Source organism: Microcebus murinus, chromosome 11 (genome assembly GCF_040939455.1).
Source record: "Microcebus murinus isolate Inina chromosome 11, M.murinus_Inina_mat1.0, whole genome shotgun sequence".
NCBI classification, from domain to species: Eukaryota; Metazoa; Chordata; class Mammalia; order Primates; family Cheirogaleidae; genus Microcebus; species Microcebus murinus.
In genome coordinates this window covers 35,172,017-35,460,374 of record NC_134114.1, presented here as the reverse complement: position 1 = coordinate 35,460,374, position 288,358 = coordinate 35,172,017, and the positions used below count along the sequence as shown (strand labels likewise).

At 35.6% G+C, this 288,358-nt stretch overlaps 2 protein-coding genes and 1 pseudogene across 3 annotated transcripts; 1 reads left to right on the top strand and 2 right to left on the bottom strand.

Annotated features, from left to right (window-relative positions):
• Positions 1-25,920: 25,920 nt before the first annotated feature.
• Positions 25,921-26,241, bottom strand: LOC105857774 (large ribosomal subunit protein P1 pseudogene; annotated as a pseudogene).
• A 60,772-nt stretch (positions 26,242-87,013) lies between these two features.
• PARP8 (poly(ADP-ribose) polymerase family member 8) lies at positions 87,014-251,252 on the bottom strand. Of its 2 annotated transcripts, none has more exons than XM_012740405.3 (27): positions 251,065-251,252; positions 249,908-250,009; positions 248,909-248,963; positions 168,451-168,488; positions 160,080-160,169; positions 159,444-159,514; positions 157,437-157,514; positions 156,038-156,132; positions 147,157-147,217; positions 146,630-146,720; positions 138,018-138,084; positions 131,989-132,114; positions 130,922-131,483; positions 129,331-129,381; positions 129,147-129,242; positions 117,245-117,337; positions 111,984-112,109; positions 110,899-110,964; positions 108,074-108,141; positions 106,252-106,300; positions 104,994-105,106; positions 104,688-104,760; positions 103,378-103,447; positions 100,213-100,286; positions 99,002-99,071; positions 98,062-98,146; positions 87,014-91,922 (listed from the first exon to the last, which is right to left on the bottom strand). In XM_012740405.3, exons 2-27 carry the CDS (start codon positions 249,996-249,998, stop codon positions 91,820-91,822), a joined length of 2,562 nt encoding a protein of 853 aa, XP_012595859.1. In that variant the 5' UTR covers positions 249,999-250,009; positions 251,065-251,252; the 3' UTR covers positions 87,014-91,819. The 2 variants fall into 2 exon arrangements, with proteins under 2 accessions (XP_012595859.1, XP_012595857.1); XM_012740403.2 differs by lacking the exon at positions 251,065-251,252 and adding an exon at positions 250,097-250,458.
• LOC105857783 (divergent paired-related homeobox-like) lies at positions 190,224-190,826 on the top strand. The gene has a single exon (XM_012740407.2). The coding sequence runs from the start codon at positions 190,224-190,226 to the stop codon at positions 190,824-190,826; it is 603 nt and encodes a 200-aa protein (XP_012595861.2).
• Positions 251,253-288,358: the final 37,106 nt, after the last annotated feature.

The following is a 288,358-nucleotide window of genomic DNA, read 5'->3' as shown; positions in this document are numbered from 1 at the left end:
GCCAGTGGGACTCCACTGTGCTTTCCCTGTGATGCAGTGCTACTGCATAGTCCCTAAGCAGCTGCCTGAATCATCCTAGAGGCCTGCAGTGGTGGAGGGGCCCTCTCAGAGCCTGAGTTGCAGTGTCCTCAGGGGATATGTGGAGCTCTGGGGTTCTCTCATCTGTCCCTTCCCTACATGGTGGTGCCTTCCCCAGGTACCTCTGATCCTGCTGAGCAGGTCACCCTACTTTCCCCTTCTTCACTTTTGGTGTCTCCAGTCACTTCTCTGGTGATTTACAGTGTTCTAAGATGATCAATCCATAGATGAATATCTGGTAGAATGATTTAAATGAGTAAATTGGAAGGGCTATTTTTGAGAGAATGTAGCCATTAAAGCTATTTCAAGAGCTCTAGAAGAACCTCTTCGTAAAAACCTGTAGATATGACTGAGAGTGATTCTGAGTTACCTAGCTGGTTAAGGACTTAGCTAAGAACTGCCAAGAAGGGAGCAAGGGATGCTGGAGACCCCACACAGGTGGGCAGTGAGAGTGGCAACTAGGGGGATCCAAGAACAGCAAACACAGTAAGTTTGAACAGTTCTCACCCACAAGAACTGCAGAAAGCCCTGGGGATCACTGTCATTGAATCTTACCATTGAGAGAAGCTGACTCCAAGAGTAGACTACTAATTTGAGAAGCTACTAAAAGCAGATCTGCCACTGACATGGACAGTTACCAAGAGGCTCTTCTGGAAGTTGTGAGAGGAAAAACTGCTGAGAGTACAGATGGAAGACATCACCAGTGGGAGGAATCACAGGGAGTAGACAAGAAAAAGAGAGGCAGGCCCATGCAAGTGCTCCTCTCTGTCTTCTCAGCCAAAACTCTTTGAGGGTAACTGGTAATGGCACAAGGGGAAGAGCAAAAGGACACTCTTATTGCCAACTTGCTATTCCAGAGCAGGTACAGGTTGTGATATTCAAGTATTGCTCACTGGAAAGACAAAACATAATTCACTTATAAGGGCACCTGGTTGAACTGGTGATACAGAAATTTTGAGAGTAGTTTGAGCCAGCCACAAAGAAAACAGTGATAATCCAGCCATCTGACACTCAGAGAGAAATGCAACCTGGAAAAGGGATTGCAGATAATAGATAATTATGTTTTAAGGAAGACTTTGAATTATTATAACAATTTGTGTATGGCCATTTATATAACTGCATCCACAGAACTCTGCATGGAGATCAATGTGAATAACACATTTTATAGACAGGGAAATTATAGCATAAAGCATGGTGGGAGCTATATTGCAAATCAGGTCACAAATCAGTTATTAATACCAAGCTAAGAATAGACCCCAGCTGCCATTTAGCAAAGGAAAACAATTTCTGGCAATGTCCAAAAGATTATTAGGGTTTTCCAAGCCTTAGATTAATGTATCACTAGGAAAGTACCTCTCATTTCTGAAGAACTGTAATTTAGTACAGTCACCAGAATTTGATATAGTCCATTGAGTTCTCAGATTAAGAAAAAATGAAGATGTTTAAAATCAGTTTTGAGATTACAGTTTGAACATTGTGCTAATTATGGTGGAGAGAAGAGTCAGGATGCAGCCCAGCTGAAGAGCTTTTATTAAAACAAAAACAAAAGATAAAAATATTTTCACTTTGACCACTGTCTTTGAAAAGTTATGAACATTCTTACAAAAATTTGTCATTTTTATAATAAATATTGTTCCACATTTAGAAAACATTTTTGAAGGGATAAGTGATTAAATGATTTACCATAAAATAATTTAGAAATGTATCTTTCCATGACAAAAATATAATGAATCTTACAGTTGAGAGGGACCTTAGAATTTGTCTCATCCAACAACCAATCTCATACACAAATCCTTTCACCAGATTCCCACAATCGTGAGTGGACTACACTAAATCCAGTGTTCATTATCGAGTTTTGATTTCTCAGATGCATTTAACATTGTTGACTTCTTGCCACTTCGTAACATACTCTTTTCTCTTTGTTTCTGGTAAATAATAGTTTCCACATATGTCTCTAGGTGATTTTCCTCAGAGTTTTTTCCAAGTTTATTTCTTTTCATCCATCCATGAAATAAAGATGTTTCTCAAAATGTGGTCCTTTTTTCTTTTCATTTCACAGATTGTATCATGGGTTACTCCTGCTATAATTATAAGCTGTAAGATTTGATTCACAAATTTTACCTTTGGTTCAGATTACTCCTCTAAGTTCCAGGTGAGCATAAACAAATCCGTACTCTGTAACTCTTCTTTGAATCTTTAAAGGCACCTCAACACCAGGCACCAAGATGTCTGGGTGAAACTCAAGATCTTCTCTCCCTATCCCCACTCACAAAATTCATCTGACAATCCTCCTGAATCACAAGCACCTCAAAGTCACCCTTGCAGTCCTCCCACACCGTCGTGTCCACTCAAACCCCAGCGCCTACCGATTTACTTCCTAAGTACTTTTCAAATCTATCCTCTTCTCTCCATCACCACTGCCACCAGCCTACTCCAAGCAGGCAACATCTCCCTCCTTAATTATATAATATCCCAAATGCTCTCCCCTTGGCTCCCCCTTTGATGAATTCTTTACCTCAGTATCAGTAGAGTGATGTTTTTAAAACCCAAATCTGATTCTGATACTTTCTCCAAAATAAAAAATAAAAAACAAAAAACTTTTCAACAGTGTCCTAGTGTTCTTAGAATTAAAAACAATAACAACAACAACAACAACAAAAAGAACTAAAACAAAAAACAAATAGTTCTTCACATGACCGGGAGAACAAATAGTTCTTCACATGACTCTTCACATGAGTTCTTCATCACTTATTGCCTCTCCCACTTCACACTACCTTCCTCACTGCCAGGGACAGATTCTAATGCTTACTATACATCAGCATATCAGTCCTCAAATAATGTTTGTGGAAAGGAGGAATGAATAATTCAAAGATGGAATGACTTCTTGGCAGTGGAAGTTTTGTTATATCTGAGGAGTTTTTCTGAGAAGATAAGGACGGTTTTCTCATTGTGTGTTCCATTTATGAATAAAATTTAGAAAATAATTGAGAAATAGTCATGACTCAGTTCATATAAATATGTTCCTCTGTGATCAATTCCAGAGAATTCCATTTCCCAAATTAAAAAACACAGAAGCTGAAGATTCAAGTTCTACCTTAAAAACTTCTTTGCACTAAAAAAAAAAAAATCATAATCTGTAGGAATTAACTCCTTTATGTTATGAATTTATTCCCAACATTGGATAGAATTTGGCTCCATCTAGAAATTATATGTTTAGGATTAAAACAGTCAAATGGGCATTAATGATATCAGCCTTTTGCATTCCTAAAACAATACCAAAAATCATATACTGAGAAAAAAATTAAAGAAGGCAAAATTTAGCTTTGGTAATTCCCTTCTCTCCTTTAACTGATTCTGAAATCTGAACCCCTTCCTTATCCCCACTCCCCACAGACGAAAACACCAGAAGGGATTATTTGAAAGAAACAGTAGAAAAAAAAAGAAAGGCTACCTTCATATGTTACCTGATTTAATTTAATTTAGGAGAGTTCTTCATTTATGAAATGAATTGTATTCATGAATAGAAAAAGTTGTATGTTTGTGAGTGGGTCTGGAACAGATTTCTGAGAAGGTACTGATGTGACATCACACAACTTATCCTAATCTTGTGCTGAGCATCGAGTTCTTAACAAGAAGATAAACTGCATTTAGCTTAACTATAGACTTATACTGTTTTGGAAAATATAATTGACATATTGTCTTTCTTCCCCATAACTGTTAGAAAAAATATATATTAATGTTCTCATGTACTAATTATTCTTTTCTTTTTAAAATCTTATTAAAAACATTTACATTGCTAAGTATATAAGGAGACCAAACTTAGACTGAAAAAAGCTTACTGCTGAGGAGTGTCAAAGCTGCATCTTCCATGTTCATGCCTGTTCAAAAAAAAACAACAAAAAAAACCCTTTTATGCTTCAGCTTGAACTGTGGTTATCATGGTCCTAATGATAGTGCTTTTTTTTCCTCTCTAATTTTCTCTTTCCCTAGGGAAAGCACCCCCCCCTTCAAGTCAAGTTCGTTCCACAATCTCATGTTTCAGATGCCATGGTTGCAGGACGCATTGTGTTGGAGCTGAGAAGAGGCAGCTCATCAATCAGCACTTGATCAATCAGCACCCTGGTGCTAATCCTCACCCCAGTGAGCTCGTTCAGTCCTCTGGATTCTTTTTTTTTCCTTTTATTTCATCATATTATGGAGGTACAAATATTGTTAGGGTTACAAATATTGCCCCTGTCCCCCTCCCTCCCCCCATGTGTCCAATCCCCCGGTGGTGTGCATCACACACGTTATGGAAGCATACACCCCTTTCCTCCTCCCCCCTACCGCCTGCCCACCACCCGATAAAAAGTTTTTGGTTTTTGTGGTTTCTTTTGACATTTTGGTTACATTGTATATCTTTGGCTATCCCTAAGAAGGGTTAGAGTTATGCCCTTCCCCTCCAAAGTGTTCGCCACATCCCTAAAATTGAGTTCCCCCCCAATCCCTGGTGAGCATTGCCACCATTTGAAAACCATAGTTTTAATCAGTCAGTACCAATTTGATGGAGAGTAGATGTGGGTCCATTTTCCATGTCTTGTGTTGCCTAGCTTTAGATAATGGGCTTAAGCTTAATCCAGGATAGCATAAACGGTGCTAGCTCACAGTCATTTCTTGGGATTGAGTAATATTCCATCGTGAGCATATACCACATTTTAATTATCCACTCATGAATTGACGGGCACTTGGGTTGTTTCCATGACCTTGCAATAGTGAGTTGTGCTGCTATAAACATTTGAGTGCAGATGTCGTTATAATAGAATGTCTTATGCTCTTTTGGGTAGATGCCCAACAATGCTATTGCAGGGTCGAATGGTATTTCTATTTCTAGCTGTTTGAGATATCTCCAAATTCTTTTCCACAAAGGTTGCACTAATTTGCCATCCCACCAGCAGTGTAGGAGTGTTCCTGTCTCTCCGCATCCTTGCCAGCATTTGTTGTTTTGGGGTTTGGATTCTGACCATTGCGATGGTCAATCATAGGGTTGCTCTGCTCAGCCTCATCATCTCCCTATTCTTACAGATTATTGCATCATGGCCACCAGGACAAAAAGAAACAGGAAGGGATCAAAGTCATTAAAGCCATGTGTCCTGAAAGAGATACTCAACATGACAGAAATTTTTCATCTAATTGACATGGCGTAAAAGACTATTTCTACAAAATGCATAACTATCAAATAGATATGATTATAAGATATCAAAAGATGGATTTTGCTTTTGGGGTGGTGATGGTGGTTTCTCCTTTTTGCTTTGGTTTCCATTCATAGTGCATACCAACCACACCTTTTTATTTTGAGGCCCTTTCACTAACCCTTATTAAATCCATTGTTTATTGAAATCTCATACTCAGAAAGCAATGACTTCATAAACAGTGTTGCTCCATTCATAATAGGCCCAACACAATTTTTTTATTCTCAGGCTGACATTGATTCAATAATTTCATAAAAATTATTTGTCACCTGCCAATTTACTTCTATGGTAACGAGAATCATCTGGCATTTTGCTACACATATCAAATTGCAAAGAACTATAATAAGAAATCACTTATTATAATCATCTTCATTACATTTGTGAAATATTTGTTAAATACTTTGATGCTTGTGACAGTGTCAGGAGTAATTATTGCAAACATCTTACCAGATTGAGCTGGTGACAATCAATTCTTATTATATAAGATAATAAGATGATGTGAAACAGTATTTTCTGTAAAACAGTAGTAGAGCTTTTTGAAATTAGTTTTCTATGAAGAATTTACTTTTTGTCTTCTTATCTTGATAAAATTATATTCCAGAGCTACGTAAAAGTGTTTGGTTACATCTTTCTTTTTAGTGATAAAATGATACCTTACATAATAATTTTCTTTTTTCCTAGATACTTGAATTATTTCTTTTGATTTATTTTTTATTAAAATATAGTTAACAGGTAAAAATTGTATGTATTCATGGTGTACAACATGATGGGTTGATATGATGTGTTTTCCGAAATGATTAAATCAAGATAATTAACATATCTAGCACCTCACATACTTATCTTTTTATTGTGAGAACATTTAAGATCTAATCTCCTAGCAATTTTCAAGTCTATAATACATTATTATTATACTATTAAATATAGTCACTATGCTGTACAATAGACCACTTGAACTTATTACCTAATTTAAACTTAGTACCCTTTGACCAACATCTTCCAATTTTCCAACCCCACCCTTACCCCCAGCCCCTCACATCCACCATTCCTGTACTTCTATGAGTTTGAGTTTTTAGATTCCACATGCAGTAAGTGAAATCATGCAGTATTTGTCTGTCTTTGCCTTGTTTTTTTTGTTTTTTTTTACTTAGCATAATGTCCTCTAGGTTCATGCATGCTGTCCCAAATAACAAGATTTCTTTCTTTTTTAAGACTGAATAGTATTTTATTATACATATATACCACACTTTCTTTATCCATTGATGAACACTGAGGTTAGCTATTTCCATATCTTGGCTATTGTAAATAATGCTGCAATGAACAGGGAAGTGCAGATATCTCTTCAACATACTGATTTCATTTCCTTTGGATATATACCCAGAAGTGGGACTGCTGGATCATACAGTAGTTCTATTTTAAAATTTTTGAGGAAGCTCCATAGCATTTTCCATAATGGCTATCCTAATTTACATTCCTACCAACAGTATACCAGGGTTCTCTTTTCTCTATATCCTTGTCAACACTTATCCCTTGTCTTTTTGATAATAGACATTCTACCAAGTGTGAAGTGGTAATTCATTGTAGTTTTAATTTAATTTGCATTTCGCTAATGATTAGTGATGTTCAGCATTTTTCATCTGTCTGTTGGCCATTTGTGTGTCTTTTTTTTGAGAAATGTTTATTGAGATCCTTTGCCAATATTCTTAATCAGATCATTTGTTTTCTTTCTGTTCAGTTTTTGAATTCCTTATATGTTTTAGCTATTAACCCTTTATCAGATGTATGATTTGAAAATATTTTCTCCCAATTCATTAGTTGTCTCTTCACTCAGTTGATTGTTTCCTTTGCTGTGCAAAAGTTTTTAGTTTGATGTAAACCCATTTGTCTATTTTGCTTATGTTGCCTGTGCTTTTTGGGTCACATCCAAATATATCATTGTCCAAAAAAATGTCATGGAGCTAATTCCTTATGTTTTCTTCTAGTGGTTTTATATCTTTAGGTCTTACATTTAAGTCTAATCCATTTTGAGTTGAGTTTTGCATATGTTGTGAGATATTAGTCATTTCATTCTCTGTAATTGGATATTCAGTTTTGCCATCACCATTTATTGAAGAGACTATTTTTCCCCATTGTGTGTTCTGGCACCTTTGCTGAAAAAACAGTTGACTATAAATGCTTGGATTTATTCCTGGAGTCTCTATTCTGTTTCAGTGGTCTATGAGTCTATTTTTGTGTCAGTACCATGTTGTTTTGACTACTACAGCTTTGTAGTATATCTTGAAATCAGATAATGTGATGCCTCCAGCTTTGTTCTTCTTGCTCAAGACTACTTCAGCTTTGTGGGATATTTTGTGACTCCATATGCATCTAAAATTTTTTTTCTACTTCTGTGGAAAATACCATTGGAATTTTGATAGGTATTATTTTGAATCTGTAGATTGCTTTGGACAGTATGGACATTTTAACAATATTAATTCTTCCAAATCATGGAGATAGGATATCATTCCATTTATTTGTATCTTCTTTAATTTCTTTTATCAATATTTTATAGTTTTCAGTGTACGGGTCTTTCTTCTCCTTAGTTAAATTGATTTAAAATAATTTTGAAGCTATTATAAATGGAATTGTTTACTTGAGTTCATTTTTGGATAGTTTATTGTAAGTGTATAGAAACACTACAATCAAACACACTTTTGATTTTGCATTGTGCAACTTTACTAAATTTGTTTATTAGTTTTAATTGTTTTATTGATGGAGTGTTAAGGCTATCTCTATATAGGATTGTATCATCTGCAGAAACAATTTTACTTCTTTCTTTGAAGATTTTTATTTATTTTTCTTGCCTAATTGTTCTTGCTAAGACTTTCAGTACTATGTAAAATAGAAGTACTGAAAGTTGGCATCCTTGTCTTGTACCTTATCTTAGAGGAAAAGCTTTCAACTTTTCACCATTGAGTATGATGTGTGCTGTAAGCTTAACATATACGACCTTTATTATGATGATGTACATTCCTTCTATACCTAAGTTGTTAAGAGTTTTTGTTATGAAAGGACGTTGATTGTTGTCAAATGCTTTTTCTGCATAAGTTGAGATGATCATATGATTTTTATTCTTCATTCTATTAATATGGTATATCATATTTATTGATTTGCATATGTTAAACTACCTTTGCATTTAAGGGATAAATCCCAATTGATCATGGTGTATGATCCTTTTACTGTGCTGTTTAATTCAGCTTGCTAGCATTTTGTTGATGATTTTTGCATCTATGTTCATCAGGGATGTTGGCCTTTAATTTTCTTTTCTCGTAGTCTCCTTTTCTGTTTTGATATCAGGGTATTGCTGGCCTCATATAATGAGTTTGGAAGTGTTCCATTCTCTTTAATTTTTTTGAAGAGTTTGAAAAGAATTGGCATTAATTCTTCTTCAAATATTTGGTATAATTCACCAATGAAGTTATCAGGTTCTGTGCTTTTCTTTTTGGGAGGTTTTTGATTACTGATTCACTTACCTTCTTCATATTGATCTACTCAGATTTATTTTTTTCTTCATGACTCAGTCTTGGTAGGTTATATGTTTCTAGGGCTTTATCCATTTCTTCTAGGTTGTCTAATTTATTGAATTTATTGTCATATAATTGTTTATAGTAGTCTCTAATGATCTTTTGTATTTTTGTCATATCAGTTGTATTGTCTCTTCTTTCATGTCTCATTTTAGTTATTTACATCTTCTCTCTTGTTTTCTTAGTTAGCTAAAGGTTTGTCTATTTTATCTTTTTTTTTTAAAGCTAACTCTTAGTTACATTGATCTTTTCTATTGTTTTTCTAGTCTCTCTTTCATTAATTTCTGCTCTGATCTTTTTTTATTTCTTTCCTTCTTATAGCTTTAGGCTTAGTTTCTTTTCCCTTTTGTTGAGGTATCAAGCTAGATTGTTTATTTAAGATCTTTTTTCTTTCCTAATGTAGGCATTTATTGCTATAAATTTCTCTCTTAGATCCTCTTTTACTACATCTCTTAATTTTTGATATGCTGTGTTTGCAGTCTCATTTGGTTCAAAAGCAATTTTTAATTTCCCTTTTGATTTCTTCTTTGACCCATTGGATGTTCATGAATGTGTTATTTAATTTCCATGAAGATGATTTTCAAGCAAAACCAAAATTTTATTCTCTGTCTCTTGATTTCTCAATGGTGCATTTCATCATAGTTGCAAATCATGAGGAGAAGACTTGGGAAATACCTTTCTTCTAAGGAATATTTAAATAAAATGAATATTAAGATTATAAATAGTTCATAGTCACCCTGCTTTGTCTTTCCTTTACATCTGTTTCTCTTGGGAGATCAGTTCCATGTTGCAAAGGAGCTTGTATAACTAGGAGATTTATAAAACATACAAAATCTATAAATCAAATCTTTTTGCTTTTGGTTTTTGTTTTACAGATATAAACTGAATGACATTCTTATAAATCCATGTTACTGGTGGAAATGACACATAATCCCAGCTATGAACTTCTTAGGGATGTGGAAAAGATAGGGAACTATGCTTAGTCACATTCCTGATGGTGACTTTCCTGTGCCTTAGTAGAAAAGAAGACATCAGATCTTTCTTGAGGATAAGATTTGAGAGTTAACAAGATGGGGCAGACGTTGGCAAGTATGTAGAGAAAAGGGAACTTTTATACACTGCTGGTAGAAATGTAAATTAATACAACCTCTGTGGAAAACAGTATGAAGATTACTCAAAGAAAAAAAAAATAGAATTACTATTCGATCCAGCAATCCCACTACTGGGTGTCTGTCTACCTTATCCTAACACATTTCCTTTCTGTTTTCTATTTCCTTATCTACAAATTTATGTTTTTATTGATAAAGATTAATGGTTCACCTCTTCCAAAAGGTATTTGCATTTCAGTAAGGTATTCATGAGGAGCAAAATATCATCAAACCCTAAAAGAAATGAATTTCTGATAGGAAAAAAAATTGAGTAATATGACAAAAAAAGAAAGGGAAACTTATTTATAGAAAGATATCTTCTGAGAGCTTCTCTGGCTGTATTATTGACTCTAGTAGTATTTAGGCTGCATTTTAAAAGTCATATTTGTTCTCCATGTTTCTATAGTTGCTTTCTCTTAGTAAAATGCTATTTTAGCAGGGAACAATGAAAGGAAAAAGAATATCGTGGGGTTTTTTTTTGTCTGAACATTTTTGACAGTTGTAATTCTATCAAGAGAAATAATTATAAAGTGATTTATTCTAACAAGCACATAAGCCAAATAACTTAGCTTCTTAAAATAGTTCATATTCAAATTACTTAGACAATAGGCATTGTGAGTTTGGCATTATACTCAGAATCTTTTTGTGCTTTTTTCTATGACACATAAGTTCTTACAAACAAAATTTTAGACATCAGGTCACAGTCTTTTGAATTGCATTCTCTGTAGCTCGATCTATTTCAACTACATCCACAAATTCCAAATCTGTTTATTTTGTCATTAGAGACTGTAAGAGGCACTGACTATGAAAGTGTGGCATTTTAGGAATAACATGGATTTTGACATTAGACCTTAGTTTAAATATTATTTCTAACATTTACAAGCTGTATAAATTTCATGGAGCTAATCTAAAGAGTTTCAATTTCCTACTATGTTAAAATAAGGAGGAAAAAATATCTATTCCATAAAGATGGGTAGATCATATATATATACTACTAATAAAGACATTAGCACAATGTCTGGTATATAATAGAAATTAAACATACTAGAATCCATTTGAGAATTATTTTATTCTAAAATAATATATAATTAATATGTAAAACATGCACAGATTTTAAGATTTTGGTAATTCTATACACCTATGAACTCACCACCTAAAACAAGATGTAGAATATTTTCATCACTCCAGGAAGTTCCTTCAAACTTCTTTCCAGTCAATTTCACTATGCCCTACCCCCTATCCCACCCTCCACCTCACCACTTAAGCAAACACTTTTTTATTTCTATCATAAGAAACTTGCCTGGTTTTGGCAAATTGGGTCACAGAGTATGTATTCTTCTGTGCCTGGTATCCTTTGCTTCACAAAATGTTTGTTTATTACTTTTATTCATGTTGTTGCATGCAGTAATTAGCACTTTTTCATTGTCATATAATATTTTATTTTATGATAATATCACAATTTTTTTAATCTCTAACATGCTAATGGACATTTGAGTTGTTACCACTTTTTGACTATTATGAATAAAGCTGCAATGAATATTCTTACCCAAGTTTTTTGTGGACTTTTATTTTCATTTCTCTTTAGTAAATACCTAGAAGTAGAACTGCTGGGTCATAGGGTAGATGTATATTTAACTTTGTAATAGTCTACCAAACAGTTCTCTAAAATGAATTTGAACTCTTACCAACCATGTGTGAGAATTTCAGTTGCCTATACAGGCATACCTCCTTTTACTTCATGTTGCTTTATTGCAATTTGTAGATATTGCATTTTTTACAAATCGAAGGCTTGTGGCAACCCTGCACTTAGTAAGTCTGTCTGCTCCATTTTTCCAGCTGCATATGCTCACTTCATGTCTCTGGGTCATATGTTGGTAATTCAATATTTCAAGTTTTTACATTATTATTATATCTGTTGTGGTGATCTATAATTAGTGTTCTTTGGTGTTATTATTATAATTATTTGGGGGTTCCACAAACCACTCCCATATAACAAGACAAAGTTAATAAATGTTGTGCGTGTTCTGACTGCTCTACCAACTGGCCATTCCCTAGTCTCTGTCTCTCCTCAGGCCTCCCTATTTCCTGAGACACAGCAATACTGAAATTAGGCCAATCAATAACCCTACAATGGGTTCAAGTGAAAGAAAGAGTCTGAAGTCTCTCACTTTAAATCAAAAGCTAGAAACAGTTAAGCTTAGTAAAGAAGGCATGCATGAGGCCAAGCTAGGCCTAAAGCTAGGCTCCTTGTACCAATTAGCAAAGTTGTGAATGTAAAGAAAAAGTTTAATTTTCATGAAGAATATTAAAAGTGCTACTCCAGTGAACACATGAATGATAAGAAAGTGAAATAGCCTCTATATTATCATGGATATAGAGAAAATTTGAGCAGTGTGGTTAGAAGGCCAAACCAGCCACAACATTCCCTTAAGCAAAACCCTAATCCAGAGTAAGGCCCTAACGCTCTTGAACTCTACGAAGGCTGACAGAGATGAGGAAGCTGCAGAAGAAAAGTTTGAAGCTAGCAGAGGTTTGTTCATGAGGTTTGAGGAAAGAAGCCAACTCCAGAATATAAAAGTATAAGGTGAAACAGCAAGTACCAATGTCCAAGCTGCAGCAAATTATGCAAAAGATGTAGCTAAGAAAACTGGTAAAAGTGGCTACACTAAACAATAGATTTCAAAGTAGACAAAACTGCCTTGTATTGGGAGAAGATGCCATCTAAGACTTTCATATAAGAAGTCAATGTGTGGCTTTAATACTTCTAAGGACTGGCTGACTCTTGTTAGAGGCTAATGCAGTGAGTAAATTTAAGTTGAAGCCAATGTTCATTTACCTTTTTGAAAATCCTGGGGCCCATAAAAATTATGTTACATCTACTCAGACTGTGCTCTAAAAATGGAACAACAAAGCCTGGAGGCAGCACATGTGTTTATGGTGTGGTTTACTAAATAATTTAAGCCCACTATTGAGACCTACTAGTCAGAAAAGAATAAGATTCCTTTCAAAATATTACTGCTCATTGACAATGCACTTGGTCACCCAAGAGCTCTGATGGAGATGTATAAGGAGATTAATGTTTTTTTTCATGCCTGCTAACAGAACATTCATTCTGCAGCCCATGGAGCATGGACAATTTTGGCCTTCAAGTCTTATTATTGAAGAAATACATTTTGTAAGACAATAGCTGTCAAAGATAGCGATTCCTCTGATGGATCTGGGAAAACGAAATAGGAAATCTTCTGGAAACGATTCACTATCCTAGATGCCATTAACAACATTCTTGATTTATGACAGAAGATCAAAATATTAACATTAACAGGAGTTTGGAAGAAGTTGTTTCCAAACCTCATGGATGACTTTGAGAGATTCAGAGATTCTGAATGACTGATGACTTTCAAGAATTCAGTGGAAGAAATAACTGCATATGTGATGGAAATAGCAAGAGAACTAGAATTAGAAGTGGAGCCTGAAGATGTGACTGCATTGCTGCGATTTTATGATAAAGCTTAAACAGATGAGAAGTTCCTTCTTAATGATGAGAAAAGAAAGTGGTTTCTTGAGGTAAATTCTACTCCTGGTGAAGATACTGTGAACATTGTTGAAATGACAACAATGGCTTTAGAATATTCCATAAACTTAGTTGACGAAGCAGTAGTGGGGTTTGAGAGGATTGACTCCCATTTTGAAAGAAGTTTTTACTGCGGGTAAAATGCTATCAAACAGCATCACATGCTACAGAGAAATCTTTTGTAAAAGAAATAATCAATATGGCAAACTGTATTGTAGTCTTATTTTGACTACAAAATTGGTAATTTATGAAATTACCATAGCCACCCCAACCTTTACCAACCACCACCCTGATCAGTTAGTAGCCATGAACATCGAGACAAGACTGTGTACCAGCAAAAATATTACCACTCACTGAAGACTCCAATGATTGTTAGCGTTTTTTAGCAATAAAGTATCTTTCAATTAAATTATGTACATTTATTTAAGCATAATTCTATGGCACATTTAATAGATTACAGTATAGTGTAAACATAATGTTTGTAGGTACTAGGAAACCACCATAAAGTTTGTTTTTATGACTTGCTTTATTACAATATCAGCTTTGCTGCAGTGGTCTGTAACTGACCCTGTAATAGCTCCTAGTATTTAAGGTTATCAATTTTTAAAAATTTAGTCATTCTAGTGGGTGAGAAATTATATCTCATTGTCATTTTATTTTGCATTTCCTTGACAACTAATAATGTTTAGCACCTTCTCATGTGCTTATCAGCCTTTTGTGTATGTTCTTTTTGAAGTATCTACATTTTCTTCTTTTTATTGAGTAATTTTTATTTTTATTGCTGATGTGTAGGAAGGCTTTATGTATTCTGGATACAAGTCCTCTACTATATACATGTTCCCTCAGTCTCTGCCTTGTCTATTTTCTCTGTAGTGACTTTGATAGGCATATTTAGTTTTGATGAAATACAACTTATCATTTTTTTCTTTTATATTATTGCTTTCTGTCTAAGAAACCTCTAACTACTGAAGATTTCTTCTAAATGCATTATGATACTGTTTATATTTAGGTCGCTGGTCCATCTTGAGTTAACTTTTAGATATAAAGTGAGATAGAGATCACATTTTATTCCCCCCCCTCACTGGTAAGGATGATGATGATTTAATGTGGGTGGGACTTACAAGTTTGGGCCTCACTTTTACATTTCAATACTGGAGATAGCAAAGCTTATTACATTCTGCTTAGAATATTTAAGGTAATGTTAAACAATCTCAACTAAGCTACATTGTATTAATAAAATCCTTTCTTGAAAATATAACAACCACATTTAAGCAAAATTGTTAAGTCAATGACAATTTCTATATATCAACCTCCCATACTAGTTTTGGTTTTCTATCCCCAACCTTTAAAGCCTTCCTCTCAAAGAAGCAGCAGGGCTCTCTTGCCTTGTGTGGTGATCTATCTGAATCTGTTGTCCACAGGGAGGCCCTTGTCCCAGGTATTTCATACAGTGTGTCCCTTTCTTTCCTGGCTCTCTTCTGTACTAGGTGACAGCAAACTTATCAGGTAACTAATAAAAGCAAATGTGTTCATGTTTATCACTTCATTTCACTAACATATTTAGATAAATAAATCATATCTTCCAGACATAATGTCAACTCAAACAAGGGAATTTAATAGTAGAAATTTCAGATACTGTGTAAGTTCATGGGAAAATAAATTTCAGGTCAGCCAGCTCTTTGATGGCCCTCAAAAACCCTCTTTCTGTCTTTATTTTATTTTATTTTAGTAGCCCATTATTTTACTTTGCATCAGGCTGATCTTTGTGTTCAAATATATTAATAGAATCATCTCAATGTTTTCTGTACATTTACCATAAAACGTACTTACTCTTGATTTGATCCAAATGATGCTAGTTTGATTACATCTTTCATTACTTATAGTCACTTTTCTGCAGGGCATAACCCTGCAAAATGAAGTAGCTGTTACAGCGGCTAAGTTTATAAAGTTAAAGTGAATTCAAGAACTGTTAATTATCTCCTGATTGCTTATCATGTGGTGAAAATGAATATATGGAAAGTCAATCTGGATAATTTTGTACCTGTGCCAAAAAAAGAATTTCCAAGGTTAGTCAACTTCAAATAATCTGTGTGATGGGAGTACTTTCTCTAAAATGCTCACATTGACTGTCTATATAATCTTGATTCACCACATTGCTCATGACCCTGCATAAATTTGGTGCTGGATAAAAGTAGTGGCTTTCAGTGAAACCAACAATGTAATGCAAATTTTAATATTTAATATATCCCTTACTAAATTTCCAATTTCATTTTTCATTTTAGTTAGCAAACAATTTTATAATTTAGTGACTTTTTTGCTGAGAACATTTTCTTCTTCATAAGGCTAAACTTTTCAAATTCTTTTTATGCACATTTTCTATTACATTTTATCACTCAAAAAATAATCAAGCAGCCATTTCTTATCAACAACCTCTATTCCCATTATGGAAGATTCGAATGAATGCATCCATTCATTTCGCTGCTTCTGAGGGAAGACACTCTACTTTGGGCATTGCCTCTTGCAGCATTTTTTATAAATCATATTCTGCCACTGATTCCCTGCCCAAACCTTTTTGAAGCTATTTTACATCAAGCAAAGAACAAGAACAAGAACAAGAATAGCAGCTTCAACATTTTCAGTCATAAAATCCACTCCAACTTTAAAGTAGCAGTGTTTCTCTTTGCCAATTTCCACATATTCTTTCTTTGCCTCTTGCTCTGATTTTATTCTGCCTATAGATCCTGCTTCAACACCCTGAGAATCTCACTGGTTTTGAATTTCACTACGTTCTTGCTACCAAGAAGGAAAACAGCTGGATAAATGGATCCATATTATAATTTACCTTGGGTATTATTACTATACTTATGAAAGAAGAATACTTGCAGTTTTTAAACTCCCCCAATTTTAAGGGAAAACCACTGGAGTAAAGACTTCTACACTCAGAGTCTCAAGGTGAGATTTTAGTCACTGGGAACATATACGATGTTAGCCATACTTAATGTATATGAATGTACATGTATATGAATTAATGTAATGTAAATGAATACAACTAGAATATCATTTTATTATTATTACATTAGTAAATAATACTGTTGACAATAGTAATAATAACAATTATAATGACACTATTCTGAGTGCTTTTGATATATTCTTTATTTTACCCCCACAATAGTTCTATGAGGCGGATAATATAATTATTTCCATTTTACGAATAAGAAACTTAGGTACAGAGTGATTAAGTAACTTATCTAAAGTTATACAGATAAACAATAAAAGTACTTTACTGTTATTACCCATTCTCTACTGGCACTGAAATTAGGGCTTTCCAAGCATATGTCCTTTGCTCTCATAAACCCCATCAGTAGGCACTGGAGGAAGCTGAGCCTTCGAGAGGTTAAATCATTTGCCCAGGATCACCTTGTAAGCAGAAAAAGCTGAAACCAGAAACCAGTTCTGTCTGGTACCTAAGTTTATCCTCCTAATTATTATGCTGTTTTACAATTATATATGAAATTAGTGCAAATAATAATTTGCTAATATAGTAACAGGAAATGGTAGTTTTATCTTGACTCATAGAGGACTCTGTTATGGGATCACTGTGTGAAGCACATTCTTTTTCTCTCCTCCCTCAACATGAATAGACTTTGTGGGTACCATTGCAACATGTTCCTGAAAATGCTGGTTGCCTCAGTGAACAGTCTGTTTTGGGATAAGCCAGCAAGAATACAAAGAGGGAAGCAGCTACAGATGAAGAGGACTGGAGTCAAAAAAAACTAATCACACTCCTCCATAGCCACAGTTCTTTCCAGCTGCTTGATGAAAGTCCGCCCTCCTTGGACAAGACAGAATAAAATTCAGCTGAGGTTATGGCCAGGAACTTAGCCAGATGGGATCAGTATAAATAGGTCATTTTGAAGAATTGGACATAAGGAAAGTTTCCCATTAAGGCTGAAGCCTGTTATTTGATATTTCAAACTTTACTCTTCCTTCACTAAGCATTGAGATGTGTAAGATACATAAGATGACACAAAAGGTCAATAATCTAAACATTAAAATATATATACAGGCCGGGCGCGGTGGCTCACGCCTGTAATCCTAGCACTCTGGGAGGCCGAGGCGGGCGGATTGCTCAAGGTCAGGAGTTCAAAACCAACCTGAGCGAGACCCCGTCTCTACCATAAAAATAGAAAGAAATTAATTGGCCAACTAATATATATATATATATATATATATAAAAATCAGCCGGGCATGGTGGCTTGTGCCTGTAGTCCCAGCTACTCGGGAGGCTGAGGCAGGAGGATCACTTGAGCCCAGGAGTTTGAGGTTGCTGTGAGCTAGACGCCACGGCACTCACTCTAGCCTAGGCAAGAAAGCGAGACTCTGTCTCAAAAAAAAAAAAAAAAAAAAAAAATATATATACAGATACTATATGGTACTGGTATATAGCCAAAAATACTCTCTTATTTTTTCCACTCATCTTTTATTAGAATATTTTTCCTTATAGTTATTTCTATTTATGTTTTTCATTTTATTCAAAACACAGACTTCTGACTTAACAACCAAACATCACAATACGTTTTATCTCTCCTTGTGTTTTAGGGTACAATTATTTCTATATTTTCTACTAAATAAGGCTATTAAAAATCAGTTTGGCTTACTAATTTTTCATTACTTATGTTCATTTATTCCAATTTTGACACATTTTACATTTTCTTACCTGAGGTGATTCATTTTAGTAAAGATCACTGTCAGGTTTTTGTTTTCCTTATTTGGTTATTCAGGGTGGGGGGAAAATTGCTGTAATTTCTTTGAGCAATCTTTTCAAAAATTATGATATCTATTTTTTTTAATTCTTATTTTTAGAGCCATATAATGATTTTTCTTAAATGTTAATATCTGTTCATATAAGTCATGCACCAGTGAGGTACTTACTTAATGGCTATCTTAGTTAAATCTCTTTACTCTCATATAAAACATGAAGCAAAGATGCGTGTGTGTTAAAAAATAGCATTAGGAAATCACAAACATGCCTTTCATTAACAGAAAATTTATTAAATGAGATCAAGGACTATACCTTCACATATATACTTTTTCATCTTTGCTAACTTTTCACATTATTTTCTTTTGTAGCTTAATGGAAGGGAGGTACGTAATAGAAAAGGTTCAGATATGACAGAACTCTGTTTCGCTCACTATTTTAACTCCTTTAAGCTTTGATTTCCTGATTTATGAAAAAGGAGCTATAATACTTATAATGTAGATAGGCTATTCTGGACATCTGTGATGCTATAGATAAAATATCACAGTATCACATAGTTCATGCTTAATAATTGTATTTAATAATATTATATAAGAACACTGGTGAATTCTTCAGTTCATATAGTTACTAATCTGTGGCTGCCCCATTGCTACATTTTTGGCTTTTGGTTGTTTTCTTCTTTTTAAATAGGACCCAAATTCTAGGCAAGATTTTAAAAATTATATATACCTATATTTGGCAACTGATCGTGTATTTGTTTACTAGTGCTGCTGTAAAAAAGTACCTCCTTGCCTCTTCCTAGCCTCTGGTAGTTGCTGACATTCCTTGGTTGGTGTTCCTTGGCTTACAGCTGCGACACCTCAAACTCTGCCGTCATTGTCTCGTTATATTCTCCCCTCATATGTCTGTGTCTTTATATTTCTTTCCCTCTTCTCAAGACACCAGTCACATCGGGTTTAGGACTCACCCTACTCCATTGTGAACTCATTTATGTCTGCAGTCACCTTTCCAAATAAGGTCACATCCTGAGGTAGTGAGGGTTAGAACTTCAATATGTCTTTTTAGAATACACAATTCAACTCATAATACATGTTAGTAAACTCAACCTATAAAATATTTGTGTTAGGATGTCTATCTCTTACTTCAAGATTCTTCTTCACAAAGAGTAAGGATTCATAGTACACATATCCCTTTGTCTAATTTCCTTCCAGAAAGACAGAGAGGCGTTTTCTCCCTTAAATCCTAATTTAAGTCAAAATCACATACGACTTTGCAATCTGTTACCACTTCACCCAGGTCAAGGCCCCTTGTAGTAAAATGGCCTCTTGCTAGCTGATTTTCTTATAAATTGTATAGCACATCACTTGACCCTTTCTAAGAGTTATTAGTTCATCACAACTGTAACACAACCATGAAAACCACACTCGCTGGTCAGGTGAGCCTCTTACTCATGAAGTCCCTTCAGTAATTCCCACCCATTTTCTACATTCTTATCAGACTGTGACCTTTTTAAAGTACTCATTTTTGTTTTCCCCTTAATTATCAGTTTTAATGTGAATTGTAGGAGATGCTATAATCAAAATGATGTAATAGGAGGCTCAAAAACACATTTTTAGTATTATTAATAACCATATTTATAGTTGTATTTTATATCTTGACTTCATTTTCACCTCCAGCTACTGTCCTTTATTTCCTTTCCTTTACAACATAACTCCTTGGAAGAGTTGTCTGTAATCAGTGCCTGCCAGTTCTCTTCCCCATCCTCTCATTCTATCATAAAGGGATATTAAATTTTATCAAATGCTTTTTCAGAATCTATTGAAATAATTATATGGTGTTTGTTCTTGATTCTGTTAATGTTATGTATCACATTTATTGCTTCGTGAGTGGAGAACCATCCTTGTGCCCCTAGGATGAATCCCACTTGATCGTGGTGAGTGATCTTTTTAATGTGTTGTTGAATTCAGTTTGCTAGTATTTTTTTGAAAAATTTTGCATCTATGTTAATTAGTCATACCAGCCTGTAGTTTTCTTTTATTGTTGTATCCTTGCCTGGTTTTGTTATCAGGATAATGCTGGCCTTGAATAATGAGTTTGGAGATATTAATATTGCCTCCTCTTCAATTGTTTTGAAGAGTTTGAATAGAATTGGTATTAGTTCATCTTTAAATGCTTGGTAGAATTCAGTAGTGAATCCATCAGGTCCTGGGCTGTTCCTTCATGGGAGTCTTTATTATGTCTTTGATCTCTTAATTCATTACTGGTTTGGGGTTTCCTATTTCTTCATGGTTCAGTCTTGGTAGGTTGTATGAATCCAGGAATTTAGTCATTTCTTCTAGGTTTTCTAATTTGTTGGTGTGTAGTTGTTCATGATAGTCTCTAATGAGTCTCTAGATTTCAGTTGTTACGTCTCCTTTTTCATTTCCTATTTTTATTTGGGTCTTCTCTCTGTTTTTCTTAGTCTAGAAAAAGATTTATTGATTTTGTTTATCTTTTCAAAAAGCCATTTCATTTGTTGATATTTAGTTTGTTAAATTCATTTATTTCTGCTCTGATCTTTTTTATTTCTTTCCTTTTACTAATTTTGAATTTGGTTTGTTTTGATTTTTCTAGTTCCTCAAGGTGCATCACTAGGTTGTTTATTTGAAATATTTCTACCTTTTTAAAATAGGCATTTATTGCTATAAAATTCCCTCTTTCTACTGATTTTGCTATATGCTATAGATTTTTAATATGTTGTATTTCCATTTTATTTTCTTTTAAGATATTTTTAAATTTCTTTCTTAAATTCCTCATTAATCCATTGGTCATTCAGCAGAATATTGTTTAATTTTCATGTGTTTGTGTATTTTCTGAAGTTCCTCTTGTTATTGATTTCTGCTTTTATTTCATTGTAGTCAAAAAAGATATGGATATGATTTATGTTTTTTTCTAATCTGCAGAGACTTGTTTTGTGGCCTAAGATATGATATATTCTGGAAAACCTTCCATGTGCTGATAAAAAGGAATGTGTATTTTACAGTAATTAGATGAAATGCTTTGTAAATGTCAGTTAGGCCTATTAGATCTAGTAAATAGTTTAAGTCCACTGGTCTTTTGGTTGATTTTCTGTATGGATGACCTGTCCATTACTGACAGTAGAGCGCTAAATTCCCCTATTACTGTATTGCAATCTCCCCCTTTAGGTCTATTAATACTTGAGAGTTCCAGTGTTGCTGCATAGACATTTATAATTGTTATATCCTCTTGCTGAATTGACCTCTTTATCATTGTAAAGTGACCCTCCTTGTCTTTTTTATAGTCTTTGATTTATAGTCTGTTTTATATGATATAAGTCTAGCTACTTTTGCTTTTTGTTTGGTTTCCAGTTGCATGGAGTATATTTTTCTAACCCTTCAGTCTATGTGTGCCTAATTTATAGGTGAAGTGGGTTTCTTAAAGATAGCATATAGTTGGGTCTTTTTAAAAATCCATTCCCCTAATCTATACTTTTTTAGTTAGAGAACTGAGACCATTCACATTCAGTTTTATTATTGATAAGTAAAGATTTCCTATAGCCATTTTGTTGCTTGTTTTCTGGTTATTTTGAAACTCCTTTTCCTTCCTTCCTTCCTTCCTTCCTTTCTTTCTTTCTTTCTTTCTTTCTTTCTTTCTTTCTTTCTTTCTTTCTTTCTTTCTTTCTTACTGTCTTCCTTTGTAGATAAGCAATTTCTCTGGTAGTATGTTTTAATTTGCTGTCTTTTATTTTTAGTGAATTTATTATAGGTTTTTGTCCTCTGGCTACTATAAGGCTATAAAAAACATCTTATAAATATGAGTTATTTTAAAGAGATGACACTTATCTTAGATCACAAAGAAAAGAATAGAAACAAAGGCAAAAAACACAAAAAATTGTATACTTTTTAACTTCAACTCCCACACATGTTGACTTATAGTTATCTCAATTTACATATTTTTGTATTACCTATCTCTTAACAGGTTGTGGTAGCTATTATTGTTTTTGAAAGATTTGTCTTTTGGGCTTTATACTAAAGTTATGAGTACACCACAAATGCAGTAATAGATTATTTTGGATTTGTCCATGAACATAATTTTACCAGTGGGTTTTATATGTTGAAAAGTTTTATTTTGCATGTTATTTTTCTTTCTCTCAGATTGAAAAACTCCCTTTAGCATTTCTTGCAAGACAGGTTTGGTGGTGGTTAATTCTCTCAGCTTTTGTTTGTCTGAAAAAGACTTTGTCTCTCCCTTATATTCATGGGAAAAAACTTTTTTTTTGGAGCACTTTGAAAGTGTCATTCTACTTCCTCCTGGCCTATGTGGGTTTTGTGGAAAAGTCTGTGGCCAGATGAATTGGAGTTTCTTTATATGTGATTTGCTTCTTATCTATGACTGCTTCCATTTCAGCTAAATGGCAAACACTCTAGGACAATCTGCCCAAAATACAGTTGTTTTTTACTCCTTTCTCTCATTTTCTATATAAAGATTGTCACAATATTTATATGGAGTTGGTGTTATATAAAAGCTAAAGTTGACACCAGTTTCAAAATATTTTTAGATGTCTACCACTTCACCACTGTAATCAAAGCCAACATCATCTCTGAACTCAATAACTAAGGTAGCCTTCCAACTAGTCTCCCTGATTTGCCCTTTCTACTTTGCAGTATATTTTAGAGACAACAGACAAAATTATACTGTTGAAATGTAAGTCAAGTTGTGTCATCTCATTGCTCAAAAACTTCCCATGACTTTCCATTTCTATTAATGCAAAACCTCAAATCCTTACAATGATATATAAGGTCATAAACAATCAGTTACACAGGTAATTGATTTCCCATTGTACCTCTAAACTCATCTCCTAGCCACTCCATCTTGTTCTCTTCACAATGGCCACATTGACCTGGCTATTCCTAGAACACTTCAGCCACAATCCTATGTCAGGGCCTCTGCATTTTCTATTGCCTTTGCCTAGGATTCTCTTCATCTAGATACCAGATACCCCCCAGATATAGCTCTACCTTCTTTTTCCAAGTGCTTCCTAAAGAAATCATGATCTCAATTAGTATTACCTTGGCACCCTATCTAAAATTTCAAACAAACATAGCTTGGCTTTATTTATGTTACCTCAGCACTAATCAGTGTCAAATATACTATTTATTTTATTTATTTATCTTTCATATTTTTGGTTTTTATCCTCTAAAATATAAGTTCCATGAACACAGAGAATTATTTCTTTTTAGTTCATTGCTGTACCTCAGTTCCAAGAATAATGTCTGGGACATAATGGTGATCAAAAATGTTTTTGAATAGTTTATTTTCTTCACTGCTATTAGTCTCAGAATTTAGAATAGAACCTGATATATAGTAGATGCCCAGCAAATATTTTTCAATGAATACCCTAAAATACCTATTACATTGTCTTATACTTAGGAATCACTTGATAAATATTTGTTGGATTATTCAGTGAATATTTTTAAGATGTTTTAAAAAATAATTTTCAGTTTTATTGAGTTAAGTAATAATAATAATTTCCTTAAAAGTTAAGTCTGAATATCTTTAAAAAATGATTTTAGGTAGGTTTCCTCTCTATTATTTTGATTTATCTCCAAAATTAAAATGATGACTTTTTTCTAATTAATTGATACACTAAGAATTTAATTATCAAGAAAATTATGTTCGTGGGATTCAAAATCTCTTGGAGATAGCAATGTTATTATGTGACATTAAAATAAAAAAGCTACATCATTTTAGCTGAAAAAAATCAGAGGTTTCAGGGCCATCATCTGAAACAAGATAAATGAGATTTCTACTTGAGGACTGTCCCAGAAATAACACCTCAATTTCTTCAGCAACATTCACTTCACCATTTCCAGACTTTTATTAAGTAGAATGGTATTTCAGACATGAGTTTATAGGAGCTGCTGTAAAGGCATATAATGACAAAAACTAAAATTAAGTTAATAAGTAACCATGTCTTTTCTTCCTTAATTAAAAATCTTATTTATACAAGCAGTGAGTGCCGCAGGACATTTACATTCTATTTTGTTATATTTCTTATTATGAGAATCATAAAAAATAAAATAAGCATTAATTGGATTTTTCATTCCCTGTAGAAAACATGAATGCACAATATATCCCCTAACTACTAGAATGCCTATTCTGAAAACATCATTCTAAACATTTATTACACCAAATCCACTCACTCTACTAAAATAAGTTTATTTAGAGATGATTTAAAGAGCAGATGTGCAAAGTTTATGATTAATGTATACTGCTGAATTTCTATCTTGAGAACTTAGTACCATTACTGATTTTTATTTAATCCCAATGTTCTAGTGTGCTCATTTTACAAACCTTTTCTATAGGAAAAGGAAGAAAATAACAAAAGAATGCTCTAGTCTAGTCAGAGAGTTATCTTTTTTTGTGTGTTTTATATGTAAAATTGGGAGCAGTAATGACCTAGAAAATGGGAAATGCATTCTAATATGCAAAGTGAAGGATGTGCAAAAGGAGCCAGATGAACTTCTCAAGGCACACACATTTTTCAATTACAAAGTTTTAATACCAGATCATTGTTTAAAATCCAAAAAGAACAATACAGAATTTTATGCAGAAGTAATTAAAATTCTCTCTTCAACAGCCTCCATTACCACCATTTCTGCCATCCAACTTCCTTCTCTAGAGCTATTATAAACAGTTTATAGCCCTCCAGAACTTATTTGATGTGCATGTTTTATATATTAATAAATGATTCTACACTGTTTTACAAGAAAGCTATTCTAAAACAATTCTTAAGTTAAAAAACAAATTCTTTGGCAACTTACATTATTATAAACATCACTTTTTAAAATAAGGGAGCAATGGAACATGAGCAATGTTACCTGAAATCATCAAATTATCAAAAAGAATATTTTTTCTATGTAAATAGAATTCATCAAAGTTTTCACATAGAATTGCATTGAGCAAGTGAGTATTACAAGAATCCATTCAAAATGCTCATTACTTTAACAACTATAGAGGTAATGAGGTAGCAATGCATCTTTAGAACACATTAGGATGCCTTGGCTCACATCATGAGTCAAAAAGACCTAGTTTTGTTACTCTTCAAGAGACTTATCCATATTATGTGATTAGATACATATATGGTAGGATTTTTTTTAAAACATTTTAAGATAATTGGTGCTTATTTTCAAAATCAGATTGCTCTTAAAGATTATTAGTTTGACAGAGGATATAGGTGATTAGTCCCAATTATTAATTTTATTCAGCATTAATATTCCCATTCCTCTACCTCCCCCAATATGTATATACTTGCTCCATGCACTAGATTCTTTTTTAATAAAAATAATTGGCACATTTTGGTAGGAGTGGGGGTTTCCCATTTCAAGGTTACATGTAGAATCTCTTCTTAATAATTACATTCTAACATCAAAGACTACACAAAAATAAATTTTACTTTCCTGAACGATACTCACATCACATTGATTGGAATTTAGTGTCCCAAGGTAAATATAACTTCTTTTTCTTTGTCTTTTTTAAGAGTTCAGCTTTTTATTGAACATGTTATAAAAGACCGTTAGTCAAAAAGACCAAAGCCCATGTTATCGTCAGACTCCTGATTCTTCTTTCTTTGCTTCCACTTTCTTCTCCTCAGCTGAGGCAGCAAGGCCTCCTGCTGATGCAGCACCAGCTGCTGGGGCAGGTCCACCATCCCCTCCATCACAAATGAGGCTTCCAATGTTGACATCGGCCAAAGCCCTTGCAAACACACCAGGTTCAACGTTTATAACAGCTACTTTAATGAGGGCATTGATCTGATCCCTCCACAATGGTCACCCCATTGTTGTGCAGAAATGAGGGCCCAGTAGATACAGGTGAGCTTAGAGACAGAGGTCATGGGGAGGATGATGCAGGGCAGGTGTGGTACTAGTTGCAGAATGAAGGGAGGACCTCACCCCAAGGTAGCCTTAGCTTTATCAGAAGGACAGAGCACGTTAGTGGAAGCTGAAGAAAGCCTATTTCTTGAACTCTTATTATGAACCAAGCTGTGCACTCACTCTTTAAAAAATATTATCATATTTAAATTTAATTTTAACAATAGTCCTAAAAGATAAGTACTTTAATTAATCCTGCTTGAGAAATGATGAAACTGAGGCTTAAATTACTTGCTCAAAGCAAAACAAGTAAATGAGAAAGCTGGGACTCAAAACTAGGTCTTCCTATTTCTGGAGTCCATGTTTTTACTAGGATATTCTTTTAATACTTAATTATAATATTTGGCTTATAAAACTTCTCAGTTACCTCTTCTTCATAAATGTTTATTTGAATTAAATTATTTTTTGGATGGCTCATTTGTTTTGAGTGAAACCATGCAGTAACACTAAGTTTCCTAAATGTCTTCTAAGTATTATGTTAATTCCAATTACTTTGTTGCAGCTTCCTGCATACCAATTACATATACGAATGTAAACCAGGTAAAATTATTGCATGAATATATAAATGATCTTTACAAAGACAGAAAAAAAGTGCACCACACTGTGTGTTTGGCATAGATGTCACTCTAATTTTGATTAATCCTCACCTAATATAATGGTTAATTTTTTATGTCATCCTGCCTTCGCTATAGAGTGTCCAGATTAAACATCATTTCTGGGCATTTCTGTGTGTTTCTGGATGAGGTTAACATTTGAATCAGTGAACTCAGTAAAGTATATTACCCTCCCCAAGATGGGTGGTCACCATTCAATCCATTGAGGGCCTAAACAGAGCAAAAAGGTAGAGGAAGGAGAAATTCACCCTTTTGTGCTTCCTGCCAGGTTGAGCTGGAGCATTGGTCTTCTCTTGCCCTTGGACTAGTGCCGTGATCCATTTGCAGGACAGAGGATGAACACAGAACAAAGAAACACAAAAGGAAAGACACAGACACATGTAGATAGTACATGACTCAAGTGCCTAATGCACTGGTCAGTTTATTTTTATACTCTAAAAATCAAAGTTAGTTCCTTATACATGACCACCCAGGCATTACAGCAATGGCCAAAAATTCCAGAACACATAGCCTTAAGATGTCCTCTGACTCAAGGTTTCCAGGTGGTTTCTCTAGGTGCCAGGCATAGATCACAGACCGAGATTAGCAAGGTTGGGCAAGGCAGGAACGGTTCCTCTAGGCTGGCCCCCAATGGCTGTGTCTGTCTTAGGTTGTTCTTCCCTGAGGAATCTTACCCGTCATTGACTAACCAGCCATCTTATGGGGCTCAGCAGTAATCCTAGGAACAATGTGTTTATGGTGTGGCCTCCAGACCCTCACTGCCATGGAGCTGGGCAGCTCTTACTCACTTGCAGAAACTACTACTTTATGCCTCTAGGCAGCAACCTTGTTTGTCACAAGGACCCTGTCCGGAACACATTACTCTCAAATGCTCTGGGCACAGCACGTACATTACTCACTAAATTTAATTCTTAAACCAGGAAAGTATAATCTCAGTCCCCAACAGACTAGAATTTACATCACTGACTCCCTTGGTTCCCAGGCTTTTGGACTTAGACTGGAAACACACTACTGGCTTTCCTGGGACACCCACTTGTAGACAGAAGTTTGAGGTATTTCCCAGCCTCCATAATCATATAAGGCAATTCCTCATAATAAATCTTTTCCTATATGTATATCCTATTGGTTCTGTTTCTCTGGAGAATCCTGAATAATATACCAAGTAAGGATTATACATGAAGGCAAGGGTTTGGAGAATAAGGCATTTCCAAACCACCATGGCTATAGAAGGCTAAAGCCCTCAGTGGTAGCTACTAACATTTGTCATGTGCTATGTAGGTATCTACCCCAAAGAAGTGAAAACATATTTTCATATTTTCACACAAAAACATGTACAAAAATGTTCATAGCAACAAATCTATAATAGCCAAAAAGTAGAAACAACCCAAATATCCAGCAACTGATAAATGTAGTGGTTATCCATACAATGGAACATTATTTAGCCATAAAAAGAAATGCAGTACTGATACCTGCTAAAGCAGGGATGAATCCTATGAAAAAAGCCAGTCACAAAAAACCATATATTATATTATACCATTTATATGAAAAATCCAGAATAGAAAAATCTATAGAGACAGAAAGTAGATTGGTGGCTGCCATGGGTAGGGGGAGTGACTGCTATGGGTACAATAAAATGTTCTAAAATTAGATTATAGGGATGATTGTACAGCTCTGCAAATAAACTAAAAACCACTGAATGCTATATTAAACACTGTGCTGTCATCCTGTCAGGATTCAGTCTGAAATGTTGGTTTTTGGTGCACTCATGACCAAAGAATGGCCAGACACGGCCAACGTAAGGCGAGCACAAAAATGAGATTTATTGAGGAGAGAAAGATAGGATTATAGAGCAAGAGCAAGATATAGGTTTACAGAGTATGGTACATAAGCCACAGATGAAGACCAAATCCATTGTCACAGCAAAGTGAGAGCTAAAGGAAGGGTGCAAAGAGAGGTTAGCTGTGGTCTGCATCATATTTTATAGTGGCTAGACAGGTACCTCCCTTTTGGTTCAGAAGTCACTATGGAAACACTTTGATTGGACAGTTGGGAGTCACATTACTTGAGCCTTACCTATACATGTGGGTTCCAGGTCACTTTCCAGACTTTATGGTACCCATGTGGCTTGGCCCCTGGGCTAGAGAGTCCTCTACATTCTTTTGCAGCTGGTGCGTCAAATTCTAATTGGCAGATTTGTAGGATGTTCCCTCCTCCCCCAGGTGAGAATTAGGGTGGGGCAGGACCAAGATGGGGGCAACAGCACTCATTTTGTCCCTAGGAGACTCAGAATCCTTCACTATCTACCTAACAATCCTTGCTAGACAATCAATAAACTGCACTAGATGCTGAAGGTGAAGCAACTTTTCAGGGTTAGCCACAGGAAGATTTTCCAGCACAACCAATGCTCACAGAATACATTCCTGAATGGTCACTGAATGACCTAGAAGCCCATTTGACACTCACTTGGCTCCGTAGTATTGGGAACAATGATGCTTAACATGCTATCAGTTAGGCAATCTATCAGAGCTGATTGGGGACCTTCGGGTCTCTTCATTTATTCTTCTCCTATAATATAAACTGTGGACTTTTGGTACTCAAAATATCCAGGTTTATTTCAAAGCCATACATTATGCTCTACTTGTCAAGTTTATTTTGAAACTCAAAGTGAGCAATGACTCAGCAGTTTTACAGTATCAACCATACCCTGAGGGTAAGTAAGACATATAGAAAAGTCGTGGCTGCTGCCTGAATAATAATAGGAATTTCAGGAGGAAAATAGAAGCTTGGGAGAGTGAAGATTGAGGTTATCCTATTGGAGCAAAGAAGTTTGTCTACTAAGACTGACTTCGTTCATAAAGTTTACTAATCAACAGACAAATGATTGTCATGGCTTTCTTAAAAATCTTTTTTGTGGCATAGATACAGCCTGATTTCCAGGATGGTTACAATGGAATTTCTTGGCTCTAGCATTTATATGTATTAGAAAAAAAAATTTATAGATTTCTTAGGACAAAGATTGAATTTTAAAAGTGAGATTTCATGATATTATAGGAAATAGAAATTCTCCTCCAGTTTTCCTTCCTATTAGTATTCCACAAACTTTCCAATGCTTTTATTCATCTGTTCATCCATTAGATTTTGAATTCCTGGGGATCAGCAATCCTGTCTTTTAGAGCCTGAATAATTATCACAAATGCTTAGACGGTATTCAGGAAAAAGGGGCTGCTATTAAAGGTTACTGCCTTGTTAATTGATTAACCCGAGCCATGCAACACCTATAACAACAAACACTGTAAGCTCTGAATGAGCTTCTGTATTTGCTTACTTATTGCAAAAAAACTTTCTTTGGAGCTATTTGTAATTCAAATTTAAGGCAGGATACTAAAAAATAAAGTAAGAGAAAAAGATTAGCTTTAATGCCTTAGAAGACTGCAGTTAAATAAAAATGTTCTCATTTTCCATAGGACAAATAGTCTCACTAAGTAATAAAAACCCAGCAATAATGAATTACTTAATGGTTCACCCTTTAACTGGATCTTTTCCTTGGTATTTAAAGATTTCCTATTTTTAAACAAACAAGCAAAAAAGCAAACAAAAAGTCTCATTGACCTCCTTTCTCCTCAAGCTAGAGTCTCTCCATCTCATTTTCACAAACTTTCCAAAATGTTGGCTATATCACAGTGTTTCCATTTTCTTACCACTCTTTTTTATATCCACCAAAGGAGTGCTTTCTAAGAGCTTCAGAATATAACTGGCATCTTCAAACCTCATATTATTTGACTTTCCAGCGTTTATTTTTTACTGTGAACCATGCCTTCCCTTTCAAAATTCTCTTTTCAAAATATTTTTATTTTGGCTTCCTTAACACACTTTCTTACCTACTATATCTCTGATTACTAAAAGTTTCCTTTGCAAGATTATCTTGCAGACTAAGTGTTGGATTTTCCAATATCTTAGATTATTTCATACGTGCCTACAAGTTCAATTACCTTCTATAAATCAATGAGTCTTTCTTCAGTGTAGACTTATCTTTTTAGCTTTGAATCAGTACATGCATCTCTCTAGCCAATATCTCCTTATAGTTGGTTGTCCCCAAAGTTCTTTCTAAATATTTCTCAAATTTGTTCACTTCTAGCTTGCACTGCTACTCCCCAAGTCTATACTGCCCATTTCTTTCTCCGACACTATAACGACGCATTTCTTCCTGGTTTCCACATTCATTTTTGCCCTGTCCAAGCTCATCTTCTACATTGCAGTGAGAATAATCTTTCCCACAAAAAAAATCTGGTCATGTTAGTCACCCCACCCTCTTCTCCACCCTAAAATGCACATTAAAAATCCTTCCTGAGTCTCAGCATTCTTAACAAAAGAACTTCTCTAGCCCCACCTCAACTCATTCTCCTTCTGAGCAGCTACACTCCAGCCAATGGCATTATTTCAGTTCCTCAGTGCTCTATGTTCCCTTCTACCACCAGGTCTTTGAGCATTCTACTCCCTATGTCCTATTATCACCTTAGGCAACTCTACTCCTTCAAGTGTCCCTTCCTCATGGGAGCATTTCTTGACTTTTACTATGTCGACAAATTACTACAAACATAGAGGCTTAAAACAACACAAATCTATTTATTATCTCACAGCTCTCATGGATCAGAAATCTGGGTACAGGTTAATGGGGTCCTCTGCTTAGGGTCTCACCAGACCGAAATCAAGGTGTTGACATGTGCAGCCTCATCTAAGGCTCAAGATTCTATAAATATATCAAGCTCATTCATGTCATTGGTGGAATTCATTTCCTTGTGGTTGTTGGGTTGAGGTGCTCATTTTCTTTCTGGCTGTCATCAATAGGTGAATGGATAAACCATTCATTGTATACCCATAGAGTTGAATATGACTCAGCAATGAAAGCAATAGACAATAGACTGTTAATGTACACAATAACATTATTGTAGCTCAAACTAATTATTCTGAGTGAAAAGAAGCCAGACCACCCCCCCCTGAAAAAAAAATACATACTGTATGATTTCATTTATATTGCAGGGGAGAAAAAAATATATTTTCCTCACCCATTGCAAAGTTCATGGTTAAGGCCCCTATAACAAAATACAGATTAACAAGAGAAAAGCAGACAACTGTATTTAATACAAATTTAATGTGACTTTATAGGAGCCATCAGAAATGAAGACCCAAAGAAATGGGGAAAGTTGTGTATTTGTTATGCTAGGTTTGATGAAGAGTGGACAGTGTGCAGAAGTATGATTGCACAAAGGGGTATGATCTGATGGTAACAAACTGGGGGGAACTTAGCCAGGCCTGTTTGTTCAGTTTCTTTTTGGCATCTGTGTATCTTTAAGGATAAGGGTGTTCCTTTCTTCCAGATACAGGATACAGGGAGGGAACAGCTAGAAGGAGGGTATTATGACCTACTTCGGGAAAGATCAGCTGAGTTTTATGGCCTGCTTCAGGGGAGAAAATGTTAAGGGAAGTTGAAAGTGACCTCCCTGCTTCTGCTGTTTTTTCAAATGCCAAGGTGTTATATTTTGGGAGAGTGTGGCCTGAACCCCATCAATATAAACTTCTAGAAAATTCAGTCCATCATGGCAGAAAGCAAATTGGTAGTTGCTCAGGAATAGGACAGGTAGGGAATTGGGAGGGAGAGAGTTATAGACAGGCATGAGGAATCCTGCAGAAATAATGAATGAGTTCATGACCAAATTATAAGATTTAAATATGTACAATTTATGATATATTCATTATACCTCAATAAAGTTGTTAAAAAAAAAAAAAAAAGGAGACTAATCATAGGGTGTCTTGTATGCCCTGAATCACTGTTTTCTCTCACCTGATCTTGATTGAAACATTTGGACTTCATCTGAGTGCCTGGTTTTTCTTAGCTCCCAGGACATTCTGGGGGGATATATTTTGCCAGATGACTGGCCTTTATATGAAATCGCAGTTAGAGCACTGGCAATTATGGAGCCAAAGAACAATTTGGAGAATTGATGAACAAGTTTTAAACTTGTCTTGTAAATGTTCATCTCTACCACAGAGACCTTCTTACATAGGCCTTTAAACCAAATGGCATCTTAAACCAAAAATAGAGGATACTGCAAAGCTTGGCTGAAGGTAGCAGTAAAATCAAATTCAATTTATAAAATTTACTATTTAGTGACTCATAAATTGAACTAACCTAAGGTTTTCCAAGTATGTGTCCAACAAATTAATTTTAACTGAAACTAGTTATATGTTTTCTAAAACTATTTAGAGGAGCAGAACTAGAAATGCTCAAATGTTACCACAATACTGAACCTGAATTTGAGTTTATTTGGTTCAGGTCCCTGCCCCTGACTTTGGTCCCAGCATTACAGGTAAAACAATGCCTGTAATTTGTGGACATCTTAGTGCAGCTCCCATTCATGATGTCCTGGTAGAGAAAAATTAACGTAACTCCCCAAGGTGCATGGAACAATTCCCTAATAGTATAACTAATTAAATTCTAATTAGAGTCACACTAGGCTTCCAAGTACTACAATTAGAGTGCAGTTTCACCTCCTAAATCTGACGAAAAATACCTATATTGAAGAAAACTCTAGTTACTGTCAACCACATAAATGAACGTACTTGAATACCACAGCATGTATACAATTAGCTAATAAACTTCAACTCAATAATTATCTGAAATTAGGAAAGCATAAAAGAAATAAAGAAATGTGCTGGATATCAACTCCACATTTTTCCCTACAAGCTTTGCTTTCCAGTGGTGACAGTCACAACATGTTTGGGAAAATGTTATTGGACCTCGTGGAGTTAACGATATAGTGTGGCTTTCAGCTGGAAGGAGGGCTTTAAAGCAGAGGCATAAGAATATTGTGGTAATTGTGTTCCACACCAGGGAAAAGAAGTAAAACAGCAAGATATTGAAAATAATACATTTTAATGGAAAGAAACATAAAACAAACTTCACAATGGTGCCCTTTTAATGTGCTCATGATAGCTGTTAATTTTGAAAAGGTAAGTGGACTGTTTATAACATGTTCAGAGGTAGAAGGTAAATGTTAAGAAGGACTATTTTGGGATAATGGAAAGTGTGGTACTAAATCTTAAAGTAGTAGCTACTTAAAATCTTGTCATTTTCCAAATTTAGTCTATGACCTAGAAAACTTTAATGATTCAAAGTCTGTCAGCAGCCTTATGGCAGATCAAAGAATCAGCCATATATTTAAACTTTTTAATCAGAGTAATGGATTCTGGCAAGTTAAAGATATCAAACACTAGAAACACAAAATCATTAAAATATGAAATAAATTCAACTATAAAAGTCATAGAAGTTTAGAGCTGTAGAGACTTTTACAGAAAATCTAGTACAATTCTCTTTCATGCAAATGGGAAAAACAAGGCTCAGATTACAAGCCTTGCTCAACCCCATAGCAGAAAACTATTACAAACACGACTTTTTACAAATGATTTAAATACCTGGAACATAGGATGCCTTAAATAAATAAATATTTGCTAAATGAATATATAAATAAGTACATTAGCTTTTCAAAACCTATTTATTAAATATTTAATTATGCATGGCTATATACTAGGCAATTAATATATGTTAGATGCAAGATATTTTATGTCAATATACATAATAATTAAGATTTTTCAAATACATAATACCATTTAATTCTTAATTTCATACCACAGTATTTGTAACTAGTATGACCAAGGTTAGGGTCTCTGAGTCTAAGACCAGCTATCTACTACCTCTGAAGTCACCAAGGAAAATATGCCCAGCGGATAAAGTGTTCCTTGAATCCAACCCCACTGTGGTATCCTCATGAACTGTGCTGGACCACGTCCAAGTTTTGAGCATTCTTCTACCCTTACTGGCCTGTCCTATTCCCTCTTTCCTTGGTCCTCATCTTGGTTTTCAACAATGCAATGAGGGAAGTCAAGAGGAGGATTCACGGAACAGGCATTTCAAAGAGAGCATGCCAGATGGACAGTGAGAACATACAAAGAAACAAGTGAAAAGAATTCAAAGCTCATAGGACTAATATCTATTTGTGAGTAAACTGAGGAGTCTGATATTTCTAAAAAGTGGTGGAGTGAGAAAAATATAGATATTGTGTCTTAAACTTCTTATCACACTGCTTATGTGGCTTAAAAATGTGATATATTAGTTTTCTAGGGCTACTGTGACAAAGTACAACAGATTGGTGACATTAACAACAGAAATATATTGCAGTTCTGGGGTCTAGACATCTGAAATAAAGGTGGTGGTTCCTTCTGAGGGCTGTGGGGGAAGGATTTGCTCTAGGTCTCACTCTGGCTTATAAATGGACATCTTCTTCCTCTGTCTTTTCACATCATCTTCTCTCTATATGTGTCTGTGTCTGAATCTCCCATTTTAGAAGGACTCCAGTCATTGGATTAGAGTCCACCCAAATGACCTTTTGATTTGATTACATCTGCAAAGACTCTGTCTCCAAATAAGGCCACATTCCAAGGCATTGGGCCCTAGGATTCTAACATATCATTTTGGAAAGATATGATTCAACCAATAAATTACACAAAAAGTAATTTCACTTTTTTTCACTTGAATGCTACACACAAAATTTGTCAACTAGATATGAGATAACATCTTTTCTTTTGGAACTAGATATTGCATGGCTTTAATGGTTTAAGTAGAGAAATGATCTATGCCTCCTGAAAATTTATTATATATATTATTCATCCCTGACTCACTGATGACTTTGTGTCTGCACCCAAGAAAGTAATTTCATGTAGTCCATGAAAAAACAATCTTCAAATAGACAATGGCAAGAGAGTCTTTTGTTTTAATTTTCTGCTTGTTTCACAAGATCTTGGATTCAGATCAATGGCAAAGAAACATCATTCTTCCATGGTTAACACTTTCTTTGTGTATAAATGGCAGAGCACTTATTTTTTGCAATGGTGAGAATCTTGCTCAGAAGAAAAATAAGAGGATTTGCCAATATTTTACACAATGTCTTAGTCAGTTCAAACTACTATAACAAATTACCATAGACCAGTAGGCTTATAAACAACAAAAATTTATTTCTAGCTCTGGAAGCTAGAAGTGTGAGATCAGGGTGCCAGCATGGGCAGGTTCTGGTGAGGACATTCGTCCTGGTTGTAGACCTGGGCTTCTTGTTGTATCCTAACCTGGTAGAGAGCAGAGAAAAGCAAGCACTCTTAGGACCCTTATAAAGGGACTAATCCCATTATGCAGGCTCTGCCCTCATGACCTCATCTAATCCTAATCGCCTCCCAAAGGTTCCACCTCCTAATATCACAGTGACGGGGCATTAGGGTTCAACACATAAATTTGGTGGGGACATAACACAGAGTGACCAAAATATGGAAAAAGTTGTAGCCCATTTACTAAAACACTTATGAAGGAATCTAAGTAAGGTAACAACATGGTTAAGAAGATGGCTTTGGGCCAGGTGCAGTGGCTCACACCTGTAATCCTAGCACTTTGGGAGGCAGAGGCGGGAGGATTGCTTGAGCTCAAGAGTTCGAAACCTGTCTGAACAACATTGAAACCCCGTCTCTACTAAAAATAGAAAAACTTAGCCAGTGCCATGGGCCTGTAGTCCCAGCTACTCGGGAGGCTGAGGCAGAAAGATCACTTGAGCCAGGAATTTGAGGTTGGAGTGAGCTATGATGATGCCACTGCACTCTAGCCTAGGTGACAGAGTGCGATTCTATCTCAAAAAAAAAAAAAAAAAAAGAAGAGAATGGCTTTGGAGTATGATGGCTCAGGTTAAAAATCTGTCATTTCTAATTTTGTGACCTTGAACCATTCTCTATGCTCATTATGCCTCCGTTTACTGCTCAATACATTTGTGAATACTAACCTCAAATGGATACTGTGAAAATTAAACTTAAAAATGTTCTTTAAAAGCTCCTAATAAGTCCTCTATATGTGACAGCTCTTATTATTAAATAATGGATGAGGGTTAGGAAACTAAATTATTATATAAATATGAGCCTAGTATTATATTAATTACTATAAAATTCAAAACTTATAATAATACACAAAAGGAAAACAATAATTTGGAACTAGATTCCTTTCATTTCACATTTCTATCTTAATTACAATAACTTCCTCAAGCATCACAGAATCATTTTTAACTAGATTATGAATTTGAGGCCAGTCACTTATCTTCATTTTTCAAGGAAGATTTCCTAACTTTTATTTCCTTATTTTGTTTGATAATTTTTTTATCACAAGAATAGTAATTTTAAAATTATATATTTCTAGAAACTGGTCTTAGAGACAATTTTTCCCAACTCTTTCATTTAACTAATAAGAAAATTGGTATCCAAAAAAGTTATGTGAGATTTTCTTAATGTTATATATTTAGTTCTTAACCGATGAATGCAGTAACTCTTCAATATAATACTAACATGTATTATATTGAGCCATATGGCACTGAAATTCCAAAAGGTATTTTTTACTTAATTTTCTGCCAAGGAAGAAGATTCCATTGACTTTATCAATAGGAAATTAATTATAGCACTAATGCCTAATATCATTTAAAATCTCCCCATCCAGCAAGAGCCTATAAATACCTACTTATTGGCAAATAAACAGGTAAAAATGATCTTAAATTTAAATTTAAAACTAAACCATACTAACCTTGATTTATCTAAATAGTAAAGACACCCCTAAACTGACAGTATAACAAAATGAAATTAAGTTGTTGCTTCAGCCATTGGCTAAATTCATCTAATCGATCAACATGACAAACTCACTAAAAGATAAAGACAAGGGTGATTTTTAAGGTAATCAGATATGTCCACATTAAGTCCTCTTGGAGACAGCCAAACCCACAGTGCACTGCATTATTTGTTTGTTTTTTCACTGATCAAGAGATTAAAAAGAAACAGATGTAATTTCTATTGACAAGGTTTCTAATCATTCTTGCAACTCTGCTTTCCCAAGCGATTTGGGTATAACAGCCAAAGGAACTCCTGAAATGATGAAACTTTAAGTAGTAGTACCAATTTGGGGACGGATCTGTCTTTGCAGGGAAGAAGAAGGTAGGAGGGAATAGTCTGGTTCTGATAAAAGACATAATCCTAGAATGGGTAAATTGTTGGGATTACAGACAGCTTTCCTAGTCTTGGAGGAATTGCAGAGGGCAGCTATTAACAGAGGGATAAATCCATAGACTCTAATAATAGGAGGAAGTCAGAGATAGGACTCAGGAGAGGGACAGTAGAAGCAGGTGGTCATGTCATACCATTAATTATGGGCTTACAGTTGTGGAATGACCTTACATAGGCAGGCAAACCTTTTAGGGAAAACAAATAAACAACTCTGTTGAACTGAGGGAAAAAACTTGCCTTTGTAAAACAAAAGCTTAAATTGGTGCATAGCATCACTAAACTGTTTTGTTTGCTTTTTGCTTAATGTTTAAAGTTTGTCATTTGCCACATTTTATCTACAGATATGTTCATTGTGAATGCATAGACTCATACCAATTCAAAGCAATAGCTTTCAAAGCAAAATGTTTCTAGTTATAGGTATTTCAGCTTTAAAAAATAAATCCAGATGCATATTGCTTTTTGAATTTAAGATTTTCCTTCGTGATGTTATTTTCAGTCTGGTTGCAATGCAGGCCTGCTGGAGCTGCTGTTCTGTAACACTATTCCACATTTCTTTGATCTGTTTTTCTCTCATTTTGTTTTATCTCCTTATTTTGTTGGAGCAAAACTTCTTCGATTTAATTTAATTTTATATAATTTCATTTGATTGTGCTAAGAACACAACATTAGATTTATACTCTTAATACATTTTTACGTGGACTATACATGATTGTTGATTATGGGTACAATGTCATGCAGCAGATCTCTAGAGTTTATTCATCTTGTTTGACTGAAACTTTATGCCCATTGATTAGTAACTTCCTATTTCCTCCTCTATCTCTCAGCAACTGCTTTGATTCTATGAATTTGATTATTTTAGATATCATATATAGCACAGTGTTTGTCTTTCTGTGACTGCTTATTTCACTTAGCATAATGTTCTCAAAAGTTTATCCATATTGTTGAATATGGCAAATTTTCCTTCTTTTTTTAAGTCTGAAAAGTATTCTGCTGTCTCTATAGGACACATTTTCTTTATCCAGTCATCTGTCAATAGACATTTAGGTTGCTTTCACATCTTGACTATTGTGAATAGTGAGGCAATGAACATAAGAGTGCTAATATTCCATTGAGATCCTGATTTCAATGTTTTTGGAGAAATGCCAGAAGCAGGACTGCTGGATCATATGGTAGTTCTACTTTTAATTTTTTGAGAAATCTCCATACTGATTTCTACAGCAGCTGAACCATTTTGCATTCCCATCAACACCATGCAGTAGTTCAAATTTCTCCACATCATCACCAATACTTGTTTTCTTTTGTTTGACAATAGCCACTCTGACAGGTATTGAGTGATATCTCATTGTAGTTTTGATTGGTCTTTCCCTGATGATTAGTGATGTTAGTATCTTTTCACATACCTGTTGGCCATTTGTATGTCTCCTTTGGATAAATGTCTATTCATGTCTGTAGCTTATAAGAGGCATCACACTTTCCAAATTCAGAATATATTACAAGGTTACAGTAATCAAAATAGTATGATACTGGCATAAAGACAGACATGTAGACCAAGACATACAGACTGGAAATCCCAGAAATAAGCCCATGCCTATATGGTCAGCTGATCCTTGACAAGGGCACCAAGAATGCACAATGTAGAAGAGATAGTCTCTTCAACAAATGACGCCAATAAAACTGCAAAAGAATGCACATGTAAAAGAATGCACATGAAAAGAATAAAATTGGACCCTTACCTTACACCATATACAAAAATCAACTAAAAATGGATAAAAGACTTAAACATAAAACCTGAAACTGTAAAACTCCTTGAAGAAAGCATAAAAGAAAAGCTTTACAACATTGGTCTTGGCAGTGATTTTATGGGTATGACACTAAAGACACATGATACAAAAACAAAAACAAATAAGTGGGACTATACAAAACTCAAAAGCTTCTGCACAGCAAAGGAACCAATGAACAGAGTTAAAAGGCAACCTACAGAATGGAAGAAAATATTTGTAAACCATATATGTGATATGTGGTTAACTTCCAAAACATATAGGAAACCCTTATAGCTGAGTAGTAAAAAAAGAAAACTGAATAACTCAATTTTTAAAGGGAGCAAATACTCTAATAGCTACTCATAAGAAAAGGTACATGAAAAGTTGGGCTATTTTTAAAAAAGAACACTATGGTCTAAAAATATTGCTATTTATAGTCAATATAGCTGACCCCTGAACAATACAAATTTAAACTGTACAGGTAAAATTATATACAGATTTTTTTCAATAAATACTTCAGAAAAATTTTTGGAAATTTGTAATAATTTGAAAAAAAATTCACAGATAAACTGTACAGCCTAAAATATAGAAAAAAATCAAGAAAAATTAGGTATACTTTGAATGCATAAAATATATTACATATATTTAGATACTAGTCTATTTTATCATTTACTACCATAAATGTACATAATCTATTATAAAAAGTTAAAATTTATTAAAACTTATGTACACACAGACCATACTATGGCACCATTCACAGTAGAGAGAAATGTAAACAAATGTAAAGATGCAGTACTAAGTCATAACTGCATAAAATTAACTATAGTACCTACTGTACTATTGTAATAACTTTGTAGCCACCTCCTGTTGCCATCGTGGTGAGCTCAAGTGTTGCAAGTATCTGCTTAAAATGCCTTGTGACACCGATCATCTCCTCATGAGCAGTTCATCTCTTCAGTATATTGCATAGTGCCATACAAAGTGATCTCTTGTAGTTCTTGAATAATATTCATCATGTTTAGTGCAATCCTGTAAACCTTGAATAACACCATGGAACCCATACAAAGTGCCACTAGTGATGCTAGCAGTGCACCCAAGAAGCAGAGAAAAGTCATGACACTACAAGAAAAAGTTGAGTTGTTTCATATCTACATAAATTGAAGTCTGCTGCTGCACTTGCCCAGCATTTCAGATCTTGTAAACAGATGATGGAAACTTATGGTATTGATAAAAACAGCCTAGTACTGTAAATGTATTTTATCTTCCTCATGATTTTCTTAACATTTTCTTTTTTCTAACTTACTTTATGTTAAGAATACAGTATATAATACATATAACATACAAACAAAATGTGTTAATCTACTGTGCATGTTAGGGTAAGGCTTCTAGTCAATAGTAGGATAACAGTAGTTAAGTTTGGGGGGAGTCAAAAATTATGGATTTTCAATTGTTCAGAGAGTCAGTGCCACTAATTCTTGTGTTGTTCAAAGGCCAACTGTGTTTTCTTCTAGTTTTTTTTTTTTTTTTTTTTTTTTTGAGACAGAGTCTCGCTTTGTTGCCCAGGCTCGAGTGAGTGCCGTGGCGTCAGCCTAGCTCACAGCAACCTCAAACTCCTGGGCTCGAGTGATCCTTCTGCCTCAGCCTCCCGGGTAGCTGGGACTACAGGCATGCGCCACCATGCCCGGCTAATTTTATATATATATATCAGTTGGCCAATTAATTTCTTTCTATTTATAGTAGAGACGGGGTCTCGCTCTTGCTCAGGCTGGTTTTGAACTCCTGACCTTGAGCAATCCGCCCTCCTCGGCCTCCCAGAGTGCTAGGATTACAGGCGTGAGCCACAGCACCCGGCCTCTTCTAGTTTTTTTAAAGCTAGATTGTATAATTAATAAACAAAAACTATAAATATGTAATGCATATAATTTAATAAGTTTGGACATATGCAAGTACCTATGATATCATCACTACAATAAAAATAGCAAACATATCCATCACCTCTAAAAATTTCCTTGTGTCCTTTTGCTTTATTTATTTATTTATTGTTTTTGTGTGTGTGTGTGGTAAGAACACTTAACGAGATCTCTCTTAACAATTTTTAAATGCACACCACTGTTAATTAGAAGCAGTATATTTTATAGCAGATATCTAAAACTTATCTTGTAAGACCAATAATATTTTAAAGTTTATTTCTTTAGCTTCATATCTGACTGACAACTTAGTTAATTATAGAATTCTAGATTGGATTAATTTTCTTTCAAAATTTTACACATTTGATCTATCATGTTCTAGCTTCTAGTGTTAGTACTGAGAAGTCTAATGTTGTTTTAATTCTTGATCCTTTCTATAAGATATATTTTTATTCTCTTTGGAAGCTTTAAGATCTTCTCTTTTTTCCCCATTAATGAAATGTCATCATAATGTGACTTGGTATAGATCATTTTTCACTTATGATGCTGGACTCTCAGAAGGCTCATTCAAGATGGAAACTTTAGCCTTTTAATTCAGAAATATTTTTTATTTTATTATCACTATTATCGTCATTATTAAATTTCCTGTATTCTCTTTTTTTCTGCAACTCCTATTATTTGGGTGTTTAGCATCTTGTATTGATCTTTTAAAATCAGGTATTTGGACTATTCTATTTTCAATCTCTGTTTTAGTTTTTACTTCTTGAAATATATTTTCAGTATTATATATTATATATATTCCAAAATTATATGCAATTTTAATATCAAATTTTTTTTTGAAAAGTTATTTTTTCTTATGATTTGCTTGTTTCTTTTTTACTAGCTCTGTATTATTCAATAGATGTATTTATAATACATTCTTTTATCTCCAAGGAAACTGATCATAGTTCTGATGTTTCCTTATATCCTTAACATGACCTTTGTTTCCTTCACAGTCCTTTTCCTTCTAGGGTGCTTTTCATCTCTGCCTTTCAAGGAAGGACTGTCCTAAAATTAGTAAAATGCTGATCAGGAATCCTATGTGCTCAGGTAGGTCTTTGATACTGGTAGGCTTCACTGTAGATGGACTGGGTAGAAATCTGGCCATTTCATCAGGGGATTCTCCAAATGTCAGTAGAATTTTTCTTTTTTTTTCTCTAGTATTATTTGGTTTCTCATCATTCACAAAATTCTTGAAACTGAAGGATGCAATGTTGCTGAAGAATTTTATTTCATTTTGTAGAATTTCGTTTAATTCTCTCATTTCCAGGATTATGCCTTTTCTTTGTCTTTAATGTTCCAGCTGTCTGTCCCTGGTTCAGCGCCTCTTTAGCTCAACTTTTCTACAGAATCCCCACTATCCTCCAGGGGTGAGGAAAGAATCACCTGGCTTCATGGTATAGGGCCCTCACTGAGCTCCAGGCAAACATCCAAACAACACCCTTCTGTGCAGCCTCATGCCTCGCTCTTGGGGCAGCATCACGTTATTGAGACTTTCCCTGAATCTATTATAGCAATTGGCTTCTTTCTCTTTGATATCCCCCTCTGCAGGCAGCACAAATGTTTCCCTTCCATATCTATGTGGGTTCGATGCATCTGATAAGCTTTCATATAGGATGTAGGCTGTTAGCAAGACACGAACAGAAGTTCAAGATTTGAAAATAAAGGCAAAGAAAACATTGCATGGATGAAAACACCATGAATAAACTCATGCAGCTGAAATGAATATGAGCTATACGTATGTCTTCGAAGTCTGAGGGGCAGATGCAATGGGAAAACCAGACGGATGAAAAATAAGAGTTCTTTTGAAGAACTGTGGAAGATGGTTCAGTGGGGTCAGTTAATTGGGGCCTTGAAGGTTGGGCTGCAGAATTTGAAACAGGTACAAAAGGCAGCAGGGAACCATCGACAACTCCAATTTGTGGTGAATATTCATGTGACTGAACAGGGAAGCAGGAGCATCAGTGAAGTGTCTTTTCCATTTGGCAAGTGAGAGGTGGTGAGAGCAACAGTAAGGTTGGGAAATCTCAAATGAACTTGATATGAAAAGATGAAAGAAAGATATTGGGAAAAGCTCTTACGAACTCCAGATTCTAAGTGCTAAGTGCTATGTATCACCCCATGACTATAAGATCAATTTAAAGTGCAGAACAATATTAAAGAGCCTAAGGTTTGCCTTTGTGTCTCTGGAATGTCTGCATGAAAAGTAGAGAGTTATTATTCACCAATTTCTGTGGACAAGCATCTAGTGAAGATCTGAAAGTAGACAACAATATTACACACTTCTGATAATAGCAAATTTAGAATTATTTATGTCAAAAACCACCAGAAGACAGAATATCTCCTGGCTGTAGAATAAACAATCCTTTTATGTGCAGACAGAATCCCCAAATATATCCCATATACCTAGCATAGAGGTGATACTGAAATAATTTCATCAGAAAGTTGAAACGAGTAAGATTAATTCTTAAAAAGCTACCAGCAAAAGAGTATCGATTGCTAGTACAGTTTTAGATATGGTTATTATTCAATAATGCCAAGAACAGGTCAATAATAATTATGAACCTGTACTGGTTTAAATAGCAACAAAACATTTGAAGTTAGGCATATGTGAGTACAAAAAAGATGAACAATTAAAGGAAGATATTTTTCTTTGGCTTTGTGTATTCAGAGGTGTTCAGTCAAAAGTCCTAATTTAGGTATAAACTTGTGCCTCTTATAATAGATTTTTTGTTCTGGCTGAACCAAAGCTTTTCTTTTGAAATTACAATTTGGGTAATTCCATCAGACACGGAGTAATCACTAAGTTAGCATTTGGTGGGAACACTGGGACTAACAACTCAGTCCCCAGGGAAAATAACCCTCAGTTATTTATGACCCTGAGTGCAGGGGCTCAGTTTTCTGTCCCCTGAAAGGCAGCTGTTTCAGCAATTTATTGTCTCTCACCACCACAGCAGGACATTGATTAGTGTGATCCTGAAAAAGAAAATGCCACCTACAGAATAATCAGTTCTATTTCTCTACTGGTGGGTAAGAGGGTTTCTGCTACTTGCCCAGCATCACGTGAAGGAGGCCAAGTCACAATCTGTTTTTTCCATGCTCCTTGTCACACTCTTCTTCCCTCTGTGAAAACCAGAGAGATCCTGGGTTAGCTGCAGCACTCTGCTGCCTCCAGAGGAGTTTTAATTATCTTGGACACAGAAACGCTTGGCACTTTACAGCAGGAATGCTCCTGGGAGTAAACTGCAGTGAAGGTCGTTCTGGGCAGATGCGTTTGATGGGGAAGTCAGGTATCAACATAGCCTCAACTTCGTCTCCTATTAAACACTCCTTTCGTAAAGACTGCATCTAGCTCAATTTTTACTTCATCCCCAACCCTTTCTTCTTGGAATTTATCACTGAAAAACATCAATATGACCATTTTGCTTCTTAAAACTGCATATGGGAGTCACATCACTTTTAGAATTAAAATTTAAAATTATTATCATGGCCTAAAAGACCTGCATGATCCAGCCACTGCTATCCTATGCAGCCTCATCCCCCCTCACATCCAGCTTTCGTTGTTCCACTCTGGCCAGACTGCTTCTCTCTACTACCCCAGGATCCACATTCCTCCCCACCCCAGCACCTCCCAGGGGCTGCTTTCTCCCTAGAAGATGGCCCATCCCATTTCCACCTGGCTAGCTCCTACTCGCCTTTTGAATCTCAGTCCATTCCATGTCCCAGGGAGGATGTCTTTTACTGCCAAGCTCAGATTAGATTCTGCTAATATACCCTCTGATATACTCTGTACTTTTTCTCCATGGCACTTACCAAAACTGATGTATATAGTTGTTTGGTATATAGATTTTTCTTCTAACTATCTTCTCTGTCTTCACTGTACTTCCATAGCTCAGTGTGGTTCTCGACACATAATCAATGCTCACTATTTGGTGAATGTAAGATTTCACCAAATCCTTCTATCCCCTACCAGAACCTGAAGGAATAGAAATACTGTTAGTATCCAACATACTCTCCAACCAAAGAATTGAGCTTCTGAGACCCCATTTCTAAAGGTTACCTGTGTCATGTGTTGTCATGACAGGAGAGGTGAAAATCTAGATTGGACATCATTTAACAACATTCATGTTCTCCTTCCAGCTTGCAGACTATATGTGAGAGATTAAAGCAGTGCTATTTTGTCATCATTTCACCAAGAAGTTGAGCTTATGCTTTTGTCTTTGTTTTTATAGATACATACACACACACACACACGTATGTGTGTGTATATATATATATATATATATATATATATATTTTTTTTTTTTTTTTTTTTTACAAAAACTGTGAAGTTTGTCAGGTCAATTCCACCAACTCTGATTTCAACCAGAAAAACAGGAGCAAATTCTAGCTATGTTCTGTTTGTTTATAGCTACCTAACAAAACATCCAATGTTTAGTGGCTTAAAACAACAATTATTCATTTTGATAAGAAACACGTAATTTGGGGAGGGCTCTATATGAACAGCTCATCTCTGGTTATCAGCTGGAGTGACTTGAGCAACACTGGAGTTCAGACTTCTGTATGGCTTATCCACAGGGCAGCAAGTTTGTGCTGCTTGTCAGCTGGGGACTGCACAGAAGCTCTGAGCCAGGGTCCTTGGTTCCTCTCCATGTGGGTAGTCTCTTCATGAGACTGCATGGGCTTCTTTACAGTAAGGTGGCCCAATTCCAGGTATGAAAGTTGCAAAATACTGGAAGTGGAAGCTGCCAGTCTCTTAAAGCATTGGTCTAGCAGTGGGCAAAGTGTTACTTCTGATGTGTTCTGTTAGTCAAAGTGACCACATAGCCCTCCCCAGTTCAAGGAGAAAAGAAGAGTACAAAGGACTTGCAGACTGCTGAGCTGGTAAATGTTAAATCTAAATGGTGTCTGTGACATTGTCAATAGCCAGGCTTGTGAAACCTCAGGTCTTTCAGCAGGGGGAGCTATAGAAGGCTTTTGAGTATCAAAGTGGAACATTAATTGTTGTCCTTTAGGATTAATCACACTGGTGGTCTCGCGAGCGACATACCTCTTCTGGACAAATGAGATCTGCCATCACAACACCTACCAATGTCGAAGATATTTTTATATCTGGGTAGAGTGCAAGGATGGGGGTGATTCTCACAACAATCTGATGAAATGATTAGAATCAATAAGATTCTTCCCTGTTGGCCAAGGAGGAAAACATAAACGTGGCCATGTGAGTAGCTTGTCTAAAGTAATACTTCAAATTAGTGTCAGAACAGGCAGTAAAACTCCTAAGTTATGAATCTCTTTTTGTTAAGCTATGATTGTTGCTAGATGTATCTAAACTCTTAGGCAGTCTGGTACCTATCAGTTTAAGGGGCATCTCCCAGGCTGCTGGTAGGTGTGGGTGGCCCTTGACCAGAGGAACCCACCTTCCATTCCTTCCCTGCCGTGGAGCCCAAAGTTGCCCCTCCACATGCAGAGACCTGGAACTTCACTAAAGACCAGAAGTCACATCAGCAGCCAAGTCTACTCATCTGCCATAATGATAAATAAAATTAAAAGCTTTTTCAAAGAGTGGTCTCAGGAGCTTATAGTTGTAGCTAAAAGAAATGTCTTATGGGTGTAAAATTTCTCACATATTACAGTCTTTTCATTTTATAAAAAATAATACTAAGTGGTTAAGTGACTTGTCCAAGAATACACAGTTACTTATGGCTAGATCCAAAACTAAAATATAAGTCTTATGTTTTAAGTTATGGTTTCAATGAGGGGCCTGTTAAAATTTTGTTTATTCTGTTAGGAGGTTTGGAAAGCCAGAAAAGAATTCAAAATCATTCTTTATTGATGCCTTAGATTACCCTTAGTCTAATAGTGTTCTAAGTTGCTGTCAGATCTAATATAAACAAAAAAATTATATTTCCTGACTGTGATTGACTTGAATCAGTCCTGTAGGTCAAGAACTAGTTGAAAGAGAGCAATAAGCAGCCATAGGTAGTTAGAAAATGTTCTCTGATGATCCTCTATGACCTTCCTTTGGGACCTCTATAAAGTCTTTGACATCAAGACGATGGTCTTTTATATTTTACTATTACCTTAACAAGTTTATAGGAGATAATAAATACTAACTGGATTAAGGAGAAGAAAGCCCCCCTGAAAAACCCAGTGCTGGAAAACACAATTATAGACAGAAGTCCAGCTTGGTCCAAAGACCTGCTTCCCAAGGCCACAAGCTGCAAGCTGACATCAGCAGCAAATCTGGTGTCAGTTAACCATCCCTCTTGGTGACTGTGTGGGCAGAAGAATAAGTCTGTACATGGAGAATGAGGGTGTATTATGAGGATGCAAAGCTTGGGAGTTTCCAAGAACTTCTGAATTTATTTTGAATCACAGCAATAGCCTGAGATGAAGCTCTTATCATAGGATAGTCACTGCATAAAATCCCTCCTCAAGTTTGCCATGATAGACAGCATCCACCCAGAGACTAATTCACAGGTCAGTTTGAATGGAGTAGGAAGAAGCAGAAGCCCTCATTCAAGCACCACTACAACTAGGGGCAGTCAGTACTGTCATGGTACTTCCAGCTCCAAGAGGACACTTGGGCCTTAGAAGAGATGGTGAAGAAAGAGTGGCATGCATGCCCATTTCATTCTACCTGTTTTGCTCCAACTCCTGTGTAAAAACCCTGGGTAAGTCAAAGTGCTCTAGACTCGGAGTCATAAAACCTGGGTTTGCTGCCTCTGTCCAGCTGTGACTTTTAGCAAAGACTCAACCTTTCTGCCCATCAGGTACCTCATCTGCAAAATAAGAATAACTATACCTACCTCTGATGTTAGTTGTGAGGATGAAATGTGATAATGAGGAAAGAAGGCTTCCTCTGGGACCAACCAGTCTAAGAAAACTTAAATATTATCACTAGTCAGCACTGCAGCTCTGAGGATGGAGTCGCTTTGGCAATAAGGAAACTGATGCTTGGAACAACTAGCAAGTGTATCATCTCAGGGTCAAACCCACACCTTTCAGACTCCAACACCCATGCCCTTCACCGATATTCAATATTGTCTCCCCTACACTCAGTAACTTTATTCAAAAACCTTCACTTTTCTCCCAAAAAAGAGATGTTTATTCCACATGATTCTCAACAGTCAATGTAATCTTTGTAATGGTAACAACAAAAAAAATTAAATCACATTTGTAAATGTTTCCAGCAAAGTTCCTAATACCTTTCTGGCATTCTACCTTGTCTTTCTTTCCCCTTCTCTTTCTTTTCCCTGTCTCCCTTTCCTCTACCTCCTACTAACCTAATGCACCTAGATCTTCAACTGTTATTACATCTACATATTTCTATAGAATACACAGACATTGTAACTCCAGCAAAAAGTGTAATTCAAAGTATCGAAGAACTCTGATTCTACAGTAAAGGCGGTGATTTCACAATTCATTTTCAAGCTACACACATGCCTTCGGGATGGCGCTTTTACACACACACAAATTATGTCTCAGAAGAGAAGTCTTCTAGTTTTTAGAGCACAATGGAGATAGTCCCAAACACACTTGCCTCTATCAAAGTATTCCTAAGCCTACTCCTAAGCCGTCCTGTTAATTTCATGTAGGATAGCCTTTTACACCATTTCTGATTCATTTTATTTCTCCAGTGGAATTCTTTTGTTCTGCACTGTTGAGCCTTCGCTTTTTGTTTTCCTTTTGACTCCTCTGCCAAGCTCAGATTTATGAATGGCATAATGTTGCATTGCCTGTCAAAGATTTGGGTGCATTTATTATCCTCTTTCTCCCACTGCTCTCACCAGCCTTTCATTTTCTAAGCCTCTATTGGTGCACTTCTGCTGGTTAGGGGTTTAGGAAGGTTTCTGTACCAGGGGTTCCTGGAATACTTCAGCAAACACAAATCAGACTTTCAACAACAGCTAAATTACCTCTTTCCAATGCTGAGGCACTGACATGTACCAGAGGCATGTTTATAATATTAATAGCTTTTGGGTCTTTCCCTCATAAGGGAAAGATTCATTTCAGAACACTACTTTTTCAAAAAATCCATAGTAAAATCTCTTTTGAAATTCTGTTTTAAGAAAGTTGCCCATTTGCACTTCAGCTTATAAGAAAGATTGTAACAAATGTTGATTCCTAATAAAATACGTAGAAACAAAAAATTCTAACCATAGGGAAAAAAACAGAATAAGTGAATTAATTAGCTACCACAAAATATTGTTTGTGAATAGTTTTGAAGGAGGAGGAGAACAACTATGAGACATTAACAGCTTCACAGAAATACAGCTTTCAGACCCAGAAACGTCACATGAATCATTTTTTCCAGATGCCTCATTTTACAAATGAGCAAATGAAGTACTGAGAAGGTAACTGCTTTATCCAAAGCTACCTGGCCACTGACTGACGCTTATTCCAGAACGCAAGTACATATGGATGAAAAACGATCACTGTACTGTATTCTTTGGTTACTATTTGCAAACAATTGCTCTGGAAATATAGCCCCTTGCTCTTATATGATTGCAAGCTTCCTTAAGCCTAACTAATCAAGAGTACTAAAAGGATCTCTATAGTACTCATTACCTAGAGTTCAGGAGCTCACAGCTGTTTTGATTTGATGGATGCAGATCTTACACAGTTGTATGTTGAGGTCTCCAGTTGATATTCATAAGTCAATCTGTCTGCACCATTTTCCTTTAGGCATCTACTGATTTTATCATCAAGGTCACTTCCAGTTGTTCTTGAACACTGCACTGTGCACTCCATTAGAATATTGATTTCTATGCCAAGGGTAGTTTCACATTAAGTAAAAATCACCTTTCTCCCTTCTAGGTTACCCTTTGTCACCCATAGATGTACCACTTATGACCTCAGGTTTCTGTTGTATCTACTCTCTTCTTCCCTCTGCTGACCAGCTTTTTCTGCTTACCATTTACATGGCAGACTATATTGCTGTGACTGCAATGCAACAGTTTATAAGATTCAGTCCCAAGGAGAGACTCCTTGACTGTCCTGGGCTTTCTTCAATCCAAATCAAAATTACCCATCTTGAGTAGGATGTCTACTCTAGGTCCAAAGCGATTATATAATACAAAAACATCTGCAGGACATCAGCCTCTAGGAAGTGGGAGTAAATTCAAACAAGGGGAATAGCCAGTGGGCAGAGCAGACATCCCAGTGAGTCCACCAAGGCACCCATATCTGAGTCAGACATCATAATGCCCACTCTACTTCTCCTCCTTCCTTTTCTTCTACACAAAAACCTGCCCTTGTGAAAATCAAAGATTATGAATGACTAGATCTCACCTATTTTACCAACTTGTCAGACATTCCTGAATCCCAGCAGTGAACTGAACTTGGACTCCAGCTTATACCTTACTGCATAAATTATCCTGTCATTATTCAAAATAATAGTTGTACGGTTCACCTGAAAAATCTCATCCACTATAACAGTTTGAGCACAGGACTAGTTTGCATGATTTAGCTCTCTTGCATACTAAATACCTGAAGCCAATAGTAACTGTATATTAGGTCATAAAAGATAGCTTTTGGCCACATCTTTTCCACCCTGCAACATCCACTTTAAATTTTTCCTCTTTGAGTCATACCATAGCCCTCATACCCTGTCCAAATACTTCAAATATCCAAGTGTAATTTTAAACACCAATGTGTAATTTTCTACAAATCAAATCTCTCATTTATTTACTGGGGAAACACAATAATTCATTTTCATAGTTCTGGAAAAGAAAAAAATCTTCCCTTGATCTCAAAATTTAAATATCCATAAACCCTGCATAGTCCAATTTTTAATCAAGTCAGACCTGTTTTAGTCTACCCAATCTAGAAGGTACATCTGGGGCTGTGTTGCTCCAAAGTAATAATGTTCTCACCAAAGGTGCCGGGCTCTGGCTTTCAGCACGGACTTACTCAGGCCAAGTAGTTTCTCCAAGAGAAGAACAATTTGGAGAGAGATTCAAGTCATTTGTTGTAAAACATGAAAATGCAATTATGTAATTTGCAATTAAAATGAGGCTTTCAATCTTTAAATTTAAATTGCTGAATCTCTTAACTTGGTGCTTACATATTGCCTTATATATTTGTATTTCCTGTGATTATATCTCCTCTTCCCAGTGATGGCAGAGACCATGCATTAAACTTTGTAAATCCTCCACAGCTATTTTTATGTTACCTTATGCATAGTAACATCAATTGCCTATTGACTTAAACTGGGCGTAAAGCACTTACATTTTAATTGCATTTTTTAGATTAAATTGAATCCTCCAACTGAACACTGAAGGGCATAAACACAATGCTATTTACCATTCTTTATTTTGTGGAGAGTCTATTTTGAATTTTGAATGATCTTTATGAAATACTAAACCTTCAGCTTTCTACAACATGTAAAGTATTTAAGAAGACAAAATTATGTCAGCCTTAAAGTAAAAGTTGCAGTCAGCAGTCTTAGGTTCTGTTGCTAGCTTCGCCTGAATTTATCTCTTCCTCTGAAACAATTTTCCCTAATCGGAACAATCTTCTAAGAGGATAAGTGGAAGCTCCCACTGAGAGATACGATCCAAGATTCTCCTGGGTAAATGCTATTAAAGTAAACACTTAGCAGATACAATGTCACTGAAACTCTGGTTATCTGCTCAGGGACATTCTCTTCTTGAGGCTTTAGTCATCACAGAGCAACCTGGACGAGGCCAACAATCTATAAGTGAGAGCCAGAGAAAAGAGTCTTCCCTATTGAATCTTTTATGTTCAAGAAGTTATTAATGATGCATCTGTCTGCTCACGTCTTCCTTTTTTTTCCTGAGCAGAAGAAAGAGAGTTGGAGAAGGGCTGTGTTCTTCTGCTGAGCGGGGGTGTGAAAAATGAGAGGGCTGTAGCCATCAGGGCATCATTTATACCAAGTGTACTTATGATGCATGAGGTGGATGTCAGTTGAAGATAATTGCTTATGATTTGGACCATCCTCCAGCTTAAGCCACTAACAGAGACTTCTGAAATTTGCTTCTTCTTTTTACCTATTTGTAATTTCATGAGATAACTCCAGTTCTTAGTCCAACCCTTCTTTAAAGAATACTTTTTAAAAATTCTACTTATAAAGAAATCTATGGAGGTTGCACTAGTTTACAGTCCCACCAGCAGTATAGGAGTGTTCCCATCTCCTGGCATCCATGCCAACATTTGTTATTTTGGGACTTTTTGATAAAAGCCATTCTCACTGTAGTTAAATGATATCTCATTGTGGTTTTGATTTGCATTTCCCCAATGATTAGAGACATTGAACATTTTTTCTATGTTTCTTGGCAACTAGTCTATCTTCTTTTGAAAAGTTTTCGTTCATGTCCACTTTGACCACTTTTTAATGGGGTTGTTTGATTTTTTTTCTTGCTGATGTTCCTGAGTTCTATAAAGATTCTAGTGATCAGTCCTTTATGGGATGTATAGCATGCAAATATTTTCTCCCATTCTGTAGGTTGTTTATTTGTTTTAGTGATAGTTTCCTTCTGCACAGAAGCTTTTTAATTTGATCAGGTCCCATTTATTTATCTTTGTTGTTGCTGTGATTGCTTTTGGGGTCTTCTTCATAAATTCTTTGCCTAAGCTGATGATTATATGAGTTTTTCCAACATTTTCTTCTAGAATTCTTATGGTTTCATGCCTTAGGTTTTTTTTTTTTTTTTTTTTTTGAGACAGAGTCTCACTTGTTGACCAGGCTAGAGTGAGTGCCGTGGTGTCAGCCTAGCTCACAGCAACCTCAAACTCCTGGGCTCAAGCAATCCTTCTGCCTCAGCCTCCCGAGTAGCTGGGACTACAGGCATGCACCACCATGCCCGGCTAATTTTTATATATATATTAGTTGGCCAATTAATTTCTTTCTCTTTATAGTAGAGACAGGGTCTTGCTCTCGCTCAGGCTGGTTTTGAACTCCTGACCTCGAGCAATCCGCCCGCCTCAGCCTCCCAGAGTGCTAGGATTACAGGCGTGAGCCACCACGCCCGGCTCATGCCTTAGGTTTTAAGTTTGTTATCTATCATGAGTTGATTTTTGTGAGAGTTAGAGTTGTGGATCCTGTTTCAGTCTTCTACATGTGGCTATCCAATTTTCCCAGCATCATTTATTGAATAGGGATTCTTTTCCCCAGTATATGTTTTTGTCTGCTTTGTCAAAAATCAGAAGACTATATGAGGATGGTTTTACATTTGAGTTCTCTGTCCTTTTCCATAGGTCTATGTGTTCTCATGCCAGTACCATGCTGTTTTTGGTTGCTATAGCCTTGTAGTATATCTTGAAGTCTGGTAAATTGATGCCTCCCAATTTGTTCCTTTTTGCTTATGGAAAGTAGTAGGGAGATACCTCAAGGAACTAAAAGTAGAATTACCATTTGATCCAGCAATCCCACTACTAGGTATCTACCCAAAGGAAAAAAGACATTCTATAAAAAAGACATCTGTACGCAAATGTTTATAGCAGCACAATTCACAATTGCAAAGATGTGGAAACAACCCAAGTGCTCATCAATATATGAGAGGATTAATAAAATGTGGTATATGTAAACCCAAGTGCTTATCAATACATGAGTGGATTAATAAAATGTGGTATATGTATACCATGAAGTACTACTCAGCCATAAAAAAATATGTTGAACTACCTATTATTTTGTCCTGGATGGAGCTGGAGCCCATTCTTTTAGGTGAAGTGTTACAAGAGTGGAAAAAAAAACACTACATGCACTCACCATTAAATTGGTACTAATTGATCAACACTAATGTGCACATATGGGAAGTGACATTTATATTAATAGGATGTTGGGCAGGTAAGAGGGGGGTAGAGGGGATGGGTTCCACACCTAACTGATGCACTGCATGATATCTGGGGGATGGGTATGCTTATTGGGCAGTGCAAAGGCAATTTATGTAACCAAATGTTTGTAGCCCTGTAATACTCTGAAATAAAAAAATTTTAAAAAAGAAATCTATTATTCAAGGACCAGTAAGCATTCTACATTTTCCATGACATTTTTTATTAATTAAAAGAAAAATCCCACCATTCCAAGCATTGTATTTCTATGGCATTAATTATATGTTCTGTGAATATAAATCTTATTCCAAATGACATCATAGTATAGCCATGCATGTATTAACTTCTCTCTCTCTCTCAATTTTGCTCTTTCATGCAAGTACTTTCTCTCTTTCATACACAGACACATGAGAAAAACTACAGATTTAGCACACTTTGAAACCCATTCTTCAATTGGTAACAGGTACCAAATGTAGCCATACTCTTTAGAATAGAGGATTGCAAACTCTCATTTCATGGTTCTTGTTATGTTCTGAATATTTGTGCCCCCCCCCATTTATATGTTGAAATCTTGATCCCTAACGTCATGGTATTAGGAAGTGGGAGGTGATTAGATTGTGAGGGTAGAGCTATCAAGAATGAAATTAGTGCCCTTACAAAATAAGCCCAGAGAGCTTGTTCCCTCTTTTACCATGTGAGCTTATGGCAAGAAGGAGCCATCTATGAACCAGAAAGCAGGCCCTCAGCACACAATAAATCTGCTAGCACCTTGATTTTGGACTCCCCAGTCTTCGGAACTGTGAGAAATAAAGTTCCGTTGTTTTGAAGCCACCCAGTTTATGGTATTTTGTTATAGTAACCCAAACAAACTAACACAGTACCGTTGGTGTCTTAGAAATATTTTCATACATGTACAGATACACACACACTAAAAAAAGTTATATTTTATTTCATTCTTAAATAACCACAATTGTTTACTAATGGTTTAGATGTACACACCTCTTGGGGACTGCACAGCTTCTCCAACTTTGAAACTTTTATTTTCACTTTCATATTGACTTCTCCTTGTTACTTTTTTTTTTTTTATCACAGCAACTCAGAAAGCTCAAATTCTCCAAGATCAAAGACATTGCATCATTAAGAGGAATAAAGTATAACCTAATGTTAAAACCATGAATGTCCTTAAGCTAATAATTTGCCTGTGTGTGATAGATACTAAATATTGTCTCATTTCCCTTGAAAATTTAAAATATTCTGCTGTGCCCTTGTGAGTTTCCTGAGGTACCCCAGGGCCCCTTGGCACATAGTGTGGGAAATGAGCCTTACTGGGCTGCAAGAAAATTTATTAAAACATTAACCCATGTTCTTAGAGCAAAAATCATTTGGGGAAGGAATTGGTACAGTCCAGATCTTTCCTTAAATCAGCTTCTGCTCACTGTATGTACCAAGTTACCAAGATCATTTCCTTCTCCCAAGTCTTTTCCATTATAAACTTCCCACACTCGGAGAATCCAATGGGTTCCATTAGTCCCCTTGGATTTAAGTGACAAACTTGGACTTGACTTGAGATCTTTCATTGAGTGACTGTCCATTCCTCTTTTTTCCCTAGCTCCTTACAGGGAGAAACTCCCGATGAGTATCTCACTCCAGCCCTGGAAGTCTTTTCACAGTCCCCTTTTGCACCTCTCTCCTTGAGGGTATTTGCTGTTTCTTACTGTGAAATCCTTCTCGCTTTCCTGCTACCTCTCCATCCTCCTTGCTCCTTCACTGACTAAGAACCAAGTCACCCACAAGGCTTTTCTGAGTAAATGGGATACAGTGTACTCCATGCCATTGAGTACCTGAGCATGGAATTCATTGCCAGACGGCTTGGGTGTTCATGTTGTCTCTCCACCTATCAGCAGTTCAATCTTAAATTTCCAAACTGCCTATTCTTCTGTTTCCTTAGCAGCAAAATGGGAAGAATATTTCCTACTGCAGAGAGTTATGGGAAGGTTAAATGATTTCTTACTGTAAAATGCTTAGATCAGTGCCTGACTGAGAGGAAGCATTTAATAACTGTTAGATGATGATTATTATGTTGTTATTTATATTATTTTAATTACAGGTAACCCCTTTTATATGTGCTTGTTTTTTTGTAACTAAAGTGAGAGTCACTGTAGTTAGAGAAAATACTATTTTTAAAGATAGGCACTGCAGAGTTACAAGTTCTAAAATTGAACTTGACTGGAAAAATAAAGCATTTTCATAGATGATTGTAAAAATGTCATGTAAATAAATGTATTATTTAACCAGCACTATCAGAGTTGTATATAAATGAAGTTTTCTCAAACTAACTTTTGCCCATGTTGTACACTGTAAACTCTTTTTGGAAAATGTTAACAGATCTGCCTGGAAGCTTTGTAAAATACTCCCCTACTCTCTTGAATAGAGGCTATTGGCTATAAATTAAATTGGTTTTGATTCTTTATTGTCAACACAAACATCCATCACCATGAAGTAACTCCATATTCTGACCTACCCACCTGTGTTTCCTCTGCCATTTCTCTTCTCGTTGTGTTTCCCTGGAACTCTGCCTCCACGTAAGTCAGAGGGAGAAGACCTAAGAGGCTATTTCATCGACAGACTCACTTCTTAAGTAAGAGTCTTGTTCACCACTGCAATGTGTGGTGGCTGGAGAAGGCATGTAATTGGGCTTCGTGAAGGATAGAAGAATAAATTGGAACCAGTGAGGCCACAAATAATGGCAACAATGAAATGCTAGTTTATAAAGCAGAAGTTTTGCAATACTGTTTCAAGTTGTCAGAGAAAAGTTTACTTTTTTTCATGGTTTGGTTGTGTAGATTTGATATGGTCAGAACTACAGAAAAGCAAGGCCCTTCCTTATATTTACAGTGTGGTGTATTGTTTAAAAATGGTGGGGGTGGGGTGAGGGCCAGTAGTGAAGAATCCACTTGCACCAGAGCACTGTTGTTGCTCCTGTGTTAGTCTGCTTTGCATTGCTATAAAGAAAATACCTGAGGCTGGGCAATTTATAAAGAAAAGAGGTTTATTAGGCTCACAGTTCTGCAGTTTGTACAAAAAGTATCATTGCACCAGCATCTGTTTCTGGTGAGGGCTTCAGGGAGTTTCCAATCAAAGCAGAAGGTGAAGGAGGAGCAGGTATGTCACACAGTAAGAGAAGAAGCCAGAGAGAGAGGTGGGAGGTGCCAGGCTCTTTTTAACAACCAGCTGACCTGTTACCACAAGGATGGCACCAAGCCATTCATGAAGGATCTGCCCTGTGACTCAAAAACCCCCACCCATCCCCACCTCTAACATTAGGGATCAGATTTCAACATGAGATTTGGAGGGGACAAACATTCAAACCATATCAGCTCCATTTCATTGTTATACTTCCAAACATTTCATTTGAAGAAAGGGTTCAGAAAAGCCCCCAACTCCAAAATGTGATTTCACTGCTTTAAAATGATAATGGGGCAGAAATCATGTCTTCAATGATACACAGTGGATTAAAAAAGCCAGACTAATGCAAAAGGCTATGTCATATAGTTTTGTGCGCCCAGGAAGTGAACATTCACAATCCATATTCATTCTTTGTGTGGCCTTCTTGCATGCCTATAAAGAGATCATTATGCTACTGATCATTTCAACTGATTAGCCAACATCACTACATTTATTAGATGCCTAGCAGTGGTGAACTTACAGCAAGAAAATAAGTGCCACTGTATTATGAAATCCACTTGTGATGGCTAATTTTATATGTCAATTTGGCTAGGCTATGGCATCCAGTTGTTTGGTCAAACACCGGTCAAAGTGTTGCTGTGAAGGTATATTTTTAGATGTAATTAACATTTAAATCAGTAGACTTTGAGTAAAGCAGACTATCCTCCAATCAACTGAAGGCCTTAAGAGGTCCTCTGAAGAGAGAAGACATTCTACCTCAGACTGTCTTTGGACTCAAGACTATAGCATCAACTCTGGGTCCTCAGCCTGCCAGCCTGTCCTGCAAATTTTGGACTTACTAGCCCTTACAATCATGTGAGCCAATGTGAACCAATTCCTTAAAAGATCTCTCTCTCTCTCTCTCCCTCTTGACTCTGTTTCTCTATTTCTCTGGAAAGCCATGACTAATATATCACCAAACATAGATGATAGCTACTTCCAGTCTGTCTTCTTCTCCTGGATAAGTTGGAGCTTCCTTTTCAAATATAAACACGTATAATCTGGTGTGTTGCAAATAGCTCTAAGACCAACACATCCTTACTACCTGATTGTTAACAGTCCTCACCCTTGAGTTGATGCCTTTCCAAAATATTATAATATTATTATTATTTAAAATAAATTAAAACAAATCAGAACAGTAGCATTGAATTCATGGTATTTTCTAGGATACACAAAAGGGTTAATTCATCATAGGACAAGGGGAAAGACTCTTCTACTTCTCCAGAGGAAGAAATACTTTTCTTCCTTTTTCTCCCTTATAAGTATTAAGATGACCTTCTGGTAGAGTCCAGGCAATCTTTCCAGATGATGGAATATTTGGTCAGATATATTTTGTCTTTTCATCTAGACTGTATTTCTATAGAACAATGAGGAAAAGAAGCAATGTGAAAAAAGGAGATAATGCCATGTTCCAAAAAGTGCCAGGATCACCCATGGAAATGTTGTACATGATATGTGTATGTGTATTGTGTATGTGTATTGTGTGTGTGTGTGTGTGTGTGTGTGTGTGTGTGTGTGTAGCAGCATATTAGCCAAAGGAAGCTGGAGATTCTGTAAAAGGGGAGGAGGAATGAATAAAGAAAATAAAAGTGAGAAATTAAGATAAAGTTGTAATAGGGAAGCAATAATGCGTATCCATTTCAAACCTAGTTGCCCATAAGCATTTGCAAAACTTGAAGTAGTTTTGTTTTGTGTCAGATCAGCAATTGAGGCCATATTTTCCTACCAAAACAGAACCATCAGTGTTATTATAATCTTCAAACTATGCAAGTAAATGGGTGGATGAGTTCATTTCATCATCTAAGGGTTAATGCTGAAATTTACTTCAGGCAGCTAAGTTAGATGCACAAGAAGATGTCAAATTCTCCAGAGGCCTATGATGAATTCTTAGAGTGTGAAACTATTCCTTTCTGTTGTTTGTAGATAAGGACTGTTCAAAGTGGTCTGTGCATTTGAGAAATAAAGTAAATGGAAAATTTCTCTAAGTAGGGCATATTTCTGATGACTAAGATTAGTACATTATGTCTATTCCAAACTAAGTCAGTAATGGATTGTTCCCAGATAAGCACACAGAAATCAGTTGTATGTAACTTAATGCTGAAAGAGCAGACATTAAACAATAACTAATTTAGTTCACTGTAGAACTGGTCCAAAGAAACAAAAAAGAAAGAATTCCCAAAAGACCGCCAAAATAACTGACTGGTATAGTATGACTTTCATCAAGTGATTACATTAAGGTCATTAATAATTGCAGGAAATGACTAACCCATTCATAGTTTCTGTGGAACAGCAAATGGTGTAGAATCTGAATTGCATAATGCAGTTTATCTTTCAAGTTTTCTTTTTTTCATTATCCAAGTGAAAAATTGAGCACTCATTACGTGAGAGGAAAATCAAGCTATAGAGTATGTCATAAATTTGCAGAGCGCTGTATTGGAGAGCACATCTTGAAAGTGGCACTGCTGTGATTGATGAGAAAAATTTCTTAAAATCTTTGTGAACAATTTTTCATTGAAGGCTTTTAAATCTTGTGATTTTGTTTTTAACAAAATTGTTACTGTTTTTGAAAGGTTTGCAGAGGATAGGAATGTAAACGGTAATGTCCCAAATTTCAAAGAAATTGAATTCAAACATTATGTTATCTGGAATTAAAATCAGCATAAAATATCCTCAGTTTTGCTTCCTTTCATGGCAAACCTATGACGGTAAGATCATGCAGTTCCTTTACATTTCATAACTATAAATATTTTAAAAATGCTAGATCTTTTCAAGTGTAATTAAAACTATAGAATGGAAATGAAAAAGTATAGCTTCTCATGAAAATGATTATCAGAGCTTACTCAGCATTTATTTCACTTAAATAAGATGCTTATTGACACAAAAAAGAGGAGAGAGGAGGGAGCTAGATTCTTGGGATAGCAGATAGAAAGTAGGCCAGATATAAAAACAGAAATGCTCTGTCCAGGATAATTGTTTCTTCAGGAAATATTTCATGGGAAACTATATTCCCAGGCCACTTCCTAGGTTTGGAAAGAAACCCATTCTCCTAAATGTAAAACAAAGGACTCAGGTGATGAGTCAAAATTCTTGCATTGTGACTTTGTCTCTTTTATTGCTAATAATTCGCAAAGGTTTTTCCACATCTTCCATGGCTCAATTTGTGAAGTTGTCAAGTGGATAGAGCATCTTGTCTAAATACTTTATCTAGCTAAGGAAAATAAAACTGAGATACTATCCTAAAAGTTAAAAAGATGCTACTTTATTGCAATATTTTATTCCTGTGATTCATCTATAAAAATTTCCTCCACTTCAATAGTTGTTTTTTGTTTGTTTGTTTGTTTGTTTTGAGACGGAGTCTCGCTTTGTTGCCTAGGCTAAAATGAGTGCCATGGTGTCAGCCTAGCTCACAGCAACCTCAATCTCCTGGGCTCAAGCGATCCTACTGCCTCAGCCTCCCGAGTAGCTGGGACTATAGGCATGCGCTACCATGCCCGGCCAATTTTTTCTATATATATTAGTTGGCCAATTAATTTCTTTCTATTTATAGTAGAGACGGGGTCTTGCTCTTGCTCAGGCTGGTTTCAAACTCCTGACCTCGAGCAATTTGTCCGCCTCGGTCTCCCAGAGTGCTAGGATCACAGGCGTGAGCCACGGCGCCAGGCCACACTTCAATAGTTTTTTAGATCTTGCCGGTCTCTTTCCACTCCCCATCCCCATCTCAATAGCAAAGCCAATGTTCCATAAACTCCAGTGGATAAAAGAAGTGTCCTCGGACAGGTTCCCGAATTTGCTATTCCATCATGTTCTATCAGATCAAGGTAAAATTGCTTTTGGAAGTTGGTGGCCCTGTTAAAGAGAGTGTAACCAACTGTTGCAGAGAAATTCATGTTGGAGGGTTGTGTTCAAATGCTGAAGAAGCACGGATGACAAGTAGAGCACAGGGAAATTCTCTCCCTGTCCTCTTCACATGCGATCTGCTCACAGCTTCCATCTGAAATTTGTTTGAGGTCTCTCCTTAACTCACAAAGTATAGAAGAGAAAACAAATTATGTTATCTTAGTAGAGGTAACACATTTTCTTACGGAGAGCTGATGCTCTTCTGTCAACTTATGGCTAGAAGGGTCCTCAGGAATTATCTAGTCCAGCGACTTCCAGACATTTTTAGTGCAAACTCTCTTTTATCAAATGAGGTCTCACCCTGAACTCTGATATGTAAGACAGTTTGAAAGTGGCTCTGCTTACTTGAAACAGGGGAGGAGTAAGTCGACCCACACAATCTCCTCACTTACCTGTCGGAATCATCGTCATATCTTCAGAACCATAAAGCCCCGTGCAATGCAGTTTGAAAACTCTCTCATTTTACAGACAAGGGATATTAATTTGTGTTCCTGGGGAAGGGATCAGAGCCCACATCTGCGGAATACGTCTAGTGTTCTTTCTCTTACACTAGCCGTTTTTCTTCATTTTCTTCTAGCTTCTTATGTCCTTGAGCATAAATGAGTTGGTAAAACCTCTGGGGGTGTGCCCCATGAGGGAGCCTAAGAGTAAGGGAAGTAATTGAGTTTGTGAACAAAATAGAAAAAAAAAAAAGATTTAATGTGTACCTCGTAAATAAGATCCAGCCACCCAAAGGTAAAATATAGAAAGAAGATATTAGTTGAGGGTAGAGGAAACTCAGCAGCAGTTCATAAACTTTTGGTTTCACTTTAAAGTGCCCAAAATTATTGAGTTGTGGAAAAAGCTTTAGCTCATGTCGATTTTCTCTCTCAATATTGACTCTAAAAACAAATTAAACTGAGAAATTTTAAAATGATTATGAATTCATCGATCATTTCAAAATCATGTTAAAAACTATTATATGTTAACATAAAAGCTAACATATTTTTTAAAAAATAACTACTTTCCAACTAAAAGATAGTGAGAAGAGTGGCATTGTTTTACCTGTTTGCGATTTTTTTAATGCTTTGCTGAAGAGAAGACAGCTGGAGTTTCATATCTGCTTCTGCATTGGAGCTGTCATGTTATCTCGAGTGGTGCAGCCTCTGGGAAATGCCACAGGGTGCTCAAAAGAGCATTGACGGTACAAAAAACAAATGACATCTTTAGTAGTATTGTGTAAATAATTTTCATTTCACAGACCCATGAAAGGTTCTCCAGGACCCAGATAGGTCCTGAGACCACATTTTGAGAACTGTTGGTTTAGAGAGACCAGATACATTACAGAAATCAAATCAAATCTGATAAAAAGGATGACAAAGATAGGGCGTCTCAGTGAATCTTTCACATAGTTATGTCTCTACTTGGAAACTCATAGGAAGCATGAATCAAAGCCTACAACAACAAAACCAAAACAGTGTGTGAAACCCAAGGTGGCCCAGTTGATTTGTGCTGGGAACAGGAAAAAAATGTATTTAGCCCATTTACTTTCAGACTGTGTAAAGAGAGTGAAGAATAAGTATAAATATCATTGCAATTAAGTAAACATAAACTAGACAAATGGTAGAGTTTATTGCCACCTCTCTACCTACAAGAGAAGATTGCTATCATATATAGGAAGAACCAGCAGTTCTAGAACAAAAGCAAGGTTTCTAGGATTTCCACATGGAGTTGCTGAATACAATATTATAAGAAATCTATTTGACTTATGGAGAAACTAAACTCTTTAAAAGCCTTAGTAATCTTTTGTCATGGGTGATCATTTTAATGTGCTCCATGCCAGGCATGTAGATTTTAAGAATCATCTAGAACACTCTAGACTGAACATTAAACCTTTTACCATTGTTCTTTTTCCTTTCAAAAATGGGTTGCATGCTGAGCCAATCCATCTGTCACAATTTTCTAAATGTTTCTTTTGTATGTTTCCCACATCCAAATTCTCAAAGCTGCCCACAAGACAACATGAGGAGGTCCCCTCAGGGGCAGGTGTTTTGAATGAACTTAGCCAGGTCAGGGCTCTATCCTTAAGCCCCTTCAGGCTTGGCCTCAGGCACTGAATTCAGGAGAACAACTGTGATGTATTTTTAAATCTGAAGATGTAGCCTTTTTTTTTTTCTTTCTGAGTGAATGGCCAACAGAATAAAAGGAACAATGCTGAAATCGAAATTCAACTCATGTAACCCTAGGTAAGAAAAAAATCAATCTTATGAACCCAAATATATTTGTCAACTTTGCCTCTTCAATGTACTGTAAATAATACAGTTTCAAAGTACTACATGTAATACCTTGTTAGGAGAAAAATTGATAAAATAAATAAAAAGCAAAGAACAAAATAAAAGTTGGTGTCGGAGAAACTGTATAGACAAAACTTCTTTTACTGCAATCATTTCTCTTGCTTCTATACTCTCTTTTTGCAAAAACCCACTTCTGGCCAACAGAAATATGAAGGCTTTTGATGTTGAAAGAAGGTTATAAGAGACGTATCTCTTTGATTACTTTTGAAGTTTTAAGCCTTCAATATTTACTTTTATGATTTGAATGTTACTGTGACAGATACAATATTAACACTTGCAAAATGTGACAGCAACAGTGGAATAATGCAATTGCATGCAAGTAGAATGTCCCAACAAGAAGAAAGTGCCAGGTGAATAGTGACATATACCAGAATACTGTTGGCATTTTGGGATTACTGTGAGATGGAAAAATAAGTGAGGCAAGCAGAAAAACAAAATAGGTAGGTGAACGTTTCTAGAGAAAAACTGGTCTGGAAAATTTACATTACCCTTTCATTTCTCTAAACTAAAAATACATAGTGTAGTCTTACTGGAAAAATTTGTGTGCATATTTTTTAATAGGAGGCACTGGTTTTGCCGTGTAAATTACCCATCAGGGAACACAAGAAGAAAGGACCGGCTATAGAGTTAAAATGAGCTCAGTGGAAGCTGACACAACACAGAGGTGAGAATTTGCTGTGTTCTGTCATTGGTGCCCGCTGATTGGTACCAGAGGACTGTCCCCCTCAGGGGTGGTGACTGGAGCAATGGCACCAGAGTAATCTTTTTGTGTAGTATTTAAGCAACGGAGAAAATGTGAATATAAATACATCAAACCTGACTTGTGATCAGGGAGGCAGAGAACCTGTGCTCCTAGCTCAGTTGTTGTAGCCATGTGGCCTTGAGCTAGTCCATGAGCTTCCTTATCTTATTTGCCACATTTGATGTCAGTAATAACATACGCAGGATCATTAAAACAAGGCATAGACAGGAATATGAAGTCATTCTTTTTGAGATGCCAATCTTCTGTCGTTTTCTTGAAGGATCATCTGGTGTTTTCTGGGCATCAGCTCAGTAACACAATAGTTTATACACTAATATCCACAAGTTTACACAGAACTTTATTAGAAAGCTTAACCAGGACTTGTAACAAATAGTATATTTGCTTGATAAGTATAAAATAAACATACAGCCTTCATATTTATAATCCTTTTCACCACATATATGCAAGGACTTTTTATAAAGCTACTAGAAAAGTCTGAGCTTAGTTGTTCTTCAGAAAGAATTAATCAATGTTCTCTATCTAGAAACATGTGTAGGACTTAGTACTGAACATTTTCCATTCTCCCACCACCCTTTTTTGTTCTCTTTTTATTTACTGCTTAATTTTCCTCTGGCTCCAGAGGGGTTTTTGTCAAATACTTTTACAACGCCACCCCTACACACACACACCCTGACGGTGCCAGGAAGGGCCGTTTGCCGCCTCCCTGCAGCTCTGCATCCCCATGGGCCAGCACTGCACAGGCCGGTTGGAGGGCACACTACTGGGGCCTGGCCCAGGTGCCACTGCCAGCTGTCTGGACCTGCTCTCTGGCTGCGCTGGCTGCACGATCCTGATTGGGTACTTTTTGAATCCCACTGTTGCTCATTGGATGTTAAAGCTTGTTGCTCATTGGATGTTAAAGCTTGTTGCTGATTGGACACGTTTTGGAGTCCTATCAAGGGTATAAAAGCAGGAGGAGAATAAGGAAGGGGGGGTCAGAAATCAGAAGTTGAGAAGAGAGAAATCAGAAGTTGGTTGAGCCTGCTGGAAGAATAAAGGCTGTTCTCTGGCTGGGTTCTTTCCCTGGTCAAGAGCTGTTAACCTGGCTGTGCCACAAGAGCTGCAGCACTAGCTGTACACGTTGCTGTAACACCACCACAGTGTGTGTGTGTGTGTGTGTGTGTGTGTGTGTTTGGGCAGTACCTACATCCTCCTTTATTTTGCATGTATTACTTATGCAGTTTCTTTTTTTGTTTTGCAATTATTTCTACAGGTTTCAGTTCACAGGTTGGAAATAATACTTGGGCTTTGCTGTTTCTGTCATGAAGCATGAAACTCTCTGGCCTTCAAGGTACACATGTGACCATAGATTTGCCTCTGGTCTGCACCAAAACCTGCGCTCTGGGGAACGGAATGCTTCTGGGGAGTTCTTCCCAACTAATTCTTGGCATGGCTGAAGCCTCCACGTGGCCCTAAAGAAACTCTATCACCTGGGTTCCCTGGCAAAGTGTGTCTGTGAAAAGCATACCCCAAGCAACCCTCCTCTGCTGGTCCTTTCTGGTCTCATTGGTTTTAAACATCTCTCTCACAGCCCAGAGAGCAGCAAAGGGGATACGTTAGGAAGCAGCAGAAGCTCTTTTTATCTCATACTCTCCTCTGTCTGGGCATTGCTTATAAAAATAACACTGAAATTTATAAAGCACTATAACATTTGATTTATTTTTAATCCACTGTTGGGTTGTATAGCAATAAAAGTACAGGCAATGATGAGGCAACCTTCAATAAAGCAATATTTTATTGCTGTAGAACTAGTGCATATAAAAGCCTTGGTCTGTAACTCCAGGGATCAACAACAAAAGACATCAAGGTTACGCCCTCTTGCGTTATATATAATTCCCCTTCATTAATTAATAAAAACTGTAAAAATGTGATTTTAGAATATCTTATAAATATTCAATGTTACATAAGGGTTAGAAAAGAGAGACAGAGAAAAAACACATTTGAAAAGCTAACCATAATTTGTGTTTATTTCCTAATATGGTAAGCACATATTTTGCATCTTGATTTTTTTTATTTAGTGTACCCCAGAAATATCTTCCATGCTTCTATGACATCTGTATAACCATGACAAGTAATAGAAATACAGCTTTGTTTCCTTATTTCAGCAATGGAATTCCCTTTTGTGACTCCATTTCTGAGTTACTCTAATTGATACAGAATTATGAGCTCTCTCTTCTTTACCTGATACATTAAGAAGAATTATTGTTTTATTCAGTCTATGGCAATAATGAAGCCTTAGACGCATTGAGGGGAGAAAAGGCATGGCAGACCACATTAAAACATTTATTTTTAGTGGTATGCCTGCAACTGCAGAATTCCTTCCCGGTGTCTCAAGATGGCAGGTCAACACTGGCCCATTTATATCTGGGAGATGGTCACAGAGTCTTCTGACCTCCAAATAAGTGGCAAGAAATAATTTTGTTTGAACCCTAGAGTTCCTAACAAAGACTAACACTTGGCAGGGAAACCAAAAAGCCATAATGCACACTTGTTTGTCTTTCAAATCTTGCCTACATTTGAATGAAAATGCTTGAAGGAAATCACTTCAGTAACAGTTCATTAGCAGAGCTAATTTCTGTTTGGAATGATATATTGAATAATAGGTGACCTGGAAAGATGCCTCAACCAATAGCCTTGGACAGTTCAGCTCAAGGCATTATTCATCATCCATGTAGGCTTTTCAGCTTGGCTGTTTTCTAGGGGTGCTGAAGCATCACTGACAGTTCAGGCAAGGTTCCCTGCCCATCATCCCAGACACAAACTGAGGTAGATGCAGATGCATAGGTGGGCAGGACTGGTGCTGTTAATCCAGGTAGTAAGTAAATGGCACAGTCTCTAGCGATTGTATTAAGATTTTGTATTGGCTAGAGGATATTTGGAAACATTGTCAAGTCTTTAATGCATTTAAAAATTCCTCCCCTAAAATCATAATTCAAAAAGTTTCTCTCTTAAGAACATAGACCAAAATTAATTTTAGATGAATAAAAGTGAAAAGCAAAAGAAAATAATAGTCATTTAAAAAATCTAAAATAAAATATGAACAAATGTTTATCTGATATTTTGATAGAGAAAGATTTTTAAAGTCTTTTTTTTTAAACCACACCCTCCACCACCTCTGACTTTTAAAGTCTTAATAAGGAAAAAATCACAAAGGATTTGACTAAATAAACATCAAAATGTCTATATGTCAACATTATCAACAAAATTAAAGGCCACCAAAAAGCTGGTAAAATATTTGAAACCAATATAACATTCTCAATAATCTTAAACTGTAAGTAATGAAATATAAATAGCAATAATAATTCAATAGTTAAATATGTAAAGATCTTAAACATAACATTCATGAAAGAATTTTTAAAAACATTATAAACATGGGAAATAAGTGCACTTCCACTTCCTAGAAGATGGAGTAGATATATTTTCCCTATTCCTCCATTAAGTGGAGCTAAAAACCATGGACATTATACATATAAAACAAAGAAGTCTATGAAAGGTGGACAGAAGGTGGCAGGCTGGCTAAAGACCTGGGAAACTAAGGGACAAAACAGTGATGAGTTCCCTAGGTTTTCTTTGTGCCTCATTTCCTGGACTTCACACTGAAGAAGCCGGTAACCTGGAAACCTCAACAGACATAGACAAATGAAGCCCACACAAAAGCCTACTCTCTTGCTCTTTCTAGGCAAGAGACCAGGAAAGGGGCAGCCTAGCAAGAAAGAGAAGTCTTAGATAATCATCACTGTATTCTAGCCAAGCGCCACACCACAGAGGCCTAGTGGAGAACCTAGACTTCCATTCCATCTGACAATAATGAAGTGTCCCTTCCACTGCCTACTGGGGTGGCACCAGAGGATACTTGGTAGAGTCAAGTCTTCTGATATTGCTCAGTAGTAGTGAGCACAATCCACCTCCATGGTTTCAGTGGAGGCTATTAAGGAGCAATAACAAGGCATTGCCCCCCAGCCTGGCAGGCATCAGTGGAGGCCTAGTAGGAGCCAGAACTGCCCCTGACCCAATCTAACAGTAGCCAAGAGTGCACCTGCTTAAGTGACTATAGAGGCTGAGTGGGGAACCTGGACTTCTATCGCTATCTGGCAGTAATGAGGCAGCTCCCTTCCTCCCCAATGAGATACTTTCTATTTTATACACCAGAGAGGAGTAAAATGAAATTTTTAAAATAAGTAAAAACAGAAGCTTTAAATAAATCCAGAATCTTATAACTTAGCATCCAAAATGTCCATGTTTCAATTAAAAATCACTTCTCATGCACAAACCAGGAAGATCTCACTCAAACTGAATGAAAAAAGAGAGTAGATATCAACATCTAAATTACAGATATATTAGAATTCTCTGACAAAGATTTTAGAGTAACGGTCACAAAAATATTTCAATAAGTAATTATGAACATGCTTGAAACAAATGAAAAAAATAAAAAGTGTCACAAGGAAACAGAAGATATAAAAAAGAATCAAGTGGAAATTTTAGACCTGAAATACAAGACTGAAAGAAAAATATTAGCAGAACGAAGTGGGCAAAGAAAAGAATCAGTGAAGTGGAAGATAGAACAATAGAATAGAACCAATCTGAACAACCGAAAGAAAAAATGAACAGTGCCTCGGGGACCCAGGAACTAAAACAAAAGTTCTCACATTCATGTCATTTAGGTCCCTGAAGAGAGAAGGAAGAAAGCAGGGCTGAAAAAGTACTCAATGAAATAATAGCTAAAAATTGCTCAAATTTGGCAAATGAATAAAACCATAAATTCAAAATGTAGAGTAAATCTTGAACTTCTGAAAAGTAAAGGCCAAAAATCTTGAAAATAGCACAAGAGAAATGACTCCTTATCTATAAGGGGACAAACAATGTGAATGACTATGGATTTCTTAGAAACCATGAAGGTCAGATAGAAGTGGTATTTGCAAGTGCTGAAAAAAAGGGACTGTTAACCCAGAATCCTTGGATATCCATTGAAAATATTATACAGGAATGAAGAGTGTTCTCAGATAAAGGAAAACTAAGATTCTTTGTTGCCAGCAGACTTAACCTTTATTTTTCAGCAATGCTTTTGCACAAGCATTTCCAGGTAGTGTAGCAACCAAGTGGTCTCAAGGTGACAGCAGGAACACCTTCTGGAATAGCAGTGTGGGTTTCCTGTAAAACATGGGTCCATGGACCCACAAAACTGATCTATGGTTAGACATTAGAGAGGTCCATAACCTACAAATATTGTATGCACAACCTTCTTCCCCATGCAGATTTCCTTGAGGTGACAGTCAAATGTTTTCATAAGATTCTCAAGCAGCTCAGGACCTAAAGATGTTTAAACCAGGCAATATCCCTAAAGATAAGACCACTTACGTTGATCCTTTATGCTGGCTTAACTTCTTCAAGAAGTTTTGTTCTATTTAAGTTAAGATGGGACTTGGTAGATAAGCTAGAGTAGAGAAAGCTGGAATTGTATCACTTAAATTCCTTGTTAAGTATTTTGGTGAGGAAGTTGAAATATAATGGCATGGAAAGCCAGTGAAGAGCCAAAGAGGAAACCCCAGTGACAGGTGGCTGAACCTGCTAATGTTGACATAGAAGTAATGTGTGTTGCACTACTGTACCTGCTCCAGTGTATGTGTATGAAATGGAAGTGGCTACAATCTGTGTCTGGATATAACCATGTGTGGCACAGAAACAGCATATGCCAGGATGCAGGAGGTGAAGGTGACCACTTTACATGAGCAACCTATGAAAATCTTGAGTCAGGCTTTGGATTTCCATAAGGCATTTACCTAGGCATTTAAGACAATCATATCTAAAGCTCAAAAGGTAAAGAGGCAATAAAATATTTTTTTAATCCTCTCCAAGCAGGTGGTACCACAGAATCTCTGTGCTTCACATTTCCAAGTCTTCATTATTTGCTTTTACTCTTCTGAGGTTCCACAAAGATGGCTTCCAGATAACTCTGTCATCTTCCTTTCCAACTTCTACATAGTTTTGGTCTGTAGATGACATTCTTGTGGAGTTTTAGACAACTGTCACATTGTAGCCATCTGGCAGCCAGTTGAAGGAGCACAACTGTCACATTGTAAGATGATGCATCAGTGGTTAAAAACTAAACAAAAAGTGGCTGATGTTTATTGTAGTGGTCCCCAACATTTTAGGCACCAGGGACCAGCTTCATGGAAGACATTGTTTTTTCCATGGAACCAGGAGAAGGAGGTGGTTTTGGGACGATTCAAGAGCATTGCATTTATTGTGAAGTCAAATCTCTCTGCTAATGATACTCTGTATTTGCAATAGTTCCCCACCGCTAGCATCACCACCTCAGCTGCACCTCAGATCATCAGGCATTAGATTCTCATAAAGAGCACTCAACCTAGATCCCTCATATGGTCAGTTGACAGTAGCAGGGTTCACACTTATCTGACAGGAGGCACAGCTCAGGCGGTGATGCGAGTGAAGGGTAGCAACTATAAATACAGACGAAGCTTCGCTTGCTTGCCCACTGCTCATCTTCTGCTCTGCAGCCTGCTTCCTTCCTACAGGCCAGGGATCATTACTAGTTTGAGGCTCAGGGGGTTGGGGACTGCAGGTTTATTGTAATGGAGCAGCATAAAACCTGACATTATTAACTAATTGCTATTCATAAAAGCATACCCAAACTAAAGCACCCATTGCTATCAAAAATCATGTTTAATGTCTAACTAGATGAAATATTTCAGCAGCTTGCTTTTTGTGACAAAAATAAACAAAAATGGTAGACATTAAGTGATCATAAAATGCTTGTTTTGCTTTTATAACATGCATATCATAGATACCAGAATTTTTGTGTATGCTGATGTAATTTCCTTGCTTGAAATCTTTCAGTGATTCTGCAAGATAAATCTAAACTCCTTAGATTGAACATGAAGCCCTTTGTAGTCTAGACCTAATCATGTTTTATTTTCCACTATCCTGAGACACTAATTTTAGGTTCTACTCATGAAGAAATACCCAGTAGGTCCCTGTGTACTCATATTTTTCTCTTTCTCATCTCCCTGTCTCTGTTCATGTGTTTTCTGATACTTGAAACACATTTTACCTACTGTTCACCTGAAAATTTCTCCTTCAAAAATCAAATTTTTCTAAACTCTCAAACACACCAAGAAATTTTTTTTCTGTGTTCTTGTAGTGCATATCCATTTTATCATTTCTAATGTGTGAATACTAAAATAATCTGTACACCTTTCCCAACCTCATTTGTTTATTTAAATATGTGGTAGGCTCTGTTCTGGGAAATATGGCGGATGTATTAATATAATTATGTTATATTAATTGGGGTCTAAAATAGAGAGTACTTTGAGTATTTACAACACAGGAGACTTAACATAGGGTACTGGTAATTCAGATGATGGAGATTAGAATCCAAACAGGGCCCAGGGAAGCAGCCTAGAATTTAATAATATCATGGAGGCACTAGCATCCCAAGACTGGAAGGACTGAAAAGGTGATATTACAAGGGTGCAGGACTGGGTCACGCTTCAGAGACTGAACCATGGTGACCCACCTATGAGAACCAGCTGGAGCCATGGGGGGGGAAACAGCTCCTCCTGGAGAGGCCACCAGAGGAACAAACTGAGGGAAAATACCCTGTCTGCTCCTTTCTCTTTCATTTTCCTGTTAGTGCTTCCCATTGTTCTAGTTCTTTTGGAAGCCCACTAAGAAAAGAGCATGAGAAATACAGTCTGTAGGCTCAGCTCCCCCAGTGATGCAGAACAGAGCAGAGGAAGAGTGCAGAATGGATCTGAAGGCAAAAAATGCCCAGCACTGGCACCATGGTGAACAAATCAGAAAAAATTTCTCTGCCCTTATGAATAGTATGACCATTTCCTCCTATTTCATATCTGTATTCCAAACTTCTTATATGGTGATTGCACATAATAGGTAGCCAATATACATCGTGGTTGTCTTAATTGATGGAAGAAATAAAAAATACAAAATGAATGATCTTCATGATCTCCTGGTTCCCTCCACTACTCTGACAAACTGCTTCATGGGAAAACACTTTGAATGACAGCTTTATCACATAATAAATAAACAGAGTATAACTTCCACTTCACTCATGGCTATTTGAGTTCTATATAGGTCCTGTGTTTTCTGTGATGTTTTGCTTTAGACTTCATAAATCTGGTATCGTGTCAAGGCTTTATAGTCCTGAGGATTATCAGTGTCACTGTGTTCCAGATGATGTGAATTGTTGTGACAATTTCTAGGTTCTGCTGTATTTGTCAGGACACATCCTCTCCCAGCAGCCCTCTTGCAGACACTGTGCTCAACATTCTGTGAGCAGAGCACTGGATTTACCTGCTGTAGCCTGGGCATGGGATGGGCATCAGAATTGATTTCAATCTCTTCTGGAGTAAACACTTGCAAGATTCTGTGAACTTGCTGGCAAAATTGTCCAAGTGATATGAGTAACATTTAGATCAATAGCTGTTCCTCTTATTACTATAAGGATTTTCTCCATTAATCAAGGTTTTTTCTGGGCCATTCTAAATGCCAAAATTAGTTCAAAGAACATGGATGAAAACATTTCATGAACACTGCGTACAAAGTGACTCAGTTCAGTAAACATCTTGGCATATCAATTCTGTGCTTGGAACTGTGCTGAGGTGAGGGTGAGGAAGACAGAACCACACAGCAGTTAACAGTGTGAGCTTGAGCTGGACGGCTTTGGTTCCACCAATTCACTGACTGTGTGACCTTGGGCAAATTCCTGTGCCTTCTGCTGTAGTTTTTTAATACATAAGATGAAGATAATAATGGTATCAACTTCAAAGATTATTGTAAATATTAAAGAAAATAAGGTACATGGGATGGTGAGAGCAATCCTTCTACACAGTGTTTGTAATCAACATCATTCTTGTTAATAAGCACGGAAGAGAGCACATTGCTGAAGGGCAAGGATTGAGGCACCTTCATCTTTTGTCCACCCCGGGCCTCACAGAACACCTGGGTCACAATAACTATTTACATTTTTTAGGTATATTCAAATGGAGTGAAATGCCTCAAGGTGCTTACTATATCCTATTAGGAAATGCCCTAATTTTCAGCCTTGATTCATTAGGTCCAGACAAATTGGTGCTACACCCAGCATCTCTGCCTCTAGGCTGCCTCCTGGCTCTCTCACTGGTTGTCCACCTTCAATCTGAATTTCAGGGTAATTGGAGTTAAAAAGGAAGGTGGAGAAGATAAAAGAAGCAAACAGAGACAGGAAAAATAAATTCAAAGTAAATGGAGAGTATGCCAAAGACAGACACAAATCCAAGCACCAAAGGGAATAGAATTGATGGACTCTATACTTTAATACTTGCACACTCTAAGTGTTTCCACTCTTCTGTGGGCTCTCATGCAGTTCCCCTTACTGAGAAGGCCTTGCTCCCTCCTATTTCCAGGCACCCAAATCCTAACTATCCTTTTTGGTTCAAGGATGTGTTTCTACTGGAGCCCACAGGAGTATTTTCCCTGAAATTATGTCACAGGATATAATTCCCTGATAGACTTGAGTAGTTATTACTTAGAGGCTTCCAAATTTGATCTTCTTGTTTTGATTTATTAATTCATTTCTGCATTGGGTAACTAGTTCATTTATCAAGGTAAACTGAATGCCTACTCTGTTGCAGGCTCTGGGCTAAGGCACATGAGACAGCCCAGTAACTCTAGGGCCTTGACTGCACAAGACACAAAAATACATCATTATAAATGAATAGTTATTAATATATTAGTGAGAAAACTTTAAACAAGTATATGAGAGAGCTGTGTGAGCAAAGAAGTAGGAGTGACTAAATGATATCAGTATAGATATTTTTTGGCTACATATCCAGTCTTCCCCCAAATCTAACTTCCTCATTCTCTTAACACTCAATTGACTGGTCAGTTTGCCCATTCAATAATTATTTATTGAGTACTTGCTATATGCTGAACTTTGTAGAAATGTAAAATATACATAATGCTTCTTTCCACCTAGGGCATTATAAAATATTAGAGAGAGAAAAAAAAAAAAAAACTCACATAGCACCTCTACATTACAGGCTACAGTCTTTTGAAAAGAGTTCATGGAGAAGATGGAGCTTAGCTTGGGCCTGCAGAAGATTGTACAGAAGATTGGTACCTGGAGGATAGAGGAAGAGGACGGATAACTTGGGGGCCTCTTTGAGAGCGTGAACAGGCTCACGCTGTGTTGATAGGACATAAGAAAAAAAAGAAAAATGACTGAATTTGGGGTGCTCAGATGTGGAGATAGTAGGAGATAAGGTCAGACTGATGGGAGAGGCCACATTATGTAGAGCCTGAAAATCCCAGAAAGAACAGTCTAATTAATTAGGGTATCTAGTGCATACTTTGTGCCCTGGACCCATCCTGCACTTTCTGGGAAAACAAAGGGCTAATAAATGAATTATAGGTTTTCTTTGACAAACTGAATACACTCGATAGTTCTGTTGTGAAGAGAAGTTGATATCTTGCAGCCTGGATTTAATATTTTACTCCTTTTCTTAGCCACCTTTATTAAATGTCAGTCACTGTCACTGCCTTTAAATATTTTCACTTTGATCTCTCTGTGTCTACTCTCTGGGTCTACTGGTGGTGACATGGAAAATCATGCTGGTGGCCTGGATTCCTAAATTGTGCTCACTTTTCTCTTTTGTCTTCCATTCCTAAGAGGATGACACCTAGTCAACGTTGTCACAACCTAATACAAGCTAACCTTTCACTTTGTCACCTCCCAGACCAATGTTTTGGAAAATACGTCAACAACACATTCACTTTGAGTACTGTTGTGCAGGGGCAGCTGTGGGTAGACGTGTGGCTATAGTCATACTGAGGAAAATGCGTATTTATATAGACAAATAAAATTAAAAAATAGCAGACAAATAAACATAATTTTTTGACCTGAATAGCTGAATGATTTAAAAGATAAAAAAAAGCAGCAGAGCTATGGAGAAAATCAAGCAAGTGACAAAGCATTTAAACAAAAGCTGAATGTTGTTCACAAAAAGTAGTGTGAGAAGTTAGTGTGGGACAGAGCCTGGGTTCATGTGGGGCTTCTAGGTCGGGAACTGAGAGATCAAATTTTCTTGGTACTCACTCTTCTTGGTTTCAGAGGGCACCCAGATTATCCTAGAGGCCTCCTTCTGCTCACTTCTGTTTTGGACCTAGGCTCCCTTCCCCTGCTGGCTGTGGAAGGAATGAGATGTAGCCACCTCCCTTCTCTCCTGATGCCCAACTCCTCACCCAACAACAATAAGAAAAAATACACAGCTGCTCTTCTTAGGTTTTTTGAAGGCTTTTCCAATTGTGTAAGAGAACTTCAGCCTTTGGAGATCCCTTCCCAACCTTTTATTTATTTATTTATTTATTTTTAACCTACAGAAGAAAAGTAGCCCCATGGAGACCCAAAGGAATGAAGTAACTTCATCTAATATGTCAAAGAAAATTTCTTTCTTAGCAAGTCTCTTGAGAATTGGATGATGGAAGCTGGAACAGGAAGTCTGTGCCTAATAGGGATGAGTACAGACTGGAGACCACACAGATCTAAGGGAAAGGAGAGTTAAGGGGTTACCCTCTTCTTTTCAGTCTCACTTCTGCAACCAACCAACATGTTAATTCCAATCAACCCTGCCAAAGCTTTGATGTGGGAAGCAGGTTGTGAGGAAGGTATCAGATAGCTGTTATTTCAAGGCAAAATAGGAAACATGGAGAACAACCAGGATCTCAGGTTGAGGTTCAATACTTTTATTTTTTTCTGGGAGGGGGTTTGCAGCTGCTATCTGCACAAAAGTCAGCCATTTTGCTATAATGAATTTGCAAAACAGAGTTTAAAGTGACTATATATACAATAATACTATTTCGCCAGCAAAGTTTTCAAATTATATTTTTTAATTTGCTTACTCAGAAATAACTGCTGATAACTTACTCGGGGTGGTGAAGGATACCAAGAAATTAAAATATACAGTTTCTTACCTAGAGGAGCTTCCAGTCTAGAAAAGACTGGGAGAAATGAGACAAGCCTTCTGCTGTTACCTATAGCAGAATGTGATGGACCTTCTAAAAATGTTTCGAGTTAATAACTATGAGATTGCACAGAAGAAAGATTACATCTGGTTATGCGCTTCAGAGAAGAGATAGAATTCCCTTTGAAATTTTAAGGAAAGAGGATTAAAATGAACTCACCTGACAGTGGGAATGGATAGAATGATTCAAAGCAAAAAGAAACAAGGGTGAGGAAAGGCTTAAAATTAAGAGAGTCCAAGGTTTGGTAGATTTAGAAACTAATGGGGACCCTAGCTTGGCTAAAATTTAAATGACAGTTAAGGTGGTTTTGTCATACATAAAAAAAGTTGAAGAACTATTTAGTTTCTTCCTAAGATATTACATTCTACACTAGGACATGTGGTCAGTATAATAATGGAAACCACAGGAACGTCTGTGCAGGAAGGCACCTTGGCAAGGTCTTTAGGGCTCAGTGAGAGGTTTCCTTCTGTGTACCTACCCTATAATATCATGCATTATACTACATTGCAATTGCCTGTAATAAATACTCTTTTGGAGCCTGTAGGTTCTTTTAGGGCAAGATCTACTTCTTGACAGTGAAAGATGAGCTTCTAGAGAACACCTGTCATATCCTGGTACATATCAGAGACTAAAAAGTGTTTTGAATAAATAACTGAAAATATTAGAGTTGACAAATACTGCAGCAGTCCACGGGAGCCAAGGATATCTTAGATGCAGACTTGACAGTTCTTACAGACAGAGTGAATGGGATGGGCAAGGGAAAATGATTTTCAACCTGATGACTTTGGGAATAGAGGTGCCTCACACAGAAGTAAGGTAATTAGTAAGATATCCGTACTGCTATTTGATGGGAATAGGTGCTGGCACACTCTTCCAAACCCTCATTCTCAGAATTCTGCAAGCTGAAATAGCTTGCCTGATCCTTGTAAATAGATGACATCACAAAGTAACTACAAAAAAAAAAAAAAAAAATCAACATGCTTACGAAATTGAATGTCTGATTACACAGTTTTAAAAACTTCTGCATATTAAAAGGTAAACTGTGCATCTGTCAGATGTTTTCTGAATGTCACTATGCAACTTAATATCTTGCCTCAGGTCCAATATACAACCAGTCTCTTTCACTCACAAGAAATTAAGGAAAACTCCATTAGAGAGGATGAAACAAAAGCGGTGGATCTGTTATTCATTAAATTGTTATAGCATGGAGCTCAATTGTAATTCTGCCCTGTTACTCCCCCCAAATCATCCTGGTTGAGTGTAAGTGGAGAAAGTATTAAAGAGCTAACGAGACTGTGATCACCTTCAGTCAAAAGTGGCTGGACTCACTCTTTGTCATTTCCTTTAATACTACTAATAGAAATATAAAATACTATTTAACTACAAAGGTTTAAAAAATTCAGCACTGAGTGTTTAATAGGTTAAATTTATGGAATTAAGCATAACATTAGCAGAGAGAGATTATTAGTGGTAGTAGAACATAATGTTCAGGAATGCAATGTTTTACACAAAGAGCCCTAGCAATAGTGATAACCATAAATCAGTGCTCCAAGAGAACTACAAAATGTTTTAGGAATTTGGAGCAGAGAGACATCTTTTATGGTTGGATGATCTAGGAAGTATTCATGTACTTGGGAGTATGTGAACTTAACCTTGAATTATGGTAGATTTGCAATAGGCAGCAACTCAAGGAAAAAGTTTCCAAATAATAAACTGCAGAAAGCCATACCACTCCAGGGCTGCTGTATATCAGAACTAGAAAATTGACTATGCTGTAAGTCTACAACTATTAAGAAATATGTATCCCAAAAGTTGACCAGGAAACACATAAAGAATAGAAATGTTCCCAATTACACAGCTATAAAATTAAGCTAGATGTTACACAGTAGAATGTGTAATAAAATTCAGGTTAGTTACAATTTATACCATGCTAGAAGAATGTAATGTCTTTGGAAGGAACCTTATTTTCCCATTGACTTATAATTATAGATGTGCTTAATTTCATCACTGATTTATTTTTATTGGTAATGGATATTAGTAATATACCTTAAAGTATCTCTTTTTTGTATGTCAAGTAGTTAATGACCTATAAATGAACTCTTAAGTATGCTAGGGAAGGAAACTCATTATTTAAAGTAATTATTTAGCAAAGCAATGATCCTTTGGTTATGCAAATTACTGACATTGAATTATAAATTTGTGTCTAGTTTTATATTTCATCCTGGGACCTCAAAATGACCTTCCAATCAAGGTACTACTTGATCTAAAATTAAAATGAAAATATATACTTCAAGGGTGACAGAGAGAGTAGATGTTACCCACATCAAGGGATTCCTGTTTTCCTGCAGGTGATGGAGCAGGAGCTGGAGCCCAGGATGATGGTAATAGCATTGGCTATTTATTTACATCCATAAATATAGTATGTGCCAATGAGAAGACATATTCTAAATAATTTCAGCTTTAATGCCACTTTAGTTGAAGACCATTTTCATCAGATAGACATTTGTAATTTTTTTGTGTGTGCCTACTTAGATACTGGAAATATTCTATGCATGGAGGAAGGATGGCCAGGTAAAAAGAACCAGGCAAAGCAATAAACCTTTTCAACCCTGTGTGCCAAGTGAGATAGAAGAGCTATGGTCAGATACATGGAGTTTTAGACAGACCACGTGGTCCCTAATGGGAATAGGCAGATCAAGAGTCAAGAGAAGTAGAAGTTGGAGATGGGGAGTGGGGCAGAAAGAGAAGGCATGTGAGAACTAGTCTCGGAACTGCCATGAATTCAGTGAGCTTCCAATGCTGAGTGTAAGGTGATGGTGAGAAATAAGGCTGGGGAGGGGAGAGAGGGAAGCAGGGGCCAGACCATGAAGGGTCATGAGTAAGAGGTTTGTGAGAAGTTTTTACTGAGTGAAAAAAAGACATTGAAGGATTTTAAGTAAGGAAGTTACAAAATCGAATTTACCTTTCAGAAAGATTACTTTAGCTTCAGCATTATGAAAGGGTGGAGGGTCAGGAAGGAGGCAGAAATAGCTGTGATATTAAAAATATCTAGTAGCCCCTTTAGCACAGGAGGAAGGTCCTATGTGTGCTAAGTTAACACATCTAGGACTTGAGGTAGTGTCATATTTACTAACATACATATGTATGCAGTGTTTTGCCAATCATAAGTCTGTTCTATGTGCTAGCTGAATCTGTTTCTGGTAGACAGCACCAGACTCAGTCAAGGAGAGCCATTTGGAGGATACTGATATAACACGCATAAATGTAAACTAACGAAGTCACAGGAGAGATCAAGATTATTGAACACACTCAGGAATTTAACAACAAAAATTAGCAGGGCTTGGCTACTCATTGGATGACAGGGATTGAGGGAAACGAGGAGGATAGAGGCTGACTTGCCTTCTGGCTTGGGCAAACAGGTGCGTGGTGTGGCCACTCATTGGTTCATTGATAAGACTGAAACGGGCGAGAAGGGTGAGGATGGGGACACTGGTTAGACTTTGAGGTATTCTCGGAACATTCAGGAAGAAATGTTTTTTGGAGGTATTTAATCAGATCATTTTGAAGCTCGGGGGAGAGACACAAACAAGAGTTGCAGATTAAGAGTCATCAAATAGAGATGGGAGTTGGAGCCATTCACAGTGGATCGTGTCTTCCAAGTTGAGCACAAAGAGTAAGATGCCACCATCCTGGGTAGTTGGTCCTAGGTGTTCCCCAGGTGATAGTGAGTGCAACAGTGTATCACATACTTCTTTGTGTAGACACAGCACAGCCAGGCAGGCCATCTATCTTCAGTCAGTCTTTCTCTGAATACTAAAAGGTGCAGGAGAATCTTGATCTCCAATAGAAAGTCAAGGGGCAAATTATTAATTCCCATTATAAATTGGGTCTTATTTCCTAAATCACAACTTTTTACTAAATCCTGTTTCACTGTCTTTTATATCCATTCTTTTTCTCAGTTCCTCTCCTCTAGGCCTTCATTCTTATCAAAGTTACAACAGATACCTAACATTTCTTCTTGCTTTCTGCCTCTCTCTTTCAGAAATCCGTTTGACATAGCCGCCAGCATGTGTCCAAAACCCCACCTTCATGATGTCAGTCACCCAAGGACTGACAATAAATTTTTCCATTGCCAATTACATCACGTGAGGACTTCTTTCCTTCCTAGCTCTCTAGATAAAATCAGATCCAGCCTATGTAATGGCATTTCAGGTTTCCCTGATACAGGTCTATGTCTTCATTGACTCTTCCCACTAGTCTTTTCTAATTCTTACCTTTGTTACCTGTTTTGTCAACCTGGGATCTCAGCAACAATAAGCCTGGTTTATTAGAAAGCTCACAGATGAGACTGAGAAATTCTGATGCTAGATTTGGAGTATAGGGGCCTTTTAGGAAAGCTATTTAACTTCTCATCCATAAGAGACAAGGATACCTACTGACATATAGCACAGAAGTATTTTGAAAGAAGAATAATCTATGTGAAAGTGTCATAAGATAAATCCTGTGAATCAAAAATTTATCTTATCTGAAATTCAACAATACAGGATATTTGAACTGTGTATACGTGTGGTGTATCTGAAATGTTAGTCTTCCTAGATACAGGTTACAAGTCACTGCTACTTGAAGTAATTAAAAAGAGGGACCTGGAAGTTGTAAACAGAAATAGAGGCCAAATAAATATTCAACAAATTCTCAGTGATTCTTAACAATGGCTCTAATAAAGCAACCCGTGAAACTTTAAACACATAGGTGCTTTTATCAAACTGGCCAGTGATCATTAAAAGGGAGGGATTTGGAAAGGTAAATTAAATTAACAGGGCTTAGAACTACACTGTGGCCAGCTTTTATGAGGAGGAAGGCAGAGAAATATCAAATGGAATAAAAGACATCATCAAAAATTTCAAGAATAAATGAAACTGTAAGTGCTTCCTAATATATGTATTATCAACAACAAAGCAAAAGAGTCTTGATTTCAATTACTCTAGAAATACTTATGAGTCTACTATTCATCTTGACAGTCAGTCTAAGGGCTAGAAGAGTATTAGATTTTGTGTTAGAAAAGCATCTGGTGTATAAGTAAATGGAAATTAATAACATACTACTCACTAGTACTAATTTGAGGATTTAAAATACGATTGGGAGTGAAGTTTTCATATCAACTGTTAAAATAACTAAAAAAGTTTTTGTAGGTTTACTCAGGATCTTTGCAACTTTAAGTGTATTTTCCTTGATATGTCCTTTTTCCTTTCATGTTTTAAAGACCCTTCTTATTGTTTTAAAGTCCTTAGGTTGGGGAGATTCCTGCTAATGTCATGGATCCTCTATGGTATTTCCCCCATTTCTATGATGTAGATGACTGGTTCCTGCCCCAAGTTTTGCTTGCTTCTGTCTTTTCCATTCAGCATTGCTGGTCTTGTGCTATTCTTGAATTCCAAATGTGTTTCTTTCTTTTTACAAATAAACTGAAGGTTCCTAAAGGGCACAACAAAATCTAATACTCTCTAGTCCTTAATACTCTCTAATACTCTTTCGTCAACGTCAAAATGCATACTATGACTTTCAACAAGTATTTTGAGGAGGATCAAGATGGCGGACTAGAAACACCGCCAGAAAGAGTGTCTCTGCAGAAAAGACAGATTCTAGCAGAAATTAGAAAAAAGAAGCAAGAAGGCGAGCATACAGCAGACCAGGGCCGGAAGGAGGGGTACCTGAGACCCCGGGAGACTCCACGGGAGGAGGCTTCGGAGCAGAACTGGAAGCTGAGACAGCTGGAGCAGCCCGGAGACCAGCAGCAAGGGTAGGTGGATAAATCACTTTTCCCCTCCCCTGCATTTGGGACTGCTGGTGGGCTCCCCAGCGGGTGGAGAGACCTGCGGACACCAGCCCAGAGACTGCCGCCGCCAGCTAGCGGTGAGCCTATAGCGGATACGGCACCAGACTCCCAAATCCCTGTGCACCTCCGTGTGCACGGACCCGAGCCGTGCGGCAGGCGCCATATTGCCTCCTCCTCCCCTCCGCCGACCCTACCCGCGGCTGCCCAGAGAGACAATACAGCCACCAGCCGGAGGCACCTCCAGGGAACGGGACCTTCCCTTTTGGGACCCTACAGCTGACTAAAGGGCACTCAGACTGTGAGCTCCCTACCCGCCAGCCCTCCCAGGTGCTGCTGGCACGGTGTTCCCAGGAGAACGGTGCTGACTCAGAGGCTGAGAGACACAGACACAGCTTGGGCTCCCTGTGGGTGAATTGGGACCGGAACTCCTCTCCCTGGTGGGGATACAGTTTGAACTCTGGGACCCAGAGGTCGGACCTGCAGACCAGATCCCATGCACCGAGGTCTAGCATTGCCCGGGGCACAGAAGGGAGATTTGTGAACAGCCTGGTGAGGTGTGTGTGCCTCCAGGGGCAGATCAGCGTCCTAGAGGGCAACCCTCCCACCAAAGGGAGGTCGTGCGCCCAGCCCAGGCAGCGTTTCTGCGCAGGGAACCTCCCCGCAGGCATCACAATCCGGGGAGGCCTGGTGACGTGTGATCTGGCCTGCTGGCAGAGGCCCAGGAGTAGCTGCGGAGTTGGGGAGGGTGGAAAGAAGCGAGGCTTGCTCCAGACTGCGGGTCTCAGACAGCCCCACCCCCACAAGCAGACTTTCTGGCTGAGCAGGACCATTCCAGCCCTGCCCTAACAGCTTTTCCTGGAAGCAGAGAACAGAACTTTGACCCCTGCTAACGGCATTGGTGGTGCCTGAGGGCAGGCTTACCCAACCCAGCTCCACCCAGAACAAGAGCTGATAACAGGACACAAAATCAACAGCATAGCCTGTTCCTCCAAGCAAGCGCCACCTACTGACAGGGATGGCATCCTGCACAGCCTTTTTATGGCACCCACTGACTCATTATACAGGGAGTGGTTGAATCTCACCCACAGACACCACCTAACGGCTCAGAAACTAAACAAGGTGTGTGAATACCCAAACAAAAACCTAAAGGAAAGAAACAACAACTGATCGACATGGGAAGAAATCAGCGAAGGAACTCAGGAAATATGAAGAACCAAAAGGAAACACACCCCCAAAGAGGAGCACCAGCCCCCTAGAAACAGACACCAACCCAAATCAGTCAACCAAAATGACAGAAGAGGAATTCCATATGTGGATCATAAGAACACTCACCGAGCTGCAACAACAACTCAATAACCAACACAAAGAAACCACAAAAAGCCTCCAGGATATGGAAAAAGAAATGGACACAATGAAGAAAAGTTTAACCGAACTCCTGGAAATGAAGAATCAATTCAGGGAACTACAAAATACAGTGGAAAGTCTCAAGAACAGGGTAGATCAAACAGAAGAAAGAATCTCAGAGCTTGAAGATAACACCCTCCAACTAAATAAAACTATCACAGAGATAGACCAGAGAAACAAGAGAAAAGAGCAAAGCCTACAAGAGCTGTGGGATTATGTGAAGAAACCTAATGTGAGGGTCATAGGGTTACAAGAAGGGGAAGAAGACAACACTCAAGGGTTGGACAAGCTATTTGAAGATATAATAGAGGAAAATTTCCCAGGCCTAGCTCAAAATCTTGATATACAAGTTCAAGAAGCTCAGAGGACCCCTGGGAGATTCAATGCAAACAGGAAGACGTCACAACATGCAGTCATCAGACTGACCAAAATATCAACTAAAGAGGCCCTTCTAAGAGCTGTAAGATGAAAGAAGCAAGTGACATACAAGGGAAAGCCAATTCGAATAACACCAGACTTCTCTAATGAGACTTTACAAGCAAGGAGAGACTGGGGCCCCATTCTCACTCTTTTGAAACAAAACAATGCCCAGCCTAGAATCTTCTTCCCTGCAAAACTAAGCTTCATATATGAAGGAGAAATAAAGACATTCTCAGACAAGCAAAGTCTCAGAGAATTCACCAAGACAAGACCAGCCCTACAAGAAGTACTCAAAACAGTGCTACGCACGGAACAACATAATAAAAACTCACGAATATAAAAACAACCAAAACCCAAAGATTAAAGGCCAGATAATACAATGGCTCAAGAGAGAAATCAAAGCAACAACATCCAACCCAACAGAATGAACAGTAATCTACCTTACCTATCAGTTCTCTCAATAAATGTGAATGGCTTAAACTCTCCACTCAAGAGACATAGGCTGGCTGAATGGATAAGAAAATACAGGCCAAGTCTATGCTGTCTTCAGGAAACACATCTAACCTGCAAGGATGCATATAGACTAAAAGTAAAAGGTGGAGATCAGTATTCCAGGCAAGTGGAAGCCAAAAGAAGGCTGGCGGGGCAGTTCTAATTTCAGACAATTTAGTTTTTAAACCAACAAAAGTAGTGAAAGACAAAGAGGGTCATTATATAATGGTGAAGGGCACACTTCAACAAGAAGAGATAACAATTTTAAATATATACGCACCCAACTTAGGTGCACCCAGTTTCATAAAGCAAACCTTACTGGATCTAAGCAAAAGGAATAATAGCAACTCCATAAACACCGGAGATTTCAACACCCTACTGACGGCACAAGACAGATTCTCCAAACAGAAAATTAATAAAGAAATAATGGACTTAAACAAAACCCTGGAACAACTGGGTTTGACTGACATCTACAGGACATTCTACCCAAAATCCACTGAATATACGTTCTTCTCATCAGCTCACAAGACATTCTCTAAGATTGACCATATCCTAGAGATTTACACAAAGTAAATCTCAAGAAATTTAAAAAAATAGAAATCATACCATTACCTTCTCAGATTTCAGTGGAATAAAAGTAGAAATCAACCCTAACAGAAACTCACATTTCTACACAAAAACGTGGAAATTAAACAACCTCCTACTAAATGATTACTTCATAAATGAAGAAATCAAGATGGAAATAAAAAAAATTCTATACTCCTACACCGCTGGTGGGACTTCAAATTAGTTCAACCTCTGTGGAAAGCAATATGGAGATACCTTAAAGCGATACAAGTGAATCTACCATTTGATCTAGCAATCCCATTGCTGGGCATCTACCCAAAAGATCCAATGACACTCTACAAAAAAGACACCTGCACTCGAATGTTTATAGCAGCACAATTCATAATTTCAAGGCTGTGGAAACAGCCCAAGTGCCCATAAATCCAAGGATGGATTAATAAAATGTGGTATATGTATACCAGGGAGTACTATTCAGCTCTAAGAAACAATGGAGATATAGCACATCTCATATTTTCCTGGTTAGAGCTTGAACCCATACTATTAAGTGAAGTTTCCCAAGAATGGAAAAACAAGCACCACATATACTCACCAGCAAATTGGTATTAACTGAACAGCACCTAAGTGGTCACATAGGTACTGCAGTAATAGGGTATTGGGCAGGGGGGAGGGGGGCGGGTATATACATATATAATGAGTGACATGTGCACCATCTGTAAGATGGTCATGATGGAGACTCAGACTTGTGGGAGGAGGGGGGGAAATGGGCATTTATTGAAACCTTAAAATCTGTACCCCCATAATATGCCGAAATAAAAAAAAAAAAGGTTAAGGAACAACAAAAAAAAAACAACAAGTATTTCTTGGGTAACAAGAATCAAGTCCAATAAATAAAAGATTGTTGTCTAAAGTTTATCAGCTATAAATGTATCATGAGTAAAAAATTATTTATTATGAGAATACAAACTTAGCTCTTCATAAACATTTACTATTAATATGTTTACAGAACCATATTTATTTATGAACCAAGGTTTTACTCAGTTAATCAGATGCATTTTATAAAAAGTGGTGCTTTAAAAATCATTTTCCAATTGCTCATCAGGTCAGAAATGCTTAGAAAATTCAGGACAGTTCATTTGAAATGCTCCTTTTGTGATTATACCCAGGTGTTATATAGAGAGCATACATACAAAATATATAAGAGTTTCTTCTTTCAATCCTATACTTGACAGAATTTGAAATTAAAATGGCATTCCTACATTCAATTCAATCTACTGCAAATTATATGGGGAATATGGCAAGGGTTTTTTCTTTTATTCCACTTATTTTTAAATTATTTTAAAAATAAAAAGGGATACACCATTTTTAGAGTTTGTTGAGCCCTTAAAATAAATACATAGTCCCCAGAAGCAAGATTCATCAACAGAAGAATCTAAGGCCTAGCCAAGTTTTCAAAATAGTGCCCACATATACCGTACTTGTTGAACAAATTCAGATTTATTGAAAGTAAACATTTACATTGGCTACAATGTTAGAACTATTACAAAGCTGAATATAAGAGGCTTAAGTAGCAATAGAAAGCAAGTGCAATAAAAAGTGAATAGAGAAAATATTTGGCCTTAGTGATCTCTTGGCAATATTTACATTATGTACATATTGTTAAATATTTATAATAACTCTAAGGCACCAAGGGCTAAATAGCAGGTTGCAATACTATTCTGTGCATAAAAATCAGGAAATTTATTGTAAAGAAGGCTGTATAGTTAAAGAAACATAGGCATATCATAATGTTTACATAAAGGAGTGGCTGTATTTTTTAAAATCTCAAATGATACATTAAATATTGGGCAGATTGAAGAAATTATTTTTAGAACATTAAATTATATTGACTATGTAAATAAGCACTATTTTTTATTGACTTGCTGGTAAATGAGTAATGTAATCTATTCTTCAACACAGCTTGTTCACACTCATGGATATGTTTTGTCTAAAAACTACTTGAAACTCTTTTGACCTACAAAAACTTATCCTAGTATTTCATAGTGTATACAAAAATCCCCAAGAAAAATTTACTGGGTAATAATATACATCAAATCTATATATAATCTGACAAAAATTTAGCAGGCATTAAGTGCCAAAGTATTTAAATATTCAGTCTGCCATTCTGGCATAGCAGTTGGGTATTTTAATCGTTTAACTCTCTAGAGTGGCCGATTGTTTGTGGCTTTAGGTGAAGGGACATAAAATTGGCCCATGTAGAAAACTGATATCAAAATACACTAATTAATTTCAAATTTTGTGACTTGAAATCCTTTCAAGTAACTCATTGGGTGTTAACTACATCATTCATCACCAGTGACTGAAATATCCATGTTACTGCATTGTCCAAAAGTAATTGACGATATCTATGTCCACCATGATCTTAATTGCTGAATTATTTAATGACTTCTGCTTGTAAAATTTTATTTTTTCCTTACACTAGAAACCCAATTTATCTTAACAAACAGTTAAGATATCATTTGTCTTGAGGTAGTGTTATAATGAAGAATTCAGCAGGACAATAGAACATCATAATGTTTTTTTTGTTTGTTTGTTTGTTTTTCTGAGACAGAGTCTCGCTTTGTTGCCCAGGCTAGAGTGAGTGCCATGGCATCAGCCTAGCTCACAGCAACCTCAAACTCCTGGGCTCAAGCAATCCTCCTGCCTCAGCCTCCCGAGTAGCTGGGACTACAGGCATGTGCCACCATGCCCGGCTAATTTTTTCTATATATTTTTAGTTGGCCAATTAATTTCTTTCTATTTATAGTAGAGACGGGGTCTTGCTCTTGCTCAGGGTGGTTTCGAACTCCTGACCTTGAGCAATCCGCCTGCCTCGGCCTCCCAGAGTGCTAGGATTACAGGCGTGAGCCACCGCGCCCGGCCTTCATAATGTTTTTTAAAATGTGCTTCAAATGCCACCAGGAAATCCATATTTATTTAGATGGTAGATGGTCCAAGGTTGAGTGGTTCTTTATGGCATATTAAGTTACTATCTGATGAAGTCATCCAGACTCGTTAACAAGGATGACGAGTTTTTCCTTAAAACTTTCTGAAACCCCATTCCCTAAGGCAAGTTATAGTTTTTACAATATTGTTATTATATAAAGTACTGCTAAAATTCTTTCAGCTATTTAACAATTCGTAGACTTACATATTTTCTTTCTTTTAGCAAATGGGGACAAAAATTGAGGAATTTCTTTTCTAAACTCAAATTTTTCAATGGGAAACATTTATAGCATTAACAATAGTTTGGGATGGTTTCTTATACTACATAGTATTTGATAGTAACTCTAAAAATGTGACACTCAAAATTAACTTTTAAATTAAAAAGCCACCCTCAAATCCAACATTTGACTGAGATTTACTGAGCAACAAATATAAAATTCATTCCAACATAGTGCACTCTAAGGCACTCAGAGCACCTTACCATAATGCATTCTATAGCACTAGATTATTTGTATGTTATTACTTTTTTCATTTATTAAATGTTCAATCATTTTCTTCTCTTTTTTATACAGTGAAAGAGGACAAATTATTCATAGTGAAATGTTTACAAAATCAGTAATATGCAGGAAAAAGCAGAACAAATAAATTAAGGTATTGTTTTCCCTACTTCAAGAATGAAAATAAATGATTGCCTTTGCTTAGTAGGTTAATATCTACTAGTAATGGCTACACAATTAATAAAACTATTACAAAGTATCAGTGAACAGATTTCAAATGATTATGAAAACACAATACAATATCAAATGTTTAGAATCATCAAAAACGTCAAAAGATATTATTTTAATGGGTGACTGAATCAAAGCATGATAACAGTGTTTAAAGTTCTGAATTATAAGGACTGGTTTAGATTTTTAGAATCTTGATATTCTTTTACTAATGGCATTGATCAAAATTATATTCTTTAGAAATACACATAAGCATCTTCATCAGTATATTATAGTAGTCTAATTTCAGAAAGTTCAATTAAAAGATTGATTCTCCTTAGAATATCTGCTTACAAAGAATCTGATACAATTTTTGGAAACAAAAATCTGTCATTCAGCATTGTAAAACAAGTCAATTAATTGTCATTAGAAGACATATTATCATAAAAGATGCCTACTGCTCTGTAATATTTAGTAGGTACTGAATTATCAACCACTCTCCTTCCTTAGATAGATGAATCTGCTTTTTTTCTTAAGTTGGCAGTAGAAGTTATAATTATGCCAGTTTCTCTTCCCCTAACCAGTCTGCCTTGAATCCTACAAGTTATTATTCCAGTTCAGATTCTAAACAATATTCCTAACAGATCACTGAGCTGTTAAGCAAAGCCAGAATGGATCAGGGTCAGTGGCTTTAAAATTATGCTTGGGGCATCCTGCAGGGTTTTTTGGAGGTGCCTCAGTGGTCCTAGTGGACAAACTGGGGTTCTAAGATCCCTATTCTCAAATCCTGGTATTAGGGCTTCACATTTATGTCCTGTATAGAATGCCCCACAAAATTAAATTCAAAAAAAATAATTTGTTACTTAAAAATGTTTTAAAAACACAGTTAAAGGGATTGGGAGACCTGTGGTGTCTTGGCAGAAGGAAGCAAGTGGTCTTCTTCCACACCAAATCCACAAATCTTGGCCCTAACATGATAATATATCCCTCAGTCTAGCCCTGAGTTCAGAGGCACAAGTCAAAACAGACCAATGTTTTAAGTAGATACTATCAAAATGATTAATATCTCAACCACTTCAAGCCTATTTTAGCAGAAATAAGTGGCAAATCAATTATATACAAACCACCAAAACAAATGATTAGTAAATACTTCCTAAACTGCAACCCTTAACAATTTGTATGACCTTTTTCTCACCTTTTATGCCAGACAAAGGAAATAAACACAGAAGTTATCACATTATACTTGCAAATTACTATACATTTTTATTTTTTTCTACATAAATTAAAATCAGATACAAGCCTTGATTCAGGGTCTGAGAATAGAGTGGCAGACTCACTAATTAAACTGCTTTCATGAATGGCCTTATTCCAAAGACATCATGTAGGAAAATAAACACTGTCAATTAAAACTTGAAATGAATAAGAACTCTAGGACTCAAAGAAATAGAAATGATTTTGATGAGCATATGACTCTTGAAAAGAAAATGCTGAGAGCTGGTGTTATTGTTCTCTAGAAACTTATTTGTATTCTTTTAATATAAAAGAAGCTTCAAAGTTTGTGTTCTTTCTCAATATGAAAAAAAAAATAAGCAGAGGTACTAGATGAGCAAATATAAAAATGCTGGTGTGGTATAAATAAATTTTTTAAATGTTCCATTGTAGTAAATAAAAAATATAAACTGTTTCTTTAAGTTCTGAGACCTTTCTTTTAAATACATGATCATTTGAATATAGATTCAATCTATCAGGAGCATCTATGTTCCCCAAATTATGACCTTTAGATAACATTTTAAAAGAGTTGAATTTATTTAGACAAACAGAAAAATTGTCTGCAAATATTATCTGTGAATGAACGGTGGTAAATTTGGCTCACATCTTGCTTTAAGTTCAAATTTACTGCTTACTTTATTATCTTCTTTCACTGAATGAGGATAGAATTGTGATGCTAAGCCATCGCTGTTGTCAAAATGCATACGTGTGAATATACACAAATATATTCACAAGCACACATTTTGATGCATGAATCTATAGATATGTATATTACATACTTTTGGGCAAAAGCACTGCTTCTAAGACCTAATTGTTTTTGTATAAGGAAAAATAGGAGACCAGGGAACATACTTCCCAAAATATTAGAAGGATCATACCACTAATTATACAGCACATCAGAATATGCAAACATTTTACTTATTGCAAAGTATCTGATAGATTTAGAGACCATTATAAAATGTTCCCAATTCTATTTCAGTAACCTGAAATGTTAGCATATAGTACCAAATGTCCAATTAAAGAGTTTAATATAAAAATATCAGCACAAAACTGGTTTTTCAATCTGTTTATTGTATGAGCAACCCAAACTTCAGTTTAAGTGCTGTTTTGATTTTATTACTAGATTCCATAACCCTACAATTGATAAATTTTATACCATTTTAGGTATTTAATGAGATACTTAGAAATACTAAGAAAAAAAATCAGTATTCAAAGGGTTAAATTTGTTGATAATAACAATAAATTATTTTATCATCTTCTTCAGTTCAAAATCCAGCTTTGAACCCGAGGAAGGCTTTCAAATCATGTTAATTAAATGGTAGTCCTTTAACCAGTAGCAGTTTGATTACCAATTACTCGGAGGATCTCTTTGTGAATGCCTCCTTCTTGTGTATTAATATTTGCATCTCCCACTTGGCCATCTTCATAGCTAAAATACAAAACACAAAAACATAAATACATTAAAAAAAGATGGCAGCATTTAAAACAGCTTAGAAATGCCCTTTGAGACCTAAAATGCAGCCCAAGGGAATCAAAAGCAAAGGATATAGTCATTTTCCAGTTGTATTTAACATGTGCTGTCATTACTAAACACGGAATAATCCGTTATACTACATCATGCCTTAATTTGCTGCTCCTTTCCATTGTAATTTGTGTACCCTGACATAAGGCACTGCCTGACTTTCAGGAAGTGTCCCCATGTCTTTGACCTTGCAAGCATTTCCCATGGCAGTTGCTATGAAGCCTAATGTGACAGAATGTAACAGCTTCAATGTTATATTCCTTAGGTTCTGGACTTCGTAGCCCTTACTTCAATCATGTATTTATTTTCTGATTGTTGGCACTAGCTTCACTCTTTCTAACAGCGCTTCTCTGCCATGCCTGCCTTCTAACGATTATTCAGCTCTAATTGGTGCCACACTTTTTTCTTATCACTGGTTGTTCTATTTAGTCTGACTGTAACATATTCTTATTTATGTTGGGATGTCAGATAAGAATGCAAGCCTGCTAAGTTTAGCTTAGCAGTAGATGTGAAAATATATTATGAAAGGACAGCAATTACTAAGGTCTTTAGAAAGAAATAATTACATTTTAGATAACAATTCACATCCTCAAATAAACTTCCTTGGGCAATAAGAATTTCCTAAGAACAATTTTTCAAACTTTTAGGATGATATTCAGAGGGGAACGCGTGATGAATTAATTTTACTTCATAAAAATGGCTTCAAGATAGAAGCCTTAGAGAATGGTAATTACTTGAAAACAGAAAACCAGGGGTGTAAGTACAGTGTCTCAAAGATTAATACTAGCCACTATCTTTTCCTGAAATAGCACAATATAGGAAAATGAAACAGATGAAACATAGCAATGAGAACTTAACTCCTTACATAATAAGCCACGCTTAAACACCAAGTAATAATTGCATTGGTACCAAGTCTAAACTCTTAACTAAATGATCCAAGGTTGTCGGTCAATTTGGCTAATTCTTATACTAGTTTGCCCTTTTCGATATACTTAGAAAATCTCAATTTACATATATATGCAAATGACACCCCATGGTGAAACATTATCCTAAGAAAAAAATGGGATAGATGGTACACAGCCCAATCACAAATATTTTCTCAGGAGATCAAGCACTAAGTGCCCCAGTACTAAGATTAATTCTCAGTCTCTTTCACTGTATCCTCATCTTTGGCCTATCATTTCAATGATGATTTTATACTTGATTCACTCCTCAGTTTTCTTCTTTCTCATGTAAAGTCAATTACTTCAGTCTCTTCCAAGTTTTAACTATTGCTAACATGCTGATTCCTAAAACTCTACCTTCAATCCTTGTATCTTTCCCTAACTATAACTTTCCCACAGATATCACATTTAAAAAGCATTAGAAGTTAATGGAGAAGAGATGAGACTCACATTATTTGAATAAACTATAATAACTTAAAATAGAAAGAACACAAGGGGAGCAGAGAGAGCAGAACAAAATTGAGAGCAAAAGCAAGAATGAGGATTAGAAAGAGATTTAAAGTATTAAAGAAAATGCATATTTTTCCATTGTGTGTGAAACTCATATGGAAGCAGTTGTGGGTTGAAGGACAAAACTGGCCAAAGGCATTCAGATGGCGTAAACTATGAAGCATATTTAATAATAAAGAAAGACAAACTACCATTTAATTTGGGAAACTGGCAAGTCTTAGATGTATGAGTTGCTGGTCGCATTAGGATATTTATTATTAATACAATAAGACACACAGAATACTTCACAACTATTTATTCATACTGCAAACACTGAGTTGTTAATGTAACAGTAAAGTTTATTTATGTCCAGAAAGCAACAAAATTAAAAAAAGAAATAGAGCATGCATAATATTAGTAAGAAGATGATACACGCAACTGGGTTTTTTAATAGAATGGAAAATGAAAACATCTAAAAGGAGACAAAAATTACTCATATTCCCAGAAGTATAAAAATATGGACACACTTGAACCTCTGACTCAGATGGGGCAAAGGCAACAAACATAACCTAAACATTTGTACCCTCATAATATACTGAAACAAAAAAAAATTACTAAAATTTTAATGAAAGATAAACCAATTTGCTTAAAAATATTAGAGAGAAAATAAGATAATAAGTGGAAATTAGCTGTCTGGAAATCCCTTAAGGACATTAGAAAATTTCATGGATAAAAACTTTTGAACATATTGACAACCTTTATTCTCAAACTGATATAGTATCTTTGGTGAGAGTGTTAAGATTGGCACAGGTAAATTTTTTTCTGTCTTTTTTTTTTTATCTGGAACCCAGGCACTAGACACTGTTTTTCATTAGCAATAGAGAAGAAAAATCCATTGTGGACTGAATGATATTCAGCACTTGTCCAAAATTCCTATAAGAAACCTGATGCTATAAGTATACTGTCTACTTCATAGTCCAAGCACAATCTCTTCATTAAGTTAGACCATCCAGTCTTTTGTTAACAGTTTCATTCAATGTGTATTAAGTGCTTCTGCACAAGCCATTATCATGAGATTCCCATACACAAACAGGATCTGTACTAGGGGAGACACAGTTATAGAAATAACTGTAGAACAAGGCAGCCTAAGAGGTCTAAAGACAAAGTAAGCAAAATTCGGGTATAGACATATCATTTCTGACTGCGAGGTCAGGGAAAGTGCCATGGACAAGACCATGTTTGAGTCAGCCTTGAAAAATAGGCTAAAGGCGAGCTGGTGAGAAGGCCAGTCATTTGGACTGATGGGGCAAAGGCACAATCCTGGGAAATACAACTCTAAACAGCTTGGTTGACAATTTCCATTAATTAATAGTTTGTACATGTAATTGAAGTGTGTTACAGAATGTCATGTATTTGTATTAATTATCAGCCTATATAGGCAAGGAATAATCAAAATGCGGCTTTAGGGAAATTAATATAGTATAAATAGTATGACTTTACAATTTTATATGCAAAGAAAGATAGGCTATACATCAAAAGAATAATCCTAGTTAACTCTAAGTGGGGACAATATGGGCAATTTTCTTTTTTTGGTTTATCTTTAATTTCCAAATATTGAACAGGTATATCACTAGTGTAAATAATGGTAATGTTTAATAAATCTGGCATTGTAGAAAATAAATTGAGAGTGATGAAATTAAAGGCAGGGAGAACTAGTAACCTTTTGATGTACTCGGAGAAAGAATGATATATCTATGGAAATACAGGTATCGACAGGAGAAAACTGAAAAGATAAACTCAGGAACTGATGAATATGGTAAGCAAGGAAAAAGAAACTGAAAACCACAGCTCAGGTTTCTGTCTCTCTGATGCATAGATAGGAGAAGTTGACAAGTTGGTTAAGGAATTTAAATAATGGGTTCCAATTTGTACATATTGATTTTAAGATTATCATCAGGCTTTTGTAAGGAAAATACTCATCAAGCAGTTATGACATGAGCATTTCATGCATTCCTACTTTCAGATCTTCTGCCATTTTGAAAACAGCTTTCTTATTTTTATATATGGGCCTTAATGTCCCCGTATACATTTCAAAGTTAGTAATGTAATCAAGCCTTACTAACAATTTCTAGACATTAGGAATTGGCTAGGATCTGTTCATAACATCTGAACCATTACATTTTGCCTGGAGCATTTATAGTTAATTAAGTTGATGATTCATTTTGGAATTTTTCAATAACATTTTTTTAAACTTCTCATTCTCTTCCTCTTTTTTGTCCTAAGCAATATCCTCTTTTGAATTTTACTTTCAATTTCTTCTACTAGACCAGTCTGTTCTCTAAAATTTCCTCCCATTTTTCTCTCATTTCTTTTTCTCTCATTCTATGTTGTTTACTTGTTGGAAAATATGCGATTAGGATACTAAATGACTGTTTTATTATCTCGACTCTGGAAATCACATTAGCATGGAAGTTATTTTAATTTTTAATATAGTCACCTAATAATAGATAAAAAAAGAAAACCATATTAACATATATCCTAGTCATCAGCCAAAACTTCTAACATCAGGTATCACATAATGTATTAAAAATTAAAATAAAAAAACAGATATTGAGTTTTTGAATGATCTTCATTCTCATCAATTTGTCCTTTTCCTAGATGTCACCACTCACTAGGGGGACTCACCGCTAGTAGGACTCTATGATCTTTATCTTTCATAAAGAAAGAAATTGATGGTTGTAATTAGAATGTACATTAATTAGTGAATGGATTCTTCCCTTTGATGTGTTTTGAATTTTATCAGTTTTCCTTAATGAGTCTCTTCTCTCCTGAGGGTGCAGAGAAAAAAGATGAAACCTCATTTGTGTTTATAAAGCAATGAAAATTATCTTAATATCATTTTTTCCTTAGTATTATTTGGAAAGTATCTGAGTATACTGAAAGTGTTTTCTTCTTTTTTCTTTGTATGGTTTAAAGATATCTTTTTCTCCACTAAATATGCACCCCCCCATATACGCATATCCCTATATATATGTTTTATGTATAATTTTTGTAAAGAAATTATACTAGAAATAGTGCTATCTACTTAAATATCTAAGGTTGTTTATTTAGCTCAATAAATTTGAATTTCAGCAAGATGGAAAAGGAGTAGATTAACTGATTTCATGACAGGCTAAGAAAAGAACTCTGGAGTTACTTTTCTGTCAAAATCTCAAGGTCATTCAATGAAAAACTTTGTGGTTTTTCTAGAGGTTTCTTTTTGGAGGGCCAATATTCTAACAGTGGATAACAATCAAGATAGTCAAGAAAGAAGAGGGAAAAAATATTTAATGAGCCCTTTGATAGTGACCTGCATTAAATTAATCATAATAACCTTAAAAAGTACTGCATGCAGACAACTCTAGGAGTTTCCCAATCTCCCTCATTTGGTCTCAGGGGGCTGACCCCTAAGGACTTGTCAATAAGCTCCACTGCCCTCTGGTTCCTGGTAGGGTTTAGCCAACAGGAATTCCCAGCAGGACTATTTCCAGTTTTTGTTCTCTTGAACCTGAGAATGTGTAACAGCTCTGGTGTTAATAGATCCACATTACTACACTGGACCTTCTCTTTTCGTATAACCACACCTCTGTAAATAATCTATTTGTGGATAATAAAAATATCCTATTTTCAAGAGTCATCTGTTTCCTGTTAGGATTCTAACTGATATAGGTAGGAACATGATTTTAATTTTTCTGATGAAGCTTAGAGAGGTCACGCAACTTGGCGAATGCCACCTTACTAATTACTGTTCAGCCAGGATTCAAACCGTCTGATTGAAAGCTGGGCTCTTTCCATTATACTCACTGCTAAGAAAGATCCCTATAGCTAATAAATATGTATCATAAGGAAGTCACAGTTTTCATACCATCCAAAAGAAAAGTAGGCAGCTCATAAGTTCCACTGTGAATAGTCTGTCAATAAGCCAACAGATCAAACGCATAGGATACTATGAATATATGATACGATATATTGAAGCAATCTTGATGCAGTCATTTTGACATGGCTTATAAAACAAGCCCGTTCAGTTTTTCAGCTTCTTTTTAGAAAACTAAATAAAGTACAAAACATATATATTCAACTCTTCCCTGAAATCTTTTCTGTGACAAGATCATGGGTGAGGTGAGAACAGTGTCGGAAAAGGACTGGGAGCCAAGGGTGGGGTGAAAATCAGACCAGTCTATTGCACCCATTTTTAGGAATGAAAAATTACGCTTTTATATTTTAATGCAGCTCTTATTGCTGCATTAAAGTTGTGCCAAAAACCCTCCACATCAACATACATATCCATACATATTAATACACACAAAGATAGATGGCTAGAGAGAGACAGAGAATGTTTTCTGTATTTCGAAGTTAACAGTTGTTTTTCTTCAGTTCTTCTAAGTTAGAAATCATTTAACCATCACTTTGTTTTTTATGGCTTATTGAAAATAAACAAAAACATTAAGTTAACGTTAAACTCAATTACCTGTTTGTTATGTTTTGGCAGCTAAAGTGACCAAATAATAATGCAATCACTACCTACATCTCATTTGTAAAAATAGTAAAAGACAAACTTGAGCATTTACACTTACACAAAAAAGAATCGTGTGCAGACATGATCGGTATTTGGGACAACCCATATCTCTCCGTGTTTGTGCAGGTCAGGTGAGGTGATCACTGTAAGTGGAAGATAAAATTAAAGAACTATTTCATTCTAGTTTATTCCAAGGTACTATATCCTTTTTCTTCCAAATCTAAAGCAAAATACACGCACAAATGAAAAGTGTTTAACGTTATTAGCTCTTAAGAAATGTAAATTAAAAAAATGACAAGACATGAACGACTTTATGATTTGAATAAAAATTGGTATAACAATAGGAAGCAAATCACTTGAGTATTATCAAAAGCAGATGGGTCCTGACTTGGGAATGATGTAGACAGCAACTTAGTGTCCTATATAGCTACCAAGTGTTGAAAACTTAAAACAGTTGACAATGGCTACTGAAACTCTTAACCCAAGAAGAAAAGATGAGTTTTTTAGCCAAAAATAAGCTTTAAAGCAAGAACAAAGAAAAGCATATGACCTTGAAAATCATCTATTAATTTTTCCGACCTGTGTTCAAAATGGAAGAATAATTTCAGTGTAGGAACAGAAAGACCTAATGGGTTAAGACCTATCTTCTCAATGCCTGGTTCATCTTTTTGGTATTATATACTCAAATGATATTATATATTCAAATACCAGCTTAAAGAGGACGGTAGCACATTAGTGAAAGAGATAAGTTTTATTTGATCAGAAAGATATAATCACCATTCTGAAATACCTGCCAGGAATAAAATAATATCACTTTGAATTCTTGCCAATTCTGTAATTTGGTCTTAACCTTATGATCTCTATTGTGCCCACTTTCCATTTGTGCCCTTCAAGATAACCATAAGGAATAATCTTTCACTATTCCACCACACTTGTATTCTTAAACACAGGCAAGATAGAGAACTAATAGTATAAGGTTTGTAAAACTTCCAACTTACCTTCACATAAGGCTATGCATTTTAAGTTTCGGCTTTGCAGAAATTGGGATTGCTGTCCTTTTTTCTGTGACTAAATTCCAAAAGAATTTAAAAATTAGAGTGAAAATGAGACACTCTGGTACATAAATTGTTCATCATCAAAAAATAATAGTCACTAAGATGGCTCCAGGAAAAACACAGCCTAATGAGCCTAGCATCAATATCCATGCACTCTCTTAATATCAAGCTATTTTTGTGGTATCATTTAATATCTGTACATAATCATTACTAAATTACTCTCAAGATGAGTGAACTAAAAAATGCTAAATTAGAGTTAATAGTCTTACAACACAGAATTAGAACTCAAATTTATTTTTAGCGGAAGCCTGGCCTCCTTATTTCAAGGTAAACAAAATTAAATTTGCATGATCTTTTCAAACATTAAAATCAATTATTCCAGATCATCTAACTATCCAAAACCAACCCATTTTGAACATCACTTACTAAGCCATAGAGTGTTCAGAAAGAGCTCATGTAGAAAATCTGATTCTAGGGTATTGTTGTTTTCACATATGAGATTAGTTATACTTTCTTTTTTAAAAATTAAAGTCACATTATTCATCAGATGGATTTTTAATTTGCCCAGAACATACCTGTTTTCTCTGAAATAACACAGGATCTGTGGTCATTCTTTTCTCTGCCTGGAATATTCTTTCTCCCAGAGGGCCACATGGCACTCATCATATATGGGTCTTTACCCAAATGTCACCTTCTCAGAGCATCTCTTCCAGACAACCCCACTTAACACTACTCCCAGTTCCCTCTTCCATCCTCTAGGATTAAATGTCCCTTTTTCCTTATTAATTATTCTCCATAATACCTAGCACCATCTAGCATCCTATCTAAATACATTTAACTTGTTTATATCCCCTCAGTACAATGTAGGCTCCAACAAGACTGGAATACGAGTCTATTTTTGGTTATCACTGTACCCCAATGTCTAGGAGAGTCTCTGGTGTTATAGTGGGAGATAAAGAAATATCTGTTAAATGATTCTTATATAGAGGCAATTCGGTTATTACATTTTAAGGTGAGTTTTATTCATTTACGAGTAACAACTACTTAAAATAACTTTGCAGGCTTAAAAAGCCTGAGCATGTATCGAAGTCCTGCTAGTTAATGAGGCCGCAGTTAGCTAATCATATAAGCAGTCACTCAAGTTGCTACAACACCTGTGATGAATTGCTGCTTTTACTGCTTGAAGCTGGCTCGTCCTTGGCTGACACCTTCTGCTTCTTGTTCATCCCTGAAAATACCAGCAAAATAATGCTTTAGGGACAAACTTGTCTGATGCAGTTCAAAGCACAATCTATTTACTGTGCAAAGCTTCACTGCAGGCAAAGATTTGACTATATTAGGCCAGAGACAATCACAATGGGCTGTGCCCTGGACACCTGAGGTGGAAGGTCAGTAGGTTTTGGAAATCCTAAGTGACTTAGCAAGTGGAAATCTCAGTCTGTTTTTCTTTGCATTGAAAGCAAGAATAGGAACTTCTTTTGCATAAAATCAACATAATTAGAAAATTCTTAAAACTTGGTTTTAAAAGGCTTTGGGAACCTAATTTTCATTCTTCTTATTATATTTGGTTAGGAGAAACAGAAGATAAAGGGTGGGGAATATGAACAATGTCAGAAAAATCTATTAAATATTTACATTGTAACTTCATGAATTATTAACAAAGACTCAGTTCTGTGTAGAATTTCTCATTTCTTCTAATGAGGAAAAATTATATAAGTTCTTTTGTCTGTGATATTCATAAGCCTTAGCTTACTCTGTAAATGCCATGATTTCTTATTGTAAAAGATTTTAGAAAAATAGAACTAAAATTATACATCTGTCTCAGAATAGGTAGATTTGTATCTCTAGTCTATTAGAAAGTACTCACCTATTATTGCACCAAAAGTTGAGACCCCTGTTGATTTTTGTTATTTCAATAAGTGGCATAATGAGAAGGGGCAAAACCTGTTTCCCAATTTGCAGAGTACGTTTATCCATCCCTTTCCAAGTCAGGCCTCCTCCAGAAGGTACAAAGGAGGGTGGCGTCAGGTTGTGGAGCAGGCCTGGGACCTCAGACACGCAGCTCTAAGATAAAGAGGGGCCACTCTCTGCCCTCTAACAACCCACACTTTCTACAGGAGCTACTTCTTACTGCAGTGTTTCTGACAGCCCTTCAAGAATTTGATGAAAGCTGTGGACTCTCTCCCCAGACAAAAGCACACAGATAAAATTTTATGTCCATTCACAGTTTGTGCCTTCCCTAGTTCATCTAAGGAGTCCATACACCAGTATGAGAAGCAGAAAGTCACAGTACTTGATGACTTGTTATTCTTTTTCTTATCTATGCCAAGGATATATTTATTTATTTAAAATGCTTTTTAATTTGTTACTTGGTTCTATATTAATAATATTTAGGGTCTGATTTTAATTGTTTTCTCCTTTGAACTATGTTATACCATTTCCTGTTTCTATTATTCTATTTTTCCTGGTATTTATTTTCTTAGTGTTATTTAGCATATCAGATTTTTCAAGATCACTGCAACAAATACTTATCAACCTATATACTCTGCTACAATGAGACTTGCTACATTTTCATCAAGAGATAGAGTCTAATTCCCCAACTCTTGAACACGGAAGAGCTCATGATTGCTTTAGCCAGTAGTGTATGTAGGAATTGACACCATGTAACTTCAGAAAATGGATCAGAAAAAGCCATACAAAGTCCATCAGATGCTCTTAGTACACTCTGGAGAAACTCAGGTAAGAAATCCAATTACCCTGGATGCACCACATTGGGCAGGGCACATATTGGAGCGAGGGGTGACAGTTCTAGCTCGTTCCCGCCAAGGCAAAGAACCTGTGAGTCAGGCTTTCTTAGATCAGCCAGTGCAGCCCATCCACCAACTAAGTACCACTCAGTGGATACTTCAAGAGGCAAAAGAATCACCTGGCCAGGTTGTACCCAAGATTTCTGACCCAAAGAATCTATGAGCATAATGAAGTTGTTGTTTTACCCTAAGTTTAGGGTGGTTTGTAAAACAGCAATAGTTACTTGAATAATTATCTTTGTCTTCTTCTAATTTTTCATTATATATTTTTTATTCTCATTTCCTTTATTGTTACCTTGCAACCTTTTAATTTTTAAAAGTTTTCTTTCTATCAGAATTTTACTGTACTTTTTAAAAAATCATTGTTGCTGTTTTCTTTTAGGATTTCTAATTATAAATATAGTTTTAAGTGTTTTGCTACTCTATTGCTGAAAAACAATGTTACAGCTGTAAGAGGATGAACTTTGGTAAACATATTAGACAGGTTGGCCTGGTTAATGTTCACCTAGTTATTAGATCTCTCTATCCTTTTCTGAAACATGGCAATATTAAGATTTACCATCCAGGCACTATGTGAATGGCATCTCCTGAAATTGTGAAATGTGACTATACAATCATACACACACACACACACACACAGGAGGACACAAGCAAAACCAACTACCTAGGAAGATGCATGGCTATAAAAGCACTAAGAGTGAAGGAAAATACACTGAACATTAAGATAGGAAAGAAGAGAAAAAAATGCATTTGCTAATTTTAAAATTCTGGGTAGCCTGAATCTCTTTACAATGAACATAATTATATTTAGACAGAATAGGTTAAGTGTTATATAAATCATACTGATCATTGTAAAATATTCCAAATTTAAAAGGTGCAAAGAAGAAATCTTCACAAATTCCCCCACCCAAGGATAACTAATGTTAACAATCTGACGATCTTTCTTTCCACATTTTGAACCCACCAGGCTCTCCCCCTCAGCATATGCTCTCAATTTATTACAAAATATTCTTTCCCACAATCTCACCAAAATATTAGCAAGAAGATGTCAATAAGTAAGGGTAATTTTGAGAATGTTTTTCTACTTCTAATTTTGTTATAATGTTCAAAACTTCTTTATGAATAACATCATAATCCAAAGATAAGAAGTTGGTATAATATAGAATTACACTTAATGATAATATGCATGTGTACTTCCTTGTGCTTTACATGTTGCTTTGCACATACTGTATTCCCAATATTTATTTGTGGAAGGAATAAATGTAGAAATATTAAAATAAAATAAAATGTATATTTTTTAAATTGATGCAACACATATTCCATTAGGGAAGTATTATGAATTCATCCTGACATTTGAGCTTTGTTTTTGCTTCTGGCATTTATCAAATGAATTTAATACAAATACATCTAATAAGCTCTAGTCACTCACTAGAAAATTGTGCCTAGAGTATACAATAATAAAAAAACCAAAAACCTAATAAATTTTAAGTTAGAAATGAAACACATAATTACCTGAGTAGCCAAATGATATGCTTGACATTGGACTAAGATAGATTCCACTTCCATACATTGCACCGTGGAGCTAAAATGGGAAGAGGTGTGAGAAAGAGAGGTCAGCCCATGTTTTAAATGTTAATATTTGACAAAAGGCGGCAATCAGTTTCATGTTGGAACATTAAGTCTTAGAAAAATGATAGAACTCCTATTCCAAGCTCTAATTTGAAAATGGTACTAATATCCTTGTGCTTAAAATTCACAGTGAGTTTATACATGAAAAACGATAGCTAGAGGGAAAAGATCCTTGCTAAATGTTTTCCACCCTACAGTGATAAAGAGAGTCAATTATTATGAAGTACCATATAGTACTCTAGTAGGCTTTTAATGAATCTAATATTCTACAAACAAAATCAAGGTTGAAATACACGGGAAGGAATTTTGACTAAGACTGACATGCTAGTATATAAACAAAGTGTCCTACTGAGATTTTCATTATATAACACTATCTGTCATCCCGTTCTTATCTTCCTCTAAATTATTCAAGTTACAGGAGTTTCATTAACTGAACCTCTTAAACTGGTCTAAGAAACTATTCAGAACAATTAAAATTCTTTCTTATTATCTCTATGTTCTAGAGCCTTCACACCCTATTAGTATGAACTGAATACTAATCCAATAAATGCTCATTTACCCACATTTATATTTAATTGAATCACCTCAAATGCTATCGTATTGTGAGAGTTAGCTCAGGTGATTGGGTTGAGCATCTCATTTCCTGATGTCCTTATGCTGTCAGATGAAAAATTCAGCTGCATGAGGGTGAAGTGGAATGTGCAAGATGAAAGGCATAAATAAAGATGAGGACAACACCCACATGTCCTGATAATTCCAAGTACTGTCATGCAGGCTGAAAAGCAGGTGTCAGATGGCACTTTAGTATCCAAATCTCCACTTTGCTTATTCTTACATTTTGTTCTCTAAAAGTATTCACATTGAGGTCCAGTACTTGAGAAATGTATGTTGAAGTAATGTACAGAATGCCTGTATCGTTTTATTTGTGCACAATAATTTTCTTCCTCCTAAGTTCAAAGTGTGATTTTTACTGTTTTCTCTTAGAAAACTCGACTTTTTCTTTTCATTGTGTATGGATCAATTTTGCTTCAGTGCCTTTGTGAAAATGTACTTATGCTTATTAGAAGTTCCACATAATGTTTTCAAGTGCACGTGCTTCCCCTTTTGCGAGTAAAAACATAACACCAAGATTGCTCACTGAACCTCAATACTGAAGAATAATGAGGTCTTGTTAAAGCATTCAGGAAATTTACCTGCAATCTTGTATTAGAAGCAACAACCAGACCATTCCTCAGGATAGAGTGCCAGTTTTCAATATGAGAGCCACTACAGAAACAGAGGAGAAGGAAAAAGCAAAACCAGAAATTCAATGATCTTTAAAAGTGGTCACTATGGAAGTCATGATGCCTTCTGTAAGTTCTGAGTATCCACGTCAGGCATTACATAGCTGACTATTGAACATGAATTACCAACTACTAACAAAGAATGTTTTCTTCCCCACACATTTCTGGAAAACTCGTGGAGCATACCCCCATTAACATGAAGTGCGATTAACTCACTGAAATGCGAAGGTGCTTCCAAAGAGTTTTTTAGCAGCTCTAAAATTGGATTCTTTGGCTGGTGGACTGCTGAGAAGAAGGAACTGATGTGGAGTATGCATAAACTTCAATTGCTGCCATTTAAAATAATGACAAATAAAAATATGTCAAACTTAGCATATAATCAGGCTGATGACAATTTCAAATTTTACCGGTTTAACAATTATCTAATTTCAAACTACAGTGATTTTATACTAATCATAATAGGCAAATTCATAATACATATTTTTTAAAATCCTGCATAAGTGGTAAGCCACATGGAATTGCAGATATGAAAGACTATTCTTTAGGCTAATGGGAATGGAATAGGACACAGACAATCCAAAGTCATTTATATTTAACTTTGGAATACAGTATGCAATCATGGTCAAGCAGATCTGCCTTCTTAATAACATTTATTTTTTAAGACTTTCTATTATTGAATTCCCTAAGTATAAACTAGCAATTCAACTGGGGAAATATTGTGGAGTTTGCTAAGCAGAAAAGTTAGCTCAAGATTTTTAAATTTCAAAAATTATCATTATATTTTATTTGCACATATTTATAAAAGTGGAAATTGCCTACATTCAAATAGTTCTCCCCTTTGGTCATGGAAAGAAATTAAAGCAGAACCCTTTGGATTAATAGCTTGACAAATTTTTCTGTTTCCCTTTCACTTAGGAATATAGTTATAGAGGAATATAATACATAACAATCTTCACATTATTATAGATTCACAAATGTAGAAAATTAAGATTTTAGATATTGCTCTTAGGAGATAATCAGAAGTAAAATCAGAGTCTATTAGGCTTTTTTAAAATTATTATTTTTTAAGCTTAGTATGCTAATAAATAAGAGATCTGGAGGCAATATCTTCTCAGATAAAGAAAAAAGGAAAAGTGCCAACATGAAACTGATAATCATTAAAAAGTACATTAACTTTCTTCTGGTCAATCTCTAGATGTTAATAATATTTTCTATTACTTGTGGAATGACTAAATGACCTCATATTAATGTTTTTATTTATTTAAAAGGTCAGGGCAGCAGCCAGAATTTGAATTTGATTTCTTAGAAAGGCTTGGAGTTGCTGCACAAATGCAGTTTCAAACTAAAGAATTAGACTTAACCTGAGTCTACTTCAGTTCCTGGAGAGGCTGCCTAAAAATCACAGGGGTCAGTTCTCCCAACTTATAAAGGTCCTCCTCCCATTTCTGTAGGCATATGTGAAAAAACAACTTACCCTATTAACTGGCAGTTTCACAATATGTGACCTATTACTTGATATAACCCTGAAATTAAAATGATCCATCAGTCACAAATATATGCCAAATATATTTAAAGTTTTGCTTCTTAGTTGGAGAGTGATTGAAATTTATTTTTGACGTGCCATAAACTAAACATGGTAATAATTGTATTTAATTATGTAATTTTGGTTCGCTTCCTTAAACAATTTAAAGAACTTATGTAACCAAAAAGATAATATTTTAATCTGAGAAAATACACTGGGCAGTAGTTCCCCAAAACCTAAGAAGATATAGTTTTTAATAAGCACAACCGCAAATATAAGCTAAATGAACATTTCTGGATATACTTTCAAATAATGATAATGTGAATACAAACATTAGCAGCTGATTCATACATTTGCTTCTTTTCCTCTTCTCTACATTGCCTAATTAAGATAAGCTCTTACAGAGATTCTTTTTCTTTAAATATTTGATGATTTCCTTGAGCTAATACAGATAATAATTTGTATACAAAATTCAACATATTTAGACAATTTTTAGAAAAAAATTAAATTCAAGTATATGAAAGAAGGGATTGTGTTTTTATGCTCTTCATTATATAAAATAATAAGTTGGGAAAAGTGCAAAATGTTTTGGTAGATTTTCTTTTCCCTGAAAGTAGAGTGACTAACAAGCTGGAGGAAATAATCGCAAATAATTAAAAGTTAACTACAAGACTGACTTCAAGGAATAAAAAGAAAATGATTAGATATTTGAGATTTTTTATCTTCTACTTGAATATGACAATGAGAAAATTTAATAGGTTAAATAGGAAATTAGGGGTTATTATATTTAATGTGTCAGAATTTTAATAACATAATAGATACAAAGACGGAAGGAAGGCTTCTATACCTAATTTTTGTCACAGTCTTGGTAGACTAAATTAAATATGTATTGTAACTTTTCGATGAAGGAAAGGGTCGAAGCCAGATTCTTTTTCCTCTGCTCACCACATACTTTTAAAACATCCTGGTCGTAGCATGGAATAAGTGCTCATTCAGACCAATCTCTTACAATCCTTACACTTGTATCAGTGTATAGTAAACCCCATAGTCTTTGCATTTTCAAAGTGATATCAAAGAAACATGTACATAAAATTCTTACAAGCCATGCTGAATAGATACTATTCTCTTCATTTTGCAAGTAAGAAAACAAGAGGGTAAATTATTTGAAGTAGGAGAGGGCAAATTATTTAAAGTGGGCATCGTAGCAAGCTAAGTTCTCAAGCTACCTCTCCTGTTCCTAGTCTAGCTCTGCTTCTAGAATCCATGCTGGACTAATGCTATGTCTCTTACCAGGCTCATTCTGAAACAGTGCATCTTCTGCAGTGATCAAACAAAGAGTTAATCAAATTTATACTGTCCTTGTTAAGGGGGCAAAATATACAAAATACATACTTTAGAAAGGTTTTCAATAATAAGAGTTGAGATAGTGAGTTCTCTAGGTCCTCATTGAACTAAAAAATTAAGTGAAGCAAAATGCCTTTAACATGTAATCTAGTCAATCACATCTTTTACAACTACAGGCAAACTGCTGTCAAATGCATTGTATATCCCTGGTAGTGCATATGACAGCATTTTCTTCCCCTTGTGTTGTACAAATTTAAATTAAAGTGAGAATCACTAAGTACTCTTGGATCGTAAAATCACCAGGTCTCATAGGCTTATAGAACTGTAGCATTGCAGGGTTTGTAAAATAGGCTTTTTTTTTCTCCCTTTCTTAAAGCAAGCAATAAAAAAAGATCCTGTTTTCATTAAGAGGAAAACTAAAATTTTATACCATTGCAGTAGGGGATGAGCAAGGGGGTCCTGTTTATCCATCTGCTTCTTGATTTCCAGATATGGTGCCTGGAAAAAAAGTCATTATACCCTTGATTTTTCTTAAAAATTCATTTTTCCTTTTTTACAAAAGGAAAATCAGACTGAACGATATGCCTCATCTAGTTAAACTTGAAAATCTGTGGGCTTGACATGGGAACAGCAACAATCAGCCAAGTCATTTCTCCCAAGACGATGGGAACTGTGAACTTCCACGCTGCACAAAGGACTTGCCCAAATACTGTGTTGAGATACTTGACTTTTAGCCTGGCTTCCATTTATCACAGGTCACATCCCTAAAATCTGGCCTCCCCAGACCTCCTGTCTCAAGAAAATCTCTGCTCAAGAAAACACAATCCTGCCAAACCACAAAATGTATACTGTACCAGTCTACCTTGCCAAACCATTTTCAGTAATTCTCCACTTACTCCTCATCTGTAACTTTTCATTTCCACATAATTCCCCTAGTCCCTTTTTCTTTCCCTGCTTTTTCACTTCCCCATATCCTCATTTGTTTCCTCTCTTTCTATCTTTAAAAATCTCAGTCACCTTTGTCTTAGATTTCAGCTCAATTGGTACTGCAGTCTCTCTTCCCTACTGCAGTTCTCTGAATAAAAATCTGTCTTGCCACCTTTAAAGAGTATTCTGTAAAGTGTCTCTTTGACAATGACCATTTTATTTATTTATTTTTTAGAAACAGGGCTCCCCTCTGTTACCCAGGCTGGAGTGCAATAGTGGTGTCATCATAGCTCACCATAACCTTGCACTCCTGGGCTCAAGTGAACCTCCCGTCTCAGCCTCCCAGAGTAGCTGGGACCACAGGTGCGCACCACCATGCCTGGGTAATTTTTTTTTATTTTTTGTAGAGACAGAGTCTTGTTATGAGCCCAAGCCTCAAGCAATCCTCCCACCTCAGCCTCCCAAAGTGCTGGATTACAGGCCATTTTTTAACGTTTAGGTAATAATAAAGCAAAACTCGTGATAGCTACTACTCATGCTGTTCATATCTGAGGGTACAGACTTAAGAGTAGAAAACTGGACACAATTTACATAAGAAGGACCCTTCTTTAAAGAGTATTTAATAGAAGTTACCCAGATAAGTAACCATTCTATAGAACAAAGAACAATCTGTGACAATTTAGTGCTATTGCTAGGGCAGTACGTTCTAGCAAAGAGGAAAGTATAATGTTATATTTATTCAGAGAGGTTTAAAGAATTTGATGCAATAAAACCTGACAGCAACGCTATGAAGTCCTGGTGTAAGAGGGTGCAGTGTTACTATTTCCACCTCTGCAGTGAAGACACTGGGGTATCAAGCGATTCAGCAACTTGCCCAAGGTCACAGGCCACACTCATTGAGAAGCCAGTTATACAATTTTGGCCTCTAACTTCGTAGGCTGACAGTCGTCTACATTGCCTCCTATTAAAATAGCTTACGCATGACCCAGAATAAAGGAAGCAATTTTTGGCAGAAAGCTGATTCCAGAGTCAGAGTCTGTAGCTATTTTTAAATCCAAGAATAATCAGGGTCTAGGGTATAGTATAAATACCCTATACAAAGTCTTTTTCATGACTAAAAATGTTTATTTAACTTTGTGTTAGATATTGCATTAAGTCCTTTTTTCTCTGAAATGGAAATGAATTTTATTGTTTTCTTTTTCTATGCAAATAATGAATGCTTGTTTGAGAAAGGATTCAAATAATACAGAAAGGTACGGGTACAGAAATACAAACGGAAGAGATGGGGGTAACAGCACTTGTGAATTCAAGGATCTCTTGTTTACCATTTGTCTGACACATACTGTTTTGTTGAATGAATCAATATCTGACCACATGAATAAATAAGGACAAAAAGAATTAAGAATCAAAATGAGAAATGTAAAAATGAACTCTTTAACTCTGTCTTCAAATAGAGGAGATGGTGCTGGGAGTGAGGGGTAGGGAACGAGTGAGGTAGAAGCTTAGTAGCCCCTGGGACAGGAGAATTCATTCTCCTTTTCCTTCTCCAGAGAAAATAAATGACCCAGGGTAATACTCATCATAAGCCTACAAGAGTCTCTAGGGTAGAGCAAGCCCTTGAAACCACTATGTGTAAGCTGTATACATAATGTGTGTTGCTGTCAATTTTGGATTATTAATATCTACTTACAATGATGAGTTTTAAACCTCTCTCCAAATCTTTGGCAGTGGAAAGGCCTCAATAATTCAATAGCATGAGCTTTTCCAAGTACTGGACTAAAGCCCAGGAATGTGCTAGATTTTCATAACAACCCCTGATCCTTGTTCAACAAACTTTTCCACCAAAGCCTCCCTAATGACCAAAAATGTATACTCATACTCTCAGGGAGTTTGGCATCTTCTAAAGTGGTTTTGAGATTCTGTGTTATATCTAAAATATTTATGCAAAATTTTCATTTTAAAGAATATTTCTGTTTTTATTTTAAAATTAAAATGTTTTGAAATTGCTACTATCAATTAAAATTGACATTCTAGAAAGATGGTGCCAGATTTGACCTCTGCCCTAAAATATCCAGACATACTCAAGGCTCTTGCCTGAATTTGAGAGCACAGTATTAGGATAGTAATTATGCACTTACTGTTCCAAAGTCACGGTGTTAGCATGCTGCTATGCTGTTGTATTTTAATAACACATCCTAATAATGCACAATTCTTAAAATGATTTTAATTATACCCTATATAACAGAAAAATCTACATTTCACTACATGGCTACCACTCTAAGACGTTTGAAAAATATTAGGTAAAAGACTAGAAGATGACATACTTACTTGTGTCATTTCTCTGATAGAAGTTATGCTGTCCAGTGCTTTCATTACTCGATCATAGTTCTTTTTCTGTTTAATATAAAAAAATTTAAAAACCAATATTCACTTCTCAGCCTTTGCAAATCTACACATCACTAGAGAAGCATATTATTTTTGTATGTGAATTTTTCTAAGGGTCAACTTGAAAGCAATGACTGTTGGTGTGAATAAAAGGGAAGACTATAATAAGATGGCTCAAGGACAAAGGATTTATGATTTGAGTAAGAGGGAAGGAAAAAAGAAGACAATGCCAGTCCTTATATAAGTACACAAAATCATATTTGGTCTACAGAGTAAAATCTAGAAATACAAAAAAGATATGGGGCTCCTGATTCAGGTTTTTGCCATTGTGGCTAAGACACTTAGCCACAATGAATAAAGTAAGCACAGAATCCTTCTAAAATACAAATATCCACTTTAAGGTTCACAATTGCTTTTATTTTCTTTTGATTAGAATATTGTTACCAAAAGAGTATGGCTGGCAGTGTGCCAATGACAGCAAACACTCACCCAACTGATAATTCATTTTTAAGCATGATGTAGTAAATATGTGTACCATTACCACTTATGAAGGAAGGAAAATTATTCCAAGGAAATTTGATACAGTTATTTCTATAAAATTATTTCAAGTAATAGAAACTAAAGCAATTTTTAGGTCTTATGCAATTTGAAAATTTTGTTATTTAGAAGGATTCTGATCTTCATGAATATTTATAAAATTATTTTCTGAAGAAATGCTGGTCCATTAACAATATGAATTTAACTTTCGCTAACCTTCAGACAGTTGGGGAAGGAGAAGGGAAAGGGGAAGGGAGGATTGAAGTGAAAATACAAAAAAAAAAAAAAAGGAAAGCTTGTACCTTTACTCATGATCTTTAAAATTAAAATAAGGTTATGTAAGTCAGAACTTCCAAAAATATACAATAAAATTAAAATAATCACAGATATGCTTGAAGAGATAGAGATTTAGATAGAAGAGCTAATGAGACTAAAATCTCAATTCCTGTTAAAGCAAGCTCTGTGGCTGATGTGCTAGGATCACAACTTACCCTGGGGTTGAAGGCCAACATCTGAGGATCGTTAGGATCTACCACAGAAGGATATGGCTCGAAAATGACAACTTTTCTAGGAGACTCCAATGCAGACCTGCACATGGATACTAGCAGATCTACGACCTTGAAATACACACATAAGACAGTTACAATCCTTCCTGCTTTATCTAGTACTTTGCCACTGTTCTCCCTCTCGTGGTAGTATACAAGTTAAGTAGGAAGACCCAGGACTGCTCCCAATCTTTCAAATCTGTAATTCATGACTTTAGACCAAATCTGACCCAGCTGACCATTAGTTTAAAATAAATATGTGCTGCCGCTAATTACTCCCATTCTAATATTAAATATCTCTTAGTCATGAGCACATATCATTTGCTAGCAACTGTTCTAGGTCAAACAAGAAACAAAACCTACAGGTCCCTGCTCTGGTAAGTTTATATAATAAAAAGCCAGCTAAGAAACTTGACAAGTGATTGCCTGGGGCTGGAATGTGTTGGGGAGAAGATGGGGAATGACTGACTGCTAATGGTTATGGATGATAAAAAAATGTTCTAAAATCTGTTTTTTAAAAAGCCAGCCAGTTAAACAAATACGTGCTTCAATAAAATTTGTGGTACTATTAAGTCCTATAAAAAATAAAGTAGACATTAGAGAATAATGCAGCGAGGGGCGCTGTTTTAGAGTGGCAAGGAAAGATGGTGATGTCTTAACAGAGATCTAACTGAGGTGAGGGAGGGAGACATGCAACTATCTGGGGAGAAACTGTTCCTGGTGAAGGAGACCACACATGCAGGAAAAGAATCTGGAGTGCTCCAAGAATAGCAAATTGCCTGACATAGTCTTGCCTCTCCTCTCCTTCCTCTGTCAGAGGCCATTAATGACCTCCCATTCTCTAAATACAATGGCTTTATCCCTATGTTATCCCCTGATCCCTTTGCACAACTTACCAGGAGGCAGTACTATTTAGCAATTATTAATAAGATATGGCTCCTCTCCCCAGTTCCCAAAACGATATATTTCTGGCAACTGAATCAAGAAAACTGATACTGTCTAAATGGAGGGAATTCACCTGAACAGACATATTTATAGTATGGACACAAGTGACTTAATAAGGCAGCAGTAGACCTTACGTATCTTTGCAGGGAAGGCTATTTTGAGAAAGTTTTTAAACAGGCATCGAAAAAAAAAGGCACACCAAGAGTGGGACAATTTTTAATTCTGCTTTTATGAGAGGGGCTAATGACAGTAGGGCTCACTCTACTGTGTGTGTACTCACAAAACACACCCACCAATGACAGCATCCACAATATACAGTGACCTAAAATAATCAGCAACACTCAAGCCAAGGAACGTAACATGCACCAAGTACATCTTAGACATACACATCCACAGGACTCATTCAGAAAACTTGGGAACTGAAACAGCTAATATTCTGACACAATATTCCTTTTATGTGTGTATGTATATACATCCACACACATATATATGCAATAAGTTGGATCCCAAGCAACAGATATAATAAGGACATAACAGAATCCTCCTTTTTGTTTTCCTTTCCTATACTTACATCCCTTCTACCCCAAAGAAATGCATCTTAACACAGATACAAATTGTTTTCAGCATTTTCTGGCCTCCTGATGAAATTAAAACCCAAACAAGAATTCCTGAGAATGAGGAATCATCAAAATAGCCGTTTTTGACACTCTGGGGGAAAATGTGGTATTTAAAAAACCTTTAAAAGCTATTCACAGTATGTAACTGAAACTTTATGAAAGTCCATAAAGAAGAGTGACATTTCCACCTCTTTCATCTAAATAAGGCTTTAGACTAGCTTTAACCAGCAGATGTAAGTGAGAAGCTGGCCTGGTGCAGAGACAGGTGTGCCTCCTCCACCTTCTCCCTCCCCTCTGCCCCAGGCCATGGACTGAAGACAGCAGAGCCAACAAAGGGAGGAGTCTAGTTCCCTCAGTCACCACACAGAAAGTGGTCCATCAGATATGCTAACTGGACAGTGTGTGTGAGAAATAAAATTCTATCACACTGAGTCACCGTGATTTTATGGTTTATCTGTTACAGAAGCTGGCATTAGAATTTTCAATGAAGAAAAGGTATATATAATACTATTTGGATTTATATTCAATTTACATATCTCAATTTTTCTAAATATTTCATGGAATAAAATGTCCACTTTAAGAAGTAAAAGACACCACACAACTATTTATTTTCCCACTTCCAGTGTTCAAAAATTAAGGATTCTACGTAGTACCTTAGTATATATGATGAGTACTATAAACAAGTTACACACATCTGTCTTCTTAGACTGAATAACATAATTGAAGAAGCAATTTGGAGGTTGACTAAGATAGTTAGGGTAGGAATGCAAAGAACTCTTAATACTAAATTCAAGCAATGGGAATTAGGCCATTATACAAGTGGACACAAAAGGTCTGTGAATTTACAGAACCAGGTGCCTCCAAAGGACATTTCACTACATATAATTCAAGTGGCAGAGCAAGCCCCTCCCCTCACCCCCTTTTCAGGTATGAAAGGCCTCGGGACACTGCTAGTGAGAAAAATTCAGTCATTAGCATTTTACTGATTGGAAGTCCATGTGGATAGGAAAGGCACCTACAGAAATAGCCTCCTAAAACACAATGCAATCTGAAACAAGTAGTGGATTAAAATTGTAAACCAATGGCTGTCAAACATTGCACAAGCAACTTTTTAAAACATTTTATATGTAAGCCCAATAGATAAACAAATAAAATGGAGCTCTTGTGGTTAAAGCAACATTTGGGGCCCTGGAATGGTAGCTGCTTGGACCACAGGACACTGTTGTCCCAGTAGAGTCTCCTGCATTGATCCTGAGGAATGGCTTTGAGGCCCCTAGAATTCCACTTAAAATGGAGGCTCAACTGATGCATTGAGATTACTCAGGTACAATTTCTTTCTGTTTAGAAAAAGAAGTAGTTGCCATGTAATCTTTAGGATTATGACCAGAATATTGGGGCACCTGTTTTAAAAAATAAAGTAGTGAAAAGAATATTGCCTTTGGAGTAAAATCACTAAATTCTCTGATTTTGGGATATTGATCTTTAGAGTAAAATCACTTCATAAAGCACCAAACACTTGTGCTTTATATTAATAACCATTATTATATAATTTACAATTTATTTTTATTGAAGAACCATTATTTTTAGAGATGTAACTATTATAAGAAGGAAAAAAAGCACCTATTATTCTATCAACCTACCTTACTGTAAGCATGATGTCAATTTTCCTTCTAACCAATAATTTATTATTTCTAGCCTTAAATGTCTTTGTTTGAGGGGAAACATATTCAGTAAAATCCACAAATTTTAAGTGGATTACTTGAAGTTATTTTTAATATATATGCACATACATACATATATACTTGTAATATACATGTATGTATATGTGTATATTCATATACACACCCCTTGTAAGATTCTACTTATTTTTACATAGCTATAAATACCACATAAAGTGTCTTTTTTGTTATATACACAGTATTGCTTCCAAGGGATGAGAAGAAAATAAAAAGACTCTCCATGTAATCCTCTAAGTATAGACCAATTATTTTATTTGTTTAGGGATTCTTAGTGCCTTTAACATGCAAATATGTGCATGTTATGTATAGGAGCAATATCAAGGTGTATTTTTAAAATTTATTTTAGTCATGGAATCATGTTTCCCATATCACATGTAAGACTAATTTTCTACTGTTTGTATTATTTTTCATTTATAATTCAATTATATAACAAATATTGTCCTTAATATATCATCAGGTAGATGCATCAGTTTAGTTAATCTGTGAAATGACTAAGTTAAGGGATACATAAGTTCATCAGGCCTATCCTGCCATCTATATTAATTAACTGTTGTATCTTCATCTAGTGCAACATCTCCTGCCTGCATCTAGTAGGCACTCCCTACTTGTTAAAAGAATGACAAGAATGACCTGTCTGTTGCATGATCATTTTCCCCTCCTATATTTGTGAATTTTATAAATTAAAGTCCTTTATAAATTTTATAAAGGACCAGTAATTCCTTTTACACTTAGCTTCCTATTCATATTTTCTCATGTGCCTTTACTAACTTCATGTCCATGTTTTTGAATTTGCATTTATTTTCTCTGTTAATCTGTTAGTCTTCATTATTTTTCTCAATTTTTTGAGCTCTTATATAATTTTTTCATACTTTACTCTCAGTGTTCATTGTTTTTTCAAGTAAAAAACATAACATATGGACCAAATCTGTTCATATTTCCCTTTATGATTTCTAAAAACTGCATAAATGCATAAACCTGATGCACTGTGCATGCTCAATTTTACCGTCCTCTAGTTTGAATATAATTTTTTAAAAACAAACGATTCATTAAGCCACTTGAAATTTATTTTTGCACAACAATTTAAGGATAATTCTTAAATTACAGTAACAATCAGTAAGGTAAAGAACTAAACTGATGTTTCTCCCTATTGCAGGTCATTTGTTTCCATCTATAATTCATTAGTAAGGGAGATGTGATGTCTACTTTAACATATATTGAATTTATTTTTAACTTGATCCATTTTGGGGTTATCTACCATTCTACTCTTTGCCAATACTGTATTTTGTTAAAATGTTGTAGCATTGCAATTGTTTCCATATATGGTTGGTCTCGCTTCTCTTAGTTAACATTCATTACTTATTTTAAAGTTTTCTCCACTTTTTTCTTACAGATGAATTAGTAGTTTAGTCAGGTTCAAAAAGAAAAAATTGAAATGTTGATAGAATGACTTTTCTTCCTATCTCATTGACACTGCTACTGTGAAACTGAATGCTTTCTTTTTATTTATTATACGTTCTGCCTAAGTTTTCTTTTCACCTAAGTTTTAAAAATAGATTTGCTTCCAAATACATTTTATATAAAGCATGTACTAGGGGGTTTCAATATCTCAACTTCACTACGTAAAAGAAAGAATTAAAATTATTTTTCAAACAATAGAAATTGGTTTAATTTCTCCCTTTGGCAATTGCAAAAATGATAAAACACACATAGATGAAGAGAGAAAATTTAGTTAATATCTAAAAAAAAAAAAATCAAATGCTGGTTTGCCTTTTAACAAGAAGCTATCAACAATTTCCCCCAAGGAATAGCCCAAAAATTTCCCCCAAAGAACAGTGAAGGTAACTAAATGAACTGGAACAAAATTTTCAAATCAAAATAAGAAATAATTAGTATCATGTGTTACTACCTGAGCTCCAGTAGCTATTTCATCAGCAGCTTCATTCATTACTCCCAGGGTTTGAAAAGCAAATACGCACAGCTCCCGTTCACACACAGTAGGCTACAAAAGCAAGAGGAATCGATCACGATGTTTTTCCATCTCTCAATTCCTAAATTTTATTTATAACATTTCAGATAATAAATAGAAAATGCAAAGTTTTAAGTGTCTTTTAAAAAAGAAATGCGACTACTTTACTTAATGAAGAATAAATTCTTAAATTCTGGTAACAATTAGTGAAGAGTCAGATATGATCCATTTCAGTTACTTTTAGGCACTTGCGCTCAAAACAATTCCATAATAGATGAAAATATCCTTGAACAGGAAAATCTATCTCTCCCGCTTAATATACATTTGCACGTGAGCTGCATAAACAAAAAGTAAATACCGAAGTGGTGATATAATAAAAAAAAAAAGAGGTTAAATACATAAGTTGTATAAAACAAATATGCAAAGGAGAATTTCTCTTTTTCCTAGGAAATTTTCTATTTAGGAAAAAAAAGCATGATTCTGTTTACTTGCTACCCATCTCTTGAAAGATTGGTTTTGTTGCAAAGACTTTTGACTTCAATAACCTCCTGAAGTCAATAGCACTGAAATATACACTCTGCAATTACTTTGGAAGAGCTCTCATCTTTCAAACCTAATATAGTGTCATCCCTTTGATTTATCTTATCTCCCAAGTTACATTGCATTAGGTAGCTGATGAAGCCTAACACGATGCAATCCACAGTGCCTCCGCACAGCAGACAAAAAGCATTTGTTAGTGCCACTGCTCCTATGCTCACTTCTTTCAGAGGACAACTTGGCCTACTGCTTAACCAGTGAGGAAGCATAGCCTCATTCCTAACATTCTTCATGTTCGAAATGAGCCCATATGCATGGCTTTATAGACAGAAAGTCTGGCCAGGCACAAAGACTTCTGGCTGATTTTGTCCCAAAGAAAATTTTTAGAAAATATGAATTGATATATTTCCTTTGTCGGCCTTAAAAGTACAGTTTGATTCCATTCTCAGAAACTTCAAAACCATGAGAGGAAGTGGAGAAAGTTCTTTATCCGGACCCAAGCTATATGCACTGCTATGTATATTTGGATATACATCGAGCAGACTGTCCAATTTCTACTACTTTTCCTTCTACTTCAGTGTTAATCTTCCTGTTATTTGTGTGTATCATTGTGCATTTAGGTTTCACCCTTGGTTTCCCTCAGGGATATTAAATTGCTTCTTTCCTTCACTTTCTGGGGCTTAGAGCATTGTATGGTCTGAAATAAGAGTAGCGACCATTTATTTATTTGCATATTTACTATAGCGTCAAATGCTATATTGGTGTTCGAATACGGCAAAAATATATACAAACAAGAATGCAGGGAGAAGATAAACCTTGAATATCATAAAGGGCCCTAAGAATTTATTCATGTACCAGTTACTCAAACCTCACTGAGGAAAAAGTGACACAAAAGACACTTCGCTTTTAATAATACTCTTGTTGAATAACTGTCACTTTTATACGACTAAAATCCATCAATCGCAAAACTAAATAATAGGATACGGCTCATTTAGTGACATGAGGGATGATTAGTTTTATTTGAACTGGGACAATCACCCACATTTACTTTGTAATCATCTCAATCTGTGTATCTATGTGTATATGTGTATATGCATATATGCACACATGTGTATATACACACATTCCAGGGAACATAACAATAGAAACCACGTTTTTGATACCAAATTGTTATTTTAAACAATGTAAATAAAATGAAATAAAAGACCTCACTACACTAGATTGAAAAGTTAATTTAAAAAACGTTTAATACAGGAAAAATTTTACAGATTAAAAAACCCAATACACACGATTACTCTCTTACCCATCTCTATCAGCAAACTTTGTCACCAATCCTAAGCATTCGTATGCCATCCCAACTTTGTCTCGGATGATTTTTAGCAATTCACCCAAACCACCCTATTCTATATCTTGGGTAACAAGAAAATTTCAGTGCTTTCTATAAGGTTTTCTTCTGCATTTCTGTCTCATTCCCCCCTGGTCTGTTTATATTCAAACCTCTAAAGCTCCAAATCACTCACATGGACTTGCCCACGGACATGTTATTTTAAAAGATAAAAACCGCATTCCTAATAATAAAACTACCGGTATGATCACTTTTTTTATTGCATGTTTCTGGTTAAAAAGTAACCCTTTTTCCCATACTGAAATGTGCAAGACTGATTTCTAGGAATATCCTGTTAGTACAACAGTTTGAAGAAAGAAATCAGGTATGCCAGAAAACTCGCTTTTTGGAACCAAAAAACAAAATATTTTGCCATCATACTGAAAATATATAAAAGTCAGGATATACAATACATTCTTATAAAAATAATTTTATCTTCCTTTCATTTTAACATAGTGACTACAAAGATCATAATGTTGTGATTAATTTATATCCTGTACTAATGCTATCCTGTACAAGTAAATGCCAAGTGAATTTTAAAAATAACAACTCTACATCTTTTGCACATTTTTACTAAAAGGTTCAAAGTGTACTCAAGTTGTAAGATGTAAATCAAGTTAATTTTGAGAAAAGTATTTGTATATTATTATTATTATTTGCAGACTAGTAGTTCATCCTCCTCTTTATTTATCTACATTTTATTTGAGAGAAGTTCAAAATGCCAACACAAGATGATACACTAAAAGAAAGTTCTCAGATTATATAAAGTGAACAAGATTAGGTGTCTCTTTGCTCACAGAAGGGATATCTTATTCAAGGAAGAGAAACTGAGTCATTCTTCCATAATGAACATAAATAATGATATTGTGGACTAGCCTTATCCCACGTTGAACTGATTTCCATTCATTCTCCCATCCCGACAAATTCTGTTATTATGATTGCCATTTATGCAAAAATCACTGACATCAATTCAAAACAGTACATAATCATTTAAGAGCAATTACCATTTAAGTGTAATGCCAAGTTTTATTACACATACTTTAACGCAAAGTATGTATGCCTAAACATAACTATGTATATTACTTATTAATTCATTTTGAATTTGCAACAAATCTATTAATTTCAATTCATAAAATACTACATATTCTTAATATTATATAATTATATTGCCATGAAGCAATTAATCTCTATTTAGACTATAAAACCATGGCCAAATCCCTCTATTATCAACAGATACATATTTGCTATATAATATTCATTATGCTCCATTTTTTTTTTAATTTTTTTTTTATTTTGGCATATTATGGGGGTACAGATTTTAAGGTTTCAATAAATGCCCATTCCCCCCCACAAGTCTGAGTTTCCAGCATGACCATCCCTCAGATGGTGCACATGTCACTCATTATGTATATATATACCCGCCCCCCTCCCCAATACCCTATTACTGTAGTACCTATGTGTCCACTTAGGTGCTACTCAGTTAATACCAGTTTGCTGGTGAGTATATGTGGTGCTTGTTTTTCCATTCTTGGGATACTTTACTTAGTAGTATGGGTTCCAGCTCTAACCAGGAAAATATAAGATGTGCTATATCACCATTGTTTCTTAGAGCTGAATACTACTCCATGGTATACATATACCACATTTTATTAATCCATTCTTGGATTGATGGGCACTTGGGCTGTTTCCACAGCCTTGCAATTATGAATTGTGCTGCTATAAACATTCGAGTGCAGGTGTCTTTTTTGTATAGTGTCATTGGATCTTTTGGGTAGATGCCCAGCAATGGGATTGCTGGATCAAATGGTAGATTCACTTGTATAACTTTAAGGTATCTCCATATAGCTTTCCACAGAGGTTGAACTAGTTTGCAGTCCCACCAGCAGTGTAGGAGTGTTCCTCTATTATGCTCCATTTAAAAGCATGGGTAATTTTTATATCTGTTCCTAAGACAAGATGTATTTTAGAAATTTCTGACTACTATAAATACATTTTTAGTTTTATTTGAATCAAAGCAATTTAAATGTGAGCAATAAAAACATGTTTTTTAACAAATGTTTTTAAGCCATAAAGAATATTTTAGAAACTAACTGTATTTTAGAAAATTTGTGTCTTCAATGAATTTAAGTTACCCTCTACTGAAAATAGAAATGATACAACTCTATAGAATCTAACTATGTATTTTATAGAGAGAGATAAGCATGGTGTAGGTGAATGTTTTTCAAACATTTTTGCTATGGTCGTTTTGTTCAAACAAAATATTTCACATAAGGCCAATATATAAAATAGACAAAAATGGAGCTTGTTCCAGTTTGGAGCATATGTTGTAGTTCAGTTTTTGTATCTGTAAAACGGGAATAAAAATAATATCTACTTCTCCATGTTGATAACAGGAACAAGTGAGATAAGGTTTATAAAATATCCTGGAGGCATGGAGAACTGCTTAAATATTAACAATATAAGGTAACCTGAAGAAGCCTGTCTCTGCTACTTGCTTTAATTCAATATGTATACAAAGATAAGTATCTAATAAAAAAGTTTTCTTGGAAGCATATTTTATTTGAATATTTATAGTTTCTCAAAACTCTTAATTTATTGCTGCAATCTTTCTTACTAAGAAAGAAATAACCACGGTAAGTATTAATCCCTTATTTTAAAACTGTTGTTGAAAAAATGAGAACAATTATGCAAATATCTTCTAGAACCACAAAACCTACAAGTCTTTAATTCTCCATATTTACAGTCTTGTAATTAATGTTTTGGGTTCTGTTTGTGGTCAAGAGACACATTCAGCATGGGGAAAGGTTTACTGTCCATTAAGAGAGAAAGAAATCCCACAGCAATTAAGGTAGATTTACAGGAAGGTAGAATCAGGTCTAATTAAACCTGAACCCACCGTGATCCCTATTTGTCTCATACAACAAAAGAAGGTTGAGCATTAAAACCAATTTCTATTCAGTTTGGATATAAAAAAGTCATGTTTCTGAACTAAGATTTTTGGTATAATCATTATTTTAGTTTAGCTTGTGGTTCAGAACTTAAAATCTAAACTTCTATGACTGGGAGGGGTTGTTAATAGCATGCTTTTTCATCCACTATTTGAATATTAAAGTCTGATCTAAATACAAAAAGACTTACCTGTTTTACTCTTAGAAAGTAAAATGTGACATACTCAGGTTTACCTTCCTGCTCAGTTTCTCATGTTAAACTATGACCAAATTATAAGTGGATGCTGTTAATTTCACTCAGAAAATAGGATCGTTAGTTAGAAACATCGGCCCAAGGTCCACAGTAAGGCTGGAGACACAGAAATACAGATTCTCAGTTTTCTCAGTAGACTTTGTTTCAATAGGATTGGGTATCACTTTCAAGTGGATGTCAGACATGTGCAAATATATTAGAGAACCAGCAGACTAGAATCTCATGCCTGATCAAACTACTCAAAGCAAGTAATTCGGGACATTTTCACATGACAAGAGAAGAGAATGAGATCATAATTCTCATATCATATATTGATGTGGGAACTGGGAAAGTCTATTAACCAGGGACACACAGAATGATTGTCAAGTATCAATGTCAGAGGTCCGACTTTGCAGTAACATTAATTCACACAGCCACGTGATTTTCTCTAGCGGAGCTTAGCAGCTCACATGTAGCCCTTGAAGAAGACAAATAATTGCACTAATCCAAGACTGAGGTGTTGAAAGAGAGTATAATGAAAAGACAAGGGCATTAGGAATTTACAAGCTAATTAAACTGTGGTATTTCTGGCAATAAATCCTTGTTTTCTACAAACACTTGATGAAAACACAATCAACATCTGCTTGTGTTTCACAGAATCAAGGTGGTTCTTTCTGTTTGCCTCTCTTCCTTTGAACATGAGAAGTTTCTTTGATTTTCATTTCCTGATCTGATTTCCTGTCAATTATCTTACTATTTAAGCACCTCTAAAACAGTTTAACACTCTAGCTGATTCCAAAATGGAGAGAACCACTCATTTGGTTTTGGTTTGGTTTTCTGATGAAAATACAAACCACTTTCAAACTGAAAAAATTCTCCTCATGTTAATGTGAATGTTGTGCAGATTCAAAGTGGTATGTGTCAGGACTCAAACCTGGGAGTGACGTTTATAAACTTTGTAAACAAAAGTGAAAATTGGAGCTCTGGGGTGTTTCTAAGTAAGTAATTTAGTTCCCCATATTGCAGAAAGTGTGACATGCTAACCTAGACTTCTGAGTAAACAGTACAAAAGCAGGGACTAAACTTTTAGGACTTGGAGGGAATAAAGGGTAAAGAGGATTTATGTCATTTAAAAAACAATTGAGAAAATAGGAAAAAAATATGAGAAAAAAGTCTGAATTTGGAAAGAGGGAGATCTAACAAATGTGAGAAAACATTAGGCATAGAATTCTACAGAAATTCAAGTTTTATTTAATAAATTTAATCACTGATTGGGTTATAACTTCTTTATATTGTATCTATGGGACTTATTATAGCTTTTAATGTGTCATATTAGCTGAATAAAAAGTCAATGAATTCATTTATTGGTTAATATCTCTTAAGAAGTTAAATATTTTATATATTACTCTTAAGTTTATAGCAAAACATATTGCAATGTAAATACAAGAAAGACACAGAGAAAAAGGAGTGTACCCAACTTAGGAAAAACATCTGTTTCACAGAATCAAAGTGGTTCTTTCTGTTTGCCTCTCTCCTTTGCACACGAGAAGTTTCTTTGATTTTCATTTCCTGATCTGATTTCATGTCACTTATCTTGCTATTTAAGAAATCAAAGTTTTTTTATTTCCTTAGATATAAGTCTGTATCACAGCAATAAGAAACCATCTGATAACTGGTTATATATGTTTTTAAAATGTTGCCTCTCTTACTCACAAAAGCACATCTGCTTTTTGAAAAAGACCACAAACTTCATTAATGCAGATATAAAGTCAAACAAAATCTGCAGGAACATACAAAGAATACTAATATCAACTATGATATTTTCACTACTTCCCTAGCAATTGAACTACAAAGAATGAACCCCAAACAATGTGTATATATGTTTTCTAGATATTTTTAATAAATGTAGTCAATTCAAGTCCAAAAGTCAAGAGTAAGAACCTTCACCCTGATGCCATTCTATAAGAATCCTGTCTCTATTACTTGCTAACAGAGTAACAATGAACAAATTGCTATTTTCCTTATCTGTGAAGTAGGGATAATAATATTTAATGTTTACCTCAGAATTATTATGAGGAATAAATTTGATAATGCACACAAAGCACTTTGAAAACTCGATCGCATAAAAAAATCACTCAAAATGCAATTGCCATTGATAACATTATTATCATTACTATGTTATCAATGCAATGGAGATGGCCTTCCTATGGAACAAGCAATAGATCAAGATTACCATATTGAACATTGACAAAGTAAAAATGTTGCTCTTAAGTTGATTAGGCTGACATGATCAGAAGATTCTCCCCATTTTCATCATAACTACATAATTCCATGCGTCAAATGGAAATAAAGTTGCACAATTATTTAATAATTAGATGCTGATTTAGTTATTTTGGGTTTCAGAATAACATTGTATCTCTGAGGGAAAAGTTGACTGGCAAAAAAATGTAGCATATAGATTGCAAGAAAAAAACTCCTTTTTTCACATGTTTCCCTTAAATAAAATAAAACAAATATACCATAAAACCTGACAGGTGATTATATTCCTAAAATGGCTATTATACATGTTTTTTAAAAGTACAAATTTTGAAATACAATAAAGTTCTAATAAAATTATTGCTTTCAAAGTTTTGTGTTTTATCTTTTCAAATACATACTCCAAAGGGCAAGACAATCTTCTCTTAAAATGTGTAACACAAACTCTGGCATGGTGCCTTCTGCTTATGAAATCTTTAATGAGCATTTATAATGCAGAGTTTTGAAATCAGACAGAATTAGGTTCAAAGCCAAGCTTCTACCTGTATTTTCTGGGTACCGTTCAACAAATTGCTTAACCTCTATAAACTTAGTCTCCTTATTTGCACCATGGAAACAAAAATACCTATGCCACAAGTGTTTCCTAAAAATCAAATAAAGAAGCAATATGCCAAATATCTACACACAGTGCCTGTCACACAACCCCCATTAGTCTCCTCTCTCCTATTAATGATATTAGTTCAATTGTTATCTTCATATTTATCTACATTTTATTATTTCTCAAATTCAAAGCCTGGGCCTTACCTTCTATGCAGATATAGTACAATGTACTTGCTTATTTGAAACTTTAAAATGAGGAGTGATGTCAGCAAAAATGGCTGAGTAAGGAACCCAAACTTCCACCCCATTTATAAATAATAATATTTATAAGCCTTTTAAAAAACTGCCAAAAATTGTCTGAATCAACTCTTTTTGTATTTTGGAAATTAACTAAAAACCTGCAGTAACCCAAGGAGTGCTTACTCAGTACAAATGGCTAAATCTCAATAAGAACTGCAAAATTTGTGAGACTTAAACTTATCCTAGTCCCATCTCCCATTCTTCAGCTCAGTGGTAGCCTTGAAAATAATAGCCTACATTTCCAACTCTGGAGGGAGCAGAATGAAATTCATTCGCAAAGAGCTGATATTACTGGATCTAAAACCTATCTGGACACCAAATTTAAAGCACTTGTCTTTATTTCTGCCTGACTTGGAACTCACTCAGTACTATATCTAATACCTGGAGTGGGAACTGAAAACATCTACAACAAATGTTTTAGCTACTGCTATGTGAGGCAATAGATAACAACCAAGGCAAATAATAGACTAGCTTAGAAGAAAAAGCTGGGAAATGAGATGTTCATAAGATGCTCACATGTATTACAGGAAATCCAGAAAGCCATGAGGCTGCCTGTGACTGTGTGTGTTCTCAAGTACAACTTTAGAAGGCCTTAAATCTAACTTCTGCCTGACCTTAAGGCTCTGTGCAAGCAGAAAGTAAAGGGTAAGGACTGTCAAAGCAGTTTGGCTGAGATCATATTCCCAGAGTTGCCACCTTATTATATGCAAAATGTCCAGTTTTCAACACAAATTTATGAGGAATGCAAAGAAATAAGAAAGAAAGGCCCATATACAGGAAAAAAGATGACCAATAGGAAGGGTCCAAGAGAAATCAGAGATCCTGGACTTACTAGACAAAGACTTTAAATCAGCTATTTTTAAAATATCCAAAGAGCTAAAGGAAACTATAAGTAACTAAAAGAAGACAATGTCTCAATAAATAGAGAATATCAAAAGATAGAATTTATAAATATGAGCCAAATAGAAATTCAAAAGTTGAAAAGCATAATAACCGAGAGAAAAAAGTTAGATTTGAGAAAGCAGAAAAAATAACCAATGAACTTGAAGACAGGTCAATGGAGACTATCTAACATAAGGAACAGCAAGAATAAAGAATGAAGATAAATTTAAAAGGCCTAGGAGACCTACGGGACACCATCATGCAAACATACAGATAATGGACTTATCCCAATAGATAAGAGATGTAAGTAGAATATTTGAATAAATAGGGCTTAAAATATCCCAAATTCATAAAAATATTAATCTATACATCCAAGAAATCCGATTAACTTCAAATAGGATGAACTTAACGAGGTACACACACACACACACACACACACACACACATATTATAACCAAAATGCCAAAAAAAAAAGACAAAGAACAAATCTTGAAAGCAGTAAAAGAGAAATGATTCATCAAATTCAAAGGATCCTCAATAAGAAAACAGTTCATTTCTTATCAGAAATCATGAATACCAAAAGGTATTGAGATAACATATTCAAAGTGCTGAGGAGAGATTTAAACAATAAAGAAAACTGTCAAAGAATTCTATGTCCAGCACAATTATCCTTCAAACAATAAAGGAGAAATTAAAACACTCTCAGATAAAAGCCAAAAGAGCTCAGAGATTTCTCAAAGGAAACAATAAAAGGAGTTCTTCAGGTTAAAATGGAAAGGGCATTAGATAGTCCACACAAAGAAATAAAAATCTGGGGTAAAGGTAACTATATAAGTAAATATAAAACAATGCACATAAATAATTTTTTTAAATGTAAGATATATTTAAAATATGTATACATTTGACTTTGATTTTTTTGCCTGACTTTTTTCTGTTTAGAAGACAACACCATGAAGCAATAATTATACATTTATATTGATGAGCATAGAATATAAAGATGTGTAGTTTACAACTTTATATATAACAGCATAAGGCAAGGAGACTAAAGTTATATAGAAGCAAAGTTTTATAAATTATTAGAATCAAGTTGCTATTAATTCAAACTAAAATTTTAAAAATTAAGATGTTAATTGTAATCCCTAAAGAAACCACTAAGAAAATAGATTTAAAAGTTACAACATGAAAATTCAAATGATACTATTTAACACACAAAAACAGGCAGTAAGGGAGAAGGAGGGTAACAAAAATAGATGCAGTACATACATTAATAAAAAACAAATAGCAAAATGGTAGAAGTCTTTCCTTATTAGTAATTACACTTAAATACAGGGATTATCATAGTAGATAGAACAGATCTAACAATTTACTATCAATAAGAGACTTTCTTCAGTTTTAAAGACACAAATGGGTTAAAAATAAAAACACAGAGAAAGATATTCCATGCAAATAATAACCAATGAAGAGCTAGAGTGATTACAACAATATCAGTCAAAATAGACATGAAGACAAATATTGCTATTAGAGACAAACGAGGATATGAAAAAAGGTCAAAACATCAAGAAGACGTAACATTTATAAACATATATGCTCCCCTAAACAGATCTCCTCAACATACATGAATCAAAATATTTAAAGAATTGGAGGTAAAAACAGATAATTCAATGGTAATAGTTGGAGACATCAATGCCCCCCACTTTCAATTATGGTTACAAATGAATAAATAAAACTGAAAGAGAAATTCAATGAAAGAAAGAGTGCATTCTTTGAAAAGATAAACAAAACTGGCAAGTTTTATTCCACCATAAAAAATAAAGTAGTGACATATGCTACATGGAAAATATTATACTAAGTGAAAGAAGTCCGAAACAAAAGGCCACATGTTGTATGATTCCTCTTATTATCAATTATCTACAGTAGGCAAATCCATATGAGACAGAAAATAGATTATTAATAGTATTTGTCAGAAGATGATGGAAAGCAAAAATTGAGACTGACTGCTAACAGTTATGAGATTTTTTTTTAAGGTAATGGAAATTCCACTACCTGAAATAAGATAGTGGTGATGGTTGTACAACATTGTAAATATATTAAACACCACTGAATTATATACTTTAGTGATTTATTCATTACATGAATTTCATCCAAAAAATTGCAAAGAAACTTTTGAAATTGAGTAATTCTCCCCAAATGCATATATACATTGATTATTTTCATACCCCCTTAATAATGTCCTGAATGTGTTAGGAAGTTGGCATTTTTGGAAATCGTTAGTTATTCTGATACTCCTGATACTACCGTGTACTTCTTCTAACTGACATAGGGTCTAGACTCTCCTTTCTATATTGTGGAGTTTTGAAGAAACACTGATTAGGCATCTTTGTTACACAAACTTGTAAACACTGTTTCTTCAAAACTCCACTATTTAAGATGCTTTAATATTTAGGTATAGATGGATATAGATAGCTGTTAGGTAAACATATGTAAGAAACATAATAAGAAACACTTTCCTAATACCAAACTACTTGCTCTTTCACAGACTCCTTCAGAAGTAATACTAATTCATTTTTTTAAAACTATGTCACAGTGTGTTAAATAATTTGCTCAATATTTACTTTAAACTGCATTTATTTACTTATTATCATATTTCAAAACTTTTTATTTATATTCTAAATCAACACTAATATTCCACCAATAAGAACTTACCCTAAGCATAGGGCCATTTTGAAACACATGTGGCTCATCACACACCACACAGTATTCATTCAACACAGGGATCCGCTGTTCAGCAAACTCAATTGTCTGAATAAAACAATAAGGAGAAAGCATTCAGTTGAGTTCATAAACGATTCGACAACATTTCTACAATGGATGGAGTATTGGCTCATACCTGCACTAGGAAGCCACGGTCTCGTATTGGAATGCATTTTGCACCATTTGGCTATAAAAAGCAAAGTGAAAAAACAAAATAACTTTTTAATTTGAAATATGTACAAATTACAGCCTTTTACTTTTTCCAACAGTGAATACAAAAGTGATCTTTCTAAGATCTCATGAAATATGAATTAAGTCACTGACTATGACATCAAGATTTTAGAATTTCTTTATTCACTCTATTATAAACACCCTTTCTGCCATTACTACTGCAATCTCTGCCTCCACCAAATGAATAGCATTCTTCATTTCTGATCCTCTAGTAAAAATGATTGTCATCTTTACATTATCACAAAAACTTGTTTCCTCATTACTCATCGGCAAACACTCATTCCTCTTCGTTAGAGTATTTCAATCTTATTTTACAATCAGATGCAATTATTTCCCCAAGGAAATATTAGGCAGCTACTGAAAGTGGCACAGCACCAAAATATGCATTAAATATTATGCCCAGCCATGTGAGACGACATTAAGACACATAAGACACTTTCTTTCACAAAATATCTAAAATTATCTTTCTTGGGTGAAACTATCATGGGGAACATTCCACTATGTTCAACACAATTTTCTCCATGTCCTTAAAGTTTATCTTTGAATAGAAGTATGATATTCACATAAAATTATCAACATACTCAAATTTTTGTAAAATAAACATAATTTTACAGTACAATTTACATTTTAATTTTAGAAATAAATCTATATATAAGAATAATAATACTGCCTGAAAGCAGTATCTTATTTTTTCGATTTCATCTGTTGCTGGGTGTATCCATATTAACAGTTAGAGGTAAATACGCACCTCCAACATACACACATATATTTAGTAAAAAGAAATGCAACTTTTTATCAATTATTTTGAATATGCAAATAACATACATAAGGAAGGCCTATTTCTTCACCTAAAATTGGCTATAATGTCAATCACTCTGATTCCAAATAAATACCACCAAAAAGATACAGTCAGCTCCTGGCCCCATATGTTTCCAAAAAACAGCTTCTATAAAAAGTGGATGTTAAGAACAACTTCAAGTGAGGCTCTGGGAAATAGCTGTAAATGCTGCTTCTCTCCACAGGTAACAATGTGCAAGGGCAAAAGTATCCTCTTACATATAACTGAAAGATTACTCTTAATTTAATTGCAAGAAAAACATGGTCCTCCCACTACTCATGTGAGAAAACCAGAAATTAGATCAACCTACTTAGTAAAACATTAAAATTACATGCTTGCTTAGAAGGAAAGGCTTTGTGAATCCAACTGACTTCCTTTCATTTTTAGGAACATTCATTATTGTGACAGGAATTTGTACTGGATCTCCAATAAATAGATACACTTATTTTCTCAGAATCAAAACTGACATTGCAGTGCCACTTGCAAATATCTGGTATGCAAAACAGTATCAAAAAAGAAAAAAAGCAGTAGATTAAAACAAACAAACAAACAAAACTAGTTTTGCTTCTTTCTTCCACCAGATCTTACCAAAAAAAAAAAAAAATTCTACTGCACTTTAGATAACATTTAAGAACTCAAGATGAAAATATTTACGCACAGCAATCTGGGAAGATGAAGATGAAGATGGTGTTAAGATACCAATAAGCCCTGAGGTAAGAGAGAGCCTCCTGCCCTCTGAGTTAGGTTCCTTGAAAAGCTCAGTTTTAGATGACTTGGGGGCACTGGAGTAAGACTTGCTAAGCAATTTGTGATTTTTCAGTCCATATAATTCTTCCATTCTGAGATTACTGGAGTAAGACCTGCTTAACAGTTTGTGGGGCTTTAGGTTGGTGTTGTGCTCACATCGTGGATCTCCAGAACAAGATCGAGTCAATAGTTTATGCGACTTTAGAGTGAGGCAGTCCTCTTGCTTAACGGCTGCAGGGCAGGAACGGTTCAAGAGTTTGTGTGATTTAATTGTCATCGCCTGCTCAGCCCTGGGATCGCTGGACAGGGAGCGACCAAAGGTCCTATGTGACTTTGTGGTGCACACGTCATCAGTCTTGACTGTGCTGGAACAAGTCCTCCGTAGCAGCTTATGTGTTTTGGAGATTCCATCTTGCTCGGATTTCAGTTTGGATTTGCTTTTACCACAACCAGGGGGAGGATAACTTGGCGACCTTCAAAATGGAACAACAATTAATACAGGGCAAATCATGGATATAACAGACCACAAAGAACACCTGTCAACTGTGCTATAATACTTTACCACCTCATTGTAATACAGTCTACCCAGTTAACACTGAAATCAAAGGTATCTGCAGAGTGACCACAGTACTTGAATCCCATTTTTCTTGAAAAGCAAAGGAGAAAAAAAATTCTAAGATTATTTTCCCCCTCCTATCTATCCCAGAATCTTATATGAAACTAATTTTGTAGAGAAAACTCTATGTGATTAGGAAAACAAAGAATGTAGTTTCAGTGAATTCAACCAATGTTAAAGAAATAAAAACTCTAAACATAGGGATGAATAATGTATTTTTGATGAAATGCACGTCAATCAGTCCTTTCTTTGAAGTCATAAAGTAAATAAACAGATGCCCAGATTATAGAAAGAATGCTCAAAGCATGGAGTATCCATGCTCAGTATTTGGTAAAACAATGATGAAGTTGCCTGTTACCAACCTGCGCAAAGTAGAAAATAAATGCAGGGGAGACTTCACTTTCTTCTCTGACAACTTTTTATTGTGCAGGCAATTGGATTTTTCTTTGCTCTGTTTCCACTGCTGTGTAACAAATGTCTGCATGATTCTGTCAACCCAAAGGTAATTCTGTTATCACAGTTCCAAGGTAATTTCAATGAATATTTCTGTATTTATTATGTAGAGAATGCATTTATCAAAGGGAAATAAACATACAGTAGTCAGTGAGATGCTAATTAAGAATCATACAAGATTTTTCATATGAGAGAAAGCATCATATATCAAATTACCAAGCCTTTACTGTGACTAATTATGTCACAGTAAATGATAATAATTACTAATTATTAACATAATTAAATTATAATATAACTTGATATAATTAATAATCCTAATGACAGAAGAAGTGACTGAAGAGCAAAGATACAAAGAGAATTATAAGGACAGCCTTCAGGATCAACAACTTTAGCTGGAGTGGCAAAAAAAATTCTGAATTTTTTTGTTCATCCTGGAAATACAATTTTTTAAAAAATTATGTTACTAATTGATGTTATTTATTAAGATACAAATAAAGCCAATTTCTTTTTACTTGATTTGCTTCTGTATTTTTCTTCATGGAAAGGAAAGTAAAATTACATATAATAATAAACAATGCAAAATTGGCTCCATGTAGAAATATGTGGTCAGCAGATTGTATCTTCAGTACAGCCCATCCACCTTTAAATATGCTATTTTTTAAAATTTGGATATTCTTAAAATTTTCAGTTACTATCATAAAGCAAGAATTTGGTAACTCTTAATCTCAAGATTTTCTATGCAAAGATTACTTCATCAGTGTTTTATGGTAAATAATTCTGGAAAGCCAACTGTGAACTTCAATACAACACTGTTTTCTGAGAGGGGTCCCAGGCTGGGATGGCTTTTCTGTATCCCACCTTAAAAGCAGCAGCGGATGTAGGTCCCCTACACTGATATTTAAGTACATATGAAATTTTACAATTAAACATTAAGTGTGCAATAAATTAAACATTTTGGTTTTCTTTCAAAAATCACTTCAGCACTGCCTTGTTTTTCATGCTTTTTTCAGTTATTTCTAACACAGATTGCTTTTGAATAGGAAAGTGGTACTAACATTTGTTTACTAGTTACAATATGTCAGGGAGTAAATTGGGAATATTATTAATACATATACATTTTTCTCTTTAATTATCAGAGTACCCTCAGCAAGTAGCAATTATTCCACACATTTCATAAACAAGATAAGGTAATGAAATCTGCGCAAATTAGCCTGGATAAAAGTGACAGAGCTGCGGGTGTGTCTATTGTCAAATTAAGGGTTTTCATATATATAATGTATGTTATTCAAAAGGGACAGATGTGACTCTCAGCATGAGGCCAATTATTAAATTTCTTATAAAACTCTTCAAGATCGTTCAGGTCTTAACAAACTAACTCAGATCTCCAGAGAGTATATAACTTACATTTACTACTCCAACCTTTCTTTGCTAGGTTTGATGAGTTCAAAAGAAGAAACAGTCACCTGCAGAGTTATTTGGGGTCCTTTTAGCAGTAGAAGTGGTGAGAAAAAAAGGAGTAAAACTGCATGATGCCATAATGATGCCATGATTCCAAATTTGCAGCAAATTTGCTCAGAGCTCAGGATAAGGGTATTTTTTTGTTGTACACTTTGTGTTTAAAGTTTTTTTCCATCCACAATTTCAGTAGGATTGAAATGTAATAGTATTACTAGAATAATTACTTCTCCCTGTAACTAATCTGAAATCCCCATTGACACCACCGTTCATTCCAAGCAGTCAGATTTTCTTCCTACAGAAAATTGCTATACCATTGCATCATTCCCTAAGAAAAGGTTTGCCTAATCTTGATAAGCTAATTGGAACAAAAAAACTAACACTAACAGGTCAAAAATGGGAAAATTTTTCCCGCTGTCATATTACATTGGCATCCTAAGGTTTGACTTTCAACATCTAAAAATCAGTAATTCTAACAACTTGGATACCCAGATTCCTAGACATTCTTGGATGTAAAAGGAATTAGCTTATAAGACATTTAATGTTGTGTTTAATTTCAGTGGTAATCTAAAGAATATATATGAGCACATTTAGTACAACAACTGCCTCCTAGTCACACAGCCATTCAGTATTCACATTTGAATTGTGTTTACTATTGTGCTGGCACGAAGAACTATTATCATTGCCAGTGGCTGATGATAAAAAGAAGAAAAATAATATTTCAAGCTAAACTATACATTTGCACCAAATGAAGAGCAGATGATGTCACAGCCAGCTATGCAAATAAAGGTTCCAGGGTAGTTTAAATAGAGAAAGTCAAATACATATGAATGACATCATGATTTTCTTCATGCTTATTTTAAAAAGAACTATGCACTGGAGAAGCAAGTATTATATTCAAACTGTGAGGGTGAAACAGCTTCAGAAAACAACATTATCCAATAGATTGAATTAATGGTTTTAATTTGAATTTTGAGTGTTTTATTTTGATTTGCACTTAAGTTTTAAATTGAATTTGGTTTTATAAATGTAGAACTCTACATATGAAAAATTGAGTCCTAATTTTATGTTGTACATATTGAAGGGAACACTGGAGATGTATGGTATTTTCCCCTTTTAAACACAAGTTTGATCTATGCAGACTAACATAAAACCATATGAAATTCAAGATTATTTCCATTGTCTAAGATATGCTCATCCTTTGAATGATAGATACTCTGTATGATACTGATGACTATCTGTTTCAGCTTAGCTATAGGAAAATATGCAAGTATTTTTTCTTTTAGATTCTTTTGACTTCACATTCTCTCAATAATCATTCCATGCCAAACATACATTCCCTATATGACCAAGAAAAAAATATGTAGGATTATATGGAAGACAGATTAGTGTGCAGATCAAAATTATCGACCTGCAGTCAAATTCTGGCTCTATCATTTTCTTGCTATGTGACCTTAAACAAGTTGTTCAACCTCTCTGTGCCTCAGTTCCATTATCTAGGAAATGTGATAATAACAATGCTTGCTTAATAAGGTTAGTGTAAAGATTAAGTGACTTAATACAGGTTGTACACTTTTCTAAGTGCCTGACATATAATAAGTGCTACACAAGCATCTGCTGCTGCTATTGTTGTTAGGACCGTCCTCCCATCCAAAACACACCAGAATAAAGGATGAATAAGTGTCTCTTACTTACTGAAAATATGCCTAAGCAGTAACAAAGGGCCTAGATTCTAAACCTGCCTTCCTAACTTGCTGTATGTTTCTGGGAAAATAACCTCTTTACATTTCAGTTTCTTCTTATGAAGTATTGTGAGGATGAGATTGGATTTTTAAAATCATGTAATTTTAGACTAGAAAGAACCTTAAGGACCACACCCAAACTAATTATAATTAAGGAAACTTAAATAAAACAGAGTCATTAAAAAAAAATTCTAGTCAATATTAACAAGCTTTCCATATAGCTAAAATTTATCCCCAAAAGCAAGTTAAGTTTTTGAAAACAGTAATCATTTGAACAGGAATATTAATTAAATGTACAACATATTCTATTTCATACTTAAACAATGAACACAGTACACAGCTTTCTTTAATTTGTCAGGATTGCAATTATATACATAGTTTCTTTTTCTGAGCCTATATAATATACTTAGAAGCCATTATGAGTAGAAAGCTATATATTCAGAGACTTTTTTGCTTTTGTAATTCTTGTCTTGTTTTGATTAACCCCATCACAATTTTTTTTTGTTGAAGTTCTTAGGTTGCATACAAAAGTACATAAAGGAAAACAATATAAAATCAAGGGAGGAAATTGGTGAGGGGAAAATCACAGAAGTAAAGGGGCAAGGTCAGGCGGTACCCAACTTGGGTAGCATAATACAGAGACAGACTCTATGCTCATCTATAAGAAGTATTAAGATATGGGCTCAATGCAGGAAATAAAATCCAATAAAAAAAATAAAACTAATTGCACTGGAAAAGCTGACCTAATATTAGAATGGAAAACTGAGAAAATTTCTCCTGTGAATCCTTATAAGAAAACAGTGATTAATATACTGTGCTCAACATACATTGTAAGTTGAATTTAGCTTGAGAGGCAGAATTCTAAACACTAAGGGTTTATTACCTAATTTCGTATTTGCACATCTTTAAACCCAACACTGGGGATTTACAAGAATATTTTTTTCTTTCAAATGTGATCTATGCACAACTCGTATTTGAGCAATGCTGACTCAATTTAAAGTCATAAAAACTTGAAACAATTCTAGAGCTCCATGACATGTACAACCCTAGATAACACACATGAGACTTCCTACATCACACAAAACAACCTGAGTAAGTTCTCTACTTAGTAAACGAAATAGATCGCTTCAGTGTGTCTTCTCTTAAGACTATTGCTCAAAAAGACCAATGTATGGTGTCAAATTAAAATTCATTAAAATAAAAGTGAACATGCAGACTGCATTATTATAAAGGGCCTACATATACAGTTCTTTAATGGTCTCTCTTGATAAATTTACATTTAAGTTAAATTTGCAGATTCAGAAGAATAAATAATTTTGGGGGATTCTCCATAAATACAAATTCTTAAAGCAGATGTTTTAATACCTATAGAATTTACTGTCTATGTTCTGACCTTGGCGAATTGAGGTATGTGCCTACGTTGTAAAAGTCAGTTAAATGGGGGTAGTTTTAGGTCCTCTTGTGAAAGGTTGAGGCCCCTCTAGACTCTATGTCTGAAGAGAAAATCAGACTTCCTCTGCGTGGAAGGTCACCAAAGGGAAACATGAGGGCAACATCATTATTTTCTTCAGGAAAACCACAATAAGCACTCTGGATCCATACCACACTACAGGCCAATGGGCCCCAAAGGTCTATGTCTTAGATCACACCAGTGATCATTTGATTTTAGAAAAAGTTTAAAGGGACTTCTTATGTCTGTAATTTATCGGTGTTCTTTTTCTACTCTACGATGCAATTTCTTTCTGCTGCCACTGTATCTGGCTCTATCAGTGTTTACTTTTTCTATTTTTAAGAAAATAGATTTTTATATAAAATAGACTCTAAGGCCAGAAAGCAAAAGCAAATTAGAGTCGAACAGTGGAAAAACTACCAATAAGCCTCTGAGATTTTATGAGGCAATACACAAGAGCATCATTCATTTTTTCCTGATGCTCAAAACCTATTATCATTTATTTCTATTTCAAGTCTATTAAAAATACCATAGTGTGCCAGACTCCTAGTGAATACATAAATGCAATGCCATATGGGCTATTAATGAAATATATCTGCCTATTCACATTAATTACATATTATATTTTTGAAGAACCAAGTCCATTTATAAGAGATAAGCCAAGTCATTGTATGAGTGAGTCAAGTCCAAACAGGAAGTAAAGAGTTTATTTACAAAAGGGGTGTTTCAAAGGTATAGACACAGGAAGAAGGGATAGTACAGTAGCCAAAGGCTAGTAGCTGCTAAACTCTTACCACCTCTAGGTTCCAAGGAACAAGCAGGTGGAACCATCACTGGAACCTAGTAAGAAAGTCATGCAAAGGCTGCAGCCTGGGGCAGAATGGGAAATTTCAGTTGAAGGACCAGCCAGCTCAAGATGACCTCCTAGGGAGGAAACCTGGGCAACAGTACTCCCACCTTACTCTCCTATTCCCTCTGCTGGTCACATTTGGAGCACAGAGACAAAGGAACCTGCGGCGTCCACAGGCCAGCTTTTCCAGGTGAGGCGCCGGGTACTAGAGGGAAGGAAGTGGATCGATCTGGGGTGACAAATAGGACCCTGGCCCAGGCAAGTAAGTGAGCTCTGCTAACTAAATTATCAGCGCAGCTCCTAACATCAGGATGATATCCTCTCCTGAGGCACTCACTTCAAAAAGCTCTTATAAAATAAACATTTTTTTTAAAAAGAAAGCAAACAATAACACAGTTCTCTTTAACAGAAATTTACTGTTATACATTTTGGAAAACTTACTTTTTTAGCTGATGTCCCAATCCGAATCGCTCTTTTGTGGAAATCTGAAAGACATCAACAGTGGGCACTGGAAAAGAAAAAAAATCACAGTCAAAGACTGACTTGAAACTTAACCATCAGCCAGGAAAAAAAGTTAATAGTACATATGTGTGTCTACTCATACACACACCCTTAAAAATAGTGTACACACAGTTTTATACATTGCTATCTATGCTATATATAAAAGAGATCATAGTTGGTCAGTATATTTAATGTACAATATAAGTATATGTAAATGCATAATATGGGTAATGATTAAGAATGATCTAGAAAATAAGCAACAGCTTAAATATCCATGCATAGGACAGTGCACTATTTTTGGAAACACACATTTGTATATTCATACACCATTTTTAGAATAAAACAATGGGAGCTGAGGATAAGGCACAGGAGACTTACTTTTCACTGCATATATCTCCTCTCATGTGCTTTGTACTTTACCAGGTATATACATTTTCTCTTTAAGTCAATAACTGTAGTGTTTATGAAATTAATAACTTCTTTCAAAAAGTCACTCATCATTTATTATTCACAAGTTTTTACAGTATTTCTTGGGTGCCCCTGTGCCAGTGACTATAGATGGAAGAGTAAAAACACACACTCAGATCTCTCTGCCAGCATGACCTGCAGTCAGTGGAAGGAGACAGATGAAAAACAGGTAAGAAAATAGATACAATGGTAAAGGATGGTAAAGGCTCTAGAGAAAAATAAAGAAGGGAAATGGTATGGGGCTGCTGGTTACGTGAGCACAGGTTTTAACTTTTGACACTTATGCACAGGAAGAAAAGTATTCACCCCAGAGGAAATGACAAGGGCAAGGCCCCTGAAGACAAGATATGCATACATGTTCTAGCTGGACAGAGTAAAAAAGGTGTGTCAGGGGATGGGAGCAGGGAAGGACCATGGGTGGGGCTGTGTAGGATCAACTTGTCAAAGGGCAAAGGAAGAAATAGGAAAATCAGTCAGGGACTTACTGCAGGAAGTGAGGCAAGAATTATAGGGCTTGGCTCCGTGGAGGTGATAAACATTTTGGATTACTATATTTAGGAGAACTGACAGATTCTGCTGACAGACTGATTGGAAGAGTCGGAAAAAGAGGAATCAAGGGTGAATCCAAGGATCATTGCCTGAGCAACTAGACGGACGAACCCACCAACTCCTATTATGTAAAAGACTGCAGGAAAAACAAATCTGGAGAGGTGGAGAAGATTGGTTATCAGGCTATTTTAAATTTGAGATGCTTATTTGACACTCAAATGGAAAAATTAAGTAGGCAATTAGATAGAGAAGCCCAACTCTGAGGCATTGAGAGGAATATACTACAGATGCGATTTTGGATTCACCAGAATATATATGTATTTAAAGGCATTTCGTGTGTGTATATGGAGGAGAAAGTCTGGCTACGTCAGCAAAGAAGGCTGGAAAAAATGGCCAGGAGAATGAGAGATTCCAGAGCACTGCTGGACACAAATTCAAATAACTTTTTCAAGGAGGAGGTAAACAACTTTTATCAAATACTGTTAAGTCAATCAAGATGAGGACTCAAAGTTGGTGATGGGGAAATTTGGCAATATTGAAGTTACTGGTGACAGTGACAAGAGCAATGCTTGTGAAACAATGGGCTCAAAACCAGACTTGAATGGATTTGAGAAAAGAGGAAAGAAAATGAAGTAAGCTACTAGAGACCAATCTAATCAAGAAATTCAACAGTCAACGGAAGCAGTCAGTATTAGGGTCCCAATTGAAGAGGGATTTGAGGTCAAGAGGGGTTTTTTTGTTTGTTTTGTTTTGCTTGAAGACAGAAATCTTTGCTGGTGGGAATCTTCTGGGAGAAAAAGACAAATGAATAGTATAGGAAGGAGAAGAATGCTGGAACAGCATTTTAATGAGGTGAAAGGGAATGGAAACTTGTGTTCAAAGGATGGCATCATGTAGGAGCTCAGCCACTGCCACTCACAGCAGCAGTAGGGGCAGCAGGCAACCACAGCAAAGACTTCTGCTCATAGGACCTTCTCAGATCACACATGCTCCACTCTGTAAACCAAAATGGCTCCCCAAATTACCTCCCTTACTGTGCTGGCCATTACTCCGGAATGCAAGCATACATGCAAACACATGGAATTTGGTGTTAGTCTCACCAAACAATTAGTTCCTTTCCTAAGAATACCACAATCCTCAGAGAGTGAGGAACAGAGTAGACATCATTCCAGTCTCACCTGTCCCAAATCCAGGGCTATCAAAATTCAAAAGTGAATAAAAATTTCTAACGTTGTGAAAACGCAGAAGAATTGTGCTTTTGTTTTGTTTTGTTTTTAAGATGACAGATGAGAACACACTGTGCTTTCTCTAAGACGACACAATCTCTTCAGAGGCAAAAAGAAAAAGTGACTAGGAATAGGAAGGCAGAGAAATAAAAGGGAACTGGCCAAAAAAGTAGAAAAGTCCAAAATGCCAAAGAAAAACTAAAACCTTTACTGGAGAAAATTGTGTACAATATAGAGGGAGAGAGAAGAGATAATAATAGATACAAATGTTTATCAAGAACATATAAATTATTTCTATAAATTAATAATACAAAGACCAAAATTAAGTCATAGTATGCATGACTAGAAAATAAGTGTAAATATTTTATCAAAATGATGAATTTTTTAGGAAAATATACATTATAAACATTTACTCAAAATTAGTAACATAAAATCTAAGGACTCATAATTTTGGAATATGTTGAAAGAGCTCACAAAATGCTACTTTCAAATATATTCCAAAATTCAAGTGATAAAATGAATATTATTGTTAAATAATGTAATGAATTAATATCATTTAATGTATTAATGTAAGAAAATAAAAATCAGGAAAACCGGGTGTGGAACATATGGGAATTCTGGACTATCTTTGCAATTTTTCTGTAAATCTAAACATTTTAAATATTTTCATAATGGCTTCCTGATAACCAATGAGTTACAAAATAAATTGGATTTAAAAAGTCCAATTAAGAAAACAAGTATTCAGTAATAAATGTAGCTTAAAATTACTAAAAAACCCACAACTGTACTGATATGTAAAACTAGAAACTAAAAACAAAGGTTCTTTAATAGGAAAAGTAAACATTATAGAAATGTCTATTTTTTCCAAATTTATTTACAAGTTTACCTCAAAAACAATCAAATTTCCCATGGGGTTCATTCTGAAGGGGCAAGGAAATGAAGAAGAACTTGACAGAATGTGCTCCTAATATATTTTCATATTTTAAAAAAGAGTGAAAGTTATTCAATTTTTTCTTCTCTCTCATATAATTGTGGTTGGGAAGTGAAAGCTGTTCAAGATATGTGGAAATTATTCTAACACTCTGATCAGTAAGCATAGAGGTACCAATAATAAGACAATATGCACAAGAAACATTTTAAAATAATGTTAGGTGTTTATCTTTTCAACTTAAAATACCCTTGTTGGTGAGATAATAAACTGCACTTACATATCAGCAATTGTGAAAAATATGTACATTATCATAAGAATCATAACAAATTATATCATGTCTTTATTTAAAGTATATTTCTCCATGCACAATAAAAATAAACCTTATCATTAGCTTCAAAGTGGGTAGGGAGATGTATTTCTTCAATTCTTATCATTCCTGTTCACTCACAGACATACTATCAGATTAGCCCTAGCCAAATATTGTAGTTCAAATAAGTGATATTCATACACTCTTTGCATCTCAAAAAGAATTTAAGTAGGTCAGTCTAAATCTTGAATTAGTCATACATTTTTGCAAGTTCTTTTTACTATAAATGCTGATACCTTCAAAGATACATTGCAAAAAACTCTTCAAGAAATATTTTCTCACTTTTTAATTTGCTTGCAATAATCCAAATAATAAACTAGGATAAAACCTAATTATTTCTTCTGGAATAATAAATTACATGTTCCTTTTTAGTAATGTCTCTAGTTCTAGTCATTTATTACAGATTACTATGCATTTTAAATCATATTTTTTCTTCAAATTTTCAACAAGGAAAAAAATAACCTTTTGGAGAATTTTACTAGTAAGATGGTAATATAAGTACATACTGTTGCACAAACACCATCATAACCTGCACATAACAGAAGCAGAAGAAAACCAGCAAAAGAACCAAAGACTTGGAGTAGTTCCATCTCCAGGTGAGAAACTTCCAGTAAATTTTATTACAAATACAGCAGATGGAATCAATCTTAAGAAACCCTGAAGGGCTGGTGCAAAACTCCTCATTCTGTGAAAGAGGCGGATGCTGAAAGCCAACCACCACCAAACGTCTCAAAATCGGGGGCAAATGAACCATGAAGGAGAGAACAGACTCTGGGCCAGCTCCCTTGGGCACTGGCGGCGCAGGAAGCAAAGGGTTGGCCTGGCAGGGCCAAGCAGACATCCACCTCCTTCTTGACCCCTGACCCACCCACCATCTTAGGTCAAGTTCTCTCAAAAGCAGACTCTGACTAAAGATTGGGAGCACATAATTTAATAGGAATTGCTCTCAGAAGAAATCAATAAGAGGATCAATCAAGAAGTGGCAGAAGGACAGGAAAAGGAAAGAAGCCAGGCAAGGGTGCAAATTCAGGTAGAGTCCCAGCTTTGGCCCCATCCTGTGGGTAAAAGTAGAGAATAAATTACACCTCAGAGTTTGTCCAGCCTTGAGGCAGAGTAGTTAGGCCACTGCATGCCCACACCAGTCATATCTAAAGGGTGAGGGGAAAGTGAGGAACCGCCAAGTACTTACCTGCTCTCCCCAGGAAAGAGAAAGTTTCTTTGTCTAAGGAAAATCTACTGAAGGTCGCAAGTGTGGGCTGTCAGCAGCTAAAGTGTGGCCGGTAGAAGTGTCAGATGGGATCAGGGTGGGACACCAACAGAGTTCCCACCCACCTCAACCAGCTGTCAGATCTCAAAACTACTGAATCTAAAGTAGAATGAATGTAGAATTCTCTTTCTTTTCTCTTCTTAATGGAAGAAGTTATATACAAATCATACTAATTTCTGTAAGAAGTACATTTCAACTCCTGCTTGCATATAATATTGAGGGAAACGAAACTCCATCTATAGGAATAAAATGATAGATCTTGGACAATTAACTGATTCATGTTCACAACAAAATTCAAAAGGATACTGAACAAATAGAATGAAAGCAATTGTGATGATAAAGTGGGAATAATATATAATCAGTAAAGAATGTGGTCAAATTAAAAATACAATGGGAACAGTCAAGACTGAATCATGAAAAAAATATCACTTAATGAAATGGAAGACAGATTGGCAAAAACTTATCAAGTTCTCAGATGTGAAGGATGAAAGAATGAGAGAAATGAAAAACAACATGGAGGATTAAAAAAATTGGATCCAACCTGTATATTGGGACTAGCAGGTTAAAAAGGAACAATAATTACATAAAATTGTCTTGAGGTGAATTAAGACCTAGGTATACAAGCAAAAATAAATATAGAAAAGATGATATGAAGGAGAAGAGAAAACAGGCCAGTGGCAGTGGCTCACATCTGTAATCCTAGCACTCTGGGAGGCCAATGTTGGGGGATGGCTTGAGCTCAGGAGTTTGAGACCAGTCTGAGCAAGAGAGAGACACCATCTCTACTTAAAATAGAAAAATTAGCCAGGTATGGTGGCATGCACCTGTAGTCCCAGCTACTCAGAAGGCTGAGGCATATCGTTGGAACCCAGGAATTTGAGGTTGCAGTGAGCTATGATGATGCCACTGCACACTACCCAGGGTGACAGAGCAAGACTCTGTCTCAAAAATTAAAAAAAAAAAAAAAAGAGAGAGAGGGAAAAGAAGAAAAAATAGTCCACGAAGTACACAAGAAACCACAAACAAACCAAAACAGATTACTTACAAATGAAAAAAGTTAAAACAATTCAGACACAAATTAAAACTATCATGACCCCATAAATTTTACTTGATCAAGTTTATCTCATTCACAAAAGAAAACATCATTCTTAGGTATGAAAAAACAAAGTATAACCCCTCAGGTTTCCTTAGTTTACAAATTGTTAAATATACAAATTTAGAGACAAAAAAGAAAGAACAGATGAGTTGTGATACTAAAGAAGTAGTATTGAATAATAAAATTATTTAAACATGAATTAAAATGATTGTTAAGAGTATTTATAAAGCCATGCAAATGTAAAAAACTCTTTAGAGATATTGTGAAGGAAAATCTCTGCCTAAATTCAAGATTACATCACAAAATAAGTATCAGTTGTAAGATTACATAAAAGCATGCTACAGGTGGGTGGAGAAGAAGGAGATGGGACTATTCACACCTAATGGGTACGGTGTGCACCATCTGGGGATGGACATGCTTGAAGCTCTGACTCGGGTGGGGCAGAGGTTATATATTTAAACTAAACATTTGTACCTCGGTAATATGCTGAAAACAAACAAAAGAAAGGACGCTACAGTAACATCTCACACATATGGGGTTTGGGTGAGTAGAGATTAACTGACCGAATTTCATTCTTAACCCTAAATATTAAAAAATAAAACAAAGTTCAGGCATGAGGGTTTCCTTTTCTTTTAACCACCATCAGAATAAAATCAGACAGGCACATTTCAAATCACTAAAGTTAAAAAAAAGTTAGCCATATGTCGGAATATGTGGGGAAACAGCAAAACACACACCTAGAGGCTAGAATATTGTGAAGATATTACAAATCATTCCTTTGTAGATTATTTAATAGCTTGAGGACAGTCTCATGACATAACATTAAGGTGCATAGCTATTTATACAATCCAATGTCAACTTTATGAAAATAAACCACACGTGTAGAAAACAGGAAACAACACCAAACCATTTAGTTTTCTCAATATAGAACAATTACGAGTAATTATTTTTGTTCTTTATTACATTTCTATATATTTGAAAAAATATTTAACATTTATTTCTTGTTGTTTAGCATCAATCACATCACTTAGTATATGTTATTTATATTAAGAGTTGGTTATTTAAATTGAATGTATTATAGAAAAATAGAAAACAGGTAACTAATTTTCAAAGTGAAAAATTTTCCTGTATTTCATAAATCTGAAAGAACAAGTACTTTTCCTATATGAAAACTAAGAGTAGATGCATGTTCCTTGATACACCAAGAGAAAAATGTGCATCCACCATAGTAACATATGTGTGGCAGATTAAATAAAGATGGCCACCCCTCCCAGAGGTGCTGTCTATGTCGCTGTCCTTGATTCTGGGTGGGCTCTTCGACTGTTCTGATCAGTAGAAGACAATGGAAGACTCACTGTGCCTTTTCCCAGTAGTCTCCACATCCTGCCTCTTAGAACACTCGAGCTCGGACCCCAGTCACCATGGTACACAAGAAAACCAAACCACAAGAAGAAGCCACGTGCAAGGCAGGAACTCCAGTCAATAGCCCCAGCTGAGTGCCAAGATGACACCTGAATCAACTGCAAGCTACCTGAAAGTCTAATATCTTGTGCATCCAACCTAGTGAGACCTTGAGAGGACACCAGCCCTAGCCACCATCTAACTGCAAAAGTCACAGGCTACTCAAGGCAAGAACTATCCGATTGAGCACGAGAACAGTGAGAGATAATGTTATTTTTAAGCCACAAAGTTTTGGGGTGTTTTTTTAATGCAGCAGTTGATAACTAAAACAATTTCAGCAGATACAATTGCATATGTGTGTGTGTGTATTAGTATGTAAGGAAAAACATTTTAATCAATAAAGTTTTTGCAAGACATATAATAGGGCCCTTCGTTCTAAATAGCTATCAGGAGAAATATAGCAACATCATTCCTTAAGGATTCAGGAAACAAAAATACTATTACGATCTCCATTTTTAAATACAGGATTATGTTAGAGGTGGGCTAAATTCACCGGTAATCCAAGGTGGGATAAATAAACATTAAAATTAAATCTCAGGTGCCAGGCACAGTGGCTCACACCTATAATCTCAGCACTTTGGGAGGCCAGGGTGGGAGAATGACTTGAGCTCAGGAATTTGAAATTAGCCTGGGCAACAGAGCAAGATCTCGTCTCTACAAAAAATTTAAAAATTAGTTGGATGTGATGGTGCATGCCTATAGTCCCAGCTACTAGGTAGGCTGAGGTAGGAGGATCACCTGAGCCTAGGAGTTCGAGGCTGCAGTGAGCCATGATAGCACCACTGTACTACAGCCTGGGCAACAAAGTGAGACCCTGTGTCTAAAAAATAAAAACAAAAAAATTTAAATCTCAGAATCAGAGAGAGAAATAATTACATCTAGGGACAACCTAAAATATGTATATTTACTTAGTCTCTAGTATACTCAAAGTATTCTTTTAGGGTTTTTTTTTTTTGTATTTGTTTCTCAGAAATGTGTCTATTTCTAAAAATATAAACAATTACATGTTTTTTATGTTTTTGTTTCCATAAGTTACACTGGCAATAAACCATCTTAGGATGCAAGCTTATTGAAATATTATTATAAAGGTACTTTAGCACTTATGCTCAGAATTACCAAATTACTTATTTTGCTTAAGGCACAACTAATTAAATATTCAAAATAATAAACAGAGAAATAAAACAAACCTGGGCCATTTAAATATTGCGTAAGTGAACAGTGTAGTCGAACAATTATAGGTTCTGTTCGAATTACTTCCCAAGCCACAGCAATCTCCTCCTGCACAAATATATTTAAAAGATGAATTAGTCATTTTTATAGTTCAAAATTTAAAAAAACTTTAAAAACTTATGTTAAAGAAATGCTTAAATTATGAAGGCCTACAAATTATCCCCAAACCCACTGTTGTGGGAAATGAAGGCCAAAGTACTCTTAATTTTCACCTTATACATATGAAAACTAAAACTGAACTTAAGATATAATGAAGTACTGTGAGATCCCATAAATTTTAGAATATATTTAAAGAATCAAGGCAAAAGAAAAAATATATACAATCTCTGTTGCTTTGACAAGCCACAGTATTTCTTCCCAAATCACTTTAACAGTCAATATGTAACTAATAGTATTATAAGATAACCAAAAACTAAATTTCTCTCTAGAATAAAAATGTGTATTTAACATGTACCAATCATATTGTATAAGCTAATATACTTACATCAAGAAAACTAACATCAATATGTAGATCAATATCTACATCATCAATGGCTCCATATTCCCTGAAAGCACAGATTAAGATTAATTTTTTAATTTTCCTCAAAAATGGCAGGTGCTAGGCTATTTTAATTAAAAATTAAATCACTAATTATCATCCCTAATTTCCACAGATAGCTCAGATCTGACTGTGGACATGAATTAACTAACTCAATCTAGTTGGATTGTCATTTTCTGTGACCCAATTTATACCAGATAGACATCTTTCTATCTTTATGTATATGCATATGCATGCATATGTTTATTCTCTGTGGCAAATGAGTCAATCTTCCCACATCCCTGCTCTGTTTTCATTATACCCTCTGAGGAGGAAGAGCTGCTTGTAAGAGCAAGAAAGGAGTTTCTGACATGAGGAAGGAGTATGGGGAGACACACAATAATGTGTCCATGAATTTTCCTTCCAATTTAAACATGAGTGGTTTTAAAACTGGATGTCAGAGAACCTAACATCCAGGTGCTCTGCCACTTACATGTCACTCAGTTTTGACAGGCAGCTCTAAAAGTCTGATACATCAAAATTAAAATAAGTAGCTATAGTTTGTTCCACATGAAAGAATTAGGAAGAATAACTTTGAGTATAGCCCAGGTAGTGCCATGAACCAGCACACTTTTATAAGTTAATGAAAGGATATAAAAAATAGTTTTAATATCCTCTGTACACACATATCTGTATTTTTTATATTCTTATAAAATTCTGAAGTTATAAATGCTATATATAAGGAAAGATAAAACCAATATAACTATAAAAAATAAATGATAACAGTTAATGACCAATATTTACTGAGCACCAATATGCCAGATGTTGTAAAGATTTGATATACATGTGATAATTTAATACAGTACACATAGAACACTAAAAATACTACTACTATCTCCACTTCACATATGCATAAACTTAGGCCCAGAGTAATGAAGTAACTTACCCATCACCGCTAGGGCTTGAATATATGTATTCTAGTTAATATCCAATATACTATCACCTTGTGTTTGAAACCAGGTCAATCAGCCTTGTGAGGTGGATAACATTATCATACTCATTTTGTAAATGAAGAAACTGAGGTTTAGGAAGTGAAAAAAGTTGCCAAATGAAAGATAATAAGTCAGTCAGTAGGAAGTCAGGCATTGAATCTATGTCCAGCTTCAGAACTGTGGAAAGTATAGGATCTAGAACATAGTAAGTACTAAAAAAAAAAATTTCTGTATATTATATATTCAAGTATATATGTGTTATATTAATATAACACATAAGTGTTATATTAATATAACACATAATTGTGGCACTTTTAAAGGGCTCAGAGAAGGAACTTTTAATGATTAAATACTTTTATGTAATATAATAAATTAAAAATTTGGATCTTTTTGCTTTTTGATATCTATGACAAAAAGGCAGCATATTATTAATAGAATACAACTTAGTCTCTGTGCTTTCCCTATTCTCCCCTTAAAAATATATTAAAACATTGAACACATTTTCATGTTTTATGAAATTATACTTTTTATTCTTTTGTGGTAATTATCTTTAAAGGTTACATAAAGAATGGAAAGGATAAAAATTATTTACATAGGAATCAATTTTTACAAACCATCAAAGTATCATAACATCTGTGCTATTCATAAAGGATGAGATTATCTGCAAATTGAAATATGAAATTTTATACAGAAAGTATGACAAGAATAAGGACTAAGCAAATGAACCATTTTATCTGTGCCTCTTGTTCAAGGTACAGCAAACTTTCTGGGACAAGGAAGACAATAAATATTTTAGGCTTTTCAGGCTACATACAGTCTGTGCTGCATATTCCTCTTTTTGTGTTTTGTTTTGCTTTTTGTTTTTGCAACCCTTCAAAAAAACAAAAATCATTTGTAGCTCATGGGCTGTTCAAAACAGGCCTCACAACACAGAGGTCATAATTTGATCGGCGTGAATATTGGCAAATAATTCACAAATATAAAAGATCAAATATCCATTGTTAGGCATGTAAAAACAAAGAGCCACTAGATGCAACGATAAGGAGAGATGACGAATGATGTTCAAGAAAAGTTTCAGGGGTTGAAGATGCCCTGACTACCACAACCCCACTTACAGGAGTTAATCCTAAGAAAATAATAACAAATACCAGCAAATTTTTACCTAGAACAATGTAATGTAAGAGCAGAATTCAAAACAAAATGAACAATGAATAATAAGAAGATATTTAAATAGCTATAACATGTTGACATGATTAATAAGAAACCTACTCATTGCTAAAGAAGATGATATAAAAATATTTAATATACTAAGGTAAATGTTCCAAATATACTTTTACTGAACAAGCAGATTACCAAAAAAGCATGGAAACTAAAATGATTTGTTTAAAGAAAATAGACATAGGAAAATCAAACAGTACAAAAGCAATTTATGTAACCAAAACATTTGTACCCCTGTAATATTCTAAAATAAAAAAAGAAAGAAATATATCCTCTGAAAGAAAATAAAATGAAATAACATAAAACTACAGGGTCAAATAAATGTTAATAGTATGAGTATATTTGGGATTCTTTATATACATTGTTTGATTGCTGTTTTAAAAGGTTATAATAATTTATAATTACACCAGCCAGGTTATCACAGTGACTGTTCCCTATATTCTCATCATCACTAGTCATTTTTATCTTCCACCTTTGCCATTTTCATGGGTAAGACTAATTTTGTTTGAATTTGTTTATATTGGCAAAACTTTGGTATGTTTAGAGGTAGAGAAAAAGGAATCTGAAATAACAAAAATCAGTAAGAACCCTATTCACAACTGTTTTACCCTCAGTTATCCAGATCATTTCAAGAGAATTTACCACACAGGCATGAACAGAATGTGACACACAAGTTTTTAAAACCTTTACTATGTGAATTTCAACGTACTCTGTGTATGATTTCTTAAATGGTTTTTTTGGTTAAAAGTATCTTCCCAATTTCTAACGTTATCAATTTCTTTTAAAAAATGAAAAGAAAAAGACAAGAAAGGGTTACAAGTGTTATTCCTCATTATAGCAGAGCATGAATACAGAATTTTATTGGAAACAGAGGCCTTAAAGGTTTGCAATTAACTAGATTCTGCAGGTGTAGATCTATAAATAGTTCTTTTTTGTTTGCATGCCACACTTCAAAGAATTCACAAACGATGCTGTGTATATGCAAACCCATTTCCGTTGTGATGCCCTTTTTATATAATGCCAGTAATTTCATGTTTCCCACTGACAGATTACAAAGCATGATTACAGTCTGTCCAGATGCAGTGACCCAGTCATCAGGATTGCTTCTATATCTGAATGACTTTCAGTAGCCCAGGATCTCATGAATAGCAAATGCAGAATCAAGTCGAATGATTGAAATATGAACGCAACTTGAATTATGAATCTAGACATCTGATTGTGTCTTGAATTCAGTACTGGGTTTATAATAACTCAAAATAATTTCATGCACTGCAAATATTTATTCACTGTGAAAAGATCACTTTGAATTGATGAACTGAATTTTTTTTTTTTTTTAAGGATGAGGGAAACAACACAGGAATGATCTTATGTAGTTGTTTCACTCTGGAACTGAAGGTCTGAAATGGCCCACTCCACAAATGTTCTTTCCTTACATCTAGTCATATCTCCAATTTGGGATGAGCTATTCTTTGAATCTACATATTTTTATTATTATTATTATTTCAGCATATTATAGGGGTACAAATGTTAAGGTTAAGTATGTTGCCCATTCCCCCCCCCACACCCCTTCAAGTCAGAGCTTCAAGTGTGAATCTACATATCTTGAAACCTAGTAATATGATTTGGGGTATTTACATGTTACCTAGTTTTAGCACGTATGTATAAAATATTTTTTAAGGAATATGTACTTTTGAGGACACTCAGTTTGGTAGAATTCTTGGCAGTTCATTCTTCTATTTTTAATGGAACTAACTAAGACAACATCCTCATTATTGAGACATTCACATACGTACTCACAATATATTGTTAGACCATCTATGCTGATCTTCCTTTCTCTATAAAACTTCAGCTTATCCATTACACTGCTGTGATCTTTATAATACAAACTGATCAAAATAGGCAGTGATTGTTCTGGTTTTAAAATATATTTTATATATCTAACCTTTCTTATTAACTGTCAAGGAAATTGTAAGTATACACAAGCATGCACACACACACAGAACTCTAGCACAGGTTCTTGAGAAATGAGTTTCTATTGCTATTTACTTATTTCTGCTTTCCACAACTGGAAAATTATATTTTGAGAAAAAGACATTTTGTGAAGAAACATACACCTTCCCATGACATCTGAAACACAACAGCTTGCACGTCTATCTCTGCATGCCTACTCAGTGTGTGTTTTTGTCCAGTGTGGGAGAGACGTTTGTGAATGGGCCAAGAAATATGCAAACTCAGTAGTCAGGAAGAAATCTTGGCAGATTACAGCATTTGCAAGACTGTATCCAAAGTAGTTATAATCTATCTAAAGAACATCAGAGCTGAGAAAAATTTAAAAATTAGATCCAGATAAGAAAGGAAGCCTATATAAAATTGTGCATAAGAGGTACAGTATAAACAGTTGCTACAACTCTGCAGTCAGCTTAAAAATCCCTGGTTTTGCTCAACAAAAGTACAGGCTTCAGGAGTAAAGGTGAGTGTCTGGGCTCTGAACATCTGAAGCTTATATCGAGGTTATGTCCCAGTGTTTTTGGAAAATACTCTTCCCCTGGTTTCTTTCCCCTTTATACTTTTTGTCATCACTTTCCTGATTTTCAGGGTCAGGGTGTTTTTTTTCCTTAGCTTAGAGGCAGAGAATAGAGAATCAATATGCTAGAAAGGATACCACAAACATCCAACCCAAGATTTTCTTTTGACGAATGACATTTCAATGTATGCTAATTTATGTTGTGGTAACAAACATTCTCAAATTTCAGTGGTTTAATGCAAAGAAGGATTTACATCTCACCCCCACTACCCGGTTAATATGGAACAGGGAGGGGGAAGCTCCCTGTCATTGTTAAGGGGCCCAGGGGAACAGAGACCAGAGGACAGGGGAACTCACATACTAGCACTTATGCTCACATTTCATTGGCCAAAATTAGTTACATTTCTGTGCCTAACATTAAAGAAGGCAGGGAAATAACCATCCTACCACATGAACAGAACAGGAGAATCGAAGATCTGTAAGCAGTTCTACTGGCCACCACAAATGGAAATTCAAAAATCCAGAGAAATCAAAGTGGTCTGTCCTGCTTTATGTAGCTCTTTTTTTTTTTCCTTTCCTTTCATTTATATATATGTTTTTTCTTTAGGAAGTATGTGTTTGGTGGCATGAGTATGGATGGGTTCCTCAATCCACTAAAAATCTTCAGAATTCTCTTATTCTCAAAACACTAACTCGAGGGCCGGGCGTGGTGGCTCACGCCTGTAATCCTAGCACTTTGGGAGGCCAAGGCGGGCGGATTGCTCAAGGTCAGGAGTTCGAAACCAGCCTGAGCGAGACCCCGTTTCTACCAAAAATAGAAATAAATTAATTGACCAACTAAAAATATATATACAAAAAATTAGCCGGGCATGGTGGCGCATGCCTGTAGTCCCAGCTACTCGGGAGGCTGAGGCAGGAGGATCGCTGAGCCCCGGAGATTGAGGTTGCTGTGAGCCAGGCTAATGCCACGGCACTCACTCTAGCCTGGGCAACAAAGTGAGACTCTGTCTCCAAAAAAAAAACACTAACTCGAAAAGTCACTATTATAATTGTCCATTCACAAAAAAATGACTGAAATGTGGAACAGTCAAAATCTCAGGAGCTTCCATTAGTCACAATAAAAAGGTTAGACTATTACTCATATGGCTTCACTTTTTAAAATGAAAGATGGCATGATCATAAGCCAAAGGATTTTTTATATGAAATGGAAGTTTTAAAATCCATAAGGAAACTATCAGAATCATTTATTTCTTAACCAAATGAGAATTTTCTTACCTTTCTAAGACTATTAGTATCAAATTATTTTCAGATGACAGTGATAAATATTATTTTGTATAAATACATGCCTATAGGAGTACGTTTATAATGAAAAACATACAGTGTATTCTGCTGCATAATTCAAGGTGAGACTTATTCATGTTCCCCAGAGACCTAACTCACTTTCTATATAAGACTGCAGTGGCTCACACCTATAATCTAAGCACTTCGGGAGGCTGAGGCAGGAGGATTGCTTGAGGCCAGAGTTCGAGACCAGCATGAGCAAAAGTGAGACCCTCTCTCCACAAAAAAATAGAAAAATTAGCTGGGTATGATGGCCACTGCCTGTAGTCCCAGGTACCTGGGAGGCTGAGACACGAGGACTGCTCAAGCCCAGGAATTTGAGGTTGCAGTGAGCTATGATTGGGCCACTGCACTCTAGCCCCAGGAGATAGAGCAAGACCATGTCTCAAAAAAAATATGAATCAGAATTACCATCAGTGTTTGCACATATGGTTCAACACAGCCAGTATTATGGTTTTGAATGGTTTGGCCAAATAGAGCTGTCATTACCTACTTAAGTAATAAATCTATCAGTTACTTTCTATATTTTCTTTCAGCATACTTTAAAAGAGTTTTGCCTCAATCTAGGCAATGTCAGTTACTTCCATCTCATACAGAGAACTTAGATGTGGTTAGCTGCTTTTCTCATTAGATGGCACATTAAAAAAAAATGACTCTAAATAGCCTATTGTGCACATTGAGGTACTTTTGCTCTTCAAACTCCATTAAGTTCTTATAAGCCTCAATTAAGTAAAAGAACAGATAATTAACACAGTCTGTTTTCAATAGACTTAGAACCTTACAAGGAAGATGATTCCAAGACCTTGTACCTAACCATCCACCCCTTGTCCCATGTGTCAAGTCTCAGTATTTGAGACTAGACAGTACATTCATTCTTATTTAAGTACATCAAACTATTCCTGCTATGATTTGCCTTATGCCCTGAGGCCTCTGGCAAGTTATCTATTCTGGAAACATCCTCTGTAGCTAGAGAAAACTTAGAGCAGGAAGGAACATGGCTTATGTTCATTAAGATTTAAACTGGATCAAAATTGTTGTAAGCAAAATAGGCAAGGGAAAGTAAATCAAACCATTTATGACTTTAGATACTTCATTTGACTAAAATTCCAAACATTTATCTAATTTCATGTTAATTATCAATAATTTTATTAGTAATATAAATACTGATACAGATCATCACAAGTACTTAATAAATGCTTGGTAAAAAAACAAAAAATAATTTCATATATACATGGCAATGTGACTGGGGATTAAACAGCATGGAAATATGTTTTAGAAAACTTTTTTATATAAGAAATCAACATGTGCTAAACTTCTCTAAATAAAAATATGTTATTTTGAATAAAAAAAGTTGAATTCTATGCATATTTCAATTGTTCATTATATCCTGTAGACTTTTCATATATTCATTCTGTAACACTTATTGAATATCCATATTACCTAAACTGGAGCCATAACAAGAGACTGACTGTGAAACTATTGCAGCTAATTTGCTGAAACTTTGAAGTCTGCAAAGATTTGCTTTAACAAATATAGTCACATCACTTTCACTCAACTGCAGCCTAATATACTGCTGTGAGTGGGAGAGAAAGGGTATGGGTACACAACCCCAGCTGTTTTAGGCTGTGCATGGTGGTGAGTTTCTATTTCTGCTGTTAAAATAAAATGTCTGGCAATTTTACATTTTAGCTATGTTGTACCTCCCAATTGTTTTCCCTCTAAAAATGGGTATGTCCGTTGAAGAAGGTACAACCCTAGAGACTATACTGTAATCAAAGAATAGGAATCTGAAATAAGCTGAGTTGACTCCTAGAAGCTATTATGGTGTCAGAAAAGGCTTTTTCATACATTAAGGAGAGAAAAAAAAGGTAAATAAGAATGGTGGGGTGTTCTGAATGATTAGAAGCAATTTTAAAAAATGGTCTGAAAACTTATGATCAAATAATATATTAAGTAACCACAGAATAAAATATATTATCATTCAAACAAGCACTGTGCAAATTTATGTCTTTTTTTTTTAGGGACCAGATGACAACATGATTTGGATGTCAGTGGTTATGCATTATTTATTTTTATTGTTCACAAGGATGTGGTCTTGATTTACAGTAACATCATAGGCCCAGCTGGCCAAATCTATTATAGAAATTAATTATGGGCCGGGCGCTGTGGCTCACGCCTGTAATCCTAGCTCTTGGGAGGCCGAGGCGGGCGGATTGCTCAAGGTCAGGAGTTCAAAACCAGCCTGAGCAAGAGCGAGACCCCGTCTCTACTATAAACAGAAAGAAATTAATTGGCCAACTGATATATATATATAAAAAATTAGCCGGGCATAGTGGCGCATGCCTGTAGTCCCAGCTACTCGGGAGGCTGAGACAGCAGGATTGCTTGAGCCCAGGAGTTTGAGGTTGCTGTGAGCTAGGCTGACGCCACGGCACTCACTCTAGCCTGGACAACAAAGTGAGACTCTGTCTCAAAAAAAAAAAAAAAGAAAGAAATTAATTATGGCACTACTTCAAACTCATGTTTCTGCAAACTAACTCCCCCAAATAACTAATTCTTTAATGCAACCACTGTAATCTTAAACCACATGTACAAACAAACAAATAGCCCTAAATGTGCCACTTTGTAGAAGCAGAAACAATAGAATCTCTCACAAACACCTTCAAAAAGAAGCAAGCCCCCCAATTTTTCCTTTAATTTAAATTACTCCAGTAGAAAATTCCAATGACCAACCAAATAATTTTAGTTTTATTCACCAGAGGTATTTATTTACCTGAGAGAAACTGCATGTGGCCCATATATCTCTCTCACTGCCGACAAATCAGCTTCCAGCTGAGGATGCTTGTGCAGTTCCCCATCGTAGTTCACCTGATGAAAAGAGATGGCTTAGAAGCGTCTCAGAGGTGATGAAATCAAAAGTACCAAACACAAATAATCTCTAGATGGGTCACCCTGAGCATTCTGCCATGGACATTTTTAGCTTCACTAAAAAACATAGGTATATAAGTAGTATATCTACTAAATATCTTCAGTTGACATATGGATAGAATAATTCATTATTTTTAAACGTTAAAATTAGTCTATTTTGATACACAGAAAATGCAAATGTTTAAAAGGAATGAAGTAAATGTCTGGCAGGTAATCTGAAAAACTTCCAGACTGAACATCAAGACTGAAGAAAAGCATTTACTTCCTCTCTGTTAAGAATTAGTTGTATAAACAAAAATCAAACTACAAGAATGGTTTTGCATAATGTTAAAGTGTTATATTGGTTAAAGAAACATTTTATTCAGAAAACTATCCCAATGCTAGAAAGTTATTCCTGGAGATAAGAAACCTACTTTTATTATGTTCATCTAACCACTGCCTTGCTTATGCTTGATTAAAAAATTACTGATTTCTGATTCTGAATGAAAAAATTTACTTGCATCCTTTTACATAATAATTTTGGCTTTAATGCCCTTCTCTAATAGATTACCCTCCCATTATATTATCCAAATTATAAAGCACATTTGATCAAGGAGTTTACAGAAACAAAACAACATATTATATAGCTATATCATAAAATTAATTGCTCAGTTTTAAATTTTAACGTTACCCTGGAAAAATCTGATGAGTCCTTTTATATATGTGACTAGGCTAATTTCATATATTTAAGTTAGGCTATTTTCATGTATTTAAGATATAATGTTTCTTTGTAACAATTTTTCAATACAATGAATTCAATGACAATGAATACAAATAATCAAATAATGAGGATGGTCCCTCAACAATTAGGGACCATCAAATTTATATAAAGACTAAGCATCTTCTATTTAAAATTCACAATACATGCTTTTGTTAGAAGTGTCATCATTTCAAATTATTGACTGAGCAAAATATGCTTAAGAAATATTAAAGTCAAAAACATAATGCTATCTGCAAAATCTCTGTAATGAATTAAGACAACTTTAATGTAAATGAATGATTATAGTTAAAACAATTGCAAAGGTAATCTTAATTTCTGAAAATATGTGGAAAGTGTGAAACAGATAAATTATACAAATTTTCTAGTTAGGTACAGAACTTTGCACAACACATAGGTCCGTCAACTCTCAGGTACAGATTTCCACTAGAACAATATGGCTATTAGAAATGTGAGACTGGACATTTAGAAGACCATGTTTACTTACCTGTCCTCCATAATAAAATTCTTCAGAATCATTATCACCTTCAGAATCTTCTTCCACTGTACTATTCTGTCTTGACTCCTTAAAAATAAAACAAAAAAGATAATTTTAATGGTCAAACTAGTTTGCCTCCTTTCTAAAATAAAGTAGCAAGTGGTCATAATAGGCAGGTCTTGTGCATAGTATGTGGATTCTATATATAAAACATTCTTCCTGCAGTACCACCTCAAAACAAAAGGTAGTGAAAGACAAACAGCTTTGTGGGTACATTCAGCTCTTTTAAAGGACATCTTTTTTAAAAAGTTCTCTTTCACTGATCTTAAGTAAATTGTGCAATTTAATATTGATGTATATTAATAACACATATAATCAAACCTTTGGTTTTGCTCTGATAAAACATTTGGCAAGCTGATACTGATTCAATTTTTATTAAAAAGTTCCTCAGCATTATTTATCCCAGATTGTTCTCACTTCCACTGCCAACTCTAAACAATGGTATGAAAGAAAAGAAACAATGAATGTAATAATACAAAAATCAAATTATAAAAATAAATATGAATCACATTATGAAGGGAACTTTCTGTACACAGAAATTATTTGTTTTAGAATTCAGATTTCAAAAGAGTAATTTAATATGCTTTAATGTGAAATTTGAGTTTTTAATTAACTGAGCCATATCTGTTATGTATCTGAAGTAAAAACAATAAAAATTCATGATGGCGTTCCTATAAATGGCCTTATTAACATAGTTAGAAGAAAGGCAGCTTCTTTAGAACACAGGAATCCATTTATTTAGGGATGATGTTTTATAATCATCCCTAAATTTTTAGACCGAATTTCAAGTTCTCAAGGAAAACAAAACACCCTGCAAAGGGAATTTGGGTTTTATAGAATTCTAACAGTTGTTGGATTTAGAAACAGTTTTTTTCTCGATGTGGATAAAGAAGGGAAGAATGAATGGTACAACAATAACAGCAAGGGAGGATTATATCGAACACACAGTTTTGAAAACAAAACAAAAAAACCCTGCTAGGCCCATTGCACTCATTTTGTTTAATATCCTGATGTTTATTAAAATATTGGAGTAAATTTTTTAAAAGCAGGGAAAAAACATGAATTTAAAAAAAAATCCTGAATTATACTAAGACTATGCACACTTTGTGCTACATTGGCTAAAGAAATCATTTTTTACAAACAAAATTGTAAGGGTCCCATCAGAATTATATATAGTCATGTATAGTTAGAATAAGTTACATAAGTGTTCCTCAATTGCATTATTTAATGAAAGAATACACAATAAGTTACATTTTATATGCATTTTATTTAGATTTAAACCAGATCTTCTTTTCTATTATTTTATTTATTTTATTTTTTTGGAACTCTATCATGCTATATTGCCTAGGCTGGTCCTGAACTCTGAGTAGCTGGGATTACTAGCACATACCACCGCATCTGGCTACTTTTCTATTATTTTAAAGAGAACTTACTTCTCAGGGTTAATTTTAAGCCATTCCCCTTACCACACAAAACATCCCTAAGGGCCGGGCGCGGTGGCTCACGCCTGTAATCCTAGCTCTTGGGAGGCCGAGGTGGGCGGATTGCTCAAGGTCAGGAGTTCAAAACCAGCCTGAGCAAGAGCGAGACCCTGTCTCTACTATAAATAGAAAGAAATTAATTGGCCAACTGATATATATATAAAAAAAAAACTAGCCGGGCATGGTGGCTCATGCCTGTAGTCCCAGCTACTCGGGAGGCTGAGGCAGAAGGATCGCTCGAGCCCAGGAGTTTGAGGTTGCTGTGAGCTAGGCTGACACCACGGCACTCACTCTAGCCTGGACAACAAAGCGAGACTCTGTCTCAAAAAAAAAAAAACATCCCTAAGCCATGAGCTTGAGTTTTATTCATCATATGCAATTTTAATCTAACTAAAGAAGATATTAACTACAAATACCCAGGAAATTTAAAGTATGTCTATACTGTTTTGAAAAAGTAAAAATATAACTTACATACCTCACCATTTTCCTTTTGTAATTTGGATTTTATGGATAAGCAACAGTTAATGTCATTTGTTTTTCTTAATTCTGAAAGAAAGTTGTAATTTAAAAATTATTTCAGTTTTCAGAATGGTATTTACCAAGTATTCATGAGTTTCGGTATAAAACCACCTCAGGTGTTTCTTTCTCCTTTGCAAAAGAATTATGGGATATTCTGAAATTATGTCATTTCAGGGAGTTATACAATAGGCATTTTCTGCACAATGATTTTCATTGTGCAGAAAAATATGATCAAACTAAAGCACAGATTCCTTCAGCTCTCATTATATTAGATATATTTCATGTTATCTTCATTGCCATGATAATGACTTTTAAATATTCAGTTTGTCATTATGCAGAAAATATTTTTGCAAGAGCAATTATCAACATAATACATTTAAACGGGATTTTTTAAGTACTATAAACTTATGCATTTAAAAATTTTTTGAAAAATAAACTAATGTACTTTCGATAGAAAATTTGATGGAGAACTGGATTTACAAATGCTGAAGATAAGTAACTGTTATATTGGCTAAAAGAAACAAAAAAAAACCAAAGCTAAGTGCAATTAAGAAAAATTAATCCAGAATAAAAGATAATGTATTTCTATTACCTGTTGCTATTTTATGAAAAATTACTGGAATTGGCTCTGTAGTAACTAGTACATCTTCATCATTTTCTGAACTTGACACATATGTATTATCTGCAAAGAAACATGGATAATTAAAGGCATAACAACTCAAAAAAATACATCCTTGATAAAAATCACAGTTAAATTTATATCCATATCACTTTAGTTCCAACTCTCATAAAACACACTGTTCTGATTAAACTCAGAAAAAAGGACAAACTGAACTGAAGATTTACGTGTGAAGTAATTGTAAATGGCCTAAAGATGTTTGCATCTCCTAAAGAAATAGAGACTATGAATAGAGACTGTCCAGATACATCTCTAATATCCCATGTGGCAATGAATCATTTGGATGCAACCGATTGATTGCCTCTACTAACTCAACAAGGTCCTTCCCAAAATCAATATATAGTACAGGAAGCAGGGTTAGTAAGTTGAGGGAGAAAACTAAAGAAGAGCACTTGCTGCGATAAAAAGATTAAATAAAAGTCATTCAAAAATTTGAGCTGAAGATTTTGTTGTAAATCATACCCTCTTTATTGCTCTAATGTATATTTTAATTGATATCAAATCTTGCAATTATCATTCTTCTATGAAGGAATTTAAGTTGAGCGTACTGTGTAAGTTGAGTGTACAGACATTAAATAATTCCGAGTCCTTAAACTTCTTATTCACAATTTGTTTCCTCCAGGAAAAAATAATATTTTTATAAGTTTAGCATTTTTGCCTGATAAATATGGATCTCCACGTATATGGTAATATAACACTTCCGTGTTTATTGATGACTGCAGGGCACCTGTGAAATAGCTATTTGACAAACACTTCACCAATTCATTAATAATGGTCCTATAATTCACCCATCAATGGCCCACTAAATAGTATAAAATATCCCCAACAAATAATAGAGGCATGGATCAATTTTTACTAACGGAAATTATTGCTCAGATGGCTGAATGAATATACCTTATGAGATCTTTTTTGAGCCATGTTCTCATAATATTGTGTCAGTATAGTGAGAACATGATTTTTAACTGATAGATCCCTAAGGCATTACTTTATTTCCAAAGAAACATCTGTACTATTTTTAGACTTTGAATAATGAGCATATGATAGTGATTTGTATGTACAGTTTAGCTGCAAAAGACTCTCAATAGACATAAGGCTTTAACAATGATTCAGACAGGTAAAAGGGGGGGGGGTATGGATTAAATTTGAAACAAAAGAAGTTTGCCTCATTACTTAGTGTTAATAACAAATTTGGCTTCATTTAGTTTTCAAATATTATCAAGAATGTACATTTTCATGTTAATCAAGGGGGACCACGGATTAAGGAACAGATTTAATATAAATTTATTTTAATTATTGTCTCATCAGTTAAGACTTTGACCACTTATCTAGAGTCTCTTCTGCCAGTAACTTTACACTTTCTGCTAAGCATCAAAAACCCCTCTATTAGAGCCAGATTTTTTTTTATTTCTCAAGCCCTCACTGAGAGTCTTACTGATTTGAAGTTATTTGCCACTTAATCAACCTAATTATCTGTTTTCCCTGTGCAAAAGGGATTCTTTGGAGCTAAGGTTAAAAAGAAAAAGAGTATTAAGAGGGAGCATTAGAGCAACAGAAGTTAAAGCTGACCACCAACTAGAAGGGAAAACCCAGAAAAATGTATGGAATGATGGAGATTTTACTGAAGCAGTCAGAGGCAAATAAATTAAGACACTGTATTTGAGAAAACAGGGGAGTGGAAAACTAAGTTGAAAGAATTTTCTACCAGAATGGCTTATGTAAAGTGCTGATAACGGAAGACAGTAAAATTTGATTCAAGAGCATATAATTTGGTGAATGTGTGTTGCATAAGGTTGAAAGACAGGATTATGTCTTCAAACATACCATTTTCTAAGAGATTTTCTACCAGTTGTATTTTAATTAGTATTTATGCTTTAGAACACATTTAGTTTCTGGCTTTGGCTTAATTTATCCCAAACCAACATGTTCTCAGGTTTCATGACATTATTTCCTAAATAGCCATTATTACATAAAAGGCCAAATTGAATCACAGAGGTAGACTCAAATTGTGATAAGAAATGTAGGAGATTAAGAGAGTAAAGAAAGCACATGAAATCTAGATGCTGCTTCAATTTTTTGAAAGAATTCACTTGCAAAGCACTCTGGTCCTGGGCTTTTCTTTGCTGGAAGGTTTCAATTATTCATTTGATCTCCTTATTCATTATTGGTCTGTTCAGATTTTCTATTTCTTTATGATTCAGTCTTGATAGGTTGTTATATTTCTAGGAAATTATCTATTTCTTCTCTTACCCAGTTTAGCAATCGTACTTCTGAATATATATCCAAAGGAAATGAAATCAGTATCTCAAAGAGATATCTGCACCTCTATGTTCACTGCAGCATCACTCACAATAGTCAAGAGGTGGAAACAATCTAAGGTCCATCAACAGATGACTGAATAAAGAAATTGTGGTACATATATACAATGGAATATTCCATTCAGCCATAAAAAAGAAAGAAATCCTGCCATTTGCAACAATATGAATGAACATAGAGGACATTGTGCAGTACAAAATAAGCCAGACACGGAAAGACAAATACTGCATGATTTCACTTTTATGTGGAATCTAAATAAGTTGAACTAGTAGAAGCAGAGCATAAAAACAGTGCTTGGCAGGGTTTGGGGGAAATGGAAAGATGTTGCTCAAAGGGTAGGAACTTTCAGTTATAGTTATGAAAGGAACTCCTCAGGATCTAATTTATAGCTTGTGTGGTGATGAATGTATTAATTTGATTGTGTAATCATTATGAATGTATACATGTGTCAAATCATCACATTGTAAACCTCAAATATACTCAACCTTTATTTACTAATTATTTTAAAATTAAAAATAAAAACTACTACTAACTAGTTGTTCATCCTTTTTAACCTAAGCCACAGTCTTCTTAGCTATATAGTGAGGTCCGCTCATGATCTCTGAGGTTCATCCCAACTACATGAATCCATTCCACTTGTTTTTCTCATTGTTGCTTAAATGATTCTAAATCTTCCTCCAACTATTCTGACATCTGTAATAATGATGCCATTTTTGTTTAGAGATGAGAAAGTAGGACACAAAAAGGGTTAAGGAATGCATTTAAGGTAACAGAATGAGTCAGTGACAGAATAAGAATGTTTTCAAACTCAAATTCCTTCACTAGAATTCTCCCACTTGACTCCAGAGCTGCCTACTTTTTATTTTCTTAAAACTTCTGGGGACAGGTTCTTTAATGTGTATGTTATATAGAGCTGCAGTCCCCAACGCTGGGTGGCAGAGCCAGTCCATGGCCTGTTAGGAGCCAGGCCGCACAGCAGGAGGTAAGTGACTGGCCTGCAGAGAAAGCCTGCAGAGAAGCTTCATCTGTATTTACAGCCCCTCCCCATTGCTCCCAAACCTGCCTGAGCTCCACCTCCTGTCATATCAATGGAGGCATTAGATTCTCATAGGAGCATGAACTCTACTATAAACTGGGTCGCACCGTTCTTATGAGACCTGATGGTCTGAGGCAGGGCTGAAGCGGTGATGGTAGCACTGGGGAGTGGCTGCAAATGTAGATTATCATTAGCAGAGAGGTTTGACTCCACAGTAAATGTAAGATGCTTAAATCATCCCCAAACCATATCCCCCGCCACACACACACACACACACACACACACACACACACACACACACACTGGTCCATGGAAAAACTGTCCTCCATGAATCGGTCCCTGGTGCCAAAAACATTGGGGACCTCTGATATAGAGGACCTACAGATCTTTGTTAACATGTGAACAATATGAATATTTTTGCTTCTCTACCAGACTATGCAAACATTACCAGAATTTCCATAGACAACTGGGGAAAGATGAATAGAACTATGGAAAAGCATGTTTAAACTATCACTTTTATTCTATGTCAAATGCAGCTTAATTTAGGTCATGTTATTCCATTCTTCATTACCATATAACTTAAGAGAAATAATAATTATAACTCTAAATAATATTTGTCTTGATTTTATATTATATTCTGTATATTTTCCCTGAATTTTCTGTATGATTTCATGTCATCCTCAAAGCCAGTCAATTATTACTACTATTTTAAAGATTAGGAAACTTAGGCTCGGAGAAACTAAGTAATTTACTCAAATTACTTAAGTAATTAGTTATACTGCTAGTAAGTGGTGAAGCTTGAATCTATCTGAATCTAAAAATCAGTGCTTTGTCACTATACCATGTGTTTATTTAATTATAGAAAATATTGTCACAAAAATTTTCAGTACCTTATTAAATATAAATGCTTATTAAATATAAAAACAATAATATCTTAGACACTATAATTTGATAGAGACGGTATAGGATTCTAATTCTCACTTAAGTGATTTATTCATAAAGTTACATACAACACTTAAGTAGCTCATGTTGGTCAAGACTCTTTGGACTCACGGGTACTAGAAGATCCAGAAACTACCCCCTCATTCTTCTAAATTCTAATGATGAATGCAAGGGATGAGAGATTTCACTCCCGTCAGTAGGTAAGCCTCCTAATTAAAGGTGGAAACAGATAAGAATTAAAGAATCCTGCTGACTTGTGACTTGTAATATACCTACCTATTCTGTAATCCACTACCTTAAAAAAAAAAAACTATCTTCAGTATAAAATCTACAAAGAAGAACAAGTAACTCAGAAGGCTGCTCTATTTCTTCACTTCATTTTGAAGAGTCAACATAATATTTAGCATTTCATTTACACACATATAATTATGTATGCCTATCTCAAAAGATCCTCTAAATTTTCATTTTGACAAAAGCAAACTATGAAGTGAATTTCAAAGATGTCTTAAGTAAACTAGTAGATCACAATTATAAAAGGACAAATCTGTTCCCAGGAACACAAGCTAGGCTGACATAATCCTGACTTCAGTAGATAATACAGATACATTTCCATAGGGCAAAAATTTTCATGTTTTCAAAGTTAGATGATGAACTAATCATTGAACCAAATAATGCAGGAAAGTACAGAAAAAATAAGCCTAAAAAACTTTATAAGAAGGAATTAATAAAGGTGACATCAAGATTACTGCATTTAGAAATTAAACACATTAGAGAGAGCTATTTATTTGAAATAATTTTAAAAATGGACAAATTTTTGGAAGACAAACCAAAGGAGGAAAAAGATAAGAACAAATACAAACAATAGAAATCAGAATGGAGAAATAACCACGGCGAAGATTTTTATAAGTATAGACCAACTGCTATACTTTTTGCTAAAAAATTAGGACATTTCACCAACATAATGACTTTCAAGAAGAACATACATTAAAAAATGACTGAGAATGGCCTTTATTAACAAGTCCCCAAACAATAAATGTTGGCACGGATGTGGAGAGATAGGAACACTCCTACACTGCTGGTGGGACTGCAAACTAGTTCAACCTCTGTGGAAAGCAATTTGGAGATACCTTAAAGTGATACAAGTGGATCTACCATTTGATCCAGCAATCCCATTACTGGGCATCTACCCAAAAGAATAAAAGTCAGTCTATGAAAAAGACACCTGTACTCGAATGTTTATAGCAGCACAATTCACAATTGCAAAGATGTGGAAACAACCCAAGTGCCCATCAATTCATGAGTGGATTAATAAAATGTGGTATATGTATACCATGGAGTACTATTCAGCTATAAGAAACAATGGTGATATAGCACCTATTGTATTTTCCTGGATAGAGCTGGAACACATTCTAATAAGTGAAGTATCCCAAGAATGGAAAAACAAGCACCACATGTACTCACCAGCAAATTGGTATTAACTGATCAACACCTAAGTGGACATGTAGGAATAACATTTATCGGGTGTTGCGTTGGGGGGGGTAGGGTATGGGTATATACATACATAATGAGTGTGATGCACACCAACTGGGGGATGGACACGCTTGAAGATCTGACTCAAAGGGAGTGGGAAAGAGCAATATATGTAACCTTAACATTTGTACCCACATAATATGCTGAAATCAATAATGACTGAGACAGAACAGACCAATAATCACGGCAGAAAAATAAGACAACTGTCCCAGAATCATCCCTAAGAAGTACTGGAGTCAGACAGATTTGCTTGCAAGTTCCATCAAATACTCAAAGCATAGTTTAATTCCTTCAGGAACATGAAATCTTTAATACTAAAGTATATGACAAAATGTACATAATTCTTTTTAGATCGACATAAGGATATCTGCTAATATAACTCGTCACCTTATTACTTAAAAGAGAAAGTATATATGATATCTCAACAGATACCAAGCAAAAATTTGATAAAGATTTAATATTCATTCTTTAAAAATAAACAAAAGCTTGGTAAATGACAAAAAGAATAATATTTTGTCTTCTGAAAGCAAATGGAAGCATGCTCACTAATTTTGAGAAAAGGGACAAAGCTGCCAACTTTCATATCTATTATTAAAAATTATTCCAGAAGTTCTAGCCAGTGCCAGAGGAAAAAAACACAGGTATAAATATTGGAAAAGAAGAGTAAATACATAATTTTTAAATAATACTGTCTATCTAAAAAGTCAAGCATATCAACTAACAATTCTTAGTATACATAAATGTGTATTAAAATTTAATCACAGATAATATTATCATATATTAATGTTCATTTTGAAGAAAGCTCCATAAAAACACTGATACTACTACTTTCCCCAGAAGCAACAGGAATCAGAACTGAATTATAGACTTGGTTTTAACACCCAACTACATGTTTTGGGGAAATATTATTTAACTTCTCTCAGCACATTTCCTCAAGCATGAATGTCATAATCACTCCTGCTCTGCCTTGAATACAAACTGGCATTTAGAACCAAATGAAATTATGTATGTGGAAATACTTGGTATAATGTGCACTATTACAGTGTATTTTGGTGATTTGGGGAACAACTAATTCAAAATTCCGCCCCAGTATTTAAACCAGAATGCACTAATCTCCCTCTCCCATCCTTGTGTTTTATTGTGGACAAAGGACCTACTTTGATCATATAGATCAAATAAATATATATTTACACTCCTTTTCATTTTGGAAATGAAATTATATTAGAAGTTCATTACCAACTAGCTCCAAGAAGAAAATTCAGTAAAAAGAGCACAAATAATAAGCAATACTTTAACTTAAAATTTCAGGTTTTGTATATTGGTATTTCCAAGAGGGGCTCCTATAAAGCCAGAAGAAGCCCAAGTAATACCTCTTGGCCACAAGAGGGAGCTAAACATTTGGTCCACTTGGTTGGTTTATGAAAAGCAAGTTCTTCTACCATATATCCTGTGCTATAAAATAATTGATAGCATTTTCAATTTGGGGTTTAATTTGTGGCATAATTTCCATCACCTTGACTTAAAGTCATGCATCTCTGCTGGTTGACATCTCTATGACCTGCCTCAGATGAGAAGCACAGTAATTATAGTATTTCTATAAATAGTGGGGCTTTAATTTTTCTGAAGTACTTAAAAAACATTCAGCATCAAAGACATAATATACCACAAGAGTGGGCTGACTGCATAACCATCTACAAAAAAATGTCTCCTCACAAATATTTCTTGTCTTGGTTGTTCCAGTAAAATTTGCCTAGAACACTTCATATTACTACTAAAAATAGGCATATTCTTAATAATGAATAACCCCCATTGTATAATTGTAACAGTTTTATGGAATACTATGAATAAAACATATGGAGAACATAGCGAAATAACTGTAAGGAAGTTTATGATCTAAGAAATTATTTTCCAATGTAACATTTAATCTTCTAAAAAGATTAAATGCTTAATGCAAACTGCCACATAAAATACTTAATTTAAATGCTACAAAAAGGTTTCTGTTATCTCCATACTAAACTATGAGCTAATTTTTTTAAATACTAAAAAATATACATAGTCACACACACACACTTTCTTAGAGAAATAACTGGAACAAATAAGTGCTAGTTATTACTCTTACATTATGAAAGACCAAATAATGTTCCAAAATTAACAATTAGACCAGTTTAGAGAATCTTCATTTTAACTGTCATATAAGCACACAGGCTGGAGCTATCATAGAGGTCATGTAAAGAACATTTCATTGGGAAATTATTTTGATCCTGGACTGTGTCTCAGGGTAAGACATGTATTAATTCCTGCCAGGCAATCAAGAGAATTCTATACTTTAAAAGTCTTCCTCTACCAGTGCTTTACTCCTAGATATATTTACATACATTTTACATCTCCAGAAAAAAAAAATATTCATTCAAAAGAGTCATGATATAAATATTTGAAATAAAAATAAAAAGAAGAGAAGCATACCTGGGTAATCTTCAGATACATGTACTGAGTATGACACACTGTTAAAACAAAAGAAAAAAAAAAGGCTCAAGTTACTTCTAAGGTAACTATGCTTTTACAAAAGAAGAACCAACCCCATGTTATCCATTCATTTATACAAGTAAGTGTAAACTGACCATCCAAAATGAGTAAGAAAATCCTATGTTTCCTAACATAGGAAACTTACAGATTTTTAAGATACGTTTTCCATGAGTCTAAGTGAGTCTTTCTAAAACCATTTTGGAGTTTTCCCAACTTTTTTAGTATAGCAGTCTTTTATTTCAGCAATGTTTAATATCACCCAATTTATAATCATTTGTTTTGTTTGCTCGTTTCATCAAATCATCTTTTTTTACTTTTGTAAAAAGAGTATTCCTCCTATTTAATATGGTCTTCAAGAATTTAAACATTTATTTTTTAATAATGCTTCCCCACAATACAATGTACTTCTGAAAAATGTCCTTTATTCCAAGAATTAACAAAATATAATCAAAGTATAATAGTTATTGTGCATCAGCTAATCTTTCATCACCACTACATATATGTAAAATAAACTACCTTCTATTTTCAGAAGGATTGAGTTGTCTCAAAGATAATTTTTTTAATTGCATTGTACTTATATGAAAATTTAACATGCTTATTTGTTCACTTTTCTATCTCTGTCAACTAGATTGCAAGTCTCTTGAGCTTAGAGTCTATTTATATTTGTAGCATAGTCACCTATTTTAATGCATGATACACAGTACATATTCAATACTAGCTATTTGACAGGATCAGTAGAGCTGCCACCTGCCACAGAAAGTCAAAATTTAGTATAAGTTGAGCCAAATTATCTGCCTGTTAAGACAAAAAAACAAACAAACACTTCTCTTCGAAGGAACATACAGAAGACAGAGTCTATGCAAAGCATCATTCACAAAGTGAATCCAGTACAATTCAAAATCACTTACTGTATGCATAAATAGGAAAATGTAACCCGTTTTCTAAAGGAAAGATGACCCACATGTTGTGATTATCCCCTATGCTGTCAGAACAGTAATTCTAAGTAATCTTAAGGATGTAAAGGCAAACCCAATCTGAAGAAGAGAGAAACAAAAACAGATTATCAGGGACTTCTAGGGCACTAACGAAAAAGCAAATATTTGTATAATTAGAGTTTTAGAAGGCTGAGGCGAGAGAACATAATGCAGAAAAACATTGAGAAAATAACTGAAAATTTCCCAGTTTGGTAGAAGACATAGGTGTGCATATTGAAGAAGCTCAGAAAACCTGAAATAGAATAAATAAGTGCAAAGAAAATTACACTCAGGTATGCATAGTCAAACTGCTGAAAACCAAATATAAAAAAAAAAAATTTAAATAAGTCAGGAACAAAAATGACACATTACATACAAGAAAATGATGATAAGAATCAATTCTTGACTTTTTGAGGAGAGACAAATATCAACCCAGAATTTTATATCCAGTCCATATATTCATCAGAAATAATGGCAAAATAAAGATACTTTCAGGTAAAAGAAAATTGTGAAAACTTGCTCCTAGAGATCTGCAGTATACGAAATCCTAAACAAAATTCTCCTGGTTGAGTGACATCAGAAAGAAAGTCAAATATTCAAAAAGAATGACAAGAAAGGGTATATATAAAACACTATTTTTTCTTAATGTTTTTAAAGTACATATGAATTTAACCCCAAATGATATTAACCCCAAATAATAACTCAAAGAAAAATTAAGGAAATATAATTCCTACAGCAAGCACACATGTACATGCATACACACACATACACACACACACAAAAATCACTAGAAAAGCCAGTAGATAAATTATAATGGAATTCTAAAAAACATTTTGGAACATTTAGCCCCAAACAAGGCAGGAAAGGAGAAACAGGAACAAAAAAACAGAAAGAATAGAAAACAAAAAGAAAACGGAACCAAAATCCAACCATATCAATAACTGCATTAAGTGTTAATGGACAAGACACACTGAATAAAAGGAAAAGATGACCATAATGGATAAAAGAAAGCAAGACTCAACTCTCCATGTTACCTTTAAGAGATCCACATTAAATATAAAGACACACAGATTTGAAGGATGGAAAAGATACACCATGCAAGCAGTAAGCATAAAAAGACTGACAACAAAGACACAAAGAGATCTTTCATACTAATAAAAAGAGTCAGTTCATCAGGAAGAAAGCGTAACAATCATAAATGTGTATGGATCTAATCACAAACCTTCAAAATATATGAAGCAAAATTTGACAGAATTACAGGAGAAAACAGACATCTCTACAGTCATAGTTTGAGTAATTAACAGAAACTAGACCCAAAAAAATCATTAAAGAAACTGGAAAATCTGAAACCTATTTTCATAGAACACTATAACTATAGAATACCAAGATATACCATATGTTGAGGTATAACATAAATATAAATCTCAATAAATTTGATTGGGTGGATGATATGGTTTATCATACTTCATACCCTGGATTTCCTGGCTCATCTTACCTTCATGACATTGAGTTTTAAGTCCTTAAAAAGTCACTGCTTTTTAGAATTTGTGACTGGACTTAGGGCTTTAATACTGTGGTGAAAAGGCAATGCAACCCTACCAGGCAAGCTCAAGTTCCCAACACTCCACCAGACAAATCCCTTGAATGCAAATTAGTCCTAGGAAAAGATGAGGCACAGACAAGAAAAACTGAATGACTAGATGGGTAAGAAAGAAGGAAGGTTAGTAAGACCACATATTGATATTCTGTTCTTTCATAAAGCATAATTAATTGTTCAGTTTTTAATTCAAAAGCATTTTTGGTAAGCTGGTATAAGTCAAACACTGTGTTAATGCCAAATAAGATCTAAATAGAAAAAAAAAAATCAGGAGTGATACCATTGGATGATTAATTCAGAGGAAAAGAGAGAATATGAAACATGATGAATATGATAGACAAAGGAACTTGAAGATGCTAGAGCACAACAGTATTTTTTTTTACTTTTTAAATAAATATTGATTCACATGAAGTTGCAAAGATTGTGTACAGAGAGATCTCAAGATATCACCCAGTTTCCTCCAGTGCTTACATATTATGTACACTAAATATTAACACCAAAACCAGCAACTTGACATTAGTGAAAACTTTTTGTATAGTTCTATGTCATTTTATCACACATGCATCTATCACAAATAAAAACACAGAACTATTAGATCACTCAATGACTTCCTTCATGCTACCCTTTAGAGTCAAACCCATCTCTCTGCACCCAACCCCTAAGCCCAGACAGCCACTAATCAGTTCCTCCCTCTGCAATTTTGTCATTTCAAGAATGACACATAAATGGAATCATACTGTATGAAGCATAATAGTATTTTAAAGCAGAATTAGTATTTTGGAAAAATTACTCTACTAGGCAATATTTAGGATAGACTGAAGGAAAGATCAGATTAGAAACCTATCATAGTAGTAAAATATGAGCAGATAACAGTGGGAAAGTATGTAATGGGAATGAGAAAGAAGGAACAAATGGCAGATGTTGGATCCCAGCCAAGAGCCCAGCTTTGGGAATCGTGACCCTGAATCAAATGCCAAGCATTAGAAGATAAAATATCCATGGTAATGGTGCCTCAAACAAACTGTGGGAAATATACACTATGACCCCATATGGATTTATTTTCCCATGATTCACTCCCATACAGTGGAACTGTACTATGTAGAAATAAAACTGATGATCAAGGCACCCTTTCTGATCTGGCAGTATTATGTGACAGTAGCCTGGCCCCTTGCCAGAGATTATACTCAGGCCTAAGCTGAATTAATTCCCAAAAGCCTACCATCTCAACCAACAGCAGTTGGCTTCATTTTTTATCCAAATCAGTGTCTAAATCCAAAATGAGGCCTTAATTCATTTCTTTGTCCACCTCCAGTTAGAGAACCTGGTATAGTTTGAGTAAGACAAACAAGTCAAATCCCAGCTTTGAGGCTTAACTGGCTGGCTGGTGTAAGAAAAATCAGTTACATACACTCAGAGTCAATCTCCTTTCAGTAAAATGGAAAAATCCATACCTATCTTAAGAGCCTGCTGTGATGATTTAATGACTTAACAGGTGTAAGGACCCCAGGACAATCCAGCAGACACATAGCAGCAGGTGCTGAGTCATCTTAGCTTCCAGCACAAGCAATTAAACTTCCAAAAGTGAAATTTCATAAGAATGAATGTTCTCTAGGGAACTCAATTTACTAAAAAATATTATATGTTACATTTATCAGAGACCAAAGCTAACACTGATGATTTTATTATTGTCCTCATGATATTAGGAGATGTTCCTATGCTCATGATCATACCTAATTTTGCAAATAGAAAATAGAAAACAGAAGCCCTGCAAAATGATTCATCAGCTCCTTGTGCTACAGCATTTTTTTTTTTTTTGGTAGTATACCAGAAGGAAAATCACCAGGACTGTAAAATCCTAATCAGTTTCACTTTGTGGCTTACAGAGTTCTAAGGGAAACAATCTAGTACAGGCAGACATGGATGATTAAGCTAAAGGATCTAATAGGTGTGCCAAAAAAAAAAAAAAAGTGCAAAGGGCAAAGCTTTAGTAGCTTTAAGAGTATGGGTAGTATGTGCCATACATAATTCATAGCATAAAGCAGGCAAAAAATATCATGGACAAGAGAAAATGAAAGATGGTAAACATGAAAAGAAAGAAAAACCTGGAACAGGCTCTGAATTCCTATTCAGAAAGAAAAATTGCTTTCAGAATTTTGGAATGTGCTAAATTATGATTAATTACATCAAGGTGCTTTGCCAGAGAAACTCAGGTCAATCAAATACGTGTTTGGTATATACAATATGCATAGCACAGTGCAAGGTTCTTAAAATCACAAGCTTGAAACTAGAATCTATAAGTCATCTCTATTACACCTCAATAATTGTCAAACAAAATGGTAACTTTCACCTCTTACTCCTCTAAAAGCATCTGGCCCAACCGAAGACATCCTTCCACCTCCAACAGCTGCTAAGGGAGTTCCTGAAGCAGCCCTTAGGTGTTCAACATCTACCTAATTTTGTATTTTGTTTATATATTTGTTTACCCCTATAATTGAAATCATTCATGAGGTCTTTCTTGAATCTATCTAAACTTACTACTCATTCCATTACCACTCTTTTCTTTCTAAAATGTCTGCAAAGAGCTAAGAATAAACAGAATTTAGTCTTAGCTCCTAAGTTCATAGATTAAAGAAAATTCTTTTAAGAGTAGAAGAGGGTAGTTTTTAGATAATAGAGATTGGAACTTAGAATTGAAGATGAAAGAGTTTTAGATTTAGAAGACCTTTCCGGGACATTGACTCAACATCTGAATTTTAGAGGTGGGTCCCAAAATGTTGTGACTGCCATCTGTAATGCAAAACTCCTGGATCCCAAGCTCATACCTTTTTCAATTACACCCAGAAGTTTTGACAGAGCAAGCAAAAACCAGTATTTTATTGTGCAATAACTTTTTACCTTCCCCTCTTAAATTTAAAACAACTTCTCCAATAAACTACATCCTCACATCTCTTATTTCTCTCGGATCAGACTTTTAGAATTTACATTAGGAAAAGGAAAATGCGGAAACTAACAAAAAATTGCAGCTAATGACAATCAGTCCTCCACCCTAGGTGAGAGGCTTGTGAATTTTCTTTGTTCACTAGCAAGTCAACAGATGATACCTAACACTATATAATCCCCACACCTTACCCCCAGACACATTGGAGTTTTCAAAAGGAAAATTCACTACAACACTTAGAATTCTGTCTTCCTCACTCTTTTGTGCTGGAGGGTGAAAGAGGTAATGTCCCACTACCCACCTCCAGACCCAACTCTAGTATCTCACGCTAGCAGGTGATCAGGGGCATGCTAGAAGCTCATATTTGCTACTATAATTTGGTGCCACTCAATTCCCAAAACATTCACCTTCATGTCCATCTTCCAAAAACATTTTCAAATTGTCCTGGTCAATCAACTACCGTATCCTCATTCTTCACCATTATGAGCTAAAATCTTTTTACCATTTATCCAGGATTAGGGGTTTCCACAGCACTCTTTTCCTCCTTAGTAAAAAATCCTCCCACCACCCATATATCCACATGGACAATGATAAGTTGCACATAGTTTCATGACCTTATTCCCTTTACCTTTAGCTCACCAAATCAAATGACCAACCGTGGACCTTGACTTCAAATGAGAATTCCTCCCCTTTTAAAATCTCAAAACACCCGGGGGGGGGGGGTCCACTTTCTAAACACAATTTTATCATTTTCCAGCTCTCATTCCTTTATTTCAGCTCTCTGACATCCACAAACCATGCATTCTTCATGTCTTTACTGTCCCTCCATGCTTCATCGACAACTTTCTGTGGCTGTAGATACTAGTCTGCTTCTCTATGACGTCAACTCCTTCACTGTGCAGCTCCTACCTTGCCCATGCTAATCCTACTAGTTCCAAATTATGGATGAAGTCATATTTGGCATTTTCACCTCCTAGACCTGAAGGTGAAATGCTGCTGGAAAGGTCAATGAAACCTAGGTGCCTGGTGCCCTACAGACACATGGTCCTCAATACCGCCAAGTAAGAATTTGCTCAGTAACTCCAGAAACCATCCCTAATGGAATCCCTTGCTTTTTCTTCTCATTGCTTTTCAAATACTCACAACTTTCCAACACCCTACGATAACCTGCCCTTTCACTATCATCAAAATATTTTCTTCCCACATTAAGAGAGATTATATGATTATTTCCCCACAGCAGTTCCTCAATTCTGTCTCCCACCACCCACCACCGGGAAGCTCTCTCCTTGCACCTGGAGGAGGAATTGTCTGTCCTTTTATTGAAGACTAATCCAGCTATTTGCTGTATAAAACTCATAAACCCACACTCCATTTGGGACTTTGTTTAATTTAATCTAATAATTCCACAGTTTGAAATCTATCACAGTATACAATTATGTTGGAAAAAGTTTAGCCACAGTGATATTAATGGTAGTACTATTTTAATTTTAAAAATGAATTTTAAAAAAAGCTAAACTGCCAAAAAATAGGATTATATGAACTGTTGTAGAGACACGATATAATAACACTAGGCAACTGTGAAAAGATAATGATATAGAAGAATATTTAGTGAAAGAAATAAAGTGTTTCTGATACATTAAGGTACATACAATTTGAACAGCTGAACCATATTTCCATTAAAATGAATAAATACATCTACTGATAGAAACATGGCTTTAAAAATGACAGATTTTAACAGTTGCTGCCTCTTGCTATTGGATGAAAGTAAATTTTATTCTTTGCACATATTTGCATTGTTTCAACCTTTACAATAACTGTGTATTGTGTAATAAGAAAACAGTAATGTTTAAACTCTCCATTTATGCTATAACTCCTTCTGATTATCACTCTACTTCTCTTCATTTTAAAGTCAAGTTTTAACAAAGAATAACCTAACCCTTTCTCTCAGCCCACCCACTTGCACATCTACATTCTAATCAGGATTCCACCCCTACTTCTCCATCAGAATTCTGCTTCTTCAGGTAGCCACTGGCCTTTTTGGCCCCCTAGTTCTTTTCTCACATGAATTCTTTAATCCCTTGACATGTCACATTTTCATATTTCAAGTTGAGTTTTCATATTTCAGTGCTTTCCAGACCATGCTTACTGCTCTATTTTTTCACCATGAATAATCTCAACCACATCCATGAGAGTCTTCTGCCAACATAAGCAGAAGACTCAACAACTCTGTGCCTCCAAATCAAACATTCACTTTCTTTTTTTCACATTTTCAATAGGATCACTTCATAAGCAAGTTAAATCCAACTTTTACAAAATGAAACTCATAGCCTTCTTTACAATAACTTTCAACTTAAATTATATGCCAAAAAAAAGTACAGACAAATAATATTAGCACCTGCTGTTAGGAACTAAAGGTCTATCTATCACTTCACCTTCACCATACTCTGAGGCAGGGAAATTCTGATTTAGTTAGAATTGAAGTGGGACCTGAAAATTTGCCTTTCTAAAAGGCATATCATGTTGATTCTGATTGAGGTGAACTCTGGACTCTGTTTCCAAAAAACATAGATATGAATTCTACAGAATAAAATTCTAACTTCTGTGTCTGCCAAGACTTTCATGATCTGACCCATAGCTATCTGTCCAATCAAGATTTCTACAAACTCCCACAAACCATAACTTCCAATCATTCCAACTGATACCATTCCCAAAACATGTCATTTTTTTTACATAGAGGAAATGAGCCATTATTAACTGTGTGACCTCAGGGTAGATGATGAACCTCTCAGCCTCAGTATTCTCATTGGTAGTACCTACCTCTAGGGTTGTTATGAGAACAAGTTAATACATATAAAGCAGTTACAAAAGAAATCTGACACACATAGTATTCATTAAATATTGATATTAGATCTTTATTACTTACTTCCCTCCCCCTTCAAAACTGAATCTCAGGGACAACTTCCTATGGAACTTCTCCAACAACTCAAGCAGACTAGGATGTCCCTTCCCCATTTACCCACTTCACCTTGACATTAACTGTCCTATACACTGAAGGTACTGATCAAATGACACAGTAGTTTATCAGTCAATAAATAATTTATAAATAAATGAACAAATTATATCTTTTTCCAAAACTCCTTGAGGATATACCATGACAGTCCTTAGCAAAATAACTGCTACTTGGATGTTTAAAATTTTGATAAAAATGAGCAAGTGCTGGCACCCAACAGTTCACGGTGTGGGTACATACCACTGTGCACAGTGAATTTCAGGTCCTTCTATCACATCCTCTTCTTCATATCCTCTTCGTGATTTACCTAAATAGAATGGGTCATATGTGCTCTCTAAAGTTTTCATTTTTAATCTACACAATGGGAACAATACTTGCATTATTACTCTCCCAAAAGAATGAGCTAAAGTTCAATGATACAATATAGGAGAAAATCTCAGAGATGTTCCAAAAAATGGAAGCCTTAGTTATTTTTTAGTAGAAATAGTATTAATAGAAATGTTAGCATTTCAAAGTGATTAATAGAGTTTACTTGCCAGGAAGAGTGCACTATACATGAAAGTTTTTATTTAACCTACTCTATCCTGAAAGTATAAGGAAAGGAATATCAGTTCTCCTAGCCGGAAAAGAAGGGTGGTATGAAGAATGTTTGAGCAGGAATTTATTGCGACATCATATATTCCAAGCAAGGAATAAAGATGCTTTAATTCAAGCCCTCTAATGACAACTAAGCACAACTATCTCCCTCTGCCCTTCCTCGGAGTCATTCAACATGAAGGCAAGAGAACTAAGTTCTCATTTCAGAAAAGAAAATACATCTTCTTACCTATGAAATAAATTATTTACCACCCTTACAAAGTCAAAAGGATGAAGATGCTTGCCCAACAAACATTAGTTTAGTTTCTCGACAATATGTGTTCCTGTTTTTAAAATTTATTTTAAAATAAGTACCTCCTCCTTCCTACCATGTAAGTGGATCAGTTATCAAAAATTATTTTGATAAAGTTATTATAGTTTCAGCAAGCGAAGTAACAGAATCGAAAATATTATTTTGTTTGTTAAGCAAGTAGTCAACAAATTCTATGCTTAAATATTATATACCATTGGTCAAATGTTTGGACTTTTGAGTAAGCTATCTTCTCAACATGGAGGAACTCAAGAGAACTAAGTTCAACTCTGATATATGCTTTATTTATGGTATTAAAAAATAAGTAAGAAAATGTTTTTATTACACTACCTTAGTTCCAGGCAAGCATCCACAGTATATTTAAATAAAGCTCTGCTTCTCTCTCATTCCTTAATTATAACTAAAAAATAAAAGGACACAAACATAATACAATTCTGATAGGAACAGTCGATAGAGCATGTCAAGTCACCAAACACTGACACCTCCATTAAATTAATTCTGTAAATATTATTTCCATATTTCTTCCCGAAAGTTTAATGTCTGGACTTCTCTGCACATTTGCAACTCTAACTAATTCAATATTCTTTTGATAAATATTCACTAATATGTAGATGCCTTAATCTTAAAGGTTTTACATCTGAGTATAAATTATAAATGTTTATAAGAAGTTTAAAGCTGTTATAAATAATTTACATGCCAAGACTGAAAACCTGAATATGACTGAGTAATTCTATAGCTGAATTAAGGCTCGACTGAGGCAGGAAAACATGTCTTAAGAAAACACTATAAATATTCAGAGAGATAATTCCAATAGATAGTCTGATACTCTCTCAGCAACTTTCTCAAATATTTAAGGTAAATAAAATCAATCCTCTCTAAGATAATTTCTTCGGGAATTTCAAACACACTTCTTAATAACACCTACAGCCCCTGCAGGATCCTGCCCATCTTGTCTCACCCTTGTCATGCATCATGTCCTGTGTTCTCTTTATGATCCAGCAAAGACGACTCCTTTCAGTTACTGCCCATGCCATTTTCCCTCCGCCTGTCCCTTCCTCCTACTCCTTTTGTTTGATTAACTCAGTCTCATCCTTCAGATCTCAACTCAAATGTTGTCACCTAGGAAAAAACTGTCTGCTGACCCTTCCCAGACTTGGTAAGATCCTACCACAGAGCAGCTAAATGGTTTGTAATTACACACCCGATTGCATGTGTTATTAACATTTGCTTCTCCCACTAAATCCACGAGAGTAGAAGGCACCTCTGTCTTCTTCCTATTGTGCCTCCAGCACCTGCCATCTAGCTAGCACATAGTAAGAACACTATAAATGCTTAGAGAATGAATGTTTATTAAAAATGTATAAACCCTTTGATCTCCCAACTCTAAATAAGCTTCCTCTCAAAATTATTTTGCAAATATGTTTACAACCTGAAGAGTACAAGAGAAAGAGCACAGACTTTAGAATATGACAGGTTTGAATTGATTTTTGCTTTTACTACCTATGTGAATATGGCAAAACTAAATTGGCTAACCCCCTTCTGTTTATCTGGTGAGATAATATCTACTTCCTAGAATTGCCAAGAAGATTACAAGAAAAACTATATGTGGAATAAAGCAGCTTGTGTAGTTAGAGACGACGATTATAAAAATGATTTCTCCACTACCTCCAAAACAATTAAAGAATGAGTAGAGCAAAATAAATCTGTAATGGACATCTACAAGGCCTACTCAATATCCATTCCACTCCCTTCCCTCCCCACTTCGTATGGGAACCCTCCAGTTTGTATGAGGAGAACCCTTTTTCCCAGGTGGGAGACGAAGGCTGAGTGACTGGATAAACCAACCAGGATGACAGATCTGAGACAAGAAAGAGTCACCCAGCCTATGCGTCTGACACTTTGGCCTCAGGGGTTGGCTCAGAGTGGTCAATTCAGAGCAAACCCTGGACTTTTGTTCAGTGGTTGCTCAGAAGTCTCTCACTCCTCCTGGATGTGAATGACGAAGCATAAAGACCTAGTTTCCCCTGGTGGCCTATTCACTCACAAGAGGAAGCAGGTCTAAGAATGTACCTGACACAGAAATAGGTAAAGCTTAGAAAATTTCGGTAACAGAGGCAGAGCCCTGATCAAACTAAACCAAAATCTCATTATCAATACAATTTTTATTACGTGAACAAATAACTTTCCTTTTACTGTTTAAGCCAACGCACAATATTTTTGTTTCTTACAACAGAAATCACCCTAATTTTATGGAGACCTATTGAAGTACTTGAGATATATTAATGTAAACATCTACAAGCTATTTACATTAAAAACTCAATGTAAACCTACCTATAGCCTTGATTGAATTTTATGATTTTTGCCTAATTATTGTGACATAGAGAATACATACTAGAGATTTATTTGGTTTTTCAAGTAATATTCATAAATTTTACAGAATTTGTGATCTAAAAACAATTGTAATAAATTAGACACACATTACACAAAAAAGTGCAAGTATACAAGTTTTATTATTTTTTTTTGACAAAAATAAGGTCAATTTCTCTATGAATTAACATTTTTCCCCTAGTGGTTATATGCTATTTTTTAGCCCTTCATAGGCACTGAGATTCATTATTTTGTTAAAATGTTATACATATGTATAACTGGATTTGGAAAGTCATAGTCCTATCCACTGCTTTTCCTGTTTTTATTTTCTTTTTGGACTACATCCTTTTGGGAGGACAATAATTAAATTAGGGGATGATAATGCTTATTATAGATTCTAGAACAGTATTTCTAAGTGCTTACTAAAATCAATTAGTCTTTCACTATTCATTGAGATTTTGAAAAATATCTTGTTCTCACAAGGTTAACGTGGAATAGATAATAATCTGAAAACAAGGATACAGTGCCTAAATTTACCACAAAGTTAATTGATTAGTATTTAATTAGCAAATGCAATTTATTCTTAAGCCAATGCATGTGTAACTAAAAGCCTCCAAGTTACAAAAATCTAAGATAGGCATGTGTATGGTTTTACCAAAGGAAATGTGGCAATTTAACAAGACAGTTACAATTACAACATCAACTTTGAGTATATGTCTAAAACTGAACATTAACATGCAGAATGTTTGTGTAGAAGCAGAAGGCAGACCCAAGATCCAATGAAACAAGAATAACATAAGATTAAATCAACTGATCAGGGACATTCGTTGTGGCTATTTGTTGCTGACGCTGTTTTAATACTCTATTTTCTAACAGATATATGAAGATCTTTATCTTTCTTTCTCTTTAAGCTATAATTAACTCTCAATTTTGTGGGCACTGCTTGTATAAACTAAAATGAAACATTTTAAAATAGCATCTGATTCTCACTGATACCTCCAGAATTCAGAAACTTCTAATGAATGTTATTACTTTTTATGGCAAAATAATTATTGTCATAGGTTCAATAAGAATGTGTCCCACCTTTCTACCAGTGTATTATTAGATAAATTGATTTTGTAATCAAGGCTATTCCTGGAGTATCATATTTGAACATGATTTCATGTAATCAGAAATGACAAGCAACTATTAAGAAACAATGAATTACTTTCTATATGGAATTAATATCTACAACTTCTCCCAAGAAAACTGGCCTAGTACCTAGCTGACTGACAGGTTCCCAGACTCATGGGTAGTGAGGAAGGTCATTTTCTGGCAAGACAGGAGCCTTAGCAAATTCTGGGAGCCTCAACCTAACAGAAATTCACCCCATTACATAGGTAGTGAAGGTGAAATCTGGTGGAGTTTCTTGGTTTTGGTTTTCTAGCCTCAGAAAAGCAAGTAATAGAGGCTTTTAAAAACTCAATTCAAGATTTCTCATGAAAATTTCAGAACAGTTAATTCTGTCATCTTGCTCAATAGTTGCCCAATAATTCAGGGTTCTAGATTTGCAAACTCCAGGAGACCTATAGGACTAATTAACACTCTAGTTGCAGCTATTTTTTTTTTTTAAATGAGGAATTACCTTTGGAAATTATTTATGATGGCAAGAAGGAGACTCAGAAAAAACTGCAAAAACTTCAAAAATGGACAAAAAAGATCTTGGGTGTTTTTCCACTGGAATGGTGGGCATAAGTTGTAGAAAACTGATAATGATGCAAATGAGTCTTATTCTAGGCATTACAAATGAATTCTATCTGCTGAAGTATATCTCAGTAAGTTAAATGTCTATACCTCCAATTCTCATTTGAACCATCTTTCGTATGCAAATATAAGCAAAGAAGCTCTGAAATCCGTAAGTGAATGTCTCCTTACTTCAGATTAATTTAGGTGCTAAACTGATTAAGTCAACTTTACAAATGCATTAGACTTGGCTTAAAATATTCCTGGGTTTTGAAGTTAGAAATAACTAAAATGTTCATAAACAGGGATTGCTTAAATAAAGGTACATCCATTACAAAGATGCTGCAACCATTAAAAGAATATAAATCTAATGAGGCTATAGTCCCATTTCTGTTAAGAACAATATGTATACAAATGCTTACAGATGCACAAAGTGTCTAAGGATATATACATCAGTGTGTCACAAGCCACTCTCTGTATGGATTTATAATTGTACAGAGCTTTTTTTTTTTTTTCTTGGCCTGGTATGCTTTCAGGGGAATGGTTTCTTGGTGCATTGATTCTTGTTATTGTTGATGGTGTTTGCCTTCCTTTATAATTTTTGATGAATAAACGTTATTATTAGTAATCAAATATATTTATAAAAGGAAACTCACTAAATCAAATAGTGAGTATATTCAAAAAATGTATTCTATAGTTCAAATAAGAGTATATTCACTAATAAAATGAGGAAAACTTCCTAGATCTCCTGGCTTGATCCTTAATCCTTGAAGTATTAGTTTACTTTTTTACTTTCTTAAGCCCTCTCTCCCAGCTTCTACGTTACACTGTCCAACCTGACCTACACAGGGTTAAGTCCTCTTACTAAACACTTTCGTAGGGCCCTATACTAAACCATCCAAAAACTTTTCATAGTTGTAATTTGAATGAATGTCAAACTAATGCTTCTTTCCCCCACTAGATCTAATTTCTCTATGTATCTCATTCACTGATCTGTCCCAGATGCTTAATATATATGCCAGTTGTACCCAAAGAATTCTTCAAAATATATGTGTAATTCCCTGGCGATGTATACTGAATGACTATCAAAAATTGGGAGAAGAAAAAGTACTTTATGCCTTATCGAGGGTAATCTAAATCCAATTGCTTTAAGTTTCTTTGTAAGTTTGATTTTAGAAGAGATAAGTAACACTTTGCTTTCACTCATAGAAATAAATTTTTAACATATATAATATTTTAAGGAACATGATCTGGCCTATAATGTGCCTGCATGAAACAAAACATTGTAATGGAATTTGATTGTACTGTATAATGTGAAATGAGAACAAAGAAGTCACACTGTCTGTTTATACGTTATGTGCAGAGGGTTCAAGTGCACTCACCTATAGTTCAACATGCCCCAAATCATGAAAATATTATACTTGATATTTGCAACATCGATTATAAAACCTGAACAAACAGCAAATGGCACATTAAAGACCTGAAATGTCAATACTTATAGGCCATACAAATATGTTTAAAATAAATTACAGAAAACATTCTGTTTGGGTAGCTACCCAAAAGCCAAACAAACGTACACCAGAATCCTATTATAGTACAATACTACCACATGAGAGAAGCCACATCAATCTGGTTTAAAAAAATGTTCTTCCAGTTATTACATACTCTTTTGTTCATGACGCATTTCTATTATAGTGATATATTATAGTGATACTAATAATATTGAAACTGTAGAATATGGGTTTGTTTAACACTTGATTCTGCATATTTTAATCTAGTTTGTTATGGTTTGAATTTTAGGGTGTTCATAAATAGCATACTGTCTCAGCTTCTCTTTCTAGGCAATGCATGTTTAAAAAGTAAATCCATATCTTGGCACTATGAATTCACTAAAAAGAAAAAAAAAATGGAAAACTCTAACACCCATGAAAAGTCACTTCTGTATTTCTAAAAATAAATATACCTCTAGCTCCAGATAAGTCAACAAAGAAATTTCTCAGGGTATAGAATGCAGGGAAAAGTAGAGAGTAAGAGAGCACTAACTATATTTATTTGATCAATCTGAAGTAGAAAATATATATTAGCTATCCTGGTGACATTTGCAATTTAGATGAGAAGTATATAGTTCTAACAGTAAGAACTATATGATTAGATAAGAATAATAGAGTTTATGAAATAGGAGAGCAATTTTACCTAACAGTAAATATATTACTGACAAATTAATTTGTTTGAAATGATTATGTGAATTTGAGCAAACCATTTGCCTACATACTGCCCCTTTGTTATCATAAAGGACTACATATGATTATCATGATTTTAATTGTCCAATGACAGCTCAAAGCAAATGAAGAACTGGATATTAATTCTTCACCATCACACAAATCTTTCCTTCTCTTTTTACTCTTTCTTTTTTTAAAAGCACCAGTGAACCATGAAGGGAAGGGGAAAAATTTTCCTTCATGAGATTTTCCAACCCCCATCCCCTACCTTCAAAAGAAATCCTTGATAAAATATTACAGATTTCACATATACCAGTTGACAAGAAGATAAACATCCAGATGGGATCTGAGATAAAACCTTCATAAAAAAGGGACGACGGAGCTCAATGTTAAAAGCTTTTTTATGATTCTTTTCAACATGTTTATATTTAATACCATTAAATCACAGGCTCCATTAAAATCTTCTGAATGCTTCTGAAAGTATTTTTCATAACAAAGTGTGCTACCTAAACTCACCTTCCTTTTTAGTAAAGTTGTTAATTCCTATTCAGAGTAGGAGGAAAGTAAGGAAATGTTCTACATAAGAAAAGGCCACTTAAGGAAGGCTTTGGAGGGAAGTGAATAGTATTTGAGAACACACCAGAAATTGGTAAGTACTACAGATTTAAGGAAAAGATGAATGGGGGAACCAGATGTGTAGGAAACTGTATGTAGGGAATCTGACATGGTAGGAAAATAAGTAATCATATTGTATATCAAAACAAAGCTTCAAATGGTAAGAGATCAAAAATGATAATAAAAACATGAGATTCTGCAATAGATGTTAACAAATTGTCTTTTGAGACAAAACAAATTGTGAACTTGGTGAGTCAACAGAAGAGCCATTTTCTAAATTATTCAACAACCATTATTTCTGTCTCTGATTACAGTTTACTTGAAACTATACTATGGATGTAAATACTGTTATCTATAGCTTAACATAATCTTTCAAACACTGACTTCTTGTATAACAAAAATATTAAAAGTCAATCAATCCAAAAAGTCTTTAAGAGCTTTAAAAAGACTTCATCAAGAATTTTAAAATATGAAAAATATTGTTAAGTGAAAAAAATTATTTTTCAAAAACTATCAGTACTAACAATTTGAATGTTCAGTTCTTTTTTAAAAGTCAAGTTGCCCATTAAAGACTCCAATAGACACCATCTGTTATGTCAGGAGCAAGTTTTTCACCCATTTTGAATCATTCATCTATGACCACAGACCAGAAATTAAAAAGTACTGTTATGTGAAAACTGATATTCAGTTTCATTTTCTATAGTTAAAGACAAAAAAAGACACAATCTGCTGAGTCAAAGCTATTGTATGTCATTTGCATTTATCATTAAAATATCAACTTGTACTACTTTTTCTCAAAGCCAAATTACTCAATGAAATACTGAATGTTTCCAAAGCAGTGCTTTAATTAGTTTTTTATGCAAATATCAGTCTGCATATCTATTTCTATTCAGAATTCCTTTTAACCAATTCTAGCAAATCTCTATAAAATATTTTTGCATTTGTAACTTAAACAGAAAACTGGATTTAAAAATTACAAGTAATATGCACTAATTTCTACAGTTAATACTATTATCACATTTTATGTTTGTTAAGGTTCTCCCCCATATTGTCTATATTCATTTTTCCAGATTCTAATTACAACTCCAACTTTTTAAAAAAGCAATAGATAAATTATTGTTTATTTATTGTATTATATTTCTACTGCCAGCAAGAATGAGTAAAAAAAACAATGTTCTCATGCTCACACACTAATCCTTTGGGAAAATTAATGATGATAAAGATCATCATTATCTGATCTCTTACCTATCATTAGTCTCTGAACTGAAATTCCAGTGGCCAGATGTTTTTCGAAATTCAGAATTTTTCATATTTTAAGGAAGATAATAGAGTGCACAAAACCCTCAGTGAGAAACTTTGTCATTAAAAACGATAATATAGCCATAGGGAGATGTGTAAATGTTCCCACTACCTGGCTTAGAGTAAACTATATATAATCTCATGTCAGTTCAGATCAATTGCCACTAAATATGTTTGGGCCAAACTTATAAAATAATTTTGTTTCAATTTTCAGAGCTTTATGGATTCAGAAATTCTGGATAAGAAATGGTATCCAAACTATATATTAATATTTCAAATCTTAATATCTAAAAGGATTACTCAAAGAGGCCAAATTATGTAATTAAGCAAATGCATAACTGAGGTAAGAAATCTATAAATATATACTTAAGCATCAAGTTCTATACCTTATATGTTCCCAATGACTGCATCCAAAGAAATGAAAAATACTTGAAGGTGATAATGAACATTTCCCATCACATTAAGATTAAGATGAATATATCTTCACAACAGAAATAACAAAAAACTGTCTAGTGACCCTTTATTCAGAGTACAACAAGCACATCTTTCTTCTTTAGCATATACATACACTTAAGAACTCTACCAGGCTTCCCAGATTCAGACGAGGCAGACCTGTACAAGCAAATGCACTGTTATGAATCACCTATTTTACATTTTCATTTGACTCAAGTCCAACAGACCAACCTATTCATTCTTTTGGACAGAAGAGCAGAAGAGAGCTCAATTCAAAACAGAAAGTCAAAGTGGAGAGACTTTTGTTTTCATTTCACTCTCTAAAGGCTAACCAAAGGATAAAAGATTGTGGAAATGGAAAAAAAAAAAAAAAGTATATATGATCTCAATTTCACAGAGTGTTAGGTTGGAACAAAAGTCAGAAATCACCCAGTGCACACCCTTCATTTTACAGATGAACAAATATAAATTTAAAGAGATTCATTCAATCCCAAGTGCAGCCAGTATTAGAGCCAGGTTTCCTGACATTTTCCTCTTAAGTCACTCGGCCTCTTGTGATTTTTCACACTGAGCTTTTCTGTAACAAGAAACTTCTGATTACTTTTTGACAAGATCTAGTATTTCTTGCTGAAAATATTTTTGAACATATAGTCAACAGAGTAAAGTTTTGCCCCATGTGATCCAACCTCTACTTAGTAACCTACCCTTACTGGTTACTTCCATGTCTTTTAATTAATATGCCTAAATTCATGTAGTAATTTTTTCACCCATTAAACTTTACTTTTGATCATTATTAACAAAAGAACTTACTCATGTTCTAAAAGTATAAAATTATTTTCAAAGGAAATCACTTAAAATATAACAAAAATATGTCAATAATATTTCAACAAAAGTACTGGAAAATAATCAGCACATAAACTAAGTTGTGTCACATCAACTTTTTCAAGAACTAAAAATCAGTTTGACATTTATAAAATTGCACAGACTAATGAAGAAAAAATTCATAAAACTTAGACAAAACAAAATACAGTTAAAATCTTCCTATAATCTGTACTGAGGACTCTAAATTTCACTGTTTTTTTTAAAAAACCTATTTCAATTTTAGAAGAAGAAATATACCAGGTGTTCACCCTAATTAGTAGTACACAGCAAAATTACTTAAAACTTTAGGAAATATATTTCTGTATGTGCTTTCTTTATGAAAGTATTTAAAATGTTTACTTGACTATACTTTCATTCTCAAATGCACTTAGATCCTTTTTCCTCTCATTCTGCAAACTAAAATTCTGCACAGGTAATGGACATTTAGTATAAGATAGGAAGTGCTTCAAGACAAGCTTCATAGTCCTGATGTATACCTTTGTCCCTTTTAAAACCAAGGAGTATATTTATGTTTAAAGTCTGCAAGGTGACAAGAAGGATACTAAAGTTGTCATCAGTGGCAGGAAGGAGTCCGAATTTATCAGTAGGAAAGGGAAGGAAAAGCATTTGAGACAGTTAATCTGGAAGAGATGGATAGAAGATGCCTGCGGGAGATATTCATACCTAACTGAAAAGAAATCATTCAAAAAGAGTAAGCTTTCCCAACTGCAAGGAAAAATAAAATTTACTCCCGTATCACTCATAGAATTATTGTTATGAAATGGACCATCTAGCTGTTACTCTCATTTTACAAGCAAGAAAATTAAGGCCCAGATAGGTCTATTAATTTGCCCTAGTTACACAGCACTTAGTCCACAACTTAAAGTCTCCTTTGGTCAAGATATCTTGCATTACATTTTATCATTTCCACAACTGTTTAACTAAATATGTGTAATATATTTAGTAATTCATGTTCTAAGTCAGAAAATCAATTTATAGCAATTATGAAATGTATTAACAGCCAGATGTGAAGGAAAAAGTTGTTTTTCCCCCTGTATATTGCTTCCTTAGCAAAACAACTTTTGTGAAAGGAGACATGTGTTACGTTATTTAACATTAACTTTTACAATAGTTACCCAAACAGGATTCCTATTAACAAGGAGATAACCCTGTTGAAACTATTTTTATTTAGTTAACAGTTGTCAAAGCAGTATGAAAAAAAATTTGTCTAATTTTATTTTGTTAAGTAAATGAAATTTTCAATTTAAGAGTGGAGCAATTTTCAACAACTATACATTAATATGTGTTCTATAAGACTGGATCATAAAGTTTTCACATATTTAAATAAATTTATGAGAAAAAGTGTTTAACTCTCAGCCATTTCCAATAAAAATGAGCTAATAAATTGCCTTTTTCTACATCAAGTGAATATCTTCGATTTGTCATCAGATTATTAAATATTTTTCAAAGCTAACACATATGTCTCTCCAATGTAAAATATGAAAACTTCTAAAATATTTAATATAACATTTCATTTTAAGAGTGATGTCAAAATCATATAAGTTATGCAACATTTTAAACTTTCATGGAGAAGCCATCAACTCAGAAATATTTAACTTCCATGATATCAAAATATTTTTAATATTAAAATGTTAGTTTTGCTTTCTCTTTCAGAAGTAATTTTATATCAGGTAGTCTCAGGAAAAGAAAGGCAACTAAGTCCAGGAGAGGAGTACCTTACTCATTTGGGAGCCAAAATGAAAAAAAAAAGTGTATTTGTTTGGGAACTGAGGAAACTGTGGGACCTTAATTTTGAACGTGTGATTCCTATGGAAACAAGAGCCCAACATAATGATAGATTGGTAGATAAGCTGCAAAGGTGAGGTTTATGTAAACAACAATTAAATTGCACTTAGACTATCACAGAGAAAAAAGAATATAAGAACAATTTTAAAAGACCATATGAAAATATCAAAATCCTATTAAAAACTTTCTCAAAACTCAAAATGTTAAGATCAACAGAATCATTTTTATGAAGCGAGTCACCAGATAAATTCAAGTCAGCCTAACTTCAATAGCGTCAATTCATTACCTATCCCCACTGAAGCTAAAATTACAAATAGATCCAGGTATAGATCCCTGCTACTGAGGAGGCTGAGGCAGGAGGATTACATGAGCCGAGGAGTTCAAGGTTGCAGTGAGCTATGATTGTGCCACTGCACCCCAGAATGGGTGACTGAACCAGACCCTGTCTCAATCAATCAGTCAATCAATCAATCAAAATTACAAATATCAATGAAGCTTCTTCACTGGATGTTGCCATTTCATAGAGGTAACAGAATAATTGCTTAGAAATGTTCATCAGAATTGAAAGGAAATGCTTAAGCTGTAATTTACTTTTACCTAGAAAAATGACACAGAACTAATCTATGCTAGTGATGTTCATGTCTGCCCAGCTCCAATGCCAAGACCTTCTTTCTCAAATATGCATCATCCTAACACTTCCAGCCATCACAAACATGACTCTAGGGAAGCCAAAGTGATTATCCCATTACGACTACAATACTACACAACAAAAGAGCACTTTTAAAAGCACACACGAGAGGTTTTATAAATATGACAAATATGAAGCCTTTGAGAGAAATGAAGTTCATATTCAGAGTGAAAAGAAGTAACAAGAATCTGAATTCAATAATTAATTCTCGGCCCTTGTCACTGGATCTGATGGGAGGCGCAGGTCTGGATCAGAAGATGTCAGGCTCTGAGGAGCTTCCTCAAGGCATGCACCAGATACAGCCACACAGAAAGCGAACCATGTTTAGTGAGAAGCAACTGGAAGCTCTGAGCATCCTGTTCAATGAGAACCCATACCCAAACCCCAGCCTTCAGAGAGAGATGGCCTCAAAAACTGACATATACCCGACAGTACTGCAGGTTTGTTTCAAGAACCATAGAGCAAAACTGAAGAAAGCAAAATGCAAGAACGTGCAGCAAAAACAACCCCCTCGACAGACACCGATACCTGAAGATGGAATCAAAACCAATCCCAGCCAGAGAAATGCGGACGTGCAACCCAGATCCCCGAATCCCACCTGTCCTGTAGGCCTCGTCTATGCAGGTCACCAGGCACCCTCATACCATTTGAGCTTATACCCCAAGGTCAAGGGCCCTGTGGATGTCTTCCTTGGCCACAGAATAGTCCACTTTGGCTGCTGCCAAGACCCTAACATTTACTGCCTCTATCCCATTGTGGAATCCCAGGTTGGCTCTCCACGCGTCAGTCCTCATGTTTTTGGCTGTTCACTTCTACAAAGCAGGGAGAGACAGATGCCAGACGTAAAAGGCCACATGTAATGATTCCCATGCAAGAGAACACAAGGGGTAGACAGGCTTGCAGTAAAGGACATGGGTTTCAGAAACACACAGAAGGCTAAATGCTGTATAATTCCATTTATATGAATTCCTAGAGCAGGGAAAAGATCAGTGGTGTGGCTGCCCACGTGGAAAGAATTAAACAGAGGCACAAAACAAATTTCTTGGGGTGATAGAAATGTTTCATGTCTTAATTAGGGTGGGAGGTACTTGGGGGAGTAAATTCATCATAACACTGAGAATTGTACGTCTAAAATCTGAGCATTTCATTTTACGTAAATTAAACCTCAATAAAAACTATATAATGAGGGGGCAGGGGAGCATGGGCAATATAAGTAACCTTAACATTTGTACCCCCATAATAAGCTGAAGTAAAATAAATAAAAAGAAAACTATATAATGAAAAAAAATAACAATTAATTCTCTCTCGTCATTAATAGCTGGAACTCATACATCATTCAACCATTATGAAGTACATGATTATGGAAGACCCATTCTGTGCCAACACAGCTGGTAAATAAAAATAGAGAGAGACCCTGAATTCAGGAAGTTTCTTATCTGGGAAGGGAAAACACAATTAAAATATCACCCAAATAAATGAAAATTATGGTTGTGATGAATGCTCTGAAGGAAGACTACCATATATCAGGGCATAAAATAAGGGCACATAACTTGCCAAAGGGTGCAGGAAAAGTTTCCTGGAGGAAGAGATGATAAGGCAAAAAATGAGTAGAAGGGAAAAAGAAGAGGATTGGGAGAGTTTTGGTTTTTTTTAAACAGGGTCTTGCTCTGTTGCCCAGGCTAGATAGAGTGTAGTGGCATCATCATAGCTCACTACAACCCTAAGCTATCCTCTTGCCTCAGCCTTCTGAGTAGTTGGGATTACAGATGTGCGCCACCACTCCTGGCTAATTTTTTTATTTTTCATAGAGACCGCTGGTCTGGAACACCTGTCCTCAAGCGATTCTCCTGCCTAGGCCTCCCAAAGAGCTGAGATTACAGTCATGAGCCATGGCACCTGGCTGGACTGGAAGAATTTAAATGCACTAACCTCATCCTTCAATTTTTTCATTTTATCCTTATATAAGTTCCAAATTAAATGTAGAACCTAAACCTCGTGTGGACAGAGATATATTTTGTTCTTCTATGTCCCTATAGTCCCTGGCACAGTGGAAGGTACAGACTATAGAACTGGCCTTCATGTATTCTGTTGAAATTAGCTGAAAACAAGTCTACAAGTAATGTACATTACCTGAAGTATTTTAATGTTTTAAAAATATAGTCCAAATCTACCTTGGCCAAAAGTCATATCAAAGCAGTTGACACAGTACCTAAATAAAGAATAAGAACATGAAATGAGGGACAAAGTTTGAGTGGATCAGTGTCCATCTCTTCCACAGGAAGCCAAGCCCGGGTGGGAGGCAGGAGCAGTACGTGGGGACTGGGCACACTCCAGCAGCAGAAGGGAGTGTTTGGCATGCCAGAACCAGGTCTGACTCACAACGTGTCTAAATGTGCCTGCAGTTCTTGGTACAAGGAAGTATCTCAAACGTTCATCTAAAAAAGAGGAGAGGAGGGAGTCATAAAAATACTACAGCCCTGCTGACAGACAGAAGGCTAAGGATAAAATGATGACTGAAAACTATTATCAGAGCTATGCCACTACCACTCACAAAACACTCATACAAAGGAATTGCCTGTGTTTTTCTCACAAGCTTCAAAAAGGCCTGGAGAAATCTCAGATGGTTTTGATTTATGACTATATATGTCATCCTTACCATATAGCATGGAATTAGCTTGCCCTTAAATGAGAGAGTGGTTTCTAACAACACACTATTTTGGTTATTTCCACAAAAAGAATTAATATAGGAAACAGAAGGATATTCTAAGATGCAAATTCTCTCCGCAGTATTTCCACCCACCCCTTCAAATAAAGGAGTCTTGCCTTTTGGGCAAGCAGATGGTCTACAACATGGGGACAGAGATGATCCACAGTCGACAAGCCCTAGGCAGTTCCTTTTGAACTTGCATGTAACCACCCTGCACAATTCCTGGTGGTTCCACCCTTCTCGGGGAATATTCAAGAGCTAGCAAGTCCACATGAGACCAGTGTGCAAAACAGCTCCCTTGTGGGTTTTCCCACACTGGAGCGAGGGAATTTTCTCAATCACCCCTGTGTTCACGCCAACTTTATTAAACGGAGCTTTGTTCCCAGGGGATTTTTTAATTGAGACATCATTGGCAATATACAATATGCTTTACAGGGGTTACTGTCACTAATCAGTGTGGTTAAACATTTAAAAAAAGCAGCTTCCACTCTCAGAATTTGAGATCACATCTGTGGTAGTCCTAACAATAAAAACATATTTATGAAATGGAGAAAAAACTAAGCTTGAAAAGCAGCTAAGGAAATAGATTACACATACGTCCTTTATTTGATAGATTTTTACTAAACACCTTATATGTACCCAGTACTTAATTATGTCATTTAAGAAAGCACCATAAATTCAATACTATTGTATAGTCAAGTAAACAGAGACTTGCAAGTTTAGAAATAGTCCCAAAGTCCCTGTACTACTAAAGGAATTAAAGTGAAGCTTCAAACTCAAGTCTGTCTGACACACAGCTAAGTAAAAGAATTTTTTTAAAAAGTTGGGAGGAGGACAACTTGTAGCAATATGGCATGGCTGTGGAATAACCACACATAAAGCAATCAAATTGTCAGCTTTCAAAAATGAGGTATCACAATACCATAAGAGTAGGTGGCATAACCATAAACAGCTCAGGCTCTGAAGAATGCTTCTATAGTCATGATGTGAAGGGAATCTTACATATGCACAAAATAAGAAAAACTAACTTTGTATATACCAGCTAAGCAGTATTGCTTACAAACTGATAATGCCAACATTAGCAGTGCCATTTTGAAACACAAAAATCAACAGAGAAGAACATACTGATTATATTTTAGAAAGACTATCTTAAGATCTAGCAGATTTACTGTTATTGCAATTTAAGTAAAGACACTTACTTGTCTTAGCACAAGCACTGTGTACTGTATAAACAATAGAAAATGTCTACCATGGAAAAAAACAATTAGTAAATTAATAAATTACCTTTTAATTTATGTTACTTAATCCACTAATTTTGCTTTAATTAGCAGGCATATTAGCAGTAAATACATGAAATTATGTTTGAATTCCACAGACATGCCATGACTAAACATGCATTCATGTTAGGGAGCAATATTTGACCAATACTCCCCCAAATCAGCAATAAGGACTCAAATATAGGATTTTTATTTGTACCTGTGAACCTCTGTGTGCTAAGTATCTTACTAAAAGTATAATTAGATGAATAATTCACTAATTGTTTTTCTTACTTTAGACATTAGCCAGTACTGGACACTAGCTAATACTCACATATACAAACATTATGTAAATGATTTATGAAAAATAATTAAATTTATTTTACCAAGTTATAATAATTAGTAATTAAAATAAATTAAATTTATTTATTAAACTACTACATCAAAAAGTTAAGAGATATTTAAGTACAATTATGAAAATGAAAATATTAAATAAGTTATATTAAAGAGTATCATAATATAGCCAAAATTGTAATAGTATTGCTTTTACCAAAAAAGAAATATAATTACAATATTTTCCATTAATACAAGGATAAACTGTACAGAGATGGCAGAAGAGAAAATATACACCTTGTTTCATGTTGTCATAAGTAGCCGTTTCTGACAGCTAAATTGTGATTCTTACTCATATACACATCAATTCATATAGCTGCGTTTTTTTTCTGAACTAATCAACTTGTGTTTTCAGTATAGAATAACCAAACTGATTTTTTCCTTTGCTGTATCATTTAAAAGGAAATAAAGCAACACATTTGATTAGCTATAATTTATTTTAAATGCATCTACTGAAAAGTTAGCAATTTGCATGCTTAATGAGGTAGGTAAAAGTAAAGAATCAATTTTCACACATACAATATAATTTCACTGAGCTATATTTGTTTGTTCCAAAAGCAGAAGGGAAAAGCATGTAATGTGAATAGACAATCATATTTTCAAGAATTTCTACAGTTGGTCCTGAAGAATATTTATAGGCATGTCATTGTACAAATGGATGTTTGCCCAAAGAGAATAATTTCTTCTGGAGGATTTCAAATTCTCTAGTTAAAACTTAAAAGGAAAACTAAATTTCTCATAAATAAATTTTAGGAACTATTTCAGTGCCTCAAAGATTTAAAACTTTAAGTAAAAACTTTAAAAAAATGTCCCCCGTTCCTCCCAAAAGATTTTTTTAAGGTAATAAGGAATAGAAATAAACCTGTTTGGGGAAATCTGAAAATATTCCTCACAGATGTCTGATTTTTTTTTTTTTTTGCTTCCTTTATTTTCTCATTTAGTTTTCTCTTTTAGTTTTCTTTCTAAACCCCTTCAAGAACTTATTATTTCCTCTAATTGTAGGGTTACTGACATAATGGCAAAGGAACTAATTACCTACCCAGGGTAAATCAGAAATTCAATGAATTACATTATTATAAAGCTTAAAGGGCTTCCTAACTTTTCATTTTATGGGTATGAATGAATGAGAAAGTAAAGAGAGGTTAAGAGGTTTATCTGATCTCACACAGCTTGAAAGTGACAAATTAGCAAAAGAATCTAGTATTGATCCAGAAGGAAATGTACCTAAACGAACTTAAATATGAATCAGTCAAGAAAAAACAGCCACTTCTTGTAGAAAAGAAAGGCATCTTCTGATCTTTGATACCCAAACAATCGTCGTATTAATATTGTGATTAACATCATCATCATCACCAAAGTCTACAGAAGGCAACTGTTTGATCCACAAACAGAGAGAATAATCTATTCCTAGCAAAAATACAGAGTTAAACACTTGGGAGATATTTAATACCTTTCCATTATTTCTTAAGAAAGGAAAGGCAAGAATTCACTCCAGGACTCTTGATTGAGTCTCTTAAAACAGCAGACTTTCAAAGAACCAAATGATAAAAATTAAAAAAAAAAAAATTTAATTTATCATTCATTATCAGTAAGCTAAAAATTCTTTTCCTTTGAGAATCAACTCTTAGACGTCTAAGAGTTGATTCTCAAAGGAAAAGAGTTGATTCTCAAAGAAAAGGCTTACTGCTAATATTTGCATGTGAAGAAAAAGCTATTACCATATTTAATGGGCAAAAATATACTTTAACATTCATTAAATGAAAAGGTGGACAAGAATTAATAACTCTTATCTTTAATTAGTAAATTATTTCAAATGGCATCTGATAACTTCACTGCTGCCAAGCTGCATTACCGATCATTCCAGTAAGCTGGCTATAAAACAATACAATTACTGAAGTTAATTATCTGCTGCAGCAATATTCATAATTTAGAGTGAATCAAAATGCCTTCATGATGCTGGACTGTCTCAAACATTACTCGTGAGTATACATCACTGCAGGGATAGGAAAGAGGAAGGATAATATCAGATGCATAGACTCTTTAAGTATACACCATCCACATATAAAAATCTTGACAAAATATCTCTACTGGAGACAACACTCTATATTCAACAAAACCCATTTCCATATCCTCCACAGCACACAGTGGGATTCCATGGTCCAAAGTGGTCAGAGAAGCATATACTTTTATTATAATATCAATTCTTATATGAGGATAGGAAAATACTATAATAAACCCAGATCTCAGGATCTTAACACAATGAAGGCTGACTTCTCGTTCGTATCACAGTATCTGGAGAAATGGGGAAAATTCTGCTCCACACAGTCATTGAGGGCCCCAGGCTTACTGACTGTTGTGTCCAGCCATCTGCTGAGGCTTTGTCCTCCTCTGCATGCAATCTCATGCACAGGAAACAGAAAGTGGGCTGATGGAGAAGGATTTCACAGGGCAAGCCAAGTAAGTAATGGCATACGCCATTTTCATCCACATTCCATTGCCTGGAAAACACATGTGCCTCATCCGACCTAACTGCTAGACAAAAATGTATTACCGGTGTGTGCCCAGGGGAAAGGAGATTTGGAAAACACACAAAGCCTGCACCACGTCTTTTAATATGAGTAATACATTTGGCTCATTGTAAAATTTGAAAACTCTTTCCTAAACTACAGAGCTCCAGTTTTCAGTGGCAGTGACATTAATTAGAAATTAACAGCAGAATAAAACAAATATAATTTTAAAACAGATTTTGACAATCCCAAAATCTGTCTTAAGAGCAACTGCTCAGTCCAGCTGTCTCTCGTCCTTCAAATACTATAATGAAACATTCACTAAGAAAACTGTAACATATTTTAAGCGGACACACAAAAAGGAAAAGAGCTTAGGAATGAAAACTAAAATTTAATTCATCTACCTAGTCATGTTTCTTAACATTATTACAAAGCTACAAAATTTTTAGAGCATAATATAGATGTCCAGAGAACGTAAAGTACATAAAGAATAGAGTATATTACAGGAACTACCTGTAAAAGGAAGACACAAAAAGCAGAATGGTTTTAACAGTTTTTTTAATCATATTATATTTTGCACACAAAAGCATGATTTCTTACCAACCAGTAAGAACTATTTTTCCACTAATGGGAAAGCATTTCTATGAATTTACTCGCCTTTTCTTGCTAAATAAGACACTACTGTGTTCAAAAAACATCTGAGGAGTTACAAGAAAGGTAGACAGAATCAGCCACAGCATATTAATCAATCTCATTCTGATATTAGTACACGCTATTGCAGCTATACTTCATCCATGTGAACTAATCAGCCTTGGACAATGGAAGGCACAGAACAATACAATCAATTATTTAAGAAGTCACAGGCCCTCGACTTCTGGAGTTAAGAAAAAAATGAGAAGGGAAAATTCACTGAATTGAATGTTCTCCCTCTCAACTGTGTCAGTTCTGTACTCTGAGATAAATGGACTACAACGGAAGCCACAGTTAGCTTAATGCTTTTCAAATAACTGGCCAATTTTTATATTCCAATGAATCATTGACCAGGTACTGTAGCATCTATCTCTTGGGGGAAAAGGGGGTACCTTAGAGTCTCCTGCAGCCACTGGTGTTTCAATGGCATGTTTCTCCAACAGAGGCACCCATGCTGCAACCTCCTAACAAAAGCTGTACCAAGTGAGACAGATTTCCTTTAACAGCAGGGATGCTGCCATTGGAAAGCTTCACACAGAGAAATATTAAAAGGCCTGGAAAGGTTTCTATCCCAACTCAAAAATATTTCATACACACCCCCTAGGGAAGATAAAATAACAATTATTTTTAGCTCTGGTGAATTACTTTAATTAGATCCTTAGATTGCTCTTCTCCCCACAAGTAGCAGAGGACACAGGAGAAGACATATTAGAGCAAGGAAACAGGGCTGTTATGTACAGCTGTGCAAACTGTGCATTGCACAAGGGCTCCAGGCTGAAGGTTCCCAAGAGGGAAGTTATCTAGGCTACATTCTGCTTAGCAAGACTTGCACCCTAGTACAGGTTGGCCTGGAAGAAGAGATGCCATTTTCTTAGTTTTACAGATTCCATGTCAAATAGCTATGATGAGGGGAGAGGAATGAAAAAAGATGATTTCAAGAGCATGATGTATTTTAAGGAAATGCAGACCGCCGGTGGCATCAGAGGTTGGGTAGTGTGGTGGATACCGCTCTTTGACCCCGAGATAGTTATTCACCTCTTTTTCTATAAGAACCTGATGTTTAGCTTAGATTATGGCTGCACTGAATCAAGACTGTATTTCCCAGCCTCCCCTGCTCCAAAGAATTATGATATAATCAAGTTATGGTCAATATGGTACAAGCAAAAATATCCTGCAACAGCTTCTGGGATCCATTTTTAAGAGGCAGCTGGCAGATGTCCCTTTGCCACCTTCTTCCTCCATTTTCCCTTCTTGTCGTCAGAAATAAGGATACCACTCTAGACCATAAGGAAGAGGTGAGCTGGAAGGGCCTGGGTCTCTGAGCAGAGTGATCAGACCAGCCATATAAGACAGACATGAGAAGCCACAGTCCTTACCAGCTTTTTTGTTAACTGCAGCCAAATTGCCATGTGAAGATGCTGGAACTTGAAGAGCTGAGAACACACAAAAGGAGATAAGAGGGGCCCAAATGCACTACTTCCCTCGACATATGGCCTAGATCCCTACGGAATGCAAACTGCTGCCTGAATTAGACCTCTACAATGATAAATGAAATGTCTCCTTTCATGTAAGCAATACAATATATGAAAAATTTGCTAAATGTATTACTTTTGAAAGGTTCTCCACTAATGATAATTAGTATATTTGGGCTTGTGGGACTCATAAAAAGGATAGAAAAATGTCACTTGTTTTCAAAAAATTCTGCCTCAGGATTTTATGCTTTGTAACAATTATACCTGACAAGACACTACAGGTTCTGTTAAGTCTCTTAGAAGCTCAATTATGAGCATGAAATTGATATAAAGTAGACTTTGTCTTTTCATAATGAATATCATTTCTGAAGCTGTATAGCACGCTTTGTTTCCAAGGGGTATTCTTTCTGCAAAGAAGCTGTGGAAATATTTCTAAATTTCCTCTTTATTCTACTAAACTACTAAACTTCTAAAATGAAAGGAAGGCACGCATTTTAATACGATTCTTCTTAAGGCCTATAACACAGGAGCCAAAAATACTGACAATATTCTATGTTCAAATTCCTACTAGCACTATATCAATATACACACACATAGTTTTAAAAGCATTTTCTATTTATTCAATAAGATATTCATAATTTTTACCAAGAGGTCATTATTCAAGATTGCTTCCTTGAGAAACAGTAGTTATAAAGTCAATTTACCTGTATCTCTTCCAAAATCTGATGTGCAAACATTCATTAGGTTTTACCAAAACTCTTATCTAATTTCAAACACCAATATTTAATATGAGTTTAACTGGTCACAACTGTATAATTCACTGATGATTTTACCCCCACCTTCTCAACTTCACTTGTGAAATTTTTAGAGGTTTTTCCTAGCACTTGAATCATTCTGATCGGCATCCAAGCATACTCCAGTATAATCTACACCCCAGTATAACCTATTCTCTCATATAATCTAGCATAATCTTGGCAAGCTACCATCCTATTTCTCTGTTCTACTTCCTATAAATATTTCTTGAAAGAATTGCCCATACTCACTATTTCTCTTTAAACCAATCAAACTGGGCTTCTGTCTTGTTAGTATAATCAACAACCTTCATGATCCTAAATCAAATGGTCACTTCTCTATCACAGCTGAACTCTCAGTAGCAGTGGTTCACAGTTAATGAGTTCTCTTTCTTAAAACACTTTCTTTTATTGGCTTCTATGACACTATCACCTCTCTTAGTCTCTATGCCTATCTATGGTCCTTCCTTAGTTTCAATTGCTGAATCCACATTCTTACTTAACCTCTAAATTATAGGAATATTCTAGGGCTCAGTCCATTTCTCTTCTCTACCTGCACAGATATTATATCATCTACTCCTGGGCTTTAAATACCATCTCTGACCTCACATTTAAACTCTGGACTAGAAATTTAACTTCCTATTTGACCCATTGATTTCTCCACTCTCCAGATCTGTTCTTCCCCTACTTCTCTATCTTTATAATCTTCGTACTTGCTCAGGCCCAGAACAATGGAATCACAAATGATTCCTTTCCTTCTCTCACCCCTATATCTCTCTCCATCAGTATTCTCAATGACACTGCTTTCTGAAGCCATCTGCAGCTCCGCACTTCCCCTTTTTTAATCCCAACTCAAGCCACCATCATCTTTCCCCTGGGCTCTTTTAATAGCCTCATCCTAGTCTGCCAACTTCCTCTTTGTTTCTCCACATAATCCATTGTGCACAGAGAAGGCAGGGTCATTTATTTACAAATCATATAATTTATTACATATTCACAAATTATGCAAATATCCTGCTTAAAATCCTCCAATGACATCCTTCATAGTTAGAATCAAGTCCAAATTATTCAATATGCCCACATGTTCTTCCCTCTGCCTCTGTTGCCTTGTTCATTGTTGTAAACACAGCACTGAAAATAGTGGCTGACATAAAATAGACGTATAATCAATATTTGTTGAATGAATTAATGAAGGTAATAAATATAAAACACAAACTAAACTTATGTTTATTCAAACACAGCTTACATTCACTAGTTGCAAGAAACTAAATATTTGACCAAATCCTTTTGAGACTCAGTGTTAAACTGGTATTAGTTCATTTAATCATCAAACCCTTTTAAGAGCAGGTTAAAAATATTATTCACTGTATTGACACAGTTATTAAATCATGTTAAATAAAATTTACAGGAAGCCATGTTTTGGACTCAGCTTTTGCACTAGGCCCGCAAACAAACCAAAGTAGAATGGAGTCACACTCATGCCAGATGCCACGTAATTAAATTGAATTTTAACCTGGGCCAGTGTTCCAAAATAACAGGAGATTCCAATAGAAAAGGGCCTAGTCCATCTGAGCCAGCATCATAAAAGAAGCCTCCTCTGCTTTAACCCTATAAGAAAAGTAACTTTGAACCAACTGATCAGTATGATTTTTGTTCTTAATTCTGGCCAAAATTTCTTAAGAATTGTTCTTAATTCACTCAGGAGAGTGCCTATTTCATAGATGAAAAGCCATCTGATGCAAGAATCACTAATAAAAGGCAATTAGATCATTAGACTCAATTTGTTGAAATTCTGTTCTTTGAAAACCAGAACTATCCTATATCATATAATTATTGTCTCACTTGTAAAGCTCTGCACCACATCATCAAGTCACCTTCCTTTGTAATTAACTTCTCCTGTATTCTAATGTAATGTAAAGAATAACTACCTCTCTTCCTTGCTCCACAGAAGGCTCCAGGTTAACAAGTCTCAGCTTCTTTGTGGAAACACAGGGGCCTAATATGCTCATTTCGAATCATAGCAAATCTTTGGGAAGAGTTATTCATTTTGATAAAGCATAATAAATGTTGGGTTCTGGCTACAGTGTCAGTTTCATTGATTCAGATATCTTTTTTTCAAGTGGGAGTTAAAGAGGAATAGAATTACAGTTAGGAAACTGGGAAGTGAACACTTAAAATAAGGATCCGATATAGTGGCTATCTTTAACCATTCTATATGAACCAGACAGAATGCAAGAACAGAGGGAAAAAGTCTGTATTGCTCTTGTACAATGAAGGAAAAGGAGAAAGAAGCTCTGGATATATGTCTGAAAAGACCTAATAGTTAAAATTTCCAATTACATACAAGCATAGGAATTTGCTAACATAAATTAAATATTTGTGCATTACAATTTAAACACTAAAGTTTTTTATATTCTCTCAATATTTACTTGTTCCCCTCATTAACAATGCCTGCAATGCAGAGGTCTGAAAAATAACTGTTTAAAAAGACAGGCTTTTTCTGGACATTTCCCTGATTAAAAAGAAAAAAAAAAAAAGACAGGCTTTAAAATTTTGATTAATCATGTTCACTCTATTAAATGATCAATTTCAGTAATCTTTATGTGCAGTAATGACAAGTTTTTATAAAAGGTCTTTATGAATATCATGACATTCTGACTTATGCACACATCCACAAAAGGTATACACTGCAATTTCCTTTCTCTCCTCAAATATGGAGAACAAGTTCATGAAAGCATGAATAAATTCCTAGGTAATAAATGTATACATGAATTCAAAGGAATTATCCAAAATATGAAATTTGCCCATTATGTATTTTTTGGCAGGTATGTAGAAGCATTTTGCCTCCTACCGTATGGAAAGATTATTAAAGAGTGCAGTAACTGTGGGTGCTTTCATAAAGACCATGTGAGACTCTTTTTTCACTGCGGTAATCCTGGCTGAATTTATGTTACTGTTTGCAGTCTTTTGAGGAGGCACTGCCACAGGTCAAAAATTAATATGCTGCTTGAGTTGAGAGTGGCTGGCTGACCACAGATGACTGTTTCCTGATGAACTCTTATGAAAATGAGAGTAAAGGAGGGGAAGCATAAATTCACAAAGACCACGAAGAACAGAAGTGGAATCAGTGGAAAAGAGATTTCTAACACTTTTAGAAAAAGAGAAGGAGCTAGAAAAGTGATTTAACAAAACAGAAAAATTAGTAATGGCCTACCTGCAAGAATGACAGCTAAGGAGTAGAGAAGCAGTTGGCTGCCTTAAGACCCCAGAAAGGCTCAGGTCTTGTAGATACAGCTGCAAGAGGGAGGTTTAAATCAGGGGCTGGCCAAAAGGCTGCACACAGAATCGTGTAAGGCCCTGGTTCTCCTCCTGGATGACAACTTCCATCATAAGATCTATTAGTTTCCAATAACTTAGCAGTAACTTACCCACCCAGGGCACATTTTCTCCTTTGTAAATGAGAGTAATACCTATTTGTATTAACATTTGTTTTCTCTTGCTGCCATTAAAAATCACCAGTGGCTTCAAATGCCACAAATTTATTATCTTACAGTTCTAGAGGTCAGAATTCCAATTAAATTTCGGTTTGACCAGGCCAAAATCAAGGTGTCAGCGGGCCGCGTTCACCACAAAAGCTCTAAGGGAAAATCCATTTCCTTGTATTTCCAGCTTCTAGAACCAGCCCACATTCCTTGCCTCAAGGCTCCTTCTTCCATCTCCATAGGCAGCAGTGTAGCATCTTCAAATCTCTGACGCTACCCCTCTGATTCCTTCATCACTTTCCTCTGACTGCCCTCCCGCTTATAAGGTTCCTTGAACGTACACTGCGCTCACCGTGATTATCCAGGATGATTTCCCCATCTCAAAAATATTATTTTAATCACACTTGAAAATTTCTTTTTGCCATCTCTGGTAATGTGGTCACAGGTTCCAGGATTCAGATGTGGACATCCTGATGGCCATTATTCTGTCTGCCACACTACCTTAGCAGATTATTGAAAAGATTAAATGGGATCATCCAAATAATACTAACAGCTAACGTTTATTGAGCACTCAATATGTGCAAGCACTCTTCCAAGTCCTTTAGAGCTGCAGTCCTTCATGGCCTGTTAGGAACCAGGCCACACAGCAGGAGGTGAGTGGCAGGAAAGCCAGCGAAGGTTTGTCTGTATTTACAGCCACTCCTCACCTATTGCCATCCCTGCCCCAACCCACCCCAACTCCAGTCTGCAGAAAAATCATCTTCCATGAAACCAGTTCCTGCTGCCAAAAAAGTTGAGGATCGCTGCTTTAGAGAACTAACTCGTCGAAATCTCATGACAAACCTATGATAAACAACTACCACCCCCATTTCACAGAAGAGGAAAATACAGCATAATTAATAAGTCTAAATCAAACCACACAGCAAGTATCTATCTGACAGAAGTGGGTTTAAAAGCCGTCTGGCTCCCATGCTCACCATCGTAAGTACCATGGTAAACACTGGATAAATTTTTGTTGTGATTATTACATCTCTGCATTGAATTTATTACATTAATCTCCTACCACTAACAAAAATAAATTTAAAAGATCTCCTAAACACAATAAAAATCAAGCCCAAATTAGAAACAGAACTTTAAAAAAAATACCTTATGTTCCTCTCACTTTCCTATTTTAAGTATTCCTTATACCAAAATACCTTTCTGCTTTTCCTCCCCACCAGATCTGTATTTGGTTCCCATTCTATATGTGCCCATCACTCCCCACACTTATCTGTGCTGTCACTTATGACATTATAATATACTATAATGTTGGCCTCTTTATCTCACCCGTTGTCTGTGAGTGACTTCACACAGCAATTTTTCTATACTCGGCCTGGCCTGTGGGGCCTGGGCCTCAGTGCTCATTTAATGAGTGAATGAAGGAAGTAATGAACTACAATAATTTAAAAATGTGTAGCTTGTTTTGCTCAAAATCTTCACAGTTCTTACTGTTATATTTTGTACATTTCTTGGAATAAACTATTGTCTGATTTATCATAAAATTAATATGTAGTTGAACAGTTTCTAAAATGTCCCTATTTATTTTGTTTTTTCAATCAACAGTACAGTAAAGCATGAAAACCATGAACAATTCATTTTGTTATTTGGTAAGTGCCTCACAAAAGAATACATATTTACTGTGAATAAAGAGAAGATTCTTTCCAGAAGTTGGGTCTAAAAAAATTATAAAATGCCAAATATCTATTTCTAAACATATAACTTCAGGAGAAGTCTACAAAATGGTAATCAATAGCCAAAGGTCAGCATACATTGTTCTTATTATTTTGGACATAACATAATTTAGCTGCTACCATTCCACTTTGTAATCTATTTCAAATCACTCTGAATAAAGTGAAGATTAATAAAATTTATTCCTCTTCAAACTGATAAAGAAGAAAATCATATTGTACTATAAATATATTTCAGAGATGGAAAAAGTAATGAGGTCCTTCAGGATATAGACACATCATTTTTGCAGAAAAATCATTTAGATTTTTGTTTCTCAGAAGGTTTATGATTACCACAGTGCCAGACAAATAACCTGGCCTATGACTTACTCCACTGGTTTCAAAGCAAAAAGAGGGCTAACAAGTGTTAATAATCACTATGGAAAACAGAATAAAAGGTAAAACAGTGATGTGTTTCACCAATAATGCCTTTGGCTGCAACTGTCAAAAACCACATAGAATTGACTTTTAAAAATAAGGACCTTGCCAGGTGCAGTGGCTCACACCTGTAATCCCCCCAGCACTTTGGGAGACTGAGACAGGAGGATCACTTGAGCACAGGAGTTCCAGACAGGCCTAGAGAACATAGCAAGACACCACCTCTAAAAAATTTTTAAATTTAGATGGATGTGGTAGCCTAATTCTGTAATCCTCGCCTGTAATCCTCATTATTAGAGAGGCTGAGGCAGGAGGATCTCTTGAGCCTAGGAGTTTGAGGTTACAATGAGTTATGATGGTGCCACTGCACTCCAGCCTGGGCAACAGAAGAAGACTCTGTTTCTAAAAAAGTAAAATATGATAAATAAGAACTTTGATTTTCTTCTATAAGCTCAGTAATTTCTGTTGGAGTTCTGGGGGTGGGGGGAGGCAGCAGGGTGTTCCATGATTGTTCAATTCAGCAGCTCAGCCATGTCATCAGGATTGAAGTTCTTCCATCTTTCCTCTCTGTCACTCATAGTATATGGGGTCACCTTTGGGCTAACTTCCCGTGTGGCCCACAGGATAGATGCTGCAATCTCAACGTCACATCCAGACATGAGAATGGGAATCAGTTCCGAAGACACACAGCAAACTCCTCACATCTCAGAGGCCAGAGAAGGTCCTTAGCAAGCCCTGAACTAATCAGGCTGGGGGAGGATGGGGGAGGTGGGTGAGAGAGACCAGTTACATGACTGGATTAAAATAACTGGCTTTTATCCCTGAGCTGGAGAGAGGGTCTGGCACCTCACCAAGGGGTGATTTCTCAACTACTGGTGTTTGCTTTGCATGGAAAAAGGTAGGAACAAGAGCTGACAGAGAGCAATGCTATAGTTGAAACACGGATTCTCAGAAGATTAGCTCTACAATTGGCCTAATTAACCAAGCTTTAGGAGGTTGGATGAGAAAGAAAGGTTCATAATCACACAGTTGTGTTTACCAGACAGGGAATCTAGATGCCATTTTACAGATGACTAGTAACAATAAACAAGGCACTTTCCAAAAAGTAATTAAACACATTAATATATTCTGAGGCTAGGAAAGCATTCAAATGTATATATTTGGACTGTATGCACACACACATATATGTATATGTGTTTATAGACAGAAACATAGATATAGATATAGATAAAAGAGTGATAGGTAGATATAAATATAGAGATGGAAATAAATACACAGAGGCTAGGTAATAAGTCATTCAAGCAAGAACACGTTAGATATAAAAAAATTAAGAAAATATGTAGTTTGCAGACATGGAAACAAAATTGTGTTCTTTTTCAAAAGTCAATATCATAGTTGCGTTGCTAAATCTGTTATACTTAAATATTGATACTTTGAAAAAGGAAAATGAAGTCCAAGAAAATTTCACACCATAAAGAAGCATACACACAAAAACAAGCTGTTCCTTATTTTTCTCTAAAAAGGTTCCTACCACACCAGAAATGAGAATTAGCAGGACCCAGTGAGATTTAAGTACCATTAGGTATCAAACCCATTCTAATCTCTGATTCCTCCAAACCAGAAGGCTTCTTTAAAAAAAGAAAGAAAAGAAAGAAAAAACAAAATATTTTTTAAAATTTCCTTTCAACTAGAAAATACAAATAAGCAGCATGTGAGTACTTCTCTATTACTATTGCTGATGAAATTATAAGGAAAAATAACCATACTGCCTCATAAATCACCTCACAATATCTATAAAAATCAGTGGAAGATGGAATCCAAGAAAAGATCCATGAAAGTACAAAAAATTAATTTATATTTCAGATTAAACTAGACACATTCATGTATCTCTCTATGGTAACAGAAGCAGAAATGTTCATATAACACAGAGAATCATTACAGGAAGTTCAATGGTAGAGCCAAAAAAGGAGTCTTCCTGGAAGAACAGGAACCTCCACAATAAAAGGCCTTGCTGTAAACAGTAAATCAAATAGACATAAAGTCTACACCAAGCTACAGCATTAGGAAATTTCAGAACTTCAGGGATAAAGAAAAGGTCTGAAAAACTTCCAGAGATACAAAGACAAATTACATATAAAGAAATTAGAATCAGAAAGATAAAAGATTACCCAATAGCACTGGATACTAGAAAACTACTGAGCAATGTCTTCAAAATTATGAAGGACAATGTGTTCTAACACAGAATTCCATACTGTCTCAGGGTTCCTACCCTGAGACAATCTACTGATTAAAATAAGGATCATGTAAAGATATTTTAGACATGCTCAGACTCAAAAACATGACCTCTAACACAACTTTTATGACATCCAGAAAACAGAGGATACAACTCAAGGCTAAGTTAAAGGATAAGAGATGTGCATCAGACTTACAGAGAAGGGTTTAGATTCAAGTATAAAAGAGAGTTCTGGGAAAGTCTCTAGGATGGGGAAGAAGAGAGACAAATGTGTCACTGATAATTTACTTGATGTGTCTAATTAGTTAGGAAAATTATTTAGAGCCATGACAAATGTTCTGAAATTACTCGGGAAAAAAACACTGATTGATATATAGCAAAACAAAAGGTAATGGGGAAAAATTCCTAATTATTTTTAACTCTAGGAAAAGTAAAAAGGTGAATAAGGAAAATATATATACCATGGTATAACAATATAGTCATTGAAATATCATGCTGATTACTGATGCAACCAAAAATTGTGAAATGGCTATGGTGAGAGATTGTGGGATAAGGAAATGAAAGAGAGATATATGCTCACTAATATAACAAGCATTCAATAGAAATTGTCAAAAATTTTTATCAATAAAACATAATTTAAAAATATGGTAAACATGGTTGATATAAGCCTTTTAGCATTGTTTGGTTTTATAACCATTTATGTATTTACTTGAATAAACATAGAATTTTTTTAAAAACTACCTATAGAAAGCAAGAGGAGATCAGAGCAGATAGAAACAGGATAATACTGGCACTCATTCAAATCCAAAAGAATCAGTCAATATATTCAGCTCTCAAAAGATAACCCTGGCAAGTAGTATGGTCTCTAAACTTTGCTATTGTTCGCTATAAAGTGGCAGAGCATGTCCACTTATATTTCTCTCTCATCTCTCTTTGGAATATATTCCAAAGAGAAAATCTTCAAATAATTCAAATAACTATATTCAAATTTTAAAAGGCTAGTTTTAACGACTTAAGAATTTAATAAAACATTCACAATTCGCCATATTGGTTTTTTTTTTTTTTTTTGAGACAGAGTCTCGCTTTGTTGTCCAGGCTAGAGTGAGTGCCATGGCGTCAGCCTAGCTCACAGCAACCTCAAACTCCTGGGCTCAAGCGATCCTTCTGTCTCAGCCTCCCAAGTAGCTGGGACTACAGGCATGCGCCACCATGCCCGGCTAATTTTTTTTTTTTTATATATATTAGTTGGCCAATTAGTTTCTTTCTATTTATAGTAGAGACGGGGTCTCGCTCTTGCTCAGGCTGGTTTCGAACTCCCGACCTCGAGCAATCCACCCGCCTCAGCCTCCCAGAGAGCTAGGATTACAGGCGTGAGCCACCGCGCCCGGCTCGCCATATTGTTTTTAAGATACAGATTATGCATTCTAGGTAGCTGGCATGTCTACTTAATTGTTACTATGAAATGAGTAGATATAAATCTAAATTTAAAAGTCTATAAAATGTACAAACACTCTAGGAGAATCATCAAATGAGCAACATTTGTCATTTCTATACATCAAAGAAAGTTTCTCTCCTGTGGGAGCTGGGTCTTGAGAGATAAAGTACTGATCGATTATATATTTATGTTAATTAAATGATGAATTACATACTTTATCCAAAGAACAATGCTTACATTATAAACAACAATTTGTACTGATGCATGTCTGACTACCATCTGATTTATTAAATCAATAATGCTCTTACAAATGTGTACAAAAATATATCAGTTTACAAAGAACATATTGATTTAGCGAACTACACAAATATATGCAAATCTAACACTTAGACAAGATTACTCAATAAAACAGTAGCTATATAGATTTTTGTGTAAATTATGAAACCCTTGAGTAGTGATTTCATAAGGAAGATATATATATGCCAGTATATGAAAACTGCAGAAATCAATCACTATACGCTATCATCACTAAATGCACCACTAAAATCTGAATTAGGTAATGCTCAGATTAACCAAATTTTACTTAAGTAAAAGCACCCTGAAAACGGGGTCCTTGACAAAATGAACATTGTTGGTTCTATTCTTTTTCTTATTATTATTACTTCAATTTATTATGGATATAGTTCCAAGCTCTGTGGTATTTGTATGGGTGAGCGTGTGTCTGTGATGTCTGTGTACACATTATGTTTTAAAGCATATTATTATTCCTATTTAGAAACTGGAAAGATCAAGTAATTACCCAAAATGACAGACTAAATTCAACCCAAAACTTCTGAACTCTTAAAATCTTGATCTTAACAACTAAAATTATTAACTTGGCTTTCTAACATTAACCATCACAAGAAGTTAACAATCAAAAGGCTCCACACATAGTCAAATGGGATGGGAAGGGAATCAAATGATTTTTCAGTTAAAATAAACATGATACCAGACATGAAAAATTTTCCATCCCATAAACCAACTATCTGGAAAATAAAAAGATTTCTTAAAAACTACTAAGCAAAATATTTAAAACCCAATGAAATATATGCAAAAGTATATTAAAGATCATAGAAATAACATTACAAACTTTAAATAAACTGAAAAAAATGCTGAAACTCACTAATAATCAGTAGATACAAATTAAAATAACAATGGGATATGGTTCAATGCATAATATTGATACCAATTTTAAAATAAAACATCAATTATTGGCAAGAATGGGGGAAATGGTACATTTCTACTGGAATATTCATTGACAGAACCAATTTAGAAAGCAATTGTTGAGCCTGATGAGCATATCTTAATCCAACAGCCCATTTTTTAAATTTACCTTAGAGAGAATCTAGCAGAAGTAGGCAAGGCAATCACAAAGATCCTCACTGAAGGACTGTGCATAATATTAAATAATAGAAAAGTTAAACCTAATTACCCCTCCCTGTGGAAGATGGACACATAAACTCTGGTTTATTCGCACAATTATAGTAGTAAGTAAATTGAATGAAGTAGCTCTACACGAAAATCCAAAAAAGTAAAAATGTAATTTGCAAGAAGATATATACAGTGCAAAATTGTTGATACAAAAATTAAAAGGTGCACTCAAAGCAATATTACATGTTGTCTATGAATACAAGTGTAGACAGAATACAAAAAATATACTCAGAAATGCCTCACAGCTTCAGGACAGTGATTTCCTCTAGCGACAAAAGGAGCTGGAGTGATGGAAGTATGGGTTTAACTGTATTTGTAACATTCTATTTCTTTAAAAAAAAAAAATCTAAAACAAATATGGAAAAATGTTACATCTGCTTAATCTTAAAAGTGAGAATACTATCTCAATAAATTACTTCCTGTATTTTTCTGTATGCCTGAAATGTTTCATAATTTAAAAATTTTAAAAACAAAATAAAAAGAAACTATTTCAAAAAGATATAATTATAAAACAATAAAATAAGTGCCTATCCTAACTTGAAACAACCATAAAACAGTGGAATTCCAGTACAGTGAAATCGACATAAGGTCACTGAATGGTTTAAAAGTAGATATATACCATGCTTTATGGAATAGATGTGTTTCTGGTATGCTGTACTCAAAATATGTGTTTAAACTGGGTCTTCGTTTTAAATATAAAATGATTCACTTATGGTTTTCTTCAAATAGCACACTCCAGTACTTTAAAACACACCAGTATTATTAAAGAGTTCTTTTATGTTGTCTGTGCAGTGAAGACACTGAAATGTGACTAATGATTTTGAATGGATCTGTTTTATTAAATATCAATGGGCCTTGAATTAATAAATAAAAACCAAACTAAATCTGAAAATCAGGACGTTGAAGTTTAAAAATACTTCTCTGGCCCAGACACAAAAAGTGTATCCCAAAGATCTAAAATTCAGTAAATCTTAAAAATTTAAACATTCCAAAATTATTTGCCTAACCTAAACCCCTTCCACCTTCCTCTGGTCCTTTTTTCAGGACACAATAAAGTACTTACATTACCCAAAAGGTGCAAGTTCTTCAGTTCTCAGTGCCTTTGCATATGTTCTTTACTGTTTCTGCAATATTTTATCTAATCCTCCTGATCAGGCCTACCCATCTCATCTTTCAAAACCTTGTTCATTGTTCCTTCCTCAAACTAGTCCCCCAACCCCCACCTCCTCCCATCCCCACAAGCAGCAGAACTCCTCTCTTCAGGTTAGCCATGTTCTCTATCTCAGTACTATATTATTTTCTATCACAGCTAAATGTTTGCATGTCTGTTTTCTTTAACCAGACCATGATACTACTAACATCACAGATGCTGCTTTTATTTATCCATGTATCACCCTTACTTAGAGAGCTAGACTTAGCAGACACCAAAGTGTTGGCTGGATAAATGGATAAATGCATTCAGTGAATGTAATGGGGAAAAAAATGAATGCATGACATCAGGAAATTTAAAATAATCGCCTTAATGATGTTGAAACTATAAATATAAATTCACCCAAACAAGTATATAAGAAGAATGTAGGTTGGTTTTATTATTATCATTATTGCCTATATGCTACTATTATTATTACCACTATACTATGGTTTCAGTAATCACTGTTTCAATTTAAAATTAATATAGCATCTATGAAAGCTGTTCTGACCATCAGCAAGCTAAAATATTATACTAATAGTCTTGATTCATGAACCCTGTGGCTCTCATTTCTCAAAGACCACACTCACTCAAGCTGATGAGTACCTACTATGTCAGGGGTCACCTGGCCAGACTGACAGTTCAAATCCCTGTCTACCACTTCCTGTGTTGCCTCAGACAAGTCACTTAATCTACATGCCAGTTTCCTAATCCATAAAGTGCAGACAACAATAGTACTTAATTTATGTAAACTCTTTTTACATAAAAAATAACTTCGAATGACACCGACATATATTAAGTGCTCACTGAGCAGTATGTAACATTATCACATTTCTATTTTGCCTATGCAGTTTGCATTATTTGTTTTACAAATTCCCAGTAGTAACCGTCAGTGAAATATATTACAATGTCTTTAAAGTGGACAATGTGACTTGCCTATAGTGTGCCTTCCTCCTTCCTGAAAACAAAAAAAACAACAAAAAAATCCTCATTAGTTTTAGGTATCCACTTCTCCCTCTTTCAAGACTTATGGTAAGGTGGCCCCATATTGGCCCACTGAGAATAAAGGAAAGGATCTGAATTCGTGGCTTGGATGATAGATTATTTCTCCTCACTCTTTCTGTTGAAGCTAAACAAGGAAACATGCAATGTGCTCACCGTTAATGGTAATCATCTTGCAAACAGGAGTTAAGTCAGCCTTAGGACAAGGCCTGCATAACCAGATTCTTTGATGACAATCACTTAAACCCCTGATTTATGCCCTGACCGCAGCTTACCATTGTTCTGGTTTACAGTCATTCAAGATAATAAACGGCCTTCAGACTGAAACCAGTTTGAGTCCAGATTTTCTATTATTTGCCATCAAAGTATCCTAAATAAAGCAGTGTGTACAGTGTCTGTAACACAGGTAACCTGGCTGAGACAGGGATACCATTCCTGATATGATCACACCATACTCCACCACCACCCCCCCAAAAAAACATACTTCCTTTAGGGTTAATATTCCTATGTGCACCTCACGATGTTGCAATTACAAAATACCAAGAAAAGACTTGCTCAGCCTCAAGAATTGGAAAGTAGATCACCAACATCTTATTACCAGCACAGAAAGAGGTGGTCCCCAATCAGCAATCAAAACAAACTTTGTAGGCCGGGCACAGTGGCTCATGCCTATAATCCTAGCACTCTTGGAGGCAGAGGTGGGCAGATCATTTGAGCTCTGAAGTTCGAGACCAGCCTGAGCTACTAAAAAATAGAAAGAAATTAGCTGGACAACTAAAAATACGTATATAAAAAATTAGCTCATGCCTGTAGTCCCAGGTACTCCTCCAGGCTGAGGCAGGAGGATTGCTTGAGCCCAGGAGTTTGAAGTTGCTGTGAGCTAGGCTGATGCCACAGCACTCTAGCCCGGGCAACAGAGTGAGACTCTGTCTCAAAAAAAAAAAGAAAACGTACTTTGTAAATCCCAATATTACGCTGTGCAGGGCTGGCTAGAGTTGTGTATTATACCATTCCCAATGAACTTGTAGTGCCCATCTATTTTATTTATTGCTGAAGTATTTGCATATAATTATATATGTCAAAAAAAATTAACCAAATAAACACACTTTATAGAGGTTCTCACACTTTAATGTTCTCAAGATTCCACTGGGAAACAAGTTAAAATACAGATTTCCAGCATCTCACCCAGAAAATGTGACTTAGTTGTTCTGTGGTAGGACTTTTGCATGCATTTTGATAATTCTCATGCAGACCAATCCTGAACCACATTTTAAGAAACAATGCCCTACCTCAAATTAAAAATATATATCAAGGAAATATAGACAAATGGCAACGTATCAAACAGTACATGCAGTTTATGGTGAAAGTCAAGTCCTACCTCAGTCTCACCAATTCCTTTTACATTTATTGCTTTATTTATAGTTCCTCTCTGGTTGTCTCCATGTCATTTAAATATTCTTATTTTACCACCTTTACATTGTTTATATATAATACAGACACTATTATTTTTAGTTTTTCCAATTGGTTTACACCTTTGTATCTTGAAATAACATACCTCAATCCCATTGCTTATTCCACGAATTTTTGTCAGTAACTTGACTCCCCTCTACTCTTCATAGTTGAGCCACATGTTATAGAAAATAGTCTCTAGATATTTGACCAAAACCATGTTCTTTTCATCTTTTACTTCTTCTGTACATACTGCCCTGAGCCATGCTGCCTGAGACAGAACCATCTTAATCAGTAAACTATTTTTCAAAGTAATAAAAGTATTTCCTTTAAAAACTTCATTTTCAATAATTTCTCTCATACAATTGTTTCCAATTTTTATATTCTTTAATTGCAGCCTTCTGACTTTCAAAAGAATAATGAACTCAGTTAACCAAAAATCAGTTAGACATCCTTATCAAATTAGTATTTTTCTTTTCTGATTCGTGTGACACATTAAGAAACAGCAATTAAAAAAGAATCAAACTAATTAACCACCATGGTTGCTCTCTCATAAACAACTAAGTGAGGCACGTAAAACTCACAAGTAGAAAACCCCCTGATGTACTCTGGTGTCTGGAAACTCATCAAAGCATAACATGCAGCCAAAGCAAATTCTAATACAATACCATTCATGTAAATAACTGCAATTTTAAAGTAATACCTTAAAAATTTTTTAAGACTTAAATTTCTACCAAAACATTTTCCACCATTGTTTACATTGGTCTCAATCTATACCGAGCAGATAATCAGGATGGCAATAAGGGCACTGGGCTTTGCCCAGTTTGAAGTTTGTCCATTTGTAAATGTCATATCCCTCCCACATGCAATATTAAAGCTTTCACTTGCTGTACAAGGAAGTAAATTATTGATCATGAGGTAGTTCTAAATTTACACATTACACTGCTCCAGAGTGATCTTGCAACTCTGCAAATAGATTAACGAATCCAGGCTTCCAAAATCATTTTGAACATTCCATATGCATTCCTATTTTAAAGCAGCACTGTCCAAAAGAAATACATTGCAACTCACATTGGTAATTTTAAAGTGTCACATTAAAAAGGTAAAGAGAAATAAATGAACTCAATCTTAATATATTTTATTTAGCCCAACTTATCCACAGTATTATCAATCTAATATGTGATCAATATGAATATTATTAATGAGATATGTTACACCCTTTTTATTATATTAAGGCCTTGAAATCTGGTGTATACTTTACACTTACAGCACATCTCAATTCAATCACATTTCAAATGCTCAACAGCCACTTTTGGGGGAGGGCAGATTAAAGAAATAAGCTTCAGAAAGGAAATACTGAAATTATTGTCGCAAATATTTAGAAGTGAAGATAGATACAGGTAGTGAAGATTCAAATAAAGTAAATGACCACATGCTCACTCAGGTTATTATACCTTGGTCAGAGTACTTTTTCAAAGATGGCAGAAAAAGAAGCAACATTTGCTGATTATGTCCTGACACAAGATGGTTAAATGGCCTTTTTGACTGTCAGGTTGGTGATTAGGATCTACATATACCAACAAGAACTGTCAGGATATCTATACATGAGAGCCAGCCACAAGAAGTCATTAAATATCAGATCTCCCAACCAGAGTGATAAGGACTTTGATGTGCTTCAAATCTCAGAGGCTAAAAGTAGGCCAGACTCTCCAGCCTACATCAGATTTGGCAACCTCTCTGCCTACTGCACAGGCTAGCAACTTCTCACTGCAGGAAAACATTTAATGTGATCCCAGAAAGCAAGTTAAACAAATGCCGAACACAATTCACAATAACAACAAAAACAAAAATCAATCATTTCAATAAGTAATCAATTAAATCTTAAATCTTGTTTTATATGGTAGGTACTGTCTCCTATAATTCATATGGAATTTAAATATGAAAAACCAATGTTTGAAGAATGAATATTTGGATTGCTATACAATTGAGGAGCCTAAACAGTGGGTTTTATCAAAGGAGTAGAGAACAAATGGCAAGCTCATTGAGATCAGGAGATTTGACAGTTTTGTTCTCCCTTGAGAGAAAAGAGCCTGAAATACAACAGGCTCTCAATAAATACTGTGAAATGATGAATAAGCTGTTGGCAGTGGTATTATCATCAATCCTTCAAGGGACAAACCAAAACTCCAAGTAGCCCTCCAAGAAATGAGTTGAGCTGAACAGTTCAAACAGGAGCTCTCATTTCTGTACAGAATAAATGGTGAAGACAAATTACTTCTTAATCAGAACCAGCATTTCTCAGTGATGATCATATCATACTGTTAATTTGCTTTTATAACACTTTCTATCCTCTGTAATTACCTAGTTTATTTATATGTATATTTGTCTGTCTGCTGATCCCACTTAAGCTCCATGAGGGCAGGGTCTCAGTCACCCAGGTCACCATTACAACCATGCACCTGGCACAGAGGAAGCACTCAAGGAATGTTTATCAAATGAAAGAGAGATGTTGCTTACTGTTTCCTCTGACTTTCAAAAGAATAATGTTCTGTAACTGATGTGTTCAGCCAATGCTTGTTTTTGCATTTAGCACTCTTTGGGACCTCAATTATATCTATAGAATTAAAGAAGGATCACACTATACAAATTAAAGAAACAATTGCTACTACTTCTGTTGAAGAGAGAAGAAAGAGAAACTAGGTGGAGAAAAGAGCAGTGTTGCAGCGATGGAATTCTGGGTTTTATACATTTTCTGGTAGTGCTAAGATTGAGATGTCAAAAGCAAGAACCTCATCTACGAAGTTCTTAGTTTTGAATTAACCAGGGTTTCTGACTTAAAACGAATTTAAACTGCTTTATAGAAAAAGAAACTGCATGAGAAAATCATATAATGAAATGTGAAGCCTTGAAAATTGTCATTGCAGATTACTTTCATTTCTCCCAGCAGTGTTAACTTTAAAGGTGGTATTGTTCTAGAAGCCACCAGTAAAACAGAAATATATTTATTCAATCCCAAAATTACTTTACTTTCCTGCTTTATCACTAACCATAGATCAAGTTATTTATTGTCATATGATAGATAAGGCTGATTATTGCAATTGTATGGTCAACTGTGGTATAATACTTACCTTATAAAAAACTTAATTTACTGTCCGTTCTTAGGGAAATTAAATAAGACTTAATTGACATTAGAAGTTATCTTTTAGAAGTTAAGAGAAGATGCTCCCTCTATTTCTAAAAGAATCAAACTTATATTTACATAAATTGTACAAATAGAGGAATACATTTTCATCAGATTCCAAATTATATATTCTGCAAATGGGTCCTAAAATTCAGAAAAACTGGATGTCGTTTTATTTAAAAGGTCAGTTGTCGAAACAAGAAAAATGTATGTTTCCAATCTAAAATAATCACAATTCTGCAATTATGCCCATTCTTTTCATGAGGCAGAGCTATAAGAATATGGTCAAATTCTTGAAGTTTTCTTAATAAAATTATTTCATAAAAGTTTCCTAGGTTCTAAATAAGAAAGGAAGAAGTTCTAAATGCTAGTGTATAACTATATTACTGAACAACATAAAAACCTCAACATGCACCTTATCTGAACCTTCTTGAGTAAAGCAAGACTTTTGTAGGATGTGGCTATAACTAAGCAGAACTGTTTATTTTGGAGTTCTTAACCGACACTTTCTTTAAAAGGTCTTTCCAAGCTAAGTTTATCTCTTTGACAACCTCATGAGTTTTTCATATTTTAAACGAGCCAATGTTATTAGCCATAGTTGTTTCTAAAATGGCTATTCAGACTGTAAATGTAGTTACATAATTAGAATGTCATATATATTGCACACCACTTATGAAAACTATGCAAAGGGGAGCAAGTTAATATATATAAAGATGATTCAGGTAAAAACCATGTTCTTTTTGTTAGAGGAATTAAAGGATTTACTACTCCCAGGTAACCAAATTCACTACGCTTTTGAGCTTTGTTTTAGTGACACCTTGATCCATATCCCACACACCCAATCAACACCAAATTCTGTTTGTTCTGCACTAAATGTGTCAATTTATCCACTTATTTGCATCCTTATAGCCATTACTACAATAGCCTCCTATTATTAAAGATAACTACACAAAACACTTTCCGATCTTATTCTTCTAAGAAAAAGATGGGTGGAGAGGGGGTCAATAGCACAGGCTGTCAAATCTTTAATCTGTGTTCATTAACTGAAATCCAAGATTAAAAATCTATAAGATGAATTCATGTCTGGAAATCATATTTAAAGTTGGAAGAGGGTATTCGAACAAGAGACTTGAATATAAATTTTAACATAAGAAATTCCTGGAATTATCTGGGGAATTACCCTTGTCTCACAGATACGGAAGTTCAGAAACTCCAAAAGTATCAAAAAGTGTTTTAATGAGTTCTCAGATGGATCTGGAGTGCTTGGAGGATTATAGAGCAACTACTTCAAGTAAGAGAGTAAGGATTACCAAGTGTAATGACTATGCTGAGAGAAGGCTTTTGCCAGATTAAAAAAAAAAGACATGGAAACTTATGAAAGTAGCTGAATTGGCATTACTATGTTAATTCAATATTGTATTAATAGGGAAAAAAACCACATAATTTTGAGAAATGATGCCCCAACACAAATATTCAGTTACTAAGTATAAGCATTAGTCAAGAGACTGCACACAAAATTAAAGTAAGAGAAAACCAAACATATTCCAATTCTTACTAATTTAAATACTTGCCTTAAGGCATTATTCAGTAAATTTAGATCACAGCATGTTTTATTTACTTGTAGTTAACCAAATTAAGTCTCCAATTTCACTGCATTACAGAGAAGCCAAACAAAAATTTATATTTGGAAACCACAGACTACTCAAGGAGAAAAGTTTTTATCTGCAAACTTACTATGTTGTCTCCCAACTGTGAATGAAGCTATCTACAGAATAATCAATAGTTAGGTGGAACCTCGTTTTCTCTACAGAGAAGCTTTATTCCTCTCACTCAGAGAACTTTAAAGGGGGGAAAAACCATTTAAAGATAAGTTTGCTTTTTGGTATAGTAAGGACAAATAAAAAAAAAAAATACAAGCTTTTTTTCACTCCTAAACCAGTGCAATTCCTTTTTCCAGAAGCTGATGTTGGCACATCTGGCCCTTGGTATGATAGAAAGAAGACAAATGATGATTTAAGACTTCAGTCCCACTTTTTTCTTGTCCTTGAACCAATAAACACATCTGAAAGTCTCCTTTTTCTCACCAGAATGCCTGCAGTTGGACTTATAGGCTGTACACGTAGTCTTGTTGATTTCACTAATTTTCAATGAAGACAGGTTCCATGAATCATGCTGTCTGTCCATTTGCATGTTAATGGAACTTTTACTTATCCAATGGGTGATAGATAATGTTATCCTATCAAGAGGGTATCAGTCAGAGAAAGACCAATACCACCTTAGCTGCATCCAAAGACCTCTTATGTCCCAGCAACTTGATACTACCCAAAATATGGTCCACAGTCCAGCAGCATCAGCTCACCTAGGAGGTTATTAAAAATAAGTCCATCCCATCCTGGCCCATCCCAGATGTACTAAATCTAAATCTGCATTTCAACACAAACCCAAGTGATTCACATGACATTCAAGTCTGAGATTAAATGCATAGCACATATATTTTCATCACATTAATAATATAGAAGGGTCAGACACAGTGGTTCGTGTTTATAATCCTAACACTTTGGGAAGGAATGTATGAGGCCAGCAGCTTTGAAACCTACCTGAGCAACAAAATGAGACCCCATCTCTACAAAAAAAAAAAAAAAAATTAGGGCATGATGGTGCACACCTGTAGTTCCAGCTACCTGGAAGGCTGAGGCAGGAGGATTACTTGAGCTCCAGAGTTTGAGGTTGCAGTGAGCTCTGATGACACCACTGCCTTCTATTCCAGACAATGGAGTGACACCCTGTCTCAAAATTAAAATAAATATAGATAGATAGATGTAGATATAGCTGTAAATAATTTGGGTGACCCACAAAAGCCTCTTTAGAACCACATGTAGGAGAAGTCCTAAGCAGTTGACAGTATCTTAATGAAGATGGCTAAGTAAACATGTTTCATCTGATCTAAGTACCTCTGATCATGCCTCCTCTGATCTACCTCTTACACGGATCTGCTCAAGCCAACTGGGAAACTGAGGCAGCTATGAAAATGAATTTATATGGAAAACATATGTATAAACAAGTTGAAAATGATAAAGTCTTAAATAACCACTGACACTGTAATTATTCCTGAAGATTTCAATACTGTCAAGATCCATGTTTTTTATAACGGACTTAGCAAGGAAGAAATTCGAAGAATCAAAAATTCAGTGATCCTTTCCATGCTCCAGTGTTGGAGACCCTTCTCGATCTTTCATTCAATTTTCAGTCAGTTAAGACACACTTATTGAACACTGCCTGTGCTACGTTACAGGTAAAGGTACAGTCAGTGGGTAGTAAGACAGACAGGACCCTGCACAAATGGAACCGACATTATTATGGCTCTAGAACAATGGATCTCACCCCTCTTCCAACAGGACACCTGAGATGTGATGACATGAACACATCCTCATTTCCTGAACAAAAGGGATGTGGAAAAATATCTTTTCACTATGACTCAGGGGAGGCAAGGTTGGAATACATTTCACAAGATTTTTTTTCCTGTGAAAGTAAGTAAAATCCTGCTTTAACTTTTCCCTAGGGCAAGGGGAGATCTTGAATACATTTACCTCGTACATTTTCAACCTACTAATTAGAAGCTAAAGATCATCTTGGCTGGCATATTTTACAAAATATCTAGTCTTCCAATCCTTTTCTTTCCCTGAACCCATTCAGGGAACTCCTGGCCCCATGGCTTCCTATTGAAAGTTTTTTTGTTTCTCTTTTAATTCCTCCAGTGGGTTTTCATTCCATCCTGAGAAGGAATAAAGCGAATATCTCATCAGGATAAAAGACTGATTATTCTTTGATTGGGTAATGGTTCCTGGCCTTCTTCCTGCTCTCCATTATTCTGAGGGGGAAAATGTATCGTCCCATTTCCACTGAGGATTCTGCTGCATATAAAACTCTCAGATATAATTCCTGGCTTCGTATAAAGCACAGGGTCTCTTTTATCACAGCAATAAGAGGTGAAAAGATGATTAAGAATGAGAATGGGATATGAAGAACCTGCTGGGAGAGAATTCATTTCAAGGTATTTCAATTATAATATTCATAGGTGTTCTAGGATTCTCAGGAAGCCCTGGAAACAATAAGGGACACTTCAGGTGAACATGAACACTTCAAGTGCAAAGGTCATGTTGAATTTGTCTGTCTGCTGGAGTAGTAGATGAGTAAATCAATTAGGAAATATTTTACACATTTTGGTCTCCACTTTTTTTATCCAAACTTCCAATTTCATCATGAAGCACCAACCCATATATTTATTTACTCATCGTACATTTAATTGAGAAATATTCCTTGAGCCCCTACCACATGCACGACACCAGAAGTCCTCATGGAGTTCACAGTCCAAGAAGGAATTTAAACTTTCATTCAATAGTCATATCTAAATTTGTAAAATTGCAGTCGCAATGGTATGAGAAAACACCAGCGGAGGATTTAACCTAACACAGGCAAGAGAAAGAGATACAAAGGCAGGCGGTTTTCCTGCCTGACACTTAAATGATCTGAAGGCTACAAAAGAGATGATAAAGGAAGTATTGCCACTGGTGTAACAAAGTGGTTATTTTCATTATGAATAAAATTGATTATAGTAAACAACAGTTTATAAGCCATACACTAAAATACGTTATTGACAACAAATGAAAATATTACTTACTTTAAAAATATAACTTTGAATATTCCCTGGTTATTACCATCAACATAGTTATCAAGAAAATAATAAAGGTAGCCAGATGCAGTGGCTCATGCCTGTGTTCCCAGCACTTTGGGAAGCTGAAGCAGGAAGATTGCTTGAGGCCAGGAGTTACAAGACCAGCCTAGGCAACACAGTGAGATCCTATCTCTACAAAAATTTTTTTTAAACTAGCCAGGCATGGTGGCACATGCCTGTCTATAGTCCCAGCTATCTGGGAGGCTAAGGCAGGAGGATCACTTGAGCCCAAGAGTTCAAGGCTACCACAAGCTATGATTACACCACACTGCAACCTGGGCAACAGAGTAAGAATCTGTCCTGGAAAAAAAAAAACAGAAAGAAAGAAAAGAAAATAATAAAAATAATTTGGGGTTTTTTCTGAAATTAATAAGCCTTTTAGTTTATTAACATCTTTATTTAAGTATTGATTTTCTTTCTTTCTTTCTTTCTCTTTTTTTTTAATCTTTTCTTTATTTTTTATAAGAGAGGGATCTTGCTGTGTCGTCCAGACTGGTCACAAACTCCTGGCCTCAAGTGATCCCCCCACATCAGCCTCCCCAGTTGCTGAGATTACAGGCATGAGCCACCACACCTGGCAGTACTGATTTTCTTCTTTAAAATACTGTTAGCCAAGATTTGAAATACAAAGGAGAGATAGGATTTCCACATAAGATTCTGGCATTCCATTCAATAACTTTCCAAAAACTCTAGAATTTTTGACTCAGGATATGGATGTAGCCAGGTGTGGTGATATGCACCTGTAGTCCCAGCTACTCAGAAAGCTTAGTAAGGAGGATCCCTTGAACCCAAGAGTTCAAATCCAGCATGGGCAGCATAGTGAGATCCTGTCTCTATTTAAAAAAAAAAAAGAAGAAGAAGAAGAGAGAGAGAGAGAGAGAGACAAACTAAAAGAAGAAGGACATGAATATGTTTTCAGACTCATTCCTCTTAATGTCCTAGCCAAATGACAGTTGCGGTGGCAAGGCTGGGTCTTACTATCATAAAGGAGAATAAGAATGCTCTAAGTAAGAGCAGTAAGTCCAAGGGAACAGAAATAAGAAAGAAAGGAGGTCAAGTGTTGAGGGACTGACAGCCACCTAAGTTTGCAAAAGAATAAGAAATTCCAAAAGCTACAGTCTATTAAGAAAGAGGCAGTAGATTAATGGGCAAGGAGATAAAGAAATACACATGGAATAATGAAGAAACCTAAGAAATGATGGGGGTGGGGAACAGAACTAGGAGAGAGTAATGTTAGTAAAGTCAAAATGAAGACACAAGGCCGGGTGCTGTGGCTCACGCCTGTAATCCTAGCTCTTGGGAGGCCGAGGCGGGCGGATTGCTCAAGGTCAGGAGTTCAAAACCAGCCTGAGCAAGAGCGAGACCCCGTCTCTACTATAAATAGAAAGAAATTAATTGGCCAACTGATATATATATAAAAAATTAGCCGGGCATGGTGGCGCATGCCTGTAGTCCCAGCTACTCGGGAGGCTGAGGCAGAAGGATCACTCAAGCCCAGGAGTTTGAGGTTGCTGTGAGCTAGGCTGATGCCACGGCACTCACTCTAGCCTGGACAACAAAGTGAGACTCTGTCTCAAAAAAAAAAAAAAAAAAATGAAGACACAAAGTAGAAGGTGATCAATTAGAACAGTGGGAGCAAAGGACAGCTATCACCGTAAATGAGAAATGAAGAGTGGAAAACACTGTTATAGATAGAAAGTAAAAGGGAAGTCAGTGGATGACAGGATCCTACCTTGTTTCTGGAAAATAGAAATATGGCTGCCTCATGGTTTTCATACTTACAAACTAAAGATTATGGGTTTCTTGCATGAGGCCCTTTCAAGAAATTTAATATATGTTTCCATATACATTAAAATAGGGTAACTTGTTGTTGTTGTTGTTTGAGACAGAGTGTCACTTTGTTGCCCAGGCTAGAGTGCCGTGGCATCAGCCTAGCTCACAGCAACCTCAAACTCCTGGGCTCAAGCAATCATCCTGCTTCAGCCTCTCGAGTAGCTGGGACTACAGGCATGTGCCAACATGCCTGGCTAATTTTTTCTATATATATTAGTTGGCCAATTAATTTCTTTCCATTTATAGTAGAGATGGGGTCTCGCTCTTGCTAAGGCTGGTTCCAAACTCCTGATCTCGAGCAATTCGCCCGCCTCGACCTCCCAGAGTGCTAGGATTACAGGCATGAGCCACCACGCCCGGCCAAAATATGGTAACTTGAATACTCTAATTAAAAAATTAGGACAATTTTTCAGTCACCCAAATAAAAAATAAACTTTTAGCTTACATCCAGGTAAAGTTTAACTGAATTCTGATGTAATTAATTTTTTGTTTCTATTTCGATAAGGCAGCCCAGTCTAAAAAGTCACTATAAACTCATGAAAGATGGATTAAGCCACAGAAGAAGCTATGGTATAGTTTAACTCTCCATAATCCTTGGCTACATTATATACTTAAAATGAATTAGATGTAACTGCTTCTCTTCTCCTCATTAAAAGCAAAATTTTTACTCTCCTTGATAAGCATTAAATTATGTCCTCACAGTACCGGAATACAGATTTAATTTTATAAGATTTATATAATTCCTAACAATAAAGAGTACATATTTCTTTTATCTACATAATGTCTTTGTTAAAAAATAAACAGTAAATTAAGGCAAAATATATCAAGATAATCCATAGTGGAGACTGATTTTGAGTTCACCCAAGCAAAAATTTTTGAAATTTATAATTCCCATAGTAGTTCTAAATCACAAAAACATTGCTCAAGTACACTAACAGTTGAATTTTGCATATTTAAAAGTAAATCAAATTGTAGTGCTTCAGGGAATAGTAATTTCACATCTGCTGAGTTATTTTCAAATCAAAATAATTTATTAAGAAAAAAGTTCAAAAATAATCTATCAATGAACTATAGAATGAAGCAAGGACACAAAAATTAAAAAGAATGAAACTGAACAATAACCATAGGAAATAAATGACCACATTTATTTTTAAAAAGAGCCATAAAATATTAGCTTATAAAAATGTTGTGCTCTTTTATTGACAATAATAATCATTAATTAATTAATGCATATTATTAGTGCAAATTGCAGAGCCTACTCATTTACTTTTATTAAGTATGTCTAATAAATATTCAATTAGCTAAACTGGTCAGGTTCCAACAATCATTTACAACCCAGTTCATTAATTTTAGGAGGCCTGACTGACTAAGCATGAACCTGGACTAGATTGTCACTTTTGTCCTTTTCTAAGCATTAGGAGTGCTGTATCAGGCCATGGTCATTTCTACAGTTCAGACCTACCCAAGCACTGACAGTTCAGTATTACGGTCAAGGGACTTGCCACAGTGCAATATTTTCACTTCATTTCTATACTTAGGAGCTGATTAGTTTCTAGAAGGAGAATATCTGAATCTGCACTGTCAGGTTCATGGTTAAAACTGAGGTTCTTGAGGTTACCCTAAGGAAATGTTTCAAGAACACCGAATTTATATAAGCAGGGCTGAAACCCCTTCACAAGAAATGTGGCTATGAGACCCTCTAAGGGGATTTTCAGCAAATCTAGAATAAAGTAAATATGAAAACATATTCAAATTCCCTATCAATTAAATAAATGCAAATTAAAACTAAAATAAAATGCAACTTTGTGCCCCTGGATTTGACAATTAAAAAGAATTCTAATTTTCTGCATGAACTAAGTCATAAGAATGTACACAGGAGTATAAACTGATGTCATTTCCACCAAGGCAATTTCACAACATTTGTCACAAGACTCAGAATTTTCACTTCTAGGAATATATTATGAATAAATAGACAAATACAAAAAAAAATAAATAAATACCAAGATCCTCATCATTGCCAGATACTGGAAGCAAGAAAAAATGTTCACAAATAGGTGTTTCAAACAAAAAGTATGGCACATAAAGAGGTTGTAGACAGTTATTTACTGCTATTGTTAAGTGAAAAGGCTACTTCCAAAACACTTTTTAGGTGTTTAGGATAATCCTTCTTTATACATAAAAAATAAAAGTATGAAAGTGAAAGAGAAAGTGTGTGCTTGTGTGTGTATGTATACAGAAAAAAATGTTTAAAAGGCTATATATCAAACTGTTAACACATTATCTCTGAGTGATGAAATTATAAGCAATTTTGCTTTCTTCTTCATAATCTTCTGCATTATCATAAAAAGTATGCATAACTCTAAAATCACAGGCAATGTAGACATGAATATAATGAACAAGGAAAGCTTAGAATTATTCTATGATAGCACTCCAGATGCTGACCATGTTCTTCTATAAAGATAGCTGTGGTCTATCCTGAGATGACCTCCTAAAACAATAGGCACAAACAGCAACATACACCTGGACAGATTTCATTTCCTAACTGCTTCAGATCAAAGTTTACATTCAAAGTACTTGCTAAATGTATTTTATCTATGCCTGGGGGTACTCTGACCTGTAGTTCTAAACCAATGAATAAAGGCTAAAAAAGACTGAGCCATTAATAGCTGTACCCCATGCTTATTCAAATGCTATTGAGATGGGCCATTTAAAAATTAGTAGGGAAATCTATAATCAGTTGGAATGAATAATTAAGGCAAGAAAAAAATAAAACCACTTAAAATACTCCCATTATCAATAGATAACTTGGCTTAGAATCTACCTCTGGCATTTTACTAATAGTTTGGTAATCATCGTGAGAACTCTGATATTTAACTTACATGAAGAATTCCTAAGAGATGTGCCCCAACACCCTTGTAATAAAAAATGAAAAGAGTTCCTCTTTTCCTGAGCTAGTCATTTAGAAACGCAGATAAGAACCTGCTTCAAAGAATTTAAAATCAATAGATGACACAAACAGGAAAACCAATAGTTACATATAATTGTTTTAAGTGCTGTGACAAATAAACACAGGGTGCCCCGGGGCCAGAGTTAGTGCCTCTGGGACTGGAGAATACTGGCCAGGTGATTCCTTAAGCTGAATTTTAAAAGAGAGTAAGGCTTAGTCCGATGGATTAGAAACAGAAAGGGTATTAATTTTTACCGATCTATGGAAATAAGAACAAGCAAGCATGGGGACAAAGAGATTTCTCATAGGCAGGCTTCTCTATTTAATAAGGTCCCAAGAGTATTCATTCCTTCATTCAAAAGTTTTGACTGAGTACCTTAAGTCAGGCACTGTTCTAAGTGAGAAAGAAACTCTTCCTGCCCTTAAAGAGTATAAAAGACAGAGTCATAAACAGAATTTTAATCAAGTGATCACTATCCCCAGGGGACTAAGTATTAGGGGCTATCGTAGCACCGAGAGGAGGTTTCATTTAATTGTGAGGGTCTCAGGGAAGACTTCTTAGAGGAAATAACATCTTGGGTGAAATAAACAGGGGTAAGCCATGCAAAATAAATATAAATATTAAAAATTAAAAATAAAGTGGTGGGGACTAGTGAGTTAAGGCTGGTAAGATCAAGAGATGTTGGATCACAAAGACGTTGAATGGTAAGATGAAGAGTTTAGATTTCACCCTGCAGTCAGTAGAGTCACTGGGAAGGGCTTTAATAGGAGGAAGTAATATGATCAGATGTATACCTCTGAAAGATTATTTGACTATGGGTTGAACGGAATGGAATGAAGCAAAATTGGATGAAGAAAGACTAATTTGGAAGGGGCTTTTATAATAATCAAAGTAAGAAATGCTGGTGGTGTCTAGAATTAAAGTAGAGGCAGTTGAAATGGGAGGTTTCACCAATGGAAGCCACCATTCAGCCATTTGACTAATATTAAGCAGTTAAAATCAACAAGACTGTGGCCATTAATTGTGTACAGGAAGTATGGGAGATGAAGGCATCTCGGATGCCACCAGGTTTTTGACAAGGGTAGCAGAGTCATTCACTGCCACAAGGAACTTGGAAGGAGGGTAGGCGATGAGTTTCATATCTGATACATTGAGTTTGAAGATTCTTAAAACGTCCGAGTTGCAATGTCTAGGAGGCAGGTAGATACAAAGAATATAGAGCTGGACTGAGACACAGATTACATAGGAACAACAGCGTGAAAAGGTGTCAGGAATTTGGGGAATCTCCAAGACATGATCTACAAAGTAAACAAACACAAGGAAGGTGATGGAGATGTCTGAGTGTATGGAGTGAGTAAAGATGAGGAAACAGGAGGGAACATTAAATTAAACTAATATTTAAAAGACTGGAATAGGAAGTGGAGTCCTATAAAAGGGGCACAGCAGTCAGTGATGTTAGGCAAAAGCCAGGCCGCATCTCAGCAGCCAAGGAAGGAAATAAATCTCAGCAGAATTAAGTGGCTCTAATTTCAGAGTTAATATGGTTTTGCAGCGTAGCCTAGACTGTACTTAGTAAATGTAGAAAACTTCTGTGTTGGCCAAGAAAATTAAATCTGTGATAGCTGACAAGAGTAGATGGGGTGGAAAAAAGGACACAGTAACCATCTTACTGTTTCAAAGAGCCAATTCCTGGAAAATCATGCCCAGAGTAACTAGTGGATTAAAGAATATAGTCCCCAGAAAGCTAGAGGGTCAAAAGAGCAGCTAAAGAGTCTCCAGGAACAATGTAGCAGCTCCTGAAGAACTCATCAAGAAAAATTATTCATATTTGAACATCTTCCCAAACCCCACCTCATCCTCTGGCACAAAGAAGGAAACAGTTCTGAAGGATGGTATTAGTCGAAGATCAATTATACCTAACCCATCATTTTTTTGGTCTGAGTGTCTTGGACTACATCTGCTCAGCAATAATATATATCACGATGACATTCTTAATCTTTTTTTTTTTTTTTTTTTTTTTTTTTTGAGACAGAGTCTCGCTTTGTTGCCTAGGCTAGAGTGAGTGCCATGGCGTCAGCCTAGCTCACTGCAATCTCAAACTCCTGGGCTCAAGCGATCCTTCTGTCTCAGCCTCCCAAGTAGCTGGGACTATAGGCATGGGCCACCATGCCCGGCAATTTTTTCTATATATATTAGTTGGCCAATTAGTTTCTTTCTATTTTTAGTAGAGACGGGGTCTCGCTCTTGCTCAGGCTGGTTTCGAACTCCCGACCTCGAGCAATCCGCCCACCTCGGCCTCCCAGAGAGCTAGGATTACAGGCGTGAGCCACCGCGCCGGCCGACATTCTTAATCTTAACTGACAAATCTATATAATGAAAGTAATAGAATGTATACAACCACTCATCATAAATAAATGGTTGGCTTTCTTTCAATAAAGAATTTAAATACTACTTCTAGAGTCAAGCAGAACATTGAGAACTTTCATAATTACATTTTATATAAAGATGAGAATTCTTTTAATTCCTATTATATGACAAAACCTTTATGTCATACATGTGTGTGTGAAACCTATACCAATAACTTCATGTAAGTTCCATATGAATTGTAGAATATTGTCCAAAGGACAAAATAGCTACATATCATTATCCCCACCCAATACACTCGAGTGATTCATTATGACATATTCTGATATATTTCCTGATGAATCTATATGAAGCTTCTTGTTATGCAATGCCCGCTCACCAGGGATCTTTGAGGTGCATGTAGAAATATTGACGGTGGTTACAGAAGTCTGCCTAGATTTTTGTTGTGTGAGTTGCAGACATTAAGTGTCAGAGTAAACTATTCTTACATAGCAAAATACATTAATTTACTTAAGGGAAATCCAACTTTTCCCTAGGTTTTCAAAGGCCACGCAGAAAAATAAATTATGAAATGGAAATGCAAAAACCTTCTCTCTAGTGAACTTTGGGGTTGCAGCACCAACATCTATTCCATAGAAATGTTTGCTTAGAAATGTTCCTGCTATTCATTACTGTATCATATCTTCCCTACGATAGCTAATTTAGGGATGGCTAATTTTACCCGTCTCTAGGGATAGGACATGGAACTTAGGCCTAAGATAATAGGCTTCTGAAAGCACTTCACCTCTCTGAATATGGAAAAGGAAGAACCACTGGGGTTGTATGTGGCTGTCTTGCAATCCCATGGGGAAATGATGCTAGCTGACATGGAACACAAGAGCCGACTTTTGAAAAGAAACTAAGTCCTTGAAGACACTGTTAAACCCTGAACCAATCAACCCAAAAACTTATTTACCACTGAATCCAGAGTTAGATAAACAAGAAAATCCCCTTTTATTTAAGCCAGTCCAAGTTGGGTATGCTGTCATTAGCAAATCAAAGGCATCCTGACATGCACAATGTCAAGACACACTAGCTCTTGTGTGCTTCTCCAGATTTAGGGACAGTGACCTGGCATTCTAGAAATCCTGGTTTACTTATTCCCATTCTCTAACCAAATACAAATAACATTTTTAAACTAAATGCAAGCAGAATTATTACAAATATCATAAAATCTGCATTTCTGAAAAAAGGTGCTTACAGTTAAATAGTCTAGACCCACTGTTTTATAAGTGGGACAACTGAAGCAACAGAAACATTAAATGACTTGACCAGGACCACAAACAGAACCATAAGTCTCCTGATAACCATGCAAGCACACCACCTAAAGAGACCATAATCACTCCGTAATCAATCGCCCCATTAAAACTAGACTTAGGCTTTTTATCCTTTTTATAACATTGTATAAGTTGAAGAAAAATAGAACATATGAATATACATAAAACCTTAGTTATAACTTACATTATTCTCAATCCAGCATTTTTTCAGCCCATAATTTTCATGTTAGTTCAGCATTCTTACATCTTTACAGATTTTCATCTAAGACTACATGCCTAACCACTGTTTTATACAACTTGCCCAAAAATATCAACATGCCTGTTATTTGGCATAGAGGAAGGCTACTAATTCCAGAACCATTATTTTCCTTTTCCAAAAGCACAAACCCAAACTGACAAACAAATCAATTTATTTCCTTTCCATACTAATTTAGAAGCAGAGTCTTTATTTCTTTTCAAGCCCAGAAGATAGACACACAATATGAATTTATCACTTTCAGTTGCTCATACTGAAATGAAAGATTAACGTTTTCAGGCTGGTAGTCAATATTTTGCCTTCAAATACTCATTATTTAATAAACTTTAAGAACCAGCTAAAAAGTCAACTAAGCTACGAAACTTTCATCAGCCTATCTGGGAAACAGTGTGCATTCTTCCACTAGAATAGCCTGTTTATTAAAAGTCTAAATTTGTGCCTTTGATAATTAACATGTTTTAATTCAATCTGTGAAATAACATAGGCTTCTTCAGTGCTAACATGAGAATATTAGAGATTTTCTTTTTAAAAATGTCTACTTAGTAAAAATTTCAGAAATAACAACATAAGGTTAACGTTATTTGTTTGCTATTAGAACTTGTATTTGTTTTGGTGGAAAAAAAATAGTTCATGTAGCACTGATTGTAACACAGAAAAAAAAACAGGAAGTTATGTTGTACATTTCTTACAGTACAAGATAAAGAATAGTTCTAAATTTAGAAAAAGAAAAATAAATATACAAAGTAAAAAAACGTGTCAGTGATGCTAATCAAAGATCAACTAACTATTGCTGAGACCGGCAATATTATATCCCTGAACAATTACTCATATTATAATGGGAATTTTAAAAAGAAAATAAGAATACACAACATAATGAGGGCAGAAGTCACCCTAATCATTCATCTTTGTATTCCCAATTAGGGCACCTGCTATAGTGTCTTCATTATGATTAGTATTCAACAAATATTTGTAAAATGAATGAGTAAGGAATGAATGATGAGAAAATGATAAACAGCTCCCTCTGTCTCCTGGGAGTTCACTGTACTACTTTTTTTAAAATTTAATTAATCCTCAATGTCCTTGTAAAATAGCCAAAGGGAAAATGTATTTACATTACTCTGAAATTGATGGAATCTATGAGAAGGGTTAAACAGCTTCCTCAAAGTAAATACAACATTCACAATCCAGGTAGGATAAGGGGATTTGAATCATTTCCTAGGTAGATGGCTTTCGATTTCAGCCCTTACTGCATTAACCATAAGAACTCTCCTCAATTTCTCCATAATGGAGCCCTGAGTTTTGCTGCTAATCTGTACTTTTTACTATTCTACTGCTTTTAAAGTTCCTTTCCAGCCCTTCCTCCTCCTAACCCACAAATACTGGGACCATGGCCTTTCCAGGTCAGTCCTAATTTGAAGCGGTCTATCCTGCCCTCCCCAAATGTACTTACACTTATTAGACCATATGTTCCAATATTAGTTCAGGAAGGGGGAAAAAAATGGTCATCATACTTGTATCTAAGAGATCACAGAAAAACAGTTTATTAATGTTTGAAAACACTATTATCACTCCATGTTTACCTCTTGTCCACAGATAAACAATTAATAGGATATAAATATATTCTATCTTCATTAGTCACTATTCATGAGGGCACTACTTATGAACTGGAAGTCCAGCACAATATTTACATGACCTAATTTTGAAAATTTAAAATAGTATAAGGCCTCTAGGCTTAATTTTATAAGGGAAAGATTAAAGGGACACAAGCAAGCATACACCCTCTCTATATTGTACAACACTGGCAATTACTTTTTAACTTAAAACATCCGATACTTAAAATGCCAAACTTCTACATTTTTGCCGTAACAAGGTAGTTATCATATTGAATACCATTTCTTTCTCTCCAGTAAGTAGAATTAATATTAGCACATGAACTGAAAATGTTAAGTGACTATAAAAAAGTCCAAATGATTTCATTAAAATTTAGCTTAGCAAATGTTAGTTTCATATCCTTGGTAGAAAACCTTTTTATTCATATTCAAATGAAATGAACAATTTACAGGCACAGAAGTGGCATAAAATATTTGACATCCTCCTTCATCTCACTGTGGTGTGTTTTCATTTATGCTCTCTGCTCACATCTAGTTTTCTCCACTCAGGAAAAGTGGACAATGTACTCATATTGGGAAAACAAGTTTCCAATGGCCTAGCCTTGAATCAAACAGCAAAATTCTATCCATCTATGCATTGTCATCAGCCAACATGACAAGTGGAACCAGGTGTAATATCTACCCTGCTTTGTAGCCAAACCTGTAAGTCAGAGACTATAAAATAAAAATAGCTATAAAATTAAGCACAGAAGTAAACAAAACAAACAAAAAAGGTTTTAAACCATCAAAAAAACACGTCACAAAGCATGTGCTCGCATTTTCCCTTTAACAAAGTCTGTGTCATTTTGAACACAATTCTAACAAGCTTGATTATTTGGTTTCTGTTCACATCATATTACAAGCAACAAAGTGAAAAAGTAGAATAGGGTGTGGGAAGACAGAAGGACAGGGTGGAGGATTAAGGTTTGAAATGTCGCTTAACCAGCTGACAGTAACCACATGGAATAGTGATGCAAGTGGATTAATGATCACACTAAATGATTTGCTTTTTAACCTAGTCCTTCAACTCACGGCTTTTTAGAACTTCAGGTTGAAAGAAACCCTGTTCTGATTCTTGAGTCTCCTCTACAATGTCAAAGGGAGGACTTTAATTTTATTTTGGATCAAATGCTTCACAACTAGTTGTAACTGAAATTAAAATTTATATGACACTCATATAATTTTAAGCTGTAAGAATGATGAATCCCATGTAAACTTGCTGCTATGGATACCAAAAAGGAATGTTTACCATTCCTCCTTTTGGCCCTCCCAATGCTAATCCCTTTCATTTTAAGTAGACAGGATCTAACAAAAATGTTTCGAAGTCCTGACCACATCATGGATAATTAAATGGCATCTGCCTCATAAATCAGAGACCCAAGGAACCTTCCCAAATGGATGAAATGGAACAAAAAAAAAAAAAAAAAAAAAAGCCTGCAGGGAAACAAATCTTAACTGCTCAGTTGTATTTTACGGAACAACTTTTTTTAAATGAAACGAAAGATATTTAAGAGTCATTAAGGTCTCATCTCTTAAAATTTTAAGAAAAAGCAGTATTTTGTAATGGGATGAGAAACATTTACATGATTCTTCTGTAATCATATCCATGACAATACATATTCTCCTTAGTTAGAACTAAACCCACTTGTGTCCTATTATTGGGGAAATGATCTATATAAATTAGTTTTAAGATAACTAAAGTCTGTCTTTTCACTTCATAAGCATGTTAAGAAATTTCAACCATATGCAGAATTTCTAATACACTTAAGGTATTCATGCGCCTATGCAAGTAAGGTACCAAAAGTAATTTTTACTTGCTTGTTTTAATGGCAATGCATTGATTTTATGAAAATCAAGCATGCCCTCAGGTCCTAATAAAGTATACGTAGCCGACTGGATCTAAGCCAAACATATCAGCTTTTACTTTCTTATTGGAATCTGCTTTTATAATTCTGTCCTCTTTCTAACCACGTGGCTTCCACTATCACTAAAACACTAACATTTAAAAAGAGGAAGCCTGGCCGGGCGTGGTGGCTCACGCCTGTAGTCCTAGCTCTCTGGGAGGCTGAGGCAGGCGGATTGCCCAAGGTCAGGAGTTTGAAACCAGCCTGAGCAAGAGCGAGACCCCATCTCTACTATAAACAGAAAGAAATTAATTGGCCAACTAATATATATAGAAAAAATTAGCCGGGCATGGTGGTGCATGCCTGTAGTCCCAGCTACTCGGGAGGCTGAGGCAACAGAATCGCTTGAGGCCAGGAGTTTGAGGTTACTGTGAGCTAGGCTGACACCATGGGACTTACTCTAGCCTGGGTAACAAAGTGAGACTCTGTCTCAAAAAAAAAAAAAGAGGAAGCCTAAGTTACTAACATTCAGAAGGCTTATGAAAGTGAAACATACTTTATGAGCCAGTAATGTTTTTCTTTACTGAGCGTATGGGATCAATACACTTAAGCAAGCTTTTGGAGGGGTTGGAGGATGGGAATCAACTCATTTATTTGCTAATTGGTATTTCCTTAGTAATAGATTTCCTCCCGATCTTAACTTTGACAAGTTGCTCCATAAAAATTATTGATTTGTGTGCATACATTTTACATCGTAAATAGATACACACACACAGAGATACTAAGAAAGAGACAAAGAGTGAATGGAGGAGCACTAAACAGTTTACAAATGACCTTCACACTCATTCACCCTTCCGGTTTCCCACCTTGCCTGTTGTAACAATGGGCATTGAGAGTCATTGTGAAAAAAGAAAAACTTGGAGGCTTATGAAGAAAGTGTACAGCTACCGGTACAAGGGAGGGAATTATGAAAATGAAGAATAAAGGACACTGATCCAGGGTAATGAAGGGGGCAGAGTGGCCAGCCTAGCGATTAATATATCCACTCCCCAAATACTGCTCTCACAATATCAGAAGAGTTTTCCCTTCAGGATACTGTGTAAAATTAATTTAAATTACCAAACAGACACTTTACTTAAAAAAGTAAATGCTGAGGCAGTCCATCCAGGCTGTCAGTTCATATAAAGTCGTTCCAGGCACTGTTTTTGAACAGCTCCTCTATATCCTTCACGTGGAGTCAATGAGAAATTTGCTTGGGCCCATGAGGGTAATTTAGAAGCAGGAATTAGGAAGTATTTATATTTACTTTGTTAGTTGCTCAAGTAATAAGCATTTATGGGGTTGTTGTATTTTCTTGTTTACAAATTTCATGTTTTCTACTTAAGTCTCTAAAACGGGTCCCCCACCTACGGTAAGTTGTATAATTATTTCATTATATATTACAGTGTAATTATAATAGAAATAAAGTGCACAATGAATATAATGCACTTGAATCATCCCAAAACCATTCCCCACCTCGCCCCCGTGCCCCCCAGCCCCTGTCTGTGGAAAATTTATCTTCCATGAATACAGTCCCTGGGTACCCAGATAGTTGAGGACTGCAGCTCTAAAATATTTATCAATAGAAAACTACTAACCACTGTGCAGGAGGTGTGATGTTTGTCAGCCATTGTCAGCAAAAATAAGAACTTAAACCTCAACAGAACATTTCACTTCATTTCATTGTCATTCCTGCGTCACTTGCTTTGAAACTACCACTTGCTTGTTGGGTAAAAGTAAGATGCAGCCCTGAAATAGTTTTCCCCCCAAAGGAGAGGACTGTTACATGTCTGGCAATACAAGAAAGGCCTGCAGAAACTGCCGAAAGTATCAGAACATACACAGACTTTCTAACGAGAGGGGAGGCCAAGAGATGGGCTCTTACGGTAGCCTTGAAATAAGTTTTAGTTGCCTTTCCAGATAAACTATTTAATTTTCAATGATATATAATTCAACTAAAGAAAGGGGAAAAGTACAAGGTTAAACAAACAAGAAAAATTAAGACAAACACCTAGACTTTTTCAAATCTTAAATACAAAACAAAACCCTTCTCTGTTCTAAAACTCCAGGTGAAGATCAGGAACCCAGAACCTGGGAAAGGAAAAGCACCCCGGGGTTGATCTGATAACAGCCTGAAATCTGCAGTCTGGAGAATCTTTAGTCTCTAAAAATGATAAACGTTAGACATGGACTTTGTCACACTGAAAAAAATGAGCAGCGTACAATTATTGAATATATGAATATATGTATGCTATTGCTATATTTTTACTTTTGTGTGCACTTAATGTAGTTTTTTTGTTAGACGTTGTTATTCAACAATAGTACATCTTACAAATAAATATCATTCTAAACTGAAAAAAAAAATACTTCCAAATCAGTTAGGGTGATTACCCTACGAAAGAGGTAACCTTTTTTTCCCCTTAGTCTCCTTGTTCATGTTGTCTACAATTAGAATTGGGTTGCAGCTATTACTAGTGATAGCAAATTTTGCCTTCTCTGTCAGGCCCTGTGCTGGACATTGTCTGCATTTCTACAGAAAGCGTTAACTCAGCAGGCCTTGCCTGCTCAACCCTGTACATTCCCAAAGAAAGGTCTGTCTTGAGGCCTGGGTCTTGGACAGCTCCTAGATAATGAGCTCTGAGCTCTTGGAATAAATGTTCCAGCTGATAATAGTAGTTTTGTACACCTAAGGTTTGGGGACACACAATACCACTTTGGTCAGATAGTTTAGGCTAACAAATGTGATTTATGGTAAACACTTGTTTTTTCTCTGGAAGGCTGAAGTAGCTGAGAGTCACAGGGATGCTGCATACCTTACTGATCCCCAATAATAAACCTGAATGCCAAGGCTCTGATGAACCTCTCTGGTTGATAACACTTGGCACGTGTTGTTACACGCTATTGCTGGGAGAATTAAGCATATCCGTGTGACTCTGTGGAGAGAACACCTGGAAGCTTGTGCCTGGTTTCTCCCAGATTTTGCCCCATAAACATTTGTCTTTTGATGATTTTAATCTGTATCCTTTGCTATAAGAAACCATAACTATAAGAATGACACTTTTCTCTAAGTCCTGGGAGTTCTTCTAGTGACCCATGGAGGCTGAGTGGTCTTGAGGACCCCTTTACCTAGCATACTGCCCTGCACATCACTGTCATTTCACAGATGATAAAATCAAAAGTCAGAGAGGTTAAGTAATTTGACTTATTGGTTAGAAGTCATCCACATCAATATACTCATTCTGCCTATATACTGTACTGTAACAAATTTTTTTAAGTAATTTTAAAACTTAGCTAACATTTCTTTTGGAAAATTTATGATACAATTTCATAAACCCTGAAAATGTTTTGACTATAATTAATCTTAAACTCAAACCTACTTCTGTTCATTAAGAATTTTATGTCTGGCCTGGCGCGGTGGCTCACGCCTGTAATCCTAGCACTCTGGGAGGCCGAGGCGAGCGGATTGCTCGAGGTCAGGAGTTCCAAACCAGCCTGAGCAAGAGCGAGACCCCATCTCTACTATAAATAGAAAGAAATTAATTGGCCAACTAATATATATAGAAAAAAATTAGCCAGGCATGGCAGCGCATGCCTGTAGTCCCATCCACTTGGGAGGCTGAGGCAGGAGGATTGCTTGAGCCCAAAAGTTTGAGGTTGCTGTGAGCTAGGCTGACGCCATGGCACTCACTCTAGCCTGGGCAACAAAGTGAGACCCTGTCTCAAAAAAAAAAAAAAAAAAAAAAAGAATTTTATGTCTGTCTGTAGTGGTTCTTGGCAGTAATATGTGCCAGGCACCCTGGGTCACAAATGTAATCCCATCACTTTGGGAGGCTGAGGCGGGACGACTGCTTGAAGCCAGGAATTCAAGACCAGTCTGGTCAACCTGGCAAGATCCCACCTTTAGAAAAAATAAGAAAAATTAGCTGGGCATGGTGGTACATGCCTGTAGTCCCAGCTACTCAGGAGGCTGAGGCAGGAGAACCACTTTAGCCCAGGAGTTCAAGGGTGCAGTGAGCTATGATTGCACTAATGCACTCCCAGCCTAGGCAAAAGAGTAAGACTCTGTCTCAAAAAAAAAAAAAAAATGAGTAATGTGGTATCAGAATTGCTGAGGCAATTTTTTAAATTACACAGTGTTCCTTGCCTACCTATCAAACCCTTCAGCAAAAAACATATATTTCCAGGGTAATCCAATTATTAATTAGTCCTTCCCATCTCTGAAATTCTTAATTTCCCCTTATATTTCATATATCTATATCAATGTATCTATATCTATCCATATCTATATATCTATCTATATCAGATATGTCTATAGCTATTACAGAGAGAAGAGACTAAGAGATAGACAAAAATAATGGAAGATAAAGAAATAGATATTATATTCTTCACGCCTTTCAATGTAGTTCAGAATGTTACCTTTGTATGTTTAGGGGGGAAAAGCTTAAAATGCACTGCAATTGCAGTATGTGTTTCAGTGTGTGCGTGTATGTGTGTTATGAGAGAAAGACACATGCGAACACATTTCAAACAGGTTTTAGGTTTAATAAGTTCAGTGTTCAAACACAGAAATATGTTAGAGCACCAATTCTTAGTTTGTATTATGTAAGTAGTGCACTAGCATTATTAAGTATTCTATTTCTATAGTGATTAGAAAATTAGTAGACAGAGAATTTTTGTTAATGGTTGTTAATATTTTTATAATACTAAATACTTTTTGCCTAGTATAAATTTTATAATACATATAAATAAAATTGATAGATTTCTATCAATATAAAATTGTGATTTTCTCCCATGTAATTAAGCTACATGCTAAAACCATAATATAGGCTATCCATTTGTTTTTTGCCAAGACATTTTTACTGAATAAAAATAATTAGCTAATTTTACATTTTCTGATTTAAATGTATATACCTCTGTTATGTAAAAGTAATTTTTAACTTCCTACAGGACACAATCCTTATCTAAAAGCAGAAAAAGCCTTTGCTTTTAGATTTAAAAGGTATCCTTTGAAATGTAACATATCCCAGAATGTACCCCAAAGGCTGGAAATGTCAACATTTCTCTGTTTCAAAAAACTTTCTGTGAGACTACTGCCATACTAGATTTTTCCTTGCCAATTACCTACAGCTGGAAAAAATTCTGTATTTATTAGACATCAAAAATTGAGTATACTGGAAATATTACATTAATGGCATAGGAAGTCAACACAGGAAGCTCATATTAAATCAAACTAGTATGATTTAAAAAAATTAAGTTTAAAATTTTTCTTGGCCCCAGTGTCATCATTTTTGAGCCAAATGCAGCCAAGAATATGCAGTTCTCATTGAAAGTACCTAAGTGAAACACTGAAATCACTGTTCTAGACTGGTTTTCCCACAAAGACAGCCTGCTCCAAGAAGCATCAGGAAAGAATTTGGCTCACAGTGAATTATTCAAACTTTTTTCATAGTTAACTAAAAATAAATCTGACTGTTCACTACAGAAATCCTTTCAAATTCTGTGGTGATAATAAAGTAATGACCACTTTTCAGCTGAATGGCCTAATTTTTTATTTTTTTATTTTATTTCATTTTATTTGCTGCATGTCTAGCTGTAGTGCATTTTAATGAGAAATGATGAGTACGTCAGCTTTTCCATGGAGCAGATTTTGGTATTCAGCTTAAGTCTCCCAGTCAGTATGTAAGACTCTGTACTTAAGAAGATCAATGACACAGACACATACAGACTAACAAACATGTTATCACAAATCAAGAATTCACTCAGTTAAGATTCTGCACACTGACTTCCAAATAAGAAACTTAGAATTTACTAGATTCTTGGGACCAGTAAGGTTTCACTGTTTTCCCTGAATCACAAAAGATACAGAGTATTCATACAAAAATACATCTACCCTTAACATGAACCATTTTACATATATGTGTGGCCCCATGTCCATAGGAATACACTTTAAAGCAGAGGCTGCACTCTCCAGCCATGTGTTATCAAAAGTGACATGTGGCCTCCTAAAGTTTAATAACTGACACTGACTAAAGAAATGGGAGTTTGCTTCCTGACTAATGTTGAAAAATTCTGAGAAATGATTTTAAATCCTTCACTAAATTTCTCGTTTGGTCACTTAGGGGAAAATGATTTTACCAAATTGATTACCCACATTGATTTTTTTAAATGTAATTTATCAAAGATCTGAAATATTTAGATAAATTCCAGATTTCCCTTATGATGAACTTCTCCAAGAGTATACTCCATCACAGATTGCTCACTAAGAAGCTCTACTGCAGTCAAAGTGACAGAATTTAAGAGGACATAATGAGTACTTCTGCTACACAGAATCATTATCTCCCTCTAACACTTCCCTATGAGACTGACTTGTAATCATGTTCCAAAGAGGGCTCTGCTAACTTCAGGGCTTTGATGAATAAGAATAGTTGAGAGCCCTTATCATAAATGGATTCGGCACAACTGAGGAGTGAGTGATAGGACCAGAGAAATAAATCCTCATGCAGAAAAGTTAGTGGCATGAAATAACAAATGCCTTTTAACCAAAGCTTTCCTTGTCATAAAGCAACTTCTATAAAAATTGCTGAAAATAAATCGTTCACGGCTCAATGTGAATTCAGTAATTTCCATTTCTATTACACTGTTGTTTACCCAAAAACTATTTTTAATGAATAGGAGTCAGAGTTTGCCAAAGTGTTTTCCACAAAACAACTCTCTTGAGATGTTCCAGATCTCTAATCAAATAAGTCTGAAAAACCCTGAATACTTCATTCACCTCTTAGATATGCATAAAGCACACTAATACATAAAAGGTTCTAAAAAGCCAACCATTAAAACTGTTTAACATTGTTTAAGCATTTCCCAGACACATTTGGCCACAAACCTGACATCTAATTAAACAGTTTGGGAAATGCTATCACATAATGTATGAATAATATTACTCCGTCATTTAAAAATATTACAAACTGCTAGGAACTAGAGTTCTAGTCTCTAAACAAATTATTTATTCCTGTGTGACTATTTTTTTTTCATTTGACTCACAATGACTCTTTTAAGCAGCTCTGTGCTTAACAGTATTTTTTTTGGTTTGTTTTCCAATTTTGTCTATATTTCTTTCTTCATAGGTGTGAAAAGCTAACAAATATAGTTGTATTAGTCTCTGCCTCAATGCGAATGTAGTAAATATTCTATAAGTGATTCTTAGATAATAACAACCTATACTTTTTTTAAAAGAATAAAACAATGATCAAAATACAAATAACTACAGCACTTCAGAGTTGATTGACTAATCCACCTTTTCCATCTATATTTCCAAGTGTTTAGAAAAACACCAACCTAGAGGAAGTCAACTACCAGTGGCTTTCTGCTAATTTCTATACAGGGAAAACTGACCAGACTGTACAAATGTTTTAGTAGATGTCTCCCTTTCAAATTAAACACTGAATGATTTATCATCTTCCATTTAATACCATTTAAAACTAGGATATCACTGATAAGCAAATAAACTACATTCAGGGCTTTTATAGTTGTGATGGTTGTTGATCAGTGATGGATGGGATAATCTATTAACATTCTCATCCTATCCACCTCAAATTCCACTCTCTCTTTCTCACCTTGGTCTATTCATGTTCTCACTCTATCCTCTTGTGCATAAATACATTATCTATTCTAATGAACAGAGATACCATTTGTGGGCAAGGAAAAAATAAAATTAACTGGTCTTTGTGATAACAAAAATCTTGATCTTGATATCCAAGCCAACTTTATTTACTAAAGTAATGAGCAAACAGAAGAGAGTTGGTACTTGAAACCTGATAGGGAAGGCTGCTCTCAAAAGCCAAGAACAGAAGTTTAAGGTTTATATGGAAAAAAGTGTGATCACAATTTGAAGGCTTCTGAACAGATAGAGTTCAGGTATAAATGAACTGGATGGGTAAGAAGTTCACAATCAAAAATTTTAAAAGATGCTGGGCTGAAATGATTGATCTAAGTCAAGGCCAACAGGACATGGACTAAACATTGGTGAGGAATGAAGAATCAAAGTAGAGGTTGGTGGGGCTTCAGGACCAGAGAAGAGGAAGGTGCGATGTGAAACCTAAGACCATAATCCCCATACCTGCCTCAAATGATACGATACCTGACCAGGAAACAACTGGAGAAAGAAGCTTCTTTTAAAGGAAGAACCAAGGGTTGTTTTGATGTTCTGGCTTGAAGCAAAGATGATAAATATTCAGGTGTAAGTGTCCAGCATTCAAGTGAGAATACTTAAAGAGAAAACCTAAATTGTGTCACAATAAAATCAGGATAACAAGTCTTATTAATAAAAACACCTGTCTTAATAGTCTTTCCTGGGGTACATGGAAGATGAGATTTCAGAAATTTAGAGAATGAAAAAGAGAAAGATTTGCATGTCAATAACTTGACAAAAATCAAGTAAACTAAACCAAATCATGGTAGCTATCTTAAGGCAAGAACTATCCACTATGGTACAACCTACCCAAACACAAATCCGGGCAGAGAATTAAAAAATATTTTTAGGACTGATGAAACTTTCATTTATATTTTTGTAAAAATGCTGCAGAGAGAAATGATGGGGAATTTAAATGGATTGGTCAAATATTTGCCTAAGGATTCCACAGCCAATGTACATAATTCTCTAACTATTATGCTTAGCACTGGGCTCAGGCACTTCCCTTGCCAACCAGTAGATTTTCAGTATTGCTCCTGGCAAACATCCCATTAGCAAACCCTCCCCACCCCCAAACATTCCCAGCTATTCTAGTCATGCCAGTTCAACCAATGCCCTTAAACCTTACATAAACAGTGACTTATACTGAAATATGTCCCTGAGTCTGCCTCTTACTAAGTGTAAGTTACATAAATTACCCAAGTCTGTTTCTGTAGCCATGAAATGTAAAATAGTTGACAAGATGCCTATTTGTCTTGGTTGCAAACCTAGGTTGAGGTAAGGCAGGCAAGGAGATCAGCAGAGACTATGCTAACAAATATCATTAGTAGTATCACCTTAATACATGAAATAAGTGGAGTCTAATTTTTTTTTTAATATATAAGCTCCATAAAGTTATACTTATGTAAAATTGGTGGTTATTTGGGGTTAGTGGTTTTAAAACTCATTTAACAATGAAATCGTTTTCTAAAAAAGAAAAAAAAATGTATACAGAACAGAAGAAAGCAGCTGCAATTTCGAAAGGGATACAAAGACCTAGATCCTCACTCATTTATACATTTCCTGTCAAACTCCCTTCCCCCAGCTATCCCAGCTTCCAAGGTAGGTTCCCAGGGACCTGGGAGGAAGGAACACACTTTTATAGAAATCAATATTTTGGATAGTAAGTGATGTAACATAAAATTATGGTGAGCAAGTTTCCATTGCCAAGAGGAACATGTTAATTTTTTATTTAAAAAGTGATCACTCTTTTCATTCCAACGCCTTGAAGAGCACTTGATGGTTTCAAAATAATTGCTTATTCCAAGATTTCTGGAATGAGCACATCTGCACTTCTTTCATAATGAAAATTGAGAAGGAAATTGCTTTTTCACCTACTCCCTCCCCTACCACTGCACACACATGCACCTCTTTCTGAGGAAGTCAAAAGAAAACAAAGGCCCTTTAGCCATCAAGTAGATTGTCTCTCTCCATGGTACCCTACGAGTTAAGGAATTACATATTGGGAGCCCTGAAGGATGAGGAAGCCTTGACAGTTTCCTTGATCACCAGAGTGCTGTGAAGTTTTTCATGTGCATCAGTTTTTTTAGAGTCCAAACTCTCCAGTGTGCCATAGTCCTCATCCCTCCCTATAATCCTAAATAATTGCATTATCTGTCAGATCTCTGAAAGTATTTAAACATGTGACCCAGAGAACAGGACTTACAACTTGGCTAGGCAACTTCTGTCCCTCTGGATTCATATAAAAGTCCATTGAAAGTGACATAACCAGAATGGGGACTCTTAAAAGTGCTTGAGTGTCTTCATACCTGGCCATTTATGTTAAGAAATTCCTTCTCATCTGCCAGATCTTTTAGCATTCATTTTGTAATTCATTCAATATTTACCTACTGAGAAAGAATACTGGACCAGACAGTGTGCGAGGGACTGGGGAAAAAACAATGAATAGGACAGAGTTCCCATCTCCAAAAGGCTCCAAGTCAAACAGATAAAACAGTCAATTATAATGTGACAGCACTGTTTTAGAAACACCTAGCAGAACACTCTAGTTTCTCTTCAGGTCATATAAATCTTTCTTCTTTTTAGAAACACCTAGCAGAACCATTCAGGGAAAGATGCCAGGAAAGTCTTGTCAGAGGAGAATTTGGCTTAGCAGAGATGTCAACAATGAGAACCGAGTAGGGATGAGCCAGGGGAGATGATGCAGGGTAGGATGTGAGTTGGTGTTCCAGGCAGCATGTGCAAAGGCCCAGAGAAAGAAGAGCTAGCATGTACTTTTGAGGAACTTTGGAGTACTATTATCAGTGTCACATTTGATACTTATTTACCTGGATGGAAACCCCTAAATAAGGAGAATACACTTCAAAAGATGCCAAACTACCATGACCACAGGATAGAGTATCTACTCATACAATAAAGAGTGTACATATGTAGGCAACTTCAAACATTCTGCAAAATATTAAATTTCCAATTTTACAATAATTTCTAATATAAGTATTAGATTTCTCATCATGTAGAGTCATACTCCATGATTCAAAAACTCTCAGTTTTGTACACATTCTTTATTCTCATATGCTTTCTAAAGGAAAAACATTGATGCTCTATTCTTAAGTGAAAAAAGTGAGGTTTCAAAAGAGTATAACATAATCTTTGGATGCATATCTGTTGTTTATGCATATAAACACATAAAAATTCTGAAACAATGATTTCTAATATGTTAATAGGTGAAAAGAATCATGTGTTTTTTATTTTCTTTTTGGCATATCTCTTTTTCCAATTTCTTTTTACAATTAACAATTCTTATTTGTGTATTTTTAAAACCTGAGTTACATCTTTACAATCCTTTCCTGGCTGAAAGCTCACACTCAGGGAATCTCAGAGCAGTCGTGGTCTTGGTCAGGACTTGGCTCCCTTTGATCTCGCCTCATCTTTTGTAACCTCTGGCTACAGGTAACCTGCTTTCTTATCTATCCCCTTAGTGGCTGTCACCACCCACTTTACCCCTTCTGCTTTTCTACCACTAACTCCATGTCTGACTGCAAGTGAGATGAAGGACCAGAACCCCAAATCTTTCCGGTCTAAGGAGTTTACTGTTAACCAGTAAGGGAGAAAGACACAGACGATCATAAGTATGACAAGATGTAGGGAAAAAATGACTTCTGCATAAATTTCCAAATGGTGTACAATTGAAGCTTCTAGTTTATAATTCTTGGCACACCTCTGAAATTGGGAGACAGCACTGGGCAGGCTCTGAATCACTGATGGCTGTGGAGTTATTCCAAGCAGTCTGGAATCAGGAGTATTATAAGGAACATTGCTAGAATGAATATTACAATATAAATACCACAAGTTTGTAAGCATATATAGATGCTATTAATAACCAAATTCATAATATTTAATTAATATCTTATTTTTCTTTAAGTACTCTTCAATCAACATACATTAATACTATAAGTCTCAAGTAAGTATCTACATAATTTTTTGGTGGTGTGCATACTCAAAGAGTTAGGAACACTAATGTGGAAGGAAACCCAGGTCTCAGGAGTGTGATATAGTAACAGGATTTACATGACAGCTTGATCATTTAACTGAGTGAATTTGACTTTGTGTCCTAAACTCTCTGAGCCCAGTTTGCACATCCAAAAGCAAGGATATAGCTTTATGATGCTCCACTCCCATTTAATAAACAGTAAATATATTTTCTCTTCAAAAAAAAAAAAAAAAAAAAACAAAAGCAAGGATATAATTCCAGGAACCTTCCCCTTGGAAAAATTAGCTTACCTCAATCTTAGGCTGACCATCTCACCCCTCACTCCTCACCTCAGTCCATGAGGCAGAGGAGCAGATGTTAACTGTCCCTCTGAGGACCACCAAATAAAAGGCCAATTTATTAGGCCACTGGCTGGTACAGACCACAATCACCTCTTAGCATTTCTTCTTACCCACAGAAATATTTTTTAAAAAGCGCATATGTAAAACAAAATCTCAGTACTATTTTTTTGAATAGTAACAAGTAAGATCAACCTGTCTTCAGAATACTATGTAACTCATTCTTGGAAAATGTCACAGAGGAAATGGTATAGTATGTTTTATCTATTACTTGAATTAAAAATTATTCTCAAAATACTTTCTCAATGATCTAGATGAAATGATAGTTAAATACAGTTTAAGATAATAATGTATTATCTCTCCATAAGACTCCCACTCTCCCACTTCCTTCAATGGTGAAGTAAGTCTACACTATTAACTTCATATTGTAAATTGATAAGCACATTAAATCAAAATAGAATAGGAAAAAAAATAGAACAGGATTATTTTAATTGTAAATGTCTGAAGTGTCAGGATCAGAAATAGATGACAAATATTGGTTTCTAATAAAGGTAATGCAAACAAACTATACTTCATTTTCAGGAAAAAAAAGTCTTCTCTACCATTAGGTACTACAAGCCATAAAGGGATTAATTACTATTACTATACTGTAACAGCTTTTTATATATTATATTGTAGAACAAGCTTTAGAGGAGACAAAGCAATCACTCAGGTCAGCAATTTAACCAGTTGTCTTTCTTTTTTAACAAGTTGATCCATGTATGATATTTAAGGCCCAGGTACATTTGCACTTGATCTTTGTCAAAGAGCTGAGAAGCATTCAGGTACATTTAAATCAGTGATTCAAACACAAACATACAAACACACACACAAAAAACTATCCCTTAATAGGATTATATAGAAAAGGAAGCATGTCTTACTTTAAAGAACAACCATAGTACTTACTCCTACAGTGAAAACTGATGTTATCTTGACTAGTTAATTATTCATCCCAACACTCTGGCCTTGCTGCCTTCTCCACCTCTAGCTATGTTAACACCGGTTCAAAAATTTGCTGATAAATAATCTTAACTGCAGTCTCTAACAGATCTTAGATATTAAGTGTAAGGGTTACCCCATCACTGTACAGATAAGTAAACTGAGGCCAAAAGAACTGAAGTTTCTTACTAAAAACAAGAAAGCTGGTTAGTTGAAAAGCCCACCCAGGGCCTTCCTGCCCACAGTCTTACTAGAACAGCAACAATCCTGAAAAGTGACAACTCCTAGTTTTCCAATGGGCAACACACTATATTTTAACTCCTAAAATAATTCAAGAGGATTAGTCATTTATCAACATCCTCTGAATATTAAGTGTAGGAGTAATGTTAATTTAATCAAATGTCCTCTAATGTTTTTATTCAGAATTACACAGATGATGATGTTACAATAAATTAAGAAACATCGTAATTTTAATCTCTCCCAAAAACTACATAGTGAAGTTTGGTGATTTTCAACTAGTAAATCAGTATACCAATCTTGGGGTTTGAGTTTACCATAGGTACAGAAACCTGATATTCATTTTAATTAAAGTTGTTTCGAGATGTAGAATGCAACACAGATCCTAAGTGTTTTAAAGTTCACATTAATTTCAAGTTTTTAAAAATGTATTTACAGAAAAAAGCTTCTTTTGCGATTTATATGCTCATAAATGTTTCCATTAGCTAAGAGATATTTTGGAATGTGGTCAAATAATATTGAATGTCAAGTCCTAACAGCAGGGCTGGTCTCAGGAATCCCCCTAGGCTAAATCTCTCACAGTTCTCTTCTGTGGCCATAGCTCTTTTAAACTAGTGTGTCCCTAAAAGGCTAAAAGGAAGAAAATCCTAACTTAACAAGAGAAGACAACAAGGCAATATTTTAATGGCTACCTTTCATTTTAAGTCTACTTCCTAAATATAAAATTGAATTTGGGCATGTTTCAAATTGTTCACAATTCAGTATTAAAATGTTCATCTGTCGTTCTTCCTCCAAAAGAAATAAGTCCTCCACTACAGCTGCATATAACTTTCCAAATTCTTTCCTACAAATAAATGTGAAAAACAAAATACTACTCCTTGAAAAAAAAAAATGTATGGAGAATTGGCAGGCTACATGTTTATGTCAACCTTCAGAAAACATGGAAACATGCAGCCCCAACTCACCAGGAAAATCATCACTTGTGACTGATCAAACTATTTTGTCACATCTTACGCCTTTTATGCATTTCGCCTCATACCCAGTAATCCAGTTTTGCACTCACTCGACTATTTGAAGATCGCAAGAGCAATCTACTACTGTAGCAGAACAGTTGCCTGTGGCGTGGTCTTCGAAATAGTTGAATCAAACATTTATTTCCCCTGTGCTAATTTAAAACCCAGGGGCATCAGGCTTGGGGATGTGGTCGACGAATCGCAACAAGAATCAAACAAACAGACAAGCAAACAAAATACCCGAACGCGGAACACGCTAAGAACAAAGGAAACACAGGCGTGTGAACAGGAAATGAAGCAACTCTATACACATAAATACCTTTTGGGGCCGCCAACGTAGGTAAAAGTAAAGGTGGAGTCTGAGTATCTGAAATCTGAAACAGAAAGTGCTGTTAAAAGCTATCCCTTGAGTGGATGTGTCAACCGTGCTCATGACCTGGGCCCCCTATTTAGCGGAGCCAAGGGGAGGCCTGGCCTGGCGGGAGGCTACGGCTGGAGAGCCGCGAGGTCCCCTCTCGCCGCCGCGCCGCGCCGCGCGGGTCGGGATGCACAGCACCCCCGGGCCGGTGCCGCGGGAGGCCGCCCCCCGCAACAAGTGCCGGGTGCCATGGCAACCACGGGAATTTCCCGTTCGGGGCTGCCGGAAGTGGCCCCCGCCGGGCTAGCGGCTGCGAAAGCAAAATCCAATCCCTCTCCGGGGGGAGCAAAATGGACGAAAGGCGACCCCCAGACAGGGGCTCTGGGTGCCTCGGGAATCCCGGGAATCCCTCCTCTTCGCCAGTCGGAGGGAACTAGAGGGATCCGCAGGGCCGGAGACCGGCCCAGCGCTGCCCCCCGGGGGGCCTCGGCGCCGGGCGCAGGGCGCAGCAGACTAGCGCAGCGCAGCGCAGCCGGCTCCATTCCCGGCCGCCGCCGCTCAGCCCATTGCGCAAACCCGGCGGGTCCAGCCTGCCCCACTCGGCCGCTGCTGCTGGAACCCGGGAGGCGGGCTTGGACGCCTCGGGCATCTACCGGGGGCTGGAAATGCAACTCACTGCCTCTCCGACTAGACCCCCTCCTCGGGCCACCGGGGTTCTGCCCCCAAAGCTAGTGGCTGCCCCAGACTTGGGGGGAGGGGGAAGGGGAGAGGCTGGCGCCCCCTCCCCCTGTTGGCTCCTGCTCTCGTTGCAGCAGCTGTTGCCAAATGAACCCTGGAATGGGGACGAGCAGCCCACCCCCAGCCACACACGTCGCGCGGTCAGAAAACTGGGAAAGGGGGCGGCGGGAGGGCAGAGGAAGCCGGCGCCGGGTCCGAGGTTCTGGAAAGGCGAGAACTCACCTGCAAACAGGCAGTCCTTCTCGGCTCTGGACTTCTGGATCACGACGTCGATATCCTTCTGAATTCGCTCTTGCCTTGAACACATCCCCATTAAATAAATCCCTGGAAAAGAAGCAGCCGCTATTTCCACCCCACCCCACCCCCCTCGCACGCTTCCAGCTTTCGTAAATATTCAGCTAAAACTGAAACCTCTGGCCGAGGCAAGGGCTGAAGGCGAAGTGGTTTCGGAAGTGATCCCGGGTAGGAGAAGAGGAGGAGGTGGAAGAGGAGGAGGTGGTGGAGGAGGAGGAGGAGGGGGAGGTCGGCTTTGCATTCCCAGATGTGACCGCCCAGCTGCTGCTCGCCGCTGCTGGATTCCAATTTCCTCCCCTTCTGACAATGGATGGTGATGACACCGAGTCTCACTTTCTCCCTCCCCCGCCCGGACCAACGGCTGTGGGGGGCCGAGGGTGCCGGGGACCGCGGGAGAGCGATCAGCGGCGGGGCGGCGGGCGCCGGCGAGGGGCGAGCCCCGCTCCGACTCACGCGCGCACGCCCCTCGCGGCCCGCACGCCGGCCTTCCACACCCGCGCACACTCGCGCCCGCGGGCGGCGGCCGCCGCGCCGAGGCTGCTGCAGCGCCGCCCGCCCGCCCGCCCGCCGCAGACCCTCCCGCGCCCGCCCCTGGTCACCCGGCCCGGCCGTGGGCCGCCGGGGCTTTAATAGTATCCGCCATCCCGGGTGCAAGCCGGATCTCCCCAGCGCCGACCTCCACTCGCGCCGCGAGCTGAGTGGCAATGTAGGTAGTGAAGACTCCCCGGGGCTCCCAGCCTTCCCGCCCCCACCCCCTTCCACCACTTTTATGAATTCGACTCCACTTTTGAGAGGATTTATGAGTCATATGGAAAACCCAAACCGGAGTGGCTGGGAGGGGAAAAGGGGGGAAAAGAAAAATCTTTAAAAATTAAAAAAAATAAATAAATAAAACGAACAAATCTTGCCTTGTTGCCACATCAGACAAGATGGGAAAAGCCTTGAAATTATTCTAGACATGCACCCTCCACTTTCCTTAGTTCCTGAGTCTTTTTCCTCCAGACCGAAGTAGTTCAGCCCCTCTGGGGCGCCGTTTAAGAAACACAGCCCCTTTTGAGCGACTTCCTCCACTTCCAAAGACTCACCCGTTCTTCCCTCTTAGGTATTTCTGTTCATAGAAAATTAGCAGCATTAACAGGCACGTTCCAGAGTCTTCCTAAAAGATGAGTATCTGTTTGGTTTGGTTTCCAAAGCCACCCCCCTCTTTGCCAGTCAAGAGAAAGCTCCTACTATCCGGTAGTCTTGTTTAGAAATGAGATACTGCTCTGATTCTCACTTTCTGTTCTGCCTAAGGACACCACCTCAGGCTGACGTGGCTGCCCCACCTCTATATTGCCTTAAGCTCTAAGATCGTCCTCCCACAGGCACTTTTCTCGTTCATCTTTTCTCCACCTAGAAGGCTCCCCCAGCCGACCAGTTCTCATTTTGTTTTGCATTCCCGGTGCAGTGTCCAGTGCCTGGAATACAGGAGGGAGCCCCACATGTTGGCTGAATGCATGAATGGTGGTTCCTTGCAGCCTCTTTTCTTTATACTTAAGCCCAGCTTCCTTATCAGCGTAAGTTCCTAAGAGTTGACAAACTCTCAGACCCTTAAGCAGACCAGTTCTAATTCTGACAGTGGTCACATGATGTTTAGGAAGAGTAGGAATGACTGTCATCCTTGGTGGATTCTTAAGATTCTAGAGAGTCAATGAGATCATAAGTTCCAACAGTCAATGAGAGATCAAAGGTTCCAACTCCATCTTGCAGGAAAGAGAACATTATGAAATGGTTTGTTGTACAGCCATATCCATTGTGAGTTATAAAAGGAAACATTCCTCTGCTTTATCTAGATCCACTGCAGCCCTGGGTGTAGTAGAGCCACAGTCACAATAGGCTACATCTCCTGCTCAGTCCTCTCCTGAAATGCTTCCAGTCTAGGGTAGGAAAGGAAGGTCCAAGGCCTTGGTCCTTCCTGTATATGTTGATTTATGTGGGCTGTTGGCTACCAAAAACGCTTTGTTCTCTTCCACGTCACCACTGAGTATCATGAGTACTTCCTTCTTCCATTATGTACTCTAACTTCCCTAAAAGCTTTAAAATCGATTAACTTAGAAGGCTATCTTTTGTGGTTATTCAGCCATAAATCTGGCATTCTTAAACTAGATCCTTACTACAAATAAATTTGAAATCGTTCTAAAGCTACCAAATGTATTTTGTCTAGATCAACTCCGTTTCCCACTCACTCCAAAAAATAGGCCTTCTTGATATTTGTCCTATGTTTGATTTTTTTCAAGCTTCACAGGCTGCCCTGTTTTGCTAAACAAATCTAGCCTCACTCTGGTCATGCCCTTAAGGTATGATATATTTAAATATTTTAAAATTTTAAACAGTAAGATAAAAACTAACCTTTCTATCAAGCATGCATTTCTGCAAGATTAGTTTTTATAATAAAAACTGTACCAAGCTAGATCATTCTACAGTCCTTTCAAGGGCCTTCCAGGCTAGATTCTTATTCTTTCAAACTCTCACCACAGCCAGTATCCTCTCTTTACCTTGCCTCATCTCCAACTCTTGTTGAAATGTTTAGATTACTTATACTCAATATATGTCCTTTAGTAAAAACTATATGCACCTTTGAGATGAGAGGGTTATATCCCTGTCTTAAACACTCATGTGCACACAAATACACATACTCATATGCATTCAGGAACATAGCGCCTAGTAGGTTCTTCACCAGTTTGTTAAATAAATCAAAATCAACATTCACAATGAGGGAGAACTCTGGTGGTATCCCATAGTAAATCAAAGATAATAACCTCTGTGCTGGATGATAGAACCTAATCCCAAAAAGTTCTACCAGTTTAGAAAAATGATCCTGAGCCAACAGATAGAATTTGTTAGAGGAAAAATATAAATCCCTAGCCAAAAGGCCCAACTGCAAAAGTGTAAGGTAATGCCACTGTGGCATTACATTCAATAATACAAGGCAGGTTAGGGTTATCCAGAACTTATTAAGTGCCGGATACGGCTCTAAAAGCTTTACATATATTAACTCATTTAATATTCACAATAATCCTATAATAGCTGTTATTATTCTTCACATTTTATAGAAAAGAAAACTGAGGCACAAGGGAATTAAGGTGGGACATGGATTATAATGAATTTTATCCTCTCTCCAAACTTATCAGCAATTGCATTGAACTTGAGGGAAGGTAAATATACAGATGTCTCACTAGGAAGTAAACTGATCCCACCAATGGCTCCAGGCCAGGGATGAAGCCAAGAGCACTATAATGGATTCCCAAGGAGGCCTGTGGTCTATGGACTCTCAAAATAGCCTCTGCTAGTGGCAGTTATATTTCCCTGCCCTGGGTAAAACTTCCTTTCCCAAATGGCCCCGCCCTTAGTGTAGTTTTAAGAAAAGTGAAAGCCTGGCCTCTGCTATTCCATAGGGATTAAGAAAAAAGGAAGGGAGGGAGGATCAGCAAAGAGAGGAACAGCCCCCTTTGTCAAATGCATGACAGTGTCACCAGGAGCAAACGCCCATGGGAGTGTCCAGCAGCCTTGCTCAGCCATGAAACAGCACTGGGACAGTTTGCCTTTGTGACAGAATCAGGAAAGGAGGGACAGCAAAGGGCCAAGGGGTCCTACCTTGTGGGAGGAGACCACAAAGGACCTTCGGATCAGGGTGAGGAAGTAGGATTTTATCTGAGAGAAGTGGGAAGCTGCTGGAAAGAAGACAATCTCAAAAGTTCTTTTAAATTTTTAGATTGATATAGTTTCTCCTTGCGGTGGTTCTATAATAAAAAGAAATCCATAAAATTCAAATACCCTCTAAGGCCCAACTGGCCTCTTGTAAATACAGTGGACTTGAACAATTCTTTCCTTATAAAGATGCTAGTAGTTCGCTTAAGAAGAAATTAATCCTGCTTTTCTGATCTCATCTGATAAGTCTAGCAATCAAAGTATGAGCAAATCAAAGTCAATCTCAAAAAAACTTGATGAAATGGAGGAGAATTTTAGGTGGTTTGATGTGAAATTTTTCCCACTTTGGTTCTTACCAAATCCCCTAACCCAAGGTCAAATAGCATATCACAGCAGTGTTGTTGACATTTTATGGCCATTTCTAGCACCTTAATGAACCTAAGTAATAAGAAAGCTACAACGTGAAACCTGTGAAACCCAAACTTTTCTTTCTAGATCCAAACTTCACTTTTAGTCCAATTTTTCTATCAGTAAACTTTAATTCCCCTTTCTATCCTGGAAGCATCTATCTAGACCCTAATTAGATTAGATGCCTCACCCTCTCATGCAAAAAACTCATTCTCAGCTTGCATTCACTCATTAATTCTTAGTTTTAAATACCTCTCCTTTTCTGTATTTTTAGAACTACATAATAGACTGGGCGCAGTGGCTCACACCTGTAATCCTAGCACTTTGGGAGGCCGAGGTGAGAGGATCGCTCAAGGTCAGGAGTTCGAGACCAGCCTGAGCAAGAATGAGATGCTATCTCTACTAAAAAATAGAAAGAAATTAGCTGGACAACCAAAAGAATAATATATATGTGTGTGTGTGTGTGTGTGTGTGTGTATATGTGTGTGTATGTAATATATATATATATTTTTTTTTAGCTGGGCACGGTGGCGCAGGCCTGTAGTCCCAGCTACTCGAGAGGCTGAGGCAGAAGGATCGCTTGAGCCCAGGAGTTTGAGGCTGCTGTGAGCTAGGCTGATGCCATGGCACTCGAGCATGGGCAACAAAGTGACACTTTGCCTCAAAAAAAAGGTACATAAATACTGCAGGAATATATTCTCCATGCAAATTATTTAAGGCATATGTTAGTATATAGAGTAAAATGTGAAAACTTCCATGCATCCTAACCCCTAATTCCACTCCTCACCCCAGAGGTAACTAGTATTAATAGTTATGCAAGAATCCTTCCATTCTTCATTCTTGTATATCTACACACAAATGTATATATATTGATAAATTTACACATATAAAATTTAATTTAAATGGAACTACATAATACATGTTGTTCTGCAATGTGATTTTTCTACTTGTCTTGAAGAACTATGTCAGTACAAAGAAATCTAGCTCATTCCATTAGCCATTGTGGAGAATTTTATTAAATGGATGCACCATAATAAATTTTAACTATGCCTCTATGGTCATGATGGGTTTTTCAAAATGTTTTGTGATTAAAACAATTTGCAATAAATGTACAGCTTTATGTACAGTTTCAGCAGTTTCTTTAGGCTAGATTGCTAGAAGTGGATTAACAGGGTCACAGGAAACTGGCAATTTAAAAATTTGATAGGTACAAGCAAATTCCTCTCAAAATTCCTTTATTGTTTTATACTCTACCAACTGTTTTTGAGAAGGACTAACTCTCAACATTCCCAACAGAAGAAACTACCCATTTTTAATTTTTTTTCCTAATCAGCTGGATGAAAAGTATTCATCTTATTTTTATTTGTATTTCTCTGATTGCTAGGTTGAGCATTTTTTCCAAGTGTTTATTGGCAATAAACACTTTTTTTATATAGTCTTTTTGTATTATTGCCTGTCATATCCTTTCATATTTTTAATTGCATTTTCTGGTTTTGTGTTATTTATTTGTTGTTCATTATATATTCTGGATAGCAATCCCTTTTATGTTATAGATACTCTTTACTCTTATAAAATTGAGTGGATTAATCAAATGTGGTATATGTATACCGTGGAGTTCTACTCAGCCACAAAAAACAATGGTGATCTAGCACCTCTCATATTACCCTGGATGGAGCTGGAGCCCATTCTACTAAGTAGAGTATCACAAGAAGGGAAAAACCATCACCACATGTATTCACCATCAAATTGGTATTAACTGATCAACACTTAAGTGCACATATGGTAGTAATACTCATTGGGTGTCGAGCAGGTGAGAGTGAGGAGGAAGGGATAGGTATATTTACACCTAATGAGTGTGGGGCACACTGTCTGGTGGATGGACATGCTTGAAGCTCTGACTCGGGTGAGACAAAGGCAATATATGTAACCTAAACATATATGCTGAAATAAATATATGTAATATAAATATATGTAACCTAAACATAACATGCTGAAATAAAAAAAATTTAAAGCCAACTCCAGACCAAATATTACCTTCTTCAAAAAATCTTTCCTAACTCTCCAACTCAATAATCTTTCTTCTTCCTTTAACTCCCCATTTCTAGACTATAAGTTTCTTGAATGCAGGGACTGTTTTTAATTCATCTTAGTAACTACTGACGAGCTTACCATGGAGACTATTTTAGCATACAGGTGATTCTTGACCTACCATGGCTTGACTTATGATTTTTCAACTTTACAATGGTGTGAAAGCATTACACACTCAGTAGAAACCATTCTTCAAGTACATACAACCGCCATTCTGGTTTTCACTTTCAGTACAGTATTCAGTAAATAAACATAACCCCATCATAAGTCTAGAAGCATTTGTAATCCACAATAAATATTTAAATGGATATTTATTGGGTTAATGTGAGGTCTTAATTATTGTCTTTTATTGCTGTTGTTTTAAATTCCTTGAGATTTAGATCTTCACTTCTACTTGTTGCTTTTCCTTTATTTCCACTGCCCCTTGGAACAATGCTTAGTATTAAATACATTGGAAGTACACAATACATACTCATTGATTAACTGACTGATTTCATTTTTGCACTGACCTTTGACATTTCAGGCTTTCTTTACAAAAGGGAAGCATTTCCCCAAGAGTGGTCAATGGGATATTAATTTCATGTTATATAATGAAGTTTCCACCCCCCAAAATAGTTCCAGTTCCAAGTACTTTTCGGAAAAAGTGGATTAAATAAATAGATTCCTCTTTGAATAATTTAGAGCCTGTAATATGCCTAATGTGGCATTTCCAAAAAAGTTTTAAATGAATAAACATTGGAGTTTGCTTGTTTGTTTTTTGGCAGAGCTCTTCTTAGAATTGCATTCCATGTAATTTCAATAATATATATTTTGAATTCAGGTATAAACTTCCATTATACATTATTTTTCTTCTTAGTGATAGCAATTGTGAAACTACTGTAACATCTCAAGAAAAGCTTGTGATGACTGGGCTTTGGAGTAAAACAGTTAGTCTCAACTTCTGACACTGCAACTTACCAGATATGTGAACTTGGGCAAGGTACATAATTTCTTATTGAATCAAATCTCAGTTTTCTCATCTGAAAAATTAGGAGAACAAAGATTCCTATTCCTTAATGGTTGTGGAAGAGGGTTAAATGACATAAACAGATGTGAAGAACAATATCAGAATTACTTAATAAGAATTCATTATTATTAAGGAGTCACTTTTCTTTCATTCTCTTGCTCACCCTTATCTACAATTAACTAATTCCTCCTTTGTTTCCCTAATTTATCCAGTAGTTTTCTACCATATTGTCTGGATCCACCTATCACAAGTAAATTCTAAGTCCTTGTATAGGGATTTTCTTTTATTCATATTTGTAAGCCCCATGGGTTTGGTGCCATCTGGGAATCCAGACAGATTTAAGGCAGAGACAGAAACTGAAGCTATTGTGAAACAAGTGCCTCCCTGGAGGTACATTTTCTTATTCGCAGTGACAATCCAGTCTTGCCTCCTTGCGGCCTCATCCAGGGTCACTATGTTTGTCAGGAAACATTTGGTTGCATGACAGAACTGTAACTCAAAGCAGCAAAGACAAGATATGATTTGTTGACTGGTACAACTGGGAGGCATGCTTGGGTGGCCTAGAAGACCAAGCCAGAGCTGGAGAAACAAGAGGTTCAGGGAATTGAACTGAGGACTCAACTCAACCAGAACGTTCTCTTTTCCCATTAACATTTCTGTTCGCTGGTTTTTCTTTCAAATAGCAAGGAAAAATTGTCCTCTGGAAATTCCAAAGCTATAACATTCCAGTTTAGTAAACCCAGTGGGAAGGATAACTTCTTTTCCCCAGGCTCTATATAGCAATCCCAGAATAAAAACAGTATAAGTAGCTGCTCACTTTGGATTAAGGATCTACCTCTGGGACAACCACTGTTGCCAAGTGGATGAAGTACTATGATTTGTTAAGCCCAGGTCAAGCACCCACTCCTATGTTCAGGGCAGCTTGTGGGGTAGGATGAAGGCAATGTGTCTTACTGGTCTATTGCTAGTCTGATGAAAAGTCACTTGCTATACCAGTTCATTGAATGTCCTAGAATGTCCTAGAAGGCATTTCTCTGGATTTGGCATAGTCATTCATTTTTTAAGGGGGTAAATCGTATAAAGAAAAGGGTGATTTTATTCCTCACAATTTGGATTTCTTCTAATTTTATTCTCTCAGTCGCAGGCTAGGTTTCATACCGGTGCCCTCTTCTGTTCCGACCTCAGTCATAGCACTTACCATACTTACTGTTTGTCTGCCTTTGTGTAGAGGTTAAGCAAATGTGCTCAGAGCCCGAGTAATTTCTTCTGCTCAACAATGTTTCTCCTAGACTTAAGCTAATGTGTGAAACACAGAGAGTACTCAATACATACTTGTTAAAAGAAAGACCAAACCTTTCCATGGTGCAAAATAGAAACACAGACAAGAGGCACAGAAAATCAGATTGAGCTGGGATGGAGGTTTGAAGGTGTCAGTGATGCTGAGGATAGAAGAAAGAGTAGGAGTGAGGCACCTAAAGAAGGACATTCTAGGCAAGGGGGAGGCATGGAGGCAGTGATGAGCTGGAGCTGCCTTGCATAAACTTGCAAGAACCATTGTGCACTTCTCTTCCCAACTCCACATTCAGTGATTGTCACCTTGGTAGCTTGTACCAGCCACAGTGGGAGTATTTACATCCCAGAAAATGGAATCACTAAAAATCAGGGCTTCTGTTTTGTTACCAGAAAGCCAACTGTTAAATATTTACCATGCCACTGCATGAAAGCATGAAGGGGACAGGAATATTGCTATAGATGAGGCTATAAAGGTACTCAGAAATGAAATCATGAAAGAACTTATGTGTAACGCACAGATATCTGAATTTCTTGGCCATTAAAAGATTTCAAAAGGGAAAGACATGACATGACTTGATCAATATAGATTGGCTAACGTTCTTCAACAATAGTTTCGCATGGAAAACTTGGCAGAAGATGGCATAAATAGTTATCCTATATTAATTGCTTGCAGTTCTAGGGAAGTTATTGCCTGTCCTCACAAATCAATCTTAGCCTACAGCTTAGCCTGTAGAAACTATGCCAGGCCCAAGCTAACTTTGATTCCATCAAGACCAGGTGTGGCCACAACAGCACCACTTTAAATCAGTGCCAGCAGCTCATATATTCTATATTGTACAAGTTTATTTCCTCATACCACTTGGCACACCAGCCTCCTAAAATGTTGACATTAGCAACATGAGCAAGCTTCCAACTAAAAGGTTGCCAACCCTAGCCATATTTTTTTCTTTTCTGTCTAGGTTATTTCAGGTGTGGTCCTGCCTAATACCAGAAGTACAAACTAAACGGGTCTCACATTGCTTCCAAATCTATCAATACATATAGAGAGGAAAGTTTATTCAGAGGAAAGAGAAAGAGATTATTATAATGCTTTTGAACAGGAAGCATTGCAAGTATTCCACCTGTTTGAAAAGGGAACAGTGTTCTTTCCAGGGTTGTTGAGATGGTGACTGATAAAATGGTGAAAACAGCAGCAGCTTGTGCAAGCAGAATGAATTGAGGAAATGCATTGCAGCACTCTCTTCAAAGTCACTTTGTTGCTTTGCATTTAGGATTTTGCTTTTATGAAAGTCTGAGGTGTTATCAGTAGACAGGCTCTTGAAAAGTTCCAACTTGACATCATAGCATTCAAAGTACCTTCTCCTTTCCCCCAGTTGCTAATCTCATTTGCCCTGAATCTGACTCTTGTGGAATCTTTGGCCTTTCTATTGCCCTATGTAGGGACTTCTTTGTGTTAAAAATGATTGTTGTAGCTCTTTAAAGTTCTTTGTTGATCATGAAAAGTTGTAATAGAACCAGGAATTAGAATTAATATTGCTATCACTACTTGCTACCATGAAAAAGCAGTTACATAACAAATCCATTAAAAACATATCTTTCTTCTCCCATCTTATGAAAGTGAGTAATCTATGAAAAAATTGTAGGGTAAATTTTTGTAAACCAAAATGTAATTATATTAATACTACACAATTACTTTAAGAATTTATAAATCAAACTTACATTCAATGTTCGTAATGAAAATTAATTGAATAGAGTACATCATTACTGAAAAATCTTCTTTCCCGCCAAACTGCATGGGAGAAGTATAATTCTTACTTTTGTTGGATGTGGGAATATCTTTAATGAAGTGACATGTGTATTGCTACCCCTTGACTTTGGGCTTACTCATTGACTTGCTTTGACCAATAGGCTGTTTGCAGGTATGAATCTGTTGGTTCCAGCAGCATGAGAGACATGTAGAGCAGATCTGGATTCAACTTGCAACTTGGAGCCAAGTCCAATCTACTCCAGCCTAGATTAGACTCTGACACATGAATGAGAGTAAACGACAGTTGGCTTTAAGCCACTGAGTTTGGAGTGGGTTCGTTACTAAGCACCATTGTGTTAATTGCTGACTGATACAAACAGTAAAGACAAAAGAACTCAATAAAAAAAATGCAAGAAGTCCACCAAAATCTTGCCAGTTTAAACTAGAAAATTTATACTTACAATGCCATCATGCCTTCATGGTGGCTCCCAATTTGTCATGCTCGGCTCATGCTTTGTAAGATAAAGGGAGAGACTACAAATAAACTTTTGTTAAGTCAAGTTCTTGAAATCTGAATGGTTACATTTCATAGTATGTCTAAAATACATACCGAAAATTTCTGGATGGTGGTATTATGGATATTTTTATTTCTTTTTTCTTATTTATAATTTTTTAATAATAACATGGATTACTGGCATAATTTTAAAGCATTTTAATTTATTTTAAAATGGACAAATTTAGTCTGCTTTCCAAATTATAGACTTTAAAAGATCACTTATTTGTCCATGCTGGGAATTTTAGAACTCACAAAAATGACAAAAAAAGACAAAGTTAACAACATTGCTACGCTTCAATAAATAAGATATTTTATTCTACCTTTATTGGTTTATAAAAGAAAAGAAAATTAGATATGTTTTTTAAAGAACTACTTCTGTAAAATCCTATTAATATTTCTATTGTTTATCTGATGTTGATGGGAGGCTGTAAAACAGAGAGGTATGTTTTATTGGGGTTCAAAAGCAGGGATTTTCTCTTCCACATAAACCTCCCCCACACCCTTTTTATCCACGAGCATGTTAGGGATGTCACTTTCCACTCATGTGGGTACTGATAGGGGTCACTTGTGATCATCAGGAACAATGCTGCCTACAGCTGAGGGGGAATCCCACAGGTCACAGAGGAGAAGTGCAGTGAGCATCCCCCCTGTGGTTAGGCAAGATATTCTGCTTATGCAAGAAAAGAATGTGAGTGCTGACCCAGACTCAGCTCTCTTGGGCCCCATTTCTCACTGGGGATCTTTTCTGTAACATTCTGCACTCCTGTCAGAGTGATTGTTTAAAAGTGGCTCTCTCTGTCTAGGTCTTAAACTTCTTTTCACTTTCATTATCTTCCCCACTCTTTTCCATTTTGAACCCAAAGGATTTTGGATTTGGGTTCTTTGTTTCATTCTGTTTTGTTTTAGAATGAGAAGATGGAGAGAAAATCTGTTTGCTTCTAAATACCTTAAGTCTAGAATCCTCTCTATTTTCCTAAGGGATTAGAACTTTAGAAACCAAAGCCAGAAAAACATTTTTTCTCTGCCTTATCTTGTCACCTCCCTTTCCAGAGGCAATGAGCACAGAGTGGTCTGGAAAATCATGATAGGGTTGGGTGAAAAAAGGAGAAAAACAGTAAAATAAATGAATAACAATATAGAAATATAAATAGAGATATATGTTTAATAAATTAATGGGCATATTAAATTACTTCATTATTACTTTTCTGTGTTTTTAGAAGACAGTATTTAGCCTTCCTCTCCTAGAAATGCCTAACCTTCCATCCACTAGCCTGCCATTTCTTTAGCTGGAAAGGACCAAAAGATTTTATAGGGGTTCAAAAGCAGGGATTTTCTCTTCCACATAAAATTCCCCCACACCCTTTTTTGGTAATAACTGTTTTGGAAAATGTGCAATACTAAAGAAAAAATTATTCAGTGAGACTTGTTAAAACATGGTAAGTGTTATAGTTTGGATGTTTGCCCCCAAACTGCATGTTGAAATTTGATCCCCAATGTTGGAGGTGAGGTCTACTGAGAGGTGTTTGGGTCATGGGGGTGGATTCATCACAAATAGATTAATGACAAATAGATTCCTTTTGGGAGCTGAGTGAGTTCTCACTCTGTTAGTTTCCATGAAAGCTAGTAGTTTAAAAGAGCAACTCTCTCTCTCTCTCTCTCTCTCTCTTGCTCTCGCTCTCGCTCTTGCTCTGGCTTTTGCTTCCTCTCTCTCCACATGATCTCTGCACACACTGGTTACCCTTCACCTTCTGCCATGAGTGAAAGCTGTCTGAGTCCCTCACCAGAAGCAGATGATGTGCCACACTTCTGTACAGTCTGCAGAACCATGAGCCAAATAATAACTCTTTTTAATAAGTTACCCAGCCACAGATATTCCTTTATAGCAACACAAAAGAGACTAAGACAGAAAATTGATGCCAAGGAGTGAGGTATTGCTACAAAGATACCTGCAAATGTATAAGAGGCTTTGGGACTGGGTAACAGACAGAAGTTGGAAGAATTTGAAGTGCTCAGAAGAAGACAAAAAGATGAGGAAAAGCTTGGAACTTCTTAGAGATTGGGTAAATAATTGTTACCAAAATGCTGATAGAAATATAGACAATAAAACCATGCTGATGAGGTCTTAGATGGAAATGAGGAACTTATTGAGAATGAGAACAAAGGTCACCTTTGTTATGTTGACTTGACAGCATTGTCCATGCCCTGGGGATTTGTGGAAGGCTAAACATAAGAATCGTGACCTAGGGTATCTGGTGGAAAAAATTACTAGGCAGCAAAGCATTCAAGAAGTGGTATGGCTGCTTTTAACAGTGTAAGATCAGATATAGCAGCAAAAGAATGACCTAAAGGTGGGATTTATAATTAAAAGGGAAACAGAGCATAAAAATTTGAAAATTCACAGCCTGGCCATGTGGTAGAGAAGGAAAGAACATTTTCAGGAGAGGAATCCCAGGGTACTGTGGAGAAACCACTTGCTAGAGAAATTAACTTGGATAAAAGAGAGCCAGATGCTAACAGTCAAGACAATAGGAAAAAGGCCTTGTAGACATTTCAGAAATCTTTAAGGCTGCCTTTCCCATCACAGGCCCAGAGGCCTAGGAAGACAGAAGGATGTCATGGGATAGACCAGGGTGCTGCTGTCCCGTGCCAGCTTGGGAACTGCTCCCTGGATCCCAGCCACTCTAGCTCCAGCCACAGCTCAAAGGTCCCCAGATACTGCTGGGGCTGTTGCTCTGGGGAGTGTAAGCAGTAAGCCTTGGTGATTTCCACACAGTGTTAAGTTTGCAGGCACCCAGAATGCAAGAGTAGTGGAGGGTTGGTGGCTTCCACCTAAATTTCAGAGTTAGTAACAAAAAGCCTGGGCACTGAGCAGAAGCCTGCAGCAAGGGCAGAGCCACCACAGAAAGCTTCTACCAGGGAAGTGCTTAGTGGAGCTGTGGAAAGTCCCTGAAACCCCAGAATTATAGAGTCACTGGCAGTGTGCACCTTCAGCCTGGAAAAGTTGCAGGCTTTCAACTTCAATCTGTGAGAGCAGCCACATGGGCTGTGCCCATCAAAGCCATGGGGATGGGTTGGGAGCCCACCCCTCATATCAGTGTGCCCAGGATGCAGGGTATGGGTCAAAAATTATTTTTGAGCTTTGACATATGTCTACCCTGCTGAGTTTTGAACTTGTTTGGGGCCTCTTAACCCTTTCTTTGGTGGATTTCTCCCTTTGGGAGTGGAACCACTTACCCTATGCCTGAACAACCATTGTATCTTGGAAGCAAATAACTTGGTATTTTTATTTTATAGACTCATAGCTGTGAAGAACTTACCTTGAGCCTCAGATGAGTGTTTTGATTTTAGACTTTTGAGTTGATACTGGAACAAGCTAAGACTCTTGGGAACTATTGAGAAGGGATGATTGTATTTTGTTATATGAGAAGGACATGAACTTTGGGGGGCCAGCAATGGGATACTATAGTTTAGACGTTTGTCTCTCCAGACATCATGTTGATATTTGTTCCCCAATGTAAGAAGTGGGGCCTACTGGGAGGTGTTTGTGTCATGGGGGTGGACACCTCGTGAATAGATGAATGCCCTCCGTCAAGGGCAGGTGAATGAGTTCTCACTCTGTTAGTTCCCATGACAGCTGGTTGTTAAAAAGAGCCTGGTCCCTCCCCCCCACCCCCTGTCACAGTGAGATCTCTGCACACACTGGCTTCCCTCACCTTCTATCTGAAAGGAAGCAGTCTGAGCAACCCCCCTGATGCCATCCTACCAGAAATAGCAGATGTTGACACCATGCTTCTTGTACAGCCTGTAGAACCATGAGCCAAATAAACCTCTTTTCTTCATGAATTGCCTAGCCTCAGTTATTCCTTCATAGAAACACAAAAGGGAGTAAGACAGTGAAGAAGACTTTTTTCAGGACCATTGCAATATGAACCACTGTAATAGGGTTTTTCAGTGATGGAGAGAGTTGGGCTCAGGTCTGAATTTTCCAATTTCCCACAGCATGGGCATGTGGGAATTTATAACTAAAAAACAGTGTGGGGGTCAATGGGTGGGAAATTACTAACAGGAAAGAAACACTGGGGGTTAGGGGGGTTCTGACTGAATGGACTTAACAGGATTCTTGCATAGGCCAGGCCACAGTGATCAGATATCATCTGCACAATGGTGAAGGGTGAGGAACTTGATCAGATATGGAGGATGATCAGATATCAAGGGTGGGGCGTGGTTCTTGCTAAGCTAATTTAGCAAGGTTCTTTGCTACAACTGGAATTACACAGATGGGACTAGCCAAAGATTCAGAAACCTGACTAAAGTTTGGCCAAGCAAAGATTCTTTGTCAGTATCCCCTCTTGTTTAAGAGAAGAAGAAATATTCTTCTTTCCTCTGAACAGTGTAAGTTTCTTTTTCTTGTTTGGTCACCTTTTGCTTCTTAAGGGCCAGCTGAATCATCTGTTGGGACTTAGTAGTAGAGGATATTTCCTGAATGATGTGAACCATCAAGCTTTTCTTTAATGAAGGGAGTTTTGACTCTATGCAAATAAAAGAAAAACAAAGGAGTAATAGTTGGAACAAACTATAAACTCAGTTTCTGAGTTCAGAGGGAAGCCAGTTAATAAGATCTCTAGATTCTGGGCTTGAAGCATTTTCAATTGGACTGATTACAGGCAGTGGAAGTATGATAGATTTTCCTTTTTGCAGTTTGAATGTCAGGAAGGTTGGTCCCACATAAACCTGCTGTGGTGATTTTTTTGAAGTTTATATCAAGTTGTCCAGCTTCAGTTTAAAGGACTTCAGGAAAAGAACATTTTTAATTTCAGTGATTCTAACCCAAAAGGACAGGAAAAATTTGAAATATTAGTTTGGAGAGTTGTAACCAAATATTGGAGGAAATGAGAAAAATTCTGGATCAATCCAGATTGCAGGTAGATAATAAAATCTCAGAGAAAACAAACAGGGCTAGAATCCACTATAATTTTCTCCTGAAATATATTTTTTTCTCTTGACAGTCACCCCACCCCCATTTCTACCAAACATAAGCAAAATAAGACTGATTTGTTTACTAAATGAGTTTAGTCTCTTTAAACTTGGCCTGATTATTACACTAGTACAACAAGAATAGTGATTGACCATATAGGCTTTTTAAGTTTGCTTTTGCTAGATAAGAAGTCCCCAATTAAACTTTTAAAATGCCTCTTGAGGCTAGGAAGCCTAGCCAAGACCTTGACATCAGGTTACACCTGTGACACAAATATTTTGGTGAATTCCTCTCTTCTTGAGGTCCCCAAAATATCCTGAGATTTCTGGGCCTGCCAGGAAGTGACATTCCTTACTCACTTGTATCGCTGGGAACCCTGAGGCCAATTTTTCTAAAGTGAGTCTTTTATTGGTTCCATAAAGTCTATGTTAGTTTCATAAAGCCATCTGGTCATATCTGAAAATACTATGTTCCAGTCAAAGCCTTGGTAATATAACAAATTATATCGTGTTACAAGGAGAACGGATTCTTATTGAACTTAATAACTATATTGCTACAAAAGTAAAAACACTCACAAATAGTTTATGAATTCTGGAGGGATCAGACAGCGATCAACGATCATAAAAAGTAAATATTTCCATTTTTATTCTCAAAAGTATACTTTACTAAATCACTGTAAGGTATAGATAGCTTAAAAGAAAAGTTTTCTTAAATATAGAAAACAAAACATTTAAAGGACCAGCAATGTTTTAAACAAGGAGTCATTAAAAAATTATCCTCATCAGTTCATTCAGTCCCATGTAATTAATTCTTGTCCTACTTGATCTTGGGCTAGCAGTTTCTTGAGCTCAGAAGTTTCATTAGATCTCTGGGAATTCTTATCCAGTCCAATGGCATGACAGTAAAGTTGTCAGAAACCTGTATTCCAGAATACATGAATCTTGAATAAGCAATTTTGGATCGTAGCTGATATCAAATGCTTTTACAGAAGAATTAAAGCAAAACAATAACTGTCTATGGATGACAATGACTTAAAATGACCATAATTAAAAATATAATGAGAAGTCATTATAATAATGATACCATTGACAAGAAAATTTGGGTAGTGCGGCATACAAGATTTTAACATAATAACCAAAATTATGACTGAAAACATATTAGATTTATATAAATCTCATATAATTTTTATAACATTCCTTACTAGCAGCATATCCATAAATATAATTTAAAGAAGGTTTAGTATAACCTATTATTTAACAATTGCTTCCCATACAATTTAACAGATTAAATAAGCATAATTAATTTAATCTCTCTCTTTTATAAGGTGAGATACACATCCTCTGTGACTTTCCAGGGGCCCAATCTGGAAAATCCCAAAGTTAATCCAAGATCTAAAAGACTATAGTTAGAATTTGATTTTGGGAAGTTTGTCAAAAATCTTAAAAAGTTTAAAACAATTAAATATGATCTCAGTTATTTAATTAAAGTGACAATAAAAGATTTTAAAAGCAAATACAAAAGGTTACATAGTTGTGAATAATAACTTAGTTTTTTTAATATTGAGAAGACTCACTTTTCTTAAATAATTATAAACCTAATAAAAGATTACATGAAGTTCAAGAAATTATCTTAATAACACACAGAATCTCTGTAGACCAATGACTTAAAAGAAAAAAATACCCTTCACATTCCCAGACCATTACTTCAAGAAATCATTGCGACAGAGCCTTGCTCTGTCACCAAGGCTAGAATGCAATGGAGTCATCAAGCTCACGGCAACTTCAAACTACTGGGCTCAAGTGATTCTCCTGCCTCAGACTCCCAAAGTACTAGGAGTAAAGGTGTGAGCCACCAACCCTGGTCTAAAACTAATTTTTAATGAAACCTTATAAATAAATCCATCCAATCTTTGTCAGCTTTGACCATGAAAGATAAGATTTTGACAACCTTTTACAACATCTTTTTTTCTTCCATGTTCACTACCAACAATCAGGCAATTAAGCAATTCATTTTTACTATGCATTCTGCTTTTAGGTGTAATTTATGGTTTTATGGCGTTAAATATCTAACAGAGACAACACAAACTTGTCTGCCCAGCAGGGCCTGGTGAAATAAGTGTATGTGGGCAATTCTGAAGAAATTTCTATTTTCATTTTACCAGCAATTTTTAAACTAGCTTTTATTTACCAAAGATTATACCAGATCACCTGAACATAAACAAACAAAAAAATTGGGGTCAGTTCCTATTTTTTGAGAATGTTATAAATAATTTATTTGAGCAATCATTGATCCTTAAGACAATTTGAGTATTTTAGTTTGGTAATACTATTGGAGTCAGAAAAATATCATATATATGTAAAATATAAACATAGACACATACATATATACATACACAAACATATAGAAAGAAGTATCCAGATCTTATACTTTTTATTTTTTAAATGTTAATCGATGCAGTAAAACAGAGTAATATAAACCCACTGGTTTATCTCCCTTTTATATTTTTATCCAAATAAGTGTTTCTGATGAAAATGGAACCCATTGATTTTATATACTAAATAAAGGCTAAAGCTTTTTACCAATGTTTGTAGGAAGGCTTTTAAGATTGAATATATGCAGATTTTGGTATATGCTGGAGGTCCTGAAACCAACCTCCTGTTTATTCTGAATGATGACTATATATGTCTATATATCTATATATCTCTATCTGTATATTTTCTATATTAGTTTGCTATGGCTGCCATAACTATTGCTACAGACTGGTGGCTTAAACAACAGAAATTTATTTTCTCATAGTTCTTGAGGCTAGAAGTCTGATGTCAAGGCATGAGCAGGATTGATTTCAGTCTGAGACCTCTCTGTCTTTGGCTTGTAGATGGCTGTTTTCTCATGTTGTCTTCTTATCTTTTCTCTGTGCATATGCATGTCTGTTTCTAAATTTCCTCCAGCCATAATGGATTAGGGTCCACCTGTGTGCCCTCATTTTACCTTAATTACCTCTTTAAAGTCTCTGTCTTCAAATACAGTCAAATTCTGAGATACTGGGGGTGGCATAATTCAGCCCATAACATATGTTATATATCCTTCTCTGTAGATTTTATCTCTGTGTATGTATACATATATATAATTTATATATACATTTTTAACCCTTTGATTAACTTTCTCACTCCAGGGAAAGTGAGACTTGAAGAAAACTTCAGGTGACTATCCCCTTTGTATGAGTCAGAATTGAGTCTCCCTTAACACAAGAATGAAGTAGAGAGAAATCGGTTTAGGAAACAATATTAAAAAGTTCTTGTAAATCAAGGTTTCAGTGTGTTGGTATCATTTTTCCCCAGAGGTCAAATGTTAGGATATATGGCATGACCACATAGAGAAGAAATCATAAATGTATTTCCAAGCTAATTATAATGACTCACCTTCTCATGCCTACACCATTTAACTTGTATTCAGTTGGAGGCTGAGGTGAAAATCTGCCTCTTCTATATCAACATAGTTGCCCGTAACCTGTCCTTAATCTGGCATTTTCCTCTCTGTAATACCTTGTTTTAAAATCTGTCATTCACATTGACTTTTCTCTTGTTAAAAATTCAGTCTGCTACTTTTTAAAAATACTAAAACATAAGTCAAAATGTTGGAGAAAAAAATTCCTGGCAAGGCACAGCAAAACCATGAAAAAACGTCATTTGCTTTGTTATTAATACAGCCTCTTGGTGGTTAAAAAGAAAATTCTTTTGTAAATATTCCTCAATCTTTCTATGTATAGTGTACCTTCCCAAGTAACCTATAAATTCTCCAAGGAAAAGTCTATGATTTTCATTCTCCCTTATAGTAATTGTTAAGCCCTCACAATTAGTTGGATGGTTATGACAACTATCACAGAAAAACAATTCTGTTAGTAAATATTTTTCATCATTTTCAACTTCCTAGGTCTTATACTATGCACTGAAAAATGCAGAGGAAATTAACACATTCTCTACCCTACAGCAGATTTCTTGGAGAGAGAGAAGAAAAAATAAGGTTGTAAAATGTAGACATTGTAACATATCAATGGGAGAAAGTTATTGTGGAGACAAAGTGCTCAGATTCAGATTCAGGTTGTCTGGATTTGAACTCTGGCCTCATGCCTTCTTCTGTGATTTGGAAAATTAAGTTGTTTTTTTTTTTTTTAATCCAGTTTCCTCACCCTTAAGATAGGGATAATAAATAGAATTTATAGAACTATCATGAGGATTAAAATCAATTATGCAGTGATTAAATTCCCCCAGTGCCTAGTACAAAGTGAAGAGTCAAAGGATACGTGCTAATTTGCAATAGGGGCATGGAAGAAGATATCTCTTCTCTACTGGGAGATAACGTATAAGTCTCAGGCTACTACATCCAAAATAGAGGAAAGTGGATAGAAGAAAAATTTTAAATGAAGAATGTAATAAATTTTAACCAAGTGAAAATAAAAAGTGAGGGAAAGGGAGAAGTTCTAAATGAGTTACTCACTTGACTTGAGTGACTGAGTGGTGGCGCCATATCTGGCAGAGGGCAATCCGGGCGTGGTTCTGCAGAGTTAGAGTTAGAGTCAATGAGTTAAATGTTAGAGATAGTTGAGATTGAGTTGCCTGTGCATATCTGGGTGTGGATTCCTCATGGGTTTGAAATTTAGGATAGTTTTCCAGAGTCATTTGATTATAGTTAAAACCAAAAGAATTGGTGAGATCACAGAATAAAATAATGTTCAATAAGAGAGAAGGAAAGAGAAGCAAGGATGGAACAGCAGGAACTACACACATTTAAGGTTTGGCAAGGTAAGAGGAGTCAGCAGAAAAGGCGAAGGTGCAATCACGAGAGAAGTAGGAAGAAATCAACTAGAAAGTCATGTCTCGAAAGCAAGACAAAAGACAAAGCAAGACAAATATGAAAACATATTTTCAAGAAATATGTTGTCGATAGTTTAAATGTCACAGAATAGTCAAGTAAAACGACAATGTAAAAAAACAAAGTCTATTGCTTTTGTTAATTAAGTAACTGTTAATTAACCTTTCTTACAGTAACCTCAGCTAGAACAGTCTCAGTAACTGATGAGAGTAGAAGCCACACTGCAGTGGTAGAGTGAAAATAAGTGAGAAATGAGAGCGGGGAAACATAGGACAGTCTATCTTTAAAAAATATTTTCCATTTGGGGTGGGGCATCGTGTCTCACGCTTGTAATCTTAGCACTTTAGGAGGAGTCAGCAGAAAGGCAGGAGGGTTGCTTGAGGCTAGGAATTCAAGACCAGCCTGAGCAAGAGCAAGACCCACTCTCTACAAAATATAGAAAACTTATTTGGGCTTGTGCACCTGTACTCCCAGCTACTAGGGAGGCTGAGGTGGGAGGAACGCTTGAGCCCAAGAGTTGGAGATTGCAGTGAGCTATGATAATGGCGTTTCACTCTACCCAGGCTGACAGAGTGAGAGTCTGTCTGAAATACATAAATAAACAAACAAATAAATAAAAAAAAATATTTTCCTTTTAGAACTAGAAGCTTTGCAGGAACTTCTAACATGTTTGCTTAAGAGCATGTTTTAGTAGTGGGTTTAGTCAAACTTTTTGAACCCAACTAGTTTTAAAGACGCTGCATACATTGGCAGGGAAAACCTAGAACACGAAACTCAAACTTCCAATTTTCTCTCTTCTGTGCTCGAATAAACATTTTTAATTTGACTCAATGGAACAGGAGTTGGACTCCAGAAAGAAGAATCAAGTTTTAGTGAAGGCTGGTGGACCAAGGGAGGGTTCTCTGAGACCCCAAGGATTTGCAGGATTTTATTCATAATGAAATATCAGCCCCAGAGAGCCTAGAAGACTAAGTCTGTAAAAGAGAAGGCAAGAGCAGTTGCCCTAAGGTAAAACTTAAAGAAGAGAACTTGTGTTGGAGTCTGAGAATAAAGATGGTAATGACTAAGTGAGAGCTCCATTTGCCTCTAAGGCATTCCCATGTTAATTTTTGCTTCACAATTAAGTGGGAAAAAGTGAAATGTCTCTGAAGATAATTTCCCATTGATGGTCTTCCCTGAGGTCTGGAAGATTCTAAACTTAGAATTATCAGTGGCAAAGAATAAACATTTGTTTACATAAAATATTTAAAAAAATTTTTTTTCAATAGCCAGAAATTTCACAAATCATTGTTAAAAGGCAAATTAAGAAAAAATGATTATAGAATCATATGCAGCAGATAAAATGTCATCTTTTAAGCTTAAAAACTGTTAAGAAAATAGTGAAAAACTCAATGTTCAAAAGAGTAGATAATATGTACAAGTAATACACAGAAAAAGAGAAAGAACAGATAAAGAAAAAAAATTGCCAGTGAATATGTAAAAAGATACTCAAAACCATTGGTAGTTCAAATAACATTGAGATACTACTTTTCAACTAATAAATTGGCATAACATATTTTGATAAAATTCAGTGTTGTTGACATCCTGAGAAAAAGGGCTATGCTCACACACCCTTGGGGAGTGTGCACATTGATGAAATATTTTTGCTGTACAATTTAGCATTATCTATTAAAATCAGCAGGATATATTCTCTTTGACAGCAACCACTATGATGTTTTTGCAATAGTATGTGCAAATATATTACGCAAAAGGATGTTTTATGTATGCAAAAGGATGTTCACTGCAGTGTTGTTTGCAAGGGCAAATTGGAAACTATCTAAATAATCAGTAAAATACAGGGTAAATAAGTAATGGTATATCTATACCATGCACCATGCAGTCACTGGTAACATGGGACAGAGATACATGCTGTTGTGAAAAGACCATTAAGACATATTATTAAATAATAAAATGCAAGGCTCATAAATAATTAGTATGTATACTAGTATAGTATACTTTTAAAAAATGAAATGTAACACATAAAAGGATAAACAAGAAATTATTAATAGTAGCTGCTTCTGGGTAATAAGGTTGCAGGTAGCAGAGAGGGAGACATTTATTTCTCATTTAAAATCCAATGAGTTATTTAAATCTAATACTACTGCATTTATGATTTTTACAATAAAATAAGCATAACAATGAAACATAATTTTTAAGTTCTTCAGATATAAATTAGACATTAACATAAGACATTTCTAAACCCCAGTACTTTAGCATCCCAATTCTTTGTGAGAATATTTAAAGCTTCATTTTCTATAGTTTAAATGATTCTTTGGTATCTTAACTGGTTATTTTCCTCCCCTGGTTTTAGCAATGTTAGATCTCCAAACTGCTAAGTGTATCTTCTGGCAGGTTAAACCCTTCCTCTTTAAAAGTAATAATTTTTTTTCTTGGTGTATTTCATAGGATTTTTATACTACATCTGGTTCTTTTTTGTCTAATTAGTGTTTGTCCTCTTAAAATGGTTAGTCCTGATAGATCACTTTCTCCAAAATTTGTCTCAGTTCTTTGGCAGTTTGCTTTTGGCTTTTAATCAAAAATGAATTTCTGACTTGTTTTGTTCTAGAAAAGTTCAATGAAAGTTATAGCAATCTGAATAGGATATTAATTAAAACATAAACCCTGTGAAACTCTAATATAGAGGCTCCAACTCAAAGACACTTCCAATAGTTGATGTGGTCATTCATTCCTTAAAACCAGCCATTTTTCTATTGAATTACATTACCTTTAGTTCTGTAAATTGGATATTATATAGCACCAGGCAAACTGCTGTGAGTAATTATAATACTCATTGCTGAGTGATATGACTTCTTCCTCAAAGGTAGGCTATTTCTTAGGGAAATTGTATGATCAAGTCTCTAGGTATTGTGGCTTGTTCAGGAAATCATGATGGCTCTCCAGGGAACTAATGCATCTTTAATTATTTACAGGTTCACATGAGACCCCTTACAGACATAAGCACATTAGTTCTGTAGCTAAGGGAACATTTAGAAACAGTAATATGAAATGTGTCAGACACAGAGGAACAGTAAAGAAACTAGTGGAAGCTAATGCAAACACAGGAGTTGCCAGCTCTCTGTAGTACTTTGCAGCTATCTCTGTACATATCTGGTTGTTAATTGTAGACCATAGCGTACGAGTGCAAATACACGTTAGCCCCATTCTGAAATATAGGGGCCTTTTAAATTCCTATGTGGGAAACTGATAAGCAAATTATATCTAGGGCCGGACGTGGTGGCTCACGCCTGTAATCCTAGCACTTTGGGAGGCCAAGGCGGGAGGATTGCTCAAGGTCAGGAGTTCGAAACCAGCCTGAGCGAGACCCCGTCTCTACCAAAAATAGAAATAAATTAATTGACCAACTAAAAATATATATACACAAAAAATTAGCCGGGCATGGTGGCACATGCCTGTAGTCCCAGCTACTCGGGAGGCTGAGGCAGTAGGATCGCTGAGCCCCAGAGACTGAGGTTGCTGTGAGCCAGGCTGACGCCACGGCACTCACTCTAGCCTGGGCAACAAAGTGAGACTCTGTCTCAAAAAAAAAAAAAAAAATTATATATAGGATGTACTTTGATACGTTTTAGTTGAGAGCCAAATTTAAGATAAATTGTTTCTTTGTTTTAAAATAGCGTTTAAAATTATAAAAATATCAATACATCTGTAATATAAAATGTTTAGGCACAAATACAAACATGTAAATAAAATCTTTCTTTCTGACTCTTGCACCCATCTTTTCTTTTCACTTTCTAGAGGAAACAGTTTTGGATGTTGGTCTCCAAACTATACATGCAGGTGGGTGTATGTGTGCATGTTAAAAATATTTATAGATTTTAGATATATATATCTTATATATAATAAACAGATGCTTAAACAAAAAATGGAATATCTTAAACATATGGATCTGCAAATTGCTTAAAATAGATTTGGACTGAGACATAAAAGCAAAAGTGAGGCTCAAAATTATCCAGCTGAAACAACCTCATTTTGTCAGGTCAACAAAAGTTGGGGGCTCCAGGCTTTGCTCCTCTGATTTTATTCTAGCATTATCTTAATGGAAAAATTTACTGAAGGGCCGGGCGCGGTGGCTCACTCCTGTAATCCTAGCTCTCTGGGAGGCCGAGGCGGGCGGATTGCTCGAGGTCAGGAGTTCGAAACCAGCCTGAGCAAGAGCGAGACCCCGTCTCTACTATAAATAGAAAGAAACTAATTGGCCAACTAATATATATAGAAAAATATTAGCCGGGCATGGTGGCACATGCCTGTAGTCCCAGCTACTTGGGAGGCTGAGGCAGCAGGATTGCTTGAGCCCAGGAGTTTGAGGTTGCTGTGAGCTAGGCTGACGCCACGGCACTCACTCTAGCCTAGGCAACAAAGCGAGACTCTGTCTCAAAAAAAAAAAAAAAAAAAAAAAAAATTTACTGAAATGGAAAAGCATGTAGTGGACATTGTGGTAGCCTCCCAAATGGTCAGTGTTCCTCACTCAAACACACTCTTAACAATGAATTTCTCAGCCTCACAAAGTTTGAGTGGGATTGTCCACTGCCTAATTCTTGGTCATAGAAATTGGTGCAGGAAGGAATATATACCTTCAGCTAATCAAAGCAAAAGGACATACGGCTTTTCCATTCAATGACTGAAGAAGAAAATACCCTCTTTCTGAATGCAGCAAAGGAATCACAAGGCACTGGAAATTCACTGTTGTATTGTGATTACATGAAATTTCAAGCCATAAAATAAAACTGAAACCTTAGTTTGTTCAGGTTGCTATATCACAATGCCATAACCTGCATGATTTATAAAGAGGAGAAATTTATTTTGCACAGTTTTGGAGACTGGTGAATTCAAGATCAAGGTGTCTGGTGAGGACGCTTCTGGTTCATAGACAGCTGTCTTTTCACTGTGTCCTCACATGGAGGAAAAGGCAAGGAGGATCTCTGAGTTTTCTTTTACAAAGGGACTAATCCCACTCGTGTGGGCTCTGCCCTCATGGCCTAATCACCTCGCCTAGTTGCCATTTCCAAATATTGTCAGATTGGGGATTAGATTTCAACATATGAATTTTTTTTTGGGGGGGGGACGCAAACATTCAATCTATAGCACATAATAAGTAAGGTAGAGTGGAGGAACAGAGAAAGACAAGGAGCATTTATTTTGTGTCATCACTAAACCTCAGCATTGCACTTACTTAAGTCTTTGCTATTGTTCAAAATATCTATTATATGAGCTGGATTGAGTTATGCTTTTTGTTACTTGCAACCAAAATTACCATAATACATTAAAATGTACTAAAATGTTAGGTCATAATTGATCTACACTAGTATTTGCCAGATTGTTTAGGGGAATATTTGCTTCTTAACTTATTAGTATTATATAATACTCCATGTTCAAAGACATTTGGAAAATGCTGAATTTTTGAAATGTTTAGAGATTCACAATGAATAGCACATGTTAAATACTTTAAGGAATTAATGAAACTCTGCTTAATTATGATTATATCCACAGTTTTCATATTTATTAACCATATATTTCTTTTTTTTTTCACATAATGCCTATTGAAAACCCGCAAAGGGTTGTTTTCTAAAATTGAAAAATACTGTTCAAGATTTTTAGTATATTTTCATATTCTATTTTTCTTGTGAATTAGAATGAATATTTTTAGCCAGGATATTTGGGCCCAAACACCCTAGACCATCTAGAATGTTAGTTTATTATTTGTTTTTTACCTAAATTATTTTCTGCTTAGTCAAAAACCCAAAGTCTATCCAGTTAAATTTTTAAGACCACCCAGGCTTTATATATCTTTGGTCTTTAGCCCAATTCAATTTGTTGAATTTTGTCCATTCTATCTCATGAGACATAGATTATGTCTTAATTTAAAAGAACAGACCTTTGCTGTTACATTTAAATATCTTGAATTTTTAAAAATATAAACCACAGAAGCCTATCATAGCTGACTGTTACAGTAAACAAGTTTACCACAGAAATCTGAGGGACCTTGCAGAACTGCTATAAAGGCTGGAAAACCAGAGTCAAAGCTAAGCAGCCAGGAAATGTGCCCCAAACCATGGTGTAGAACTTGTCTGGGGAGGAAACCACTGCCACCACCTTTAAGAAGTGATGCTGCCTCTTGCTGATAGCAGCAACTACACCAGTTGCTCAATCCTAGGCCAACTGTTACACCCCCATCACCACTTCCACTTGTTCACTATACAGCAGATACTTTAGCAGCTGCTACATGGCCTCCACTAGAAACAGAAAGCATAACTGAATCTGTTTCTTTTTTTATTAATTCTTAAGTCAAAATGCAGCACAGGCAAACAGATTGGCAGAACCCAAATCATATGCTTGTACCCTAGCTGCAAAGGAGGCTGAGAAAGCAAGCATTTGGCATTTTAGCTTTGAAAGCAGGAGGTGGTTTCTTGCTTCCATTAAAACTGATAGGCTGGGGGAATTCCTCAAAGAAAGAAAGAAATGTCAAGTAATAATAATTATTCAGGCTTTGATTTTTAGCAGTGTAAACTTTTCCCCTTAACATTAAACACAAAAGACTCAAGTTTCTACCTGACAGAGTGCAACAGAAAAGCCTGGACAATGAGAACCCTGTTTTTGGATTGGTTCCATCAGTATTTTGTTTCTGAAGTCAAGAAATACCTTGCTAGTAAGGGACTGCCTTTTAAAGTTCTTTTGATATTGGACAATGCTCCTGGCCACTCAGAACCTCAAGAGTTCGACATCAAAGGCGTCAAAGAGGTCTACTTGCCCCCAAGCACAACATTTCTAATTCGGCCTCTTGATCAAAGAGTCATAAGGAACTGTAAGGCTCATTATACCTGGTATTACACTTCATTGAATGGGTTATCAATGCTCTGAAAGAGAACCCAGGTAGAGAGAACATGATTATACTGCTATTGCTATTGAAAAAGCTATGAAAGCCATTAAGCCCAAAACAAAAATTTCTGTTGGAGAAAATTGTATCCAGATGCTGTGCATGACTTCACAGAAATTATGACAGAGTCCATCAAGAAAATCGTGAAAGAGATTGTGAATATGGCAAAAAAAAGTGAGGGGTAAAGGGTTTAAATGTATAGATTTTGGAGAAAATTAAGAGTTAATAGAAACAACACCAGAGGAGTACCCAGAAGATGACACAATGGAGAAGAGTGCTTCCAAGGAGCGCCCGATGATGAGGAAGAAGACATAGAAGAAGCAGTGCCAGAAAATAAATTGACATTAGACAATCTGGCGGAAGGAGTCCAGTTAGTCAAGACAGCTTTTGACTTCTTTTACCACATGGGCCCTTCTATAACACAGGAACTGAAACTAAAGCAAATGTTGAAGGAAGGATTGGTACTGTATGGAAACATTTTTAGAGAAGAGAAAAAGCAAAAAAGTCACACAGAAATTACAAGGTATTTCTGTGAAGTTATACCAAGTGTGCCTGCCTCTCCTGCCTCCACTTTCACCTCCTCCACCTCTCCTGCCTCTGCCACCCCTGAGACAGCAAGACCGACTCCTCCCTTTCTTCCTCCCTCAGCCTACTCAATGTGAAGACAAGCATGAAGACTTATACGATGATCCACTTCCACTTTGTAAATAGTAGATACATTTTTTCTTCCTTTTGATTTTCTTAATAGCATTTTCTTTCCTCTAGCTTACGTTATTGAAAGAATACAGTATATATTTCTGGTCAGGGAATAAAAAATACATAAATAAATAAAATAAGAAAGGAAAATAAAGAATACAGTATATAATGCATGTAACATGCAAAATATGTGTTAATTGACAGTTTATGTTATTGGTAAGGCTTCTGGTCAACAGTGAGCTATTCGTAGTTAAGTTTTGGAGGAGTCAAAGTCATATGTGGATTTTCGACTGCACAGGATCGACTTCCCTGACTCCTGCATTGTTCAAAGGTCAACAGTGTTCTTTCTCATTGGTGCTTTAATTTTCATAAACTTAAGTCCCCAAAGTAGAACTGCAAGGTCAAAAGGTGTTTTGTTAAAAAAATTATCATTGCCAGATTACTTTATAAAAAGATTCCAATTCCTATTCTTAATAACAACGTATAATGTTGGTGACCCTGAATCCTCAGTAGCACTGAATTTTTAAAAAAAATAATATGAGGGATAAAAAATATTTCTTTCTTCTTCAATTTCAAACTCTCTGATCACTAATGAGGTTAAGCATTAATACTATTCCTTTAAAATGCAAATTTTAAACGTATCTATAACTGCAATAGATGTCAAGACTCTATACACCAGGCTGAGCATGGTGGGTACACACCTTTACTCCCAGCTACTCTGGAGGCTGAAGCAGGAGGATCATTTGAACTCAGGAGTTCAAGTCCATAATATGCTATGATTGTACTTATAAGTAGCCTGGGAACTGAACAAGCCTGGGAACTCAAGCCTGGGAACATAGCAAGACTCTATCTATAAAAAAGAAAAAAAAAGAAAAGAAAAAATGTCTGTACAAAGGTTCTGGTAAATTAAGAGAAGCCAAGAAAGAAAGGTAATCTTCAATCACAACACTTAAAATATCATAGTAGAACATTAGAGAGTTGAATTATACATTAGAACAAACTCCTCTGCACCCGTAATCCTTTCAGCATAGAGACATCTATCTGATTGTGCATGGGTGCTACCTGACCACTGTTGGAGTCTGTTCTATCTGCCTGAATCTGTGTAAAGTATGAAATAATAATTTTACTATGCACCTAAACTTTCCCGAGTATTTTCAATTATAATAGAATTTGATGAGTCAAATTTTGTAAATTCAACTATCTTTTCCCACTTATGTAGCTCTCATATATTATCTGGTCTAAGTGTTAAAAATTCACATTTGAATATGCTAAAATTGTTAATTTGAGGATTAACACGTCAAGAAATCTGGCTATAATGTCCAATGGATTTAAGTAGTATTAAGTAGCTGTAAGAAACATGTGCATCAAATTGGATACTGTTCGTCAGGCTCAGTACTCCATTCTCAACAGTAAAGCCCAGAATAGGGTGGAGGCTTTACTTGTTTATTAAATATATTAGGAGTAATACTAAAATCATTCAGGAAATACTAAAGATGCAGGTGAGAGCATCAGCTGTGGATCTGGGAATTTTCTAATCTTAGCTATTCCAATAGCTAATGAGTTTTGTAAATGTGAGCAAGTTGCTTAACTTTTCTAAGTTTCAGTTCCTATTGAATCTAAATTGGACCCCATCGTCCCATATACTCCTCAGGATGTTGTGATAATAAAAAGGGGGAACACCTGTTAAAGTGCTTAACCCAATTCCTGGTACATAGAAAGCAATAATGAACATTTGCCAATATTACACGGATGCTTATCACCTACCAGTATGTTTTCACATATTTTCCCTCTAGGATCTTAAGTAAAACATGTGGATGTGGAACAAGAGCAGACTGATGTCTGTCACCTTAATGACCTGTATGTATTCACACTTAAAATGTCTTGAAATATTTTGATGTCTTTGATGAAAGACATCAAATGAGGCATTGACCCTTTCTTTAAACTGTACAGGCAAATGATATTATAAATTAAGAATCTCAACACTTAAAAAACTACAAAAACAAAAATACATAAACATAAATCTTAGTGAGTTCATGAAGTTCTTACTGATGAAATAGTAATGCAATGGACTTATATTTCTGTCCCCCGAAAATTTTTGAAATCGTGACCCACAAGGTGATGGTATTAGGAGATGGAGCCATTGAGAGGTGATTACTCATGAAGTCAGAACTCTCATGAATGGATTAGTCACCTTACAGAAGAGACCCCAGACAGCTTGTGGCTATGTGAGGACATGGAAAGAAGGCACCATCTATGAGCCAGAAAGGGGGCCCTCACCAGACACCAAATCTGCCTTGATCCTGGACTTCTCATTCTTCACAACTGTGAGAAATCGATTTCTGTTGTTGATAAGCTACCCAGCTTATGGTATTTTGCTATAGCAGTCCTAATAGACCAAGACAAGTAGTGTTTTGAGGATTGAAATTTCTTCATAAATGAATAGGGTATGCCTGTTAAACCATATTCTTAGCTAACCCCATTCACCCACTGTTCCTCTTTTCTTTAGTTTTACATTTTTGCTATTTGTTTCTATAAATTCACTCATTCTTCCCAATTTTCCATTCTTATACTTTGAATCATTTTATCAGTTTATAATAACCTTCATCAAATGATAGTTTGCATTTGTTTACAAGTTCAAGATTTATAAGCTGATTCAAAGCATTTGGTATAATTTCCTTTAAGTCATCTTCCTCCCATCTGCATTATTTTCAATTAATTCCCAATAAACTCTTAATTGTCCATACTCTGTAAGCGCTAGCTGAGTTAATCCCTGTTTAAGCCAACAGGTTCAACTTCTTCAACAAACAAATCTTTCATGAAAGCTGCTGACAAGCCAGAGTATTAACTGAATCTACTTTCATTGCTTCTTGCTTTCCTTGATCTTCCTCTCTAATTCTTTGGGAAATAGTCACAGAGTTCTGGTGCTAATAAATATGATAAAAAGTAGAGTATAGTCCAGGGAGGCAAAATGTTCTTAAAGCTAATGTGATGCTTCTTGTGCATCAAGCTTCATCTTAAAAGCTCATAAATTAGGCAGCAATACTCCCTGAGCTCGTCTTCAACCATAGGCAGAAGCGAAACATATCTGACAATATGTGCCATCACTTGTACCTTATACCAGCACCATGAGTAAGAAAGTCCTGGCATGTGGCTCTGGTATGACATTTTCAATTAGAATTAATTTTTCAAAATGGAAATAATTTCATTGTTATTTTTGATTGTAAAAGTAGTTTATATTTATTATTTTAAATTATAAAAATGTCTAAAAGAAAAAATTACTAGCAGTCCCATATCCCAGAAATAACTGCAATTAACATTTAGATGTACAAATACCCAAATGTTTTTTCTATGCATGAAATTATTTCTTTAATTTGATCATTATACAATGTATACATGCATCAAAACATGGCATTGTACCCCATAAATATGTACTACAAGTATGTACATCAATTAAACATTTTTAATATTTTACAAAAACGAATATATTAGACATGTTATTTTTAATAACTTATGTTAATCATTATAAAGATTTTTCCTGTATTATTATTTGATTACTAGAAATAGACCTACTAAATTTACAATTTACATTTCAAAATATAGGGTCAAATTGTCCTCTAAAATATTTTGCTGTACAACATTTGAGTTTCTTTTTCTCCATTTTTCTACTGCCAATAATTTAAATCTTTTCAATCAGTGAGGCAAGAAAGACAAATAAGTCAATACAATAATATACAAAGGAGATGAATAGATAGAAGAAGAAATACAAATGGCCAGGCGTAATAAAAGATGTCAACATCAATCTAATCAAACTAATGAATCTTTAAAAAATGCAATGATAGTCCATGTTAGCAAGTGTGTGAGTACTAGATGTTCTCATATAATATTGGTAAAAATATAAACTGGGGCCACGTTTTGGCAACATATTAGGTCATAGCAATAAAAAAAAAACTTTTAGTTTATATACTTTCCAGCAATTTCACTGGTAGGAATTTATCACATAGATAATCTTGCAAAAATGCATAAACTAAGTTATTCTATTAATGTTATTGGTAGCAGATTGTTTAAATAAAATATGATATATTCATACAATGCATGATAAAAATCAGAATATCTTAAAGAAAAATTGTTAAACAAAAACACAAAGCCTAGGTTCTGAACATCTTTTTGTGTAATGTTGAAAGATAAAATTATATTTTCTGTAGCTAGCTTAAGATATAAATTCTATACAGGGGAATGTGTATTAAAATCATTTTTAGAAAGATAATCAAGAATCTGTCCACAGTGATTATCTAGATGTCTTAAGGCGGGAGACCAGAGGGAAGAGAATTTTATATTTCATGTTTATCACTATTTCATTGTTGGATTTTCTTATCAAGTAAATGAATTGCATTTTTATGGCAGCATGAATTATCAGGTAAAGGAAATTATGAGTAATTTTTGTTTTTCTCATTTATTTTTGTGTACACATAGAGAAAAAAGAACTTTGCCTTTTTAAAATTTGATAATTCTGAGTCCATGATTTTTAGGAAAGCTCTCTGCTATTAATATCTTTCTACTTTTTTCACAAAGACTGTTTATGTTGTACAGTCATTATTTTCTCAAGACAAATGTCTTAGAAGGAGAGACAAAAAGTGACACACATTTTTTTGGCTCATACTAAGTTCATGTTATAAACAAAATTGTGTAATATCATTTCTAAGACCTTTCTCTGATCTATCAATCCACCAAGTGAAATAGCTAAAAATCACTCCCAAAACAAATCGTTTTGCAGTCAGCAAAACGAAGCAATTACATGAATAAGTTTTTCCACTTGGCCTATTTTTCTGCCCATGGTTATTAATCAGTCTCACTGACTACATTTTCCATTTTACATCCACTTACAGGCACTACTCCAGGTAGCTAAACCTTTCACATTGCGTAAATACAATAAAACAAAACCTTTGTCCATTGAGCAAATGGATACACTTCATCTCTAATGCTTCCAGTCTTTCTGAAATCATTCAAAAAGCATGATATAGTTTCCATAAAAAGAACTCTATTTTCATTGTATTTGGCTAACTGGAATTTATTTAAGTAAAATTATACTCCAGCTAATCTTTACTAAATTGCTGAATTAATTTAAGTTGATGCCCTGTTATCTACCAGCTCTTCCAGCACTTTTGCTTGATTGCTTTGTCACTTTGCCTTGTCTCTTCTTCTGAATGCAAAGTATGGACATTTTTTCTTCCAGAACAGCTGTTTCACATCAGGATTCTTGAAGATACCGGCTCCTAACTGGCTGCACATCAAAATCATCATTTCTTTATAGCAATACACAAGACAGACTCAAGCAGAGATTCCGATTTATTTGGCACAGAGTGGGGCCAGGGCATTTTCGAAGTTCCCCACATGACTTATTTGTGTCCCATATATTGTGGCCCTGAAGCAAGACCAAAGATTTCCTCTATCTTAATTATACTTCTCCTAATCTTGGTCCAAGTTCTTACAACTGATAAATTTCTACATACTGATCTGTAACAAATCTACTCACAACATCTATACTCTTCCCTAGAAATTGCAGTGCTATAAGATTAATGGCTTTTAATTCTAAGAGCTTCGAAAATATTAATGCTTGTCCCCTAAGGTCTAGGGTGTGACTTGAGCATAAAGCTATTTAAAATTTTTTCCAGGGGTAGTAATGTAATGTGCAGCCAAGATTGAGAACCATTCTATAGGGCCAAAACACTTAAGACAATTTAAATCCTGCCTTGTCAAATATAGTACCCCACTTTCCCAAAAAATATTCCAAGGGACACCTAACCACAGGATAATGATTGACATAAGGAAATAAAGCACAACTACTACACGTGCAGGTATTCTTCTGTTTTTGAACTTTGGTTTGAAAATATCTATGTGAGAGTTAATTTCTAGAACTCTATCTCTAGAAAACATACTTTCACTCCTCAATACAGGACACAGCCCTAGGAAAAATGAGATTGGAAAACATTTTCAATGGTTCTTTCTCAACTTCTTTTTTCAACTTCCCTTTTTTCTCTTCTCAATATCTTCACTGATACTCAGGAATTTTTATGTTGCAATCTGTGAGGGCTTTGTTCTCAGCTAGTTAGTTGAAAGATTAGCTTTCAAAAGTTTAAGATATTCTCTCACAAGTATGTAGAGTATTTCCATTTAATAGGGCATGCTAATATTTTAAATCTCTTTCCAGGAATACCACATGTACTCACCCTATTCATCAGAGGTCTGTCTCTGGACTAAGACAGAAATTCACAGTTAGAAAACAAATTGCTATAGGACTTTCCCACAGTCCTGGTATGTATAGTATCGTCTTGATTTTAGCAACAAAAATTCCATATACAGAAAATCCCACATTCCTGGATGTATCGGAAGATTGGTCATCCTATTTCTATCTATGTCTCTGTCTTTCACTATTGGCTCATAACCATGGCAGTCACAGTTTTTAAAAAATTTGTTTTAGTGTGTTACTCACTGTTGTTCTTTCACTTTTAAAATAATTTTGCTTACTAAGAAACATTGGAAATACATAAAATAGTAAAGAATAAAACCAAAATCATTGGCAGAAATAGTCACTATTAAAATGTAATATCCTTCCTTTCAATTTATATTTATATTGATTTATATCAACACCTATTAATGACAAAAGAAAAAAATCAGAGATTAACTTATGTGAACCAGAAATCCTTTACTTCTAGACATTATTGGACAAACATATAGCTCGATTCTGTATATCCAGGCACCCTTTTACAAACTTCACGCAGATTAGCCCTCTTCTATTAAGACATCATGTCTTCATATAGAATAAATATGGTTATTGACATACAAGCTTTCTTAGTTACACTACAATTCATTTATGTTTCCCTAAATTTGTAGTAGTTGGGTTCTGAATGATTATTACTAAAGAAGGTTGACCTTACCTCTTCCAGTTTGCATTTTCCCTTTTAAATTCAATTTTTGTAACGTAAGTGTTAACATAATTTGGGGTATATTTTTCCTCATTCAAATTCTCTCTCTCAAAGTTCATGTGTATTTCTATATTTATGTATTTGTATACTGTATATGACAATATGGAAGACAACAATGAGATTATACAGGGATGACTTTTAGCCAGCTGACTTTCCACCTAAGAACTCAATTTGTCAATTTGTCCTTCACCTCTCAGAGAAGACCCTGGCTCTAGTGAACACTGCTGTGACTCAATCAAAGCCTCGATTAACCACATTCTGGTACTATGTCCAAGTTGTGCTCGTTCCTCCAACTTCTGCTGACAGATCCCTAGAGCTTTTCAGAGTCTGAAAAAAATAGTCAGTAGAACTCAAATGGTAAATTCAAACAGCTCATAGTTAAGGAAGCTATGCAGAATGGGTTGGTGGCCACTGAGGTACAGATGTGGTTTTGCATCAGGGAGATCATAGGCAAGCATAGCATCAATGGCTATAATATTTGAAGACCAATCTTTGACATCCGATTATATTTGACTTATTATTTGAGTGTTCTTAGACCATGTGTGATCAGACTGCTAGCTGAATAAAATCAGATGTGTCCAAAAACTGGGATTATGCTGTACATAAAAATGTTTTTAAGTAAATTAAATATTTTTATATGGAATAATATTTATGAAATATGTATAGGATATTTGATTAGTGATAAAACAATACTGTATCCACCCCCAAGTTTTAAGACTAGGACATTGAAATACCTGTGAAGCCCACCTGCTTTGACCAGCATCTCTTTTCATTGCTCTGTTTTAATCATTTATTGCATCTCATCTAATTTGTCCTCAGATCCCTTCCCAAATACTCTACTACTCTGTCCCCTATTTCATAGAAATACATTTTCCAGTGTCCTTTGCCCTCCAATTTCTCAGTGGGCTAGCCAGTGGGAGACAATGGGAGATGCTGGGGAAACACCCACTCCCTGTCTCCACAGTATTTCCAGAAAAGCCTGCCTCTTCTCTGTGAGTGCAACTCCTGCCAGATGGCCCCTCCCTTCGTGAACCCAGCTCCCACTAGGCAGTGCTGATCTTACTGCCAGCACCTGCCTGAGGTCCTGGCCTCCTAGATCTGATGACAATACCTTCTCAACCATTTTCCTTCTAGTCCTAGGGCAGTACTGGTTTCCTGCTCTTGAGTTGCTGACTCATCATGCCTGGTTTGGCTTCTGTCATCCATTACCTGTATTAAATCACCTCTGCTTAAAAGACCAAGAATAGTTTCTGATTCATAAGCAAACACTAAAAGCTCTTCTATTTCTAGTTTTTTAACAAGATTTATCAAGCTTAATTATTTAACTTTATTGAATTCACTTTTTATGTCTCCTGAAATGATTTGCTTTTCCTCCTTTAATTTGTTAATGTGATGAATTACATTTATAGACTTTTTTCTATTGTTAAAAATTCTTGCATTCATGGAACTAACCCAATTTTCATAATATATTATCTTTTTAATAGATTGCTAAACTTAGTTTGCTAATTTCAATTTAAAATTTTTGCCATTAGGTTCATGAGGGAAGTTGGCCCATAATTTTCCTTTCTTATGTATTTCTTGTATAACATTGGTATTAAGGTTGCACTGGTCTCATAAAACGAACTAACAAATATTCCTTCTTTATGTATTCTGGCATAGTTTTGTAACTATTCCTTGAAAACATTTGGTAGAACTCACCAGTAAAAATGTCTGGGCTTGCTGGATCTCTTTTTTGTGATAAAAATTTGGAACTTCTAACTAAAACTCTTTAATGACTTAGAAAACTTCTCAGATTTTCTATTTTGAACATTGATAAATTGGAATTATGAAAAATTAACAGATATTATTTACTTGAATAAAACCTTTCTCTGATTCTGTTTTTCTTTTATATATCTGATTAGATAGATTTAAACTCTATTTCTTGATCTCCATTTCACAAATCCATTTTCCTTTCCTCCCTGTCTATACTCAGCATAATTTTTTATGTCTAATTTCTAATTCACTTATTGTCTCTTTGGGTCTATCTAATATGGTACTTTACCTGTTCATTGAGTTTTAAATTTTAATTATATTTTTTAATTTATAAGATATCTCAAGTTCAGTTCCAAATCTGCTTGATATGTAATATATAAGCTATTTCTAATTTATATTCCTGGCACACCTCATTGATTTTTAAAAATATATTAAATATAGCTTTTATGGTTATATAATAATTCTAATATCTGAAATCTTTATGAGTATAGTTCTATTCCATGTTTGTACTCATACTGTTTGTTTGCTTCCTCATGAGTTTTACAATAGTCTTATTTTTATCTCATGTTTGATGGAGTTTTTTATCTGTGGTAATTCTTTGAGACCGGGGGTGACTGTGGAATTTTCCAAAGATTCTTTGTTTTTGTTTTGCTGGGGGCTTGGAGATAACAGAAACATGGGACAGCTAGAAAATTTCCTAGTTGTCTCCCTCTGAGGGGCAGTTTTTTTCCTAGTTTACTCTTTCAGTGAAATTATAGTCCTCTATAGCCCTGGCTTGCAGCAGGTTTCTCCTATAAGACTGTTACACTGAGCAGGCACTAAGCTTTGTCTCCCACTCTCCCACATCCCAGGAAGTCATACAAATTAAAGTTTAGGATACTAGGGACAGCACTGTCCTTGTGGCAGCCTCTGGTTTTGGTGTCTGCAATAGCTCTCTGGATTCATGTGTTCTAATGCTTGGCCTATGGAGTTCACCTTAATTTCAAGTCAGCAATACATGTTTAAAAAATGACATGTAGATTTTGTCTGGTACTTCTAGACTTCACATAGCAGGATGGTGATTGGGCAAATCTAGTCTACCATATTGTCAGAATGGAAATCCCCTGCTTATTGAAATCATTAAAGCAAATCATTTTTATTGCCATTAATATTTTTTTATAGATGTGCTTTTAAGTAACTGTGCAGTATTTTGATATATCCCTTTGTTAACATATATTTAACTAATCCATCCCCCACTTCATGCTTTTTGGAAATGAAGGTTGTACTCAACTATTTGTACTCAACAATATTAAGCAATGCTACAATAAACATCAATCTATGCAGGCATTAATAATGATTTAATGATTTCAAAAAAAGTAATTAGTGAATCATAGTTATGATCATTTTAGAGGCTG

Bases quoted from the DNA above. Each gene is read 5' to 3' on its own strand.
- LOC105857783 (XM_012740407.2), top strand. From the start codon at position 190,224: ATGTCAGGCTCTGAGGAGCTTCCTCAAGGCATGCACCAGATACAGCCA.
- PARP8 (XM_012740403.2), bottom strand. From the start codon at position 250,220: ATGCAAAGCCGACCTCCCCCTCCTCCTCCTCCTCCACCACCTCCTCCT. The intron at 248,964-249,907 runs GTGAGTTCTCGC...TTTCTGTTTCAG, and splicing joins GAAGGACTGCCTGTTTGCAG to ATTTCAGATACTCAGACTCC. The intron at 129,243-129,330 runs GTATGAGCCAAT...TGTTTTATTCAG, and splicing joins ACCGTGGCTTCCTAGTGCAG to ACAATTGAGTTTGCTGAACA.